The following is a 217,940-nucleotide window of genomic DNA, read 5'->3' as shown; positions in this document are numbered from 1 at the left end:
AATTAAAACAGTGAATGTGATTATTACTATCTTGCCATCACATGTAAAGTCTGTGTCCTACCTATCTCCAGAGACAGTTTTCAGATTTTAGGAGCCCCAGACGTTGCACATGAAGCCAGGAAGAAGATGCAAATCAAACCGAGACCACCACAACCACTTTCCCATGGTTTCCAAGGTGTAGATGATAAGTTTATGCTTTTTAATTACTGACGTTTCATCCCAAATTCTCTTCTAGGGAAAGGTGATGGGGAAATCTGCACTGAGGTTTAAAAATGAGGGTAGTCTCTCTTTTCTTACATACTTGGAGCCAATCTGTCTCCATCTCCATCTCTGACTTTGTAGTAGTCTGCCTCCAAGTTGCTCTCCCCACTCCTGTTTTCTTCCCCATTCACCCTCCTGTTCTTTCTCACTTTCTCAATCTCTCTCCTTCCATCTCTCTCTTTTCCTCCTCCTTCTCTCTCTCTACAACACACACACACACACACACCTTTTATTCTCTCTCTCTGGCTATGCCTTGCTAAGTATGCATAACATGGAAACTTTGCTTTGTTAACTGAACCTCTCTGTATATTGGAGAGGTGATTTCAGTGCACATCTGTACTCAGGTAAAGCAAAGCTAACTCTGAGAAGAAAAACACTGATTGCACACAGTGAGGAGGGGAAAGGCTCATATTAATGTGGCTCTGAGTGGTCTCAGTAGGATGATAATCATTTTCATGATGATTATTTATTTCAAGGTACCAGTATCAGAACATAGGTGGTTTGCTATCTTTTGTAGGGTAGGAAGCGGATTCATTCTTCTATCCAGTGGTTGTTTTGTGATTTATTCACTCAACAGCTGCTTATTGTACTCTACTGTGTCCTATACAACCACCTGTGGTGGGTGGAGTGGAAAATGGAAAGATAAGAGACAGCTTCTGCCTTGAAGGAAGTCTAGTGGGATTAAGAGGGCAAAGTGATACAATGCGATGAGATTCCAGTGGGAGGACAGTGTAGGGAATCAAGGCAAATCTGTAAGAGTATCACAGGCACAGAAGGCAAAAACCTTCACCAGAATTCATATGATATGGAAAGGAAATTTTACTTTATTCCTTTTAAAGACAAGAATGAAAAGAATCTTCTTTGGTTCACTCATGGTCACTTGCTGACCCTTCTAGATTCTACTGCAATATTCTTCTATTGATCAGTATTTTCTGTAGGACACTAGTCCTGTTGGATAATAGGTGCTTGGGGGGAGAGGATAAACAGTATATGTTCAAATAAATATGAAGAATACTGGGTTGATCAAATTAAAGCTGGCAGTTCACTGCAGGTTTATCAGAGCCTGTAACAGGCCAAAGTGTAGTCACAACTCTCTAAGATGAGGGATGCAATTCGCCATGTTTTCCAAACTCTGTCACCGCCAAACTTCTTTTTCCTGTGAATGTCTTATGAGATGTTATATCCTGTTGAACCTACTTTGGAAAATGTTGCAATAGCTAATGCTGACCCTGAGAACCGAGAGTGTTGGTATTTCACTTCTGGTTGAAATATGCCAGGCATTTCTCAATTCCTCAAGCTCTTGAGAAAGTAGTGTAGTTGCAATGGCTAATAGGAGTCCCTTCAAGTGATTGAATAAGGGAATTAATTATTTCCTCATTTAACTCTTTTATCTTCACAAAACCCATGAGATAGATCTTATTATTTTCTCTGCTTATGGATAAGGATACTGAGGCACAGGCAGGTTAAATAACTTGTCCAAGATTACACAACCAGTAAAGGTAGAAGTGAGATTCAACTTGGGCAGTTTTGTTCCACAGCCTGGGCATGCAACCTTTTCACTAGACTTGTAGCATGCTATCAGTATCCTATGTGAGTTTGGGCAATCACTTTGTTTCTCTGTACTTAATTTAATTCATAATAAAATGGGGACAATAATATCTACTCTAATTACCTTGCCAAATTATTGTGAGATCTCAACAACAACAACAAAAACCTGAAAAATTACAACAAAAGATTTAGCATGTTTATTCAAATATCCAAATGGAGACATATACCAGATGGCTTATTTTTTTTTTAATTACAAAACGTTTAAAGCCATATCATTCAATTGCCTTTGATCCATGATATTCATTATGCTTATGCTATTACTCTTGACATATATTTCAAAGGTGCTGTAAGAAACAAACAGGTCTTCTGCCCTTCGGAAATAATAGCAGGCTTCTTTGCATGAGCCTTCCTTACTGGGTCTGCCGACTTCCTTTACCAGGTGTTTTAGATTCCTTTGGCTGCTCAGGCCAATACCATGCAATGGGCTGGCTTAAACCATGGGAATTTAATGCTCACAGTTTTGAGGTTAGGAAAAACTCCAAATCAAGGAATCATCAAGTCAATGCTTTCTCCCCAAAGACCATGGCATTCTAGAGCTGGCTGCTGGTGATCCTTTGTCTTTGGCTTGTCAAATGCAAGGCACATGGCAGTGTCTCCTGATCTCTCCTTTCTCTTCTGGGTTCCACTGATGTTCAAGTTTTTGCTTCCTGTGGCTTTCTCTCTCTGTGTCTGGATTTTATTCTGCTTATAAAGGACTCTGGTAATAAGATTAAGACTCATTCTGATTTTGGTGGGTCACACCTTAACTGAAGTAACCTCATCAAAAGATCCTACTTACAATGGGCTCACACCCACAGGAGTGGATTAGGTTTAAGAACATGTTTTTCTGGGGTACATACAGTTCTAAACCACCACACCAGGCTCTTTTTGCTTTAGAGTTCCAGGGCTTTAGCAGTTTGTGTAAAAATCAAAACAAACTTTTGGTGCAAATTATTTATATTGTTAAATCACAAGCATTCCTATATGATATGTGGAGATTAATATAGGAAAAATATCTGAGCAACCTGACATATCTTTATAAATAAGCACATTATTTTAAATACTCAACTTAGTGACACAAAGTTCGTCCTTTAAGTCATGTGGAGTTTTAAGAGCCAAGATCCAGGAAGGATCTTCTTTCCTTCTTATGGGGAGAAGAGGAGGATCCCGTGTGTGTGTGTGTGTGTGTGTGTGTGTGTGTGTGTGCGCGCGCGCGCACGCGCGTGCATTTGAGCCAATACTTTTTTGATTTATTCTCCAAATATTTGCAGTGCTCCTACTTCATGGTAGCCCTGGATATTCAAAGGTGAATAATACCTGGTCATTGCTCTTAAGCAGCTCCTCAGCCAGGGAGACCAATACATAAACAGCTAAGACAAAACAATATGGCATACGCTTTAACAAGAGATCTGAACAAGTACCGTGGGGCAGAGGCCAAAGAGACTATCTGGGTGGACCAGGGAAGTCTTCAGTCTTGAAGGAGGAGTGGAAATTTGCCAGATATGAAATGTAAGGAGGACATATCAGGCAGAGGTACAGAGGAAATCGTGAAAGGGCATGCTAGGTTCAGAGAAGAAGCATGGGTTTGTGAGGCTGATGGTGAGGATCTGTGTACCAGGGAGTGACAGGATGTGAGGCTGGGAAGGGAGACGGGAAACAGACTGGGCAAGGCCTTGGGTGCCATTCTAAGAAGACTCTGGGCTCCCTGCTCTTTGTAATCAGAAGACACTCTTGGGTTATTATCAGAAAAAAGGCAAAAAAATGGAGCCACAGTATCAGAAGATTCATTTAATAAAATTGATAATCATTTATTGAGTGCCAAGTTTTTGATCCTGTGCTTGGGTCTGGTTCCATATCAGTGGAGAAAGGAGACAAGGCTGATGCCTTCAAAAAGCTCACAGACAGTGGGAGAGGCAGACAAATGGTCAGATAGGGGCTGTGATGAAGAAGCTCAGGCTGTCCTAGAGGCATGGTTGAGGGACACTTAACCCCGGAGGGTGAGGTGCTTCCCTAAGGAAGCATCTACTCTGAGGCCTGGAGCATGGGTGGAAGTTGTCCAGGTCAGATATGGGGGAGAACAGAGCTCTAAGCAGGTGAAATTGCAGAACTCTGGCATTAACATGGGATTTTTACTGTGTGCCAAGTACCACTGAGCTGGCTCCCAGTTCTTGTGCCATTATGTCATCCCCTCCTCTTGAGTGTGGGCTGGACCTCCTGACACTTCTGAAGAATAGAATATAAAAAAAGTGATGGGGTGTCACATCTGAGAATAGATTACTGTAAGACTCTGGGTTCCGTCTCTCTCTCTCTGTCTCTCACCTGCTTGCTCTGATAGAAGCCAGATGCCATGTTGTGAGCTGCCCATTGGAAAGGCCCACATGGCAAAGAACCGAGAGCAGTCTCCAGCCAACAGTCAGTTGAATGAGCTGAAAAGCAGATCCTTTCCCAGTTGAGCCTTCAGATGAGATAGTAGCCCCGGCACACAACCTTAATTGTAGGCTTGTGACAAACTTGGAGGCAGAGGCTCCCAGCTAAGCTCCGTCTGGATTCCCAAATCACAAAAATTGTGAGATAATAAAAGTTGGCTGTTTCAAGCTGCTAAGTTAAAGGGCAATTTGTTATACAGCAATAGATAATGAATACAATCTGCATGGGGTCGGCGGGTGGGGGGAGACACTACAAGTCCTTAAATTTATTCTCCATCCTGATAGTTCTCTATCCTCCCTGCAGTGGGGGAAGAATTGCTATAGGGAGAGAAAAGATCTTCGCTTCAATCCCCCTGCTCCTTTTATCTCTGTCTGCTGAATGCCACACCCTGAAGACAGGGCCTCAAGGTAGACCAGCCGGAAAGTGGTCTCACCTGTTCTACAGCAAACCCTGGAACTCAAGATGGGGTAAGGCTCAGCCCTCCTCAAGTGGGAAAGAAATAGCCTAAGAGGCAGGAGGGAGAGGAAGGTGGATCTCACACAACCAAGGATTCTCCCTTTGGTTTGTTTGTCAAGGCAAAATTAAGTGTTGGCCGATTTATAATAAAAATGCAAACACTTGAATTATTTAGTGGGGAAACAGTTACACCAAGGCCTAGTAGGTGGGAAACCAAGTACCGTTGTAGGGAATAAAAATGAAAATACATCAGAAAGAAGGGACTCCTACTCCTACTGAGCCTGGAGCCTTAAGTTACTGTCTGCCTACCTGGAGACCCTATCTTCCACTGGGGTTTCACACCAGAGTCTCCATCACCAGCCCACGGACCCTCTCGTCCCCCAGGTACTTTGTCTCAGAGAGTCATCTGGCTGTCTTCAGTTTCTTGTACACAACTAGCAGGTGAAATCCAGACTTCTGCTTATAAGGGATGGACAAATACTAACATAAAATTAACAAAACAGTGTTCCTGCCTGATAGAAGTTTTAAAGAGTCCTGAAGTCTGTAATAATTACCTTCAAATAGAAGGTCAGAATAAAAGAATTTTGCTGGCGATTCCTTTCCTGGATTCCTGAACTCCAATTGCAGTTAAGAAGGCTCTTGATGCTGTTTCAATGTTTACAAAGTTCAAGGGAAATCATACAGTCATTTCTGTTAAATCTGCATAGGCTAACCAAATGGTCATAGAAACATCTTCTCATAGGAAACCAAATTCCTTATTACTGAATAAATATATTTTGTTAGGGGCATGGACTCTTTCAAAAGAAGAGATCCATGAATGAAGATAAAGAATATATGATACTATTGATTCTGAAAAGTTCATGAACTGCTAATTTTGGTCAGCTCTTTCATTTGACAGATGAAGAAACGCTTTGTGTGATGTCCAGGGACAGCTGTTTTGTGGCATTGCTGCATCTAGAACTGGGGCCCCCTGGCTAGCTGTTCAGCAATTGTTCTACTGCCCCACAGTGCCTCTCTTTTCATGGAAAGGCCATTTGTAGAGGAAAGGTTAAGTTTCTAAAATGTCTGGACAAAGAAAAGGAGCATGAAATAATGGCAGACGCTATAGGGAGGAAGATAGTAACAAAGTGTAACAAAGTGCTTTTTAACAACAGTTGGAGCTGTTCAACCATAGAAGGTGCTATTTTGGGAGTGTCTGGAAAAACTGTGAAAAAATTAAGAGAAAAAAAGTTATTAGGTGTTTTATGGCATGCTAGGTAAGCCTTGTCTAATGCACCTTTCTGGGTTATCTGATTTTATAGTCGTCTGTGCCTTTCATGTTTTTTTAGTATTTTACCACTGTGATAGTTGTAGAAAACCGATAGCAATGCAAATGATTTTTGTTTATAGACATGCAAAAGAAGTTTGTCTGCTGGAGGTGACGTTGGTCAGTTATGCATTTATTAACATATTCATTTCAGCATTCCTGATTGCCCTCATTATATATGCACTTTTGGGGTCCTCCTCTGAACAAGTCTTTAATACCTCACAGGTTCTCTCATTAGTTAATGAGTTAAATAAAATTCTTGATGTGTGTTCATTTCATATTTGTATGAGAGTTGTGTTTACCCTTTCAAAAACAATTATGTTGTAACAAGGTGGACTTGATATTCCATCCCTAGATGTGTCAGGCAGAGGCTGAATAGCCCACCCTTGGTTTTTCTCTGGAAAGGATTCCTTACTCAGACTCCTATGGCCCTTGGAAGACTTCTAGTGTGAAGAGTTGTTCACATATGTTTCCCTTACGAGACTCTGTTCTACTGAAACGCAGGGTCCCAGCTACTTGCACTAAGAGAAGGTGGAAAACGAGTTCTGCGTTACTCACCCTTTCCTTTTATGACCACCAGGGGACGCGGATGCCTTCCGCTTACTAACGACAGGATACTCCAACTAGCAAACACTTAGGGCAGAAGGAAACGTGCAGGACGAATGAGGGAGGAGTAGGGCCATTTCACACAGTCCGACCTACCGCGCGGATAGTATCTTTGCGGAAGGCGATGAAGTCACTCCGGCGCACGCACTAAGATTGCAGAAAAGGGCAAAGTCCTGTTAGAATTACGTAAATACATACAGCCTTTTAACCTGAATGCATAGAGCAATTGTTTTCCAAACTTGGGAATTAAATCTTCTGCCGTCAGTCCCTTTTATTGAGCTAAGCTTTCTGCTGGATATGTCATTTGTTCCCAAGATGACAAACAGGGAAGGAGGAACCGGGAAAGAAGAGAAAAAGAGGGAGGGCATTGGGAAGAACCTTCCCACCTTTTCAGAAGGTACAATCCACCTGAAAAGACTTAGGCTTTCCAATAACAACCATCTTTATCATTACAACCCTTGTCTAAAGTTTGCTAATCATATTCACTTCTCTCACACAAGCTTCACAGAAACTACCAAGTGGAAACGAATTTATAGATATGGAATTTTATAGACACGGAAACGAATCCCCTAGAGAAACAGTGTCTTTCCAAAGTTATATAGCTTGCCAGTGGCAGATATCCTTCTTTTTTTTTAAATGCAATTTTATTGAGATATTTTCACATATCACACAATCATCCAAAGTGTACAATCAGTTGTTCACAGTATCATCATATAGTTGTGCATTCAACACACAATGAATTTTTGAACATTTTCATTACTCCAGAAAATAAAAATAAAAATAAAAGTAAAAAAGAACACCCCAAACATTCCACATCCCTCCTGCCGACCTATTATTCATTTACTTTTTGTCCCCATTTTTCTACTCATCTGTGCATGCCCTGGATAAAGGGAATGTGAGCCACAAGGTTTTCACAATCACACGGTCACACCATAGAAGTTACATAGTTATACGATCCTTTACAAGAATCAAGGATACTGGATTGCAGCTCAACAGTTTCAGGTATTTCCTTCTAGTTATTCTAATACATTAAAAACTAAAAAGGGATATCTATATAAGACATAAGAATAACCTCCAGAATGACCTCTCAACTCCATTTGAAATCTCTCAGCCACTGAAACTTCATGCTGTTTCACTTCTCTTCCCCCTTCTGGTCCGGAAGGCTTTCTCAACCGTACGATGCCGGATAGTGGTAGGTATTCTGACTTGAACATTGAATCGCTTAAATTTCTCAGAGGGGTCCCGATTGTCAACAGCATAAAATACAAATTCCTCGCTCCAGCTGGACTTGTCCCGCCTCATGTCCAGTTATTTCCTCTCGGAAGTTTCAGCTCCAGCCGCCACTCAGGACTGATCACATTCCGGCTTCTATGCCTTTGCAATCGCTATTCCCTTTACTTGGAATGCCTTTCCCACAGGCGGAATTGGTGGCTCTCTTTCGGATAGCCTGAAAACATTTTCCTCCCACCTACTGTAGCACAAGAGGGGGCAGAGTTAGTTGTTTGCAGGACGTCGTCCCCGCCTAGCGAAGTCTGCCCAGGTAGTCGCTTAATGAACGGCTAGCAAATAGGGACAGAGTCAGTCACTCTTCCTCGGCCCCGAGGCAGGATAAACCGGTGTCCGTCTCTACCAACTTCTCAGGTCCCCCCGAAGTGCCGAGTCAGGGGAGGTGGACCGGGGCGTCCAGGCGGCTGCTGGGCGCGGGCCCTTTAAGGACGAGCGCGGGGCGCGGCCCAGGTGAGGGGCGGGGCCGGGGGCAGATCCGCGCGCGCCCGGGAGCCGGATTTGGAGCGCGAGGCGCCGGCGGGGGCCGAGCGGAGCTTCCCGCGGCCTCGGACGCTCCTCCTAGCCAGCGGCCTCCGTCCGCCTCCGCCTGTGCCTCGAGCTCCTTCGCCCCGGCCCCGCCTGTCCCGGCCACCACTTCCGGCCGCTCACCTGGGACGCGCTCACCTGGGACGCGCTCACCTGCCTCTGGACTCTGGGCCACCAGGATGAAGGACCGGCTGGAGCAGCTGAAGGCCGTGAGTCCCGCCGCACCCGGGAATCCCGCGGGCTGGGGGCTGCTGGTGGTGGGGGGCGGTGGGGCCGCGCGCGAGAGAGGCTTCACTTTGCTCCCCAAATCCAGACTGCAGGGGGGCCGGTGCGAGTCCTGCGCTCCCCAAGCCCCAGCCGCCTCCCGCGCGGGTTCCGCACCCTCCCTTCGCCTTCTCCTCCTCTCCCCTGCGCTCCCCTCCCGTCCTGGGTCAGGTGCCGGTGATTCATCTCTAGGCGGTGATTTCCCTGAAAGCCTCAGGCCCCCTCACCCTCTAAGGTGGACAGTGTCAGTCCCGGGCTGGGGCCTGCGGGGCTCTCACTGAGGTCAGGGGTCACCTCACCACCTGCCCGCTGCTGCCTGCACAGGGCCCGGGCCGGCTCCTCCTGCTCTCCTCCTCGTTTCCCTCCCGGAGGGCGCGACCCCTTCTCCCCTTCCCCCCGGGAGTGGGGAGCGGCGCGGAACTCCTGGGTGACCTCGTGAGCTGTGAGCGGGCCACCTGCCGGGATGGGTCCAGCTCCTCACTCCCGGGCCATCTTTATTCATTTACCCTGTCTCCCTTGGGTAAAGGATTTGAAAGTAGAAAACCTCCAGCCCTGTTGCAGGAAAGCTGTGAAACCTTAGGCTGCTTACTTCCCTTTGTGCCTCCGTTTCCTTATCTAACAAATGGGGTGATCATACCTTGGAGATTTGTTATGAGGATCAAATGACATAATGAGACTCCATATAGAGAAGTGATAAAGCTTGGATTTGTGAGTTACACGGTCACTGACTCATTCAGTAAATAATTATTGAGTGCCTTGACACACACTATGCCCTAATGGAACTTAAACTGGAGCTCTTGCTACTCAAAGAGTAGTCCACCTTCTAGGGAGCTTCTTAGAAATGCAGAATCTCAGGCCCACCTTAGACCCTCAAAATCACAATCTGCATTATTCAGCAGTCTCCCCGGGTGATGCATGAGCACATTCAAGTTTGGGAAATCCTAGGCTGAATGTGGAGAGAACTGGGGTTTCATCCTGGCACCGTTGTTTACTAGCCCTCCCTTAGCCTGTGGATCTTAAGTGTTCTCATCTGCAAAATGGGTATTTGTGAGGACCACCTGCAGCTCTCTTTGTGTGGTGCATGGCACATAGGACTTAATAAATGGTAAATATTCCGCTAATAGCAAAATGATGGGCCTCATACAAGTGTTGGGGACTGTCGGATGCTGCTGCAATTGTTTGTCCTTCTCCTCCTTTGTCTTAGATAAGACCTTCATGACCCTTTCACCTGCTCTGGGTAGTAAGGCTGTAGAGCAGGTGAGGGAGCTGGGGAAATGAGAGAAGCAAAGGGACAGTTGCTTATTGTGGGAGTGAGCCTCCCTGCCTCATACATGTTCTTTGTCACCTGAGCCTCACAGCATCCCGGTTACGTAGACAGGGCAGAATTTATTGTCCCTGTTTATAGATGAGGAAACAGGAGCTTGGCCTGGGTTGGTATCGTGCCCCAGGCCACAGAGCTGGTCCGGACAGAACCAGGAGAGGAACCCAGACTCTCAACCCTCTCCATAGTGTTCTTTCCTCTGAAGCATGCTGGCTGGGGAGGTAGGAAGCAAAAGAAGAGCATGGTTTTGAAGATCTTCCCATATCTGCATGCTCCACCATCAAAAAACAGTGCAAAAATGAACAGCAGGCGGAGGCGGCTCCCTTCCTTTAGTGAGGAAATCCATTTCCAGAGGAAGTACTTTATGGTCCCTTTCAATAGCCCATTGTCCACACTTTACAAAGAGTCTTAACTGAGCTTTGAGTTCCAGGTATAAATTCCATTTGCTGGGGAACCCGAACAAGTCCCCTCTCCTCTCTGTATCTTAGTCTTAAACCTCTGTAAAAACAGAGCTAATGATCTGTGTCCTCGCTTTACCTCTTTGGGATGTTGTGAAAGTGAGACAGTAAGTGGGTGCTGTTATATGGGACAGTTGTTCTGAAATCATGGATGGCTTCTCTAGTGTTTTAGAGCAGGGAGAGGCTCTGGCAGTGGAGTGAAAGAAGACTGGGTTGCAGGTTTAAAGGGTTCTAATTGTGGCTCTGCCACTTAATAGCTGTGGTCTATTGTGTCACTTTACCTCCCTGCTTCTCAAGTCCTCCTTTGTAAAGCAAGGAATTTGATTGATCTCAGAAGCCCCTTCTAGCAATATTAATGTTTTCTATGAAGAATGTTGTTCTGGTTTGCTAATACTGCTGTTAAGCAAAATACCAAAAATGGATTGGCTTTTATAAAGGGGGTTTATTTGGTTACAAAGTTTTATCTGAAGGCCATAAAGTGTCCAAGGTAAGGCATCAATAATCGGGTACCTTCACTGAAGGATGGCCATTGGTGTCCGGAAAACCTCTGTTAGTCCAGAAGGCACGTGGCTGGCGTCTGCTTGCTCCCAGGTTGCATTTCAAAATGGCATTCACTAAAATGTCAGTGTCAGCTTCCAATGGCCATCTTTAAAATATATCTCTCAACTGCAGTTAGCAGTGAGCTCCTTCTGTCTGAGCTTTTATAGGACTCCAGTGAACTAATCAAGGCCCACACTGAATGGGTGGGGCCGTGCCTCCGTGGAAATTGTCTTACCAGAGTTATCACCTACAGTTGAGTGGGTCACATCTCCATGGAAACAACCTAATCCAAAGGTTCCAACCTAATCAACACTAATATGTCTGCCCTTACAAGATTGCATTAAAGAATATGGCTTTTTCTGGGGGACATAATATATACAAACTGGCACAAATGCTATTAGGGTCTATGTGGATTTTGGTGTCTACTCCCACTCCTCTTCCAACTCCTCCTCCCACCTGCCCCTCTGTCTGCTTTTCCCCAGTAGGAGAGGAATTGCCCTCACTGTGGTAAGATATGCCATCTTTTCTATCTGATTGCTGTTTCAACGAAAAGTGTTTGTTAACCTCCATGAAACAAATTGCACATTGAGTAGCCTGTGCAATCTCTATCTGTAGAGATCTTTCTAAAGCCTCAGTAAGGGGAGATGCTAACTGCTTTCAGATAATGGGAGAGCTGTCATGTGCTGTCATGAGATTAGCTCTGCTTTTGTAGATACAAGGGGAGGATATGGCGTTGATGGGTAGAAACTGGGACTCAGTGTCAAAAAGCACTTTTGAGTAGTTGGAGCTGCTCAAGGGTGGGCTGGGCTGGCTGGGGAGGTAGTGGATCCTGCAGCATGGGAGGGAGACAAGGAGCTTGTTGGGATGTTGAATGTTGAAGGAATTTGAGCATCCCTTTGGGGGAGGAGTGGACTAGGAGATTTAAGGCTTCCATCAACCCTTAGAATTTGTGGTTCTGTAAAGTGCTTCATTGTTGGTGATCCTGTCCTAAGCATGGTAAAAACATGAGTTTCTGGAGTTCAGAAGGACTTAGACCTCAGAGTTCCATCTGTAAAAAGAATTATCGTACCTTCCTCATAGGGCCATTGTGAGGGTGATGTGAGAAAATCCGTGGCAATCGCTCCCCACCAGAAGGAGGGTCAGTAAATGTGAGTTCCATGAACTTGGCCTGTTGGCAGTCGTGTCCATGCTGAGGCTGTCGTCACAAGACCTGACTTACCTTATCTTTTGCCCTGCTTCTCTTGGGAAGCTTCTCCAGCAGCCTGCTTCTTCAGTGACGTAGAACAGGCTTGCCAGGAATGTGTAATTCCCTACACCCAGCCCATCTCAGGAGGTGGTTCTTGTTAATTCTTCCTTATTGGCTAAACTTTGGATCCACTGAGTCTAGACAATTCCTGGTCCAGGGTCCTTTTGCCCGGCTCTCTTTTCATTCAGCAAACATTTACTGAATACCTACAGTGTCCTAAGCCCTGCGATAGGTGCTGGGGTGTAGTGGCAAACTACTCAGGAAGTCCATGGTCAGTCGTGGTCACAAGGGAGACACAAAGAAACAAATATAAGCTATGGTTCTGATGATGGAGACAACCATGGGAAAACCCTGTCTACTGGCTTTGGGGAGAGGAGGACAGAGCCTCCCAGAATTGGAGAGGGCACCTCACAGAAGTGATGCTTGAGCTCAGTCCTCCTTCAAGTCCTTGTTAAGATTCAAGTCTAATTTCTTGAGATGCATGCAGTCTCTCCTGAGGTGAAAGGCAAAGATCCTGGATTTTCTCAACCCCTCTCCCGTTGGTGAATGCATCACATATACACCATCACGAGCATACAGAACATGTAGGGGCATCACCCGGGATGCATGGATATGGCATCCAGCACCCTGCTAGGCACAGCACCAGGCAGAATTAGTATCCAAAGTCCTGATTTTAAAGATTACATGGTTGCATAGGGAAAATGAAACAGAACAGAAAGATGTATTTCTTGAGAAAAGACCCAAAACTCAAAGGTACATAATGATAACGGAGAAAGCAGTGTTGTATAAACCTCCTTGGAGATTTCTTTTTAACATTATTACTATATATTTTACTAAATTTTTATATTAGAGAAGTTTTAGGTTTACATAAAAATCATGAAAAAAAAAAATACAGCCTTCCCATGTACCCACTATTGTTGACACTTTTCAGTAGCGTGGTAACTTTGTTACAGTTGATGAAAGAATATTAAATGTGTACTGCTAACTATAGTCCAAAGTTCACATTCAGTATATTTTCCCCCCATATATGACCCTATTATTAAGACCTTGTATTAGTGTTGTACTTTTGTTATAATTCATGAAAGAACATTTTTATACATGTGCTATTAGCTATAGTCCATCACTTAAAATATGGTTTACAGTGTTATACAGCCCTATGCTTTACCTTTTAATTTTTATTCTAGTAATATACATATGACATAAAATTTACCTTTTTAACCATATTCATATATAATTCAAATCTGTCAATTACACTGACATTAATGTGCTACCATCACCACCATCCATTTCCAAAACCTTACAGTCAATCTGCATAGAAATTCTTTACAAATTAAACATTAACTCCCCATTGTCTACACCCAACCCAGCCCCTGGTAAACTATATTCTACATTCTAACTCTATGAGTTTGCTTATTCTAATTATTTCACATCAGTGAGGTCATACAATATTTGTCCTTTTGAGTCTTTCTCCGTTTCCATTATCTGTGAATATTTTAAACTCTCCCTCGTTTTTGAAAGGCAGTTTTGCTGAATAAAGAATTAATCTCTGTATCACACCAATTTTAGTGTACTTGCTGCTGAAGCGAGCACCTCCTTGGAGACTGGTTGGGGCATTCTGGTTCCTCCAAGGCCAGTGCCAATAGCGGTACACCCACAGAGTCAACTAACAGACGCCTCAAAGGCCAGGCTTCTTTTTGACTGTCTGTTCTAGCTTGTGTCTTGTTGCTTCCTAAAGACCTTGTCCTTGGCCCGCTCCCCCATCTGAAGTTCCAGGATGTCTGTGGGATCAGGGTTCCTCGGGATGATTTTACTATACCCCACCAGAAATGTGGACATGTACTTCCCCTTTAAGCATAATTAATCCTTTCCACAAATATTTATTGTGCCCCTACCATGTGCCAGGTACTTTAGATTATAACTAACTGTTAACATAGCAATTTGCCCCTTCACTGAGATTCCTTTTTTTTTGGTGATAAGATTTCTTACTGCCCAGTGATTCCTTCCTCATCTCCTCTCCAACTGGAAGGGTTTATTCCCTGAGAGAGCTGTTTTGCTCTGAGCAGACAGGAAGCAGAGCTGAGATGAGAGTGATGGGGATTGAGGAGGATTACAGATCCATCAGCTGGAGGCCAGAAGGGAAGATGCTTGGGTGAGAGAAAGGGATTAATTTTATTTTTATTCCTGTGAGTGTTTGTGTGTGGGGGTGGTGGTGGTGGGGCTATGGGACTGGCTGTTGGAGAGAATAGTATTCTTGTCAGCCTTTGTCCTCTCTTCCTTTTAGTGCCTCCCCCCCTTTTGTAAAAATTCCTACACATCTCCCAAAAGTCATTCTTTCCAGAAAATGCTCCCTAACACAACCTAGAATACTCTGTCTCCATTCCAGCAGCCCTCAGGAGCTATACCTTCCTTTGCAATGGAATGTGTTTCTTCCATTAGGTCAGTGGGTTTTCTTGTTTCTGTGGATTAGATTTGAAACTATCTTGCTTTTTTTTTTTTTTTTAAATGCATTGGACTCTGCCCCCGAAGTCTTGTTGTCTTGAACATAAATGGTTCTCTTACTTGTTACCACATCATTGGCAATAACAATGATCATTTGTTGAGCAACTATGTACTAAACGGCCTGTGTTGGATGCCTTACATACCTTCTCTCTAATCTTCTCAACCCTGCAAGGCAAGGTGGTGTTATACCACCTTTCGACAGGTGAGGGAATTGAAGCTCATATTTGACCAAGATCCCCAGTTGGGAAGTGGTGGGATCAAGAATTGTTTATGTCTGTTTGGCTTTCTTTGTGTCACCTTACACTGTATTTGATCATGTGTTCAGCTATATTGTTTGTCTCTTGATTAAGGGGCAGATAGGATATTTCTCTGGGGCCCTAGTGCCTTGCACTCTGCATGGTAGGTATCTATTAAACATTTGTCTGTTGGCTGATAACAACTGCTTGGCCCTTACTCATCATTATGACTTATGCTGTCTGCTCCATCCCCTGTGGGTTGTGAACGTTACCTGCCAGGAGTTTACTCAGGGAACCCCTACATTTGCTAAAAAGGCCAGAAGGTCACTGGTTGCATCCTCAAGGCCGAATGAGTTCCAAGGCTGCTAGCTATAGCTAAATCCTCAGCCTAAGACATCATAGAAAGTTGCTCTTGTTCAGAAAGGGGAAGATGTGATATCAAAATGAAAATCTAGCTACCCATTTTCCCCCTGGCAACATCCTGTTCATCCCTTAAGGCTTTGCTCCAGTATTGCCACCACAGGGCAGCTTCCAGATCCCAGGCTGATAGCATTGACCACGCTTTCCCTGGGGCTCCAGCAAACTGTTTATTTTTGTTGATACGTAAAAGCAATCACACAGTGTTGTGATTTCAGAAGCTGCCTGCCCTGCTGGGTCCTGCTGAGTCGCGAGCACATACCTTGTGTGCCCCATTCTCTAGTGTATCTTCACTTCCCAGCCCAAGCCTGAAACGTTGCAAGCCAAACTGTCCTATGGATGAATGGGGATATTCTGCAACTGTGTTTACCTGCAGATTCTGTAGTCTCATAGGGGCTTTATCTGCAGCAACTCCCTCCACCCACCGCACTCTACTTTAGGTCAGCCTGTTTTCTGGCATTGGGCCATTTCCATGGCAACGTTTCCCATTCTGTCTGGGGAGTGAGAGTGAAGTTCAGCCCCCACTTAAAGAGATTAGCGGAGCACTTACTGTCTGAGTGTGTTTAAGTGTCTGGGTCGGGGCAGCTTGATATGGTATCAGATCTTTTATTTTCAAATAAGCTTTTTAACATTTTGGAATAATTTTAGATTTACAGAAAAATTGTGAAGTTGGTACAGAGAGTTCAGGTATGCCCCTCAACCCAGTTTTCCCCATTGTTAACATCTTAAATTACGATGCTACATGTGCCAAAACTAAGAAACTGACTTTGAAACATTGCTATTCACTAAATTCCATCTGTTATTTGGATTTCACTAGTTTTTTTTTTTTTTTTTTTTTTTGTGTGTGTGTGTGTGTTTTTTCCGCAAATGTCATTTTTCTGTTCCAGGATCCAGTCCAAGACACCACATTGCACTGAGTTGTGTTGTCTCCTTAGCCTCCTCTGGTTGGTGACAGTTTCTTAGTCTTCTCCTGTTTTCCATGACCTTGTCAGTAGAGCAGCTGCTTTTCCCAGTGCTTTGGAAGTGACCAGTGCTGCCTGCTGTGGGTGGGGGTGGGGATTCTGTGACGAGGCATCACTGTGTGAGAACAGGGCCTCAGCAGCCAGCTGCCCAGGACATCCTAGCTCAGGTACCAACTTAATCTGTGATCTTGGGCAGGTACTTGACATTCTTATGCTTTAGTTTTCTCAGCTGTAAGATGGGGAGTGCTCCCCACCCCCCCCCCCCCCGTTGTAGGGAGTAAATGCTTCAGTAAATAAAGCATACAGAAGAATACAGTCTTAGAAGAATCCTCAGCACATGGTGAATGCTCAGTAAACACTATCCATTATAACTATTTGTTAAGTGATCTGGAGGGCTCTAGAAGGGGAGGGGGCTTCTGGGACAGCCTGAAAGGGGGGGTTGGGGAGAGGGCTGGGGTTAGAGTAGGAAGACCTTGCTAGTTCCTTCCTTCCATTTTTCTGTATCCTTGAGAACTACTTGTTGGGAGGGTGTTGAGGGACCATGAAGGCAGAGAGGAAGAGGATAAGAAGTTGGACAGAGAGTGAAGAGGGCAGGGGTAGAGCAGGAAAGACCTAAAGAGGACCTGAGCTCTCCAGGAGGAAGCAGGAGATATTCTTTGACTCTCCTTGACTGACTCCTGGAATGAGGGAGAAAGCTGCCAACAGGTGTGGTGATCTCACCCTGGAAGGCCTTCCTGCAGGAGTCTTTTCTATGAACCCACTCAACCTCCAGAATTAGCCCAAGGAGTCCTCTGAGAAAATTCTCTAATAACTTTCCATCTTCCCAGGCTCTACCTTGAATTCAGGTGAGCTGAGGCACCTGGTCTTCTCTGGCTGTGTAGTTCCTTGTACCAAGTGCTGTCATCACTCTCCACGTGGTGGTGTAATCATCTGTTTGCCTGTCTCTCTCCCACCTGATTCGGGGACGTCCTGGAGAGCAAAGGGGGCTAGATTTTGCCTCTGTATCTCCACCACCTGTAGAATTGGTTGGCAAATGATAGATGTTCAATATATGCTGTTGAATGAGTGAATGAACGAATGAATCCTGCTACTCTAGATGGGCTCTTATAGTTACAAGGAGAATGTTGTGGGTGTGGTCTTGGTTAGAGATCAGAGACTCCTTTCTAAGTAATGTAGTAAGCATTGTATTGGGGTGAGCAGAATTCCAGTGCTGGTGCTGTTCCTAATTAGCTGTTAATGAGCTAATTAACCTCCCTAACACAGATTCCTCATCAGTACAGATAACATCTACTGGGAGGGCCTTTTCTTTTTTCTTTCTTCTGGTGAACTTGCATCCTCCTTCCACTGCTCCTTCTGTAAACCTAGCTCCTGTCTGGATAAGTGAAAGCAAGTAGGAGCAGGTAGGAGTTAACATGGCATGTGGTGATGAAACATCAATGATTTTTGTATCCAATAAACAGAATGCAAATTCTTTTCAAACACACATAAAAGATTAAGAAATATTGGCCATGCATTAGAACATAAGGAAAATGCCTAATTCCACAAAATATGATTTGTGTAGACCACATTCACTGACAATGAAATAATAAAATTAGAAATTAACAATACGATAATAGGCCTCTCCAACTTTATCCTCTTTGGAAATTTAAATCTAAATAATGCTTGGGTTAAAAAGAAATCAAAATGGAAATGTCAAACTCTTTAAAAATGAATGAAGTAAAAAAAATCAAGATTCATGAGAATGTAGCTAAAGCAGAATTCCAAGGGAACTTTATTTCTTTAAGTACATATAGTAGAAAATGACTGATTTATTTATTGAAATATATGAACTAAATTATAATGACTGCCCGAAATTCACTTCCCCTCCGGAGAGCTTCTGGCTGTCAGATAATGTCACTTTCTTAGAATCGGCATTTGGGTTGTGGCTTTAGTAGAAACTCTTTAGGGAAAATAAGGTCCTGATTCTCTGCTGTAGAAGGCATGGCCTTGGGCATTTAATATGTGCCCAGCTCTGCTCTAAGCATTTACATGTATTACCTGGTTTAATCCTCACAACAATTCTATGAGCAGATTCATCTTGCCATGTTATGAATGAGGAAACTGAGGCACAGAGAGGTTAAGTAACTTATTCAAGATCATACTGCTGTACGTGGCAGAGCTGGATTTTCAATTCAGGCACTCAGAGGCATCTGTATGTCTCTACATACATGCATGTTCATAACATTATATGCACTGATATCTTATTCATTCATAATTAGGTTGAATCAAGTTTGCTTATCGAAATAAGTGAGGGTGTGTTACCGAGCCAGAGTGGGAGGGACGTCTTCAGGTGGAGCGTGGAGGGGAAGAGCCAGGGGCCCTGGGCTCCTGCAGACCTGGGTTTCAGACCTAACTCTGCTGGCTATTAGCTGAATCACTTTGGAAGAATTATTTAGCCTAACTAAGCGACAGTTGCCTTGTCTGTAAATGGGGAATATAAAATATGTCCCTTGTAGGGTGGATATGATAATTAAATGATACTATATTTGAAAACACAAAAGCACCTGTAACAAAGTATACACAGTTATCATCTAGCACTATTGTTACTGCAGCACATGTGGAGGGGCTCTCAGGGGTCTTAGGAGCCTTGGCTCACCTCCCCTTGTCATCTGACTGGCAGGCCCTGGGCTAATCTGATAATGAGTTTATTCCTCAGTGTCTTCATCTTTCAAAAAGGGCTAATTCTTCCCTCAAATTGTTCAGCTAAACAACTTGAAAGTAAAAGTGCTGGCTCACCTAGGGTGTCATTATCCGTCTATTTCCTCTTGAATCACCTGACGAGGGTGTTGGAGAAGATGCAATGCAACAAAAAGGGGAAGTGCTCCCTCTGGGAGGATTTCACTGGAAGAGAATACACAGTTGTTCCAGTTTGCTGATGCTGCTGGAATGCAAAACACCAGAGATGGATTGGCTTTTATAAAAGGGGGTTTATTTGGTTACACAGTTACAGTCTTAAAGCCATAAAGTGTCTAAGGTAAGACATTAGCAATTGGGTTCCTTCACTGGAGGATGGCCAATGGTGTCCAGGAAACCTCTGTTAGCTGGGAAGGCACGTGGGTGGCGTCTGCTCCAAAGTTCTGGTTTCAAAATGGCTTTCTCCCAGAACATTCCTCTCTAGGCTGCAGTTCCTCAAATATGTCACTCTCAGTTGCTCTTGGGGTGTTTGTCCTGTCTTAGCTACTCCGGAGCAAGAGTCTACTCTCAATGGCATCTTCAAACTGTCTCTCATCTGCAGCTACTCTCTGTTTCTGTGTGTTCTTCAAAGTGTCCCTCTTGGCTGTAGCAAGCTTGCTCCTTCTGTCTGAGCTTATATAGTGCTCTAGTAAACTAATCAAGGCCCACACTGAATGGGTTGGGCCACATCTCCATGGAAATTATCCAAAGTTATCACATACAGTTGGGTGGGGCATTTCCATGGAAACACTCAATCAGGGAATCACAATCCAATCAACGCTAATATGTCTGCCCACACAAGATTGCATCAAAGATAACGGCATTTTGGGGGACATAATACATCCAAACTGGCACAACATTGTCGAAGGGAGAACTGGGCATTAGAGAAGGGTCATCTGATTCTTCAAATGGAGAGCAGAGCACCGAGTGCCTGTTGAGAGCTGACATGCTTACTCAGAATTTCTGGCCCCTTTAAATCAAAGAAGAGGGACTGGAAAAACCAGATGTTGGGCAGCATGCACATGGGTGTGTGTATGTGAGTTTGGAATCCTTGTAAGCAGTGGTGTTTGCCTTTGGCAGTCCACAGACCCTCATACCAGAGGCATGCAGGTGGGGGACAAGAAAAAGCAGATGTCATTGTCTCTGAATCAGATTTATCAGGAGAAAAATCTGGGTTTATAAGGAAAAGTCCGAGCCCCTGGAGGGAAGAGCAGTTTAAATGTAAAGAGAAGATGTGAGAATTTGTGTTCACCTGCTTGTGCCAGAAGGGCTCTCACCGGTGCCAGCTCACAGTCCTATAATAATTAAGTACCAGGTGTCCCTTCCTAGCTCAGACTGTGAAGGGTCTTGCCCCTCTGTTGTTATTTCCTTACTGGAAATCCTTTCTCGGTAGCTCTGGGCCTTCTGTCCTGGCCTGGGACCCTCTTGTCCTCCTGGGGTCTGGCACTGAGGCAAGTATGGAGTCAGAGAGCTGGTGAAAGATACCCTGTTCATTTGGGATGACTTCCTTTTTCTTTTTTCATTTCTTCCCTCTGTCTTGTTGCTTGATTTGTAATTATCCTTAAGGAAATGCTGATGATTTAAACTTATGTTGCAGCCATGTTTTAATTTGGAAAGGAGAGAGGGGACTCTTTTTTTCCTTCTCTTCTTAGAAGGCATCCATTCATCTGCTTCAGTGGTTTTTCAGTTTCCTAATTCAGTGGTTTTCCAACTTTCATCTTTTTTTTTTTTTTTTTTTTGATAAAAGATCTCTTTCTTAAAATGAAATCTTAGATACAACACCAATGTATAAAGCAGAAAAAAGTAGAGCTAAATGGAACAAAACAGATTGCTACCTGCTTGGATCCCCTCTTCCCCTACTCCCCTGCATGGTTTCTGAGGCACATTTGAGTTATCTGGGGGTTCCACAAAGCCGTATTTAAAAGCTAAGCTTCTTACTTTGTGAGAAAACAAGGCTTAATGGTGATGTGTTGTTCCCTAGGCTGCCAGCTCCTCTCTCCCAGTCCAAAGTGCTTTCTGCAGGGCTGGCTGCTGCTCTCCTGGGCCCCTGGCTTTCTCTCAGTGACAGGCTGCCTTGCAGCAGGCCATGGTGGAATAGGCAAGGGCTTAGGACAGACAACCTAAACATGAGCCCTGGCTCTGCATATCAGTAGTCTAGAGACTGTGAATAACTTGAAACTCCTCTGAACTGCAGTTTTCTCAACAACATATTTTAGATGGAATCACTGACGTGGTGTTCTAAGCAGCCTGAGTGCTGAGGTCACCTGGACGGCACCCAGGAGGGAGTCTATGGGTGCCAGATATTTTCATTTTTAACTAAATGAGCTAACGAAGAGGGACTTGCAGTCAAATAGACTATGGATGCTAGAGATGGCAATTGAGAGAAAAGCGGTGAGGCTGCAAGGAGGAATTGCAGATGAAGTTGCTTGAGGTTGAGTTCTGGGCCCCTGAATGCATTCTACTCTCTGTCTAGAGAGGAGATCGTGGTCTTGGCTTTCCTCGCTGAATCTGAGGGCCTGTGTGTTCTGGGTTTTGCCTGAGTCACTGGAGACATCACCATCTCTTGGCAGGAGCTGGAGGCTAGAGATGAGGGAGCTGGGGAGGGGAGGAAGTGGGCAGCTGGGTTCCTGGGTCTCATATACGTTCTTTGTTGTGGCTGATATTGCAGTGACTGCAGTGTTTTTGTTACCACATTACTTGATTCTTTGATAAAGATGCTGAAGTTCTCTTCCTGGCTGTGCTCAATCATGTGGGCTGAGGTTAAAGGGCTTTTTGGGCTTTCTTTATACTTGGGGGTCCCTGGTATCTCTTAGTCTGTAGGAACACCCTCTGGGTCAGAAGCAAAGGGCCCTTGCCCTGGGATCTAGTAGATTCTACTCGGTGGAGAAGCCTGGTTGTAGCTCCAGTTTTACCTAACCCCAGATATCATGTCATTATGGCCTCTTCCTTGAACTTTCTGATCCAGGGTAACCTTTCTTGTTCTTTTTGTTGTTATTTTTTATTTTTACAAGCGGCAGGCTATAGTGGGAAAAATTCTGCATGGGACATTGGGAATCAGGAAACCTGGGTATATTCCTGACTCTGTTAGTCACTCATTATTTGGTCTTGGGCTTTGGCTTCCTATGATGATAGAAGCTGTAAGGTTGTGTTTACCTCTAAAGCTCCTGTATCTCCTACCCCCAACCCCCTTTCTTCTTTAAAGATACTTTGGTCCAGGTTAGAACTATAAAGAAACTGACTTGTCTAGATCTTATGCATGGTAACTTTATTGAGTTCTTAACTACATGATCTAAGGACCTTTAAAATATTATCTTATTTAATCCTCACAACAGCCCTGGTGGGTGCTAGTATAACTATTTTGCAGATGAGGAAGTTGAGTCCTGGAGGTATTAACTCATTTGTTTAAGGTTCAGAGATGTGCATGATTGAGCCTCAGAGAACTCTGGCCATCCTGAAGCTGTGGAACTGATCTTAACAACTTAGCCTTTGGTGTGAGAACATACTTTCCTGTGGAGGAGCAGGATTCACAGTCGACTATGCTCTTTCAGATCCACATCTTTATAGCTAGGGGGTGGGGAAACTGACAGTTATTAGGCACCGGTGTGGACCTGCTACTGTGCTAGAAGTTTTCCATAGGTGATCTCTTCCAGTCCTCCTGAAAGTCTAAGGTATTTGGTGTTATTGCCATTTTACAGGTGAAGAAGTTGACTCTCAGAAAGGTAAGGGACTTGATTGAAGTCTCACATCCGGTAGTTGGCATCAGTAAGCTTTGGATGTACGTTGTAGGTTGTCAAAGACTTCTCTTTCCCCAGTTCACACATTCCCTCATTGAAGATAGCCCAGGCTGCCTGCTAGACCTGCTTTAAGCCAAGAGGTGGCCATCCTGGACGTGGAGAATTCCTGTAAAAACTCTCCATCTACATCATGATGGAGAGCGAGGTGCCTGCCTCCCTTGGTCCAGGGTACAGTTGCTCCCAGCCTCCAGAAACTTACCTTAATCCATTTTGTGATAGTAGCCTCTTCCCACTTCCACAGCTCTTGAGCTTGTTTGAAGACTGAATTGACACAGTCATGTTTGTCTGTGCGTGCAGGAACTGTATGTGCGTGTACACACACACATACACACATGCACCAGGCCTTTCCCCTCAGTGTGGGTCTCGAGAAGACCTCAAGAGAGGCAACTCTCAACAAAAGCTTGTTAACTTGCCTTCCTGGAGGAAGATTGGGATCCTGTTTTCTAGTGGGAGTCACAGAGATCCTCCCAGGGGGACAGCTCCCTGGAGGCTGCCGAGAGTCCTGAGTGATGCCTGGGATGGGCTTGATGAAGTGAATCCAGGCTGCTGCTCTCTGAGGAAGCTGGTTCTTTATTCAGCTAAAATTGATTAAATTTCTCTTCCATGCCTAGTATATGGTAAGTGCTCAGTATACATATTAAATAACTTAATGACAGTACAGTGCTCAGTTTTAATTGAAAGTGACAAAAGCCGATTCTCGCTAAATGAATTTAAAAAATATTAGGAGACTGTTCAGCTCATTGAGAGAGTACTGGGAAAATCTGCAGAACTTGCTCTAAGCCAAGGGATGGCTGAGAAAGGAGACAAATAGGGCAGTTCTGGGAATCTCCTAGGCGGGTCTGTTGACTCCTTTCAAAATTCAAATTCCTTTAGGAGGCTGGGGTCATGATTGATAGTCTCTCCAGAATCATGAGGAAAGGGTGAGGGTAGTTCCCCAAAGGAAGGTGTTCTGGGCGGACACATACTCGAAGTATCCACTATTATAGATACGTAAAGCAATGCTGATCCTCTAGGACTTTGTGGTCAGTGGGGAAAGATAGCTATGTAAACAGACAATTAGTAGTGGTCTGTGATGGTTGCTATGAAATTTGCACGAAGTGCAGTGGGAGTTCAGGGAAGTTTTTAATTTTGCGTGGTGTGGGTGTGCATCAGGGAAGGTACATAGAGAAGGTTGTTCAAGCTGAGATAAAATTTTTCCAGCTGGACAAGCTATTCCAGGAAGAAGCCCTCTGTGATGGTTCAGCGATGGGAAAGAATGATGTGTCCAGGAAATGCAAGGAGTCCAAGTGTCTGGCCTGGAGAGTGTATCTTAGAGGGAGAAACATGGGTGGGGTCAGATCTTAAAGGGCCCCACGTGCTCTGTTAGGCACTGGGGCATTTAATCCTAGGAGATGAGTTGTTGAATGACTTTAAGTGGTAGAGGGACATGATCAGTTCTGAGGTTTAAGAAGATTACTGTGTTGGCTGTGCCCTTACATGCAGTTCCTTGATAGTGGCTTTTCAGCTTGGAATGCTGCTTGTTCCAGACAAGCCAGAGGGTGAGATGCTGGGGGTGGCAGTCAAATGAGACTCCCCAGATGGCTGGAGAGCCCCACATTTCCATGGAATTTCCAGTAACTCCATCTTCTGCTATGGATTAGGAGGATAGAAGGGAATAAAGAAAAGAGCCACTGGTGGCTTTCATTGTCCGCAGAGTTCTGAGTGTTTGAAGGTGACATGTCCTGACTTTAGAATGCCACCAGCAACTATAGGTTGTGAAGAAACAGATGTAGGCGGGTTTACCCTGCCACCCCCTCCTACCCCCAATAACCAGTTCTCCCTATGTGTTTGGAGATCGGCGGTGTGCAGTGTAGCAGTAGTCTGGGGAGGGCATTCAGGAAGAACGTAGGAATGGCCCAGGCCTTTGATGTTGGGTGGGAATAGACATGCTTCCTTTAGATAGCCATTTTGTGATTTTGCAGAGGAAGTTGAATGAGATTGAGAAAGCTGGGGTCCCCAGGGTTGCTTCCCTTTTCCCTGTAAACATGAGCTCTCTAACAGTCAGCAGCCACAGTACTGTTTCCTTTGCAATAGGTGGTTTCTGAAAACAGGAAAATCTTTGCTTCTACTGTGAGGCCTGGGGACTTGGAGGAATGGTGGCCAGGAGCTGTTCTAATTTAGAGCCCTGGAGGGGTGGGGTGGATCATGTATGTGAACAGCGGGAAGAAGGGGTTAGGAACATGGGGTCCAGATCCAAAAGATGGGTTAGAATCTGTTGATCCTTATATTCTGGCTGTGTGACTTAACCTCCTAAAGTTTCAGGTTCCTCAGTTGGAATGAATCATAGTAAAATCACTACCACTACCACTGGTACCACCCAACGCTAGCATTTATGGAGTCCTTACAGTATGCCAAGTACTGTACTAAAGTGTTTTATATTCATTATCTCATTTATTCCTTAAACAACCCTATGTAGTAGGTCGTGTTATTGTGGGCATTTTACAGATGAGGAAACCTAGACACAACGAGTTGAGTAACTTGCCCATCCTCGCCCCCTCCAAAAGAAAATCAATAAGTGGAGGAGTGAGGATTTCAATTTGGACAGTATGGCACCAGAGTTTGATGCATTATAGAGTTATTATGAGTTTTAAAGGAGATTATGTATGCAAAAGGCTTACTATACCTCTTAGTACTTAGTAAGCATTCGTGTTAGCTATTCATTGTGACTATTACAAATAATTCAGTTTTTATTTTCACCCTGTTCTTTTTGTCTCTTACAGAAGCAGCTGACTCAGGATGACGATGACAATGAGGTCGAGATTGCTATCGACAACACGGCTTTCATGGATGAGTTCTTTTCTGAGGTAGCCAACCTTCCTGTGTCTTTTCTGAATTGCATAAGGAAATTCAGTTTCCTTAGTAAAGCTCTTTCAAGGGTAGCAGAGGAAATTCAGTCTTTGGCTGCGGGTAGGATGGCTGGATCAAGAAGTGACCAAGATTCTCTTTTTGCTACTTACTTGAGAAGGTTTGGATTTTTTCTATCTTATTTAAAAAGCAAAGGGTAAATTGTATGAAATTAAAGAAATGCTTTTAACATCTTATGCTACATGACAACATTTAATGATATTTCATGCTTGAAGTACATAATTTAAATATGGAATTAACCACTGGTTCATAGCCACCAATGTAAACCTTTGTATTTTTAGGTCTGTGATTCAGATAGATCAGATGTGTTGTTACCAAAAATTTTTGTAATCCCTTTGACTTAATTCTAGTGGTATCTGAGAAACCAAGAAACCACTAGTTAATTTTTTGAAGTTTATCAGGGACAGAAATGGGTCCACCATATCTGTCTGTTCACATACTCTTTGATCTTGAGGTCCTTGTTGGGGTGTGCTGTTGTAGATCAGGAGTAGTGGAAAGCTTGTGGAGGGAATGGTGTATCACGGGCAGAAACACAGGCTTTAGAGCCACATAGACTCGAGTTGGAATCTCTGCTGTGCTTCTTACCACCTGTTGATTTTGTACAATCTCCTTAACATGCTGAACCTCAGTTTCCTTATCTGTAAATTGGGCTTGATAATATAATTTCCCCATAGAATTATATGGGGATTAAATGGGATAATATTTTTATAACATTCAGTGTGAAATCTGATATAAATGCTCTTAAAAAAAAAAACAACAAACAACTTCAGCTGTCACTGAAGTTTCTGCCCTGTACTATGGTTTCTTCACTGATGTTTGTTTATTTTTCTCTTGAAAGAAGGCAAGGGGCATTGTATTCATTTTGCAGGGAGAATGTTGTAGCTTCCTCTCTTCTAGACTGTGAGTGTGGACAAGTAATCCTCTAGCTCTTCTCCAGAGGGAGTGGAGTTGGGCTTGACAGTTTATTCCTGTTCCTCCATTAGAGTAATACACGGTTATAAGAGCCAACTTGTGTGTGCTGACCTGATTTGGGAAGGTGGCTGTAAACGCTCCACAGTTCCCACTCTCTTTGTGTAGCTCTGACCTTTTGGTCAAGGAGTCTTAGTGAGATCAAACAACACTTGGGTTTTGTGAGTCCACTGTTAGTCAAGTTGTGGGGAAAGTAAATGTCTTTCTCTTCAAAGGGTTTTGGGAGGTGGGAACTTAGGGGGATGTTTGAATTATTTGTAGCTTTTCCCTACAATCTTGCCTTGGATGACCAGATGCATTAAATAGCTTCTTCTCTAAGATAAGGGTCTCCACTAACTTATCTCCAACAACTGGACTCGTTTGCTTTTCTTAAACCAGTGTTCTAGTTTGCTAATGCTGCCAGAATGCAAAACACCAGAAATGGATTGGCTTTTATAAAGGGGGTTTATTTGGTTACACAGTTACAGTCGTAAGGCCATAAAGTGTCCAAGGTAACACATCAACAATTGGGTACCTTCACTGGAGGATGGCCAATGGTGTCCGGAAAACCTCTGTTAGCTGGGAAGGCACGTGGCTGGCATCTGCTCCAAAGTACTGGTTTCAAAATGGCTTTCTCCCAGGATGTTCCTCTCTAGGCTGCAGTTCCTCAAAAATGTCACTCTTAGTTGCACTTGGGGTGTTTGTCCTCTCTTAGCTTCTCTGGAACAAGAGTCTGCTTTCAACGGCCATCTTCAAACTGTCTCTCATCTGCAGCTCCTGTGCTTTCTTCAAAGTGTCCCTCTTGGCTGTAGCTCCTTGTCAAACGTTCACTCCCAGCTGTACTGAGTTCCCTCTGCCCATCAGCTCATCTATATGGTTCCACTGATCAAGGCCCACCCTGAATGGGTGGGGCCACACCTCCATGGAAATTATCTCATCAGAGTTATCACCTACAGTTGGGTGGGGCACATCTCCAAAGAAACACTCAAGGAAATCTAATCAGAACTGATATCGTCTGCCCACCAAGATTACATCAAAGATAAGGGCGTTTGGGGGGACACAATACATTCAAACTGGCACAACCAGTTAAGAGGGTCCCGGAGAGACAGTATTCCTTCTGAGGTGAGAAGATGGTGGGCTTTGGCCTCTAAGACATGGATTTGTATCCATTCTTAACTACTTAATAGCATTATGACCTTGGTCAGGTTATTCGTCTGTGTGAACTTTAATTTGCTCCTCTAGAAATTGAGAATGTTGGTACTTACATTCTAGGCTGCTATGGGGACCACATCAGAACATATCTGGAAGTGTTATCTAAGCCAAAAAATGCTGGATGGATGATAGCTATTTTTGAATGGGGCTTTTTGGGGACTTAGGAAGACCCTGGAAGGGTTGCTTCTTACCACTTTCTCTTTGTTAAATGGTTTGTGATCATTTAGAAGGAAAAAGAAAACCCAAACCCTATCATATTTAGGGTAGAAAAGGGGGAAACATGGCAAGGGGATGGTCTTTGAGATTGAATTCCAAATCTAGCAATTATGGCTGTGTGATCTTGGGCAAATTCCAGATCATGGGGATTTAGGGAAACCAGGGGCTTTCCCTCTTCATGTGGCTGGGGAGCACACCCAGTACGCCCTATAGGATACAACTAAGTAGATCTCTTGGGGAGGCACTTGTGATAAAACTTGGTCTTTGGACTGGTTCCAGCAGGCCACCCCAGGTTGTTTGCAGAGGACTGATAGTGCGAATTACAGTTTGGTCAGAGAGGCGCTTGCACCTGGCTGTTGCTGTGCAGGTGCAGAGTCACAGGACCAGGGTGTTTGCACAGTGCACTTTGCACTGGAAAACTCAAACACCTTCTTCAGCTTCTCAGTTGTTTGAGAAAAGAGTTGGCCCTTGGGTTTTCAGGCCATCTTGACTGATTAAGCCAGAAACTGAAAAATGATAAACCCCAGATTTTTGTATAATTTGCTGTTGTCCACATTTTTCTGGGTCTGTTTGCTCAGCTGGCAAAGGGAGCAGAGTTTCAGAGGAAATTGACATGTGTCTTAGGAGGCAGAAACATCAGAAGTTTATTGTTCTGTATCCATCCATCCATCCATCCATTCATCCATCCATCCAAAATACATGAGTGCTTACTGTCTTCTACATGTGTTAGGTGCAGGTGCTGGGGATACAGCATTCTCTTTGCACTCAGCTGTGTCCTTATCTGGTGAGGGTGATAGAAATTTTACAAAGTTGTCATATGATAATAGAAATGTGTACAAGGTGCTATGGGAACACAGAAGATTAAATTCTGCCTGCAGGGAGTGAGATGGGAAGGTAAGGGAAGGATTCAGTGGTTTCTAACTAGACTTGCAAGTTGGAATCACCTGGAGAACCTTTTGCACATCCACATGCCTTATTCAGAGGGACTGGAATGACTCAGGCTTTTGGAATTTTAGAAAGCTTTCCCGATGGTCTGTTGCCTGCTACACTTATGAACTTTTTACTGCAAAGCGATGGGGGAACTTTTCTGGGTTTTAAGCAAGGAATTGATGGACTCAGAGTGTGTTTTAGAAAAATCATCCTGACAGCAGTTTGCAGGGGTGGAGGGGGAGTGGAGGGGTGGGAAAGACCAGAAGAGGAGATGCCACAGCTGGTGGGAAAAAGGATGAGAGCACTGACCTGCATCTGTAACCCTGAGCTTAGCATGACATGTCATCTAGGGATGCTTTTGGTTAACTCTGGCTTAGCTACTAAACATAGGTATTTATTTCACATATGAAGAAGTCTGGAGTTAGGGGTATTTGCAGTGACTCAGAGGTATTGGGGTCAGCATCTGTGTGATCCTCTTTACTTTTCATTTAAGATTGAGAGACAGTCTGTTCCAAGTTTCTGTTTCTTTATAACAGTCACCCCAGTACATAGTGGTGTAAAACAACCACCATTTTATTATGCTGACAGGGCTTAGTTGGGGTGGGTTATTTCTGCTCCACTATTTCTGGAAGCTGGAATCTTATGGAGATTTCTTTACTCAAAAGTCTGGTGCCTGGGCTGTGGTGATTCAAAGGAAAGCTTGGCAGAGACTGTCAATGGGGACACCTGCCCTTGGCCTCCTTATGCAACTTGGGGTTCCCACAGCCTGGCAGACTCAGGGTTGTTGGAATTGTTACATGGAGGCTCAGGATTCTAGAAGCAAATGATGGGCCACAAAAGTCACATAGCACATCACTTCTACCTTACTCTTGTAGAAGTAGTCACAGAACCCCCAGATTTAAGAGAGTGGTACATAGACCACTCTAAATGGAAGGAGCATTGAAGAATTTGCAGCTCTGTTTTAAAACCATCATAGAGCCACAGCTCAAGCATCTCTTCACACTAGTCTCCCAAGCAGTAAGAAAGGAGGCAGTCAGAAAAAATTTAAAAAATCCTTGTATCAGGGAGGAAGACTACCCAGATGCTCCAAACTGACTCCCCCCCCGGCCCACTGGTCAGCCCTGGGTCACCTGGTCATGGCCGCCTGTTCCAGTTTGCTAATGCTGCTGTTATGAAAAATATCAGAAATGGATTGGCTTTTATAAAGGGGGTTTATTTGGTTACAAATTTACAGTTCTGCAGCCATAAAGGTGTGCAAACCAAGGTATAAACTTGAGTATACCTCCAGGAGAAAGGCTGTTGGTGTCTGGAAAACCTCTGTTGGCTGGGAAGGCATGCGGCTGGTGTCTGTTTGCTACCAGGTTGCGTTTCAAAATGACATTATCCAAAATATCTCTGGGCTTAGCTTCTTGGGGCAAACTCTGGGCTAGTATCTCCAAAGCGTTAGCAAAAGTCTGCTTTCAACGGCTATCTCCAAAATGTCTCTCTCAGCTGCAGCACCGAGCTCCTTCTGTCTGAGCTCTTGTAGGGTTCCAGTGATTTAATTAAGACCCGTGCTGAATGGGTGGGGCCACACCTCCATGGAAATAATCTAATCAAAGGTATTACCCACAGTTGGGTGGGTCACATCTCCATGGAAACAACCTAATCTGAAGATTCCAACCTAATTAACACTAATACATCTGCCACAACAAGATTACATCAAAGAACATGGCGGTTTGGGAAACATAATACATCCAAACCGGCATACCACCCTTTTCGGGAAGTGGAATATTTGGATGACAGAGACCTACTAGTCCAGCTGGCAGATCCTGCATTTCTGGGCCTTTTCAGTGGGGCAGGCAAGAATCCAGTTATTTGCCCGTTTGCTCTGAGGTCCATTTGCTACATTTCCCTGGTGCCTTGCCAACTGGCGTTTGGTGTGTTTGGACAAGGGGAGGCACTGGCAGAAGACTCAAGGAGGAAGGAAGAGGCCATGGTTTTCCTTCTCTCTTTCTCCTCATTATAACTCTGAGATCATTGTTTTTTTTTTCCCCATTCATAAAAGGAGAGTTGAAATACTAGTTCCAATCTTGGCGAAACTCTTTAGGGACTTGACTTCTGTTACTTGGTTGACTGAGGTAAAGTCTCCCTCCCTTCTCATCGGTGTTTATTTTTCAAAGTAAGGAAGAAAACAGACTGAATAGGACTTGACTGAGCAGCTCTGATATGAGGACTGTTTTGTATTGTGCTATTTTGGGGGGAGGTAAAGTTGTATGAATTGTGAAACCCATTCCTTTTGTCACTTTAAAGGGGTGACATATACATTTTCATTAAATAAATATGCAGGATTAGTACTTAACTAGAGGTACAAGATACATGTGAGTTTAGGAGAGGCAGAAACTATTTCCTAGGCGGAATGGATAATCTTCAACTCTTCCCCACGGCAATCTCTCTGTTCTCCAAAGTACTCTTCTCTGCTTTCCATTGTCTAATTAGATTCAACTGGTTGATGAGGTCCAGAGGGAAGAGACCATGCCTGAAAATAACTCCCTCATTTTTAGTTAGATAATGGTGATTAGTATAATATGGTAATTATAGCTGGTTACATGAGGCTGGCCTCCAGCGTGAAGAGTGGTTGCCTTGCTCCCTCCATCCTTGATTTCCTTGGGTGGCTACTGATGACATCACAAAGACTTTGGTTAATGTAAGGATTGCTGTGAAGATTAAACTAGATGTGCTTATAAAGGCACAGCATAGTACCTGGCATATAATAAATCAGCAGTAATTGTTGGCTATTTTTGTTTTAATCATCATTACCTAACATTTATTGACATGTGCTTTGTGTTAAGCTTTTGACATGTTTTATCTCATTTAATCCTCACAAAAACTCTGTGAAGTGGGAATTAAGATAATCTCCATTTCTCAGGTGAGAGAACTTGGGCTCAGAGAAGGTATGTGGCTTGTTCAAGGTCATAAATCTACTGAGTGGTAGAGCTGAAATTTGAACCCGATCTGTCTCTAAGCTTATTTTCTTAAATCCTGTACCATCTGGATTCTTGTATTACTGACAAATCATTTATTTAGATGGATGGATTGATAGATGGATAAATAGAATGATATAGCACATGTGACAAAGTTTTAAAAGTTGGTGGATCTGGGTATCTGGGTGGGGTATGTTGGAGTTCTCTGTGTGGGTTTTATATTATTTTTGAAACTGTATTGTAAGTTTGAAATCATTTCAAAATAAAAGATAAAAAATGTTTAAAAAGTAATGTACAATGAGAAGACATTGGAGATGTATTAGCTGTAAGTTTAGCGTGGTGATCTAAAAATAATCTTTTGGATTGGGTCACTTGGTCAGCAAAATTCCTTGAGCACTTGTATACAGAGCTCTCTATGGAGATCTATGGTTAGGGAACAAAGAAATAAGGTACATGAGCTCTGTGAAAGGCTGCTGAACAGATCTCAAAAAAAACAGTGAGCTGAACATGCACATTAACATGTTGCAGGCTGAATAAGATAGAGGAGACTGCCGTAGTGGTTCTGTACCTTTACCTGGTTCAGGGAACAGAGTTTGGCATCTAGCAGATGCCTGGGTTCACCTTGGTTTTGCCTCTTTCTGCAATATGGCCTTGAGTAAGTTCTTCCACCTCTTTGAGCCTCAGTGTCCTCATGTATAAGTAGGATAGAGCAATGGCAACTTCGCGGAGTACTGTGAACGACCCAGTACCATTCTGATATTTTAGTTCTTAATTATATTACTGTGCAGCATAATGTCAGTATACTTAAAATAACAAACCCCTAACAAACCACTGGGACAATTAGCCATTGAGCTTTTTGATTCAGCACGTGTAGATTTCCTCCTAGTTTCCCTCCACCCATGATTCTTTGATCATTTGGCAATTGTACAAGAGGAAACCATGTGTAACTTCCATCATGAAATACCTAGAAGTCACCTTTGGGGAAAACCAGCACTTCTGAGAAAAAAACAAAGATGCAATGTCCAAAGAAGAAAGCTCTATGATTGGCCAGTTGCCCATCCTGTAGTCTAATGATAAAAGAGGTTCAGTGATTATTTGGTGAACTAACTTGTTGAGAAATCAGTGTTCCTGAAAGTCCTCTGAATGGTGATGTTGCTGAGGACAGAGGAAAGAGAGCAGCTAGGATGGGTGGAGGATGGGTGGGGTGGGAGCAGTGTGGATGCATTCGCTAAGCCTGGGGAGCCCTGCAGGCAAGTTGAGGATGGAGCATCCATGACCAGTTCTCCAGTCCAGTAGGGCCAGATGGGCCATCTACTACCCATTCTCCAGATGCCAGAAGTAAGGCCCAGCGGTCTCATCCCAGCAACTTCCTGTCTCCTGTCTTTCTACCATTGACCGACCTTTGGGTCAGGATATTCTTCAGCTTATGAAATATTTCAGAAGAGATTTTTTAAGCCATCTGATCATTGAACATGCAAAATTTAAAGCCTTGTAGCTTGTTAAAATGTGTTAAACTCACTTAAAAATGGCTGGTATATTTTATTCTGGAAAGCCTTTTTTCAGTCTTCTAAAATAGTGTAATTCCTTTGGCAAGACAGTCCTATGGTAGAAGGTAACCATGGTGTGATGCAATATTTTCTGAGTTCAGTATGAGAGATAAAGGGGATGGGCAAGTTAAGGTGACAATTTCTGGGTTATCGAAGGGCCAGTCTCTGGGGTGGCTTTACTTCTGGAGATGACCAGCATTCACATGGTAACACAGACCCTTACTATAGTTGAATAGGCTTAGTATTCTGCTGAAAGTGACAACAGTAGGGAGAATTAAAAAATTTAGTCTTAGATCTAATGGAAAAAGCATCCCAGTCAGAGTCTGGAGAGAACTGTTTCTGATTGCTATTTCTATGACCAGCTATATGACCTGTGACCTTCTTAACTTTTATTTTCCTCATTTGAATAATAGTACTAATACAATCCTGTGGATTTCTGCAAGGAATAAATAAGATAGCCTATATGAAGGTTGTTTTGCAAACTGTTAAAATGCTTCACAAATGTCTGTGTATATATCTTTATGTGTAGTTAAACTCTTATGATATTTGTACATTAAAATTTTGTTCTATATCATTAAGCAACTGTCTACTCTCAAACTATGACACATCAAAGCCAATTTATTTTTAGAGGGGGGAATCCCCTGCTCCAGTGGCAAAAATACTGATTTGAAGGTTAGATGAATTCATGTTTTATTTCTGCTACATTCTGTGTAATTTGGAGACCTATGCTCCGATTTTTAAAAACAGGAGAATCATTTACTAAAAGTTAGGGATGCTGGAAGCTGGATATACATTGATCTGTATTTTCATTGCATCTCAGATGTTAAGAGCCCATGTATGGTATTTTATCACTTCTGTTTGTTAATTGTTCCAGTGTTGACGTTCTTCCAGTGTTGGAAGTGAGGTGGATAGACACTGCGGACGTTGAGGTCTCTTCTGCTTGTGCACTAGGACCTTGCCAAGGTGCCAGGAGTGGCCCATGCTCTTGAAGAGGGTGTTGAAGACTCTTGCTGTCCTTAATCCTCCTGCAGCAATGTCTTGTGGTGGTGTTCTATCTGGGAATGGAGTGCTGCTGGAAATATTTTGATACACATCTGGCTCCATCAGAAACCTTAAGAATGTGCAGAGATTTGTCTGTGGTTCTGAGCTTCTGGGTCCTGGTTTTTCTTAGGGAGTCAGCTAGTGAGAGCAGCACAGGCTGTCTCCTGAGATAGGGTTATGGCTTAGCCTCTCTTTTTCTCTTCTTTTTCTCTCTGTTTCTGTCTCTTTTTTCCTCTCATTCTTACCTCTTTGTTTTTTACTCCCTAGGTTTGTTCTCTCCCCTTTACTTCTTTCTTTCCTTCCTTTTTCCCCCTCTTTCCCCCATTGTCTTCTATTCTCACTCTGGGTGGGATCTGTCTGATAAGGTTATCTGACCCTTCCCTGTGATTATCATTCATGCATTTTCCTAGATCTTCTTGACTGGCCTGAATGCTCCCATCCAAGGTTGCAGATGTATTCCTTTCAGAGAGAAATGAGTATGGATTTTTGTGACTGTTCTGTTGAGATTGGTTTATATGGAAAGGGCACTCACCGGGCAGCACAAGAATTTTTAGTCATCATCTTTTTCTGCCAACCCCGAAAGTGGACAGTTGTCACCAGGGAGCTCTGCTAAGCATTTATATCAGTCGTGGACATATTCTTCCTCTTTGATGACAAAGATTATTCTCCTTCTGATTGTAGATTGAGGATACTCGGCTCAACATTGACAAGATCTCAGAGCATGTGGAGGAGGCTAAGAAACTGTACAGCATCATTCTCTCTGCACCAATTCCAGAGCCAAGTGAGTGTTTGCTCAGAACTGAGTCACCCAGCGATGACCCTGAGCCAGACTTGTTTCCCTCCCTTCTACGAACAGCAGGGGAGTGAACACATTCTATTACTCTCATGTGCTCACCGTATCATCTCCCTATTTCCTTTACCTCAATTAAGCTCACACTGCCCAGCCGTAAGTTAGCTTTTCTCCTCATGGTCCCACTCAAACCATTTAGCTAAACCTTCTACTTCTTAGCTAGACCCTCTCATGCCTGCTGGTGACTCTCACTGCTTTTCACATTTCCCGTGCTCTGTCCCACTGCTGAGCCTTTGCTTGTGCTCTTTCCCCTTCCTGAAATGCTTTTCCCATCCCCCTTCCCAAATCCTACCCATCCATCAAGACCCAGATCAATTCTCATTTTTTCCGTGGAACGTTCCAGTGGTTCAGGTCCACAGCAATCTATCCCATCCCTCAGCTTCCGCTTGTGACCACTTACAAGGAAAACGCTCCCCCTTAATTGTTCCACATTTTTAGAATAGGGCTTAGAACTATATTTTAGGTTCCTTAAGGCAGGGAGCAAAACTGATCCTATCATTCTACTCTTTAAAGTTTTCTGTAGCTTTCTATTATCTTAAGAGTAAAACTGAAGCATTTTAGCAGAGCACATGGGAATTTTCATGGTCACATTCCTGCTTTCCTCTCCACTCTTTTCTCCTCCCATCCTCCCCCATGATAGCTGTACTTTGGCCAGACTAAACTCTGGTTCTCCCCCAAATGCTTCTTCCCTCATGTCTTTTGCATATCATTCCTTCTCTCTGAGACCCACATTCTTAGTCTCCCTATCTACCTGGCTAAATCTTCATCATTCTTCAAAACTCAATCCTACTCACTGTTTTCAGAAGCCTTTCCAGATTCTTTCAGGCTGCTAACCACCTGTGCATTGCTTGACCAGAACTCATCCCTTACTCCACAACGCATCTTAGAACTGCTGATTTTTTTTTTCCTTTGTCCCCCACTGGACCCTAAATACTTTGAAGGCAGGATCTCTATCTTCTCTCTGGTTCCTTAGTTTCTAACTCAGTGCCAACCTATAGTAGGTGCCTAAGGATGATTTCTGAATGAATGGGTCTAACTAATACTCATTTTGCTCCATACATCCTCATGGCATTGAGCATATAGTAAGTATATTGTAAATATATGCTTGGTTCTAGGTTGGTGAGCCTTAGTTGAAATCTCTTTTCCCCAGAAGTCCCACTAAACCTTCTCCTACCTTTTGAGCTGAAACCTTCATGGTAAACAAGATTGTTTCTTCTAAAAGCAAAGTTCTCAAAACTTTGTGTGCTGGAGAATTACTTGGAAAGTCTTATTAAGAAGGCAGATACCTGGGCTCCAATCCTGGGTGTTTTTATCCTGTAGGTCTTGGCTGGGGTGCTTGGAGAATGCCTTTTAAAAATAAGCTCCCTCTGTGGTTCTAATAGCTGGTGTCTGGGAAGCCCACCTGGACAATCACTGTTGTGGAGTATGGGTGCTTGAGAAAGCTCCCCACCTCTGCTGATTGCCATAGCCCACATAGCAGTACCCACATAGCATTGAGTCTTTTCTTTTCTTTTTTTGCTGATTCTACACGCCTTTGTTTACCTAGAAACCAAGGATGACCTGGAGCAGCTCACAGCTGAGATCAAGAAAAGGGCCAACAGTGTCCGGAACAAGCTGAAGAGTAAGAAGGGTTTGAAGGGAACAACCCAGTCCCCACCCACAGCTATCTCACATCTCCAGGGTCAACTCTTTCTGACACTCTTGATGGAGGTGACACCACTTCTTTCATCTTTGCTTGTGATTGGATTACTGTTCCTTGAATGACCTACTGTAAGCCCAGAAATTTACCTTTCCTTGAATACTGACTGTAGTTGTAAGAGTCCAGGAATGAGAGGCCTCAAGAATTAAAGTGTCCTCTCAGCTATTGAGCAGTTATGTGATTTGGTTCCTTAACTTAGGCCCTTGACTTTTCTCTCACTGGTCCCTAGATTCCCCAGCATCTACACACATTTGAACAGTGATTTTATAGATACATAAATGCAAGATTTTTTTTCAGCCTAGAGATATTGCTTGGTGGGCCAGGCATACCCCCTCCCATCTATTTAGAGGTCAGTGAAGCCACTGTCATCGATTCATCCTCATGGGGGCCCAACAGGTTTCTTTAGTTCCATGGGGATAGCCTTCACTCTGGCCCATTGTATTTCATGCTATTGGTCAGAGAGTTGCTCATTTTTTCCCACAAAACAAATCACAATACCTGTTTTCATGGGGATGGAGGTGGGAGGTCTTTAGTAGCAGCATCCAGTAATAACAATGATAGTGTGCTGGCCACTGTGCTAAGCACTTCATGTGCATTCTCATTTAATCTTCTCTTTGGAATCATGAGGGAAGTACTGTGATTTACTCCGTTTTACAGATTAGAGGACTGGAACACAGGAGAGGTTAAGTTGCTTCCCCGTAGTCACAGAGCTTGTAAGCAGCATGACAAGGACTTGAGCCTAGGTTTCTTAGTGGTCCAGACCTCTGCTAAGAGGTGATAGTAAACCTCATTGAATGAAGCTTACCTGTGAATTGACTTTGCACAATTGCATCTTTCTGTTGCTACATCTACACGGGCTGGGTGTGTGAGAACAAAAGAGGAGATTTGCACTGAATAGTGTGTTCCTTAGAAGAGAGGAGCAGATGTGTGGCTAGAATAACCCTTCTGTCCTCTGAAGGCATGGAAAGGCATATTGAAGAAGATGACGTCCGGTCTTCGGCAGACCTTCGGATACGGAAATCCCAGGTGAGATTTTCCCTGGTCTAAAAATCATCTAGTCCAGTCTTTCAATTATTTTTGTCATTATTGTCTAGCTGTAGAGTTTTTTTTTTCTTTCTTTCTTTTTTTTTTTTTTGATACAATTTTTATTTGGAACCCAATTAAAAGAACTGGTAAAGGGGAGCTGCCCAGATTGGAGCCAGGGGTAAGGGCTGGAATTTAGCATGTGTGGTCCCCATCTCACACCATCCTCTAAGAAGACTTCAGAAGAACTAAGGTTCCTTGGAGCACAGCTTAAACCTTTAGTATGCCTCCCTTGTTTTACAGATAAGGACACTTCTGTCATCTCTCTCTAAAAGTTCTAAGTCATCAGGTCTCCAGTTTGGAGCTGGGTACTTTGGGGTCATCAAAGGTACGATCCTTGCCCTTAAAGACTGCCATGACATTGAAGTGCCATAAGGAAATGATACCCAAAGCCCAGTAGGAGAACAGTGTCAGAAGACATAGAATCAAATGCCCGGTGCTCTCAGTATTAAAAGATCTCCAGAAGAAACAGGGGTAGCCAGAGGAGGCTGGGCCTTGGATGGTGTAAGAGTGACAACACAGATGGCTCAGGCTAGAGTTTCCTCTTTCTAAGAGCCATGGGGGCAGGAGCTGTGTGTAGCGGGGTGGAGGGGTGGAGGGGTGGTCTTGGTGGTGGTGGTGGCAGCACTGCAGGTGGGTGGTAGTGGGGGTGGGAGTCAGGGGCCAGGGGCAGATAATAAAGAGAATAGCCTATCTGGCTATTTGTTGTTGAAGTTTTAGTAGGTCAAGTGCCAGTTCCACAGGTCTTTGAATACAGGTTAACTATTTAGATATCGTCAAGTAGATGGGCATTTACTTCAGTATATTAGGAAGATAATCTGGTAGCCATTTGAAATCTCAATCAGACTGGGGAAGAGGCAAGGTTAGATTTTTGCATTGATTTCAGTCGGAATTTACATAGTGATAATGGGATTAGAAAAAGTATAAATATTGGTGATTTTGCAAGGGAAAAATCAGTAGGGCTTGATGCTGAGAGGTGGATGAGGAATAAAAACTCTTAAGAAGATTTGAGTAATCTTATGGCTGTTGAAAGAATGTGTCTAGCTGTAAGCAAGAAGAGTTAGGGGGAGATCAGTTAGACTAAAAACTGAAGGATCTTAGGCAGGTATTGGATGTGGGAAGGGAGTCTGGCAGCTTTAGAAAGCAAGCCAAGGGTGAGGCCAGAAAAATGCAGAGTCCATGTGGACACAGGACTCTGAGATTCTCTCTCCTTTGGCCTCACAATTACCGTGTGAGGTCAGCAGGGCAGGTAAACAGATACTGAAAGTATGCTTTGGAAAGGTCAGTTGACTCTCCCAATGGAGGAAAGCTAGGAAATTTGAGTCTTATACCTGCTCTTTTGATTCCCAGTCCGGTGCTGCAGACTCGACTGTGCTGATGGGGCTGGGTTCTCCAGCAGTCACAGACACTCCCCTTCCTCTACTTCCCAGGGGCTTACTGCATTTTACATTGTTCCAACAGCACTCCGTCCTCTCCCGGAAGTTCGTGGAGGTGATGACTAAATACAATGAGGCTCAGGTGGACTTCCGTGAACGCAGCAAAGGGCGAATCCAGCGGCAGCTTGAAATCAGTATGCGTTTAAAGTTTGCTTTGTGTCCCTCTACCTTTTCTGGCGTCGTGGTTGTGCATCCCAAGCCGAGAGAGCCGGGGAGAACAGGCAGCAACCCACTTGTGGCTTCTGTGTCATATTTTGTGCCGAAGCCCACAATAGAACTTGTAACACTGGCACCTCCAGGCTGCTGTGCCTTAGGCGGAGAAGTGGTGCAATGTTTATCAGACCCAAGCAATTTTATTCCTATGGGATCCAGCTACAGGAGAAACACCTGCCAAACAGCTGCTCTCCTGTGGACTCATTAGCTCTTTTTGCTGACTGACTGACAGCAAAGAACATTTATGAAATAAAAGGTGTGGTGCTATGAGGAATAAAGAAATTAATAAAGCCATGTCCTTTGGGAATTTAGTTATGTGGAAGGGAGGGCACTGCAGGATAGAATGTGCTTCAAGTGGGTGAAACTGTATGAAGGATGTAATCAGGCCAAAGCAAGTGTGTTTAGGAGTGACAGGTTGGCTAGGACCTGGGGAAAAGTTGTGTTTGGGAGCAGCAATATAAGGTTAAGGATGGATTGAGGGGGCATTCATGCAGCCACTGGCATGTTGTCCTAAGGGCTTTGGACTCTGTGGCAGCATGATGGGGCTAGTAAACATTCTGAGCTGGGAGGGAATATAATGAAATTTGTGCTTTGGAAGATACGTGTTGATAATTTTAAGGATGGATTAGATATTGGGAGAACTCAGACGAGAGATGAATTAGGAGGCTGTAGGGGGGAGTATTGTAAAGACCATGGTCTTTACAGCAAAGTCACTATATTTCTAAAATTCAGGGAACTTTTGAAATGGTCTGTTGGTCTTATGTTTGACCTGCTACCTTTTTATCAATCAAGCTGGCAAAAAGACAACAGATGAGGAGCTGGAGGAGATGTTGGAGAGTGGGAACCCTGCCATCTTCACTTCTGGGGTGAGTGATTTGGGAGCTAGGACGGATGTAGACCCCTATCACAGAGAGGGGAGGCCACTCTGGAGCACCACGTGGTTTAGCAAGTGAGGGGTGAGCTACAGTTGGAGGAGGGGGAGCAGGTGTGAGGGCTGCGGCAGTGGGGAAGGCCTTCACTGAAGGGTTGGCTGATGGTCTGTCTGCACGTGGCCTGTTGTAGATCATCGACTCCCAGATTTCCAGGCAAGCCCTGAGCGAGATTGAGGGGAGGCACAAGGACATTGTGAGGCTGGAGAGCAGCATCAAGGAGCTCCACGACATGTTTATGGACATCGCCATGTTGGTGGAGAATCAGGTAACAGCCGTGGGTCCCCGGTGGGAAGGGAGGAGAGAAGAGCTCATACTCTCCTGAGAACAGTGGGGAATGGTATGACTACGAATCCTGGAAACCAAGCGAGGCGGGTGGGAGAACCATTGGGAATTGGCATAATGGAGTAATAGAATTCTAGTATCCCAGGGAGAAGTGTGTGCGCCTATCAAATGCTGACACTTTGGGCCATCTTGGCCTTGCCAGTCTTGCTTTTCCCCTTTGCTTTGCAGTTCTTTCTAGTTAATGTGGGGTCTGACGAGCTCTGTCAAGTACCTTCTTCCCTCTGGCCTCCGCACCTCTGTCCAATGAGGTCTTAAAACAGTCTCCTGATAGCAACTCTTTACTGTTGACACTGAAAACAGGTGCTCATTTACCCAGTTCACAGTGAAAACAGGTTTAACAGAGATTTTTGTTTTCCATCTTTATTTTATCCTCCCGTGTTTTTCTAAAAAAAAAATTGGCACTTTTTTTTGTTAAGGAACAAGAAGCAGTCAACAAAATGAATGAAGAAACAGCAAAGTAATATTTACAGAAAAACTTGGAACACTCACAGTGTTTAGTTTGACAGCTTGTTTGCCCTCAGGCACACTTGCTCAGGGATTTGTTCCATATCACTTGCATATGGTGTGAGTTTCACATAGTCAGATGGTTCTTAGTTCAAATGATGCGGTTAAAAGAGACCATGGTTTCATGGGGTGCCGCTGTCACTGTGGACTTCCAGCTGCTCTGCCACTTGGATAGGGTTGAAAACTGGTTCCTTAGTGGAAGAACTTCAAACCTCTTGGGACTGAGTACCGCTTCATTGATTTTTTAACATCAGTTCCCTATTCGGGACCCTGGTGCTGCTCCCCCACCCCCCTCTGGCCTTTGAGACCATTTCTCAAGTCTCTCCATCCCTACTCTTCTTTTCCCCCACACTGCCTTGCCGAGGAACTGGTTTGAGATTCAAGTGATGGTAAGTGCCTTTCTCTGTTTACAGATTGTCATAGTGTGAAGGGGTTGGGTTGAGGAAGGTCTAGGTAAGTGGGGCCAATTCCCATCCTTAGATGCCCAGGAATTAGCTGGAGGAGTGACCAAAATCCCCTGTCAGGAAGTAATAGCTAGGAAATGGTTGGGAATCCTATTAAGAGACCACTGTCTGGAGGGGAAGATATAACCAAACAAAATAGCTAGTGTAAACCCAACTTCTGTCACTTAAAAGGCCTGGGAGTGTCTCTTAGAGAAAGCAAATGTTCTGACTCTCAGATATTTATTGAGTACCTACTATGTGCCAGGCACTGTTCTACAGTAGTGAACAGAATCAATTCAGGCCTGAAGGAACTTGGTTCAGGTCTGAATGACCAGGAAGGGGCAAGCATCCTGGTGATGCTCTAAGAACTTGAGATATTCTTATTTTGGTTCCTCCCCACATGCTTAAATAAAAAAGGTTGGTGGGGGCGGGTGGGGGGGGCAGCCCTCAGAATATATATGAAATTACCAGGCATCTGGACAGTGTGATTCAGGTTCCCAGCACAGTGCCTGGCACAGAAAAGTAACTCAATGAATGTTTCTTGAATGAGTGACCACCAGCAAGAAGTGGGGAACCACAGGTGATCATAGGGAAAATGTGAGTGTGCCCCATGGGGGTACTTCTGGAAGGCAGTACTTCAAGGTTTCTGGGTGCTCCCCTTAGTACTGAAGATTATAATAAAGAGAATCCCTTCCCTGGATGAGCTAGGTCTGTCGTGGGGTGGGTTTGTTGGGTCTCACCAGTGTCTGTTCTTTGCAGGGTGAGATGTTAGATAACATAGAGTTGAATGTTATGCACACAGTGGACCACGTGGAGAAGGCACGGGATGAGACAAAAAAAGCTGTGAAATACCAGAGTCAGGCCCGGAAGGTGAGACTCTCCACTGTCTTCCAAGAACAAAGTGCATTTTGCTTGCTGTCTCTTGCTCTTTCTGCCGTTCCTCTCTGTGTCTCTGTTCTCTGCTGTGACCAACCCTTGCATCTGGGGGAAAGGGAGCCATGATTGACCGTATTGAGAACAACATGGACCAGTCAGTGGGCTTCGTGGAGCGGGCTGTAGCGGATACCAAAAAGGCTGTCAAGTATCAGAGTGAAGCCCGGAGGGTGAGCACTGAAGTCTCAGCTGGTCTGGCTTACGTCCTTCTCTCTCTGGTCATCCCCACCTGTGTGCCCTTGACACTGTGCCTTCCCTCCCTGTCCTGGCCTCATCCGAACCCCACATGAGACTAGCTGCCCTTCCTGTCCAGGTGTGCCTTGTATGGATCTGGCTTACATGCTTTCAACCCAAGAACCCACACCAGAAAGACAGTTCCACAGAACACAGCCTTGCCCAGATATTGCTGTTAATCTCCTCCTGCATACTACTCAGGAACATTTCAGATATTACACTTGACTCTTCTATTCTTTAGAAACTTTCTCTTGATTGTCTCCCAATAAGGCCTTTCTCCCCCTGCCCCTTTTACTCTGTCATGTACCCAGCACGGTGCTAATTGCTATATAAACATTATTTCTTTATAATGTTTTTTTTTGACAAAATCTTTTTTACAAAATCTTATGAAGTATCTGTTATTTCTACATTATAGGTGAATGATTGAGGGTCAGAGGTTAAGTAATTGGCTTCAGGCCACCTATAGGTATAGGAGCTGGGATTCAAATCCAGATCCCAGTCTTGCTCTTTCCACTACCCCCCTGTATTTGCCCATCTTTCTGGTGTCCTTGTTGCTTAAGGACGTCAAAGCTTCTCTACTCATTGACTGTGGGGATCCAGCTCTGGTGGCTTCTGCTTTTGGGACTATTCTTTGACTCTTCCTCCTGGGCTCTGGTATTTTTGCTTTCCAGTTCATTGTTTTTCTTCCAATTTTACCTGTTGCTTATGCGGGGATTTAGGGAGCTGGGAAGTTATTTTGCATGGTGCATCCAGGTTAGTTCACAACAGGACCATAATTGTGCTTTCTTATACCCAGTCAGTATCCTGAAGTAATGGTAGGTGTGTACTTTAGGGGAGAGATGGACAGAAATGTGAAATTAAAATGTCTTTGCATCCCTTTTGAAAGGGAAAAATGAGTCATTTTATATCCTGGCCAACTGCTGCTTGGAGATCCCAGGATAGTATCTCTTACTGTACCTGTCGACATATGCAAGACTGCAGGGTGAGCTGCCAGCTGGTAGATACAAAGTAATTTAAGAAATGTCAAATATCCTCATATAATATCTTAATGTGGAGATGTAGACATCTTATTTGGAGTGATTAGATGCTTTCCAGGTAGAGGTAAGAGGGGCTGGGTTTTTGGATGAGTTATTTTTTCTTTTTGGTCATTTGTTAATAATGATTTATTTTTGTTTCTCATATTCTTCTCTCCAGAAATTGATAATTATCATTGTGATAGTGGTTGTGTTGCTGGGCATTTTAGCGTTGATTATTGGACTTTCCGTTGGGCTGAACTAAGGGCAGCCTAAGAGGGTGCTGCACTAAAATGTAAGTATGTGAATGCTTCTTTGCTTCTCATGGACTCTGAATTGGCTCCCTTGTGAGAAAATTAGCAAATTCCACATCTCTCCCCTTACGAGCCTCCTTGGACACATTGAATTTTCTAAAACTTTCAGCGGCCTGTGGATTCTTTCATCTCCTTAGGATTCTTTTCTTGGGTTCTGGCTGCAGTGCTTGCTCCTGTCTTGTGTGTTTAGTCACTGCTCTTGGTCTTGTGATCTCTTTACCACTTCCCCCTGGCATATCTGAGCAGCCTGTTTTGACCCCCCTTACTCAGCAAGCATGGCGCTTTCTGAATTCTCTCTGGCTTTCATGGATGTTAGGCTTTGCTTTCTGTATGCTTTTCTGTGTAAATGAAGCTCTGAATTGGGATTTGGGACTGAGGGTTTTGCGGATAGCTGACTGGTTAGCACTTGAATGATAGTAGTAGCTAACATTTCTGAGTGTTTGCATTGGACTGATCACCTTATACACATTATTTCACTGAATCCTCCCAACACTTGTATAAGATAACTACTATTGTCTCCCTCTTACAGATGAAGAAAGTCAGACTTAAGTAACAGGGCCAAGTTCACATAGCTAATAGTGGACTTTGGAGGGTTCATTACTACATCTTAGCTTTTCTTTGTATAGCAGGGTAGTCATTTATTATTATCTACAAAATCTGGAGAATCTTAGAGGATATTTAGACCATCAGTTTCTTTAAAATTTGGTGAAAAGAATAGAGTTTACTGCTGAATCAGGGCTTCATGTGTATAGCAGTAGCATGACAACAATGATTTAGTTATTGGGACTGTTAACATCTTTATGGCTTTTAAAATACTTTTCTCTGAACAAAATATAGTATACATTGTTAAAAAACTCATATGAATACAGAAAAATATAAAAATAATTTTAATATTGTTAACCTAGTAATATGTTCACCACCCAGTTTTATATAATTCAGACTATATTATTCATAGTTTTGTATCCAGTTACAAAATTGTAAGCCTCATTCCATATCACTAAAATCTCTTCATAAATCTAACTTTTAACACCTTAGATGGTGGATATACTTTCAATTATTTAACATTTTCCCAGTTCTTTAGAGATTTAGTTATTATTGCTTTGCTATAAATGACAGTATGATTAGCCTTACGTAATATTTTTCTGCATATCTATTTTTTCTTTATTATAAATTTCTGTAAGTGGGATTACTGAGGTCATGGATATAAACATTTTTAAGACTTGATAATCTGCTATCCAGGGGCTGCTGCTTCGCTTTGTTTTTGCTTCTTTGCGCCTCTTCTCCTTTCTCCTCCCTCCATGTGACCAGGGTTTCTGAAAGTCAGATCATGATAGCACTAAGCAGTCAGCTATTTCTTGAGAGAGAAACAGCAAAGAGGTAGTCAACCTCTCGGAGACAAATAATTGCTTGTTTTTTGTTTGTTTGTACTGGGACCTGGCACTTGGTATTTAGTCCTTAAAGTTTTTTGCTTATAAATTTTGAGCTTCATTCTGACTCTTAACCATTTCATTGGGAAGATTGTTAAAATTATAATAATTAAAGGTTTAATATTTGATATCTTTCTGTATCTTTGGATGAAAGATGTCTATCAAATTCTTCAAGGAATTCTTGATTCAAGGAATTCTTGATTCAAGGAATTCAGAATGTAAACTATTTTTTTTAAGATGAGGAGACCAATGAATATATTGTTTTTAGATGACTAAGCCTGTCTCTAACCGTAGTTTGTTCCATATTTTCTAATAAAGACAAGACTGATGGTTACTTCAGTCTGGACTCCCTTTTCCTTCCTGTAGCCTGAGGGGGAGTGGTCTCTGAAAAGGAGCGAAGGAAGACAATCTACACTTATACTTCCTGGTTGTGTGGTAGCTGCTGTCTTAAATAGATATCATCATCCCCATTTTACAGATGGGGAAACTCTGAAGCTCAAGGAGGTTAAGAAACTTGCCCGAGGCTAAATAGCAAGTACAGTGGCACAACCATAATTTGACCCCTGAACTTCTCCTTTACTGAGCCCTTCTGCCTTCCAAGTGAAGGGAGGGAGTCATGGGGAAGAAGGTTCCGTACCAGAAAGCCTCTGAAGCTTGAAGAGAGGAGCTAATGTGGGGGTCTGCAGAGAGAACAGGTGTTTGCAACCAGTGATTGTGCCTCCCCATAGGCAAGTCCTTCCCTGGCTATGTGACAGCCTGTGTGAAGGTTTATAAAATTCTCAGAGATTTTTCTGTTCTTTTCCCTCTCCTAACAGGGCTTTTTGTGCCCTATACAGGGATATTTAATTCCAGGTCCTGCATTGGGTATGTATATCGGCTGTTACAGCTTGAGTGTTGACTTTTCCATTGCCTTTTTCCACTTATTTCTGATCTTTCCTCTCCACCTTCTGGGTCTGAGCTAATTTCACCTGTTCTTCACCATCATCCTGTGCACTGATTAGCTCCTTCTTCCCATACTTCTCTTAGAACCTGATTTTACTCCAGCCTGGCGTGGCCACCTTTGTCCTCAGATGGAACTGGAGTTTGAATGGCCTTCCTGAGCATGAGTGGAACCTACTCCTTTGTTTCCTTGTAACTGTCTTTGGACCTGACCTAGCAAGCCGTGTAGCCCTGGAGGAATCTAATCTGCCTGATGCAACCCTGAGTTCTCCTCAAAGCCTTCTCCTGCCCCACCAACTCTGAAGTATCTTCTTTCCTGGATTGTAGGAACTGACCCAGCTTCTCTTTCCTCCCTCGGGTGTGTCAAATTAGCCCTTGCACCTTGGAGAGCTTGTCCGAGACCCTCCCAAGGTGCTGTATTTTCTACCTCATGGAGTGTTCTCCTAGAAATTGCAATATATATATATTTTGAGGGGTATCTTTAGCAAATTGTGGGGATTTTTCTGAGTTTGGCAACAATAAGGCTTGAATTTGAGTCTTTGCCTGGCAAGATGCCAGTCCTTACAGTTTGTTGTCACTATGTCCTGAAAACATGAGGGACTGGCAAATATCATTTTGGCTTGAGAAGCTGACTTCTTTGAAATTGAATCTGGAATTAAGCTCTTGGTGTTCAGCTTGGAGGCCAATCTCAATCTTTGTCTATGTTGTGTTCTCTCAAGGAGGGACTAGGATGATGCAGTCATCTTAAGGTTGCCATTTGCAAAGGCTGAGGATGTGGGATATTTGTTTCCATGTCTGAGTCTTGAAAACTGGCTGTTCCTTTAGAGAGTGATGCCATCGCTCTGAGGCCAAAAATAACCAGAGACTTAAAAGTAGGCCAGGGACAAGGTACTTGAGACTTAGGCCGTGGAGATATTTCACACGAGTGGTGCAAGTATTCAGTCACTCATTTCATATGTTCCAGATATATTTTTATAATTGTGTGTGTGTGTGTGTGTGTGTACATATATGCATTGTCTCAGGAAGTAGGAAACTATAAGTGGAGAACATTATGACCTCAAAAAAATAACCTTGAGATAGGCTAAAAATTAGATAAAGGACATGTGCCCACCTGCTAATGAACCACAGTAGCTATTTGATTTTACCATGTCATCAAGAAATCTGATTTCTGGATGAGTACTGGAAATATCATAGATCTTTGGGATGAAGACTAAGTTGATCCCCATTTAGTTGTTCTGCTTAGCAGCTAGACGGTATGATGACACCTTGCTACCTGCTGTTTAGGCTAGGCTTGTCCTGAGAATATCCCACGGTATTTGGTGTCATTCAGGTGACTTATGGGATGTCCTATGTCCAGGGTAGAGTAGTTTGGGGGAGACCAAAGACTACTGAGTGGCTTTTCCTGCTATCAGGCTAATGAGCTTGACAGTTTCTCTGTCTCCCCCAAATCATACTGTGGAGGAAGCAAAAGGCTTGGAAATTTTCAAGTGTAGTGACTGTGTTGACCCAGTGGTAAGCCCCTTATATTCCCTGCTGGTCTCTGCCAGTCTCCCTCATTTGGGGTACCAGGTATATTTCAGCTTTGACTTTAATGCTTTCTAGGAGAGGGTGAACACCCTAATCCAGGCACTTCCCATTAGCTTCCTTTTCAAGGGCTACCCTTCCCAGTCATGCCCAGCATTCTGACAGAGCCAAGGAGATGCCTTTCTTGCCCAAGGCTATGATGTCAGACAGTGAATTGGCCCTAGCAACAAGGGGAGACAAGCTCTAATCACGGGCTTTTGATCTCCTCTGAGATGGAGGCCTGGGGCTTATGTTTTGGAACATGATGTGTGAAGGATTTTGTTGTTGTTTGTTATTTTTTTAAAAATGTAAACTTGATTATTTTATTTCTAATTTAAAAATAAATGACTTTATATTGATTGTGAAACAGTTCTGGCTCTGTCTCCCTGCAATACACTTAGTGATTGGGTGCCACCATGTGGTGGTTTTGTTCAGGTTTAGGGAGGGAATTAAAATCTTTCTAACCATGTGCTGGACCAAATGGGTCAAAAGTGGTCTAATCTTTAAAAGTGGCTTAATTCTGAAAGAATTCATTATAATGATATCTTGAGTTTCAGATTTGGGGAGCTCCCCCAAGTAATTTGGTTCACTCACTGAATGAGTATTTGGCTCAAGAAGGAAATGGGGGACTTCTGTTGTGATGGTATCTGGGAAGGCAGAACAACATACTACATCCCGAGGTTCCTGTTGATTTGATTTTTCACTCACTCACCTGAAAAGAATATTTTGATTACATTCTGGGTTCTAGAAGCCAAATCCATCTTCCTTTTCCTTCTGATGCTCCCTTTTTCTCCATATACTCTTCTTTGTCCAGATCCTGTTCTGTCTCCCTTCCTTTGGAACTTGATAACTGCATAGTGATGTTGCTTCTCATAATGCCTTTTCTTTTCTTGTCTGGATGAGCAGAAGAAGATCATGATCATGATCTGCTGTGTTATCCTTGCGATCATCTTAGCCTCTACCATTGGAGGCATATTTGCCTAAGAAAGGTGAGCCGTCTCTGGGGAGGGCCAAATCTGCTATTAGAAACTTGTGTATATCTTGGAATCATTCATTGTCACCAGGTGCCCTAAACTGGGTGGGATTAGGTGCTGGAAGAAATATAAGTTGGAAAAATTAAGGAAAGGGACATTTCATAGAGAGAAAAATGAGTTGGTAGTAAGTAGATGGGGAGAGACAAATGTGACAATCTGGTCCATGATCAGGTCTGCTAGCAGAATGCTTTGTACAGGTCAGGAATGTCAATTTCCTGCTGCAGAACTTGGGCCTTGGTATCTGGGAATGGCAAAAGGAGTAAGAATTAGTTCTTCCTCTTTGGAAGAGGGCCAACTGTAGACCCAAAGTAAATACATTTCCTCTTTTGCAAGGTCAGGACAAGTCCTGCAGAAGAGGGACTGGTGATGCTGACCTTGATCACCACACTATGTGATCTATGATTTTTTTTTTTTCCTCCATTCTATTCTTTCCCCAGCCCTGAGATGGATCCTCAACTGGCATTTCTAATCCTTCTTGCACCTCTGTGGTGCCATCACTTCTCCACTGCAGATTCCTCAACAGCTATTCCTCTTCAGTCTTTCATGACACAGGGCAATAATCAACTACCCATTAAAAATTATTGCCTATTAAAAGAACAGGCTTGTGAAAATACATAATTTGGTGGGGGTCAGGGAGCTCAGCTATATAAAGCTGACTAGACTGATGGATTCAAAGAAGAAACTGCAAGGCAGAGAAGAAAACAAATGATGAGTACCTGTTCAGGAAATGAAACTTAAGGCCTGCTATACCTTAAGCCAAGGTATAACTGTGAAGAGTCAGGTATTGTTATCACACCCAGTTCAATAGGATCTTATTTTAACTGCTATAAATTGATCAGTAAGATCAAGATACTTGTTGCTTCTGCTTTTAACTCTCTTTCTAGGACTCACACCTAATCAACCCTACATCTACTTCCTTCTTCCGGGTTCAATAGCAGTCTTAGAGTGAAGAGTATCTAAGCAGCAGCAGCCTGCCTGTTTTGTACACTGCTGTATCCCCAATACTTTAGCACAGTGCCTGCCACTTACTAGTCCTCAATAAACATGTGAGAATTTAATTACCTAAAATTATACTTAAACTCTGATTTCACCCATGGAAAAGTCCTTGGATTTGACTCAAATCCTTTAAGTCATCATTGGTGGAATGGTTTTTTTTAGGCTGTGTAAAGCTGCCTGGGAATGGATTGACCCATTTATGTAAAAATGCTACAACAGGTCTCCTAGCCCCCACAATTACCACAACATATATTTTAAAGTGCTTTTTCTATGGGTGGTGGTGGAGTTCTACTGTCTATTGATATCTTCTCACTCAGTGATGGCTGGATTCAGGATTGAGGTTCAGTAACTAAATCCAGAGACCAAAGGTTTATACTATGATTTAGCTTGCAAGTCATCAGTACACTTTATAACACAGATACACTATGAACCATAACAAAGACTAGATTAAGATATTAGGTGAGAAAGGGTTTGGCAAAATGAGGTATATCGCTTATGTTACTTATCTGATTCATGCTGCTAGCTCAAACTGACTTTGTTGGCCAATAATTTGTGTCAAGAAACTGTTCCAAATATTGCCCCCAAGTCAAGGTTTAGGTGTGTGCAACTTTAAAGCCATGTGAATATAAGCTTTAATAAAAATAACTTACTAGTGATTAGTTACATTACAACTCTTGAGGACCACACAACTGTTTAGATAAATTGTACCTCTGAGAGTAAATTAAATTCTTATTTTGCCAGAGATCTTATTTTTTAAGAAAGTGAAAATGGGTTAAGAAAAATTACATTTTAGTCAGTGTGCTTTCTACCCATTTTCTTTCAGAAGTAAATGGTTTAATATTTTTATCAACTTGTATTTCCTTTATTTTGAATAGGGGATAAAGACTACTGCTAGGCACTTCAGAAAAACAGATTAATCTTGTTAAAGGGAAACAAGGACCATGGGTATTTGAATCACACAGGGCCCTCATTCATCCACCAGTAGAGTGCTGTGCGATAATATGGACTGCACTAGATCCTTCAGGGACACAAAGACAGAACCAAACACTCACTATCTTCAAAGAACTTCAGACTTAAGAAAGGCCACACAATTTCAATTCTTCTTTTTATTAGTTCTTTTTGTTAAAAGGTAAAGAATGTTGTCCAACATCCCTCACTTCAAGATTGTGAGAAGATGGATAGCTGGGCATCAATAAATATGTTGAATCGGTTAACCTACTTACTGTCGTTTCTTCTTTGTTATTCCAAAAACATTACTGAGTTTGTGTTTGCAACTAATAAAATGTCAGAAACAAGCTCCTGAGATTGTACATACAAAAGGCAGTATAGACATTATGTCTGACTTTCATCAGAGGTGGAAGATGCAAACATTTACTTTCAGCCTGTAGACACTCATACCTGAAGAATCGGAGCTCCTAACAGTCAAGCCTGCCTGAACCACCTGAGGCACTAAGAGTGACCAATGAGAAGTTATTTCCTGAGTTATTGCTCAAACTTTAATATTCAGATAAAGTACTTTAAAAAAAAAACTACAGATAATTACATTTTTCCCCCCAAAACCACCTTCTCATATGCTGCTCTTTAGTTATGACAAGGACTACCCAAAGCTTTTAAAGGTAAGCTGATGGGGATTAAAATGCAGATTCTTCCCCTCACTCAACAGCTGTTTCTCACACTCACTACACTCGCCCAGGCAGAAAAAACTTGCCCCAGTATCGCCCCTTCTGGGTCAAATCATATGGGCTCAGTACCTTCCGTATCCCCAACATGTTGGCAGTGGCTATGCGTTCAAAGGTCCAGGGGTTTTGGTTGTTACGTTCTCTTTCCTCTTGATCTTTCCGCATTTTCTCTAGAGTCTCACGGCTCACGGCCTTTGCTGGGAAAGGCAACTTGTGGGCAACCTGGTTGAGGAAACCTTGTACCTCTTTGAATTCACAACGCCCACCCATTTCTACTATGAGGCATCCAGTCTTCACGGGTGTCACATAGTGATCAATGGCACCTTTGCCACCCCCCATGCGCTGCCCGATACCCTTGCGGGTGATGGGCTTGAAAGGGGCTGGTATCCGCCAAATAGCAAACATGTTCTTGGGGTCCATAGAGCGGTTGATTGTCAGGCGCATCATTTCAAAATGGCCCCAATGGAGGTAACCACCGCCGAGTGCCTAAAAGTGAATGAAAGAATTAGAAACACACAGGGACTTAGGTATCTTTTATGGGATTTTGTATTTCCTTTTGTAGTAACTGTAGCTTCGAAGACACATGTGAAAATAAAATACACTTATAATTAAGTACTTTGGAGGAAAAGTCTAGGACACAGTGATAAAGGAGAACAAGGGTGGACTCACTTCATTAGATGGCCAGGGAAGGCCTCTCTGTGGAGGTGACATTTAAAGCTGAAGCCAGAATGGTAAGGAGAACTAGTCAAGGGAAAAGAGAGAAAGGTGTTCTAGGCTGAAGAACAGTACAGGTGACAGTCCTGACACAGCCAAGGGTTCAGTGAGTTTGAATAAAAGCCATTGTGGCTGGAGTAGAATGAGCACTGAGGAGAGTGGGCATGGGGTTCTGAAAGGCTGGCAGAGGCTGGTCACGCAGGCTGCATGAAGATGTTTCAAAACATCACTGGCTATTCAAAGGAGAATAAATTCTAGTCCACACCCATTGTGTAGCTACTGGTATCAAGTCCTAATCCAGCAACCTCTGTGCACATCAATTTAAAGAACCGGTGACGACAGCTCTCCTAACAAATGAGGAAGAAACTAGAATTAACTCAAGAGTTTGAGATTTTGTTTAATCCCTGGCTTCCATCCAGAAGCTACTTTTTGCCAAACTCACTTACCAAGATTGCAAAATTGCCTTCTGTAAATTCAGTGGCTTTAGTGGAAGGTCCCCGAATGTCACTCAAGTTTCTAGGTTCTCTTTTCACTTTTGGCACAAGTGGTGCCCTTTCAACAAATCTAAGCTTGGGCTTTTCAGGAATGGAAACATCTAAAAGGAGCACAGAATAACTAAGAATAAGTAAAACCATGTCTCAAAGGATTTGTTTTTTTTCTAGAAAAATAACAGGTGAAAGAATACACTGTCAGAATAACACTTTTTTTTTTTTTTTTAAGTGTTTACTGTGCGCTGGACATTGACTTAAATATTTTACCTGCATTTATCTCATCTAATCCTTAAAACAACTTTATAGCATTAGTATATATATTTTCAGGGCTTCCTTTTTTTAAAATTTTGAATTTTTATTAAAATTTAACACATGAATAAAAGGGCCAAATCAAAACCATGTAGCTTAGTGACTTATCACAGAGTAAACACATGAACACATCCACAGAACTGGCATCCAGGTCAAGAAACAGAACATTAGGTAGATAGTATTCTTAGCTCCATTTTATAAGAGAGGAACCAAAGCTTTAGAGACTTTTAATTATTTGGTCAAGGCCACCCAGCAGAGCCATGATTTAAACCCAGACATTATGATTTTTTTTTTCTTTCTTGCCTTTTTTTTTTTTTTTTTTTTTTTAAATACTATACTTCTCTAATGTGAATGAAGGTGGTGGAAAGAATACTATATCATACATGAAAATATCTAACTTCTCCAGCTCTGCCACTTTCTTGCTGGGAAAACATACAACCTAGGAATCCTTTTATCAGTACTCTTTCCTTTATATGTGCAGGGGCTTTTCATGCTAGGACCTACATGGATCCTGGAATATACAACAGTGTGCCAGGTGGGGATGAGTGGGAACAACTGCAAGCCAGGCATGCTACATCTTCTTCAAGTATCATCTCTACTTGACAGCTTAAGAAAAAAAAAATGTTAACCTGTCATTGTAAACATTTCTGTAGTAAAACAAACATTGCTCTTTCATTGAGTCAAAATGAAATGTTTATAATGAAAAACACTATTCAGGGTTACAGAAACTCTTCCCCAACTGCCCACTGGCCCACCCCCTGCCATTCTCTATGCAGCTACTGAAGAACTCAGTAATGCTTTCTTTCACCTATAAGTCAATATATACTTCCACAGTATATAGTAGTTTTACAGTTATGTGTAGAAGATAAGACCCTCAGAGATCCAGATCCCTTTCATTATTTTGAGTAGATTAAAGAATGTAAATCACATTTAAGATAAATTGTGGCATACCTTAAATGTTTATATTTAGCAAATTAATGTTTTTCACATAATATTTTTAAATGACTCTATATATGTAAAACCTCATTTGGGGAGAACATAAAAAGTTCAAATTTGAGACCAATTGGCTCTGGGTGGGGTTGACCATCAGTCATATGCTTGTGGTAAGACCTAGTGTTGATATCCCACCAAACCACTGCATTCTATGAGCAAGGATTTTTGTCTTTTTTTTTTTTTTCATTTATCTCTAGTGCATAAAACACGGCTTGGCATATAGTGTGCCCTCAATAAATATTTATGGAATAAATGGGGATAGGAAACACTAACACACTCCTATGCTTCATTTACTCTGTGCTGGGTTCCATCAGAGAGGTCTTACAAACGTGAAAATGATAATCTCTCACCTTCAAAAGATGGCACGGGGAGCAGCGTCTTTAAGCCAGCACTGGCCGGCGGGGCTGTCCAGGAACCTATCAAGTTAAAGAACAAAGGCGACGAGGTCAGGCGGGACCTAGTGCAACCCTTGCCAGATGTATTTACACCTGACGCAGGTCCCACTAAATGGGCTCACAGACCAGGACCCCAAAGAAGCCAGCCCGGGTCTCCGGGCGCTGCCCCCATTCGCGGCTGTCGCTCCTGTGCACGAATCCGTGTGATGGAGGCAACGGCGAGGACAGTACCATAGCCAGGGCTTCCCCAACAGAGCACTTTGGGTTTGGGAGGTATAGGATTGGGGGGTGACAAGGAAAAGGGAGGGTTTCCCTAGAGACCAAAGGAGACTGCTGACCTGACAGGGACACCCGCAAGAGTGGCGCACTGGCGCGAGGCAACTGCCGCCACATGGTCACGCACGTCCGGGCAACCCAGGATCTCCACGCAGAAACTTCTCGGGATCAGCCCTCAGTCAGGCCGGAAGTGACGTTCACGCCTGCCCACCCCGCAGAGGGTCTCGGCGGAAGCGGAGAAACGAGAGCTTCGGAGCTTGGGTTCCGGGCTGATGTTTGCGGCTCAATGACGTGCTTGGCTCGGGCACGCCCAGTCGGCCTCCAGGGTTCTCCAGGCCCTCCCGGGTTTTTTTTCTAGAAGAGGTGGCACGGTGGGAAGTTTCTCTCCTGGGTACCACGCTGAGAAAGCCTGGGGTTGATTTACTTAGCAGGTAGTTCCTTATCATTAACTGCCTTATCCCTGCTCTAGGGGCCTCTCTGAGACATTTTAGGAAAAGATCACTATAGGCTCAAAGGTCTCCATTTGAGCGGTAACCGTAATGCCTGTTTTGTTTTTTGTTTGTTTTGTTTTTGCAAGAGTTGTCTTAGGTACAATGGAGAACACTAAGATGAACAAAACAGTGATCCCATTTTTTAAGACTTTATATTTATGTCGGGTCCTTATGTTGAAAATACAAATAGCAAAGTTTGAAATAACAACAAAGAAGGATAAAGGGCTGTGAAAATTGAAGGTACCTGAGGACTTTTCTGTCTACCCCCCCCCACTGGAAAAGATTTTTTCTCTCGTTCAATTTCTCACAGCTCTTTATTTACACTTCTCTTTTGATATTTCCATAGTAGTTATTTACAGAAAACTCAGGTTTGGAGATTAACTGATCTGCTACGCAGCTAGTATGCAACGCAGGGATAGTGTTGGGATTGAATCATGTACCCCGTAAAAGGCATGTTCAGCTTCCAACCTCTGGTCATGTGAATGTGAACCATTGAAGTCCTTATAAACTAAGAAAATTGGACCCTGAAGTAGAAGCTGCAGGGAGGAGCTAGAAACTGGAAGTCAGCAGAATTTAGAAGGGAAAGGAAAGGATGTTGCATGAGCATTGCCGTGGGATGGAAAAGTCAAGGGCCGGGGATGGCTGGCAGCCAGCACTAAATGTTACAGAGCACTACCTTGCTAACGCCTGGATTTTGGACTTCTCCTATCCTTAAAACTGTGAGCAAATAGATTGCTGTTGTTCAAGCCAACTCATATGGTATTTGTCTTAGCAGTTAGGGAACTAAGATATGAACTTTGATATTCTTTTAATCCAAGGGGCTTTATTAACATCTCCCAAAAGTTGGTCTTCAGACCACCACCTGTGTTAGATTCTCTCAAGGCCCTTGTAGAAACTGTAGATATCTGAGCCCTACCCTTTACCTCCTGAGTAAGGATCTCTGGAGGTGTGGGGTTCAGGAAACTAATTGTTAACTGTCACTACAGGTGATTCTAATGCCTAATAAAGTTTGTGAATTCGTGCCCTGATCACCTTTAAAAAGTAGAATATACAAACAAGGCATCATTTCTGCATTATCAAAGTCAGAGGTCAAGCCTGGAATTTATAACTTTTTCCATCCATATCAAAATTATCTAGCACCTCAGTTATTAATCTTTCTTATTTTGAAACCAAGAGATAAAACCTGTGGCTAAGTTCCAGGTCTGGTTGTTGACATAAATGGCTTTTATATAAGGCCTTGCCTATTTCACAAGGGAATAATTTAAGTTGCAATTGTGTCATTTAAAGGCTGAACTCCTTGAAAGAAAGTGAGGAAGAATGGGATATTCTGTCACATTGTTCTTTTAGAATTCAGGGGCTAAGTGTAAATGGAAATAAGGTAACATAGATGTATATCATGTATTGAAAACCAACTATGAATTGGGCATGTGTGTGTGTATGATCTCAATTTAATAAACAGATTGAGTTATTGCTTATCAAGTTTTAATCATAATGCCCTAATGTAATAAATCACCGTGGAACACCCTCATCCAGGAAGCTGACAGAGCCTTTTCAAAGGGCTTGTTAATAACCTGCTTCATCAGTTTTAGCATCTATATGTTTTAGAGCACTTCTAAAAGCGCATCTGGTACTATTGGTTTTGCCACACACACACACACACAAAAACCCAACATACTTTAATAGAGTGTATATTATAATGATTTACTATTTACAAAGGGCTTCACATACACATGAATTATTTTATTAGAATCTACTTTATAGATGATAGTGATGGAAATGAGATGCAGAAATGTTAAGATCGTTACATGGAACTTGGATTCCCATTCAAGTCTTCATTCATTCAGTGAACATGAGAGAATGTTACTGCTGTGAGAAAAATTAATGTGTCCACACATATTCTGGACCCTTCAAGCTAAATTGGATTCAATCCCAACTTTGGGGAGTTACTGAAGTTTTACAGGAGAGCAATTTCTAACTGTTCTCATTCAGAATATCAAGAGGTGTAAAGAATGGATCGACTCCTTAATTGTTTGACCAAAAAGAGGGAACAATACCAACTAGTGTTCTTGTTTTTGTCTTGGCATTCATGAGTTATATCCATGATGTTCCTGTGAATGGTTTCACCATAATGATTTCCTGTTATTGGACAGTCATGTTATTTACAAATCTGTTATTAGAGACCATACTGCAGTGTATATATCCTTATAATGTTTGAGCATTGACCAGTGGATGAACGAACACTTCTTGTACTGTTTTGTTATTTCTTTTAGGAAAATTCCAAAAGGAGAAATTACTGGGTCAAAGGGAATGCTCATTTTAAGTCTTTTGGTTTCATAAACTTTGCAAAGTTAGCCTGCACCAGCAGTGTATTATAATGGCCTGTTTATCCACACTCTTGCTGCTGAAGGAGATTGCAGTTCTTTTTAGAGTTTTGCCAATGTGAAAGGTGAGAAACAAGATCTCAAGGTTACATTTATAATAGGATGTTAAAATGGCATTGTTTCTGACTCATTTTTGCCAGTGGCTCTGAGGTATGTAGTAATGCCCACATTCCGAAGTGAGGTGCTGGGCCCAGGCAGGATTTAGAAAGGCAGTGGTAGGAAATGGGTTTGTTATCCCTAGTTGCCTCCTCTCATCCAGGCTGAAAAAGTGTTGGGAAAGCCAAGAAAGGAAGTGGAGACTAGAGATTGCAATGAAGATTTCTTTAAACAGAGCTGCTGGCATGCTCTGAGTTTCACTGGTGAGGGGTGGGTTGCACCATCAAGCTTAGTAAGAGACATTTGAAGATCTCTCAAAGCTCTTGATATGAGTCCTCTGAAGTTTGAGCGGCCACACACATTGGCACAGAATAGAAGGCTGCAGTTGGGAAGTGGCTACATTTCCATTGATCATGGGTCAAAGGTGTGTGTGTCTTATTGACCAGATGTGGGCTCCAGTGCAGTGTGCTGGTTTAGGGTTTTCTTACATCCTGTCCTTGAGGATCCTGTTGAGGAGTAAAGGAGAAAGAAGCTGGAAGAAGTGTAACGATGGATGTCCAGGGCTTGGGGGGAAGAAGTATATGCAACCAGCCAACCAATCTTCAGAGATCAATTTGCCTTCATCAAGGAAAGGAAACAGCTAGAGTGGGGTGTGGGGGGGGTGCTCTGAAGAATCCGTAAAGCACCCATGAGAGAAAGAATATGCTTTACATTATACCTCCAACCATGGAAACCGCTGTTTGGTGCCAGTCAGTCATCTCAGAGTGGTCAGAAATGGAGGTGAGAGATCAGGGTCAGGAAAAATCTTAATTGATTGGTAAAAGTGCAAAGTGAAAACATAGAGACACCCTCCATCATTTTGTTTTCACTACCATCTCTCTACCTGAAGCAGGACTGAGCTGGGGGAGGAAACAGCTTTACCTTTGACTATTACATAGTATTGGACATTTTAGTTACTGAAATTAGAATGTTTTCTGTGACTAGAAGTGACTATACAACTTTTTCTTAAAAAATCAGGAAGTAATGAGAAAACTCAAGGAAACCAGCCTCTCAGAATTATTTGGTTAAGCAGTCGTATGGATAGATTAAAGTTGATTTCTGATAGCATTCTGAGTCCTACTTAATATAACTTACATAATTGTTATAGGTTAATATAAAGAGTAGTTATGTTGAGTCTTTTCTGTCTTTAATGACGTGTCTTTGTCTATTTGTTTTTTCCATGTGTGTGATTTGCTTGCTTGTATACTTGTATATTTTTACATCATACTGTTCATTTTTTTCTTTTTGATTTAAAATTGCTAGTTATATGCAATTAATGTTAAATTATTATTATATTACTATTAAATCAAATTGTTAACATATTATTATAAAATTAATAATATACTATTAACTCCTTTTTATTGTATATGTTTATTTTTAAAGTTTGTAATATGGCTTTTAATTTTTTTGAGATATGACCATTTATAATCTTTATGTAGTAAAATTTGCCAGTAATTTCATTAGGATTCTCCAACTCTAATATTATGTCTGTAATAACCAGAGGTGTAGAACTAACATAATACTTCTTCCAAATTGAAAATCCTGATTTAATGTGCAACTTTATAATGCACTAAATTCTCATGTGATTTTTTTTCATCCCCTTCTGACTTTTTATTCCATTGCCATGTTCTCTCTGATCTGTTAACAGTACTACCCTTTATTTTTTTGCCTTCCATGAGCCAAGGTTTTAAAAAAAGTTTTAGTGAGATATATTCACATACCAAACAGTCCATCCAAAGTGTACAATTAGTGGCTTTTAGTATAATCAGAGAGTTGTGCATTCATCACCACAATTTTAGAACATTTTCATTACTCCAAAAACAAAAATCCCATACCCCTTAGCAGTTACTTCTCAATCCCTCTATCGTTCTCCAGCCCTACATAACCCTTAATCCAATTGTGTCTCTATAGATTTATTTATATTTACATTTTATAAATAAATGGAGTCATACAATATGTGGTACTTTGTGTCTGATTTCTTTCACTTAGCTTAATGTTTTTTTAATTATTGTTATTTATATATTTTTAATTAGAGGAGTTGTAGGTTTACAAAAAAGTCATGTAAAAAACACAACATTCCCGTATACCCACCTATTGTTGACACTTTGCATTAGTGTGGTACCTTTGTTACAAATGATTAAAGCATATTAAAATATTACTGTTAATTATAGTTCATAGTTTAAATTAGATGTTTTTTCCCATATACCACCCTATTATTAACACCTTGTAATAGTGTCTTACATTTGTTATAATTCATTGAAGAACATTCTTATATTTGTACTATTAACGACACTCCATATTCCACAACAGGGTTCACTGTGTTATACAGTCCCATGTTTTATCTTCTAACTTTCCTTCTATTGACATAAAAATGACCTAAAACTTCCCCATTTATCCACATTCAGAAGCATTATTCAGTGCTGTTAAGTACACTCACAATAATGTGCTACCGTCACCACTATCCATTTCCAAAGATTCACAATCAACCTCAATAGAAATTCTTTACGAATCAAGCATCAGCTCCCCCTTCTCTACCTCCCATTCTCTCCCCAGTGACCTGTATTCTAGATTCTAACTCCATGAATTTGCTTGTTATAATTAGTTCATATCAGTGAGATCATACACTATTTGTCCTTTTGTTTCAGGCTTATTTCATTCAACATAATGTCCTGAAGGTTCATGCATCTTGTTGCATGCATCAGGACTTCATTCCTTCTTACAGCTTATAATAGTCCATCATAGGTATATACCACATTTTGTTTACCCATTCATCAGTTAATGGACACTTGGATTGCTTCCATCTTTTGGCAGACATTTGTGTCTGTGTGCAAATGTCTGTTTGAGTCTCTGCTTTCAGTTCTTCTAGGTATATACCTAGTAGCAGGATTGCTGACCATTCTATGATTAGCTTCCTGAAGAACCACCAAACTGTCTTCCACAGTGGCTGCACCATTTTACTTTCCCACCAGCAGTGAATGGGTGTCCCTGTTTCTCCACATCCTTTCCAACACTTGTAGTTTTCTGTTTCTTTTTAAATATTGGCAATTCTATTAGGTGTGAAATGATATCTCATTGTGATTTTGATTTGCATTTCCCTAAAATAGCTAGTGATGTTGAACATCTTTTCATGTGCTTTTTAGCCATTTGTATTTCCAGTTTGGAAAAATGTCTATTCAAGTCTTTTGCCCATTTTTAGTTGGGTTGTTTGTCCTTTTTAATGTTGAGTTGTAGGATTTCTTTATGTATTCTAGATATTAAGCACTTATTGGATATTCAACACTTATTGGATATGTAGTTTCCAAATATTTTCTTCCATTGAGTAAGTTGCCTGAATTGAAAATTTTCTTGACAAAGTCTTTTGAAGCACAAATTTTTTTTTTAAATTTTGAGGAGGTACCATTTATTTATCTTTCATTCATTGCTTGTGCTTTGGATATAAAGTCTAGGAAACCATTGCCTACCACAAGATCTTGACGATGCTTCCCTATATTCTCTTCTAGGAGTTTTGTAATCCTGGTTCTTATGTTTAGGTGTTTGATCCATTTTGAGTTAATTTTTGTATAAGGTGGGAGATAAGGACCCTCTTTCATTCTTTTGGAAATGGATATCCAGTTTCCCCAGCACCATTTGTTGAAGAGACTATTCTGTACGAGTTGAGTGGACTTGGTAGCTTTGTCAAATATCAATTGGCCATAGAGGTGAGGATTTATTTCTGAACTCTCAATTTGATTCCATTGGTCAGTATATCTATCTTTATGCCAGTACCATGCTTTTTTGACCACTGTAGCTTTGTAGTATGCTTTAAAGTCAGGAAGTGTGAGTACTTCAACTTCGTTCTTCTGTTTCAAGATGTTTTTGGCTATTTGGGGCCTCTTATCCTTCCAAATAAATTTAATGATTGGCTTTTCCATTTCTGCAAAGTAGGTTGTTGGAATTTTGATTGGGATTGCATTGAATCTGTATATCAATTTAGGTAAAATTGACATCTTAATGAAATTTAGCCTTCCAAACCATGAACATGGAATGTCCCTCCATTTATTTAGGTCTTCTTTGATTTATTTTAGCAAATGTTTTGTAGTTTTCTGTGTACATGTCTTTTACATCCTTGGTTAAATTTATTCTTAGATATTTGATTTTCTTAGTTGCTATTGTAAATGGATTTTTTCCCCTTGATTTTCTCTTCAGATTTCTCATTACTATTGTGTAGAAACCTTACTGATTTTTGTGTGTTTATCTTGTATCCTGCCACTTTGCTGAATTTGTTTATTCGCTCTGGTAGCTTTACTATAGATTCTTCAGGACTTTCTATGTATAGGATCATTTCATCTGCAAATAAGGAAAGTTTTATTGCTTCCTTTCCAATTTGAATGCTTTTTATTTCTGTTTTGTGGCCCAATTGCTCTAGCTAGAACTTCTAGTACAATGTTGAATAACAGTGGTGACAGTGGATATCTTTGTCTTGTCCCAGATATTAGAGGGAAAACTTTCAGTCTTCACCATTGAATACCATGTAAGCTGTGAATTTTTCATGTATGCCATTTATCATGTTGTGGATGTGTCCTTCTATCCTTATCTTTTCATCAAGAAAGGATGCTGGATTTCATCACATGCCTTTTCTGCCTCAATCCAGATGATCATGTGTTTTTTTCCCTTTGATTTATTAATGTTGTATATTACATTAATTGATTTTCTTGTGTTGAACCACTCTTGCATATTTGGGATAAAATCACCTGATCATGGTGTATAATTTTTTAATGTACAGTTGGATTCAATTTGCATGTATTTTTTGAGCATTTTTGCATCTATATTCATTAAAGAAATTGGTTTGTAATTTTCTATTATTGTAGTATTTTTACCTCGCTTTGGTATTAGGGTGATGTTGGCTTCATAGAATGAGTTAGGTAGTGTTTCCTCCTCTTCAATTTTTTGGAAGAGTTTGAGTAGGATTGGTATTAATTCTTCTTGGAATGATTGGTAGAATTCACTTGTGAAACCATCTGGTCCTGGGCTTTTCTTTTCTGGTAGGTTTTTGATGCCTGATTTGATCTCTTTACTTGTAATTGGTCTGTTGAGGTCTTCTATTTCTTCTTGAGTCACTATAGGTTGTTTGTGTGTTTCTAGGAATTTGCCCATTTCATCTAAGTTGTCTAATTTGTTGGCATACAGTCATTCATAATATTCTTTTATGATCCTTTTTATTTCCATGGGATTAGTAGTAATGTCCCCCCTCCCATTTCTGATTTTATTTATTTGCATCTTCTCTCTTTTTTTTTCTTTGTCAGTCTAGCTAAGGGTTTGTCAATTTGATTAGTCTTCTCAAAGAACCAACTTTTGGTTTTTTTAATTCTCAATTTCATTTATTTCTGCTCTAATCTTTTCTATTTCTTTCCTTCTGCTTGCTTTGGAATTAATTTTCTGTTCTTTCTCTAGTTCATCCGGGTGTGCAGTTAGGTCTTTGATTTTAGCTCCTTCTTCTTTTTCAATATAAGCATTTACAGCTATAAATTTCTCTTTTAGCTGAATCCCATAAGTTTTGATATGTTGTATTCTCATTTTCATTCATCTCGAGACATTTACTGATTTCTCTTGCAATTTTTTCTCTGACCCACTGATTAAGAGTGGGTTGTTTAACTTCCATGTAGTTGTGAACTTGACAGTTTTCCATCTGTTATTGATTTCCAGCTTCATTCCATTATGGTTAGAGAAAGTGCTTTGTATAATTTGAATCTTTTAAAATTTATTGAGACTTGTTTTGTGACCCAAAATGTGGTCTATCCTGGAGAACAATCCATGTGCTGTCAAGAAGAATGTATATCCTGCTGTTTTGCAGGGTAATGTTCATTATATATTAGTTCTATTTCATTTATCATATTATTCAAGTTCTGTTTTCTTACTGATCCTTTCTCTAGATGTCCTGTTTATTGATGAGAGTGGTGTATTGAAGTCTCCCAACTATTACTGTAGAGGTGTCTGTTTCTCTTTTCAGTTTTGCCAGTGTTTGCTTCATGTATTTTGGGGCACTTGTGTTAGGTGCATAAGTATTTATGATTGTTATTTCTTCTTGGTGGATTGCCCTTTTTATTGATATATAGTGTCTTCCTTTGTCTCTTGTACTGGTTTGGATGTATTATGTCCCCCAGAAAAAGCCATATTCTTTGATGCAATCTTGTGGGGTAGATATATTAGTGGGGATTAAGTTGGAATGTTTGGATTAGGTTGTTTGCATGGAAATGCGCCCCACCCAACTATAAGTGAGAACTCTGATGAGATAATTTCCATGGAGGTGTGGCCCCACCCATTTAGGGTGGGCCTTGATCAGTGGAGCCATATAAATGAGCTGACAGGCAGAGGGAACTCAGTGCAGCTGAGAGTGACATTTTGAAGAGAAGCTACAGCCAAGAGGGACACTTTGAAGAAAGCACAGGAGCTACAGATGGGAGAGAGTTTGAAGATGGCCGTTGAAAGCTGGCTCTTGCTCTGGAGAAGCTGAGAGAGGACAAATATTGCAAGTGCAACTAAGAGTGACATTTTTGAGAAACTGCAGCCTAGAGAGGAACATCCTGGGAGAAAGCCATTTTGAAACCAGAACTTTCGAGCAGATGCCAGCCATGTGCCTTCCTAGCTAACAGAGGTTTTCTGGACACCATTGGCCATCCTCCAGTGAAGTACCCAATTGCTGATGTGTTACCTGGACACTTTATGGCCTTAACACTGTGACTGTGTAACCAAATAAACCCTCTTATATAAAAGCCAATCCACCTCTGGCGTTTTGCATTCCGGCAGCATTAGCAAACTAGAACATCTCTTATAACAGTTTTTCATTTAATGTCTCTTCTGTCCAATATTAGTATAGCCACCCCTGCTCTTTTTTGGTTTCTGTTTGTGTGGAATTTCTTTTCCCATCATTTCACTTTCAACTTATTTGTGTCTTTGGGTCTAAGGTGAGTCTCTTGTAGACAGCATATAGTTGGAGCATACTTTTTAAAATCCATTCTGCCAATCCATGTCTTTTGGTTGGGGTGTTAGTATGTTAGCATCAATGTTATTACTGTAAAGGCAGTACTTACTTCAACCATTTTATCCTTTGGTTTTATATGTCTTATTTTTTTTCTCTTTTTACCCTTTTGGTTATCCTTACTGTTTTTTTTTTTTTTTTTTTTTAATCATCATTTTATTGAGATATATTCACATACCACGCAGTCATACAAAACAAATTGTATTTTCGATTGTTTACAGTACCATTACATAGTTGTACTTTCATCACCTAAATCAATCCCTGACACCTTCATTAGCACACACACAAAAATAACAAGAATAATAATTAGAGTGAAAAAGAGCAATTGAAGTAAAAAAGAACACTGGGTACCTTTGTCTGTTTGTTTCCTTCCCCTACTTTTCTACACATCCATCCATAAACTAGACAAAGTGGAGTTTGGTCCTTTTGGCTTTCCCAATCCCATTGTCACCCCTCATAAGCTACATTTTTATACAACTGTCTTTGAGATTCATGGGTTCTGGGTTGTAGTTTGATAGTTTCAGGTATCCACCACCAGCCACCCCAATTCTTTAGAACCTAAAAAGGGTTGTCTAAAGTGTGCGTAAGAGTGCCCACCAGAGTGATCTCTCGGCTCGTTTTGGAATCTCTCTGCCACTGAAGCTTATTTCATTTCCTTTCACATCCCCCTTTTGGTCAAGAAGATGTTCTCCGTCCCACGATGCCGGGTCTACATTCCTCCCCGGGAGTCATATTCTACGTTGCCAGGGAGATTCACTCCCCTGGGTGTCTGATCCCATGTAGGGGGGAGGGCAGTGATGTCACCTTTCAAGTTGGCTTAGCCAGAGAGAGAGGGCCACATCTGAGCAACAAAGAGGCATTCAGGAGGAGACTCTTAGGCACAAATATAGGGAGGCCTAGCCTCTCCTTTGCAGCAACCGTCTTCCCAAGGGTAAAACTTATGGTAGAGGGCTCAACCCATCAAACCACCAGTCCCCTATGTCTGTGGTCATGTTAGCAACCATGGAGGTGGGGTAGGCGAATACCCCTGCATTCTCCACAGGCTCCTCAAGGGGGCACTACATCTTTTTTTTTTTTCCTTGTTTTTCTTTTTTTTTTTTTTTTTTTAACTTTCCCTTCTTTTTTTAAATCAACTGTATGAAAAAAAAAGTTAAAAAGAAAACAAACATACAATAAAAGAACATTTCAAAGAGACCATAACAAGGGAGTAAGAAAAAGACAACTAACCTAAGATAACTGCTTAACTTCCAACATGTTCCTACTTTACCCCAAGAAAGTTACATAATATAGCAACATTTCTGTGAACTTGTTCCTACTATATCCATCAGAAATTAACAGACCATAGTCATTTCTGGGCATCTCCAGCACGTTAAATAGCTTATCTGTTCTTCTTGGATTATTGTTCCCCCTTCCTTAATTGCTCTCTACTGCTAGTTCCCCTACATTCTACATTATAAACCATTTGTTTTACATTTTTCAAAGTTCACATTAGTGGTAGCATATAATATTTCTCTTTTTGTGCCTGGCTTATTTCGCTCAGCATTATGTCTTCAAGGTTCATCCATGTTGTCATATGTTTCACGAGATCGTTCCTTCTTACTGCCGCGTAGTATTCCATCGTGTGTATATACCACATTTTATTTATCCACTCGTCTGTTGAAGGACAGTTGGGTTGTTTCCATCTCTTGGCAATTGTGAATAATGCTGCTATGAACATTGGCGTGCAGATACCTGTTCGTGTCACTGCTTTCCGATCTTCCGGGTATATACCGAGAAGTGCAATCGCTGGATCGAATGGTAGCTCTATATCTAGTTTTCTAAGGAACTGCCAGACTGACTTCCAGAGTGGCTGAACCATTATACAGTCCCACCAACAATGAATAAGAGTTCCAATTTCTCCACATCCCCTCCAGCATTTGTAGTTTCCTGTTTGTTTAATGGCAGCCATTCTAATCGGTGTTAGATGGTATCTCATTGTGGTCTTAATTTGCATCTCTCTAATAGCTAGTGAAGCTCAACATTTTTTCATGTGTTTCTTGGCCATTTGTATTTCCTCTTCAGAGAACTGTCTTTTCATATCTTTTGCCCATTTTATAATTGGGCTGTCTGTACTATTGTCATTGAGTTGTAGGATTTCTTTGTATATGCAAGATATCAGTCTTTTGTCAGATACATGGTTTCCAAAAATTTTTTCCCATTGAGTTGGCTGCCTCTTTACCTTTTTGAGAAATTCCTTTGAGGTGCAGAAACTTCTAAGCTTGAGGAGTTCCCATGTATCTATTTTCTTTTGTTGCTTGTGCTTTTGGTGTAAAGTCTAGGAAGTGGCTGCCTAATACAAGGTCTTGAAGATGTTTTCCTACATTATCTTCTAGGAGTTTTATGGTACTTTCTTTTATATTGAGATCTTTGGTCCATTTTGAGTTAATTTTTGTGTAGGGGGTGAGGTAGGGGTCCTCTTTCATTCTTTTGGATATGGATATCCAATTCTCCCAGCCCCATTTGTTGAAAAGACCACTATGGCTCAGTTCAGTGACTTTGGGGGCCTTATCAAAGATCAGTCGGCCATAGATCTGAGGGTCTATCTCTGAATTCTCAATTCGATTCCATTGATCTATATGTCTATCTTTGTGCCAGTACTATGCTGTTTTGGCAACTGTGGCTTTATAATAAGCTTCAAAGTCAGGGAGTGTAAGTCCTCCCACTTCGTTTTTCTTTTTTAGGGTGTCTTTAGCAATTCGAGGCATCTTCCCTTTCCAAATAAATTTGATAACTAGCTTTTCCAAGTCTGCAAAGTAGGTTGTTGGAATTTTGATTGGGATTGCATTGAATCTGTAGATGAGTTTGGGTAGAATTGACATCTTAATGACATTTAGCCTTCCTATCCATGAACATGGAATATTTTTCCATCTTTTAAGGTCCCCTTCTATTTATTTTAGTAGAGTTATGTAGTTTTCTTTGTATAGGTCTTTTACATCTTTGGTTAAGTTGACTCCTAGGTACTTGATTTTTTTAGTTGCTATTGAAAATGGTATCTTTTTCTTGAGTGTCTCTTCAGTTTGTTCATTTCTAGCATATAGAAACATTACTGACTTATGTGCATTAATCTTGTATCCCGCTACTTTGCTAAATTTGTTTATTAGCTCTAGTAGCTGTATCGTCGATTTCTCAGGGTTTTCTAGATATAAGATCATATCATCTGCAAACAATGACAGTTTTACTTCTTCTTTTCCAATTTGGATGCCTTTTATTTCTTTGTCTTGCCGGATTGCCCTGGCTAGCACTTCCAGCACAGTGTTGAATAACAGTGGTGACAGCGGGCATCCTTGTCTTGTTCCTGATCTTAGAGGGAAGGCTTTCAGTCTCTCACCATTGAGTACTATGCTGGCTGTGGGTTTTTCATATATGCTCTTTATCATGTTGAGGAAGTTTCCTTCAATTCCTACCTTTTGAAGTGTTTTTATCAAAAACGGATGTTGGATTTTGTCAAATGCTTTTTCAGCATCTATTGAGATGATCAATTGATTTTTCCCTTTCGAGTTTTTAATGTGTTGTAATACATTGATTGTTTTTCTTATGTTGAACCATCCTTGCATGCCTGGAATGAACCCCACTTGGTCATGGTGTATGATTTTTTTAATGTGTCTTTGGATTCGATTTGCAAGTATTTTGTTGAGGATTTTTGCATCTATATTCATTAGGGAGATTGGCCGGTAGTTTTCCTTTTTTGTAGCATCTTTGCCTGGTTTTGGTATTAGATTGATGTTAGCTTCATAAAATGAGTTAGGTAGTGTTCCATTTTTTTCAATGTTTTGAAAGAGTTTGAGTAAGATTGGTGTCAGTTCTTTCTGGAAAGTTTGGTAGAATTCCCCTGTGAAGCCATCTGGCCCTGGGCATTTATTTGTGGGAAGATTTTTGATGACTGATTGGATCTCTTTGCTTGTGATGGGTTGGTTGAGGTCTTCTATTTCTTCTCTGGTCAGTCTAGGTTGTTCATATGTTTCCAGGAAATTGTCCATTTCTTCTACATTATCCAGTTTGTTGCCATACAGTTGTTCATAATATCCTCTTATAATTTTTTTAATTTCTTCAGGATCTGCAGTTATGTCACCTTTTTCATTCATTATTTTGTTTATATGGGTCTTCTCTCTTTTTGATTTTGTCAGTCTAGCTAGGGGCTTGTCAATCTTGTTGATCTTCTCAAAGAACCAACTTTTGGTGATATTTATCCTCTCTATTGTTTTTTTGTCCTCTATGTCATTTATTTCTGCTTTAATCCTTGTTATTTCTTTTCTTTTACTTGGTTTAGGATTGGTTTGCTGTTCATTTTCTAGCTTCTTCAGTTGATCCATTAGTTCTTTGATTTTGGCTCTTTCTTCCTTTTTAATATATGCGTTTAGTGCTATAAATTTCCCCCTTAGCACTGCTTTTGCTGCATCCCATAGGTTTTGGTATGTTGTGTTCTCATTTTCATTCGTCTCTATATATTTAGCAATTTCTCTTGCTATTTCTTCTTTAACCCACTGATTGTTTAGGAGTGTGTTGTTTAACCTCCAGGTATTTGTGAATTTTCTAAGTCTCTGATGGTTATTGACTTCTAATTGTATTCCATTGTGGTCAGAGAATGTGCTTTGAATAATTTCAATCTTTTTAAATTTATTGAGGCTTGTTTTATGTCCCAGCATATGATCTATTCTGGAGAAAGTTCCGTGAGCACTAGAAAAGTATGTGTATCCTGGTGATTTGGGATGTAATGTCCTGTAGATGTCTGTTAAATCTAATTCATTTATCAGATTGTTTAGGTTTTCAATTTCCTTATTGGTCTTCTGTCTGGTTGATCTATCTATAGGGGAGAGTGATGTGTTGAAGTCTCCCACAATTATTGTGGAAACATCAATTGCTTCCTTTAGTTTTGCCAGTGTTTCTCTCATGTATTTTGTGGCACCTTGATTGGGTGCATAGACATTTACGATTGTTATTTCTTCTTGCTGAATTGCCCCTTTTATTAGTATGTAGTGGCCTTCTTTGTCTCTCAAAACATCCCTGCATTTGAAGTCTATTTTATCTGAGATTAATATTGCTACACCTGCTTTCTTTTGGCTGTAGCTTGCATGAAATATTTTTTTCCATCCTTTCACTTTCAGTTTCTTTGTGTCCCTGTGTCTAAGATGAGTCTCTTGTATGCAACATATTGATGGTTCATTTTTTTTGATCCATTCTGCGAATCTATATCTTTTAATTGGGGAGTTTAATCCATTTACATTCAACGTTAAAACCGTGAAGGCATTTCTTGAATCCGCCATCTTATCCTTTGGTTTATGGTTGCCATATTTTTCCCTCTCTCTATTAATATCCTTTATTGTACCCATACCGAATCTCTTTAGTACTGAACCTTTCTCCAAGTCTCTCTGTCCTGTCTTTGTTTCTCTGTCTGTAGGGCTCCCTTTAGTATCTCCAGTAGGGCAGGTCTCTTGTTAGCAAATTCTCTCAGCATTTGTTTGTCCGTGAAAAATTTAAGCTCTCCCTCAAATTTGAAGGAGAGCTTTGCTGGATAAAGTATTCTTGGCTGGAAATTTTTCTCACTCAGAATTTTAAATATATCGTGCCACTGCCTTCTTGCCTCCATGGTGGCTGCTGAGTAGTCACTACTTAGTCTTATGCTGTTTCCTTTGTTTGTGGTGAATTGCTTTTCTCTTGCTGCTTTCAGAACTTGCTCCTTCTCTTCTGTGTTTGACAGTGTGATCAGTATATGTCTCGGAGTGTGTTTATTTGGATTTATTCTATTTGGAGTTCACTGAGCATTTATGATTTGTGTATTTATGTTGTTTAGAAGATTTGGGAAGTTTTCCCCAACAATTTCTTTGAATACTCTTCCTAGACCTTTACCCTTTTCTTCCCCTTCTGGGACACCAATGAGTCTTATATTTGGACGTTTCATATTATCTATCATATCCCTGAGGTCCATTTCGATTTTTTCAATTTTTTTCCCCATTCTTTCTTTTATGCTTTCATTTTCCATTCTGTCGTCTTCCAGGTCACTGATTCGTTGTTCAACTTCCTCTAGTCTTGTACTATGAGTGTCCAGAATGTTTTTAATTTGGTCAACAGTTTCTTTAATTTCCATAAGATCATCCATTTTTTTATTTAGTCTTGCAATGTCTTCTTTATGCTCTTCTAGAGTCTTCTTGATTTCCTTCATATCCCGTACTATGGTCTCATTGTTCATCTTTAGTTCTTTGAGTAGCTGCTCTAGGTGCTGTGTCTCTTCTGGTCTTTTGATTTGGGTGCTTGGGCTTGGGTTATCCATATCGTCTGGTTTTTTCATATGCTTTATAATTTTCTGTTGTTTTTGGCCTCGTGGCATTTGCTAAACTTGATAGGGTTCTTTTAGGGTTTGTAGACCTATTGAAGTCCTTATCTCTAATTTATCAGATCTACAGCTTCGTGGAGTACACTTTCTCTAACTAACCAGCAGGTGGCGTCCACGAGCCACCTGTTCTCCACAAGCCAGTTCTCCCCTGCTTAGCCTTTTTGGTGAGTGGGGGAGTGAGTCTTGTGGGGCCCAATTGGTGTACCAAGCTTGCGTGTGTAGTTGGTGTTGCCTGCCCTGTATGTGGGGCGTGTTTCTGGGCAGTCGGGGAGGGGGGGTGGCCCTAACAATCAAATCTCCCTGATGATCCTGGAGTTTTAACGCTGCTGCAATAGTCTAATCCTTCAGTTCAGTCCTGCCACAGTTTGTCTCTGCCACTGACCCACAAGTCTTTGGTATTGGCGTATGGCTCCTGAGACTTGCAAGTGGGCCCCTCTTCCAGGCTGTGCACCCCGGGTCCTCTGTTGAGGGATGACTGTGCTATGTCACAGGTGAGTGCCGTCCCCCCAGGGCAGTTCTGGGCTGCTGGGCTGTGTAGGGAGGCTCCCAGTCTGCTCTAATGATGGCTGAATGGGGCTTTGTTAATTCACACTGCTCCACCTTCCCAGCTCTGGGACAATCAGCTGAGGTTGCAGGGAAGGCTAATGTCCACGCCCAGTATTGTGGTGTGTGCCTGTTATTTGAAGCACTTCCATCACACTGGGTTGTCTGGGGCAGCTCTGGGCTATGGGGCTGGCGATGGGCAGGAGTGTTTCCTGTCCACCAGGATGGTGGCTGTGAGTGGACACCCCCCTTTTCTTGGGAAGTTGTGGTGTTTAGTGAATTTTCCCAGCCACTGGATTATTGCCTTTTGTGTCAGAGCTCTCTTAGTTCTGCTCTTGACTTGACGTGCCCAAATTGCAATTCTTTGAATCTTTCTGTATTGGGCTTCTTAGAGTAATTGTTTTAGAAAAAGTAAAAAGGATTAAAAAAAAAAAAAAAAAAAAAGGGCCCTCCTCAGAGATCTAATGGGTTATTGAAATGCTAATAGACACAGCAACCAGGGCCATTAAGGAAAGGTCCACAGGGCAGAATGATCAGCTTTTCTTTGGGATTTGCATATGCGCCTCAAGGCCTGAGCTCCGCCCTTCCCCTTTCTGTGTTCACCAGAACTCCAAAAATCCTCTGCTTTTATTTTGGAGTTTTTCGTGTTATTTTTATTTTTTTTTTTCTATGCCTGTCTCCTCTCTGCTGGGCTGGCAGCTCTCAGATTCTCCGGTGTCTGGTCTCAGTCTATCTATGGTTGGAATCTGGATCAGTAGAATGAGTTTCCGATAAGAGCAGCCACTGAAGTTCTCCCTTCTCCTTCCCGGAGTTGACAGCCCCTCCTCCCACGGGACCGAGCCTGGCAGGGAGGGGCGCGGGTCCCCTGGCCGCAAAAACTTACAGATTTCGCTGATCTCAGCAGTTCGACATTTTCATGAGTGTTGTATGAAGTATGCCCAAAGACAGATTGCTCTGTGGTGTCCAGTCCACGCAGTTCCTGGCTTTTTACCCACTTTCCTGGAGGAGTAACTAAAACCTACAGCTCACCAGTCTGCCATCTTGCCCCGCCTCCCGGTTATCCTTACTGTATTTCTACACTCAATTCTAAACTTCTCTCTCCTCTGTATTCCTTTTATCCTTCAGAATTCACATTAGTATTTCTTGTAGGGCAGGTCTCTTGTCGATGAACTGTCTGTTTCTGTTTCTGTGAGTATTTTAAACTCTCCCTCAATTTTGAAGGACAATTTTGCTGAATAAAGAATTCTTGGCTGGCAGTTTTTCTCTTTCAGTACCTTAAATACATCATACTACTACCTTCCAATCGCCATGGTTTCTGATGAGAAATTGGCACTTAGTCTTATTGTGTTTCCCTTGTATGTGACAAATCACTTTTCTCTTGCTGCTTTCAGGATTCTCTCTTTATCTTTGGCATTTGACATTCTGATTAGTATGTGTCTTGTGGTAGGACTATTAGGATTTGTCCTGTTTGAAATACATTGTGCTTCCTGGACATTGTACATTTATGTCTTTTCAAAAGAGTTGGGAAAATTTTGGCTGTTATTTCCTCAAATATTCTTTCTGCCCCTTTTCCCTTCTCATCTTTCTGGGATACCCATGACATGCAGGTTTGTTCACGTTGTACTGTCGTTCAAATCTCTGAAATGCTGCTCAATTTTTTCCATTATTTTTTCTAACTTTTCTTCTGTCTATAAGATTTCGATTGTCCTGTCTTCTAGTTCACAGATTATTTATTCTGCTTGTTCAAATCTGTTGTATGCCTCAAGTGTATTTTAATCTCTTCCATTGTGCCTTTCATTTCCATAATTTCTTTGTTTCTTTTTATACTTTCAAATTCTTCTTTATGGTCACCCTGTGTCTTCTTAATAACCTTTATCTCTTTAGCCATATTTTCCTTCATATTCTTGAATTGATTTTGGAGGTTTGTTTGAATGCCTTTGGTTAGTTGTTCCAAATTCTGTGTCTTCTCTGATAGATATGTTTCCTTTGAATGGACCATATCTTCCTGTTTCTTAGTATGGCTTGGAATTTTTTATGATTAACTTATAGAGTTTACTCTGAAGTTCAGTTTCTCTTGCGTAGGGTTTTTTTTTTTTTTATCTTCATTTTATTGAGATATATTCACATACCATGCAGTCATACAAAACAAATCGTACTTTCGATTGTTTATAGTACCATTACATAGTTGTACATTCATCACCTAAATCAATCCCTGACACCTTCATTAGCACACACACAAAAATAACAAGAATAATAATTAGAGTGAAAAAGAGCAATTGAAGTAAAAAAGAACACTGGGTACCTTTGTCTGTTTGTTTCCTTCCCCTATTTTTCTACTCATCCATCCATAAACTAGACAAAGTGGAGTGTGGTCCTTATGGCTTTCCCAATCCCATTGTCACCCCTCATAAGCTACATTTTTATACAACTGTCTTCGAGATTCATGGGTTCTGGGTTGTAGTTTGATAGTTTCAGGTATCCACCACCAGCTACCCCAATTCTTTGGAACCTAAAAAGGGTTGTCTAAAGTGTGCATAAGAGTGCCCACCACAGTGACCTCTCGGCTCCTTTTGGAATCTCTCTGCCACTGAAGCTTAATTCATTTCCTTTCACATCCCCCTTTTCGTCAAGAAGATGTTCTCTGTCCCACGATGCCGGGTCTACATTCGTCCTTGGGAGTCATATTCCACGTTGCCAGGGAGATTCACTCCCCTGGGTGTCTGATCCCATGTAGGGGGTAGGGCAGTGATTTCACCTTTCAAGTTGGCTTAGCCAGAGAGAGAGGGCCACATCTGAGCAACAAAGAGGCTTTCGGAAGGAGGCTCTTAGGCACAACCATAGGGAGGCCTAGCCTCTCCTTTGCAGCAACCGTCTTCCCAAGGGGAAAACTTATGGTAGAGGGCTCAACCCATCAAACCACCAGTCCCCTATGTCTGTGGTCATGTTAGCAACCATGGAGGTGGGGTAGGCGAATACCCCTGCATTCTCCACAGGCTCCTCAAGGGGGCACTACATCTTTTTTTTTTTTCTTTTTTTTTTTTTTTAACTTTCCCTTCTTTTTTAAATCAACTGTATGAAAAAAAAGTTAAAAAGAAAACAAACATACAATAAAAGAACATTTCAAAGAGACCATAACAAGGGAGTAAGAAAAAGACAACTAACCTAAGATAACTGCTTAACTTCCAACATGTTCCTACTTTACCCCAAGAAAGTTACATAATATAGCAACATTTCTGTGAACTTGTTCCTACTATATCCATCAGAAATTAACAGACCATAGTCATTCCTGGGCATCCCCAGAACGTTAAATAGCTTATCTGTTCTTCTTGGATTATTGTTCCCCCGTCCTTAATTGCTCTCTATTGCTAGTTCCCCTACATTCTACATTATAAACCATTTGTTTTACATTTTTCAAAGTTCACATTAGTGGTAGCATATAATATTTCTCTTTTTGTGCCTGGCTTATTTCGCTCAGCATTATGTCTTCAAGGTTCATCCATGTTGTCATATGTTTCACGAGATCGTTCCTTCTTACTGCCGTGTAGTATTCCATCGTGTGTATATACCACATTTTATTTATCCACTCATCTGTTGAAGGACATTTGGGTTGTTTCCATCTCTTGGCAATTGTGAATAATGCTGCTATGAACATCGGCGTGCAGATATCTGTTTGTGTCACAGCTTTCCGACCTTCCGGGTATATACCGAGAAGTGCAATCGCTGGATCAAATGGTAACTCTATATCTAGTTTTCTAAGGAACTGCCAGACTGACTTCCAGAGCGGCTGAACCATTATATAGTCCCACCAACAATGAATAAGAGTTCCGATTTCTCCACATCCCCTCCAGCATTTGTAGTTTCCTGTTTGTTTAATGGCCGCCATTCTTACCGGTGTTAGATGGTATCTCATTGTGGTCTTAATTTGCATCTCTCTAATAGCTAGTGAAGCTGAACATTTTTTCATGTGTTTCTTGGCCATTTGTATTTCCTCTTCACAGAACTGTCTTTTCATATCTTTTGCCCATTTTATAATTGGGCTGTCTGTACTATTGTCATTAAGTTGTAAGATTTCTTTATATATGCAAGATATCAGTCTTTTGTCAGATACATGGTTTCCAAAAATTTTTTCCCATTGAGTTGGCTGCCTCTTTACCTTTTTGAGAAATTCCTTTGAGGTGCAGAAACTTCTAAGCTTGAGGAGTTCCCATTTATCTATTTTCTCTTTTGTTGCTTGTGCTTTGGGTGTAAAGTCTAGGAAGTGGCCGCCTAATACAAGGTCTTGAAGATGTTTTCCTACATTATCTTCTAGGAGTTTTATGGTACTTTCTTTTATATTGAGATCTTTGGTCCATTTTGAGTTAATTTTTGTGTAGGGGGTGAGGTAGGGGTCCTCTTTCATTCTTTTGGATATGGATATCCAACTCTCCCAGCCCCATTTGTTGAAAAGACAATTATGACTCAGTTCACTGACTTTGGAAGCCTTATCAAAGATCAGTCGGCCATAGATCTGAGGGTCTATCTCTGAATTCTCAATTCGATTCCACTGATCTATATGTCTATCCTTGTGCCAGTACCATGCTGTTTTGGCAACTGTGGCTTTATAATAAGCTTCAAAGTCAGGGAGTGTAAGTCCTCCCACTTCGTTTTTCTTTTTTAGAGTGTCTAGCAATTCGAGGCATCTTCCCTTTCCAAATAAATTTGATGACTAGCTTTTCCAAGTCTGCAAAGTAGGTTGTTGGAATTTTGATTGGGATTGTATTGAATATGTAGATTAGTTTGGGTAGAATTGACATCTTAATGACATTTAGCCTTCCTATCCATGAACATGGAATATTTTTCCATCTTTTAAGGTCCCCTTCTATTTCTTTTAGAAGAGTTATGTAGTTTTCTTTGTATAGGTCTTTTACATCTTTGGTTAAGTTTATTCCTAGGTACTTGATTTTTTTAGTTGCTATTGAAAATGGTATCTTTTTCTTAAGTGTCTCTTCAGTTTGTTCATTTCTAGCATATAGAAACATTACTGACTTATGTGCATTAACCTTGTATCCCGCTACTTTGCTAAATTTGTTTATTAGCTCTAGTAGCTGTATCGTCGATTTCTCAGGGTTTTCTAGATATAAGATCATATCATCTGCAAACAATGACAGTTTTACTTCTTCTTTTCCAATTTGGATGCCTTTTATTTCTTTGTCTTGCCGGATTGCCCTGGCTAGCACTTCCAGCACAATGTTGAATAACAGTGGTGACAGCGGGCATCCTTGTCTTGTTCCTGATCTTAGAGGGAAGGCTTTCAGTCTCTCACCATTGAGTACTATGCTGGCTGTGGGTTTTTCATATATGCTCTTTATCATGTTGAGGAAGTTTCCTTCAATTCCTACCTTTTGAAGTGTTTTTATCAAAAACGGATGTTGGATTTTGTCAAATGCTTTTTCAGCATCTATTGAGATGATCAATTGATTTTTCCCTTTTGACTTGTTAATGTGTTGTAATACATTGATTGATTTTCTTATGTTGAACCATCCTTGCATGCCTGGAATGAACCCCACTTGGTCATGGTGTATGATTTTTTTAATGTGTCTTTGGATTCGATTTGCAAATATTTTGTTGAGGATTTTTGCATCGATATTCATTAGGGAGATTGGCCGGTAGTTTTCCTTTTTTGTAGCATCTTTGCCTGGTCTTGGTATTAGATTGATGTTAGCTTCATAAAATGAGTTAGGTCGTGTTCCATTTTCTTCAATGTTTTGAAAGAGTTTGAGTAAGATTGGTGTCAGTTCTTTCTGGAAAGTTTGGTAGAATTCCCCTGTGAAGCCATCTGGCCCTGGGCATTTATTTGTGGGAAGATTTTTGATGACTGATTGGATCTCTTTGCTTGTGATGGGTTGGTTGAGGTCTTGTATTTCTTCTCTGGTCAGTCTAGGTTGTTCATATGTTTCCAGGAAATTGTCCATTTCTTCTACACTATCCAGTTTGTTGCCATACAGTTGTTCATAATATCCTCTTATAATTTTTTTAATTTCTTCAGGATCTGCAGTTATGTCACCTTTTTCATTCATTATTTTGTTTATATGGGTCTTCTCTCTTTTTGATTTGGTCAGTCTAGCTAGGGGCTTGTCAATCTTGTTGATCTTCTCAAAGAACCAACTTTTGGTGATATTTATCCTCTCTATTGTTTTTTTGTTCTCTATGTCATTTATTTCTGCTTTAATCCTTGTTATTTCTTTTCTTCTACTTGGTTTAGGATTGGTTTGCTGTTCATTTTCTAGCTTCTTCAGTTGATCCATTAGTTCTTTGATTTTGGCTCTTTCTTCCTTTTTAATATATGCGTTTAGTGCTATAAATTTCCCCCTCAGACTGCTTTTGCTGCATCCCATAGGTTTTGGTATGTTGTGTTCTCATTTTCATTCATCTCTATATATTTAGCAATTTCTCTTGCTATTTCTTCTTTAACCCACTGATTGTTTAGGAGTGTGTTGTTTAACCTCCAGGTATTTGAGAATTTTCTAAGTCTCTGATGGTTATTGACTTCTAATTGTATTCCATTGTGGTCAGAGAATGTGCTTTGAATAATTTCAATCTTTTTAAATTTATTGAGGCTTGTTTTATGTCCCAGCATGTGATCTATTCTGGAGAAAGTTCCGTGAGCACTAGAAAAGTATGTGTATCCTGGTGATTTGGGATGTAATGTCCTGTATATGTCTGTTAAATCTAATTCATTTATCAGTTTGTTTAGGTTTTCAGTTTCCTTATTGGTCTTCTGTCTGGTTGATCTATCTATAGGAGAGAGTGATGTGTTGAAGTCTCCCACAATTATTGTGGAAACATCAATTGCTTCCTTTAGTTTTGCCAGTATTTCTCTCATGTATTTTGTGGCTCCTTGATTGGGTGCATAGACATTTACGATTGTTATTTCTTCTTGTTGAATTGCCCCTTTTATTAGTATGTAGTGGCCTTCTTTGTCTCTCAAAACATCCCTGCATTTGAAGTCTATTTTATCTGAGATTAATATTGCTACACCTGCTTTCTTTTGGCTGTAGCTTGCATGAAATATTTTTTTCCATCCTTTCACTTTCAGTTTTTTTGTGTCCCTGTGTCTAAGATGAGTCTCTTGTATGCAACATATTGATGGTTCATTTTTTTTGATCCATTCTGCGAATCTATATCTTTTAATTGGGGAGTTTAATCCATTTACATTCAACATTATAACCGTGAAGGCATTTCTTGAATCAGCCATCTTATCCTTTGGTTTATGTTTGTCATATTTTTCCCCTCTCTCTATTAATATCCTTTATTGTACCCATACCGAATCTCTTTAGTACTGAACCTTTCTCCAAGTCTCTCTGTCCTGTCTTTGTTTCTCTGTCTGTAGGGCTCCCTTTAGTATCTCCAGTAGGGCAGGTCTGTTGTTAGCAAATTCTCTCAGCATTTGTTTGTCTGTGAAAAATTTAAGCTCTCCCTCAAATTTGAAGGAGAGCTTTGCTGGATAAAGTATTCTTGGCTGGAAATTTTTCTCACTCAGAATTTTAAATATATCGTGCCACTGCCTTCTTGCCTCCATGGTGGCTGCTGAGTAGTCACTACTTAGTCTGATGCTGTTTCCTTTGTATGTGGTGAATTGCTTTTCTCTTGCTTCTTTCAGAACTTGCTCCTTCTCTTCTGTGTTTATCAGTGTGATCAGTATATGTCTTGGAGTGTGTTTATTTGGATTTATTCTATTTGGAGTTCACTGAGCATTTATGATTTGTGTATTTATGTTGTTTAGAAGATTTGGGAAGTTTTCCCCAACAATTTCTTTGAATACTCTTCCTAGACCTTTACCCTTTTCTTCCCCTTCTGGGACACCAATGAGTCTTATATTTGGACGTTTCATATTATCTATCATATCCCTTATGTCCATTTCGATTTTTTCAATTTTTTTCCCCATTCTTTCTTTTATGCTTTCATTTTCCATTCTGTCATCTTCCAGGTCACTGATTTGTTGTTCAACTTCCTCTAGTCTTGTACTATGAGTGTCCAGAATGTTTTTAATTTGGTCAACAGTTTCTTTAATTTCCATAAGATCATCCATTTTTTTATTTAGTCTTGCAATGTCTTCTTTATGCTCTTCCAAGGTCTTCTTGATTTCCTTTGTATCCTGTACTATGATCTCATTGTTCATCTTTAGTTCTTTGAGTAGCTGCTCTAGGTGCTGTGTCTCTTCTGACCTTTTGATTTGGGTGCTTGGGCTTGGGTAATCCATATCGTCCGTTTTTTTCATATGGTTTATAATTTTCTGTTGTTTTTGGCCTCGTGGCATTTGCTGAACTTGATAGGGTTCTTTTAGGATTTGTAGACCAATTGAAGTCCTTATCTCTAATTTATCAGATCTACAGCTTCGTGGAGTACACTTTCTCTAACTAACCAGCAGGTGGCGTCCACGAGCCACCTGTTCTCCACAAGCCAGTTCTCCCCTGCTTAGCCTTTTTGGTGAGTGGGGGAGTGAGTCTTGTGGGGTCCAATTGTTGTACCAAGCTTGCGTGTGTAGTTGATGTTGCCTGCCCTGTATATGGGGCGTGTTTCTGGGCAGTCAGGGAGGGGGGGTGGCCCTAACAATCAAATCTCCCTGATGATCCTAGAGTTTTAAAGCTGCTGCAATAGTCTAATCCTTCAGTGCAGTCCTGCCACAGTTTGTCTCTGCCACTGACCCACAAGTCTTTGGTATTGGCGTATGGCTCCTGAGACTTGCAAGTGGGCCCCTCTTCCAGGCTGTGCACCCCGGGTCCTCTTTTGAGGGATGACTGTGCTATGTCACAGGTGAGTGCCGTCCCCCCAGGGCAGTTCTGGGCTGCTGGGCTGTGTAGGGAGGCTCTCAGTCTGCTGAAATGATGGTTGAATGGGGCTTTGTTAATTCACACTGCTCCACCTTCCCAGCTCTGGGACAATCAGCTGAGGTTGCAGGGAAGGCTAATGTCCATGCCCAGTTTTGTGGTGTGTGCCTGTTATTTGAAGCACTTCCGTCACACTGGGTTGTCTGGGGCAGCTCTGGGCTATGGGGCTGGCGATGGGCAGGAGTGTTTCCTGTCCACCAGGATGATGACTGTGAGCGGACACTCCCCTTTTCTTGGGAAGTTGTGGTGTTTAGTGAATTTTCTCAGCCACTGAATTATTGCCTTTTGTCTCAGAGCTCTCTTAGTTCTGCTCTTGACTTGACCTGCCCAAATTGCAAGTCTTTGAAGCTTTCTGCATTGGGCTTCTTAGAGTAATTGTTTTAGAAAAAGAAAAAAGTATTAAAAAAAAAAAAGGGCCCTCCTCACAGAACTAATGGGTTATTGAAATGGTAAGAGACAAAGCAACCAGGGCCATTAAGGAAAGGTCCACAGGGCAGAGAGATCAGCTTTTCTTCGGAATTTGCATATGCGCCTCAGGGCCTGAGCTCTGCCCTTCCCCTTTCTGTGTTCACCAGAACTCCAAAAATCCTCCGCTTTTATTTTGGAGTTTTTCGTGTTGTTTTTTTTCTATGCCTGTCTCCTCTCTGCTGGGCTGGCTGCTCTCAGATTCTCTGGTGTCTGGTCTCAGTCTATCTATGGTTGGAGTTTGGATCAGTGGAATGAGTTTCCGATAAGGGCTGCCACTGCAGTTCTCCCTTCTCCTTCCCGGAGCTGACAGCCCCTCCTCCCACGGGACTGAGCCTGGCAGGGAGGGGCGCGGGTCCCCTGGCCGCAAAAACTTACAGATTTCGCTGCTCTCAGCAGTTCCACGTTTTCATGAGTGTTGTATGAAGTATGCCGAAAGTCAGATTGCTCTGTGGTGTCCAGTCCACGCAGTTCCTGGCTTTCTACCTACTTTCCTGGAGGAGTAACTAAAACATACAGCTCACCAGTCCGCCATCTTGCCCCGCCTCCTCTTGCGTAGGGTTTATTGTGTTCAGGCTCTTCTTTGACACTTGGTTCAACTTATTCTAGACCTTTCAAATTGCCTGTATTTAACTGATCAGATTTTTTCAGCCCTTCTTCATCTGATTTTTGCCTTGGATATATGGTACAATTTTTAAGACTGCACTATTGTGCAATTGTTGCAGTTTGTTTCACCTTCAGGAGAAAGTTTCCTTTCCTCAGTTCCTTCTCTGGGAATCTGGGTCTGTTCTGTTTGTTTTTGTTTTGTCTCTAATTTTTTACCCTGTTTTCATTGTCTCTAGCTGCTTTTGCCTGAAGGGCAAATTCATAGAGAAGCGTCACCCCAGAAAGGACTTTCCAAAGTCAGTAATTCCCAGCCCAAACCGGGCCAGGGACCCACGACAGGGTTGCAGACCAGCTCCAAAATTCCCTGGAGAGAGGGTCAGGAAAGACTCCAAGAGCCTTTTTGATGGGTCCCTGAATCTGCACTTTCCTGGCCTGCCCAGCAGATGTCAATCTTCAGCAATCTGTTCCCTGCAGCCCTAGGGAGGAACTGTGTCTTTACACCTCCACCATCTCCGCCCCTTTAGGGGTGGGGTTTTAACGAAGGACATGGCCATCTCTGACTGGGGCAGATTGAAACAGCAGCTCAGAGTCAGGACCCAGCAATCTGAATTTGTTGATCAAAAGCCACGATCAGTGCTCAGCTATGCCTCCATCCTATTCTTGCGGAAAAGGATTTCCATATCCTTCTCCGTCTGCAGCAGCCAGCCAGGGACTGGACCTCGAGGTGGCCTGCCTCAAGAGTGGGGGATAGGTGCTGGCAGCTGCCACAGAGCAAGCTACTCACAGTTCTCTACTGCAGTTCCTCAGCGTCTTCCTTTCACTCTTTCTTGGATGTGTACAGTTCTCCCCTGGCTTCCAGAGCCCAAGAACAGTTGTGTCATACAGTTTCTGCCTGTTTACTAGCTGTTTTGGAGGAGGAGTGAGCCCTGGAGCTCCCTACTCTACCATCTTCCCTGGAAGTTGCTCTACACTCTCTTACTTATTTTCACTTTATTATACATTTTTATATGTTTTTGATAGCGTCCTTCATTTTCTGCTCTTTACTTCTCAAAAACTCTATGTTTTGTATGTTTGTTCTTCAAGATAGAATTTAGAACCTTTTTGTTAAGTTCCATATTCCTTTTCTATTTTTATATTGTTGGCTAGAATTCTTCTTCCTCTTTTTAAAAAGTTTTAATCTCTAATCTCAGAGTGATTTGCATTTCTGAGTTAGACTCCAGACCATTGCTATTTCAAAGAATCGTAGGATCTCAGTTGTTAGGAACTATAGGTGTCATCTATTTACTTCCACTTCCTTACCAGCGTGCTATCATCAATTATATATTTGCTGTAGGTCACTAATGTATCTACGTAAAGGCACGTATAATTGCGTACAGTTTTCAAATGGGGGAAGTTTTCGGTAGCAATCCTCTTTCCTTTCTCCCCTGTATCTTCATAAAAATAGCTATGTATAATCAACTACTCTAAAAGAAAGTTTGGGCTTTACCAGCCATGGCCAGTAGAGGCCACAAAAGCACTTATTAGAGTGACTGAAACCTAAGCCAATTGCAGCTTGGGCATTATGCATTATGCAATAATGAGCGTGTACATATAATTATGACTGGCCATGACCACTAAGTTTTTATTTCATTGTTCTCTATTACAGCCAATACATTAGTGTAGGTAGCTTATGAAAAGCACTATTCATACCTTATAGAATTCTTAAGACTTTGAGGAGGTGAAAGATATTTGAGAGATGATTGTAGGCCAAACCTCCCATTTTATAGATGAGGAAACTAATAATGGAGTTAGAGACTTGCCCAGGTCACTCAGCTTTTTACTTGGAGATACAAAAATGACTACTCAAAGTCTTTTTATTCTGAGTTCAGAATTCTTCTCACACTGTATCTGCCAACTATTTTTCCAACTAGAGCTTACCTACTCTGGGATTAATTAATTAATTACTCAACATATGCTTTATGCCAGGCACTGAGCTAGGTGGTGGGGATATGTTGGAAAGCAAAACATGGAACTTAAGAAAGAAATGCTGAGAAGAACCTGAGAGGTAGTGGTGCATTTCTCCAATAGGTTCTCTCCATGTATGTGAGCCAGTCTTGGCTTTTGTTTAGTATTTTTAGTAAATGGTGTGCTAATATATATATATACATATATATAAATATATATGTATATGTACATATGTATATATATTTAATAAAAACAGATATATTAATAAGTCCCCTAATTGACTATCTCTTCTTAGATAATTTACTCATGTAAAATGACCAAAAGAGAGGAATCAGGAACAAGAGATACAGGAGGAGCAAAGCTGAGAAAATCCTTTGACTATATAACAGGAGTAGAAATCCTTTATGGGTGAGATAATGACAGATGGAAACCAAATAGAAAATATACTTGGAAACATAAAAAAATTCAAGATAACTCTTGGGAAATAGACATGTTTAATAAACAAATTTATATGACATCCTGAGTCAAGGTATTTCCAGTTGATTTTATTTTGTGATATTTTCTCTTTTATGATATTTGTGATATTTTCTATGATAGCCACATTTATTTTTATACTGTGTGCAAATATGAATATATTTTATTAAGGCACTTTCTCAAAGCAGAATTGCAATGTCACAGCAAATCGTTCATCAAGTTCATGCTGCTGAGCTTTTAGCCTCTAGAATTCTGAGAGAACAATTTTCTGTGTTTAAAGCCACCCAGTTTGTGGTACTTTGTTATAGAAGACCTAGGAAATGAACACAACCAGGAATGTCTTTTCATGTCAGCAAGTATTTACCTTCAACATAAATTTTAGTGACTTATAAGTATCCCATCATATGGATGTGCCAGAGTTAATCTCTTCATTGGTAGACATTGGTGGACATATAGATTGTTGGACATATAGATTGTTTCCATTTTTCCAAATTATAAAATTTATGATATGTCATGAGAAAAACTTCTTCACTATTCCTGAAATTTCCTTCTGTGGCGGATTGACTTATGTACCCCCCAAAACAAGCATGTTCTTAATCTTAACCCACATTCCTGTGGGTGTGAACCCATTGTTTGTAAATAGGATCTCTTAAAGATATTATTTTAGTTAAGATGTGGCCAACCGAATCAGCATAGGTATTAATCCTGTTACTGGAGGACTTATAAGGAGAGAAAGCCACAGAGAAGAGCCAGAAGCTGGAATTCAGTGAGATTCCAAAGGAGAAAGGAGAAGACATCACCATATGACAGGAAAGCCAGGGAACTCAAGGACTGCTGGTCAGCTAGAACACTATCAAGCCCAGAAGGAAGCAAGCCTTCTAGCCAATTTCTTGATTTGATTTCTGGCCTCTGAAATTGTGAGCCAATAAATCCCCATTGCTTAAGTCAACCTGCTGTGTGGTATTTGTCATAGCAGCATGGAAATGAAGGCAGCTTTCATTACAGTAACAGTCCTGGCCTTTCTCAGGGATGGAGTGACTTACCTGATAGGTATGTTTGAGCTAAGGACCTGGGCCTGTGTGGCACAAGCTTCTTTTTCCTGAGAGCTGGACTATTACCTGAGAGCTGGTTCTTGCTCTGAAATGCCCAGAGGGAAGGGTCTGTGACTAGGCAGCTAAGTCTGTCTAATTCTGGGTTCAGTATTAGGAAGTATATTCTGGCTTCATACCTATGCTCTGTTCTCTAATGGTCCCAGCTGATATTTTGATATTTTGTCTATCAGTGTGTCTTCTTATGATTCTCCCCTCTATACAGATTCCATAATTTGGAGTTTTTCGGTCAAAGGGAATGTTCTGGTTTGCTAATGCTGCTGTTATGCAAAATACCAGAAATGGATTGGCTTTTATGAAGGGGGTTTATCTGGTTACAAAGTTATAGTCTTAAGGCCATAAAGTGTCTAAGGTAAGACCTCAACAATAGGGTACCTTCACTGGAGGATGGCCATTGGTGTCCAGAAAACCTCTGTTAGCTTGGAAAGCATGTGGCTGGCATCTGCTTGCTCCCAGGTTGTGTTTCAAAATGGTGTTCTCCAAAATGTTGCTCTTGGGGTGTTTTGTCCTCTCTTACCTGCAGCTCCTCTTCAAGATGTCACTCTCAGTAGCTCTGCATCTGGGCCTGTGTGGCTCTTTAAAGTACTCCAGTGATCCAATAAAGACCCACCCTGAATGGGTGAGGCAACACCTTCATGGAAATAATCCAATGAAAGTTCTCATCCACAGTTGATTGAGTCACATCTCCATGGAAACACTGAACAAATAGGTTTCAAACAAATCAACACTAATAAGCCTGCCTCCACAAGATTGCATCAGAGATAATGGCATTTTGGGGGACATAGTACATCCAAACTGGCACAGGAAAGTATATTTTAGGTCTTTCGGTACAAATTTTAATATTCCTCTCTAGATAGATAGTACCACTGTTAATGCCTACCAGCAGAGATTAGAGTTATAACTATCTTTGAAAACCTAAAATTTTCTTCCAAATATCTGTCTCATGCCCTGAATGTGTGTATGTGTGTGTTTTTTTTTTTTTTAACTTGCAGAAGAAATATTGGAAATGGAGGGGAAGAATTATGAGATAACATCATTTACCTATCCTGAACCATTCAGGAGTTTCATATGAAATAATTTTGATTATTTTATTTTTGTATATATGTATGTATGTATGTATGTTTACAGTGATTTGAAAAGGATTACTTGGTATAAGAAACAATAACAGGAGATTTTTAATATGTCATTTCAGTTTAAGGAATAAGGAAATGTGTTGGCTAATTAATTAAGAAGATCAGAATAATCTGCAAAAGTATTCAAAAATAGTCTCACCCCCTTCCCCTCTCCCTAGAATTAAATGATGACTAGCAATAATTACCTTGAGAAGCTGGATTTTTTTTTCCATGGGTCACAGATGTTAAGACCCCAGGGAATTTTGCATCTTTTATTTACGTACTAATTTCTACCTTTTTACCAGTAATATGGTAGCACTGTGGCTATCAACAATTTTTTGCACAGATTGGAAACGAAGTGAGAAAAATTCCACCTCTCCTCTGGAGAGGTTGGGTGGAGCTTGCACACACTTCCTCTTCAGTACTGTGTGAAGTTGGCTGTGATGTGCTCTTGGTTGGAGGGTATATAGTCACCAACCCCTGGAAACAAGCAGAGAATAGCATGAGGTGACCATGGGGCATGTAATCATCCCTAACCCCTAAAGGGTCAGCCCATTAAATTTGTTAGAGGAGCAAAATCATCCTAGGCAGCTTGACTAGTATGGAGGAAGCATGGAATTGAGATTTAGGGAGTCCCTGTTTCGAGTCTCTAGGTCACCATTTCATTGAGCATATCTTTGGGCAAGCTACTAAGCTGTATGAACCTCCTTTCCCTCATTTATACTATTGTGTTATTAATATTTACTCTGAGGAGCCAATTTCAGGATTAGAAATAATGACTGTTGGTTGCCTAATACAGTACCTGACACATAATAAATGTGCAATGGATGTGGTTATTTTTAGGCCAAAATTAGAGCATTCAAGGGAGGAGCTTATGTTCATTTTTGAAGATTTTATAAGAACTAAGGAAGGACAGTAATTTTTGTAAATTTTTTTCTTTCAGAGCGGGAAAGGTGATGATGGTATCCGTAATGAGCCTTCAAATGGCCAAGCATCAGAAAGAATGACAATTCCAGCCCAAATCTTTCTGGATCTGAGAGGTCTTCCTTTAGTCCTGGCCTTTTTCTTCACCATCCCTTCCTCCAGAGAAGAAAAGTAATTGGCAGACATGAGAATAAGCCTGATTTAAGTTTCCAGGGCAATTTTTGAGATGCAGGTGATATGAGAGCTAATTATAATAATGGTTACAATTTTTAACATACTCCATGCAGAAGGCACTGTATTTATTCAATTTAAACACATTAGCTTGAATTCTCACAATAGTCCCAAGAAATGGTTATTGCTGTTCCATTTTATAGCTGTGGAAACTGGCTCAGAGACACTTCATTACTTGCCTAATGAAGCTAGTAAGTAAGGTGTTAGGGGTGTCTAACCAAGGCCAGTGTGACTCCAAAATCTAAATTCTTTATTAGATGCTTTGCTGCAAGTCTACAATTTCTGATGGGCCAGATTTTGATAAATACACAAGACTCCCAGGAAAATACTTCCCATTGTAATTCTTGGATAACAAAATATCTTTACTAAGGCCACAGCATTGGCTCAAATCTCTTGACACGGTGACAGTTGACACCAGTTTTACTAGGTAACATCATCTTAAGATAAAACCACACACACATGCTCTTTAAGTCAAAGAACATTTATGTCTTCCTGCAAAAATTTTAAAGAATGTTAAGGTTTCATTGAAGCCTGAATTTTATTCTTCCCACTTTCCCTACACAGACATGCACACACACACATTCCTCTCCTTGGAGATTAAAAAAAGGACACTACAGAGAAAAAGGTGAAGAATAAATTTTGAGCCAAGCTATGGTAGAATGCACACCTATTCTAGGGTTTGGATACCTGAGTTGGATTATTGGGTCTATCTTATACTAGATGTGTGTTTTGTACAAGTCCCTTTACTGTCTTTGAGACTTAGTTTCCTTCTCTTTACAAAGAGAATCCCTAGTACCTGCAGAGCTGTATGAAAAATATAATATCACTACACAAATTTTAGCTGTTATTAATCCCTCGTATTTGTTTCTCACTGGCTATGAATTCACTGTGGTTTTGTTTTGCATATATGTGTCTGATTTTTTTTAAACCTGAAAGTGGCCACCTTTCTTAGAGCATTTACTACTTTTTCATCTTAAATCTTTTTTTTACCTGTTTCACATCTCTTTTTCCTTTCTTTAGCCTTGTATTGCTTTAAGTAGGTCAAGCCACTTCATCTGTTCACTGAATATTTCCCCACAGGCTCAGAGTCAAGGCAGGAGTCTTGACTCTTTTTAGGTGTTTCTATCTACCTACCTACCTACCTATCTATCTATCTATCATTTGTCATCTATATCTCATCTCTCTCTCAAATAACTGTATATACAGATATAATCACTGTATACACAGTCACTATATGTACATATGCAATCTTGAAATTATTCATTGATTGAATGAATGAATGAATGAAGTGAAGCAATGAAAAAATTAACCTTCAAGCTATGGAAGAAATGCCCAGATTTTTTTTCCTCTCACCTTCAGTCAAAGGTTTTTTACCACTAAGGAACTCCCAGTACGTATGGTGATTAGCATTTTCAGCAATATTGTTAATAGAAGTTACCATAAGGCCCCAGGATGTCATTGTGGTTTCAAATCTGTAAGAACAAGACCATAAATCATTAATATCTCATGTAAGGTCAGGCAATAATGGGTTAAAGTTGAAGGGACAGAGACATTCTAAATGCTTTAGAGATCAGATAAAACCGAGCTCAAAAGAGCAAATGAAAATAACTAATGAATATGAAATTACTTCACTTGGAATTAAATGCAATTAAAATGAATGTTTTTTTAAAAAAACCCATCAATAATCATTTTTTTTTAAAAGATGTTAGTGTCTAACAATGGGAAAATGTTTAGGTGAATAATGGGGTGGATACCCAAGATTGAGTATTTTACAGTTATGAAAATTGTTTTCCACATAATTTCTAGTGACATGGAAAAATGCTTATAATGTTAAATGAAAAGGTGGGATAAAAGTTTTATATGAAATGTCTATCTATCTCATGTAGATCATGGATCAAAACTTTGTAATATGCATAGAAAATCAGCAAAATTATAAAAATATTAATTGTGGCCATATTGGTGATGGATTGTGTATGCTTTATTTTCTTTTCTATGCTTTTTCTCCTTAAAATTACTTTTATGTACATTTGTTTCACTGACAGTTAGAAAAAGAGAATTCAGGCAAAATTAAAGCTAAGTTCAAAGAAGTGAGGTGCATTCAAAAGGTTGCTTTGAAAATTAAATATTCTTGAAATGAGACTTTTATCCTGATCTGTATATAAAAGTCACAGAAGTTACAAAGCTTGACGGTGAGCAGAAGGAGCAGTGTATTCAATATAACTTTGTGGAATAGATCCCCAGGTACCATTCAATTGCCAATTCCTTGACATTTGTTAATTTTTATCAAATTTGGTCTCTGCAGAATTTGATTCTGTGGATCATATCATCTTTCCTTTGAAATTATCTCCTTTTTTTTTCCTTCCATAACCTGGCATTTTCCTTTTACTTTTTCATAGCTTGGACTGCTCTATATTTCTCCACTGATTTCTCATTTTGCAAACTACAGACATTCCCCAAGTTTAATTTTCTCCTCTGTGATTTATTTCTGTATTACGCCCTTTCCCAATAGGGCATTGGAAAGAACATGAACTTCAGAGTCAGTCAAATATGGGTTCAGATCTCAACTCCATTAGTTACATGTTATGTGATCTTAGAACTATTTAACCTCCTTGAGACTTAGTGATGCTCTCTGTAAAATAGAAATAATTAGACCCATCTCATGATTTTGTTGAGTGTGTTATGTTTGCTGCCTACTATAGTTCCATAACTTCAGTCATTAGCTCCATCAGGTGACTACCAAAGCTCTTTCACCTGCCCTGACCTCTTCTTCCTCTACCTCCTCCCCTATATTTCCAAAAGCCTTCTAATTTTTTTTCTATTTCCATCACCCACAATTAAACATGTCTAAGAGGAATTAAGCCTCTTTCTATGAAACATGTTTTTTCTTCCTGACACTCTTATCAGTGGTTTTGAAGCTTCTTTCTCTTGACCCTCATGTCCAGTCACTCACTGAATCCTTGGAGTTTTCCTTGGTACGAGTCCATTTATCCTAGGTGAGTCTTTAGCACCTCACAACTTCATAATTTTAGTCATGCCCTAGCCTTTTTCCTTGTCTCTAATTCTTATAACCTAATGAACATTTTACAACCTTGCTTTCATGCTGTCTTTTTATTACTCAAAAACTTGCAGTGCTTCCCTACAATATGAAGCCCAAACTCCTTAGCCTGCCATTAAAGGCATTTTACAATAGCATCCAACCTACCCTTCCTGGCATCAGTCCTGTGTTCTCTCATGTAGTCAAGCTGGTCTACTCAGGGATCTCCAAATTCCTTGCTCATTCCTAACCCAAATGCTTTGTTTTAGCCATTTCCTTTTCCTAGAATCCACCCTAACTCCATATCTTCCTAAATGGTACTTGTTTTTTGAATGCAGCCCCAAACCACAGAGCCTTCCTTGACTATTTTAATCTACAGCAAACTATCCCTTCTCTAAATCCCTATTTTTAAAACTCCATCATATATTGACTTGTGTGATTTAACTTTTCATAGAGTCTTGCCTCTTTGCTAGATTGTGGATCCTTATAGGATTATTAAATAAAAATCTGTTAAATTGTGAGAAGGAAGGAGAATAAGAAAATGAAGGAGGAAGAGAGAAAATGGGTATTTAAGTTAGACCTGGGGAGAACGGTGGATGCCACTTATACTCACTTGAACGTGGAACTTTTGCGCTGTGCTTCTTCTAGGACAACAAGCAGCACGGATCCTTTTTTTACACTAACATCGATGGTCACATTGAAGAGCAGCTCTACCCCTCTCAGCTGGTTATTTATTGTGTATATGACAGTGATGTTGGATGCTGAGGCGGGGACAGGACTAGGCTCATTGCGGAGAGTTGGTTGCACTTCATGATCTGTGAAGAGCAAACAGGCCAAATTTGCCGAAGATTATTAGGCCTGGTTTATAGGAGCAAAATCTGTTATTGGCAACTCAGTCCAGAAATTGTTTCAGGAAGTTGCAATGACTTTTTGGCCTTTCTGGATGGCTCTGAGGAACTGTTGTTATCTATGAGGCTCTTATTTCCATCCAGGGGGCACTGACAAACTGACATCTGTTTTATAAAGGACATTTATCTTGTTAAAAGAATTTGCATTCTGAAGGGAAGCTTGAGAGCCCCCAAGTCATGTATTTGACATGGTACTTTCTCTTCAGTTGTTGTGGTTCTTTTGTCACCCTGAATAATCTGGCAACAAAGGTAGTAAGTTTTATACCACATAACAACATACTTGGACAACTAGTGTAAACTCTTAGGAAGGACCGCATGGCCACTTTGTTAAAGTTGGGAAATCATTGGTAAGCAGCTTAAGGTGCTAGGTGAATGTAGCAGTGTTTCGTATGGTTGAGACCAGGTTGCTTGACTTTGGTCTGTACAGACTTGCACTGAAATAGATAAGGAGCTAAGTAACGTCTGCTTGTCTTAGGAAGTGCTTACAACATAAAATGAGCAACACTTTCTATTGGTATTTGATTAGAAAGAAGAGTTGGAGAAATCCATCCTGAACACTAGTTGTCTCTGGGGTGATAAAGTTTTTAAGCAGAACTCCTACTTTCTCAGTGCATATTTCTGCAATGTTTGAATTTTATTCAATTCAATGCAATTTTCAGTGGGATGAAATAAAGATATTTCAAATAAAAAAAAAATTCCAGTTTCCACCTTGTCCTTTTCATATACTGTGAGCACTGGGGCTTGATTTTTAGATCTTTATGGTTGAAATATCAACTCTGCTCTTGTTTTAAATCTCTCAGATAAAATAAATGATCAGCTATTACTTCCTTTGCCTTTGCACTTAGTGGCTTCCATTTCTATTTAAAACTTATTTCATTCTTCCAAATATTACAGTTTTTGTCTACATATCTGTCTCCTGATTTTGTAAAGAGCAGAAATCATAAGATAATGCATAATGTTTGGTACAATTGTAAAATGAATAAATGAAGTTTTATGTTATTTGATTGCTCAGACCATGGAGCTCCTAAATTCTTGCTTCCAGCATTTCATAAAATACTTTGGCCATGGTAGAGTACTCAGTAAGTGTGGGCTGAATGAAGTAGACATGGAGGAATGCTGAGGGCAAAATATTACGGCTGTATGCTAGCACACAACTTTAGGGAATTGAAGTCTGATGTAGCTCTGATCTCATGGGGGTAATGGACAAAACAAGCCTATATACCACTTAAAATTGATCCACACAATTCCTTGCATACATTGCCATTTTATGACATAAGGAAAGGCAGATGTTAAAAGAGTTCTTACCAGAGGTACAAGTCACGTGGGCTACATCTAGGTATGTCTTGCCTTTCAGTGAAGGGAGGAGTTGGGCAATGGCCATGGGGTTGTGGAATTTCCCCTGCTTTATCTCATCAAGCATTGTATCCATGGTCTTCTGGCAGTCCCACTCCTTATTAGGTTGCTTAGGTGTCACAGAGAGAGCCTAGGATAAGAAGAAAGTGAAAGAAAGAGTAGTCATAGTGAGAATTGGCTTTTAAGACTTCATAAAGGACAGACCTGATCACTAATCTTTGTGATAACCCAGAGTCCAAAACCAAAGCTTCACGAGATTTGGAGCTATGTTTGTCTTGTTCATTGCTGTGTCTGTCCCCAGCTCCTAGCACACTGTTTGTCACATGGTAGACACACAACAAGTATCTGTGGAATAATCAGATTCAGAGGAACATTCTTAGGGCTGCATGTGTTAGCAATTCTTGGGTTTAGATTGAGAGTGACAACTGGGCAAAGCAAGGGCAAAGCAAGCTCCAGAGGGAGCTCTAGTCTAGTAGGGCCTGGCCATATGAATGTAGTAGACCTCACTTTTGCGTTGTCCTGAAAGCCCTTTGGTGAACTTGTCCCACGCTTTTTGAATGTGTCAAGACTGTCAGAAGTTCTACAACCCTGCCACAGGGATAGACCCTTGGTCTGGGCCACTCATAGTGCACCATCTTCTTGGTGACAGCGATTGATGGTTACACGTGCTAATCGGAGTCCTTCCCTGATACATGGATGTTCGGGGACAGAAGCATTTTATTTTCTTGCTATGGTTATTCAACTGGGATCCTGTAAGTAAGCATTGAGTTGTGAGTGACTCTTTTTTAGCTACTTTGAAGAAACCATGCAGCAAGAGAGAATGAGGGAAACAGGGCTAAGAGAGGACGAAAGATAGCATGATTTGAATCCTTTGTTTCAGTTGTACCTGAAACCACCTAATACAGTCTTTAACTTCCCAGTTTAAGTTTACTAGTACATCCCCATTTTTGCTTAAGCGAAAATGATTTGGGTTTCTGTTACTTGCAAAACAAGGAGTCTTGATTAACATACTAAACAAATCACTTAACCTTGCTAAGTTTTATATCTCACCAGTAAAACGGAAATCATACTCAGTGTCCACTTTTGTGTTGGTTATTCAAGGTACAGATGAGATAATATATAAAACATTTTGTAATGTGTAGTGGGTAAGCCACCTATCTCCCTATAGGTTTGAGCTGTCTGTGGCCACCAGAGCATGTTAAGGGGCCAGGATTGCTGGTAATTAACTCACCGGTTGCTTGAGATGGGAAATAGGAAAAGAGGGAGGGGAGTCAAAAATGCTTCTTAGCTAGAGGCAAGTATGAGCCACCTGACCATCATGACAAGCACAGCCATCATTGTTAACCTTGGCAACTGTGACAGAGGCCACTTCTCAAGGCAGTTTGGTTTAGGAGCATCTTATGGGTTCTCCTCAGCAATATCTTATCCTCTTGCCCTAAAACATTAGCAAAGCCAATGCTCTAAAGAGGGTAACACCTTAAGCTGTAAGAAGTCATTAATAACTTTGCATGAAGAAATTTATCAGATCCCTTCTTCCAAGTTAAGTTCCTATCAGAGGAAACTGGAAAGCTCTGGAATGTTGATGAAAGAATGAGGAGAACTTATGGAATAGAGGAAAAGCCTCATGAGTGCTTTGAGGAAGGACATGGGTGACCAGGCTACTTGAAGGACGACTGACATCCTGGAAGAGAGTGATTGAAGTCTGCATAATGATCCCACTGTTCTGCTGGAAGAGACCATGAACGATTACTGAGTCCTACATTGTGTCTGTGAGTTCTTTAAATATTGCATTTTATTTGACGTATTTGCAACCTTGTTATTATGGGGAAGGTCAAATTCAGGGAAATTCAATATTTTTCCAAGATGGTGGCAGATTTGGGATTCAAATTCAAGTCGTTACTGCTCCAGAACCCTTTGCTTTTCTCTAATACTACATTTTAGATTCCAGTGAAGTTATGTTACACACCTGGTGATTTCAGACTTCAGGCTGTCTGGGTAAATGCCAGGTAAAGACAGTGAGGCGGCTAGGGAGAGATTACATATCCTAAATGACCAGAAATCCATATGGTCCATGGTATCTGGATGTGGATGAGATCCTGCCTTTCCAAAGGAAAAGCTTTTAATTCTCAAGTACACCTTATCAGAGCATACCCTGCAGGTGATAAAGTCTCAAACAGAATTTACTAACCAAATTACCAAAAGTAAACACTTCTCTGTCTGGAGCTAAATTGAAGCAGGGTTATTTTAAGTGAGCCATGAACAAAACCCATCTTATATCCCTTCCAGGCTGCCTTTGATCCTCAACAAAACTTTCTGGACCTGAGCCATGGGAATGCTCTGTACATGATTCAGCAATGGAAATAAACAGGGCTTTGTTCAAAGGCAGAATCTCATTGACCATGACATAGAAGCCGACTGACTTTGTTCTCATTAGTCTCTCCTATACAGAGCACATTGGTGTGGGGACTGTGTGTTTACTCTTATGTTTAACGTGAACTAAGTTCTAGGCTGTTTATGTTCTTCCTCATTTTTAATGTGTGGAACATCAGTCTTTGTTTTTCTCTTCATGAAATTATTTCTTTCTAATACTAGTCCAGAAGCATATTAGGTTTAGGGCTGACACCCTAACTCCAAAAATTCTGCCTTTCCTGGGCTTTCTGAGCTGGGAAAGTCATGGTACAGTTTTTCTGTGAATTCCATAGAGCATTTTGAAACTTTGGAGCAGAAACTTCTTAGTTTGGTTAAGGGATTTGGTCACAGATGGCTCTTTAATTTCTGATTCAGTTGGATATCTCTCCCCACTATGGGAGGATACTATCTTAATCAACAGGGGTTTGTATCTGGAGCTATATTAAGCAGGATCTTATAGAATTCCAAGCCTGGGAATCTATATTGGGGAAGCATAGGATTGAGAATGGATGTGGCTACTTGACAGAGCTGGCTTTGTCATTTACAAGAGCTATTTGTGAAGCTGAAATTAGATTGGGATTGTGAAAGAACCTAGCAAATATCAGGTATCCACCCAAGTTTAGATTATTTTCGTTAATTATTTTGAAAACAAGCCTGCCTTTTGTTGATGAAGATAAAGGGCTGAAAAAAGAATACTTGGTTGGCATGATGGAATCAGAAAATTCAGTATTTTTTGAGGACTCACTTTAATATCATTATTTATACATCAAACTTTCAATAGTCTATAACTATTATTAACCAACTGATAATTATTAATAATGAACTAGTACCTTTATTGGATATATTTGCTTCTTTTTTTTCCCCAAAGAATGGAAATGAGTTCATATGGATTTGTTTTCACACTTCACCTATGAGGTAGTGATGAATGAACATGTATCTGCATATTACCAGTAAAGAAACTAAGGCACAAGCACTACAGGGACCTCAAATCACACTGCTGGTCTTTCCCAGAGATCTTAGCAGATGATTTGTCCCATGACCAAGGCTCATTGGCAGGAACCAATGGAGGGCATCAAAGGTTGTTTACCTGCATGGCGAGGCCAGTACTATAGATGTTTCCGATGATGCCATTGTCTTTGATCCTTGTGCTGATATTCTCCACAATATTCTTTAGTACCTGACCAAAGAGGGTTCTGTAACTTTCCTCTGAACCTGCAGTGATCTTGTTGTACATACAGGTCAATGCCAAGGTCTCCACTGCTCCTGTGTCTGTGGATCACAAAGGGTGTAAGACAACTACCATCACAACCATCACCAGCATAATATGAACAGTTAACTTTATTATGTGCTTATAGTGTTCCATGTGAGATCATTTAGTCCTCAGGACAACCTGTGAAATGGGATGTATAATTATCTCCATTTAGGTGATGAGAAAACTGAGGGTCAGAGAGGTTAGTTAAGTAATTGTCTAAGGTTACAGAGTTAGTAAGTAGCATCAGGACTTGAACCCAGATCTGTATGACTCTACAGCTCATGCTTGTAATTAATGTAGACTGGAAGTCATATTCTATCCTGTTTTTCTTGTGCCCAGTTGTAAGGGATTGAATCATGTCACCCACAAATGGCATGTTCATGCCCCAACTGGTGGTCCTGTGGGTGTGAGCCTACTTATAAATAGGACCTTTGAAGATGTTATTAGTTCAGGTGTGGCTAGGCAGAATGAGGGAGGGGCTTAATCCAGTAAGGCTGAAGTCTTTATAAACAAAGGAAACTGGACACAGAAAAGGAAGCCATGGGGAGCAACCAGAAGTGGGAAGTCAACAGAACCAGGAGAGAAAGGAGAAGACACTACCATGTGCATTTAATGTGATGGAAAAGCCGAAGAACTCTAAAGTTTGCCTGCCAGTCAGAAGATACCTACTCCAAGAAGAAGCAAGCCTGTTATCCTCTGAAACTATGAACCAATAAATTCCTGTTGTTAAGCCAACCCATTATATGGTATTTGTTTTAGCAGATAGGAAACTAAAACACCAAAGTTTATCTTTCAAAATGCCACAATTCTCGGAGGCCCAGCCATCACCACTTCTCAATGAAGCGTTCTCTGGTCATCCCAGCATAACAGGTGTGGTCTTTCTTCTTCATTCCTTTAACTTTTGTTGTTTGTATCTGTTCCACATTCTTGTTTCTCTCTGCAGTGTTTTGCTATTATCATGTTCTATGAGCTGTTGGATGACAGAAACTTTGCATGCCTTATAACATCCAGCACAGGGCTTTTCTCATTGTTTGCACACAATAAATGTGTGGACTGAATGAGCAAGCTCTGGCTTGATAATACCAGAAGAAATGAAAGAACTGATAAATGATGTCCCTTTTTTTTTTCATAGATTTTCCCCTCCCTGCATAACCTATTTAAGGACGACATTATTGTTGAAACAAAGAAGTCCAAAATTCCTGAACTGGCACGGCAAACACAAACTTGGCAACATCTCAGGTTCCAGATGGGAAATAGAGGCTAGTTTGTTCTTGACCCACAAGGAAGGTCCTAGAGTAAATAGCTACCTGCTTGTTTGTTTGATAGAGTCTGAAATAAGAAAGGTCACTGATGAGTCATCTATAAAGGGAATAGAAACTTGAGATAATTCTATCACTTAGAGAACAGTAGGGGAGAAAAGGTGACCATGAATGTAGGGTGTGATGGTGGCTCTCACCAAGAGCATTTTACAGGAAGAGATCATCTGGGGCAGGCAGAAGGACATGGTGTTGTAGAGGAAAGCAGCTGCGTATTTGCAGAGCAAAGGAATAAGATGGTCCCAATGTTTTCTTGAAGGGGAAGGGAACTTAACGGGTTTAAGGTTCAGAGATTAGCTGTTTACCAAAAAGAGAATATTTGGGTGTTGTAAGGAGAAGCATTGGGAAGAATAGAGAACAGAAGCATCAGTAGTGATAACAAAAGAGGGAGTATAGGGTAGGGCTAAGGCTAGACATTGATTTCCTATTTAATTTGCCTGGGAATAATTCCTGATGTGATTGACATGTTTCTTGTTCCCAGTTGAAGTTCTGTAGCTGCAGATACTTCAGTTGTCCCGGTTTCTACTTTTATTTTCTTTCCTTCCTTCATTTATTCTTTAATCCCCATGTTCAACACGTATTTGTTAAGTATTTCCCAAATATAGGTATTTTTATGGTCCTTGGCTCCTCTTCTTCTGTAAGTCCTGCAGCCCCTGTCCCCAGCTGTTCTGCACACTGCCCTTGGATGTCCCCGGATCAAGGCAGTGTTTGAAAGTAGCAACCTACTCACCTGTATTGAAGGGAGAGGAATCGGCCAACAGGGCCTTGGCAAAGCGGACCGCTATTGGTAAGGTGGTCTCAGGATTCTTCTGGCAGAGTGCTAAGATTGCCAGACTGGGCCCATAGAAGGATGTAGCTTCAGCTGTGGGGAGAGAGAGAGCCTTCATTAGATTAACACTCATTAGGAGGACATTTGTGAAGGAGGAAAAGCCAAACAATGCAAAAAGAAAGATATGGTATTGGCAAAGGATAACTTCAGTATTTCTGAGAATAAGTATGCAAGATGGATTGTCACCTGACATTTGAGTAGAAAGAAAGGGGTGTTGTTTTTCAGGCAGGTGCTGGGCATGGTGAGACTGTGTCCTAGGGTAGTAGTCTTTCCTAGTTTATAACTTTGGCTTGGAAGGGAATCTCTCACTTACGGGATTAGTAGAGACGGAATCCAAGGGTACATTGGATCTCTTCCATAACATTCCACTCTCCCAATCCCCATTCTTATCCTTTCTGGGTCTAAAATTCTCAAGAAGGCCCATTTGCCTCACTCTCCCCTCCTTTCCAATGAGGTCTTACTTGAAGGTGCCCAGTTCTCCATTTGTCTTTGTAGAAGGGATACTCGTTTCCCAGGGTCCTGGCAGGAAGAGGTGAGGGCCATAATGGTGAGGGCGAGCTGACCAGTGGTTAGATCTACAGAAAGAGAACAAAACAGTGAAAAAAGGCATTCCCAGGGGAAAGAGCACCTCTGTTTCTTATCCAGGTCATTTTGATCTTTTATCAGCTGATTAGATAATTTTTTGATCTGTCTTTCCTAAGGAAAATGTATGGAAAAATAACTTATGAAATATTTAATCAAATGGCATCCACGTGACATGAAGACTCCATCAAGAATCCCTGATATCTGATTAGAAAATCAGCAAGAACACCCATACAAATTTACATATGGAAGATTTATAGTTGCAAAATAATTGTAACTTTATCATCTCACTTGAGCCTCAGGACAACTCCTGCGAGATTAAGTAGGACAGATTTATTATTGTTACCATTGTTATTGCTATTAGAATCATCTCGATTTTGCAAGTGAGTAAAGTGAGGTTGAGAGGGACCAAATGACTTGTTCAGGGTCATAAAGTTCACAAGTGGCAGAAGCCTGCTCTTTTCACATGTGGTCTACAGCTCTTTGTGCTTTACTGCCCTCCTCTATGAATGCTCTGACCTTCAAATATATTTCTTTCCAGGTATTTTCCCGGTATGTAGGGAGAGGTATCTGTGTGATTAAGGTACAGTCAGAGGCAGCATTGGGGTCCAGGTTGGAATCTGAGGGGTTGAGTGGTGTGCAGAAGTTCAGGGAACATGTTGGGTGGGGGAAACTCGGACATCTCACCATTGGTGTCACTGTCCATGAGCTTATCAGTGAGGAACTTCTGGGCTTCCAAGCCATAGGCTCCGGCCAGGTTCATGGCGATCAGGACACTGGGGTTGGGGAAGGCTGACGAGGTCACGGAGTTCTCCATGAGCTCTTGTATGCTGTTAACCAAGGGCTCTTCTGCTGAGGGAACCACTGAGAAGGGAAAAGCAATTTACCAAACTCCTAGTTCTTATTCTCTCTCTTCAAAAACGTTTCCTGCATCTTTTATGCCTTTTAGGAGAGGACGGGATTAGAGTTGGTATCCTAAGGGATGCCCCTTTAAGGGTGATTATTGAAGAGAAATGGACCAAACATTGAGTTTGTTTTGAGGCCAATTAGTCTCTACAGCTTCTCGAAAAACCCGTGTCTTAAGAAAGGTGTTTTTTTTTTTTTTTTCATTTAGTAACTGCAAGGAATATAGCTTACCAACATTTCACATTATCTCCATTGCATTCCTAGAAATCTTTAATTTCCTTGAGTCCATTTTTTTTCACTTTCATGAAGAATATTAAAGTTATGGGATATGACCGGTTCTCAGCGAGTGCCAAAATCTCCCACAAGTAGCAGCATCTGATCACAAAAGCCACAAAGTATCTTTGTGCCATCAACCATCACCTCTGCAACAGTATTTCAATTTCTTACAACAAAGTGCATAGACTTGCCTCTCAAAGAGCTTGTGCTCTTAAGTCAGGAAAGATGAACTGCACATGCTCACACCCTGTCTTACTCCTTTTGGAATTTCTATAGTTATGACTGTTTTCAACCACTTTCTCATCAGCAAACCTCAGTGAGGTCTCTACCTCTTGCCTGGACAACTGATCTCCTGACTTTTTTGGAAAAAAAAAAAAAACATCATACTCACAGCATGAACTTTGGACCTGCATACTGGTCCTAGCCATAGCCCAAAGAAAGTTCAGGAGATAGAGAGTAAACCAGGCCATCTCACTCTCCTGTCCTGTCCACGTCTCCACTGTCCAAAGATCCCAGTGTTTTCAAGTATAGAATTTCCCATCCTTCTCTTATATGTGCTTCTCTTTGTAAAACACTCTGCCCTACGTCCCATCACTGCTAACCACCTGTGCTGATAAAACTAATTTCTATTTGCTTATCTAAGTTTACCTACTATAGACCCTCCAAGGTGTCTGAAGGTGACCTCTAGGCAGCACAGTCACATGAGAAGCTTGTGGCTGAGTTATGCAGTGAAGGCAGTGACAAAGAAGTGCCCTTTGCCAAAATCCTGGGCCAGTACATCTGAAGGTTTGGCTAATGTGGGAACATAAACAAGGTTTCTTCCTAGACCTTTTTACATTCAGACAATCTCCTGGCTGCTTATCAGCAACCTCTCTACTGAGGTTTGGGCAATTCCTAAGGCATCACCTCATTTTTATGGTCTGAGCCACTTGCTTTACAACATGCCCTTTTAGGCTGCCTTTACGTGGGGATCTGCCAGTTGAAGTCTGGCTTTACACAATTAATTAAGTTGATGCGACTGGAAGTCTAGCCTTGGCTTTTTGAAGTTGTTTGACTTTAGGCAACAAATGAACCTGTTTCCTGGAAATTGTTTTGTTTGATTTCTCTTCCCTTTTTTGGGGATGAAAGCAGTCTTAAACACCCAAGGCACTGCAATATTTTCTTTTAAAGTAAGTAATTAGATAATGTAGAATCAATAATATTGATTACACTCCCCCCCCCAGAAGTGTAGCTATATAATAAAGTAAAATATACCTTCTGATAACAGTGAACTGGAAATAATATCTTGAAATTATGAAGTAGAGAGCTGATATTTTTCTGACCACTTTATTTTCAGTTGCTGCTTTTAGGAGAAAAATCTCCCATGGCTCCCATCTTAAAAATACAATTCAGAGTTCTTTTAATGACCTACAAGATCCTATAAGATCTGGCTTCTGATTGCCTTTTTCTGACCTTACCTCCAAACGCTTTCTTCCTTGCTCATTCTGTTCCAGCCACGCAGAACTTTGAGCTGTTTCTTGAACACGTCCTCCACCTTTGCACTTTGATCCTCATGGATGGCTCCCTCACCTCCTTCATGTCTCTGCTCAAAGGTAAGCTTTTAGAGAGGTCTTCCCAGACCATCCTATATAAAACAGCCCCACTTCCATGTACACCCACTCTGCTCCTTACCTGTTATCACTTATCACCCTCTGTCACACTATGTATGCACTTGCTTATTGTCTTTCTCCATCCCCACTAGAGTGTCTGTTCTAAGGAGGCAGGGGCTTGGTCAATCTTGTTCACTTGCAACATTGCCCAACAGACAGTAGGAGTTAAATATTTTTCAAATTAGTGAATTAATGAACAAATATCAGACATGGATGTTATAAAGCACTTTTTGTTCTTTCTTGGGGAATGTTGGGTGGTTTTGAGAGGTGAGGGCACAGGGTACATGATGGGGTGTGGTAGACAACTTCTAGCATGCCTCCATGTTCCTGCCACCTAGTGTTCATGCCCTGTGTAGAATCCCCTTCCCTTGAGTGTGCGCTGGACTCGCTTCCAATGAATATGGCAAAAGTGAATGGCTGTCACTTCCGAGATGAGGTCATAAAAGACCATGACTTCAGTCTTGCTTGTACTTCTCTGACCCTTCTTGCTTGCTTGCCTTCGTGAAGCCAGCTGCCCTGTTGTGAGCTGCCCTACGAAGAAGCCTAGGTGCCTGGCAAAGAACTGAGAGCAGCCTCCAGCCATCAGCCAGCGAGGGAGGGCTCCTGTCAACAAGCATGTCACTGAGCTCGGAAGCAGAGCTTCCCCAGTCAAGCCTTCAGATGACTGCAGCTTCGCTGGACATCTTGATTGTAGCCTTCTGAGAAACCCTGAGCCAGAGGATCTAGCTAAGCCATGCCTGGATTGCTCACCCACAGAAACTGAGATAATGAATGTTGATGTTTTAAGCCACTAAGCCTCAGGGGAACTTGTTCTGTAGCAGTAGATAACTAATACATGGGGTATGATGGGAGATGAGACCAGAAAGACAGCTCGGATCTACATGGTGTCGGAACTTGTGTGCCACGAAGAAGGCACAGCCATGATCTCCCTTTGTTGTAATTCTGTATGTCTTGCCTGTTGGGCATTGGTTAGGGGCCTAAGGACAATTCCTACCTCTGCTATTAGGTCCTGAAGTGACCTTAGAGGAAGAAATATTTTGTCCATCTATCTCAGTGACCACCAAGATGGAAGGTGTTATGTTACCCCTCTCTTGGAAAAAAAATGATAATTTTATCAAAAAAAAATCCAGTGAAATTGTATGCTACCAAGACAGAGACATGCCATAGGGTTTCATGCTTCCTTTGTTTCCTATTCAATGCAATGTTAAACTTTGTCCAACTGTCACCATACTGCTCTTGTTTTCTGCCTAAGGCAGACTTCAAATTAGATATTTGGAAGAGATGAGAGAGGGGCTGCTTGCTCTTTGCAGCCAGTCTCTGTGGCACAGCTAGGTATCTCTGCTGAGAGGGGAGGTGTTCTAGCCCTTGTTCAGAAGAGACGTTGTCAAACAAGGATATTATCAAATGACCTTATATGAGGCACTAATCAAAATTGTGTAGGAAAATAAAGGTAAGTAGCATGACTTCTAAACAAAGGAGGATTTTAGTAAATACCTATTTTTCTCCTTCAATGGTGATAGCCAGTCTCTGAAAAGAGGCAGGTGGTCTCAGGGAATCTTGCAGAAAGATTCTTCCTGTTCGAAAGGAAAGGGAAGATCATTACAAGGTAGTGGCTGGAAGTTAGACTTTTCATTTATTCCCCTAGCCTTACATGTTTATTTAAATTTAAAGTTAAAATTCAATTTCCTCAGTCATACTAGCCATATCTCAAGTACTCAATAGCCACTTGTACCCGTTGGCTACTATATGGCCCAGCCTAGATATTGACCATTTCCTTCATTGCAGAATGCTCTATTTGATAGCACTGGAAAGATTCACGATTTCTAAACTTGGCTGTGCATCAGAATCTGCAGAGGAGTTTTTAATGAATCAGATTTCTGAGTCTTGCATCAGAGCTGCTGAGTCTTTTTAGGAAGCTAAGGCCCAGGAATGTGAATAATTACAAAGTCCCTTAGGAGATTCAGACTCCAAGCCTTGCTTTAATATCCTCCTCTACAACATCTCAGCCGAGTGGTGGGCCATTCCACATCCAGCACCTGATTGAGTATCTCCAGCATGAAATCTTTAAAGTCTTTCTGGGGTTCCATTCTGTTTCCCAGTTCTCATATTCAGGAAAGCCAGCAACAGAAGTAGGTGGAATAATTCCCCTGCCCCAAAGATGTCCACATTTTAATCCCCAGAACTTGGCAAGGGGGAATTAGTGTTGCAGATGGAATTCAGGTTGCTAATCAGCTCACCTTAAAATGGGGAAATTATCCTGGATTATTTGGCTGGCCCCACCATAATCACAAGGGTCCTTATAAGGATAGATGGAATCAGAGGAGAGATGTGATCACAGAAGCAGAGGTGGGAATGATTTGATTGCTAGCTTTGGAGACAAAGGTGTCATGAGTCAAGGAATGCGGGCGGCCTCTAGAAGCTGGTAGAGGCATGGGGATTAATTCTCCCCTAGAGCCTCTAGAAGGAACGTGACTCTGCTGACCCCTTGATTTTAGCTCAGTGGGACCCATTTTGCTCTTCTGACTTCCAGAACCACAAGATAATAAATTTGTGTTGTTTTAAGCCATTAAATTTGCAGTTATATTTTTACAGCAGCAAGAGGAGGGGGCTTTAGGAAACCAGAGTGATGCTGACTTGGGTTCCAGAATCTGCTCATGACAGTCCTGAGCTCATCCACAACTTGGAGTGTCATCTCTTTAAACATGCACTTCCTTGTAAGTCACCACTTAGAGTTATGGTTGCTTCAAGGTTGATTACTACACAATTGTTTCAATAATTGTTTTAGTTAGGAAATAACTCTCAGAGCAGGAACAGCACAGGAATATATTTCTTGACTAATGCATTTCGACAGTCCTTGGTTAACCTCTATAGTTGTTGTTTCTTGTGCCTAAATTTCTGGCATCAAAGCACCTTGACTTTCTTTGGACATCTGCAAGTTTTATTTATTGTTATTATTTTTGGCTGGGGTAGCACATTGTTGTTTCTTCCCTTAAACTTATTATGAGTTTTGTAATAGTCCCAAGTCTTAGGAGCTTCTCATAATGCAAGTGAGGCCAGACTTGGTTTCATTGGCCAATGCTAGTGGAATGCTATTCCATTAATCTTCATGTCTACCTTGATATTAAGGGATTTCTATCAGACAAATATGTTATGTTCTAGTTAGAGACCACTGCTTGCAAAACCTTGGCTTCTCTGTTAAACATGGAATTTAGTAGTACCAGAGGGAGATATTAGAAAACATAGTGGCACAAAGTGAGACTTAATGCCTGATCCATTAAGAAGAATTAAATGAGAATTAAAAAGGGAATACATTTTCAATGTTGTGATGCAATGTTATTTAATTCTGCATTGGTTCATCAATTAATCTCTCCTACCACACTCTGGAAAAATAGGGCTAATACAAATTGAGTTCTTCACTGGTGTTGACTGAATTTTATTGAAAGTGAACTAGATTCATTGAGAGAGAGTCAGGGATCTCAAAGAGAACTATCCCAACATTGTTAGATTGAGATTCAGTTTCACTGGTCGCTTGCAGGGTCAGTATTTTCTGTCATTTTGACATATTTGTGTTCATGTTTGTTTGCTCGAGCCTCCTTATTTTCCCTTACTGACAAGGCTATGGTACCAGTTTTTCCAGGACAGTCTCAATTTTCTATCTGTTCTTTGAATATCATTCTTAACAGCATTCTCTTTTACTATTAACAATGTCCTGGTTTGGATGATAAATGATATGGTCATATTTATTACAGACAGTAATGTCAATTCAAACATTTGTCATATTTGGTGCTTTAAACCATATCAATTTCTAGAGTCTACAAACAGATCTGACAACTGCTGCCCTGTGCTAACACTACCAACGAGAACTGGAAGGGGTCCCAGGCCTCCCTTACATCTCTTACTTAACTTTCAAATCTTCCTAAAAGACTCTCTTACTTACTTTTCAAGGTAAGACATAGACACAAGAGCACAGAATCCAATGCTGTCTAGTCCAAGGGCCTCTGTTATACCCAGTTAATCAAGGCCAGGGCAGAGCTGAACCTGCTGGTCAAGGATTAGTACCAGAGAGTGGGGTGTGTGTGGGAAGAGGTTCAATCCTTGACTGTGAAGCAGGGTCCCTGTGGATGGGGAGGAAGGTAAGATTATCATGAAGAAAACATGAGTAATGATGGAGACATTACTAGGGTAATTCAACTAATTCTGCTTGAAGACATCTTTCTTTGAGGAGTTACTTTCAATGGATTACTTAATGTTGTATATAAACCACTTTTTGCCCTTTGGCCTCTCAAAGGCAGGTAGCTGCATGAAGCTCAGGTACTAAATATAAAGTACAATGTAGATCATGCTGCTTAGACATGAAATTTGTTGAAATGAGCAATTGTTGAACATTGGAAGTAATTTTTTAGATGTTTATATTGATAATATGTATAGCAGGGCCATTTAAATGGGAGAAGAAAAAGAAGGAAAAGAGATGTTGGAGAAAAACAAGTAGGTCTCTTCAGAGGCAGATAGAGGAGGGCATGGTATTATTTCCCGAGCTTTATGGACTGACTTTTTTATGCATAGAAGCCTCACATTCCCATCTTTCTCCAGAGCGTTATTTTTCTCTCTCTACCCACGGCCTGTATGAGGTCGATATGACCACTCGATTGATTCCTTCCTTGTACCTGGGCCTCAGAGCACTGAATCTCCCTACAAACTTTTGTTTGATCTCATTGGTTGCTGTGGAAATACTAGATTTAGAATCTTACCTACATTTTCCCAAGTTGTCCAAAATCACCCAGCTAGTTAGTAGAGGAACCTTGAGTAGAACAAAGTTTATTAGACCTGTGGTCTAATCTTTTTTCACTTCTACCTCTTCAGTTGGCCTTCCTTATTACAATAATCCTTTTTTAAATGAACTGATTAGAACATGCTTTCTTTGTACAGTTATTGATGTTTTAATTGAACATGCAGAGAGAGAAGAAGAGGTTATTTGCTCTCCTATTGAGATAAATGAAAAGGGAAGCTTGAGGCTAGTTTCTACGTGGAATTCCACTGCAAAAGGATTAGATCTGGCTGAAAAGTCTGGGGTTATTAGTATTTGCTCCAACGAACCTCCAAATTTTCTCCATCATGGACAACATAACTACCAGCTCCTGAAAAGGAAGAAGAAAGAGAACTGGATCAAATAATCTGACCACAGAATCACTAAGCAATGAACAAAAGGTACTCACAACCCTGGCACATTCCCCACAAAAGCTCATTTTTACCTCACGGAGCTCATTGACATCATTCCCTCCCTTACCTTGGCTCAGTGGATTGCCTCCACTCAGAAGTTCCCAGTAGGTTCTGTCGTTATTGTTGGCCCTTAGACCCTGAACAGAGGTGATGTATGGACCCCATGAGCTCTCCTCCATTGTGAATCTGTGGGGCACAGTGGAGTGGTTACAAGAACTTCAAATTTTAAAAGGAAACAACACAGGTTTTTCTCAAGCTTTAACATACCTAAGAATCACTTGAAGAGCTTATGAAAAAAATGCATATTTCCTGGCCCTATCCCCAGATATTTTGATTTTGTAGGTCTGGGCAAGGGCTAGGAATCTGCACTTTTTATAAACACCCTATGTGATTCTGATGCTAAATTAGAGAAATAATGCCGTGGTTTTTGCCTCCTCTTCTGCCATAGTAGACACTTTGTGGTCAATAAATTCTAACCTTCTACCCCCAGATGGTACTTGTTGAAGATACTCAAGCAGTAGCACCATAAATTAGTGGGTTTTCTCTTAGGAAAGAGGGATAGGAAAGAATAATTTAGTATTTCATGCTGTGCTTATTCAAAAATGATGTGGTCAATTTCTGTTTCATATTCTTCAATAGTATTTCTCTCTGTACCTTCCTGGAAGCCCTTGAAGGCAGCTTTTATACACACACACAACTACACACACATACACACAACTACACACACACACACATATATATACATTTAAAATTATGTATTATGATTATTATGATTTTCTCCATAGCATCTTGCACTGTGTTGTTAGACATACAATAAATAATTGTCATTTGGATTTAAGAAGCCAAATAAACCACATTTTTCAGAGGCAAAATCAATACTTTAATTTTTAATATTTGCTCTCTCTAGGCAAGGGGATCTTAACCTGGGGGCTGGCGGTGGTCTGTGACTCTCCTGAAAGGACATGGATGGGCTTCAGCGTGGTTGTGAAGTCCCTTATTAAATGCCAAATTTTGTATGTAAACTTATTTTTCTGGGATGAGCTCCATCATACCCATCAGATTTTCAAAGGAGTCAGTGACTTGAAAATAGATAAGAACCACTGTTCTAGACATGAAATCTCTGACTTAAGAGGTTCTATCCATTGAAGGATTTTTTGCTGAAAGAGAGATACTTGGGTTTCATCCATCCATCAGATAAACATTAATTTAATACCTAGTATGTGGTAGAAGTGAAAATTCGTTTATTAGATGTAGATGAATATAAAAGGTACAATTAACAAGTGCTGTAATATACTTTGTATTCAGGTAAAACTTGCAGGTGTATTCTTTTGAGTCTCTAGAAATTCACACCAAACATGTCAATCTTAAGTTATATACAGACATACCCAAATATAGTCTCATTTTGTTTCTGAGCTTCCTCCATTACATCTAGGAAGACAGACCCATTCAGTACAGTGACATCAGTGGAATATGTTTCATTGATTTGCACAGAATAATGGACTGTGATCACTGAGGGCAATTTAGTAGGTGGCGCAGGTCCAGGTTCGTGAATGGAGATATTGAAGTTATCTGGCAGAGAGAGGAATGCAGAGAGTAATATTTAGAAAAATAAAAATGATGTTGGAACTTGCACACACATACATCCCCTTCTCTTGAACCCTTTCCTTCTTGTAGATAAGGGCTTTCTGCAAGGAGCAAGTGTCATCAATTGAAGGTCATATCTCTTATATAACTAAAGCAGGAATTAAACCAGAAACTCACTGGCTTATCAAATGCTGGTGTTTAGCTCAACTCACAGCTGTTTAAGTAACTTCATTGCCCCAACTCCCATTTCCCTAAGAGACTCTTGCTTTTTAGGTTTTTGTACAGCATACAGTAATACTTGCCTTTTAAATCATTATCTTTTTTTTTTAAACATTTGAGTGCCTGGTACTGTAGTAATTATTATATAAGGATTCATGGATTATCTCATTCAATTCTTACAAAACCCTGTGGTACCTAATATTATCATTCCTATTTTGTACTTTAGAACACTGAAGCTTAGAGGGCAAAAATGTCATCCAAGGTCCCTAAACCTGTAAGCAGCTGAATCAGGAACAAACAGAGATAGAAGGGGAGGTCTCTGTCTGTCTGCCTTGTTGCAAAACCAGTTTGAATAAATTCCCCATCCTACAGTTTTCTGAGACTACTGCCATATACCTTCATACAATGTATTGAGGCCTGAGTTCTCTCTGGGAACTGTTAGGATTTGGTGGTTTATCTGGTCATGTTGGTCTCTGAGGACATTTAGATCTCACATGCTTTGGGTGTGACACTAAAAGGCAAAACAGTTTGTTCTGTAGTGCTTATACCATAGACACAAGGGGCATCTTTGTTCACATCCAAATAGGTCTTTCCCATCAGGGCAGGTAAGATCTGGGCTGCAGCTGTTGGCATACTGAATGCTCCCCGAGGAATTTCCTTGAGCACTGTGTCCTGAGTCTGTGGGCAGTTCCATTCATTTTCATTGTAATAGTTTGATGAGACAAAGAGGGCCTATTGAAAGAGGGAGGGAGGGAGAGAGAGAGAGAGGTACTTCAATTAATTGGGAAGACTACATCTAACTATTTCAGTAAGTATTTATTGGGTATTGACTACACAGGAGGTCGGGAGGCTCCTTAGGAGCTACAAAGACAACTAAAATACCTTTCCTTCCCTCAAGAAGCTTATAGTTTGGATGGGGAAGCAGGGAATGGTTCAATAACAAAATATAACAGTTCCAATGAGAACAGATTTTCTCTGCCATGTTCACTCCTGTATCCCCAACACTGCAACAGAACCTGCCATATAGGAAGCACTCAGTAAATATTTGTTGATGGATGAACTATTGCAAAACAGCCAAAAGATGAATGCAGTAAGAGAAGAATCTAGAGGAATGGCTTTTCAAAGGAGGAAGAGCTCATAAGCATTTAACTGAGACTGAGGAAAGGCTGCGTGGAGAAGGTGGGCCTTGAGCTAGGCCTCGCAGGTGGGATGGAAGGCCAGTGGGTGAAATGAGGAGGGGGCAGTGTACCCAGAGCAGTGTGAGCAATGTGCTGAGATAGGAATGGCCAGGGCGTGGCCTGGCAGTGATGAGAGAATCTACCTGTTAGCAAGATCCCCATGGGATCCTCCTGGTCTAGGAGGACTGATTGTATAGGGAACACTCAGGGCAATTATGGAAAAGAAGGCTGGAGAAGAAGTTTGGGTCAGATTGGTAGACCCTTGGATGTCAGGGTGGTCAGGGTGAGGTGCCTGACATCATTTGGTTGACAGTACAGGGGGGTGGGAGAGGAGTGTCTAATAGGTTTTGAACAGATACTATCCAGGCAACAGAATGTAAGTTAGATTGGAGGGGCAGCATTGTGAAGTAGGAAAAATTAGTACAGTATTAGCAAGGCAATGTTGGCAATAACCAAAATGGTCTGAACTATACGTGTAGCCAACACACATTTGTAGGATATATAAAAAAGAGCAAAACTAAACATGTTACCTCTCCCCTTAAAAACTGTCTTGTTAGCAAGTAGCTCTTGATCCTGCTATGAATTAGAATCAGTTGTAGAGCTTTCAAACAAGACCGAGGCCAAAGCTCCACTCCCAAGTTTCCATATTAACTGGCCGGTGTGGGGGCCAGTCATTAGTATTTTCTAAGCTATCCTTCAGGTGATTCACATGTGTAGCCGAGAATGGGAAACCACTGTTTCTAGTAAGTTCAAACGTCTTAGCCGGACAAATAACAACACAAGAGCTAACAACAATACAAACAACCTTTTGATAATATCCCTGCTCATATCCCTTGCTTCATCTCATGATGCTTATTGAAGACCCTACACTAGCTGCACTGAACATCTTGATGTTCCAAAAATATGTAACATTATGTCATGCCTTTGGGTCTTTGTCCTTGCTGCCCTCTCTCCCTTGAAGGGCCTCTCCCCCTGAGTTGGCCTGGCAAGCACCTGTTCTTGCTAAATACTAGGTAAAAATACATGTTTTTTTTTTTCTATAGACTTTTCTTGGTCTTTTCTTGATTCTACCCCTCAGAGTTGACTAACTGACTGAATGATTGCAGGAATAAAGTCCCGCTCCTCAGGAAATAAATGCAGGACAGTGTTGGTGTTAAAAGTGTGAGTTTGAAAGCAAATTTTCTACGTCTCATCTGTCTGCAACACTTGCTGACTGTGTAATGTAAGGCAAGTTAATGCTCGGGCCACATTCGCCTAGGAAATGGAAGTAATAATTCCTCCCTCATTGGGTTGTTGTGTGGATTAATGAGTTAACAGAGGAAAACACTTGAACTAGTACTTGACATATATCAAACACTCAAAAAACATTGGCTGTTATTACCCCTGCCATTTATTAATTGTATAACAATCTAATTTGGGAGGGAAGATGAAAGCATAAGACAATGGTATCTGGTAGAGTGTGAAACTGTATGTGATAGAACAATAAGAGAGCCCAGGATAGCCTCTAGAATTGAAATTAAGGAGAAAAACAGTCGGGAAAAAGCTTCATCAAAGCATTGAGTATGGAGGGGCAAAGATTGAAGGTGAGAAGAGTACATTTCAAGTCAGTGGAGAGGAATCACATGAGCAAAAACTCAGATGAAGCAAGCAAAGCAATCAAAGTTGGTATAGGAAACACAGAATGGATAAGATTGTAAGAGGCCGATAAAGGATAAAGATTTGCTTTCTTCTATGACTCCCTTTTCTGCCTCTTTTACTCTCTGACTTACCTGCATTGCTTCTCCTGTACTGTATATGTTTCCAATGAGACCATTTTCTTTTTTCTCAAACAGAATCTTTTTTACCAGTGTCTCTATATAATTATCAATAGGCTTTGAATTCTCTTTATCTGCTTTGATCTGCCCATTTATTATACTCCTCCTCACACAGGTCAGAGCCAGGACAGCCATTCCGCCAGTATCTGTCAAGAAAGAAAATATTAGCAATATCTTTGGAAGGTTCCCAAAGGGTTCCATTAGACTGATTAGAAAATAGCATTTGACAGAGTTTTTCTCCAAACTCCTTAAAGGGAAGGATGAGGCAAGAGGTCGGCAGAAAGTAGGATAAGAGCTCTTCTGGCTTGTTACCTGGTTTTACATGTTTCCCTTTAGTGTGGCATCTTCCTTCTCTGATAGGAAAAGGAATATGAGAAACCCCATATTCTCTTTACTATCCAGGAATACTGAATGCTGATTTGCTTTGAGCTTTTTGGAGAACAATGAACTGTGTATCTGGATCCACAGGGCTGAACATCAATACTGACTGTCGAGAGAAGACTTCTCTTGGATACGTAAGCTGACTCAGTGGGAAGTCCCCCTCCATTGTGAATATTTTATTGATCAACATTTTGGACCTTGTCATTGGAGAGGGTGTGCTGTTCAAGTTAACTCAGATAATCAGAATGGCTCCAATAAATTAGAGAAAGAGGCAGCGTTTAGGGAAATGAATTCTATAGCATAGCTTTCACTAACACTTATGCTTCCTAAAATGTTTTCATATAAAGATTATCATAATTTATTCTCATTTTATGGGTGGGAAGATTAAAGCCAAGAGTTACCATGCATTGATTATGTAACTCAAAGAAGAGCTGGGAGTAGGAAATAGGTCTTCCTTATATACCACACATCTAGAAAGAGGCTTAGATCCCACTTCTCACTCATTCTTCTTATAAAGAAAATTCTCTTTCTAGAGGACTAGGGTAAAGAGGATAGAAAAAACAATCTAAATACTTACCAGTACTTGCCCTCAAAGGGCAAGAACTACTGGTGACTATGTGCTCTGTACCAAGGGAATTGGGTCCAATAACTCACCTACTGAGAACTGGCCACCAAAATAATAGTTTTTATTTTCAGGAGTGAAATATTCAACAATTTCTGTTATTGAATAGTTCCCATTGAACAGACACAAGGCCAAAACATCGAGACTGAGTTGGTAGTAGTTAGTCAGTGGATTGCCATTGTGTGCTTCTGGAAGAGAGAAGAGGAGCAATACCTTACTCATGGAAGTGGTACTGGATTAATACATTTTAAATCCATTTCTATTTCCTTTATTCCCCTCTCTTTTATGGAGAAATGAGTATACACAGATGGAGGGTTGGGGAGGATGGGAAATCACCTATAGAATCAGCAAACCTAAGAAATTTAAAGGCACTTTAAATTTTAGACCATCCAATTAAACTCAATTCCCTTCATTTTATAACAGAAAAGACCCAGCACCAGAGAGATTAAAATAATATCCCAAAATTCAGGTGCTTATAGAGCTAGGGCCAAAACACAAGTCTCCAACCTCCAAGCCAATTATACTTTCAGTGGTGATGTGTCAGTTATTAGAAGCATGGATTGGAAGCCATCTCAAAGGAAGAAGGGGTCTGAAGAACTTAGTGAATAACAGGATAAATATTAGGTGATGGATCAAATAAAAACAGCCACCATGGTCAACCTATTTTTCCCAGTGATAAAGTACTTTGGTCCTTTTTAGTTCTTACAGCTAACAACAGATGCTTTGGTACTTAGGACACGATGCTTTGTATTATTTATCTATTTCCGGTGTATTCATTGTTTTTCTAAAACAGTCACCTGGAGTGCTAGAGGACTGTGCCCTGCTTTGTGTTTGTGTTTGTTCACCATCATATAGAGATTAGTGTTTGGCACAGGGCCAATGCTCAATTGAACAAATTTGAAAAATGAAATTCTAGACTCATGTTGAAAAAGGTAAGAAGAAAAAGTGACCTGGAAAGATATTGGGATAATTAGAATGAAGAGAAGAAGGAAAGAGTGTAAAGAAATTCTATACAGTCCTTCATCAGTGAAGGAGAAGCAAAGATTTTCTGGGGTCGCTGAAGATTTGATTCTCACCCATATTTTCAATTTCTGCTTGGAATTTCTTTTCCAGAAGGTCAGCCAGGTGAGAATCAAAGCTTTCATCAGGGTTACGACATGCTCCCAAAGCCAGTATCGTCAAGGCAAGCTGTCCTGAGCTTAAATTTGGTCCTGAAAGGAAAAGTATCCAAGTTCAACAAGGTGCACACTTGTGATTTTTCTGGCCTCCCATCTTCATATACTCATGTCCTTGTGATTTGTATTTCCTGTCACTTGTTTTCTTTGTCCTTTCTTTGGTTCCAAACTGATGTTTTATTGTTCTATTCTTTATCCCCAAAGCAGTCTTTTTTTGGTCAGTGCTGTAAAATTGCAGCTTTTTCATGAAGTCATGGGATCCTTTTGTAATTTTCTCCTTTTGTGTGTGCCAAGATAATAACAATTGATTCGCATATTCTGCCTTATAGAATCTCAAAACTCTCAGATATCTCATAAAACTTACATATTGTGAAGTAGGTAGGGGTGCCATCATTTCTCCCTCATACTGATAAGAAAACCGAGGTTCACTGTTGGCATGAACTGCTCAAGGCAGAGCATGGACTCAAACCCAGTCCACAGCTCTCTTTCTCCGTGTTTGCCCCTCTACTGTCAGTTTTCTTACTCAGTGGTTCACATTCATGTCTGCTTGTAAACTCAGCCAGTTTATAAAACAACACGAATGGATAAGAGCCTACAACTTTTGCCTTTTCCTTGTAGTCTCTTGAATTGTCTTCAGGACTCAAAGAAGCAAGATCTAGCTCTGGGGTGAATGGCAGAGGATTGATGCTTTGTGGCACCTCAAGTTTCATACAGCTAGGATAGATGTAGCAGGGGTACTTTGGACACACAATTTTTACTGGAGATGTTCTTTTCCTAAATTTCCCAGGAAACACAGGCACTCACCTTTCCTTTCCAAGTTGTCCTTGACTCGTTGGATCATCTGTTGCTCTAGGCTTTGGTTCCGCATCCCAACAAGTCTCAGGGACAATAGAACATTGGCAGCTTGGGTTCCGTAGGTGTAATTTGAATAGATCATTGTGCTCAACAGAGGGTTTAGATAGAAGTACTTTTCTTTACTTACCTCTGTAGTGGGGAAATGAGAGACAAACAACCAGAAAACATTAATACTAGGAGCGGGGATGGTATTAACTGATGGATATGGCACAGACATAGACCAATCTAGTGGCCACTGGCTGTATTGCAGGAACAATACAAAGGAGAGTTTAGTCCTAGCTATGCCAGGCATGACTCCTTTACCAATCAGGATGGAAGTGTTTCAATATTTTAAAAACTGGTTTACCTCTTTGCCACTGTATCCTGGCAGGATACTCATCCTGCCTGGGAGTTCTAGTACCCCTAATTTTACAGATGAGGCCTAGAGAGGGTATCCCTAAAGAAACCTCGGTAACCAGAGGCTTAGCTGAGACTGGAATCTGTGTCTTCTGATTCCCAGTCTATAGCCCTTTCTAACTTCCTGGATTCAGTTCTTTCCTCTCCATCTTCTAACTCATTTGGGTTAATACTGAGGGGATGCAGGCAAGGCTGTTATTATCCCCAAACCACATTATCTGCTGTCCAACAACCAGGTATCAAGATCATTATTCAGCAGTATACAACCTTGAGATAAACCCCCAGTTTTAGTTGACAACGTTTCCAAATCCTAGGGGCAAGGACAGAGGGAATCAGTATGTGAGGAACTAAAAAGGAAATCCAGAGCCCCCAGAGAATTGGAGCTGAATAAGAACAGTTAGTCACCATTAAAAACATGACAGTGTTTAAAGATACTTTTTCATAATCCTGAGACATAGTGAAAAATCTTATCCCTTTCCAGATTATGTCATGGGTTAGTGCGATAGTAAAGACATGAGCCCTGGATTCAATCAGACCTTATCTGAGTTCTGTGTGCCTCGGTTTAGGACTGTGGGTAAGTTATGTAACTTCCCTGACCCTCAGTTTCCTTATATTAAAATTGTGGATATTACCACCAACCTCACAGGTATTGGACAAGAAACTACTTAAACTGTAAAATGCTGTACATATTACTACCTCCAGTTCAAGCTGCAGTTTCTGTCACAGCACTTAGAGAATCCAGGGAATGTTTTTTCTTCACTTTAAAAGAAAGATTCAGGAAGATCTGAATGGAGTGATTGTAGAAAGGGCATGGCTTGTTGTAGGCACAATGGACTATTGTTGAGTCAGCTCTCTGAGATTTTGTGGATGTGTAAAACTCAGCAGATTTTCTGGCATTGGAATAGACTTTTTAGTTCCAGGTCAGTAACTCAAGTCCGTTTGATTTTGAGGACAAATTTGCTAATTTTGTACAATGAAGTGAACTTCAAAACCTCCTTAGGGATCCCCTATTCTCAGGATACCATGGGGGAAGTAAGAGGGAAGGAAAAAAATTAGAGTCGGCAGATTCTGTGCTTTAGCTTATATGAATACAAGCATATCTTCTGCTTGTATTGAGCTCTTTTTGCTGTTGGCTATAGAGTACCAGGAAGATATAGCCACAGATGGTGCCACCTAGTCGTTTTTAGGCTTATTTACTGCTTAATTCCAGGGTAAAGACTCACAGAAGAGAAATCATTGGCCTGAGAGTTACATCAGACTTTAGGGAGTAATCTGCTACAGCCCCTTTCCCCTCATATCCTTAATTAATGGAGGAAGCTAAAGAAATTCAGAAACACTGGGTCATACATCTACTAAGGGGTCAAACTACACCTGAACCTAGTTTTCCTTTCAATTAGTTTATATTCTTTAATAGAATATTAACACAATCTCTGGAGCCAACACTTAGACGGGAGATGAGGGGTTTTTATGTCTCATGGGGAATAGTTGAAGAAAGGGAGATGTGTAGTTTGGAACAAATAAACTCAATAATGACAAGAGAGCAGTATTCATTATTTGAAAGAAATTATCATTATTTGTTTCTTTTGTAGTCACAAGAGTTAGCTCCAAACAGTGTGTCTAACTTCAGAAAAATAGATTGCAACTCAAAATCATGAGATAACTTTTAACAATCTTGGGAAGTTTCTGTGATCATGAATTTTCCTTCATTGGAAATGAACAAGAATAGACAGTTACTTGCCAGGGATGCTGTGGTAGAGAGGATCTGAGTCTAGGAAGAATGGTCAGGCAATTTAACCTGGAATTTATGCTCCCTCTTAAAAACAACATACACTGTAGGACTTTCCTCTTCATCTTCTGTCACCCTTTACATCACTCATAAAGTCCACCCATGTATAGAACTAGAAGAGGGTCTTTTCTCAGGTAACTCTACACAGAGACCCCTGTCAGAAGCCTTCAGGAGACTATGATATGAGAGTAATTTTATCTCAAAGTGTACTCACCACAGATCTCGCATCGCTGACTTGGAATGAGAAAAAACAATAGCAGCCCCACTAGGGGCAGCTGGTGTGATTGTCTCATCTCTCCAACAGTGTGCTGGAACGGTGAGGAACTGACTGGCTATTTATTTGGTGATGGGCAGAGGGTAATGAGAACTCCTCCTTCAGGTGGCCTCAACCTCTTTCACTCAAGCTAATATTGAGCAATGTCAGGAGGTGTGGTCGTGTGTTTGTACAAAGAATGTGATAAACCAGGAAGAAGACTTGAAAAGTGTGGTAAGGGAAAAATGAGGAAATAATTTTTCTTTGTTTCCTGTCCCAAACCTTCAGGGTTCTCATTCTTTACTATGTGCCTTCATCTCAATGAGCATAAATTAGGTGAATGACTGTGTGCCGGTTTGAATGTATTATGTCCCCCAGAAAAAGCCATATTCTTTGATGCAATCTTGTGGGGCAGACAGAATAGTGGGGATTAAGTTGGAATGTTTGGATTAGGTTGTTTGCATGGAGATGTGCCCCACCCAGCTGTGGGAGGTGACTCTGGTGGGATACTCCCATGGAGGTGTGGCCCCACCCATTCAGGGTGGGCCTTGATCAGTGGAGCCATATAAAACATGCTGACTCAAAGAGACTGAACGGAGTGCAGCTGTGAGTGATGTTATTTGAAGAGGAGCAAGCTTGCTAGAGAGGAATGTCCTGGGAGAAGCCATTTTGAAACCAGAACTTTGGAGCAGATGCCAGCCATGTGCCTTCCCAGCTAACAGAGGTTTTCCGGACACTATTTGCCATCCTCCAGTGAAGGTACCCGATTATTGATGTGTTACCTTGGACACTTTATGGCCTTAAGACTGTAACTGTATAGCCAAATAAACCCCCTTTTTATAAAAGCCAATCCATCTCTGGTGTTTTGCATTCCGCAGCATTAGCAAACTAGAACAGACTGTTTTCAATATTTCCACCTTTTCCATTCCACTTTGGTTGTTTGATTTTAATGTCTCCTGAGAGATTTGATTTGATGGAGGAAGAGAACCTAAAATAATATAAAAATGGTAGTAGAAGTTGTGAGTCTAAAATTGGAGTATATAGGATTGAGGAGCCTGGCACATGGAAGGATCCACTGGACTCTTTGGCATGGTGGTTTCTGACCTGTGGTTTTCTCCTAAGATAGAAGCCCTTTGAGTCTTCTAGTCCAGAAGCAAAATTGGAGAAATATGTCTCGAAAGTGGATTTCAACCCTGCCAAGACAGTAGCTACATTATATGTCTTAGAAGTGGTACCTATCATAGTTCTTCCAAGAACTACTAGCGAATATTATCAACCTTGCTGAGGACTTGGTCATAACCTAATGACACACCATTTGCATTGTACCTCCTTGCATAGCACATAGCCCAATCTGCAGAAAGCACTCAGGAAATGAATATTCAACAACTATTTACAGAGCATCCTCTCTGTATAAGATCACACAATAGAAGCCTGGAAATATCAAGATAAATAAAATAGATTCTAAATTTAAGTTTCTTAACAGCAATGCCATTGACATTTTGGGCCAGATAATTCCTTGTTGTATGGAGCTATCTTGTTAATTGTAGAACATTTAGTAGCATCTCTGGCCTCTACCCATTAGATACCAGTAGCACTGCCAAATAGGGAAAATAAGAAATGTCTTCAGACACTGTCATATATCCCATGAAAGGCAAAATTGTCCCTAGCTGAGAATCACCTTTCTGGTATTTAAGGAGTTCTCAGTTTTGTATGGAGTAGTCTTGTACATATCTAACTTTCTCAATATTTTTGTCTCCACCAAGACTTTCAAACCAATGGTACTACCCCTTTTTCACTGATCTCTACTCCACTCATTTACTTACTTCTATCCTTATCTAGCTGATTTTCCAGGATCCATCATTATAATTACTTCCTTGCATATACCCCCAACTCCTTGGATCCTCTCTTGCTTTATCATAATTTCTTGTGTTATGATAATTCTGGTTAATGCCAACTCTCTGTCTATTCTATGTCCAAACCTACACAACTTAATGAGTCTAAGGAAACACAACCAGTTGTGCTGATTGAGCTTACCTTAAATTCATACTCACTAACCTCAAGTGGGCCCGTAATTCTGTCTGGCAATCAAACTATAATTCCCTACACTGTTAATTTTCCTATTCTCATTAATAATGTATAATCTGATATCATATCTTCTCCTCTCTCCCGAAACATAAAACTCCTCCTCTATCATCCTTACTCTCAACTGATGTCCTTTCTTTCTGTTTCTCTGAGAAAATTGAACAAGAAGAGAGATCTTTTGCAAGCTCTCACCACCACCATGTGGACATCTGAGAACACCCTTCACCTCTGCATTCAGTTTCCAGTGCTTTCTCAAGGACCTTGCGTCAGCAATTTTCCTTTCTCTCTTTGGCATCATTGATTATTTCCTTTTTATTGGAGTATTCCTATTACCATATGTGGTGTATTGAATTAGGCCCCAGAAAAACATGCTTTTAATCTTAGTCCCATCCCATGGGCATGGACCCATTGTAAATAGGATTTTTTGAAGATATTATTTTTAGTTAATGTGTGGCCAAATGAATCTGAATGGGCCTTAATCTGGATTATTGGAGCCCTTATAAGTGAAAGAAAGTCAGACATAGAAAAAGAAGGCTATAGAGAGAAGCTGGAAGTCAGTGGAACCCAGAAGAGAAAGGAGAGGACATTGCCATATGACAAGAAAGCCAAGGAACCCAAGGATTGCTGTTTAGCTGTAATGTTACCCTGGCAGGAAGCAAACCTTCCAGCCTCTCAAACAATGAGACAATAAATTTAAGCCAATTCATTGTGTGGTATTTTTCATAGCAGCCAGGAAACTACAATAGCATAAAAACATGCTGTTATTATTTCTTGAAAAAAAATTTAAAACATCCTTTGACTTCTGTTATACCATTGTTTTTAGAATATTTCCCCTTTCTCTGTTAGGGTTCATTGAGTTTCCTAAATCAGTGGGTTGATGTTTTTTAATCAGTTTTGGTAAATCCTCAGCCATTATCTCTTCAATTATTTCTTCTGCCCCATTCTCTCTTTCCTCTGGGACTCCAATTATATGTATGTTAGATGATTTGTGGCTCATCTATTTCTTATGTTCTGTTCTGTTCTTTTTATTTTTTTAGAGTTATAATAGTTTCCTAATATCAAATATTGTATTTTTCAGTTTTAGAATGGCCTAGAGATCAGCAACTGCAGATCATCAGTGGCCTAGGGCTGAGGGGGTAGATGAAGGAGATGGAACCATGGAGGGTGGGGCCATCTGGCAGAATCTGACCCACTGGAGATGGTGCAAGAGAAGAGAGTTAAGAGGGAGAAATACCCTAGATAATGCTCTTCTCTCATCTTCCAATCTCCTGCCAGTGACTCAGCAATGACCACTCTGCTTCATTAGCAGCAAGAAAACTGGATTCAGATTCACAAACACATGAAGCATAATGGGCTTCACCCAGAATCAAGAAAGGATAAAGGACTGGAAACAACTCAGAATCCAGAGCATGTCATGATTCCCAGGCACAGATTCTGATGCTCTAGTCAATCCGCACTTGGGATAGGCATGGCTATGAGAGATAAGGTTGTTAATATATGAAAAGCCTTAGCTCAGGGAAACCATCAGTGCTAGGGTCACTTCACCTTTTATATCAACTTAGTCACACAGTTCCTGCAAGTGTATGTGACTAGCCCCCATTCTCTGGGGCAGCAGCAACTCATCAATACATGGTCCTTATTTGGATTCCCATTTATCTTGGATATGGTAGAGGTAAATTCCTAGCAATTCCTTGATTTAATCTTACAAGGAGAATTAGTCAAGAGTAAAATCCTCAGGTATCCTTTTTTTATATTCAATTTTATTGAGATATATTCATATACCATACAATCATCCAAAGTGTACAATCAGTTGTTCATAGCACTGTCATATAGTTGTGCATTCATCACCCTGATCTATTTTTTGAACATTTTCCTTGTACCAGAAAAAGTGAAAATAGGAATAAAAAAAAAGTAAAAATGAACACCCAAATCATCCCCCCCATCATATTTTTCATTTAGTTTTTGTCCCCATTTTTCTACTCATCCCTCCATACAATGGATAAAGGGAGTGTGATCCACAAGGCTTTCACAGTCAGATTGTCATCCCTTGTAAGCTACATTGCTATACACTTGTCTTCAAGAGTCAAGGCTACTGGGTTGTAGTTGATGGTTTCAGGTATTTACTTCTAGCTAGTCCAATGCATTAAAACCTAAAAAGGTTATCTATGTAGTGCATAAGAATCTCCACCAGAGTGACTGCTCATCAACATTTGGAATCTCTCAGCCACTGAAACTTTATTTTGTTTCATTTCACATCCCCCTTCTGGTCAAGAAGGTGTTCTCAATCCCATGATGTCAGGTCCAGATTCATATCCAGGAGTCATAGCCCACATTGCCAGGGAGATTTACACCCGTGAGTGTGTGTCAGATTTCAGGTATCCTTTTAAACAGAGGAATGGTCAAGGAACCAGCTGTAAATCTTTCACTTCCAACCTCCTACTAGCTACTCCTAATTAGAAGCCAGTTGACAGTCAGTCAAGAAAAAATTTGCAGCAATTAGCTCTTGTTGAGAGCTGAACATGGGAGGGGCTCATAAATAGTCAAATAACTGGCTGACTCGCTTAAGCCTTTCCAGTTTTCTGCCTCTACCACTGTATCAAACTCCTCATCTAAGGTTACTAACAGCTTCTTTGTTTCCAAATATAACAGACAGCTTTCATCTTTCATCTTACCTGATCTATTTTTTTTTAAAGATGTGTCACATACCATACATTTCACCTATAAAGTGACAATTCCATGGTTTTTAGTATGTTCACAGAATTGTGCAGCCGTCACCACAAGCAATTTTAGAACATTTTCATCACCCCCAAAAGAAGTTCTGTACGCATTAGCAGTCATTCCCCCACTCAGCCTTAGGAAAGCACTGATCTATTTTCTGTCTCTCTGTATTTGCCTATTCTGGAACTTCCATATAAATGGAGTCATACAATGTGTAGTCTTTTATGTTTATCTTTTTTCACTCAGCATGTTTTCAAGGTTCATCCACGTTGGCACATGCATTAGTACTTCATTCCTTTTTATGGCTGAATAATATTCCATTGTATGGTATGCCAGTTTAGCTATATTATGACCCCCAAAATGCCATGTTCTTTGATGTAATCTTGTAGGGGCAGATGTATTTAGTCTTGATTATATTGGTTAGGTTGATTGGTTAACTGGAGCCCTATAAAAGCTCAGACAGAAGGAGCTCACTGCAGCTGCAGCTGCAGCTGAAAGACACATTTTGAACATGGCCATTGAAAGCTGACACTGACATTTTGAAAATGCCATTTTGAAACACAACCTGGTGGCAAGCAGATGCCAGGCATGTGCCTTCTTAGCTAACAGAGGTCTTCCAGATGCCAATGGCCTTTCTCCAGTGTTGGTGCCTTAATTTCAACATTTTCATGGCCTTAGGACTATAACTTTGTAACCAAATAAACCCCCTTTATAAAAGTCAATCAATTTCTGGTATTTTTCATAATGGCAGCATTAGCAAACTGGAACATATGGCTATACCACATTTTGTTTATTCATTCATCAGGGATGGTCATTTAGGTTCTTTTGACTTTTTGGCTATTATGAAAAATGCTGCTATGAACATTTGTTTACAAGTTTTTGAGTGAACATATGTTTTCATTTCTCTTGGATATATACCTAGGAATGGAATTGCTGGATCATATGGTAACTTTATGCATATCCATTTGAGGAACTGACAGATTGTTTTCCAAAATGTGCCATTTTAATTCCCTCCTGTAATTTATGAGGGTTCTGATTTCTTCACATCCTCACCAAAACTTGTTCTTCACTGACTCTTTGATTATAGCCATCCTAGTTGGTTGTGAAGTGCTGTCTCAATGCAGTTTTGATTTGCATTTCCCTAATGACTAATGATGTTAAGCATCTTTCCAGATGCTTATTGGACATTTGTATATCTTCTTTGGGAGAAATGTCTGTTGAGATCCCTTGTCCATTTAAAAATTGTTATTTTTATCTTTTTAGTTTTGAGTTGTAAGTGTTCCTTATATGTTTTAGCAAACCCCTTATCAGATATACAATTTGAAAAATATTTTCTCCCATTCTGTGGGTTGTCTTTTCTATTTGGCCTCTCATAAGTACTAAATATAGTTGAGTCACCCCCTAATTTTAGACTTCCTTGACTTTTTTTTTAATTAAATTCAGTTTTATTGAAATATACCATACAATCATCTATGGTATACAATCAGCTGTTGACAGCACCATCATACAGTTATGCATTCATCATCACAATTTATTTCCAAAAATTTTCATTGCATCAGAAAGAATCAAAATAAGAATAAAAAATAAAAGTAAAAAGAACACCCAAATCATCCCCCCCATCCTATTTTTCATTTAGTTTTTGTCCCCATTTTTCTACTCATCCATCCATATACTAGATAAAGGGAGTGTGATCCACAAGGTTCTCACAATCACACTGTCACCCCTTGTAATCTACATTGTTATATAGTCGTCTTCAGGAGTCCAGCCTGCTGGGTTGGAGTTTGACACCTTCAGGTATTCATTTCTAGCTACTCCAAAACATTAAAACCCAAGAGGTGTTATACATATAGTGCATAAGAATGTCCACCAGGGTGACCTCTCAATTCCATTTGAAATCTCTCAACCACTGAAACTTTATTTTGTTTCATTTTGGTCAAGAAGATATTCTCAATCCCACAATGCTGGGTTCAGATTCACCCCTGGGAGTCATATCCTGCATTGCCAGGGAGATTTACACCCCTGGGACTCGGGTCCCATGTAGGGGGGAGGGCAGTGAGTTCACCTGCTGAGGTGGCTTAGTTAGGGAGAGAGAGGGCCACATCTGAGCAACAAAGAGGTACTCAGGGGGAGACTCTTAGGCATAATTATATGCAAGTTTAGCCTCTCCTTTGCAGTAACAGCTTCATAAGGGCAAGTCCCATGATAGAGGGCTCAGCAGATCAAACACCAGTCCTAATGTTTGTGATGACATCTGCATCAGTCCAGGTGAGGAAGTCCAGCACTTCCACACTTTCCCCCAGCTCCTCAGGGGGGCCCTGTAAATATATTCTTATTCTCTGCCCAAATTACTTTGGAATGTGTCACTGTTTACTTCTAACCTATATTAACCTACCATATCTCACTTCCTATTCAAAGTTCCATGTAATTGTGGTGTTTGAACAAACCAACTGTAGAGTTATACTGTTTAGAAAATATAGATCCTGTGCCAAATAGACATCTCCTCCCTTGGTCTCACATGGAAGTTGAAGTTTTAAAACACAGTCAGTTTTGACCTTTACCCTTCAGCCCAGTTTGCCCTAGTCTTAACCAGATCTGCTTCATTCATATCACTAATTGAAAGACTTCCTTGACTTTTGTGACAATACCATCACACACCCCCCTTCACCCCCTGATTTTCCTCCTAATTTTTGGGGCTGCTTCTTCTTTGTATCCATTACCAATCTTTTTAAAACTTTAAATGCACATATTCAAGGTTTTTAAACTAAACTTTTGTTTTTCTTGCCACATACTCTCTAGCTGTTGTCATCCACATCTTCAAATATACTGATATTTTCCAAATTTATATTTCTTAGATTCTTTTCTGAGCCCCAAATTATATCCAAAATGACTTTTATACATTTCTGCTTGGATGTCTCATAGGAATCTCACAATCAGCTTGTACAAAATTGGATTCTTTCCTTCCATAGCAAACTTGCTTCTGATCAGTGCTGCCTACTCTCCTTCTTAGTGGCAGTATGACCTTAGGTAAGTTCCTAACCTATCTGCATCTGTTTCCTCATCAGAAAAATACTGTATAAATAATAATAGTTTTTATCTCTTAATTTTTTGTGTGTGAGGATTAAACAAGATAATATGTGGAAGGTGCTTAGAATACTAGCTGTTTCATAATAAGCAGTACATAATTATTAACTATTATTATCTTACCAATAACTGTTAACTCAGATATACCTGCCTGAAGTCTGGTTATGGCTGATACTTCTATTCCCCTTATTCTCTAATATAATCAGTCACCAGTGACACAGATTCAACCTTCTGGACTCAGTCTGCTTTCCTCTGACTTCACTGCCACTACTGTTCTGGTCTAAATTTCCCTAATTTCCTGCACCACTGGACAAACTTTCAAGTTTGTGTACTAGCATCCACTTTATCCAACCTCCCCAAGCATTCTTCACCCAACTCCTAGAACAATGTTTTCCAAACTTAATATAGAGAACCCATTTAAGGAAAAAAGAATTCTCAAGGAACACAGTTTGAAATACACTGCCTTAAGACTTTTGCTTGATGAAAATGTAAGTTTTGAATTTACTTTGTGATATTTTATGGCTGTAACTGATAGTCAACATTTAAAAAACAAATTCTCATAGAAACTTAACACCCTTAAGAATGCATCTGTGACACCCCGGACTCCAAGTATCTAGTTTTACACCTTCAGTGATCTTTAAAATCATAATTCTGATTATTTACTTTCTGATTAAAACCTTGAAGTCTTCTATTGCTCTTAGGATAAAACTCCAGATTTTAGGTGCAATCTTTAAGACCCTGCAACCTCTGGTCCCTGCCTATCTCTCCAGCATTATCTCACCGTCTCGTATAACCTTCTCCGTGCACATTGTGTTGCCACCTCAGTTTTTTTCAGTTACTCTAATACGTCAAGTTCCTTTCTGCCGCAAGGCTCTTGCATGTGTGGTTTTCCTTACTTGATGCTCTCAGATGGTGCTACTACTCATCCCCTCAACTGGCTCCTTCATCCTTCAACTTCTTCAGAGATGCTTTCTCTGCACTTCCAGACATGGCTTTCCCCCATTATCCACTCTTGGCACTCTATACTTTCCTTTATAGCACTTACGGGAATTGCAGTTAATTTGCAACTGCATTATTGCAACTGAATTGTTTCTTAACTGCATTTGTGTTTAATACCTGTCTCGCCCAGAAGACTGGGTTCCTGGAGGGCAAAAGTCTTTCTTGTTAATTATTATATCCACCACGCCATGCAAGATTCCTACTAAAAGGTTCTCAAGTATTTGCTGAAAGAAACCACCTCTGACACTATGCCAAATGATAAATAACTCATGTGGTAGATAATCTCATTGGAACAAATACTAGAAATTTAAACTGTAATAAACCAGAAAAGAAATGTAAACTGTTGAGGTGGCTTCCATCAGGAACAAGAGGGAATTCTTTAGATGGATTATAAGCATTTGGGATTTGGAGTCTAGATGCCCAATTATTAAGTATGTTAATAGCTGTCTTTTCAGCATTTCTTTATCTAATCAAGCAGATCTTTTAGATAAACTAGACTCCTTTTGTTTCACCTCTTTTCCTGTTGATAAACAAGATTTATGTAATTTTGGTTATTTGCTTGACTTACAGAGGTTGAACATTGAGGAGTAACCCAGGTACCAAGATGTCTAGTAAACCCAGATATTTCTGGGATGATAGACCAAGCAAGATAAGGCTCTAAGAGTTCACAGGAAGATCAGGAGATACCTGTCAGAATAAGCTACTCTGAGTTTAGAGCAAATGGCAGCTGGTCCCTAAAATATACCATATATCTAGGTAAGTTATAATTCAGTCCAAGAGGCTACTCAGTAAGTTATGTTCTGTCTTCCTAACTTGACAAACCATCCTTCATAATGACCTGAAAAGAAATTTGAATTTAGAATTCTGAGTCTTCAATGTTCTATGCTGGAACATTGCAATATGGTAGGAGTTATTCTCTATCTTTACTCCCCTACCTCCACCATGGCCATAGTCAAATTTCCCTTCTCTTCCCAAACCCACTCTGACTTGCATTGTAAGTCCATTTCCACTGTCCCTTCTCCTACCCACCAGGGCCTATGGATTAATCCCCTCCATCTTCCCAACCTCATTCTGACCTGCATTGTTATGGGCCTCAGGTGTGTGTGTGTATGGACATTCAGATGACTTGTCTGAGTTCCATCCATATTTTCAGCTGGCAGCTGCCCACTGGGCCCAAGGGTACTGACATGTGGGATGATAGACCCTGGTAAGAGGCTCATGCAGGCCTTGGATGTAAGCTTAGAGCTATTTGGGCAGAGAATTCTGGGGGCTTGAGTCCTGGGTGGACATGTCTTCTTGGTCCTACACATCTCTTGCCCCATGGGAAGGGCACAGTGGAGAAGGCCAGAGTGGAGCCCTCTAAAGCATGGGTCACTGAGAAGGGGCCCTTCCTTCCCAGATCTGAGGATAATACAAAATGGTTTAGTAGCAAACTGATTTATCCCATTTCTTTTTTCCTATCATGATAGATGGGTGTCTAGAAAAGTTAAAACTTCTACATTGGGGGAAGTTTTACTTATTTTATTTTATTTATTTATTTTTCTCTTCTGGAAAGGCTTTGTTCAGACTGTTGATCCTGGACCTAGGTCCAATGTCATGCTAGTTGGACTAGTCTCAGATTTCTTTTAGGTTGTTCCACATCCTCAAAAGGTCATGCCTACTAGCACAAATGCTTTACAAAGTTTATAGTATAGAGATGTTGGAAATATCAGGAGAAAATATGAAGGAAAGTAGGATTTGGATTCCTTATTTATTCCTCATTGATTCATAAAATAAAACGTTTATTGAGCAACCTCTATGAACATCTAATTTCTTATTTTAAATCATTACCTTACATTTAAAATCAAAGGACACTGAGGATTGATTACTTTGGTGGTTTATAAAAAACCTGAAGGCTGTAATATAAAAGAGATTTAAGAGAAATGGAAATATCTGAAGAAAAATTGGAGGCCTTCTCCACTCCCTCTCCGATCAGCAATACCACAGACCTCTCTGCTAAGGCTTATGAAAGTGTGAGTGTCCCCGAATCACCTGGGGCAGTTGTTAAAAACACAGGCTCCTGAGCCCTGCCCTTGTCCCTCTTAGTTAGACTCTGGGAATTTGCATTTTTGACAAGAGCCTGTGGTGACTCATATTTTCATATGTACAGTAAGCTTCCAGCTATTACAGAAGCTGTTGGACTGGAGTAGACTTAGGGCATCTGTAGTTTTACAGAGTGTGCCAGATAATTCTGATAATTAATTTAAGGTTTGGGCTATTGGACTATATGTCCTTTAGAGCAACATTTTCCAAGTCAGTGGTTCTCAAAGTGTGGTCCTTGGGCCAGCAGCGTCAGTAGCAACTGGGAGCTTATTAAAAATGCAAATTCTCAGACTCCATTCCAGACCTACTAAATAGAATCTCAGGACATGCAGCCCAACAATCTTGTTTTAACAAGCCCTCGAGATGATTCTGATGTTACTAAAGTTTGAAAATCACTGGCTTGTAATATCCATCTAAATGTCATTCCCCAACAATTCAATAAACACACATTGACATTCCCTGAGCTTTCTCTTCTAACAGGGACTTGGGAGGGCCTGAAGTTCTTGAAGCTTTGCCAAATGCCACTTTATCTGCATACTGGTTTTAGTACTGGAGTAATCAGGAGAATGTCAACGTTCAGAAAGTAGAAAAAACTGTTTCTCTGAATATATAAAATGGTGGTGATTTCTATAAAGATGTTTTAGTTTCTTCTCTACACTTTCCATCTTTTCCAAATATTAAACAATTCATCAGCAAAACCACAATATACATTCCTGGAAATTGTGGAACTGGCAAACTGATTTGCAAATGCAATCAGCTGGCTATGGCAATGAATATAAAATCACCTCAAGCAGGCCAGACTCTTCCAACTTCCTGTGTATTTCAGGCATCCTTGGTTGGGAGTTGACATGAAGGATTTTGTGGGGCTGCAATCTTCTCCTTCTGTGGGGGATTTTGGCCCTTTCTGAGCAAGAGTCAGGTATGAGAGAGGACCCTCATGTTTTGTTGTTTGAAGGTGTAGATTCTTAGTGGTTGCTGGGCCGTTGCTGTTTGCTATTTTGAATAGAAGTGAGTGTTAGGTCAGAGTCGTTCAGGAATCCATACAATGCAGCGAGTCAAAGTTTAAGTATAAAGTTTAAGATTTATTAGAGGAAGAAAGCAGGTGGGAGCCAGCAGAAAAGAAGAAAAAAGATGGTTGCTCCGGCTCTCTGAGAGCAGCATTTTTTAACGAGAAAAGGAACCTACGTTGGGAAGGGTGTCTGCTATGGTGTTCTGTCCCTCGATTGGGTAAGTGCCTATCTAGTTTTGGGCTGATTGGTTGCTAGAATTCTGAGTCAATATTCTTTTTAGGAAAGCAGCTGCGTTATCTAACTAGGGAGAGCAGGCCTTTTTGTTTGTTCGTCTTATGGACCTATCTGACCTTGCCTTACTCACTTTTGAGGCGCCACTGTGGCTGGAACAGCCTTGAACAGCTTTGAACAGCCTTCATTCTTTAGATTATGGGGCACCTGTTTTCTGTGAGATTAGCTGCAGGGCCCCTGGGTTAGAAACTCCTTCTACATGTTAGTTTCTTCTTCTGGGATCTAACGGTGAATTGCCAATCTATTTGGCTGACTTTTCAGTAGTGTTTCTTTCTTTTGTCCTCCACCTCCCCCTCAAAGCAGGTGCTTTATCTGATTTATCCTTATGCTTGGGAAAGCTGTATTTTCTTATTCTTCTTTCTAGATGTAAGCATTTCCCATCATTTATCTCTCTACCCATTCACTCCACCTGGAGGAAAACATTTCTTTGCTTAAGGGTTCAGCTTGCTCTTCCATTTTCCATCCTGATCTCCTACTCACAATCCAGCCACCTGTGTCCAGACATCCCCTGCACCTTCCTAACTGATTGTGTGTTGGTTCCAAATCAAGTTGTGGAAACAACGCTCATCATTCTTTCTCTTCTCACCTCTTATTTTTCCTAAGCCATAAAGTTGTGATATTTTCATGTCTCTTGTTTTATTTGAAATCCACTTTGTCCATGTATCCTACATATGACTTATTTTACAGTAACCTTTCTTATCTAAGCTATATATTTTTCATTATTAAAAAGTCACTGGTCAAATATATTTAAATCATCAAATATGAACTTCTCTGGGTCAGTGGAAGTTTCTTTATTATTTGAGTTCCTTTTTCTCAGTTTTTATTTAATCATAGACTGAACTCATATTTGACTTATAATTTCATTGTCTTTAATAATCATGAAATAATAAAAGTGAATTTTAGAGGGCAAAAAAAGAGTCACTGGATAGAATTACTAGATAGAAAGTAAATTTAACATTTTGTTATTTCTAGTATTTCCTTAGTATGAAAATATAGTTGTAGATATCTTTATAGGACATATAGGATATGTATTCACATACTTGTCAAAAAACTGTCTTAGGATATGTTCCTAGTAGTAGAATTAATGGAGAAAATACCATTGTAGCAGTACAGCTATGGATACTGGTTTGGGTTGATTATCAGACTTACCAGACACAAATAGGCTTTAATATAAGACTATATTTACTTGGTTTTATAGAAGGATACAGGGCAGAAGATATAGTGGGTGCAGGTTTTCACCTCATTGGGAGGTCCAGCAGTGACCTGAGTATAGAGTTTTCTTTGTCCTTCACCCACATGGGGGTATGTAAGCTGCCACAGATTAGTGCCTGAAGCTACAGAGAAAGGACAGTGTCACTATCCCACCATCGTTTACACGGTCCAAGTCATGTAGACCCAAGGCCCGCGTACCAACTCATGGCTCCCTCAAACCCAGGGACAGTCCTACCCAGCAAGCAATGCAGATATGACCTTCCACATTAGCTTAACGCTGTAGTTTATAAGGGAAACGGTATTTGTCAGAGACGGATTTCCCTAGGTAGGTGACCTGACATTCATCCTTCACTCACAACTATTACAGCTTCATCTAAACAATCACATTGCATCTCTCAAGGTGTTCCAGGGGGTATCTTTTTTTCACAAAAGACTGCTCAGACTTTCTCCGACTGTCCTCTGTGACAAATTTGCCATGTGAGTCTTTCTTTTTTTTTTGGTTCTTTCAACAGTGTTAATAGGATGTACTTCCTCTATGTTCTGGGCTGTAGTTGGATTGACCCTACTTGGTAAAAATCACTTTTTGCATTCTGCTGAAGTGTCTCTGGGAATTGGTTGTCCTGTAATCAACACAACTAAGAAAGGATATGAGTTTAAGGACCCTGTCACCAAGTGTGGGATTCAGAAAGAGGTAAGAGCTGTGACCATTTCACATAATTAACTAAATCCCAGATCTTACTTTGCAGTGGTACTTTGTTTAGTGTTAGTATAGTCAAGGCCAGAAATGAAGAGCATGTTCATTTTTATGATATTTGGTGTGGTGGTTTGAGGCTGTATGCACCAGAAAAACATGTTCTTAAATCTAATCCATTCCTGTGGTTGTGCACCCATTTTAAGTAGGACCTTTGGACGAGGTTACTTCAGTTAAGGTGTGGCCCACCTCAGTCAGGATGGATCATAATCCTATCACTGGAGTCCTTTAGAAGAGAATGAAATTCAGACAGAGGAAGAAAAAGCCACAGGAAGCAAGATACTGAATCTGGAAGAGAAGGAAGAGACCAGGAGATGCTACCATGTGCCTTGCCATGTGACAAGCTAAGGACCAAGGTTGCTGGCAGCCAGCCCCAGAGTGCCACAGTCTTCGGGGAGAAAGCATCATCTTGATGACACCTTGATTCAGACTTTCTTTTATCCTCAAAACCATAAGCTAGTAAATTCCCATTGTTTAAGTTGACCCATTTCATGGTATTTACTTAAGCAGCCTAGGAAACTAAAACACCTGGACTTGCAATTTTTAGGGCAGAAAGACCAATGGGACCAGGAACTTGGCCTTGAAAAGCTCATAACTTATTAAGGGAGAATTCTTTTGACATATTTTATTATGATTTTTAAGCAGTTTTAAATATTCATTAGTAATAACATCACCTATAATCTCAAAACACTATAAGAGGGCATCATTATCAGTTTTCATATTAAGGAACTGAGGCTCTAAATGTCCATGAACTGATGAGTGGATAAACAAACTGGTTTATACATGCAATGGAATACTATGCAGCTATAAGATGAAATGATGTCATGATGCATGCAACAACATGACTGAACCTTGAGGACATTATGTTTAGAGAAATATGCCAGAAACAAAAGGACAAATACTCTCTGGTCTCACTAATATGAACTAACTATAATGAGCAAACTCTGAGAGTTCAACTCAAGGGCATAGGTTATCATGAGATAGAAAGAGGGTAGAGATTGGGCACTTGATGCATAAGGAGTACAGGATGTTAAATAAGGTTGATGGTAAAGCTTCAGAAATGGATAGCACAATAGTGTGTGATGGTAGCGCAATATTGCAATTATAATGAACAAAGCTGAGTGTGAGTATGGTTGAAGGAGGAAGGCTAGGGTTGTGTTTATCACCAGAAGGAAAGCTAGGGGATAAAAACTGGGACTGTATAATTTCATAAAACCTAAATTAGGGTGGATGATGATGGTGGTTAATTGTACAAAAATAAGAAAGTTTTTACGTGAACTAGAGCAAAAGTATGTCACTATTACAAGGTGTTAAAAATGGGATGATATATGGGAAAATGCAATTAATGCAAACTAAGGTCTATAGTTAACAGTAACATTGTAATAGTCTCTCATTAATTGTAACAAAGGCAGTATACCATAGCTAAATGTCAATAATAAGGGGATATAAGGGAGGGCTACAGGATTTTTTTTTCCTTTCTTTTCAGAAGAAATGTAAATGTTCTCATATAGATTGTGGTGGTGAATGCGTAACTATATGATTATACCAGAAGCCATTGATTGTACACTTAGGACGGATTGCATGGTGTGTGAATACAACTGTTTAAAAAAATAAACAGGAAACTACAAGGGCTGGAAAAAAAAGAAACTGAGGCTCAAATGGCTAACATGTTACCACAGGTCATGTAGTTGCTAACAGAGGAACGACTGAAACTTAGATATTAGCAAATTGGGATTTACAATCTTTCCTTGAAGGACAAGGCATTGAGAAAAGGATGAACAGTAATGTATATCCGAGATAGAAAATACAAGGGGAATTCAAAGGAAGGAAAGATCCAAGAAGGTTTGATTAGAGAGGTGGATTTGCTAGTAAATTGTTCATGATTTTTTATCTTTCCCCATGAATGAGATTGACCTATAATTGTCCTAGCCTTTCTCATACAATTCTTGTCAAGATTTAGAATAATTTGGGTAAGATTGAAACTTTTTGATCCTTGAATGCTCAATAGGACTTTGTAGTAAATCTTCCTGTATCTTTTCTTTTTCTTTGTCATTAAATAACTAGAGTGAAGATGAGTCCAAGTGACTTCACTAAGGTTAACAGAAGGAGCGAGCAGGAGGGCTGAGAAGTGAGCCCAGGTTTTCTGACAACTTCTAGACTATTTGACGTTAACCTTTTGTGGAGGATGAAAAAGTGGATTTTGCATTTAACATGGAGTGGTTTTATAACATGAATTCAAAAGAAGTACCTTTACAGGAAAATTAGGTGGAGAATAATTCAAATAGCTGTTTAGAGATTTGTGTGTGCTCCATACAAACAATTCTAATTTCCTTCAATATGCTACTTCACATCCACAACATTTACTATTTTGACTCTTCTAGAAGTTTACCTATTTCTAATTTCTTTTTTACTTTTGTCTTTAGGTTCCTTTCCCATATTTCAAAGTAAGACTTATTATGGACATTCAGAAAAATTACAAAAGTGAAAGGATCAATAACCTGACTTTAAAAGTTAATATGATTGAGTAAGAGATACTAAGAGAAATGCAGAGAGATCAACCACAATATTGTTACAGAGACAACCAGCTGTCAAGTATAACAACCAATCAGAACACGGGATTCCTTTAAAGGCTATTTTTCCGGGGTGTGGCAAACATTTCTAAAATTTTCAGTCTTACAAGACTCCTTTGAAATTATACTTCTAAGGACAGATTAATATGCATAGAACAATTTTGTTAACGATTTCAAAATTTCTCAAGTGTCTGTAGTCCACAAAAACAATATTCTTATGAATATTTTGGTTTAGTAACTTCCCAAATTGGATTCTTTCCACAAGTTTTATGAGATAGAAGGATCTGTCCCTTGAAAGCTTCATTTCTTTCTTTGACTTTTATTTATTATGAAGATATGCCATTTAAAGAAAAGGATCTAGAATTTCATTAGTTAGCATTAAAAATGAAAAACAGGACTGTAGCACTCAATTTAACAAGCAGACATGAATACGGAAGACTATTTTTTTTTTAAAGTATACAGTTCAGTTGTTTTTAGTATATTTACAAAGTTGTACAACCAGCATCACTGTCTAATTCTGGGACATTTCATCATTCCCAAAAGAAACCTCATATCCATTAGCAGTAACTCAGTATTTCCCTCGTCCTTCTAGCCCCTGACCACCACTAATCTAATTTCTGCCTGTATAGATTTGCCTGTTCTGGACATTTCATATAAATGGATTCATAGAACATGTGACCTTTTGTGTCTGACTTCTTTCACTTAGTATAATGTTTTCAAGGTTCATCCATACTGCAGCATATATCAATACTTCATTCATTTTTATGGCCGAATGATATTCCACCATATGGATATACCACATTTTGTTTATTCATTCATCAGTTGAGGGACATTTGAGTGGTTTTCACTTTTTGGTTATTATGAATAATGCTGCTATAAACATTTGTGCTCAAGTTTTTGGGTGGTCATATGTTTTCACGTCTCTTGGGTAAATGCCTAGGAGTGGAATTACTAGTTCATATGGTAACTTTATGTTTGTTTGAAGAACTGTCAGTTTTCTAAAGTAGCTGAACCATTGTACGTTCCCATCAGCCATGTATGGGGGCTCCAGTTTTGCCATATCCTTGCAAACGCTTTTTATTGCCTGTGTTAGTTTGAAGCTCTTATGTACCCCAGAAGAGGTCGTGTTCTTTTAGTCCTTTCCTGTGGGTACAGACTTGTAGGTGGGCCCTTTTGGTTAGGTTATTTCAGTTGAGATGTGACCCACCCCATTCAAAGTGGGTCTTAATCCTTTTACTGGAGTCCTTTATGAGAAGATAAAACACATGCAGAAGCAGAGCAATGAAACAAAAAGAAACTCATAGAGTAAAGCCCTGGAGAAGCTAAGAGAGAACCCACAGAAGCTCAGAGAGGAAGCCACTGAAGCTAGAAGTTGAAAGCAATGAAACCTGGGAGAGAAGGAAGAGCAAATACTAGCCATGTGCCTTCCCATGCGACACAGGTGTCCCAAATGTTGGCAGCCTTTCTTTAGAGAAGGTATCATCATGTTGAGGCCATAATTTGGACATTTTCATGGCCTCAGTACTGTAAATTTGCAAGCTAATAAATCCCCATTGTAAAGCCAACACATTTCTGGTATATTGCATTCTGGCAGCTTTAGCAAACTGAAACATTACCCATCTTTTAAATTATAGCCATCTTATGGGTGTGAAGTATCCCATTGTGGTTTTGATTTGCATTTCCCTAATGACTATTGATGTTGAGCATATTTTCATGGATTTATTGGCCATTTTTGTATCTTCCCTTGGAGAAATGTCTATCAGATATCTCTCCTATTTTTAATTGTTATTTGTCTTTTTATCATTGTGTTTCATGAGTGCTTTATTTTGGGTACAAGTCCCTTGTCAGATATATGATTAGAAAATTATTCCCTGGTTTGCCAGTTTAGATATATTATGTCCCCCAGAAAAAGCCATATTCTTTGATGCAGTCTTGTGAGGGCAGACATATTAGTGTTAATTAAGTTGGAGCCTTTGGATTAGGTTGTTTCCTTGGAGATGCGACCAGCCCAATTGTAGGTGATAACACTGATTAGATAATTTCCATGGAGGTGTGGCCCCACCCATTCAGCATGGGTCTTGATTAGTTTACTAGAGCCCTATATAAGTGCTCACACAAAAGGAGCTCAGAGCTTCAGCCAAGAGAGAGCAACTGAGAGTGACATTTTGAAGAGGAGCTGCAGTCATGAGGGACACTTGGAAGAATGCACAGGAGGTGAGAGAGGAGCTGAAACACAACCTAGGAGCAAGCAGATACCATCCATGTGCCTTCCCAGCTAACAGAGGTTTTCTGGACGCCATTGACCATCCTTTAGTGAAGGTACCTACAGTTGACGCCTTACCTTGGACATTTTGTGGCCTTAAGACTGTAACTGTGTAACAGAATAAACCCCCTTTTATAAAAGCCAACCCTTTTCTGGTATATTGCATTCTGGCAGCTTTGGCAAACTGAAACGTTACCCATCTTTTAAATTATAGCCATCTTATAGATGTGAAGTGTTGTCCCATTGTGGTTTTGATTTGCATTTCCCTATGACTAAAGATGTTGAGCATATTTTCATGGATTTATTGGCTATTTTTATATCTTCCTTGAAGAAATGTCTATCAGATATCTCTCTTATTTTTAATTGTTATTTGTCTTTTTATCATTGTGTTGTATGAGTGCTTTATTTTGGGTACAAGTCCCTTGTCAGATACATGATTAGAAAATTATTCCCTGGGTTGTTTTTTTTTCACTTTTTTGATAGTAGTCTTTAAACAGAAGGTTTAAATTTTGATGAAGTCCAATTTGTCTGCTTTTTTCTTTTGCCACTTGTGCTTTTGGTGTCATATCTAAGAAATGATTTTGCCTAATCCAAGGTCAAGAAAATTTGTGCCTTTTATTTCTTCTAATAGTTTTATAATTTTAGCTCTTATGTATAGGTCTTTCATCCATTTTGAGTTAATTTGAGTTAATTTGTATATATTGTGTGTGGTTGGGGTCCAACTTCATTCTTGTGCATTGGATATCCAGTTGTCACAGCATCATTTGTTGAAAAGACTATTCTTTCTCCATTGAATTGTCTTGGCACCCTCCTAGAAAATCAGTTGACCCTAAATGTATGCATTTATTTCTGGATTCCATTTCATGCCTATCTTTATTCCATTACTATACTGTCTTAATTACTCTAGCTTTGTTCTAAGTTTCGAAATTGGCAAGTTTGGGTTCTCCAATTTTGTCCTTTTTCAAGATTGTTTTGGCTATTCTGGGTTACTTGCATTTCCATATGAATTTTAGGATTAACTTGACAATTTATGTAAAATATGCAGCTGGGATGTTTATAGGTTTTACACTGAATTTGTAAATTAATTTTGGAAGTATTGCCATCTAGACAATATTAACTATTTTGATCTATGAACTCAGGATGTCTTTCCATTTATTTAGATCTTATTAAACTTTTTTTCATTGATATTTTGTACTTTTCAGTGTACAAGTCTTGTATTTAAATTAATTGCTAGGTATTTTATTCTTTTTAATGCTACTGAAATGGAATTGTTTTCTTGATTTCATTTCTGGATTGTTCATTGCTAGCTGTGATGGTTAATTTCATGTGTCAACTTGGTCAGGTTATGATGTCCAGTTGTTTGGTCAAACAAGCACTGGCCTGATTGTTACTGTGAGGGTATTTCATGGATTTAAATCATTACTCAGTTGATTGCGTCTATGACTAATTACAACTACAATTAACAAATTAGATTGCCTTTAGCAATGAGAAAAGTCCATTCAGTCATTTGAAGGCCTTAAAGAGAGAACTGATGATTTCAGCAGTCAGAAGAGAAGAATTTCTATCTCTACTTTATCCAGCCAGCTTCTGAGGAATTCATTGTCACTTCCATCAGAGTTCCCAACTTGTGGCTTTTCATGGGAAATTTAATGTCATCATTGAGTTCCATGTCACCATAGAGTTCCCAACTTGCAGCCTGCCCTTTGGAATTTGGTCTTGGCAATCCCCGTGGTCACATGAGAGCTAATCCCATAGTAAATCTGTTAATATTTACATATGTGTATATATATCATAATGTGTCATTTATGTTTCTCTGGAGAACTCTAATACACTAGGGTATAGAAGTACAATATATTTTTGTCTGATGATATTTTATCCTGCAGCCTTGGTGAACTCATTTATTAGTTCTAATAGTTTCTTTCTGGATTCCTTACAATTTTCTAGATACAAGGTAATTGTGTGAATTACCTTAAATAGAGATAGTTTTGAATCTTTAATAGAGACTGTTTTGCATCTTCTTTTTCAACTTGGATGCCTTTTATTTCATTTCCTTGCCTTACTTCCAGTATAATGTTGAGTAGAATTGGCAAGAGTTGTTCCTGGCCATGAAAAGACAAATTTCAGTCTTTCACCATTATGTATGGTATTAGCCATGGGTTTTTTGTAGATGCCCTTTGTCAGAGTGAGGAAGATCCCATCTATTCTTAGTTTGTTGGGTGTTTTTATCAAGAAGAATTTTGACTTTATCAATTGCTTTGTTCTAGTATATTGAGTTGAGCATGTGCTTTTTGCTTTTTATTCTGTTAATATGGTGTATTATATTGATTGGTTTTTGTAGATTAAGCCAACCTAACCTATTCTGGGATAAATGCCACTTAGACATAGTTTATAATCTCTTTTATATGTGGTTGGATTTGGTTTGATAGTATTTTTTTGAGGATTTTTGTGTCTGTATTCATAAGGCATATTGGTCTCTAGTTTTCTTTTTTTGTGATGTCTTTGGTTTTGGTATCGGGGGGTAATACTGGCTTCATAGAATGATCCAAGTAGTGTTCCTTCCTCTTCTAATTTTTTGAAAGAGTTTGTGAGAGATTAGTGCTAATTACACTTAAGGTGTCTTAATGCACCTGGAAGTTTGTGTCTTTCTAGCAATTTGAATATTTCATATACGTTATCTAATTTGTTTTCATTTAATTATTAATAGTATTCACTTATCTTTCTTATTTCTTTTAGGTCGATAGTAATGTCCTCTATTTCATTCCTAAATTTAGTAATTTGAGTGCTCTTTGTTTTATTATTGGTTAGTCTAGATAAAGTTGTGTTAATTTTGTTGATCTTTTCAAAGAACCAACCTTTGGTTTATCGGTTTTTCTCTATTCCCATTTCTTTATTGCATCCTTCTTTTTGTTTGCTCTTGGGTTAGTTTGCTCTTTGTCTAAACTATTGAAGTGGATGGTTAGGTTGTTGTTTTGAGATCTTTATTTTTCAATATAGGCTTTCAGAACTATAAAGTTTATTATAGACACTGCTATATCTGCATACCATAATTTTTGGAATGTTGTATATTGGTTTTTGTTTATATCAAATATTTTCTGATTTCCCTTGTGATTTATTTTGGCCCATTTGTTATTTAGGATTGTGTTATTTAATTTCCACGTATTTGTGAATTTGCCTTATCTCCTTTGTAAATAAGTCTAATTTCATTCCATTATGGCAGAGAATATACTTTGTATGATTTTTAAAGTCATTTTAATTAATTAAGACTTGTTTTATGGCCTAACATGTTCTGTTCTGGAGAATGTTCCATATGTACTTGAGAAGAATGTGTATTCTACTTTTGATGGATAGAGTGTTCTATAGGTGTCTGTTAGATGTAATTGTGTTAAAGTGTTGTTCAGGTCATCTGTTTACTTGTTGATCTTCCATTTAGTTGTTCTATCCATTATTGAAAGTGGGGTATTGAAGTCTCTGACTGTAATGGTTAAATTGGGCCATTACTCCCTTCAATTCTGTCAGTTTTTGCTTTCTGTATTTTGGGTCTCAGCTATTAGGTACATATATGTTTATAATTGTTGTATCTTCCTGATTGATCCTTTTATCATTATGAAATGTCCCACTTTATTTCTGGAAACAGTTTTTGTTTTAAAGTCTATTTTGTCTGATGTTAGTATAACCACTACAACTATTATGGTTGTTGTTTTAATGGTATATATTTTCCTGTCCTTTTACTTTCAACTTATTTTTCTTTGAATGTCAAATCTGTCTCTTATAGACAATGTGTATTTGCATCATGTTGTTTTTTTTTAATCTGTTATGCACTGTGCAGGTTTGGATATGTTGCATCCCCCAGAAAGCCGTGTTCTTTAATGCAATCTGTGGCTACAGATTTATTAGTCTTTTGATTGGGGTGGAAACTTTTGATTGAGTGTTTTCATGGGGGTGTGGCCCACCCGTTCAAGGTGGGTCTTGATTAGTTCACTGGAGTACTTAAGAGAGAAGGTAAGATCTGAGGCAGACCCAGATGCTTGCTGACACTTGGAGATGCTTAGAGATGCTTGGAGATGTGGACAGAAGGATGTCTGGAGATGCTAAGCTAAGGGATGAAGCCCTGAGTTTGCCCTAGAGAAGCTAAGAGAGACCCAGAGACATTTTGGAGAATGCCATTTTGGAACACAATCTGGGAGCAAAGGAACAGCAGATGCCATCATGTGTGAATTTGTCTTATCGCCTTCATAAATAGGTCTAATTTCATTCCATTATGGTGGGGAATATACTTTGTATGATTTTTAAAGTCATTTTAATTCATTGAGACTTGTTTTATGGCCTAACATGTTCTATCCTGGAGAATGTTCCATATGCACTTGAGAAGAATGTGTAGTCTACTTTTGATGGATAGAGTGTTCTACAGGTGTTCTGGACACCATTGGCCTTTCTTCAGTGAAGGTGTCCTCTTGTTGATGCCTTAGTTCAGACACTTTTATGACCATAGAACTGTAAATAGGTAACCTAATAAATCCCCTTTATAAAAGCCAATCCATTTCTGGTATTTTGCATAATGGCAGCATTAGCAAACCAGAACACAAACTCTGACTTTCGATTGGAGTTTTTAACCCATTTATCTCTGAGGTAATTACTGGTAGGTAGGATTTACTTCTGACATTTCATTATTTATTTTCTATATGTCTGTCTTTTTTGTTCCTGTTTTCCTCCATTGCTGCCTTCTTTTGTGCAAAGTATGTATCTTTTTTGTAACCTTATACCCCTTCATTTATTACATATTTTGAAATATTAAATTTAGTGGTTTTCATGGAGATTAAAATTTATGACAATCTAATTCAAATCAACAGTAATTTAATTACAATATTATACAAAAACTTTGCTCCTATATAGCTACATTCCTTTCCTCCTACTTAGTGTTGTTATTCTCATACAAATTTCTTCTTTATACATTATAAGCCTTTCAACACAGTTTCACAATTATTGCTTTATGGACTTGTCTTTTGAATCAGGTAGTAGAAAAAAGTGTTCCAAACAACAAAAATACACACTTATATTGTCAGTTATGTTTACCTATGTAGTTACCTTCACCAGTTCTTTTCTTTTTCTTCATGTAGGTTTGAGTTACTGCCTTGTGTCTTTTCATTTTAGCGTGAAGGACTCCCTTTAGTATTTCTTGTGCCAGTCTGCTAGCAACAAATGATCTGTTTTTGTCTGGAAATGTCTTAATTGTGCTTTCATTTTTGAAGGATAGTTTTTTGTTTTGTTTTCTTTTTGCCAGCAATAGAATTATTGGGTAATAGTCTTTTTAGTACTTTGAATCCATAGTTTGCAATGAGAAATCTGCTGTTAATCTTTTGAGGATTCCTTGTGTGTGAAGAGCCACTTTTTCCCTGCTGTTTTCAAGATTCTTTGTCTTTCAACTGTTTGATTATGGTGTATCTAGGTGTAGATCCCTTTCATTTCAATCCTACTTGGAATTTGTTGAGCTTTTTAGATGTATATATTAATGTTTTTCATCAAGTTTTGGGAGTTTGGGGTCATTATTTCTTGAAATATTTTTTTGCCTTTTCTCTCTTCTTCTAGGACAGCCATTATGCATAGGTCTGTGAAGTTCTGTTCACATTTCTTCATTCTTTTACTTTCTGTTCCTCAGACTGGATAATCTTAATTGACCAATTGTCAAGTTCTCTGATTATTTCTTCTGCCACCTAAAATCTGTTATGGAGCCCCTCTAGTGGATTTTCCATTTCAGTTATTGTACTTTTTAACTCCAGCCTTTCTCTTCTTTTCCTTTCCCTTTTTTTTTTTTTAATTTCTGTCTATTGATATTGTCTATTTGGTGAGACATCACTCCATTCTCATGCTTTCCTTTAGTTCTTTAGACACAGTTTCCCTTCATTCCTTGAACATATTAATAATAGTTGGTTTAAAGTCTTTGTCTAACAAGTCCAACATATTGGCTTCTGCAGGACAGTTTTCTATTGATTTTTATTTTTCCTTCTGTATGGGACACACTTCCCTATTTCTTTGCATACTTTGTAATTTTTTTTAAAACTGGAAATTTTAAATAATGTAATTCTGAAAATCAGATTCCTCTCTTCTCCAGGGTTTGGTGTAGTTGATGTTTGTTGTTGCTGCTTTTGTTTAGTGACTTTCTTGAATTAATTCTGTAAATCATAATTTTTGTTGTATGTAGTCACGGAAATATCTGGTCACTTAGCTTAATGGTCAGCTAATGATTGGGCAGAAATTTCCTCCAAGGTTTTAAACCATTTAGGTTCTTAACCTTTGCTAAGGGGCTCTGTGAGCTTGTTGGAGAGTGTCTTCTACACTTCAGTGGGCAGTTTACAACTCTGTCTTAGCTTCATTTCCTTTTTGGGCAAAGACAAAAGATCAGCTAGCAGTGAGAGATTAAGGCCTTATCAGGTCTTTTTGTGGCATGCCTACAGCCCTCCATATGCATGCAGCCTTCTAGATTCACAGAAATATTCTCAAGCTTTTTAAATCTCCCTATTCACACCTTACTCTCCACCTTTCTTTTTTAGATTTTTTGTCTGCCACTTTGTTTCAGCTGTTAATCACTACCTTAGGCAGCTACAATGCTAAACAATTGCTGCTGATTTTCTTTTGACAACAGCCTCAGGAAAAGGCTATTTGCAGTGACTATGTTCTGAATTAAGTCAAATAAAGACCAGCATTCTAGGGAACTTTCACACAGGTCAAATAATGACAACTCTCTGGGTCTGAGGCTTTGGGAGAGCTCCAAACTGTTCTCCTTTCCATGGCTGCTGAGATTCTGGTTTTCATAGCAACTCTCCTTGTGAAGTTGTTGGTTTTTTTGGAAGAGAGGGGATAAAGGAAGTTAAAATGCCACAAAGCTCACTGCTGTTTCTGAGATTCAGTTATTTTTATTGAATAAATGCTCCTTGGATTGTTACAGGCCTTAGGTTAATTTCCAGTGTTTAAAAAAGCTGAAATTGCAGTAAAAAATGTACTACACCAATACTATAGGTCAATAATATGGGGAGGGGATAAGGGGTATGGGAAGATTTTGGTTTTCTTTTTTCTTTTTATTCCTTTTCTGGAGTAATGAAAATATTCTAAATTGATCATGGGGTTGTGTTCTAGTTTGCTAATGCTGCCGGAATGCACAACACCAGAAATGGATTGGCTTTTATAAAGGGGGTTTATTTGGTTACACAGTTACAGCCTTAAGGCCATAAAGTGTCCAAGGTAACACATCAGCAATCGGGTACCTTCACTGGAGGATGGCCGATGGTGTCCGGGAAACCTCTGTTAGCTGGGAGGGAATGTGGCTGGCGTCTGTTCCAAGTTCTGATTTCAAAATGGCTTTCTTCCAGAGGATGTTCCTCTCTAGGCTGCAGCTCCTCTTCAAAATGTCACTCTCAGTTGCTCTTGAGGCATTTGTCCTCTCTTAACTTCTCTGGAGCAAGAGTCTGCTTTCAACAGCTGTCTTCAAACTTTCTCTCATCTGCAGCTCCTGTGCGTTCTTCAAAGTGTCCCTCTTGGCTGTAGCAAGCTTGCTCCTTCTGTCTGAGCTTATATAGTGCTCTAGTAATTTAATTCAGACCCACCTTGAATGGGTGGGCAACACCTCCATTATCCAACCAAATGTCTTGTCCATAGCTGATTGAATCACATCTCCATGGAAACACCTAAAGGATTCCAAAATCTGGTCAACACTAATATGTCTGCCCACACAAGATTGTATCTAAGATAGTGGCATTTTGGGGGACATAATACATCAAATTCGCACAGTTTGTATGCACAACTATGTGATGATACTATGAGCCAGTGATTGTAAACTTCGGATGGTTTGTATGGTGTGTGAATATATCTCAATAAAACTGCATTAAAAAAATAAAAAAATTTTCTATTTTTGCCAGTTTTCTTATTGTTTTATGGAGGCTGGATTTTGGGAGGTCCATACTCTGCCATTTTGAAATGACTTTTGAATATATTTTTAATTAATAATAGAATTACGTGTTAATTATTTTTAACACTTTATGTAAATCTTATATACTCTTGACTAAAATAACATATATTCATTAGAAACACAATGGAAAAGTAACCATATTATTGAATGTTATATTTTCATTAAATCACCATGGAAACATTTTATTTACATGACAATATTTATTGTATAGATTTAACAGGTTGAAAAATGGTAATGTAACCAAGTTATGAATTAATATATGATTATGTGTATTCTTTTTTCACTTTCTCCTGTATTGTAAAATGATCAAAGGGCAATGCCTGAAGCTGCTGAACTGTGGCCCAGCTGCCTTGATCTTTTTTTTTTTTAATTTTAATTTTTATTTTTAAATACATTTTTTAATTGTGAAATTCAAGACATATACAGAACAGTGATAACTTTCAAAGTACAGACTGAACAAGTAGCCACAGAGCAAACCCCGAAGAATGCTATGGGTTGTAGTTCCACAATATCAGCCATCTTACCGTGGTATGTAACACATATTCAGGAAGGTGACAACTCCCAAACCATGACTTATCAAGCAGTCATATAGGAAATTTCAAAAAATGTTATGGGTTACAGTTCCACTTACTCGGCCACTTCCCCACAGTGAAACACAAGATATACACAGAAAAGGTAACAACACTCAAAGTACGATTCAATGAGCAGCTACAGAACAAACCCCAAAGAATGCCATGGGTCACAGTTTCACCACTCCAGCCACTTCCCTCTAGCTATTCCAACACCTCATCATCCAAAATGTATATATATGTGTATATATATATATATATATATATATATATATATATATATATATATAAATATTCAGAATTCTTTTTCAAAGACTCAAGGATCTAACCCAGTCGTTTTCAACTCTGACTACATTAGAATCACCTGAAGAGATTTGGACACTTCTGTTGCTTAAATTCCCACCCTAATTAGACCTGAATATCTAGGGGCAGAGCCCATTGATCTAAAGCTTTGTTTTCCAAATCCACTGAAGCTCAAGAGTCAAGGGAACATTTTAAAAATACAGATTCTCTGGAGATTGAGATTAGCAGGTCTGGGTGGGGCCCAGAAATCAGTTCTTTTAATAAAGGGCCTCTGGAAAATCTCATAATGAGGCATTTTGGAAATTATATCTAAATCATTAATTCAGGGTCACTCTAGCTTCCACAAAGCCACTATTCCTTGTCATAAATGACCTCAGACTCTTTCCTAGTTACCTTATGTATCTTGGTTTTATATCCCCAATGGGATTGTAAATTCATAAAGGTGTAGGATTTCTGAACTCAGAGGTGCCTTAGAGACTAGGTAACCTGTTGGAATGAGTCCACACATCTATTCGATTTTGGGGCTGGGTCTAGAAGCAGTTCAAACTTCTATCCAACTATCATTTAAAATTTTGTCTTCCCACAGTGCCAAGGTGTTCTAGTTTGCTAATGCTGCCAGAATGCAAAACACCAGAGATGGATTGGCTTTTATAAAAGGGGGTTTATTTGGTTACACGGTTACAGTCTTAAGGCCATAAAGTGTCCAAGGTAACACATCAGCAATCGGGTAACTTCACTGGAGGATGGCCAATGGTGTCCGGAAAACCTTGGTTAGCTGGGAAGGCACGTGGCTGGCATCTGCTCCAAAGTTCTGGTTTCAAAATGGCTTTCTCCCAGGACGTTCCTCTCTAGGCTGCAGTTCCTCAAAAACATCACTCTTAGTTGCACTTGGGATATTTGTCTTCTCTCAGCTTCTCCAGAGCAAGAGTTTGCTTTCAACAGCCATCTTCAAAATGTCTCTTATCTGCAGCTCCTGTGCTTTCTTCCAAGTGTCCCTCTTGGCTGTAGCTCCTCTTCAAAACATCACTCACAGCTGCACTGAGTTCCCTCTGTCTATCAGCTCATTTATATGGCTCCAGTGACTCAACTTAGACCCACCCCGAGTGGGCGGAGCAAAACCTCCATGGAAATTAGCCAATCAGAGTCATCACCCACAGCTGGGTGGGGCACATTCCAAAGAAACACTCAAAGAATTTCAATCTAATTAACACTGATAGGTCTGCCCACACAAGATTACATCAAAGATAATGGCGTTTGGGGGACATAATACATTCAAACTAGCACACAAGGTAAGTGAACTTTACATTTAAGAAAGACCAAGTGTTACTATGCAGGTTCTGGTGAAAGATTGGGTGCTTATATGTATATATCCCCTGCTGCTCTGACAAACCCCTGTCAGTCAATGATTTGCACAGGATTCAGGAAGCGTGAGGGATTGGAAAAGTCAGCTGGATGACAACATTATTGAAAAACCTGGCGTTTCTGGCATAAATTGTGCCTCCCATAGCACTAGGTGCCAGATAAATTGACTTGACTTTTTCTCCAGGTTCAGGTCCACATCAGCTGTGAGACCCAGGAGCAGAAGATGACTCGGCAGAGGTGAGTGTCAGTTTCCTTATCTGCAAAATGGATGTAATTATGCCCTCCTCATTGGGCCATTATTAATGAGAGTTTGCATTAATTGAATGTTGGCTATGTGCCAGGTGCTATGCTAAATGGATCACATGGGTTATTTCATAGAGCTACGTGGAAACTAAAGCTTGGAAATGTTAAATGACTTGTCCAGGGTGACCTAACTAGCAAGTTTCAAGGCTCAGATTCAAAGTCAGGCTGTCTGATTCTCAGCTCATGATCTTAATCGCTGTGCTTTTTGTGATGATGAAAAGAGATAAGGTAACAGTGTCTAGTGCATTAGAGAAGCTCAGTTCTTGATCTTTGATAATGATTGTATAACTATGTAGCCTTTATCTTGTGATTATAAAAACCTTCTGACTAGTCTCCAGTTGTACCCCCTTATCCTGTTTCACAAGTTTAGAGTTTTATGATTACGAAGGCATCCCCTAATGTTTATTAGTGAAAGAACTTGTCAGCCCCGAACTAACTCACCCCAATTTCTAAACTTTCTTGCTAGATGAAGCTGGATCTAACCAAAATTGGCCTGCCTGACATGCACAGTAGCTTAAACTTTAAGCTATAAGTGACCCATACCTCATTATAATACTAAAAATCAAACCCATCTTCACATCAAGGCTGCCACTTTCTTACATACATTCTGTGACTAATTATGTAATCAATCTGCTCATGCTCAATAATTCGATCATCTCTAACTTTGCATTCTGGAGACATTGTACTCATTATTCTAAAACCTGCCTTTCTTTTGATACTATAAAACTATCAGAGTTACTGGAATTCGGGGAAACAGTTTTTTAGGCCAATAGGCCATCTGATCTCCTGCTTTGCCCTTAGCAATAACTATTTCTCTCTTTGAAACCCTGGTGTCTCAGAATTGGTCATTTGAGCACATCGGGCAGAGAATCCACCAGTTTTGATCAGTATCAGTAATGATATATGACATATTTGTAAAATGTATAATAGAAAAATATATACCAAATGTGTTTACAAAAGTTATCCCTGTGTTAGGATTATGGAGATTTTTATTCCATCATCACATAGTGTTTTCAAATGTGTTCACAATGAGCATGCATTCAAAAACTCAAACTCCCAGTTACGGTTTTTAACTTGAAGTGCCTTGCCTGTGACCCAGGTCTGTGGTAGCATTTTAAGGCCAAGTTCCAGAAGAAATTTATTAAACCCTTGTTTTTAGTCTGGCAATTCAGTCATGCTTGATCCAACAGTTATGATTGATGTTATATGTATTTTTTTTTTCATTTTCACTCTGAACTTCAGCTTTCAGTAGGCAGCAGCATTTCCAAACAGTGAGTATCCCAACAGATTTTACAGTAACACCAAGGAACAAAACGGTGTAGAAGAGTTTTGGAATTTCCCCAAGAGCTTTAATTCATTGCAGGAGGCATCAGAGCTGTGCTACTTCTAAAGGCTTCTTTGTATCCCTGAACAACCAGAAGTTTGCAGTGAGTCTGTTCCTAGATGCATGCAAAAATATTAGCAGACAGATTTTTTTAAAGAGTCTTCTTGGCTTTGAGCATTTCTTCATGTATCTAGTCCAAAAGTGCCTTTAGGCTCAGCTACTGACTGATTTAAAACCTGAAAATGTAGTTTTAAACAATGTGATTGTGCCAGTTTGGATATATTATGTTTCCCAAGAAAAAGCCATGAGCTTTTAATCCAATCTCTTGGGATGTTGGGATTAGGTTGTTTCCATGGAGATGTGACCCACCCAACTATGAGTGACACCTTTGGTTAGGGTGTGACCTCTGATTGAATGTTTCCATGGAAGTGTGGCCCTGCCCGTCCAGCCTGGGTCTTGTTTAGTTTACCTGAACACTATAAGAGCTCAGACAGAAGGAGCTCAGATTGCTGCAGCCAAGATAGACATTTTAAAGATGGCCATTGAAAGCAGACTTTTGCTAGTACAGAGTTTGCCTGGGAGAAACAAAGAGAGTACCCCCAGATAAATGTCCTGGGAGAAAGCCAATTTGAAACGCAACCTAGGAGCAAGCAGATGCCAGCCACATGCCTTCCCAGCTAACAGAGGTTTTCTGGATGCCATTGGCTTTCCTTTGGTGAAAGTATACTTGTGTTGATGCCTTAATCTGGACATTTTCATGGCCTTCAGACTGTAACTTGTAACCAAACAAACCCCTTTATAAAAGCCAACCCATTTCCGGTATTTTGCATAATGGCAGCATTAGCAAACTGGAACAGTGATTGTGGTAGGATTCAGCTAATTTTAACTTTCTTTATATCTGGTGATATTTTTCAGGATTCCCACAAATAACACTTATTGCCTTCATAATCTGAAAAGAAAATCAATAGGGGGTATTACAAATATGATGGTACGATGGATGAGTGCATGTCACAAAAGGTTAATTTCCTTTTCTGTTTCAAGTATATGGGTCCATGAAATGAAATAACAATATTCCTATAGTCTTGGGGTTCAATCTTCTCTCCTTACCCCAGAGGACACCTCAGTGTTACTGCTCAAGCAAATAACTAGCAAGGAGTCAAACAGCAGAACTCTAACTTATGGAATCACACTTGAGAGTCTTTGAGTAGGTGAGAGGAGGGTGGGGTCAGCTCCTAAAGAGATGTGATTTGCCATCTCCATTAGGCATGCCAACATATCTTGCAACCATGAGTCAGCATGAGCTATTGGGACTTTGGGCACTAAATTTAATTTTGTGACTTGCAACTGATAAAGGATCTATAAATCTTGGAGTGTGTCCATGGGAAGGCTGAGAAACAGGCACTGTGAATGAAAGATAAATGGCAGAATACATTTACCTTAAATATGGAAAGCCTGACTGGATAATCAGACAAATTCCCATCTCCATGCATAGCTACTATAGCCCTCCCAGACATGGAGGTAAGACCTGAATTTATTACAGTCTTCAGTTGCATGAAGGGCAAATTCAGGGAAGTTAAGTGTTACTTTCACACTGAGACTACATTGAGATCGAGCACACATTATCAAACAGAAGTGATTTACATCAGACATTTAGAAGAATATGCTGAACAGCAAGGTTGGGTTTATTGGTAGTAACTTTTCTTGGACTACTAGCTATAATGAAGCTAAGGGTTCAATATAGTATAGCTGATGGATGGGAGAGGGCAGAGACAGGAGTTGAGAGTGTGTCAAATTGAGCTACTTCATAATTTCAAAATAAGGGGAACTTAAGTCAAATAAACTCAGAGGACAAAAAGAAAAAAATGACAGCATCTATATCAACCAGATTCAGGAAAAGATATTGAGCTTCAATCAAATCTAATATATGAAAATTAGGGAGATAAATCTCAGATAATTTGGGCATGGCTACTTGCTTTATGAAGGAAGTATTCACTTTAGAAGTCTTTAAATAGCAGAGTCCCACAATTGTTGTATTTACAAGTATTTAATTTAGAAAACTGGTTTTCTCATACAACTTTTCAAGGGTACCCCTTTATGTGAAGCCAGGCATTCCTATCACCATGCATTAATTACCAGTTTATTGGAATAGAATTCTGGACTCAAAAATAAGGCCAACAAGCAGCTGGTAGGATCTAAATAGAGACCAGTATAGCCTTTTGATATCTCTTCCAATTCTTTAGTTCTTTCATTTTCAATCAGAAAAGTTCAAAGACCATTCTAAAGTTAATATTCACAACAGCAGATATTAGGTCAAAGCATTTGAAACTGCTATTTATGTAGGTCAAAAAGTCAAATCAGTAATTTTATAGGATTCAACCAAATACAATATATATTCCAGTAGTTCATCTATACCTCTCTTCATCTTCACTAAAGCTAAAGGCTTTACTATATTTGTTAGGTCAAAATATTGGTGAACATATAAATGCTTTGTGCACATAAGTATTGAGAAAATATAGGGTTGGGATTAAAGATGCATCTTGGAAAAATCATTGATAGGCATCTAGCTCAACCTTCTATTGTATTAGACACTGGTGACTTTAAGATGTTCCAGACCATGGAAAACAAGGAAAGAAGCTCAAATACCTGATCTCTCAAACCATGGGAAATGGGCCAGAGGAAGAAGGGGAAATATAACAAAATTTGTACTATGTTCCAAGTTTAGTGGAGGAAGATCATAACAAAACTGTGAGGAGAAAAACAAAGTGTGTGGCTCCTCCTTTCTAAAATATGTGTTGCTTATTGTGTCCTGCTTTCAAGATTATAAGCACAAGACGATACCGGGTACACATTGTCATATCTGCATAGTCATCTAAAATGAGACAAGCTTAGCTTAATTAAAAAGAATTTATTAACAATGTAAAATGTTAACTATTTTTATGATCTGAGCTGATTCCAGCATGCAGTATAAGATTACACTATGCAGATGTACAGACACCATGCTTCAGATTTCAATTAGAACAATATGTGATAATATTCAATTTTGAATTTGAGGGTACTTGTAAATGTTACTATACCATATCCTAACTGGATTACTTTATTCTCCAAGAAGCAGAAAAAAAGACACCATTGGATCAAAAGGAAATGAGTTGCTCATATGCATTGTATGAAGGTATTATTGCTTATTTACAAAATTTAAATATTTTTCATATATGGTTCTGGTTGCATTATAAATCAGGATACTTTTATGTCGAAGCTCTTAGATTCTGACACAATTAAAGACTATATGTGAATGAATGCATAGAAAACAATAGGTGAGGTAGTATGTTTTGTTATAATATTACTAATGATATTGATTGGATTTTTAAATGTGGTTTTGCAATTTTAAATAGATTTCTATGTTTAAAGACTTCATATATGATAAACTAACATGAGATTAGCAAGGTCTATAGAGATATTATTATACATGAAATAACTCTCCTCTATATAACACATTTTTAAAAATCTTTAAATAATTTAAAAATCATAATTCTTGCATCTGTCATGTGTGGTTTAGAGCAGACAAACATGCACAATGTCAGTTTAAAAAGTCCTTTTAAAACCAGCCTGCTTTTAAAATCTGTTCTTTTTTTTCTGATAGCAGCTGCTTTCAAATGTGAAATCATTTAAAAGGGCATGCGGGTGGTGGTGGCTAAAAGTAATAGGAAAGCATAGAAAATGTAGTAAAAAATGAATAACTCGGTGGTTCAGCTGTCTAGAGGACCTCTGGTTTGTGATTTTTTTCAGGTCTTCCCAGGTGTGGGTTTCCAGGAGGAACCACCTAGCTTGACTGAGAAAACACAGCCCAAGGAATCTTCTGCGTCTTCTAACCAAGATTTTCAAGAGAATGTAGAACACCTGAAGTTTAATGTGAATTTTATTTTTGCTTTTTAAGGCTAGCTACTAACTAAAACATTTAAAAAACTCAATAATATCCCAGGCTAAGCAAAGTAAACCTGAGCAAGTCACCAGCATGTGACGTCTGACAGTGGAATTAATATAGCAAAATGCCTGACACGTGGTCTTTGCTCAATATGTGTTACTTCTCTTCTGCACTGAATTTTAAAACGGTTGTTTGCTGACTGCTTCGCAGCTGCTTTGATTACTAACCCTTGAACCTACTACTCCCCCTTCAGGCACTTAGCTCCACTTTGGGAGAATTCATTGCCCTGAAGGTTCCATTTCTCTGAGGAGCTCCATGATTTTATGACCTTTCTTAAAAGAACATATAACACACAGTGTCATGTAGAGGGCGATTAAGGTAGCAAGCATGAAGTCCACCTTCAGCTATGCCGGAGATGTGCAACATGGCCGCCAGGGCTGATACAACAATAGCTTAAGTTACCCTCAGCCTTCTTTACGGAAGTAGTTCGCACCAAAAGTGCTAGTTCGCGCCAAAAATGCTAACCCTACATCTGCCATCCGCCCTAGCAACAGCAGCCACCAATCCTAGACCGCCACTACCCCTTGCTAGCCACTTCCCCTTCTCCTAGAGTATATATGCTCTGCCTCTTCAATAAAGTTTTGCAGCTTGATCAGAATCTTTGTCTTGCTGTCATTCCTCGTGTCTCTTGTCCCATACCATTCCTCCCTCACAGGACTCGGAGCTTCCGTTGAACGTCCCGCGGGCCGGGACAGTGTCACATCCTTTGCATCCTCTCTTTTTCTCATCCTTTATTCCTTTAAGAGATTGACCATCTGTGGAAATGGAATATGGTTGGCTTACCCTTCCCAACCCATCCTCAACACAGACATATAAGTGGCTCTAGACACTCCAGATAGGCTTCATCTTAGGAAAATTTCAGGAGATTGGGAATCCCCTATGCTATTCTGGCTTGAAGTTTACTCATGTTGGGCATTGTGTCATTTGTAGTAAGTAAGAAAAAATGTAAAGGGGACAGGGTCTGGTGTTAGCTGAGGATCTCATCTCTCCAAAAACTGAGTGAAAGAGAATAACTATACTTCAGATATGGGAAGACAGCAGCTTATGACATTTAGTTAATTCAATGTCTGCCTTAGATTTAAAGAATGAGGCAAAATAATTTTTTTATGGTGATAGGCTTATATTTGGAACTCTCAGAGGAATTGGCTTTAAAGAAATTTAAAATTGTAAGAGGAATTAATAAGTTGACTTGATAGAAAGTAATAAAAACCAACAATTAATATAAAGCATTTAGTATCTCTCTATAGTAAACATAATATACACTATATAGTATACTATGTGCATATATGATCATAGACATAATAAATATACATCATGTTTATAACCGGTTACAAAGGTAACAGAAGTAAAGTTTTGGTCAAAATAGCAAACAAATATACCTTTAGAAAACAAATATAAGAAATGTGCAGCACCTCCAAAGAGGAAACTTTGGAAATCTGTGGTATATAACATAAGACTTGAAAATAGAGAATGCAGTGCTATTGGTTAGGAAACTGTGCCAGTTTGAATTTATTATGTCCCCCAAATGCCATTATCTTTGATGTAATCTTGTGTGGGCAGACCTATCAGTGTTAATTAGATTGTAATTCTTTGAGTGTTTCCATGGAGATGCACCCCACCCAAATGTGGGTGATGACTCTGATTGGATAATTTCCATGGAGGTGTTGGCCCGCCCATTCAGGGTGGGTCTGAATTAAATTTCTGGAGCACTATATAAGATCAGACAGAAGGAGCAAGCTGCTACAGCCAAGAGGAACACTTGGAAGAAAGCACAGGAGCTGCAGATGAGAGACATTTTGAAGACAGCCTTTGAAAGCAGACTCTTGCTCCAGAGAAGCTGAGAGAGGACAAATATCCTAAGAGCAACTAAGAGAGACATTTTTGAGGAACTGCAGCCTAGAGAGGAATGTCCTGCAAGAAAGCTACTATGAAACCAGAATTTTTGGAGCAGATGCCAGCCACGTGCCTTCCCAGCTAACAGGTTTTCCGGAAGCCATCGGCCATCCTCTGGTGAAGGTACCCGATTGTTGATGTGTTACCTTGGACACTTTATGGCCTTAAGACTATAACTGTGTAACCAAATAAACCCCCTTTATAAAAGCCAATCCATTTCTGGTGTTTTGCATTCTGGCAGCATTAGCAAACTAGAACAGAAACTATGTAAATGTATTATTTTCCATAATCTGAAAATTCCTTGCAATTCCTATCAAAATATCAATTAAGATTTTTTGAGGAACCTAACCAAATGATTATAACCTTGATCCATAAGAATAAACATGGTAGAAGGTCCAGGAAATTTGTTGGAAAAAAGAGGTAGGGAGACTTTTTCTTTAAGCTTTTAAATTATACTTTACACTTTGATGCTGATGCAGCAAAAGATATTCAGATTATAAGTAGCAAAAGAGAGACTTCAGAAACAGATTTAATGATGTAATTAAATGGTATATAATTATTGGTCAATTAAAATCAGTGGGACAAAGAGGGTTTATTTAATAAATGATATTAATATAACTGGATTGCCAGTTGAAGAGAAAAAAATATCCTACTTCATTTATTCTTAAAGAAGTGTTTATATGGGTCAAAGATGAAAATGCAAGAATTAATACATAAAAACAGAGGAAATCATTGGTAAACACTTGTAGAATCTTGGGTTCAGGAATTGTTATATGAGAACAAGAGACTGTAAAGGAAAAGACTAATAAATTAGACTACATAAATGTCACTACTGTACTGTGAAAAATATTATAAATCGAGTTAAAATACTAACAGTATTCAAATAATTTGCACCACATTTGACTATGGTTAATTAACCCTATATTGGACTAGGTAATAATATAGACAACTATCAAATTGAATAAAGAACTTGAACAGGCAAGTCTAGAAGAAGTAAAATGGCCAAGAATGTTCAACTTCATCAATAATAACGTAAATGCAAGATTAGAAGTTCAAAGATAGTACTTTGGGACTTTTGTATTGTGATATCAAAAGTTTTATGAAACATGCTGTTGGCCATGGTCCAATAACATACTCACTGTCATTCTTGAATGTGTGTTAAATAATACTATCTTTGACAATACCCACTTTAAAAGGATGTGTATATCCTTTTCCCCAGAAACTCCACATCTTGGACCTTGAGGTATAATAATATAATAATTTATTAAACTCGGAACAAAGCTTCATGCATCTATTTAGCTATTGAGAAGAAAATAACAGCAAGAACAAAATTAGACTCAAAGACCAGAAATATAGATTCATTTCAATACAATAAAATAATAACTGCACACATGAATACCAAAGATAACGTGCAAAATACAATTAGTCAATGAACTCTAGAATTCTATGTCTTGGGGAAGGATATGAAGTGAGTGAGATAAATTGATAGTGGGTTTTTTTTTTCCCTGCCAGATAAAAACCTTCAAATCCTGTTTCAGCTGCTCCTTTCAATGCCCCAAGGGGAGGCAGAAGCTTGCTAACCAACCTTTCTAGAGAATGACTTCAAATGCCTAATCAAGGAAACCCATCAGTTAAGGCAAAGCTTTGTGGCATCCCTAAACTGATCTCACAAAGGCCCCTATATGTCAGTTGACCTGTTTATGACATCCTCTTGGGAACTTAAAGACCTCAAAGAAGACCTAGGTCCATGGATACTCTATACAGCTGTTTTAATTGTATGAGACACTGTGATGGGTTGGAGGCTTTATGGACCCCAGAAAAGCATGTTCTTAAATTTAATCCATTCCTGTGGTTGTGGACCTATTGTAGGTGGGATCTTTTGATTAGATTATTTCAATTAAGACCCCATTCAAGGTGGGTCTTAATCCCCTTACTGGAGTCCTTTGTAAGAGAATAAAAACATGTTAAGAGGCGAAGAGATGAAATTAAGAGAATCTCAAAGAAAAAAAAGCCCCAGATATGCTGAGAGAGGAAGCCACTGAAGCCAGAAGCTGGAATCAAGCTGGGAGAGAAGGACCAGAAGACATAGCCATGTGCCTTGCTATCTGACAGAGGATCCCCAGCTTGCCGGAGCTGAGGATGCCAGGAGCCTGTCTTCAGAGTCCAGGTATCGTCCTGTTGATGCCTTAATTTGGACATTTTCACAGCCTAAGAACTGTAAACTTGTAAGGTAATAAATCCCCATTGTTAAAAACCAACCCATTTCTGGTATAGTGCATTCTGGGGGCTTTACCAAACCAAAATATAATTTTGAGGAGGCCAAGTGATGATGTTGTTTTTTATTGGAACACTGAAATGGTGAGTAATTGCTTACACCTGAGTGTGGCCACTGGCATAAAATCATGTGAGGCTGCCCAAACCTTCAAGTCCTTCTGTTTCCTGAGCCATACTTGTGAGCTTTAGCAAGAAGAAAACTTTTATGTGGTTAAGAGGGCTGCTTGTCCTTGTTTCCTTGTTATGTGCTTGTTCCAGGTTCCAGGCTATTGTTAGGTAGGCAATGGATCTTGGGGTGATGGTGGTTGGATTGAATGCTTGCTGAATAATGGGGCTCTAGTTTGGTGGTTTTGACAGTATTATTTGCTGCTAGTATCTAAGGTCAATGGTCTGGCCAATGAATTCTCTTTTAATTTTTTTTTTTTTTTAGGAAACAGTGTATTTTCGGGTTTACTACTCTCTATGCCTCAAGCCTCATCCTCCTTTTTTTTAACATTGAATTTTTTTAAATTCAGTTTTATTGAGATATATTCACATATCATACAATCATTTGTGGTGTACAATCAACTGTTCACAGTACCATCATATAGTTGTGTATTCATCACCCCAATCTATTTTTTGAACATTTTCCTTATACCAGAAGAAGTAAGAACAAGAAAAATAATAAAAATAAAAAAGAACACCCAAATCATCCCCCTCCTCCCACCCTATTTTTCGTTTAGTTTTTGTCCTCATTTTTCTAATCATCCATTCATACGCTAGATAAAGGGAGTGTGATCCACAGAGCTTTCACAATCACACTGTCACCCCTTGTAATCTACCATGTTATACAATTGTCTTCAAGAGTCAAGGCTACTGGGTTGCAGTTTGATGGCTTCAGGTATTTACTTCTAGGTATTCCAATACGTTAAAACCTAAAAAGGGTTATCTATATAGTGTGTAAGAGAGCCCACCAGAGTGACCTCTCGACTCCATTTGGAATCTCTCAGCCACTGAAATTTTATTTTGTTTCATTTCATGTTCCTCTTTTGGTCAAGAAGATGTTCTCAATCCCATGATGTTGGGTCCAGATTCATCCTCGGGAGTCATATCCTGTGTTGCCAGGGAGATTTATGTCTCTGGGAGTCAGATCCCATGTAGTGGGTTAGGGCAGTGAGTTCACCTGCCAAGTTGGGTTAGCTAGAGAGAGAGGGTCACATCTGAGCAATAAAGAGGTACTCAGGGGGAGACTCAGGCACAATTATAAGCAGGTCTAGCCTCTCCTTTGCAGTAGCGAGCTTCACAAGGGCAAGCCCCAAGATAGAGGGTTCAGGATACCAAACCACCAGTCCTCAATGTTGTATAATCCTCCTTTTTAACATCTCAATTCTAAATTATTTTGCATTACTTTCTTAGGTGATCTCTTAGTCTCGATTCTCCTCCAGAATGCTTAGATAAAACTTCTCCTTTAAATCCTCCTTGCTTTGACACTAGAGGTCTAACTGCTTCTCTACTGTTGACAAAATTTTTTGTGAAATTAGTGAAGTGGGACTGATCCCTCCAGGTACCAGGGAAAATGCTGGCCGCAGAAAGGACTCAGGGCATCATTATCAGTGGCTCATCACCCCTTCCTTTGAACCTGTAGACTTATTTTCTTGGCAGGCTGCCTTGGCCTATTGGAGGATTCATTAATTTATTTCTTTATTCATTCTCCCACTCTTTCAGCAAATACTTAAGTACTTTCTAGATATCAGGCACTGTGCTTAATGCTGGGGATTCAAAAACATGTGGTTCCTTTCCTAGTGGACATTGTAGTTCAGTAGGGGAGAGAGATGTTTGAATTCCACATATATAAACTGCTAAGGGTTAGAGTACAGGGAGCTGTAGGAACTTTGTTCCACTCTGGAGGGTTTGATCCACTCTGAAGAGCTTGAGCCATTCTATGTGGCTTGATCTATTGGAGGTGGGGAGAGACATGCTATGGGGGGAAGTGATATGAGTTAAGTCTTCAGGATGAGTAGGAATTGAATTACATGGGGTGAGTGGGAGGCAAGTTCCAGGCATAGGGAACAGAAGGTGCAAAAGCCCCAAGTGGGGGATGATATTTGACAGTGTGGGCTCATGGGGGAAAGGGGAGCTATCAGGAGATGAGACTTGCTCAGAAGGCAGTGTAGGGGTGTGTGTGTGGTGGGGGGCTGCTGAAGATAGGGGTAGCAGCAGAACAAGAGCAAATCACCTTCCTTTAGCTCATTTTGCAAATAATACATCTTGTAAATAACCTTTTAAAAGACAATATGTTGACAGCAGTGGGTTGGTGAAAAAGCATGTGATAAAGCAGTGTGAAAATGAATGCCTTTCCAATGCATGATTGAAATGTCTGTGCTTAGAATATGGGGCACACTGAGGAGGGAGTCAAAGGACAGTACATTATATGCTCAGGGCATGTCCACCCACTGATGGCACTCCTCTCCCACTCCCTAACATGCCCCACCTTCAAATACTGGGGCTAGATCATGCAGGGGAATTTTGTAGGGGTGTCACATATCTTGGTCATTATCCTAAGAACTTTGGGGGAACCATTAAAGGGTTTTAATCAAGAGGCCAGAATTGTGGCTGTGAGCACTAACTACCTGGTGTAGCTGAGCTTATTGTAATCTTCATGTTTGAAAGCCACAATCATCCTTTCCAACTTGTGGTTTGACTTCTCTCCCATGAGTCCTTAAATAGATAGAATAGGTGGCAGAGGGAAAAGTAAAGATCTTTCCCTGGAGAGTTAAGGAATTAAGGAGGGAGCCACAGCCTGGAAAACTGATGCTCTGATCATTCTATGAGCTGTTGGAATTGAGTGCTTCTATGTCTGCTCCTGCTTCTCGTCATCCCTCTCCCCAGGTTTATTCTCAACCCAGTAACCAGCTGCCTCTGGAATGAGTGAAAGTAGCATGTGTGTTGGGGGGTGGGGGGGTAGAGTGGGGGTTGGAAAGATGGGGAGGAAATAGGCTCTGGGAGATGCAGGGGCTTAGACCTCAGGAAGATCCTGTACTGGCCATGGATGAGGGTACAGGACCTACTTTGGCAAGCAGCTAGACAGAGCCCCCTAGAAGAGCCAGAATGTACATGTCTTCTTAGAAAGAAAGACCTGGGACTCTCCCAGGGGTGGTAGTAACATCTACCTGCCCATTTCCTGCAGGTGATCCCAAGTTTTGTTGAGGAGTGTGGAATTGGTGGAAACAGAGGGGCTGAGGAAGTAGGGCTGGATATCTCTATTTCTCTCCAATGCTACCCAGCCACCTCTTCAGCTCTGGGTGGTGTAGCATCACCTCGGGGTGAGTAGAAAGAACATTCTATCAGCCAGATCTTTCTGAAAATCTGTGTGAGTTCCTGTTCCTCTTTAATCAGGAGATGAAGTAGCATTGGACTGAAATGCTGTGGAAGGAAATTAAGGCTAGATTTATGACTTGCTGCTTACTACAGTGGGGAGTTGAGTCTTGGCCTTACTTTGATGGGCTCCTTTCAAAACTCATGGCACATGGGAAAGCCCTCACTCGCCACTCTCTTGGAGGTAATTATGGTGAGGATGATGCTGAACTTACCTATTTGAGTAAAGAAGACCCAGATGAGAGGGAGAAGGTAGGATACAGTCAGGTGGGGGTGGAATTGCACTGAGGCGGAGTTTCTGCTGACATATTTTGGAATGACCCTAGTGGGTCGTGACATCCTGTCCCTTCATTGTATAGGTGAGGAGAGGGGAGACACGACAAGCTCAATGTCTCAGAACTGGTCTATGGCAGGGCCCTGTTCTCCAGAAGAGCCCCTTCAGGGCCCAGATTCCAGGGCCAGGTCTTCTTTGTCATCTACTCCTTGCCTGCCTTGCTCAGAAATCACATTCCAGTGCACTGTTGGTTGTGATGCTTAGGGTTTTGCAAGGCTGTAGTTCTCATCAGTCTCCTTCTTGGAATATACTTGGTAAACTGCCAAGTAGAGGAGACCATCAGGGCACATTGTGTGCTCTATCCCTACCCATGTGGACATACAGGTTCCCCTGGAGTGCATGGTCTGAACATCTGGGATCATCTGAACATCTCAGGTAAGAATTTACTGAACAGCCACCTAAAGCCTGGCTCACTACTCAGATTTGGTGATCCCATTGCTAGCATTCCTCAATGCGTGGTCAGTGGAGTGGTGTCTGAGTGATGGCAAAGCACACTCACAGACGAGTAGGGAGAAATAAACTCAGGTTATAGAGCCACGATGAATAGTAGGATGGACCTTAAGAGGATTTGCCTAATCAGCATTTCCATTTAGACATCCAGTTGGCATCTTAAGATGTCCAGAACTGAATTAATTATCTTTCCCCAACCCCAATCTACTCCTCCACTGTCTTCCCCACCTCATCTTACACTGATATCCAATCCATCAGTAAATTCTGTGGGCTCTTCCCCTACTAAACTGATCCATGCTGCTGTTTTTCTCAGCTGGATTATTGCAGTTGTCTCTTATAGGGCATTTTTGCTTTTTGCCCTTGGTTTCCAAGAATCTGTTTTCAGCATAGCAGTCAGAGTCATTGTGTACTACCCAGTCAGATCATGGCTCAAGACCCTCCCATGTTCCCATCTGACTCTCAGGAAAAGCCACCATCTTTATAATGGCTCAATGGTCAAGCCATCTGTCTCTACCATGAGTCCACTCATATTCAAATTCCAGGTTTGTTCTCCTTCCACAGAAAGTAGGTGATCAGGTGCACTACCAAACCAGGTACCCATTGGGAGGATTTCCTCTCTCTGTGGTTTTTCAAGGTCACCCATGAATGAGGCTGCAGGGCAGCTGTGGTCCATTTTGGCTTGCATCCAAATCCCAAGCCAACTCATTCATGAACCAATCTCAGCTTTTTTCTTCCTCCATCAGCTGATTATAAATGACCCTCATAGAGCCAAAGGTGTGAACTGAGAGAGGGGTGCGTGTGCAATGGTTAGCACAGATGCCTGAGCCTGTTGCTCATTCAGCTAACTTGTACTCTGTGACCTTGCTTATGTCCAATCCTGGACATACCGCTTCTGTCTTACAAGAGATTGACGCTGGCCATACCTGACCTTATGATTTGGGAATCTGAGAGAATTTAGCTCATGATGGGCCAGTCTGGCCAATGGTGTACCATGGTCAGTTTTTCTATTTTTATGAGGGCACAGAAGGAAATGTTTTTTAAAAGGTGTGTAAGTCTCTGCTCTGATAGAATAACTTTATTCCAGTACTTCAGGGGTACTGGGTTAAGATTGGAATTTGCCATAAATTCCATTCATCATATAGCCCTGGGTTAAGATGATAAATACATCTGGAACTTGTCATAAATTCCATGTGGTGCCTTTACCTCTGCAGGTATCACTGTAACCGAGAAGTTAGGATTTAAGGGATGATTATGATTACTGAATCATTATATAGATATTCCTTTTTGACTTTCTGGTATATTAGAGTAGACAGAGGGAAATACCTGAGATCTCAGAACTGTAATTCAGCTGCCTCGATCTCTGATAATGATTGTATAGCCTTTATCTTGTGCCCTTGTGATTGTAACCTTGTGACTAACCTTCACTTGTACCCATTTATCCAGTTTTTCGACTTTAGAGCCTTATGATCACTAAAGACAGCTCCTAGTCTTTATTAATGAAGGGTCTTGGGTCAACCTAGAACTAAGCCCACCCCAAGTCCAAAGTTATCTTGATAACTGAAGCAGGATCTAACCAAAATGGGCCCACCTAATATGCACAGGTGACCTATACCTTATTATAATAATAAAAATCATGCCTATCATATTATGGCTGCCGTTTTCTTACATATGTTCTGTGACTAAGCATGTAATCAATCTGGCATGCTCAATAAATAGATCACTTCTAATTACATCATCTGAAGCCATTGTGCTCATTATCCTAAAACCTGCCCATCTTTTCATAAAACTATCAGAATTACTGCACTTTAAGGAGACAGATTTTTGAGCCAGTAGGCTACCCGATCTCCTGCTTTGCACCTAGCAATAAACTCTTTCTCTCTTTGAAACTCCGGTGTCTCCGGAATTGATCATTTGAGTGCATCGGGCAAAGAATCCACCACCTTGGTCTTGTAACATCACCAATACCATCAGTTTTGTTTGGTCCAACCATGAGAGCCACTTGCATCACATCCTGAACCTCTTGTATAGCCTATTCCTCATCTGGGCCCTACTCAAAGTTGGTATGTTTCTGTGTTACCCAGTATATGGGCTGAATAATGTTTCTAGGTGTGGAATCTGCTGCCTTTAAAGTGAGAAGATGCTTCTACCTTCATGGTGGGAGATCCAAAATGCTATCATTTGTCTTTTGTAGGGGATATCCTAGCATGCCCCAGACCACTGGACACAAATATTTTCAGTGAAGTTTTAGACCTCTGAGACTTTACAGAGTTTATCTCCACTCTTTGGAACTCAGATTCTATCTTACCAATGCCTCCAAAACACCTGCCACTTGTGCATCTGATCCAATTAGCACAAGATTTTCAATCTAGTGTGCCACTGTGATGTTCTATGGGATATCCAGATAGTCTAGATCTCTTTGGACTATGTTATGAGATGAGGTAGGATAGTTACTATAGTCTGGGTTAAGACTATAAATATATATTTTTGCTGGCTCCAAGTGAATGTGAAGAATATTTCTGATACATTTTTTGGAAAACAAAAACAAAACAAACCAAACAAACCAAAGACTCATTTGCCAGAGCTAGGTCAGTTACATAGTCACATACGATGGTCTCTAGCAAAGATACCATCTCTGGCACAACAGCTGCAACAACTAGTAGAGGTAATATTTCCAATTTTCATATGTAGAAGATCACTTTTATGAATGACTGTAGGTTTCAGGTGCTAATTTGTTAATATCAGGGCTCAGGTCACAGAAAGGTTTAGTTCCTGCCTCAGCACTGGGAACTGAGTACAAAAGAAACAATAGCAAAGGGATAACCAGAGTATGACTCTATTAGAATCTGGACAAGTAACTAAAATATACCCAGTGTAGGACTTTCTGATGAAAGTTCTTTTGAAGCATATGAATTTCTATTTCATACCCATCTCCCAACCTTAAAGTCACCAACATCAGGCAGATCTGCATGAAGAGGTAGAGGCCGAGGAGAAAGAGAGATTAGAAAGAGAGAGCACTCTTAGACTCCAAAAGGAAGAGGGTGGCTCCGGTTTCCTTCACACAGGAAATGGGAGTTAAGGGGAGAGGTTGAGTACAGTTGCTTACTACTTCAACTTTTAGTAAATTTATCACAAGGGATTCCACCTTGTGGATGTTATAGTTCTGTCAGTTCTGAGTTAGAAACTTTGGCCTGGCTAAAGTGACCTTGCTCTTTCCTGTATTGTGTATCACCTTTTGGCAACCTTGAAATGGAGGACACTTAAATTTTATTTTGGACATTTTCAAACTATTCTTTCATTTATTAAAACCCCATTTATTAGTCACAGGGCTTCAAAATTATATCAATATTTTGCAAACCTTGTTTCATTCTTTCCCCTTTTCAATTTTATCTTTTATTCCCACTTTATATCTGTCACAATATTCCTTTTCCTCTTGAGCTAAACTACTCAAGAATTACAGCAATACTCTCCCTGATTTTTTTCTTCCCATAATTTCTTGAACTCACACTAATTAGACTGTTACACCCAACCTGCACCAAAACTGCTTTTTGTTAAAGTCACCAAATTACTCTCCACACTGGTAAGTCCTGTGGTTGCTTTTCAGTCTTCACCTTATTTGACCTATCAACAGCATTTAATTATTTTTCACTCCAAACATTTTAAAACATTAACTTCACCTCCAGGCTATCGCATCTCCTGATTTCCTCCAGTATAACTTCACTGGTTTCTTTTTAGCCCCTTTTCTGGCTCATCTTCATCTTCCTCAACACCTAATATTGGAAGGCTGAGAGCTCAGTCTTTGAATTCTTCATCCAACTTTTATTAAATTATAGACGTAAGATAAAACAAACTCTATTCACAAACATCACTCCTCAGAAAGTTAAAAATAAAGAGTGCATTCTAAAAAGGGATTATGAAAAGGTAATTGGTGATTTCACTTTTTTTTTTTTTTAAGTGGAAGATAGCATATGGCAGTTTCCTGAAAACTTCTAGGTGGCACATCCAATGCACAATCTTTAGTCAGCTACAGAAATAGTTGCCCAATTCCCATTTATGCAGGTTGATAGCCAGGTTTCCGCTCTCATGAGAAAGAAAGCACATCATTTGATGAGCAAAGGAATGATCCAATGGTACATATTCAGATTCCTGAAATGAGAAAAAGATGAAGCAGATCCTGATCTGTCAATTGCTTAGCTATTTTCTCAGAGTGCCCATTGTTTTCTAAGAAAAGCATTGTGTGTGTGTGGGTGTGTGTGTGGGGGTGGGTGGGTGTGGGTCTGTGTATTTAAGTAGATATTCAGAGAGAATGTTCTAGACTTTAAACTAAGGCAACAATGATTCAAGTATTATATATATATATAATATATATATATGGTTATGAATGATTATGGATATTGGACAACTTCAAGCTATGAAGAATGTCCCAGATGTTTAAAGATGACCTTGATTTTATAAAAGGTCTGATTACGTTACAAACTAATATTTAAAAGAACTCAGTTCCTTCCGTGCAGTGAGAGTAGTGTTCAAAGATTATGAACCATGTAGATTTTCATAATTTCTCTTTAGAGTTTTGGAAAACAGACAACTACCGCTACCATCCAAAGACTTGTGTTAAAGCACATATTGTTGTACAGGCATTTAGTTCTTCCAGTAAGAGATTGGATCCTAACTTTAGGATTCTTCTGAGTTACTCTTTTCTGTGACATTCAAAACCAAGGTCCTTACCTCAGCCACCTTGAAAAACAAATCTCTTCACCTTCTCTTTTGCCTAGGCTTGCAAATTTTTTCTTCCCTTTGGACTCTAAATTGAAGGCAGTTTTTAGAAAATTCTCTTTTCTTTGGACTTCTTCTGTAAGAGTGACCTGGCTAAAATGGGAGAAGAGTAGCATCAGAAAATCTCTTGCCTTTAAGATCTATTCAGGTTTCCATGTATGTTGTAAACTTTGGGCCAAGTCAATTTACCGTTTGTGGCATGCACAGATGGACCATTCAGCCCCCCTATCAGGAAAGGACAGATTGTCCAGCTGTGAGGATTATGCTTCGCTGGCAGCCTCCAACTGGTAACTCCTTCATTTCTGCCTCAGCTTTTGAGCAGAGATCATACTATTCTCTCGGTGGCTCCACTCAATGCCTGAGCAAGACTGTGGAGCAAGGGTCTTGCCACTGCTGCCCAACATGGGCTATATTCGCTCTGGAGATCCTTGTTGGACTAACACAGATATCATGGTGTCCAATGCTCAGCCTAATGCCACCCCTTCCCCCATGCCCAATCCTGCTTTCTCCACCCCCCCTTTTTTTTCCAGAATTGTCACCCCCAATAAAAGTCTGTCCTCTTAACTCCATCTTGTGACTACTTCCAGGAGGACCTGACTGACCAGCTGTGATACTTTGTGTATCTGGTAGATGAGAAGCTCTGCTCACAGAGGTGAGGCATAAAACTTTGGAACCACATCCAGCTCCCTGCCCACCAGCCATGGACCACGTCCACCACATCTACTCTGTGCTCGTTTGAATCTATTATGTACCCCAGAAAACAATATGTTCTTTTAAACCAATCTTGTGGGGGCAGACCTATTGTGGTGGGGCCTCTTGATTAGGTTATTTCCATGGAGATGTGACCCCATCCATTTGGGTTGGGTCTTGGTCACCTTGTTGGAGCCCTCTATGAGAGGATAAAAGGCAGGGACATTTTGGAGAGAGCTCAGAGAAGCCAAGCTATGTAATCCAGAATTTGCCCCCAGGAAAAGCTAAGAGAGAAGCCCAGGGACACTTTGGAGAAAGCCAGGGAAACCAGAAACTAAACCCAGGAGAGGACCAGCAGACTCCAGCCATGTGCCTACGCATGTGACAGAGGAACCCCAGATGCCATCGGCCTTTCTTCAGAGAAGGTATCATCCTGCTGATGTCTTAACTGGGACATTTTAATGATCTTAGAACTGTAAATTTGTGAACTAATAAATTCCCATTACAAAAGCCAACCCATTTTTGGTATATTGCATTCTGGCAGCTCTAGCAAACTGGAACATACTCTGTTATTCAGTTTCCATATCTGTAAAGAGATACAGTAGGATTCTTTGCATGGGTTTGTGGTGAGGATTAAGTGCATCAATAGTAGTAAAGTGCTGAAAACAGAACCCAACATATAGCAAGAACCCATAAGTTTACATGCCATTACCATTACTATCACCCAAGAAAGAACAACCTGCAGTGCTTCTCTTATATTGTGGGGATAAAAAGTTTTTGTTTTAAGATTTTAACCTGGTATACTATGGAAATGTTGCCCAAAGAAAACCTTCCCATATATAAGACTATTATTATTAAAATAATAAATATTATTAACCTAAAGTTTGGCGATTTTAGACCTTTTTGAAAGCATTAGTTACTAGAGCAGTGCTTTTCAAATGTTAGTGTGCACATGAATCACCTGGTTAACAGGCAGATTCTGATTCTGTAGGTCTGGGGTGGGACCTGAGATTCAGCATTTCTAACCAGCTCCCAGATGATGCTAATGTTCCAGGTCCTTAGACCAAACATTGAGTAGACAAGGGCTAGAATCTATGGAAGCCAATAAGAATCTTAACCCTTGGTTTCTGCAGACTAGATAATTGCTCAGTGTGCTCTTTCATCATTCACCCTTGGCAATAGGATGAGAATACCTTCTGATCTCACATCCTGGCTGATCTGAATATGCCAATCAATTTTTTTCCTTATGTCCTTCAGCAATCAGGAACATGGATACATATAAAACTAGAACCTGACTTGGCTGTTTAAATTTATCAGATTTTATGTGACCCTAATGTTAAGTAGCATTAAATGTGCAAACCTCCTTGCCAATATTCTCATAATTTAGGGTGAGTAATGATGATAAATATAGAAAAATAAAGAGCTGGGAATCAAGAGATTTGGGTTCTCATCAAAGCTTTTTCCTTCCCCGGATATGCCACCTAATGTTTCAGGTTCAGATTTTTTATCTGGAAGTAAAAGTGAAATAAATAAAGGCTGTACTTACATGTGGGAAAGACAGCTCACAGGTATCTCAATTCGGTTGTTTAAGGTGGTTGAGATGTATACAATTTTAGTTTTATGTTGAACAGTATTCCCTGGGAGAATCTGAGGAGACAAAGAGGACTTTTGAGCATTTTTTTTATTTCAAGTATTACAAGGAAGCTTAAAGGCATTTGATTAGGAATCAGGGATCTGTTAAGCAACCTAAAATGGGCACATCTATTCTAAGGTAAAACAGACAGGACTTCTGCTTCCAGGGGCCAGTTCTGTGAGGGGATAGATGGATTAAATTCTGCATAATGCATGAAAGTTATCTGAATTTGAAAGTATTGTTATGTTTCATGTTCAATACAATATATTGTCTTTAAAAAATATTGCTGTATTTTCTGTATGATTTTTCTGTAAACCTTTAACTACTCTAATAAAAATAAATTAATAAAATGAATACTGCTACTGGATTAAAAAAATTGCTGTAGATGGAATTTTGAATGGTGGCAATGAGCTTTGAAATGAATCTGGTTGGGGTCCTCGTGCAGCCCTTGCTGTGTAATCCTAGAAAAATTGCCTAGCCTGCCTGAGTCTTGGTTTCTTCAACTCTGAAAGTGGTAAGCCAATATCTTAGCATTGTAGAAATGGATATTAACATTTACAAAGTAATAATGCATTCAATATGCAGACTAGTTATTAGAAGGAAGGGATTTAGAGAAGACAGTTTATTTAGGAAGGTAGTGAATGATTTCCTAAGAACATTTATCATAAAGATGGTTCTTATGAAGTTCTTGGTACCTGATTTCCTGAGATGATTGGATAAATCTAATCTAAGCACTTTTAACTATGAACAATAAAGTTCTAAGCCTGGGGTGGACGAACTATGTCTGTTAGGTCAAATCTGGCCCACCGCCTTTTTATTTATTGGAAAATTTTATTGGTTGTTTACATATTGCTTGTAGCTTCTTTTGAGCTAAAAATAAAATCAGAGTTGGGTCATTGAAACAAACTATATGTCTCAAAAAGTCTAAAATACTTTACTATCTGGTCCTTTACAAAAAAGTGTTGCGAATTCTTAATTTAAATGATATTTCTCTTCTATTTAGAGATATTTAGAGCTTTTGGAAGTCCTCGGAAGTGAGTCCTGACAAATATAGAACTCTTCTGATTTTATCACCCAGAGACTGCCACAGTAATTAGTTGGAATTAATATCTAAATCTGAAAAACTTATATTTCTTTTAATATTGTATTCAGGACAGTGAAAAAGTATTGTTTTATTTTAGCAAAATCTGACTTATGCTCAGTTTTTATTTGCAAAACAGAACCTTGTTTTGTGGTTCTCAATTGTATGGGCTTTTGTGGGAACAATATCAAAGTCATTGCTGAGGTACTACTAGGTCCCACCACAATACAGGATGAAGTGTGGAATGAGATGGGGCTGGCAAAAAGAAAAATGTGTTTGCTCTGCAAAAACTCAAGGTGTTTGGCAGTACACACACTGATTCTCTACTTCTGTCTGATCGAGAATCTGACTAAATGCCATGATAGCAATTAAATGAACAGTTGAATAACTTGGTTAACTCTTACTATATGCATGCAAAACAAGACTTTCTTTTCTGCAAACTCTAAGCTGAGACACACTCCCTCACTAGCTGACTTTTGAATCCCACAGAGCTACACTTCACAATGTGGTAGCCATTAGCCACACACGTCTACTTAAATTTAAGTTTAATTAAAATTAAGTAAAATTAAAATCCAGTTTCTTAGTCACACTAGCCACATTATAAGTTCTCAACAGCTACATGTGGCAAGTGGCTACCGTATTCGAGAGTTCAGAAACAGAAAATCTCCATCACTGCAGAAAGTTCTGTAGGGCAGGGCAGCTCTGAAGATGTGCACATTAGAAGTTGCAGCTATTGACCAACAAGTAAGAAACTTCAGCATCTCAAATTTCTATGCTCTGTACGTTAAGTGGTAGGGAAATCAATTTAGCTTTATTACAAGGAGAAACTTAACGCATCTAGTTTGTGGGACTGATGAAAAACATGAAATGGGCAGGTAATTAGTATTGCTCTTTCTTACTGTTGTTTCGATGCCACATTGAGGAACATGGTAGAAAAACTCATATGACTCATTTAGAACCTTGGTGACAGGGCACTTCTCTCCCAGAAACACTTCATCAGGGTGTGCGTACAGTTTGTCATATATAATTGCTTTAATCCTGACCTGGATCCAAGAGGGGCCACATTGTACATCCACTATTGAGAGACAAAGAAGAGAAAGTGTCAGTATAGCTCAGTTTCAGCACACCATTAACATAATGAAGACAGGTCTTATCTCTACTAAATATTAGAGCAGACAAATATATAAAAGGTGGTTCTTACATGAGTATCTTCTCTCCCAAAGATAGCCGTGAGCACTTCCATTCCCAAGAAGTGCCCAGGTTAGCCAACAGATGGATCAGAGTCAACAAGTTTCTTAGGTACTATTTGTCCAAGATGATCAGAGCCATATTACAGCATTCATACTAATAACCAAAGAGTATAAATTCTGACAATTCTGGTCAAACTGAAGCCCTCCAAGAAAATCATACATCTTCATCTTTGCATGGAAAACAGCATGGACTCTAAAAGAAAGTAGTAAGTGATGTGGCACTATAGAGAGCTTCTCAGCCTTCTGAGATAAGCCGCAGGGCTTTTTGTCCACTGGGCATGGTCAACCACCAAGACAGTCATAGTATGGCTGCCTTTAAAGTAACATTTAAAAAGCACTTGCACATTTGTCCTCAGCCTCCAGCCACCTTAGCCCTTCAGAAAGTCATCACTTGACTATGATGTGCCAGGCTCTGCTCCAGTCATTAGGATTGCATCAGTGAACAAACCAAACCACAGTCTCTATCTTATGGAGCTGACACTTCAGTAGGGGAGCCCAAAAACAGACAGCAATGTAGTATCAGATCAGGAAGCAATAAGTGCAGTGAAGGACAATAAAGCAAGGTGGGGGATAGAGTAAGGGAAGATTCCTTGGTGATCATGGAAGGCCGCATTAAGGACACTTGAACTGACCACTGGATAATGTGATTGACTTATTCCTATAAAGGTCTGGGAGAAGTCAAACCTTTTCCCAGGGGAAAAGCAAGGTAGGAACTAGCTTGGGGTGGTCCAGGAAGTGGAAGGCTGCCATTGTGCCCAGACATGAAGGAAGCAGAGGAGGTGGTATGAGATGAGATCTCAAAGGCCAAGGCCACCCACAGGGCTTTGGGGACTATGGTAGAGGTTGAACTTTATGCTTAATTTCTCGGAAGCCATTTAGAATTTTAAGAAGGTGGTTACTCTGGCTGCTGTGTGAAGAATGTAGGAGAATGGATGCATGCTTGGAGGCAGGAGGCAAGTCACTGCAGTAGTCTAAGAAGGAGATAAGGGTGGCCTGGGCTAGGAGGACAGCAATGGAGATGTTGAGAATTGTGAGACTATCAGATATTTTAGAGATAAAGTGGCATGATTTGTGGGTAGATTGGATACGTGGGGAGAGGAGATGAGAACAAGACAGGAATCAAGAATTGCACCTTGGGTTTTGGCCAAGGCTAATATGGAGGGCAAGCCTAGGAGAACAGGATTGGGAAAGGAAAAACAAAGTTCAAGATACCATTTTGGGCATGTTTAATTTGAGACCTAATTATAAATCTAAGTAAAAATGGTGATTAGACAGGATATAAATCTGTAGCTTAGAAGACGTGTCAGAGAAGGAGACAAATGTGGGAGTAATCAGCATGTGAATGGTATTAAAGTTAACACCTGGTGACTGGTAGGAACTAAAGGAGCCTCAGAAACCCCAAGTAGCTTTGTCTATTCACACACACACACACACACACACTCTCACACACACACTCACACTCACAAACACCAATGGCAGCACAATGTTCCAAGTCCTGTTAAAACCAAGAAGTCTTCAGTTCTCACTGGAGCCATGAAGACAAAATCACTGGCACTTCCTTAGCAATTATTTCTTGTGGAATCAGCTGGAATATTTTTTAAAAGGCAGCTTCTCCCTTCCTATACCTGGTGTTTGATTCAGTAAGTCTGGGTGGGACCCAACATTTATACTTTAAAGAAAGCATCCTGGGGACTTTTTTTAATATATGTTGCCTTTTAACACAACACAGGAAATACTGAAGGCTGAGATTTACATCTCAGAGATATTTATTAGCCATTTCAATTATTTGGAAGATCATTTGGTCTTTACCTAGAAAGGAGCACAATACTTTCTGGCCAAGATGGTTGAGTCAGCTTACTCTGTAATTATCCCTTCTGTACCACACACATTGCTATAGTACATAAAAAAAAATAAATAAGAGAAAACTGAAAACAAGGTACAAATTCCATGGAACAGAAATAGAACAGAAATGGGAATGGAGATTATCGCTGGGCTAAGAGTTTGTTGGATTTGTATTGGGAGCACATTAGGGTCCTACGCATGGCGTGTTATTAGAAGTGCTCCACCTGGTTTGGGGAACCAGAATCGAGCTCGGTGCATGAAGTCAGGAGCTGGAGCTCACCTCCACCTAGAGCTAGGGTTTTAGACCACTGTGGACCTAGAGAGGAAGGTAACCAATGCTTCGAGCAGGAATAGAGCCAGTGACTAGCTCTACTGCAGAATAATTAGGAAACTGACCATGGTCTAAGTTACAATGAAAGTCTTACATTTCAAAATTTCTCAGCCCATAGTTAAATCTGATTAGAATTTAACTTAAAAATCATTTTTATTGTTGAACTTTTAATAATATACTCCTAAATACCTCATAGACCTAGCATGGTGAAAATTAAAAATATATACAATTAATTGAACATTTCAAAATTGTTTGACCACACCCAAAAAGTATGAAGAGGGAAATTTATCATATTAAATGAATTCATTATATTCAAGAAACTTGCAAACAGGTATTCAACTAAAGAAGCCTGAAAAGGGTGGTTTAGGGCATGCCCCAAGATCACCCCACCTGTTCAGAAATTAGCTAGAAAGACTCACAGCACTCAGAGGCAGCTGTGTGGATGGCTATAGGTTATTACAGCCAAGATCAGCAAGGGAAAAAGAAGTGGAGTCTGGAGAAATCCATGTGCAGGCTTCCAATACTCTCTCCCTCCCTGCTTACGAGGATCATACCAGCATGCTTCTTTGAGCAGCAGGGAGATGCAGTAATGTTCATGCAATGTTTCTGCCCAGGAAAGTCCTTTTGAGACTCAAGGTCCAGGGTTTTTATTGGGGTGCTAGTCACACAGATACCCTCTGCCCACCCAAAGAATCCCTGAGGAAAGCAGGTGTCTACTGTAAGTCACAGTGTGTGTAGACACCATCTGAGCAGGCTGGCAGTGTAGGCACAACCTGATCACCAGTGGAATGTTGGTAAGGAGGATCCGCAGAGGCCATAAAGACGCTATGTTAAGTCTTTTCTGCCCAAAGTTACACACAATGAAATGACAAAGATAGCAAAATATAATGACAGAAAACAAAAGATAAAAGAGATCCATTTTACCCAAGTTGGTTCTTTGAAAACAGAAACGATAAGCAAAATAACAGCCACTACATCAAACAGAAAAACAAAAAACACACTACCCACCAAAGAAAAAGCAGAAAAGACACCGATGTATCCTATCAGGAATAAAAAAGGGCCTGTAACAGATCTGATAGAAATTAAAAAAAAAAAAAAAATATGCTATTATAAGCTTTAAACTTATACTTCTTATGCTAATACTTTTGAATGTTCCAGAAAAAAGTACTAAAATTAAGACAGAAAAAATAACTCTATTAAGAAAATTAATTGCTAATTAAAAGTCCTCCCAACTCTTCCTAAAAGAAAGGTTTTCTTAGTTTTATTTTGTAAACTCTTCACATCTTATAAAAGAGAATGGGAAAGCTAGCTTCTTATCTTGTTTAGCAAGATGAAGGAAAGTATAATGCCATGTATATATTAAGACAGGAGGGAGAAAAAACCTTAGATGCAGGTATTTTAAAAATCCTAATAAAATATTAGCAAAACCAGTCAGAAAATCAGAGACTGCCAAATTGGATTCCTCTTAGAATTGCAAAGAGATTAAACATTAGAAACCTTCTATTGTAACACTCTCACATTAGCAAGTTAAAAGAAAAGTCATAATCACCTTGATAAAGAAGACAAGACAAAACTGATTTATTAGCAAATATCCTAAGGAAGAAAAAAATCAATCATGCAATTTACTAGCAAAATAAGAATAAAAGACATATATTTAACCATAAAATTCACATATCAAAAACTGATCACAAACATACTTATTGATGAAGATTTTATGACCATTCAATTTAAAGTCAGTAAACAAGACAAAAAATGTCCACTCTCACAGCTTCTATTAACAGTTTGGTGGAGGGTCTATGCAATGATGTAAGAAAAGAAGAAGAGGTATAAGGATTGAAAAGAGAGAGACAAAAATCATCATTTGCAGATAGTATCAGTCCTATAAAACTTTATAAACTCTTTATGAGAATTAGTTTGGCAAGTTTGCTGATTACAAACATAAACATAGGACAATATTTAATAACAAAGTTATGTACCAGTAATAACCAATTAGAAAATGTAACAAAATTAAGAGCCTAGTCCTGAAAGCAAGGAATAAAACAGACAATATTAGGATTAAACCTAAAAAGCTGTGATTGACCTCTCTGGAGAAAGACAAAATATCATTAAAGGACATAAAAAAAGACCTTCAAAAAAGGAGAGGAAAATATCCTGTTCATAAATTGGAAGCATCAATATTGCAAAGATGTCAAATTTTGCCAAATAAATCTATTAATTGAAATACCAACCAAACTCCAGGGCCCAAAATGAATATGGAAAGGCAAAAGACCAAGCTAATTGAGGCAATTTTGAAGAATAAGGTGAGAGCGCCTATCTTATCAGGTGTAAATGATAAAATTTAATTAAAACACGTGGCATCGACACAGAGCTTGAGCACACGGTAGGACAGGAGAGCAGCATAGAAATGGACCCGCGGTGACCTGATCTGGGTCCTCCACGGTGGCGATGGCGTCCAAGTCAATGGGAAGAAGTGGACTTCCCAATACATGGTGCTAGAATTCCTACATCACATAAACCATACACAAAACAATTCCTTATGGATTTAAAGGTGGAATATGTTAAGCAAACTTAAAGGCTTTTAGAAGATGACATAAGAGAATATAATATCTTTGTCATCAGGGTGGGAAAAGAATTTTTAAGCCCCCAAAGCACTCACTGAAATAGAAGACTGACATGAAAATGAAAAGTTTCCTCCCCCAAAGTCACCCTTAACCCTCTTAAAAAATAACATTAATACTAGATAAGCTTACAAGCATTAGTATCCAGAATATATAAAAAATGTCATGCAAATAAAAGGCAAATTCTGATGGAAAAATGGATAAAGCCTATAAACAGGCAATTTACAAAAGGAGTATCTGATGAAAAGTAAATACAATTAATCCAGAAATAGTTAATTAGAAGCTAGAAGCTCCATTTTCACCTAGCAGCCTGGCAAAAATCTGAATTTCCTGAAACCAAGTGTTAGTGAGGATTTGGAGGAAATGAAACTCGAGAGGGAGAATAAACAAATACAACAATTTTAGAAAGTTATTTCTAAACATCCAGAAAATAGAAGACATATATTCTCGGTGTATACCTTGGGAATACTCACGTGTGTGCAGGAAGAGTCACAGCTGTAATAACATTATGAAAACTAAAAACAGGTAACAACTTAAATGCCCATCAACAAGAGAATGGACACTTTGTGATCTAGTCATGCAGTAAAACATCACACAATAATTAAATTCTCAAAAACAATAGTGAAGATGTGCAAAACAATAGTATATAATATTTATGGATCCATGAGACTATGGATCTGAAAATAGATAGTAAAACTAAGAAACTTGCAGAGGAAGGAGAAACACAAAATTTACGTCACATAATCCTTCTGGGATGGAGGAGAGAGAAGAGAATGGAATATTTCTGCTCTTGATAAGCTCTTTTGTTATACCTTTTTGACCCACAGAACTATTCCACATCATGGAAACAAGCAGGACCTGCCATCCAAATGGGAGAAGACCCTCCATTTGGTCAGACCCCAGCCACTCAGGAAACAGGAATTTGTGGGGGTGGAGGTGGGGTGGGCTGATGCTTGTGTTTTAATAGCCGAAGCCACACTCAGATGTTGGTAATTCATCACAATTTGGAAAATTAGAGAATGCCCTAATAGCTCAACTTCCTAAAACTTGGTATTTTGTGGTCAAATATTGCAGACCCATTGGAAATATAAGCAAAATATGCTTTTTGAGGGTTTTCTAGAACTGGCTGTATTAAATTATCAGGATTCTATTAAATTATGGGTGAAAAGAGGTGAGGTGAAGAGGGTACTACGGCAAGAGAATTTTATTGTCTTGTGCACCTGAGAAGGCAAATCCTTCTCAGAATTTAGAGTTTGGAAGACTGATTTTTTACCTGCTTTCACCTGATTCCCCCAACCAATCTCTGGAGCAGCAGTTCTCAAAACGAGATCCTGGACCAGCCTCATCAGCTTCACTTGGGAAGATGATAGAGATGCAAATTATCCGGTTCCATGCTACAGGGACTAGATCAGAAATCTGGGGGTGAGTTCCTGCCATCCGAGTTTTCACAAGCATTCCAGGTGACTCAGATGCTCACTAGCCTGCAGAACCGGAAGCAGAGAAAAGAAGAGGGTATTTAGTATGTTAGATTATTTTTTACTCATCCTGGAAGTGCCTGCTTACTATAAGTATTCTAAATGTTTCAAAAACACTCTTGAACCTATCAGCATGCTGAATTGACCTGTATCTTAGTTTGACTGACCCAGACATGGCATGAGAATCAATACTGACCAAGTAGAAGCCCTGTTCTCAGCCAGTGGTACTTATGAGTTAGCATAAGGAACCCATTAATAGAACTTCACATCAGAATTTCTAAAATCAATCCTAGACTGAGATTGCAGACAGACCCCTCTCTGGAAGAGGATCTCAGGCTCAATTTTTGGAGCCAGGGAAATAAAAGTTAAATGAATTGTGTGTATTTTGGTTTTTAATTCACTTTTCCATCAAAGAGATTTTGAGCATCTCCAGGGTGCCAGGCAGTGGTCTGGCTGCTGGGATACAGGGGTCCATAAACCTGCAAGGTTAGTGCCCTCATGGAATTTACATTCTACTGTGGAATAAAAACAATAAATGAGTAACTACACAGTTATGAACATATAATGATGAGAGCTATTAAAAATGCATGTTATGGGGCTGAAAACTAATAAGTGGCTATTTTTAGAGAAGACTATTGTAAGCTTTACTTTATTTATTTATTTATTTTTTTTCCTCTGGTTTGTTTAATGACAGTCCTATACACAGTCAGCCAAGGAGCAAATTGGAAATTTTTCTAACAGTCTCTTATACCCCCACAAACTAGGGTGTCTCAGAAGTTTTTCCTATAAAAGGATGAATGATTTGGAAGTTAGCTGGCAAAATGAAACGTGATATAAATGTATTTGGAATCGCCTTGAAGCATGTTTCAAGGTGTCTAGGTCTTTTATGCATATTTCATTTCATTTGAGTCAACTGAAGCATCCAGAATGGGTGATATCAAATAAGCAATTTTAGTGTTCGTGTTTTTCTTCTGGAGAAAATACTTGATTTGAGTATGAGGGAGGCGGCAGAAGCTAAAGCAAATGTCTGGTTGAAAGATGAACAGGCCAAGAATTTCATCTGTTGGCTTGACAAGATTGCTTTGGGTGTAGGTGATAGAGAGTGTTGGTAGAACATTACAGATTCTCTGCAATTTAAACTGGCTTCATGTGGTTGTACCACAAATGCCGTGCAGGGTTCTGCCCATCTTACATGTAAATATGGCGTTTTAAATCTTCGCAACCAGGCTTCAGTCAACCTAGAACATATGCTTTTTAAATCAGGCAAGACCCCAGCTCACCAAATAGATTTGCTATAGGAAAAACAATAGAGAAAGTTGAAGTTTGGCCTATTCTTGCTTATAGCCCAGAACTAAGGCCATCAGAATATGGTTTTCCCTGATCTATTGCCGTGTTAGTTTCCTAGGGCTGCCTTTCAAAACCAATGGCTACAAATTTGGTGGCTTAGAGCAACAGAAATGTACCCTCTCACAGTTCTGGAGTCTAGAAGTTTGAACTCAAGTTGTCAGCAGGGCCCTGCTCTCTCTGAAGGCTCTAGAACAGAATCCTTCCTTGCCTTTTCCATCTTTTGGTGGTTCCAGGTGTTCCTTGGCTTTGGCAGCATCTCTCCAATCTGTGCCACTGTCTTCACAGGCCTTCTCGGTATCTGTCTTCTCCCTTTGTCTCTTTTTTTTTTTTTAATCTTCATTTTATTGAGATATATTCACATACCACGCAGTCATACAAAACAAATCGTACTTTCAATTGTTTACAGTACCATTACATAGTGGTACATTCATCACCCAAATCAATCCCTGACACCTTCATTAGCACACACACAAAAATAACAAGAATAATAATTAGAGTGAAAAAGAGCAATTGAAGTAAAAAAGAACACTGGGTACCTTTGTCTGTTTGTTTCCTTCCCCTATTTTTCTACTCATCCATCCATAAACTAGACAAAGTGGAGTGTGGTCCTTATGGCTTTCCCAATCCCATTGTCACCCCTCATAAGCTACATTTTTTTTTTTTTTTTTCTGGTTTTAAGGCTTTAATCCTGTGTTGCTTCACTTCTGATTCAGCAAATTGAGTCTTACATAAATAGTTATTGGCTGACTAAATAAACACATGAGTAAATAAAATATCAAGTCTATTTTATGAATTCAGTCCAATCCCAAGGCTCCAGCATAAATCAATTCTGAGACTGAGAAAGAAAAGTATAGTAATTTAACTTGATTTGCTACTTTATATTTTTCTTCTTAAGAACTCAAAATCCTGAAGATATCCTTGTGAGGTAAAGAAGACCGCTGTATTTTTTCCCCCAAGACCTCAAAGTTCTTTCATGTATGTGTTTCAATCAAATCCTTGGAGTATCCTATATATGATGGGAAAGGGCTGTTCCTCATTCCACAGATAAAGCATTTGAGGTACAGAAAAACTGTGTTTAGAACATGAATATTTTACAAAGGGAGTGGTAGAAGCACCTTTTTTTTTTTTTTTTTTTTTTTTTTAATCATCATTTTATTGAGATATATTCACATACCACGCAGTCATACAAAACAAATTGTACTTTCGATTGTTTACAGTACCATTACATAGTTGTACATTCATCACCTAAATCAATCCCTGACACCTTCATTAGCACACACACAAAAATAACAAGAATAATAATTAGAGTGAAAAAGAGCAATTGAAGTAAAAAAGAACACTGGGTACCTTTGTCTGTTTGTTTGCTTCCCCTACTTTTCTACACATCGATCCATAAACTAGACAAAGTGGAGTTTGGTCCTTATGGCATTCCCAATCCCACTGTCACCCCTCATAAGCTACATTTTTATACAACTGTCTTCGAGATTCATGGGTTCTGGGTTGTAGTTTGATAGTTTCAGGTATCCACCACCAGCTACCCCAATTCTTTAGAACCTAAAAAGGGTTGTCTAAAGTGTGCGTAAGAGTGCCCACCAGAGTGACCTCTCGGCTCCTTTTGGAATCTCTCTGCCACTGAAGCTTATTTCATTTCCTTTCACATCCCCCTTTTGGTCAAGAAGATGTTCTCTGTCCCACGATGCCAGGTCTACATTCCTCCCCGGGAGTCATATTCCACGTTACCAGGGAGATTCACTCCCCTGGGTGTCTGATCCCACGTAGGGGGGAGGGCAGTGATTTCACCTTTCAAGTTGGCTTAGCTAGAGAGAGAGGGCCACATCTGAGCAACAAAGAGGCATTCGGGAGGAGGCTCTTAGGCACAACCATAGGGAGGCCTAGCCTCTCCTTTGCAGCAACCGTCTTCCCAAGGGTAAAACCTGTGGTAGAGGGCTCAACCCATCAAACCACCAGTCCCCTATGTCTGTGGTCATGTTAGCAACCATGGAGGTGGGGTAGGCGAATACCCCTGCATTCTCCACAGGCTCCTCAAGAGGGCACTACATCTTTTTTTTTCCTTGTTTTTCTTTTCTTTTTTCTTTTTTTTTGACTTTCCCTTCTTTTTTAAATCAACTGTATGAAAAAAAAGTTAAAAAGAAAACAAACATACAATAAAAGAACATTTCAAAGAGAGCATAACAAGGGAGTAAGAAAAAGACAACTAACCTAAGATAACTGCTTAACTTCCAACATGTTCCTACTTTACCCCAAGAAAGTTACCTAATATAGCATCATTTCTGTGAACTTGTTCCTACTATATCCATCAGAAATTAACAGACCATAGTCATTCCTGGGCATCCCCAGAACGTTAAATAGTTTATCTGTTCTTCTTGGATTATTGTTCCCCCTTCCTTAATTGCTCTCTATTGCTAGTTCCCCTACATTCTACATTATAAACCATTTGTTTTACATTTTTCAAAGTTCACATTAGTGGTAGCATATAATATTTCTCTTTTTGTGCCTGGCTTATTTCACTCAGCATTATGTCTTCAAGGTTCATCCATGTTGTCATATGTTTCACGAGATCGTTCCTTCTTACTGCCGTGTAGTATTCCATCGTGTGTATATACCACATTTTATTTATCCACTCATCTGTTGAAGGACATTTGGGTTGTTTCCATCTCTTGGCAATTGTGAATAATGCTGCTATAAACATTGGCGTGGAGATATCTGTTTGTGTCACTGCTTTCCGATCTTCCGGGTATATACCGAGAAGTGCAATCGCTGGATCGAATGGTAACTCTATATCTAGTTTTCTAAGGAACTGCCAGACTGACTTCCAGAGTGGCTGAACCATTATACAGTCCCACCAACAATGAATAAGAGTTCCAATTTCTCCACATTCCCTCCAGCATTTGTAGTTTCCTGTTTGTTTAATGGCAGCCATTCTAACCGGTGTTAGATGGTATCTCATTGTGGTCTTAATTTGCATCTCTCTAATAGCTAGTGAAGCTGAACATTTTTTCATGTGTTTCTTGGCCATTTGTATTTCCTCTTCAGAGAACTGTCTTTTCATATCTTTTGCCCATTTTATAATTGGGCCGACTGTACTACTGTCATTGAGTTGTAGGATTTCTTTATATATGCAAGATATCAGTCTTTTGTCAGATACATGGTTTCCAAAAATTTTTTCCCATTGAGTAGGCTGCCTCTTTACCTTTTTGAGAAATTCCTTTGAGGTGCAGAAACTTCTAAGCTTGAGGAGTTCCCATTTATCTATTTTCTCTTTTGTTGCTTGTGCTTTGGGTGTAAAGTCTAGGAAGTGGCCGCCTAATGCAAGGTCTTGAAGATGTTTTCCTACATTATCTTCTAGGAGTTTTATGGTACTTTCTTTTATATTGAGATCTTTGGTCCATTTTGAGTTAATTTTTGTGTAGGGGGTGAGGTAGGGGTCCTCTTTCATTCTTTTGGATATGGATATCCAACTCTCCCAGCCCCATTTGTTGAAAAGACCATTATGACTCAGTTCAGTGACTTTGGGGGCCTTATCAAAGATCAGTCGGCCATAGATCTGAGGGTCTATCTCCGAATTCTCAATTCGATTCCATTGATCTATATGTCTATCTTTGTGCCAGTACCATGCTGTTTTGGCAACTGTGGCTTTATAATAAGCTTCCAAGTCAGGGAGTGTAAGTCCTCCCACTTCGTTTTTCTTTTTTAGAGTGTCTTTAGCAATTCGAGGCATCTTCCCTTTCCAAATAAATTTGATAACTAGCTTTTCCAAGTCTGCAAAGTAGGTTGTTGGAATTTTGATTGGGATTGCATTGAATCTGTAGATGAGTTTGGGTAGAATTGACATCTTAATGACATTTAGCCTTCCTATCCATGAACATGGAATATTTTTCCATCTTTTAAGGTCCCCTTCTATTTCTTTTAGTAGAGTTATGTAGTTTTCTTTGTATAGGTCTTTTACATCGTTGGTTAAGTTTATTCCCAGGTACTTGATTTTTTTAGTTGCTATTGAAAATGGTATCTTTTTCTTGAGTGTCTCTTCAGTTTGTGCATTTCTAGCATATAGAAACATTACTGACTTATGTGCATTAACCTTGTATCCCGCTACTTTGCTAAATTTGTTTATTAGCTCTAGTAGCTGTATCGTCGATTTCTCAGGGTTTTCTAGATATAAGATCATATCATCTGCAAACAATGACAGTTTTACTTCTTCTTTTCCAATTTGGATGCCTTTTATTTCCTTGTCTTGCCGGATTGCCCTGGCTAGCACTTCCAGCACAATGTTGAATAACAGTGGTGACAGCGGGCATCCTTGTCTTATTCCTGATCTTACAGGGAAGGCTTTCAGTCTCTCACCATTGAGTACTATGCTGGCTGTGGGTTTTTCATATATGCTCTTTATCATGTTGAGGAAGTTTCCTTCAATTCCTACCTTTTGAAGTGTTTTTATCAAAAACGGATGTTGGATTTTGTCAAATGCTTTTTCAGCATCTATTGAGATGATCAATTGATTTTTCCCTTTTGACTTGTTAATGTGTTGTAATACATTGATTGATTTTCTTATGTTGAACCATCCTTGCATGCCTGGGATAAACCCCACTTGGTCATGGTGTATGATTTTTTTAATGTGTCTTTGGATTCGATTTGCAAGTATTTTGTTGAGGATTTTTGCATCTATATTCATTAGGGAGATTGGCTGGTACTTTTCCTTTTTTGTAGCATCTTTGCCTGGTTTTGGTATTAGATTGATGTTAGCTTCATAAAATGAGTTAGGTAGTGTTCCATTTTCTTCAATGTTTTGAAAGAGTTTGAGTAAGATTGGTGTCAGTTCTTTCTGGAAAGTTTGGTAGAATTCCCCTGTGAAGCCATCTGGCCCTGGGCATTTATTTGTGGGAAGATTTTTGATGACTGATTGGATCTCTTTGCTTGTGATGGGTTGGTTGAGGTCTTCTATTTCTTCTCTGGTCAGTCTAGGTTGTTCATATGTTTCCAGGAAATTTTCCATTTCCTCTACATTATCCAGTTTGTTGCCATACAGTTGTTCATAATATCCTCTTATAATGTTTTTAATTTCTTCAGGATCTGCAGTACATCACCTTTTTCATTCATTATTTTGTTTATATGGGTCTTCTCTCTTTTTGATTTTGTCAGTCTAGCTAGGGGCTTGTCAGTCTTGTTGATCTTCTCAAAGAACCAACTTTTGGTGATATTTATCCTCTCTATTGTTTTTTGCTCTCTATGTCATTTATTTCTGCTTTAATCCTTGTTATTTCTTTTCTTGTACTTGGTTTAGGATTGGTTTGCTGTTCATTTTCTAGCTTCTTCAGTTGATCCATTAGTTCTTTGATTTTGGCTCTTTCTTCCTTTTTAATATATGCGTTTAGTGCTATAAATTTCCCCCTTAGCACTGCTTTTGCTGCATCCCATAGGTTTTGGTATGTTGTGTTCTCATTTTCATTTGTCTCTATATATTTAGCAATTTCTCTTGCTATTTCTTCTTTAACCCACTGATTGTTTAGGAGTGTGTTGTTTAACCTTCAGGTATTTGTGAATTTTCTAAGTCTCTGATGGTTATTGACTTCTAATTGTATTCCATTGTGGTCAGAGAATGTGCTTTGAATAATTTCAATCTTTTTAAATTTATTGAGGCTTGTTTTACGTCCCAGCATATGATCTATTCTGGAGAAAGTTCCATGAGCACTAGAAAAGTATGTGTATCCTGGTGATTTGGGATGTAATGTCCTGTATATGTCTGTTAAATCTAATTCATTTATCAGATTGTTTAGGTTTTCAATTTCCTTATTGGTCTTCTGTCTGGTTGATCTATCTATAGGAGAGAGTGATGTGTTGAAGTCTCCCACAGTTATTGTGGAAACATCAATTGCTTCCTTTAGTTTTGCCAGTGTTTCTCTCATGTATTTTGTGGTACCTTGATTGGGTGCATAGACATTTACGATTGTTATTTCTTCTTGCTGAATTGCCCCTTTTATTAGTATATAGTGGCCTTCTTTGTCTCTCAAAACATCCCTGCATTTGAAGTCTATTTTATCTGAGATTAATATTGCTACACCTGCTTTCTTTTGGCTGTAGCTTGCATGAAATATTTTTTTCCATCCTTTCACTTTCAGTTTCTTTGTGTCCCTGTGTCTAAGATGAGTCTCTTGTATGCAACATATTGATGGTTCATTTTTTTTGATCCATTCTGCGAATCTATATCTTTTAATTGGGGAGTTTAATCCATTTACATTCAACGTTATAACCGTGAAGGCATTTCTTGAATCAGCCATCTTATCCTTTGGTTTATGTTTGTCATATTTTTCCCCTCTGTCTATTAATATCCTTTATTGTACCCATACCGAATCTCTTTAGTACTGAACCTTTCTCCAAGTCTCTCTGTCCTTTCTTTATTTCTCTGTCTGTAGGGCTCCCTTTAGTATCTCCAGTAGGGCAGGTCTCTTGTTAGCAAATTCTCTCAGCATTTGTTTGTCTGTGAAAAATTTAAGCTCTCCCTCAAATTTGAAGGAGAGCTTTGCTGGATAAAGTATTCTTGGCTGGAAATTTTTCTCACTCAGAATTTTAATATATCGTGCCACTGCCTTCTTGCCTCCATGGTGGCTGCTGAGTAGTCACTACTTAGTCTTATGCTGTTTCCTTTGTATGTGGTGAATTGCTTTTCTCTTGCTGCTTTCAGAACTTGCTCCTTCTCTTCTGTGTTTGACAGTGTGATCAGTATATGTCTCGGAGTGGGTTTATTTGGATTTATTCTATTTGGGGTTCGCTGAGCATTTATGATTTGTGTATTTATGTTGTTTAGAAGATTTGGAAAGTTTTCCCCAACAATTTCTTTGAATAGTCTTCCTAGACCTTTACCCTTTTCTTCCCCTTCTGGGACACCAATGAGTCTTATATTTGGACGTTTCATATTATCTATCATATCTCTGAGGTCCATTTCAATTTTTTCAATTTTTTCCCCATTCTTTCTTTTATGCTTTCATTTTCCATTCTGTCATCTTCGAGGTCACTGATTCTTTGTTCAACTTCCTCTAGTCTTGTACTATGAGTGTCCAGAATCTTTTTAATTTGGTCAACAGTTTCTTTAATTTCCATAAGATCATCCATTTTTTTATTTAGTCTTGCAATGTCTTCTTTATGCTATTCTAGGGTCTTCTTGATTTCCTTTGTCTCCTGTACTATGGTCTCATTGTTCATCTTTAGATCTTTGAGTAGCTGCTCTAGGTGCTGTGTCTCTTCTGGTCTTTTGATTTGGGTGCTTGGGCTTGGGTTATCCATATCGTCTGGTTTTTTCATATGCTTTATAATTTTCTGTTGTTTTTGGCCTCGTGGCATTTGCTGAACTTGATAGGGTTCTTTTAGGATTTGTAGACCAATTGAAGTCCTTATCTCTATTTTATCAGATCTACAGCTTCGTGGAGTACACTTTCTCTAACTAACCAGCAGGTGGCGTCCGCAAGCCACCTGTTCTCCACAAGCCAGTTCTCCCCTGCTTAGCCTTTTTGGTGAGTGGGGGAGTGAGTCTTGTGGGGTCCAATTGGTGTACCAAGCTTGCGTGTGTAGTTGGTGTTGCCTGCCCTGTATATGGGGCGTGTTTCTGGGCAGTCAGGGGGGGGGGTGGCTCTAACAATCAAATCTCCCTGGTGATCCTAGAGTTTTAAAGCTGCTGCAATAGTCTAATCCTTCAGTTCAGTCCTGCCACAGTTTGTCTCTGCCACTGATCCACAAGTCCTTGGTATTGGCGTATGGCTCCTGAGACTTGCAAGTGGGCCCCTCTTCCAGGCCGTGCACCCCGGGTCCTCTGTTGAGGGATGACTGTGCTATGTCACAGGTGAGTGCCGTCCCCCCAGGGCAGTTCTGGGCTGCTGGGCTGTGTAGGGAGGCTCCCAGTCTGCTGAAATGATGGCTGAATGGGGCTTTGTTAATTCACACTGCTCTACCTTCCCAACTCTGGGACAATCAGCTGAGGTTGCAGGGAAGGCTAATGTCCACGCCCAGTTTTGTGGTGTGTGCCTGTTATTTGAAGCACTTCCGTCACACTGGGTTGTCTGGGGCAGTTCTGGGCTATGGGACTGTCGATGGGCAGGAGTGTTTCCTGTCCACCAGGATGATGGCTGTCAGCGGACTCCCCCCTTTTCTTGGAAAGTTGTGGTGTTTAGTGAATTTTCTTAGCCACTGGATTATTGCGTTTTGTCTCAGAGCTCTCCTAGTTCTGTTCTTGACTTGACCTGCCCAAATTGCAAGTCTTTGAAGCTTTCTGTTTTGGGCTTCTTAGAGTAATTGTTTTAGAAAAAGAAAAAAGGATTAAAAAAAAAAAAGGCCCTCCTCAGAGATCTAATGGGTTATTGAAATGCTAAGAGACAATGCAACCAGGGCCATTAAGGAAAGGTCCACAGGGCAGAGAGATCAGCTTTTCTTCGGGATTTGCATATGCGCCTCAGGGCCTGAGCTCGGGCCTGAGCTCTGCCCTTCCCCTTTCTATGTTCACCAGAACTCCAAAAATCCTCTGCTTTTATTTTGGAGTTTTTCGTGTTGTTTTTTTTCTATGCCTGTCTCCTCTCTGCTGGGTTGGCTGCTCTCAGATTCTCTGGTGTCTGGTCTCCGTCTATCTATGGTTGGAGTTTGGATCAGTAGAATGAGTTTCCGATAAGGGCTGCCACTGCAGTTCTCCCTTCTCCTTCCCGGAGCTGACAGCCCCTCCTCCCATGGGACTGAGCCTGGCAGGGAGGGGCGCGGGTCCCCTGGCCACAAAAACTTACAGATTTCACTGATCTCAGCAGTTCCACGTTTTCATGAGTGTTGTATGAAGTATGCCCAAAGTCAGATTGCTCTGTGGTGTCCAGTCCACGCAGTTCCTGGCTTTCTACCTACTTTCCTGGAGGAGTAACTAAAACATACAGCTCACCAGTCTGCCCTTTAAGCTTTACTTTAGAAAGGGGAGGTTTGGCCATGATAGAATGCTCTGATTTCAGAATGGTCAAAGAAGTATAGTTTCTTGATACTGACTCTTTTTTTATATATATAATGTAAAAAATATCATTATTTAATGTAAAAAACACATTTTAAAAAATGTTTCAGAGGATTACAAAATATTTCAAGACACATTATAAAAAACCCATGGGTAAAATTTGGATGTGATTGTTTTTTCAGATTGATGTGCTTATCAATAAGGAGGTTAAGACCTACTTTATCAAATTATATCATGAATAATTCAAAATAAAGCCAATCCTCATCTTCATTTGTCTTACAAAATATTTAGCATTTTCTCTCTCCTTCTTTGATAGAGATTGGCCAAAGGTTTACTAATCTCATTTGTTCTTGCAGGGCATCCGAGAAGACTGTTTCTCCCTCTTCCTTGCAGTTTTCTTGAGTTCATGTGACTTGGCAAAGGACGTGGGGAATGTGTCTACCACTTTTTGACTGGACCATAAAAAGTGCTGTGTGATTATCTCCTGTCTCGTCTATGAGCCCCTGGAAGTGAAGAACTCCAAGGCAACTGATCCACAGGGTGGAAAGAGCCTGTGTTCCCTTATCATTTCTTTCAGGAGAGCCCCTCCAAAGAGAGCTGCCTGAACCACACTGGACTGGAAGACTTTTATTGCCTTAAGTGACTGAGATTTGATTGTCATAGCAGCTAGTGTTAATTACTTTGTCTGATATATTGAGTAATAAGAAATTAGCTTATGTAAACTCATGAAAAATTTTTCACGTGAACTTAAAAATGAGCAAGGGTTACAAAATTATTTCAGGGAGTACTTAAGCAAAACAAATTGAAGATCTAGGCCAATTAGTCTTCATAACCAGTCTTCGTAAGACCAGAGAAGGCAGGTGCAGGGGTTGCAGATGGGGAAATGAACTAGTTTTTCTAACAAGTACTTTACGTATTATCTGATTCAATCTTCCAAACAGGCTGGGAGGTTAAGTAGCACTCCACCCATATTACACATGAGGAAATGGGGTAAGGGATGTTAAATGATAGACCAGAGAATACTGGTATCCCTGTCAGTGTACTCTCCTTGCTATTGGACTGGAAAACTTGCTTTTAGGAGAAACTGAAGGAAAGCACTTCATTAAATACTATGCTATTGATGAAAAAGGAAACCTTTAATATAGTTCTGTTGATGATGGCCTGGTAAATAAGGCTTTGACTTGAATCATAACCAGGATCCATCTCCTACTTCCTGTGCCTAAGAATAGGCATATCCATACAAAGAAACCTCTAAGAAGAATCCCCAGTAAGTCCACAAAGTGAAATAGACTCAGAGTTAGTTTTCCCTGAGGGGCCAAACCCTGCTTAAGTCTCCTTAGCTCCTGGAAGCAGAAAGCATAAGAAAGACACCAACTCTTAATGTGCAGTGGCTACACTCACTAATAAATGGGATCCAGTGAGTGTCTTAGAAGTATGAGCAGCTGAATAGTAAAATCCTTCTCCCTTGGGACTGGCATCTGGGATGGAGAAAGGGGCAGAAACGTCCTTGTCCCTATAGTAAAATAACTGGTAAGTGACAGCTAGAAGCCTTGAGTTCCCAGTCTTTATCCTCTCTATGTACCATCAGGAAGAATTAGAGGACCCTTAATTTTTTCTCGGAGGGATAATTGGTTTGAAACCAATATCTGCTCTGCTCTGGGATATTTGACTCCATTATTAGGTCCACCATTCAAATCCCCACTTCCCCACCCCTTTTTTGGTTCATAGTATTTAGATGGTGGGAAGCAAAGGCATTTGGAGGAACTTGGGAGGATAGATATGACTGAGCTATTTATATCACAGTTGACAGTCATTTCTGGAAGAAGTTACTAATATTGCCTGAGCAGAGGCATACACCCCCACCTTCGGGACTTATTTTGTTCAGACAACTATGAAAAGATTTCAGCTTAATTTTGGATTGGTTGGCAGTGTTGGAGTAGTAATTAAAATAACCTCATTTTGAAGTAGCTATTAGCACTTGCTCTGTTGGTTTAGGGCAAAACTCTTCTCCATATTGGAAATCAGAAGCCTCATCATTACATTACATCGTACATTAAAATGAGAACATTTTCCAGTTGTCTGAATCAGGTACTTTTCACTTGTAACACTAACTTCATTTATTTTTAGGAGTTCTTCAATTTATTCTAGCCAGCACCCCCTCTCCACTCCCCCAATTAGCTGGTTACTAGGCTGGTGACAAGCTAGTTGGGATTAACCTTGAAGACTAGCTCTGAACTAATGAGGACAATGCATATGACAATTTTACTGAGTTACTATAGCCCACCCAGTGCATTAATCGAGACAATGCATGAAGAGAAAGCACATTTAATTATAACTCCTTATGAAGTTTAAAACAGAGGCATACACTTCTTAATTAGAGAGCATAAAATAAAGACCACTCCATTAAAATCAAGTTGTGTAAAACATGTTAAAAATGTAAGCTAACAAATGGGATTAGGCATTATGCCTGCTTGGAGCATAGCACATCTAATGTGTAATCTTCCTACAGTCACAGCTCCAGGCATTTACATCTGCTTCCAAGTTCCCAGTGGAGGAGGATGTGCCAGGGAGTTGCAAAGAAGTGCAATTGCATAGGAGAATAATTGCTCTGCAAAGAGCAAAAAGAATCAAAAACTGCTGCTGCTTGGTTCTGTCCTTTTTGCCTTCGAGAGAGTAATGTTCCTAAGTCAGACTGGGATGGGGTGGAGAGGGACATGAAGAGGTAATGCTCAAGATCATGTCCTAAAAGAGTAAAAAGAGAAGTTGTATGTGTCTAGGGATATAAATATTTTTGCCTATTTTAACTATGAAATACATCAGAGATAAATAACATACGTATAACTTAATATAACATCTATAACATTTTACATTAAAAAATACTTACATTTCTGTAGTACACAGCTCTTTCCCTTCAGAGGCAGCTACATCCAAAGTGTGCATTACATGCATATATGTATATATTCAGAATTTTCCTTCACGGCTGTCTCAGAAGGAAAATCTCACACATCAGGAAATGTACTCCTTGGCAGGCAGGCATTTAATTCTATCAGGACAGGATCTGAGTTTGAGATATTTCTGAGTTCATATTCCCATGAATTGCTTACCCCATCAAAGCTCTATGATTTCTGTATTAATTTTAACATTTATATTTAATATTCTATTGATGTTGATTTTGGTCAAAATATTTCACCTTAGTGCCTTATCCTCCAAAGTCCCTGAGACGGCATGACTGATTCATATGGCTTCCCTGACAAATAGCACAGACAGACAAGAGGCTGCCACAAAGATCAAAGCCTCTAGGAAGCAAGGAATACGGCAACCAATCTTTCCTGAATTGGAAGCACAGGCTTTTATACAATTTCCTTGAAAAGTCGTGTTTGTTGTTATAGAATATCCATGAACAGCATTATCTTAAGTAACCTCACCTTAAGTATCCTGTTGATTGTTTCTCCAATGCATAAATTTGTTATTCCTGATCTTTGGAGGGTGTCACCCATGCATCTGTATCATTTATTTTGATTATTTTTATAGAAGCAGGATGGCTACAGAGAGAGAAAAGAAGAGAAAGAAAGAAGAATGGGATTAAGATATATTCAGGTCCTTGATGTTTGTTTTCCCTGTTTTTGTACCAGAATCTTTTTCCATTCATTGTGTGGTGTGTGTGTGTTGGGCGAGGGGGGAGGGTTGCATTATAAGAGGTTGCCATCCTGTCTCACTTTGGAAAATGAGTTACTAGTTTAATAACTGAACCAGTAAGCTTATGTAAAAGAAGGCCCTCTCAGATATACCACCAGACTTGCCATTAGCTGATCAGAAGTCATTGATCTAAAAGTTTGATGAGATCAGATAGGACAGAGTCTAAATGAGCCAATAAGAGTTCTAGCCCATGGATCTTGAAGACAGTTGAAACAGTATTGTGCAAGCTTCTTTTCTCTGCCTTGCCTGTGGGTTCACAATGACTCAATTGTCTACTTAATCTCCTTGATCTTTTAATCAACATTTCTAATATTTCTATTTGGTCTTTGCTAAGAGACAATAAAATTTATAATATAGACATCAAATTATAGCTAGAAAAACTGATTTCTCAGCCTTGGAGATATTGGGGTTCTGGTGTAGTTAGACCCGGAAGCCCTAAGCCCAGCATTACACCACATTAAAGAAAATTAACTGAAGTAGAGTAATAATGGCACCAGCCACTGTGGATTGCATGCATTTTATTTGCTGGGCACTGCTCTGATCTCTTTATGTTCATTATGTTGTTTAATCTTCACCACAAGTCTATAAAATAGGTACTGTTATCTCTACTTTAAAGAAGTGGAAACTTAAGGCACAGAGTTATTAACTTCATCAAAGTTACCCTTATCATAAGTATCAGAGCTGAGAGATCAAAACACAGAACAGTACAGCATCAGGGGAGTGAGACTCTCATGAGCAGTTGGTCAACCCTATCATAGGAACTTAAACCTCAGCTTCAGCTCTTTTCACCTGCTTGGCCACTTAAAGACCACTCAAGGACATGAAACTTGTCTGGCCTGTTAAACTCACCTGGGGACAGCACAAGCCCCAGGTATTGCAGTTTCAAGGTCTGAGAACTTTGATATAAAGATGATTAGAGATGTAAAAAGAAGATGTTCCCCTGGGAGAACCTAAGGAGACAAAGAGAATGTTTAAGGTGATTGAAAGATTTTGATAGGAATTAGTGGATTGGTATATATCTCTAAAAAATGGGCCCACACACTATAAGGTGTCTGCTTGCGGGCAATGAGAGACCATTTTCTAAGTGGCTAGGAGAATTAATCTGGTACAGGACATGGTTCTTGTCAGTTAAGTTTCAATTGCCTTAGAGCTTTTATTCATTATTATAAAGAAAGGGTTCATAACCTCTCTCATTTTTTAATCAAAAGAAAAGCTAACATTTATTCAGGACCCACTCTCTGCCAGCACTATATTGAGGTCTTCACTTACATTATCACATTTAACCATCACAAAAATTGTATAAACTGTTTAATGTTATAATCTCCATTTATACATGAAAAAAGCTGAGGCTTAAAAGAACTGCTGCAGGGTCACACAACCAAGATTTAAACACAGGTTTGTCTGTTTCTAAGGCCTGTATTTTTTTAAAATTCAGTTTTATTGAGATATATTCACATACCATACAGTCATCCATGGTGTACAATCAACTGTTCATAGCACCATCATATAGCTGTGCATTCATCACTCCAATCTATTTTTGAACATTTTCCCTACACCAGAAAGAATAAAAACAAGAACAAAAAATAAAAGCAAAAAAGAACACCCAAATCATCCCCTCCCATCCCACCCTATTTTTCATTTAGTTTTTTGTCCCCATTTTTCTCCTCATCCATTCATACACTGGATAAAGGGAGTGCGATTCACAAGGTTTTCACAATCACACTGTCACCCCTTACAAACTGCAAAGTTATACAATCGTCTTCAGGGGTCAAGGGTTGGAATTTGATAGTTTCAGGCATTTACTTCTAGCTATTCCAATACCCTAAAACCTAAAAAAGGCTATCTGTATAGTGCATAAGAATGCCCTCCAGAGTGACCTCTCAATTCCATTTGAAATCTCTCAGCCACTGAAACTTTATTTTGTTTCATTTCACATTCCCCTTTTGGTCATGAAGATCATAACCTCTTCTTCTGAGAAAATGTCTTTATATGCAGTGAGGCCCTGAGGTACTGAGAATGACTTTGGAAGATTATATGAATAGGAGATACATCTAATTATAAAGAATACTTTAATAAGCTTGCATATTCTTCAGAAATATATTCCTTTTAGGAAATGTTGCTAATCTCTTCATCTGGAGATTGCCACAGTTAATATTTGTGTATATTCTCTTGATTTTCAGTACTCATTTAACATAATTGAAACTCCCTATTACTGTCGCTAATGTTCATAAACACCCTAATATTTTATAAAGGAGTATGAACACAACATTAAAATCTATTTCAAAAAGGCTCAAAGTCTTTTTTTCTTAGTTTTGAAATGGAGAGAAGTTTAAAGGAAACCACCCTTCCCTCAGTTTCCTTACAGGTGATTGGGTGGCATAGGGTTGGTGAAAACATCAAAGTTACCTGCAAGGCTTTCAAAGTATCTGTATCTCTCCTCAGATTGATGCCCTCATTTTGCCCATCCTGACCCCCATATCAGAAAGGGGCACCGGAATCTCCCATGGGAGCTGAGATGTCAGGAGGTAGGTCAGCAGAAAGCACGTCATTTAAAAATGTCAGGTGTGTCACATCTCTCAAACAGTTCCTCCATTTGCCTGCAGTCAGGAAGGATTGACTGCTTCCTAAGATGATAAAGACTTAGTGGGATATGGAGCCTCTTGTCTACCTTTTTAAACAGATACAAAATATAAATTATGTATAATACATATAATAATTTTTTAAAAAGTTAGACAAGCAGCTCCATATCCCATTTAGCCATTTTCCATTTTCAGTGTTGTGCTACCATCACCACCATCCATTACCAAAACTTTTTCATCACCCCAAATAGAAACTGTTCTCATTAAGCAATAATTCTCCATTCCCTTTTCCCAGCCCCTACTTTCTGTCTCGATGAATTTGCTTATTCTAGGTATTTCAGATAAGTGGAATCATGCAATATTTGTTCTTTTGTCTGGCTTATTTCACTCAGCATCATGTTCTAGGGATGGGAAAACTTATTCTGTTAAGGGCCCGATAGTAAATACTTTTGACTTTGTGTGCCATGAGGTCTCTTCCCTTACAGTGTGAAAGCAGCCGTGGACAATGCATCAATGGATGAGCATGTCTGTATTCCAATAAAGCTTTATTTACAGCCATGGAAATGTGAATTTCATATAATTTTCAAAGATCATGAAATATTCTTCTTTCATTATTTTTCAACCATTGAAATCTGAAAAAACTGTTCTTAGCTTGTGGCCTTACAAAAATAGGTGATAGGCAGAGTCTGATGACCCCTTATGTAGAGAAAAAAAGATACACAGTTCTCCCTGAAAAGTTGGGCAAGTTTTATGTCTTATTTAGTTTCCTGTTCCCTAGAGAGTTGGGTGTCTGACTGACAAGTGGAAACTGGTCATTCTCACTTTCTTTCATTGACCATTTGGATGTGATGTTTGACAAAATCAGTATAGCTTTATTACTAGGAAAGAAAACAAACCCTCAAACCCATGGCATGCAGTTTATGAGCCTGAAGGTCTTGAGAAGATTTAATTAATTAGGAAAATACCTAATTACCTTTATCCTGATGTTACAGTCACTGGGATGATATTGAAACTCATAAAATCCTTGCTGTACCAAGGTTATAGGATAATTGTCTCCCAGAAACACTTCATCAGGGCCATAGGTAGATTATTATCAAATGCAGTTGACTTAACCCTGGCCACGACCAAGAAGGGCTGCATTGTACATACACTGTTGAGCTAGAAAAGAGGAAGAGTCAGACAACACTGCAATACTGTGGAAGCCCAGGGGTTCACAGGTTTACCATAAAAGGTGCCCTTTCCTTGCTAGAGGAAAACACATTTAGAGGTGGTCTTCACATTGTTGCCTTCTCCTCTAGAACACTTAGGTGCACTCCCAATCCCAGGAGATCCTAAACATGGGTAAGAATCAACTCAGATAGATCTTAGATGTCCCATTTAAGTGGAAGATGATTTCCATTTTGGCATTTATATTAGTAATTACGGACAACAGTCTGCCTACCCAGATTCCCAATTTAAATTCCCTGGAAGCAAAGCCAATGTTTAGTGACAAAACTAGGATAGAGATCTAGTGATGATAGGTTAGCCCAGTGCTGTTTCCATTCATTTTTAAAAAATTATTATTACTATTTGTGATCTAGTAATTATGTTCTTTAAGGTTTTTTTTTTTTTTTTTTCCCTCTTTGTACTAGAATGTAAGTGCCATAAGAATGGAGATTTGGTCTGTTTTGTTCATTGCTGTATCTCTTAGAACCAAGAACAATGTGTGACCCACAATCAGTATGCAATAAATATTTGTAGAGGGAAAAAATGAACCATACCACCTTTTGCTTGGAAAGAGCGAAGCATTTGCAGACCTTTCCTGATCACAGAGATACGTTTAAGGAGAAAAAAAGTAGAAGTGCACTTGGATTTATGATGAAGAGAGGGGCCTAAGGTTAGCTTCTCTTGCTGCTGACAAGGATTGGAAAGGCCTGGTGATTTTAAAAGATATTAAACCCCGTCACCAAAGATGAGTGAGCCTATAATCTTTTTAATTGAGGTATTAAAAATGGCTAGACATCAAGAAGCATAATGGCGAAATACAGGATGTGGCAGTTAAATCCCAGAGGCATCTAAGACTTCCTGGGGACCAGCTGGAGGCTAAATTGGTAAATCTAAGAAGGAAGTATGGGCTTTTGTAAGAAGGCAGGCATATAATTACTGGAAGGTAACCTTGGTAGGATTGATTAACTGGGTAAACTGTTTACAGTTTTAAAACCTTTAGTAGCTAGCAATTTCCAATCACTGAAGAATCTTAGAACTAATAATTAGGATGACTTCACGTAAAGCCATTGTCTTGTGCATTCTCCCTTTCCAGCTCATGTATGGGGAGATAAACAAGGTATTCTTCTTGTTGAACAGATAGGAAAAGGGTGTCTCAGAAGCATTAAGTCACTTGTTATTCTAGGCAGTGGGATCAGGAAGTGAAAAGACCTTTCTTGGTGACTTTTAAAAACAGAAAGGTCAGCCTGGTTGGAGCATAATGATTCAGAGATAGTGTGATATGGCATAGGTAAGATCTGATTTATGATTTTAAAAGCTCATTCTGGTGGCTAGGAGGGGAGTGAATTGTTGGGGGGTGGGGTGGGTGAGGTTAAAAGTGGAATCAGGAGACCAGGTACAAGGGTATTCAAATAGACCAGGACACCTAGCTGTTGGTGGCTTGGACTTGAGATGTTGCAGAAGAGGCTGAAAGAGCCATGGGATTCTAGAAATTATATATATACATATTTTTTTTCATCATTTTTCCTTCCCCAGCCACATCCACATACATTCAAGTTAATATGTTGAACAGGTAGCTAGAGGAACTCCAAGGAGACAAGATCTCGGAGTATTTAGCACATAGAAGATTTTTACAATGAACTCATATGTGGTAGGCAAAATTGAAGGATCATGCCAAATCTGAAAGGTAATTTTGTCCACTAATATGTACATAAGACAGTATCACATTGAGTCCAAATTTTGGCTTAAATAAGAATGTCTCTGGGTTTTACTTAAATTCTATTGTGGCATCATCTTCAATACTTGTTAAAATTTTTGAATAATTTGGCCAACTTCTCAGAATTCCAATTCATTCTGCATTGAGTTGGGCCCAGACATCTACATTGTCTATATGTACTCCAGGTGTTCTCTATACAAAAATCAGTCAAACACCACTGAGTAATATGGGACTCACATTTCTTAGAATTGAGTTAATCTCTCCAGCTGTGAGAGATCACCTACCCCCATGCCTGGAAATAGGCATTAACATGGTCTTTTTGGAGGACCTTATGTGTGAATTTCAAATAACTGGGTTCTAGAGGTAGACCAGACTCTACCTTGAAAATATATTGGGATATAATAACTGTTCTGGCTTCATCGTTGGAATTTCTGATACCCAAAAAAATCCAATCATTTAGCATCTTGCTTTACCAAGCTGTGAGAAAATAAAGGTCCCTCTAAAAGCTGAGAATCTGAATAGAGACAAGCACTTGAAATATATACTGTAAACTTGTTTCTCCAAGTTTTATTCCCAAGCGTTCTCCACACCTGAAGACAAGACCACCCTTTCATTTCAGATATTCAGAAACCTCCTTCATCCAATCAACCAGCCCTATTCTACTTAGAGTATGATGAGTCATCCGTAACGAGGGAAAGGGCACAGTGGAGTGAAGGAAGATATTAGGAGATGAAGCCACATGGGGAAACAAGACATTCCAATCTCAACCACCTAAAGCAGACAGTTCAGTGTGGACCCTTAGCTATTAGCAACAGAGCATCAGATTGCAGCATTCAGGTTTAAAAAGCCAAAAAAGAAACCTCATGATTGATCATTAGTTACCCACCATTTCTCCTATTACTCTGTACATACCTGGCTGCTCTCCAGAACAAGTCCATAGCAGAGCAAAAAGAAGATGCAGTCCTCCAAATGCTGAAAAAGGCTTCATCTTATCAGAGGCCAAAGCAATGCCCCACTCGGGAGCAGGGAGCTGTGAGAGGACCAACTGCCTTTGACACCTGAAGCCACAGTCAGGTGTCCACAGAAATCCATCACTTTGGGCAGCTTGGAGATAGCCTTTGCTCATTATAAGCAAAACTTCCTAAAATTTTAACATTTTATTATTACAGGTACCGAAGATCAGTGGGGCGAGTAGAGTGAAATGTATCATTTGTGTGAGTCCATGGACGCTGTCTTCCCTGGCGCTCAGGACATTCTTGAATCCATCACTCTCAAGTGCATGTACATTGAATTTCAGAGAGCTGGTCATTGGGAGATAACCTAAAAGTCACTGCGAGACTCAACTTCACTGCTGTGGATGCTGATCATCCTCATGGGATTTATTCTTGCAGATATTCATTTTCTTCTCTTAACATCTCTGTTACCGAGTACACATATTCTTAGGTGGAGTGGAAGGCGGTGGGACTGAAGTGAGCAGCTTCAGGGAGTATTACATCTCCTGTTCGTCCCCAAAACAGTTCTGAGGACAGTTGAACTGAGGACAGCTGAAGCCTGGTCATCAATTTCACCTGCTCCCACGTTTTGTCACTAGACCTACTCATAAAGCTGATTCTTAGTTAATGCTTACTAGAAAGAACTTAGTGAAAAATTGGAATTTATTTATTGTGTCACCTGGCAATCTTAATTAATAAATTTTAAAAAGTCCAAAGCCCACTCAGAGAAAAAAAAGGATAAACATTTGATTCATGTTGTAGCATATTTCTTTTCAAGAGTGAATAATTCACTAAAAGGGAGGGACTGTAGAACAGTAATTTTCAAACTTTTGCATGCATCAGAATCCCTTTAAGGGCTGCTTAAAACACATTACTAAGCCTGGTCACCAGAGTTTCTGATTCAGTAAGACTGGGATAGAGCCTATGGATCTGTATTACTAAGTACCCAGGTAAAACTGATACCATGGGTCATGTGACCATACTTTGAGAACCATGATTAAGGGTTTGGTTGAAATTAGGGAATAGAGGTTTCCCTCTATATAGGTGAATTATAAATTTTATTATCTGTATAAGATGGTTAAAATTCTTAGTTTATCCATCTGTTCTGAAAATAGATGGATGCAGATATTCTATCTGTATGTTGAAGATGTATACACACATTTTTAAATAGCCCAACTAACTGCCCTAGCTGGTTTCAGCCTCAAGGGCAGGGACTTGGTCTATCCACCTTTGCATTTGTGGTGTGTAAAAATGGGATAGAAGCTGCACATGAGCAGTGGGGCTATGAAGAGATGTTCTGTCTTCTTTGGGTGTGACCAGTGACCCTATAGTGCTTGGGGGACACCTGAAGGGCAAACACCAGCTTGTTAGCTCATGGGAAGGAAGTAAAATTTTAGGGAAGACTAATTGAAGCTGTGGGTTCCTCTTGCATATTCCTGTCTGTTGTGGTTTCCAGCTGCCCTGTTTAAAATCTACAAAAGTTGAACCTAGGACCACAGGAGATGGGATCAGTGACATTCCAAAACATAGCTGTAGATTTCACCCTGGAAGAGTGGCAGCTGCTTGACTGTGCTCAGAGGCAACTGTGTTGTCATGTGATGCTGGAGAACCCATGAAACTAATCCAGTGGGATGTCCATTTACTAAAACAAAAGTGATCTTCAGGGTAGACAAGGACAAGAGCCATGGATGGTGAAGGGAGAGAACCCATGTTGGAACTATCTAGGAAACACTGACTTAGGAGAAAGTCCAAAATTATATTCTGAATATAAACCTTATTTCTTCAAGAAAAAAAAAAAAACAACATGAATGTGAATCAAATGGAAAGAGTTTGGAACCCAATTTAGACTCATTCAGTTATAATAAAAGTTATGCTAAAGAAAACACATGAATGCAATGACTGCAGGAAAGCCTTCAAAAAGAAATGTTATCTAATTAGACATAAAAAACAACATACAAGGGAAAAAAAACTTTGAGTGCAATGGATGTGAGAAAGCCTATAGCAGAAAGGCATACCTTGTAAGTCATCAGAAAATTTATAATGGAGAGACATTCTTTGTGTGCAATGACTGTGGGAAAACCTATAGCAGGAAGGCACACCTTATAACTCATCAAAAAATTCATAATGGAGAGACACCCTTTGTGTTCAGTGATTGTGGGAAAGCTTTTATGCATAAAGCCCAACTTGTGGTCCATCGGAGACTTCACACTGGAGAGAAACGCTATGAATGTAGTGAGTGTGGGAGGACATTCACTTGGCACTTCTCCTTTACTCAACATGTGATGTGCCATTCTCTTGAGAAGTTACCTGTATGCAAGGAATGTGGGAAAACCTTCAAATACAGTTCATCCCTTTATAAACACTCTAGATGTCATACAGGAGAGAAACCATATAGTTGTAGAAAATGTGGCAAAGCCTTTGAAAACTCATCAGTGTTTGTTATGCATAAGAGAATTCATACAGGAGAGAAACCCTATGGATGTACTGAATGTGACAAAGGCTTCATTGAGAAGTCTCATCTCCTTAAACATTGCTGAATTAATACAGCAGAGCATCAACATGATGTGGGAAATTTTTTTCACTGGAAGCCAAACCTCATTTTCCATTGAAGAAGTCATAAAAAAGGAAGCCTTATGAATGTGGGAAAACTTAAAATTAGCCTTTTAAAATAATTGATAAAACACTGTTGATTGAATGAATGTGGAAGAGCATGTTGTAAAATTCATATTCTGTGAAATTATTGATCTTATTAAAAAGATTACAGAAAAATTTGATTTATAAATGGTAGACAGTTTTACTGTTGAGTATAAAGCTTAGGAAGTTGTGAAAAATTAAATGATCAGGGCATCAGAGTGTTAATTACATCTATGCATTGCCCCTGATTTATGATTTTTACACAAATGCCAAAATTGCTTCAGAAATTTATGTATCATAGGTTTGAAATATATTGTGCACGTTATACAAAAATTTTACTGATCAAAATTCTCTGTGGTAAACACTTGCCTCTTCAAATCCTAAAAAATTCACTATTTCTAAACTTTTAACACCCAGTATTCTAGTGTGTATATTTAGCTACATTAAAGCTTTCTATCATGGACTTCATTCTTTTCCTCATCAGCATAAACTTAAGCCCAGAATGTGATTATGATTTGGCAAGAAGAAAGCCAAAATTGTTACACTCAGCTCAAACTGAGCATGATCTTGGATCTCCAGAAAATTATTTTTCTTTATTTGAAGTCTGTGCCTTTGTGTAGTTGTCAAAAACATGCCTGAAATAGCCACACATAATGTAGACAGAATATCCTTTTACTTTTCACATCCACTTGCCTTCTAGAATATGTTATACCCTGAGATATTTTTACTTTTGCTTTTTTCTATTTAACAGGAACACTCAGAAATGTCACTTTTGGTGGGGAAAAAGAAGAGGGAGTTTTTGCTTAATAGATGTAGAGTTTCTGTTTGAGGTGATGAAAAGTTGGGATAGTGGATGTTGGTGATGTTAGAACAATATTGTGAATGTAATTAATACCAGTGTACACTGGAAGTGGTTACAATGGGAAATTTTGAGTTGTGTAACATTACTTCGGTAAAAAAATTTTTTTAAAAAGGGGGGATAGAAGTAAAGAAACAGAAATTAAGAAAGGAAACCCATGAATTCATACCTTATTTCTATTTTAGAGTTTCTGCACTTTGCAGGTATATTTTTATGGTCTATGAGATGATTATAGGTTGTATCCAGATGAAAATTTAAAGTTTTATTGTTTTATTTTAATGTATATAGGAAACATTAATATCACCATAAACTCTTTCTTGTCTGTACCTTATTGCCTAGGACAAGGCTGAAAATGGAAGTGCAGCATAATGTACCTTCTTAGACTTCATGAAAACAGATCCTATGCACAAACACATACCATGTTCAACCATTTATAATTATACTTATTCCCATTTCCTCACCAATCTGGAAAATTGACAAATTGAGCAATGAAAGCAATTGGAAATTTGCTTCTTAAATTTACCCAGTCAAATCTCTTGGAGGATGACCTTTTTGTATTAGCCTTTTTGTGTTGATGGAGGTGTGGAAGATGCAGTTAGTTGCTCACATTTACATCTTATCACTTCTCATACAAAATTTGATTCTACTACTTAAAATAATTCTTGGACTTGCTTCTTCCTCTTGAGTCTATCATATAGTTAAGGCCTTCATCATCTCTTGCTTGGACTGTTGCAATGGGCTATAGTCCAGCTGGTTTGTCTACCTTGAGCCTCTCCTCTCTATTATAAGAGGAGAGGTGCCAACTGATGCCATTTCCCTGGTTGGTAACTAAGTTCCTCCTTAACCCCTGGCTCTTCTCTCCTTTTACTATTTTGCCTGGGAAATTCAAGGCTGACTTGAAGCACAGAGTTTTATCATAAGCTCTAGGGAAGCTCTAAGGAAGAGACAGGAAATTACTTAAAGAAATTTCCTCTCTCTCAGAAAGGAAATGCAACCCCTTTCCGGAGCTGGAATTGAAAACAAGAGACTGCTCCCAGGCTCTGCTCTCTCGGGGTCAAATCCAAAGGTTGGTGAAACACTTAATACAGACCTGAAAGTTCCAAAGAAGGTGGATTATTTACTGCTTCTTAGGGCACAATCTAGGAATTCTGTAATATCCCCAGAGAGTCTTCATGTTCACAATGACAGAAGACTAATACAGGGCCCAGGCTGTAGATTAGTAACATATAAAAGTCTTCCTTGCAGGCATCAGAGAAGTGGCGAGAGCTCTGTGCAGAGATCTAGAAATCTCAGGGGCCTGCAGAGCTGAGAGGACCAATGGGCTACAGATGCTAGGGCTTGGGGTGAAGATGTCATGGAAGTGACTACAGGATCCTGAGGGGATGCCAGCATGATGCCCTGAAGTGCACCTCAGCACATTCCTAAATGAGATCCCTCAATGATGGGCCCAGCAAAAATAGGAAAGAGCAGTGGACTGGATGACTCCTGCTTTCCCCCCTGGGACCTTCACTCAGCCCTGGGGAGAAAGGGGGGATGAGAGAAGGGAAACACACTGTAAGAGTATTTTTACAAAAGAAATGGAGTTAACCTAAGAATTTAAATTTAAACTGAAAATGACAGATAGCTGAGTTGGCAACATTTTTCCCCCTTCTGCTATGGAGCAGGAACATGGGCTTGAGATACTAATCAAGGTAAGAAAAATAAGCCTTTTACATTTCTGCATATCTACATCACAGTTTGCACATTTCAACCAAACCAAATATGGATATTGCAAAATCGACAATTGATAGGCAAGTGTTAGAAGTTTGGAAAACTGTGCATTATTTTATCCATTTTCCCTACATTTACATTCCTTTTATAGCAGATTCCAGTACAAACTCCTGATTTTCATTAGAATAGGCTTCTATTTCTAATCCTGGGGTAGAAGCCCCTTTGAGATTATGCTGCAGGATACCATGGGCTGCTCAAAGGCACAAAATAAGCATAGGATATATACCTGGAACTTGAATAATTTTGGAAGATCTGGAAAAGAGTAAAGAGAAGTAATTCAACTGGAAAAACCTTAAACCAGAATTTGTTAAAGAAAACACATTTGTTACTGAGGCAAATGAAAAATATGCATGTATTTTTAAAGGCATGGAAACTTTCAAAACATAATCCAAACTAGTGGCTGAGACTTCCAGCCACTGATTCAGACATGCTATCTTTGTCAATGGGATATTTCAGCTGTAATTTTACATAGCATGACACAGACATTTATTAAAATATCATTGATTTATTAATCGAACTGAGTTTCAGTTGTAGCAGCTAAGCCTAATGGGAAAGTTTCATTATCAGAAGAGCTAGCAGCATGAGAAGTTCATGTTGGTCAGGTCAGGTTTCACACTCTTTAAACAGATAAATATTTCTTTGGGGCAGAGGAATGGGGCCAAATATGCCTAGTTTCACTAAGGAGTGGAAAATTCTCCATCAGCCTTCTCTGGTTGGCCAGAGGGAAGATGGAATAGAGAATAAGTGAACAGCAGATCTTACTTGATGAGAAGGAAAAAGACCTAGGTAGAGAGATCAGCTATAATTAGTTCAAATAACCCAAGTAGATGTCCAGTTTGTACTGTTCCATTACAGGCAGACCCATCAAATGGCACCATTTGTCACGGTGATGATGCTCACAGCCTACGACTCCACCCCATTGCTTTTTCTCCATGGCAGAGTATATGGGTATCATAAGAGCACAAGCGGAGGCAGAACCACATAATTATCTTATTTTATGACTACATAGAATAAGTCATGATATAGTTCTTTCAAAAGTATCTTGAGAAGGGACCTCTTTAAGAGTTGTTTTAATTCCAGGAAATGGATGAGTGTAAGGAGAATAGACAGCTTTATTCCAGATCTGAAGATGGGTGTTCTAGGATTGAGTTATTATTTTTTTTTCTATTTTTAGATGATGAGAAGGAGAATGGGAGAATGCTACATAGCTTGGCAAAGTCAAAGCAGATATTAATAGATAAGGGAAGCTCCTTGCTCCTATTTGGGATCACATACAATGTTCCCAGTCCACTAGTATCTGAAACATTAAAACTTTGAAAACAAATTCCTTGTCTTAGCTTTATCTGTATAGATCTGTATATGTGTTTTTATCTGTATATAGTGTCTTTGTTCTTTGTAACAGTTTTTTTTACTTAAATTCTATTTTATCTGACTTTATTTAAAGTTTATTTTATACCTGCTTTCTTTTGGTTACTATTTGCATGGAATGTTTTTTCCCCTCCTTTCTCTTTCACCCTACTTGTATCTTTGAATTTAAGGTGAGACCCTTATAAACAGCAGTAGTTGGGTCATGCTTTTTTTTTTTTTTTTTTTAATCCATTTTGCCAGTCTCTGCCTTTTGACTGAAGAGTGTAATCCATTTTCATTTAAAGTAACTGTAGATAATGCAAGACTTTCTTCTGTCATTTTACTACTTGGTCTTTGTAAGTCTCATACCTCTTTTGCCCCTCAAATCTTCTGTTAATGCCTACTTTAATTTTTATTTGATTTCTCATGGAGTACCATTTTGAATCCCTTCTCATTTCCTTCTGTACATATTTTTTCATGTATTTTCTTTGTTATTACCATAGGGTTTAAATTTAACATTCTCAGTCTACAACAATCACATTTAATTTGCTATCAACTTACTTCAATTGCATACACAAATACTATTCCCATACCCTCCTATCACCCATCTTTTTGTTTTACTTATTACAATTTACATCTTTATACATTTATATGGCCAAAATCATAGATTTATCTTTACCTTTTTATGCATTTCCATGTTTAAAAACTATAATAAGTAAAAAGTTGAGTTACATACAAAAAGTACAATGCAATATTAAATTGTACGGTGTGCAATGAAAATTTAAGACAGAAACAGGACATGATGGCCTATCCAAAGGAAGGAGATAAAAATTCAGAAACCATCAATGAAAAAGACAAGACTTTGACATATCAGACAAAGACTTAAAACATAATCTTCAAAATGCTCAGAGAGGTAAAGGAAAATGTGGAGAAAGAACTAAAGATTTTGAGGAAAATTTTTAATGAACAATATGAGAATCTGGATAAAGACACAGGAAACTTAAAAAGGAATGAAACATAAATGCTGGAGTCATAGACCAATAAGCAAATAAGAATCAATGAAGTAAAAAATAATGCAATTGAAATAATTCACACTGAGGGGCAGAAGAAAAAAAGAATGAAAAAGTAAACAGAGTCTAAGAGACCTGTGGAACACAATCAAGCATACCACTATGCATATTATGGGAGTCCCAGAAGGAGAACAAAGAGAGAAAGGGGAAAAGAAATGTTCAAAGAATAATGGCAGAAAACTTCCCAAATATAATGAAGGACATGAATATACACATTCAAGAGGCCCAAAGAATTCCAAAGAGGATAAACTTGAACAGAACCACACTCAGATACAAATTGTCAAATGCCAAGGACAGGAGAAAGTTCTGAAACCCACAAGAGAAAAGCAACATGTTATGTACAAGGGAGTCCCAATAAGATCAACTGCCAATTTCTCATTGGAAACCATGGAGGCAAGAAGGCAGTGGGTCAAATAATTTAAACTGCTGAAAGAAATCATTTGCCAACCAAGAATTTTATATCCAGGGAGACTAAATTTCAAAAATGAGGGAAGAGTAAGACATTCCTAGCAAACAGAATGTGCGGGAGTTCATCACTACTGAGCCCCTAGAATGTAGGACCTATAAAGGTAGAGATTTTTTCCTTGCTGTGTTTTCATCACTGCTAGGCACATAGTAGGAAAATTCATATTTGTGTCATGACTAGGAATGGGAAAAGTTAAATTGAAATGGACTGTGTGCTAGAACATGAAGTTTGCATTAGGGGAGGGGGCAGGGGGCAGGGAGAATCTTGTCCAAAGATCTAGTCCTTAAGGATAGAGAGTTGAGAGTTTTTCCTTGTAGGATAATTAGATTTATTAAGTTATTACAGAACATATTAACAGGAAATTGTCAGCTAAAAGAAAGTTGCCTTTAGTCATTTTACTTACAAAGGAGAGAGTTCCCAGATTTCAAGATTCAGGATTGGGGCAAGTAAACGATTTAGGAATGCCCCTGAATGTCACTTAATTTCAGCAACTAAGACATTCACCAAAAGCATTTGAGAGCACTTCAAGCCTGTTGCCACAGAGTTCCTGCTACTACTGAGGAATCATTTTTCCCCCCACTTTTGGTGGTTTACATTTGCAACGTTCTCACACATTGATTCTTTGAATGTTCCAAATTATCCTTGTAAAATGACAGTGGGGTAGATGTCAGGCAAGATTTGATAATGGACTTTGGTAATGTCACTAGCATCAACAAAACAAAACAAAAAAGGAAACCAAATAAACTCAGTTGATACAGGCCCTCCTCAAGCTCCAACTCCACTTCTTATGCCCTGGTTCTTGACTAGGTTTCCCATTGCTCCTTTTTTTCCTTTAAACTTTTTTTATAGTAACATACATACAACTCAACATTGCCCATTTTAACCATTTCCAGATGCACAATTCAGTGGTATTAATTGCACCACCAACATCCATCACCCCAACTTTTTCATCACCTATAGCAGAAGCTCTGCTTCCATTAAGCAACATCTCCCTCCCATTGTACTTAACCCAACCAGTCTTTTCACAGCTAGGCTTCTCCCTGAGAAGCATATCAGGCCCCAACATGTTGGAGACTGAGCCTGCGGGCAGGGCAGACAGGGGATGGAGGGCAGGACCCAGCCTGTCATTGGGAATCTCAGTTCTAAAGATGTCCCCTTTGATGTCCTTTTCCTCCTGCCCAATGAACTTTCAGTTACTTATCCAATGGGCTGACACTTGTTTTCACAGAGATTCTTGCACAGTTTTTCATCAGAAAGAATGTACTTGGGGTTGGGATGGTGAGATCAATGCCTACCTCTCTAATTCCACCCCACCCCTTTTTCCAGAGCCTCAATTAAAATTTCAACCTCATCTCTAATCACTATTTCTAAACTTTCTGATCTCCAGTTATGTGGCTGCCTTTCAATGTTATCCCAACACAGATTACTGCTTTTGGCATCAGGACTTTTCTACATGTTTGTTTCTCTGTCTGGCACAGCAACTCTCTTTCCCATCCCTTTCACCAAAGAACAAGGTCATGCCTGAGGTTTAAGACTCTTTAATTCTCCTGCCCCTCCCCCAAACTATACCATTTCTTATTATATGCATCCATAGCCCAGTACTTTTCTTTCATAGCAATGAGCAAAGTTTATATATCTGCATGTTTATATTGATACTATTGGTCTCTTTTCTGAGGCCTGGTTCTTAACTCTAGAACTTGCATGTTCTGCATAAGAAAGGTATTGGAGACGAGTTAATAAAACTACAGCAGAAAAAAAATCATGACTGTCCTACCAAATGGCTTAGATGAGCAGTCAATGGACATATGGGCTCTGGGGTAGGTCTATATGGAAGGTCAAATACCAGTTGGAATCTGCTTCACCCTGATGACTGTCGGGAAGCTCGGAAATTTTTAAAGGGGGGTTGGTCAGAAAAGAATTTTAAGAAAAGTTAGATAACAGTGTTCTGGAGGGAAGGAGAGGCAATTACAAACAAGAGACTAGTTGAGAACGTGTAGTAAAGTAATTCAGGGTGAAGTGGGGAAATAATGGGATGTACCACCAGTAGGAAGAGAACATCATGGCAGAAGCCAGTGAAGCAAGGACTAGATGACTTAATGGGAAGAAATAGGGACACAAGAAGAGAGACCAATTAAATATGAGAACTCTGCAACTGTATTTCTAGGAAGGAAGGTAATGACATGAGTTCTTCAGTCGTTTGACAATATTAACTGGATCCAAGGAGAAGATAATATATAGGGCTAATTGGAATCATCCAATCTTAGCCTCCAGGAAAGCCATTATCAAGCAACCAGACTGGAAGCCCCATGACTTATGGTCATTAAGAAACTACCCGTTCAAACCATCATCAGCCGAAGTTCACTCCTATCTGGCTCTTTCCCAAAACATGTCCAAACCAAGGAAAGAAGTAGAAACAGCAGTCCTCCTCACACCACAAAGGACTTCATTTCACTAGATCTCCATCTAAGGGCAGCTCAGGCAACAGGAAGTTGAGAGGAGCTGGGAAATTATGTGGGATAAGGATAGGGATAGGGAACACCCCGGCTGAGCTGCTGAGCTGCTAATAATTCACTGATACCGTTATTTTTTCAGATCTGATCTACCTGGGAAATCCTAACACCTATTAAAGAGATTTCAAAGGTCCAGTTTATCATATGTTGCTTTTATTGGCCAGTGCAAAGACCCTCTCTGTATTGATTTAATTGATCAATCCCTCCTCCACCATAGGCAACTGTTCTAATGTAGTTAATGTATATATTTTTGGGTCCAATGTGAAATGTGTACTGTTGTTTTGTGTGTATGATTCTTAATCAACCTAAATAGCATTGTTTCAAATATATTTTTGTTTTTAAATTTTTTTCACTAAAGTTTATTTAAAAAAAAATCTTTTATTGCTATATGGAGATCTAATCTGTTTCTAACTGTTTCACTGTACTCCAAAGTATGAATCCATCACATTTTACCTATGCACTCTCCCACAATGGACATTTAAGTAGCTTCCAGCTCTCTGCCAACACAAATAACATTACACTGAACATCCTCATGCATATCCCTTATGGAACTGTGTCTTTGGGGTATAAATGCCAGAGCAGAAATCTGCCTGGTTAACAGTCTAAGTATATAGTTAATTAGAACATGTGCACTGGATTGTTCTCCAAATTTTCTGTCCCAGTATGCATTCCACCAGCTATAGTCCCCCATCTTATATTTGCGTTTTCCCACCAGTTTGATCTATCAGTTTTCTTTCACCTTTATAGTCATGGTTTTTATATCAAGCCTAAAAGGCCTTTCCTACATCAATATTAAAAATCATCCAATTTTTAGAATACATTAAAAAAACTTTCATTTTTGTCATTTAAGGGCTTAATGAATCTGAAATTTATCACGGAGTAAGGGGTGATAATTTACATTCATCATGCAAACATTATTTGTGGAATAATAATACATATTTACCTTCTTACTGAAACTGCAAATTTAATTATATACTACATCCTCATTTGATGTGGTTCTATTTCTGAAATCTTCATTTTTTCTATTAAACTTATTTTTTCCAGCGCAAATATTGTAGTGTTTTAATACATTTTGAATACATTTTAATACCAATAAAGACAGTCCCCCTTAATTACTTTTTTTGGTTTCATAATTTTCCTGTTTCAGCTTGTTGGTTTTTGTTTTGTTTTGTTTTGTTTTGTTTTGCTATATAGTTATACAATCATTATCAAAGATCAGGGCTACTGGATTACAGTTCAACAACTTCAGGTATTTCTTTCTGGCTACTCTAAAATACTAGACACTAAAAAGAAATATCTATAGAATGAGTCAGTAGTTATAGTCATTTCTTAAATCCTAATTTCTCAGTTCCCTCTCATTTGCTCATTCTCTCAATCTTCAGGGATATCTGGGCAATGACCATTTTAACTTTTTCATGCTGGAAAGAGTGTTGACCTTATGGTGTATAGGAATGAAACTGGTTGATATTCTCAGAGAGACTTTTCCAGCTTGTTTACTCCTTTATATGATATTCAGAATTTTTGAACTTCTTTCTATTTCTCCTGAACCTCATATATTTTAATCGAGCTTGCATTGGATTTTCTGATTTGTGAAGAACTGTTATCTAGAGAATATTGAACAATCTATTTTTCATTAGTTATTTAAATCTTTATGTCCCATAATAGGAATGAAAAGAAGTTTTTTCCTTATAGGTTCTGGATTTTTTTGTTAACCTATTTCAAGGTATTTTGTGTTGTTGTTCCTTTTATGAATCAGATTTTTCTTCTGATAAAATCATATTAGAGAAAGCCCTGGGGCCCATCAGAGCCAGAAAAAAAACATGCCATCTTAAATTTCCTCTTGGTTGAAATTTGAAATCCCTACCAACTCACTGTCCATGATAAGTCCTGATATTGACCTGCATGATATTAGACAACAGTATAGTGTTATTGATTATAATTTTAGTTATTCTTTTTTTTTTTCTTTCTAAAAAGCTACATGCCCCCAGAACAACCATATTTCCTTGTCAGTTACATTATTTTACCCTGTACTTCTCTGAAAGTGCTTGCAGTCAGCTACAGGTCAGAGCTGCTTCTTCAGCCAAAAGAAAAAAAGGAGGGAACTTTAAACAAGAAGCCAGGTGAGTATATAAATTATGTTTTACCTCTCAATCAACATAACCCTGGTAAAACTGTAAGAGTGGGACAGAGTAAAATACTACAACTGACAGTGCCACTTTGGACATCTTTAAGTGGACTTTATACAGCTATCCTCTTCTATAGGATATGAATATGTTCTTGTTCTCCTTTGTCTGTTTTCTGGATGGATAAAGTCTTTTCCTTGTCACAAAGCTACAACCCTCTCAGTACCTAAAAATCTCTTAGACATCATTTTTCCCATCTGGAGAATTCCTGCTATTTCTCTCAAGCAATCGAGGCTCTCAATTTATTGGAACTGTAATCAAGAAACTTTGCAGTCTTATCCATGTAACAAAAGCTTCACTGTCCCCACTACCCTCAAGGGTTGGACAGGTAGAAAGAACAAATGGTATTTTAAAATTTAAATTAACTACATTATTTGAATCCCTCTCTCTCTAGCCCATCAGGAAAGCACTGGCTAACCCCCTGTGAAATCATAATGGGAAGATACATGAGGCTCATTATTTCTCCCACTTTGCTGGACTCCACCTATTACAATGTAAAATTACTAATTGTTGTGAGGGACTAATCACATATACCAGTTCCAGCATTCACAGACCCAGGCTGCCTTACTTGGCATTCCCCTACAGCAGAATCTATATGACCTTTTACCTGGAGGCTTAATATGCTGGAAGAGGCATCAATGAAAGGCTGCTTTAAAACCTAGATGGAAAGGACCTTATTAAGACTTACTGACCATCACTACAGGAGTAAAATCACAGAGAATTGACCCCAGATCTGCCTATTACAATTAAAACATGCTCCAAGCCCTTGAGAGCTTACTCCCATTTTTGGATCTCAAGCAAAAAGTGACATGATTCCACAAACAGAGAGCAACTGACATAGACAGCTTCTACCCAAGATATCGAACAAGTAGATGATGCCCAAGATCATGGATCAAGATATACCTGAATTTCTTTATCTTATTCTCTGTCTCTTCCTCTTCACCATCTGTCTAAATATTCTCTTATTCATCCTATACCCCCTTATAATGCCCACTCTCCATCCCCAATAATACCTTACCTTCACCAATGAAGTTGTATCAGTTATGTCAATGAAGTTAGAGCAGGATATTTGTTTTTCTTGTTCCTTTGTTTTATTTTATCTGGAAATATTTTATTTTATTATTTTTATAAATAAAGTTAATTTAAAAAACATGATTTTCTTTTATCTCCTCTTTACTCTATTTCTTCCCTATGTACTCCTACCTTGAACACAATTCCTTTGTCCTTCTAGTACCCCGAGGTTTTATTACACTCAAGGCATAAATTTCTGGTGTGCTGAAACATTAGGCAAAGGAAATTGTTGGTTAAATGGGAGTAAGATATCAGATAACAATGAATACGATGACGGTTATGATTCTCCTTTTGGAGTTTATACTCCACTTCAATAATCCATTTCCTTAAAAGCAATAGTTATCCTTATTAAGCTCTTCAAGGGCATTATTTTGTATGTGGATAAAGTACTACTCATAAATTGGGTTAGTCCCTGTTATACAGCTTCTGATGTTCTGTGGGAAACTAAGTCTTCCATGTTGCCTGAGGCATATCTGGGGTGGTGGCTTGGAATGCTGACTGAGCCTCAGGCCTGCATAGATGCCATGCGGGCCCGCCCTGTAAAGATGTGTGTCTTGTGACTGTGATGAGGGTGTTTGATACACCTGATGTAAATTATCCCTTCTGATATACACCTGATGTAAATTATCTCTTTAGCATAGACACCTGAGCTTCAGAAATAAATAGCTGGAGCAAGAGTGCATTGTCGGAAAAGTTAGCCAGCGGGGACTGAGCGGCGGGGTGTCGGCGGCAGCTGCAGGCGAGTGGGGCCGGAGCGACAGGCCGGAGACGTGCCGAGAGCGAGATGTCCCTGCCCATCAGCCAGAACTCCGAGACCTGCAGCCAGTGCTACTGCTACGTCTGCGACAAGCTCGCAGCAGACGAGGATGGGGATCCAGATTCTGACTCAGCAGAGGTGCAGTTTGGAGAGTGGGACATCTGGGTTCCTGTGAAACCGGCGTTGTCTGTCCCGAGATGTCAAGCCCCACCCCACCCCCAACTCCTGCCAGAGCGGCCCACCCCACACAGACACTCAAGGCGCAGGCCTGGGACCCAGGTCGGGGTGAAAGTTCACACTACCCATGGAAATTTCCCCTGTCCCCGGCAGCCAGACATGGGGCCCCAGGTCTTTTCTGGGAAAGAGACCTGCAGGTGATAGCTGAGGGCCTATCCCCCTTTCAGCTCTGGGAGTCACACAGTCGCCAGAGCCTTCTGTCAGTTTTCTCATGAAATGTGAGCAGACAGCCAAGGAGTCCAGGCTTTTGGGGAGAGCCACACAAGAGACACAAAACCAACAGGAGGGCTCAGTGATGTCAGGAAGTGGAGGAGAGCAACCTGCAGAGGACGGGAAGAGATGACACCTGAGAACAAGAGCCTGCTGCTGTCAGCCAGCAGCCAGCAGAGAACATGTCCTCACAAGCTGCAAAGCCCCTTCTGAACATCCCCCTCCCTGGCCGGCAGAGTCGCCATGGGGCAGGCAATGGGGACACTGTCCAGGGCATGGCAGGGTGGGCTACAGCCTGCCAGGGTCAGACTATGCAACTGCAGAACCAGTGACTGTTAATCAGAGCACGGGGAGAATGGGGGGGCACTCTGTGGAGATGGACGTCCTCACTCCCCACCAGAGAATAAAAATATATATGCAGGCCCCCCCCGAGGAGCTGGGGGAAACACGGAGGTGTTGGGCTTCCTCACCTGGATTGTTGCTGATGTTCTCACAAACACTGAGGTCTGGCAGTTTGATGTGCTGAACCCTCTATCCCGGGGCTTGTCCTTATGAAGCTCATCACTGCAAAGGAGAGGCTAAACCTGCTTATAATTTTGCCTCAGTCTCCCCCCGAGTGCCTCTGTGTTGCTCAGATGTGGCCTGTCTCTCTAGCTAGGACAACTCATCAGGTGAACTCCCTGCCCTCCCCTCTGTGTGGGACCTGAATCCCAGGGTGTGAATCCCCCTGGCAACACAGGATATGACTCCTGGGGATGAATCTGGACCCGGCATCATGGGATTGAGAACATCTTGACCAAAAGGGGGATGCAAAATGAAACAAAATAAAGCTTCAGTGGCTGAGAGATTTCAGACGGAGTCGAGAGGTCACTCTGGTGGACATTCTTACGCACTACACAGATGACCCTTTTTAGGTCTTAATGTGTTGGAATAGCTAGAAGTAAATACCTGAAACTATCAAACTCTTAACCCGCTAGCCTTGACTCGTGAAGATGATTGTGTAACAATGCAGACTATAACAGGTGATTGTGAAAACCTTGTGGATTGCACTCCCTTTATCCAGTGTATGGATGGATGAGTAGAAAAATCGGGGCAAAAACTAAATGAAAAAATAGGGTGTGGGAGGGACAATTTGGATGTTCTTTTTTACTTTGATTTTTTATTCTTATTCTGATTCTTTCTGGTGTAAGGAAAATATTCAAAAATAGATTGGGGAACCTCAGTGGTTGCTGATGTGCTCACAGACATTGGGGACTGGTGGTTTGATGGGCTGAGCCCTCAATCATGGGACTTGCCTTGGGAAGACTGTTGCTGCAAAGGAGGGGCTAGGCCTGCTTATAATTGTGCCTAAGTGTCTCCTCCTGAGTGCCTCTTTGTTGCTCAGATGTGGTCCTCTCTCTCTAACTAAGCCTACTCTGCAGGTAAAATCACTGCCCTCCCCACTATGTGGGATCTGACGCCCAGGGATGTAAATACCCTGGCAATATGGAACATGACTCCCAGGGAGGAATCTAGACCTGGCACTGTGGGATGGAGAACATCTTCTTGACCAAAAGGGGGATGTGAAATGAAATGAAAAAAGTTTCAGTGGCAGAGAGATTCCAAAAGGAGCCCTCTGGTGGGCACTTTTACATACTATATAGATAACCCTTTTTGGGTTCTGATGAATTGGAATAGCTAGCAGTAAATACCTGAAACTATCAAACTGCAACCCAGAACCCTTGAATCTTGAAGACGACTGTATAAAGATTTAGCTTATGAGGGGTGACAATGTGATTGGGAAAGCCATGTGGCTCACACTCCCCTTTGTCCAGTGTATGGAGGGATGAGGAGAAAAATGGGGGCAAAAAAAAAAAAAAAAAAACACCTAGTATTCTTTTTTACTTTAATTGTTCTTTTTCACTTGAATTTTTATTCATATTACTTTTGTGTGTGTGGTAATGAAAATGTTCAAAAATTAACTTTGGTGATGGATGCACAATTATACGGTGGTGCTGTGAACAGTTGAATGTACGCTTTGTATGACTGCATGGTATATAAATATCTCAATAAAAATGAATTTTTTTTTTTTTTTTTTTGATAAGAGTGCATTGTTGTCCACTTAGCACGAGATGCAGTGGGCCCCCTGCTCCCTTAACTCTTAGCTTTGTGTCCGCGTCTCATTCCTGCGCCACCCTGTCAGCAATAATGTTCCCCAAATAGATATTTATAATAAGCTTTCAAAAGGGAAAATTAGAAACATGAGGGCTCTTATGACCTCTTCCCACACCATAAAAACTCCTGAAGAGATTATTGCCAGACTAGAGACTAGTCTAAATGGATCAGGGAAAAACCCATAACCTAGGCTAAACTCATGGGGTGTTCTGTTCTTGGATTGTTCCCCTTGTCATTGAGGAGGTATCTCCTGGGTTGGAAGATACACTATAAGATTACAGAAGGTGTTAGAAAAGGTAGCTTTGGAGTTAGAGAAATCTCTTTCTCCCCTAGGGCAATCCATCACCTCGGTAGCTGATGAAGTATTGGAACTTTACAAAATAAGTCCACAAAATTGATTAGCATTAGGCTATATTCTGGTTTCCCAAGGAGGTGTGTGCATAAGTGGGGAACCCAGTGCTGTGTATTTGTAAATGACAGTTAAGAGGAGGTTTACCAAAAGGTAATGGCAGCAGAAACCCATGCTAGAGAAGCCACCAAATCAGCTTACGTACCTCCTGAATCTGATTGATCTGAGCCTCTTTGGTTGGCTTTTATGGTCATGCAGACCTTGGCTCAGAGATGTCCTATTGAGGGCTCTTGTTATCCTTTTATCCTCTTAATCTTATTCATAATATCCCTCAGTTGTCAGATCTCTCTACTCTTAAGTGCTACCATGCAGCCACTAGCTCAACAAATGATACAACTGAGGATAGAAAACCCGTGCAAATGGTATGAGGAAAGTTTTGAACTTCAGATAAATCATGAAATCAGTGATAAAACCAAGGGACTTCTAGTGGTAAATGACAGACTAACAGCATCTTTGGTTAAGCCTTCATAACAGAGAATGACAAATGGGGGAATTGATAAAATTGTGTAGAGAAATCCCTGGGAGCCCCTAAGAGTCAAAAAAAAAAAAAAAAAAAAAAAAAAAAAACCAAACATGCCCTCTTAGGTTTATCTTTGTGGAAATTTGAAATCCTAGCCAAGGCAGTTGACCCAGATAGCCAGTCAGGCCCCTGGTTTGACTCAATACAAAATAAAGCCCACCTGCCCTAAACTCACCCCTAAAAGATGGACAAAACTTGGTCCAATCAGTAGGAGTCAAGCTAATTTCTTTTCTATTTATAAAAATCCTTTGCCATCCCTGGAGCCCCAAAACTACTTCTGTTCTGGCTTTTTTGCTGTAGCAAAACTTCGATGTCCTGAGAAAAATTCCATAGTCTGTATACTTGACTCTAATTTGTCTTTCACATTTCCTTTATATACTCCAGCTTTTTTGTGTATGTGTATGTGTATTTTATAGGTAAGATGCATATTAATTTTTGAATGCTAATTAAGTATCTTACTACTGTAAGGGCAAATACATCTATAAAAGAATAATAAAGTGCTAAATTCTCCCTGTTAAACATCTATTTTTGTATTTACTTTAGAAAATCTGTAATTATAAGTTCTCTTTTTCTTGTCCTTTTAAAGTGTAAACTTAAGGTGTAAAATGAGTCTCTTGCAAATTTCACCAGGCAAGACCTCCTCAATGAAGGAATTCATTTCTTTGTAATGTAATAAAGGAATATATCACACTTATCTGTTATGTTCCTGGGGAATTGTAAACCTTCCTCCTAAATAGCTTGAGAATGTGTATTTAATGGGTTGTAGCTGCTTAACCACATAAAAAGGGTGAGCTCTCTTTTTGTTTTTGCAGTCTTTGTGAGATTGACTTACAGTCTGGTTTAATGCTTATTCAATAATAAAATAGTTTTTCTTTCCCTTCTACTTTTGTGGAAAGGTTTTCTGGTTTGGGAGAAATTTCATTTTTAATTATATTTCCCCAAGACTACCTTATTGATAATTTTTAAATTGTTGTGAGTAGTTTTGCTATAATTCTCTTGGACTTTTTCTTTTTTTATAATCTCATTGGCATGAGATTACCCTTATTTTACGCTTGCTTACCCAAATGCCTCCTGCCATCACCTTTCATATTAGAACCCTATAAATATTTCTTGATTAAATGGATAAATGAGGAAAATGTGGAGAGCAATGAATCCATTTTTTACCCATTTATTAAAATGTCTTTATATTCTTAAAGGAGATTTATTAAATGGTATTTAGGCAGAATCACCAAATTCTTGCAAATTTTCCAAAGAAAATAATTCACAGAGAATAATGTCTACCATAGAAGTAATTTTTATTATGACATTTTATTATGATATCCAATGCTAAGAAATGCCTAATTAAAAAATAATGTTTCTGAAATAGGATACATTTTACCTGCTGAGTGTATTTTAATGCTTTGTTTTCAACTTCCCCGTTGCCTTTCCTGCTTATGTGAAAGACATACCGAAGTTGAGTTCAGAGACTACAGCACTTTCTTCAGGACACCCAAGTTTTGCTGCAGCAAGGGATGACAGAATGGAAGTAGCTTGGAGTTCTAGGGGTGAAAAAGGACTTTTGTAGACATAGAAAAGAAATTAGCTTGACTTCTGATTGGACCAGGGTTTGTCCGTCTTACAGGGGTGAGTTTAGGGCAGGTGGTTTTTATTTGGTATTGGGTCAAAGATAATGAACTAGGGGCTTGATTGGCTATCTGGGTCAGCTGCCTTGGAGGGAATTTCAAGTTTCAAAAGGTAAAGAGGAAAGTTAAGAGAGCTTTTGTTTTTTTCTTTGTTTTTGGCTCTGAGGGGTCCCCAGGGCTTTCTCTATATGATTTTATCAGTTCCCCCTTGTAAGTGAGGTCATGACCAAAGATGTTACTCTCTCATTCACCACTAAAAGTCTCTTGTATTTCATTGTCAATGTCATAGATATGTTGAAGTTTGAGGTTGTTGTCATCCCATGCATGCTGGTTTTGTATTATCAGTTGTATCATTTGTTAAGTTAGTGGCTGCATACTAGCATCTAAGAGTAGAGAGAGCTGGTGACTACTGAGGGATTTCATGAACATAATTAAGAGGATAAGTGCCTCCATTAGGACATCTCTGAACCGAGGTCCCATGATCCTAGAACCCAACCAAAAAGACACGCAGATGAATCACATTTGGGAGGTGTGTAAGCTTATTTGGCTGCTTCTCTAGCATGGGCTTCTGGTGCCATTACCTCTTGGTAAACATCCTTTTGACTGTCACTTACA

At 39.9% G+C, this 217,940-nt stretch overlaps 4 protein-coding genes, 1 long non-coding RNA gene and 1 pseudogene across 12 annotated transcripts; 3 read left to right on the top strand and 3 right to left on the bottom strand.

Moving 5' to 3' along the window:
* The first annotated feature begins 8,384 nt into the window (after positions 1 to 8,384).
* STX3 (syntaxin 3) lies at positions 8,385 to 51,838 on the top strand. 3 transcript variants are annotated; one of them, XR_005217341.1, is made up of 11 exons: positions 8,385 to 8,664; positions 25,664 to 25,747; positions 35,347 to 35,446; positions 37,062 to 37,136; positions 38,173 to 38,240; positions 39,759 to 39,867; positions 40,739 to 40,812; positions 41,009 to 41,143; positions 42,927 to 44,642; positions 47,115 to 49,579; positions 50,062 to 51,838. XR_005217341.1 is itself a non-coding variant. In XM_037838463.1 (11 exons), exons 1-10 carry the CDS (start codon positions 8,635 to 8,637, stop codon positions 44,610 to 44,612), a joined length of 870 nt encoding a protein of 289 aa, XP_037694391.1. In that variant the 5' UTR covers positions 8,406 to 8,634; the 3' UTR covers positions 44,613 to 44,642; positions 47,115 to 51,838. The 3 variants fall into 3 exon arrangements, 1 of the variants encoding a protein (XP_037694391.1); XM_037838463.1 differs by having other exon boundaries at positions 8,406 to 8,664; positions 42,927 to 43,037; positions 44,529 to 44,642; positions 47,115 to 51,838; XR_005217340.1 differs by having other exon boundaries at positions 47,115 to 51,838.
* On the bottom strand, positions 51,707 to 55,678 carry MRPL16 (mitochondrial ribosomal protein L16). The gene is made up of 4 exons (XM_037838464.1): positions 55,540 to 55,678; positions 55,157 to 55,222; positions 53,460 to 53,608; positions 51,707 to 52,785 (listed from the first exon to the last, which is right to left on the bottom strand). Exons 1-4 carry the CDS (start codon positions 55,592 to 55,594, stop codon positions 52,300 to 52,302), a joined length of 756 nt encoding a protein of 251 aa, XP_037694392.1. The 5' UTR covers positions 55,595 to 55,678; the 3' UTR covers positions 51,707 to 52,299.
* Positions 55,679 to 55,786: 108 nt separating this feature from the next.
* LOC119538413 lies at positions 55,787 to 153,403 on the top strand. 3 transcript variants are annotated; one of them, XR_005217552.1, is made up of 5 exons: positions 55,787 to 55,908; positions 102,500 to 102,598; positions 147,570 to 147,622; positions 152,119 to 152,181; positions 152,796 to 153,403. It is a non-coding gene; the product is annotated as an uncharacterized LOC119538413 (long non-coding RNA). The 3 variants fall into 3 exon arrangements; XR_005217553.1 differs by lacking the exons at positions 55,787 to 55,908; positions 102,500 to 102,598 and adding exons at positions 129,938 to 130,016; positions 132,123 to 132,301 and having other exon boundaries at positions 152,122 to 152,181; XR_005217551.1 differs by lacking the exons at positions 55,787 to 55,908; positions 102,500 to 102,598 and adding exons at positions 129,938 to 130,016; positions 132,123 to 132,301.
* CBLIF (cobalamin binding intrinsic factor) lies at positions 87,192 to 102,478 on the bottom strand. Of its 3 annotated transcripts, XM_037841337.1 has the most exons (10): positions 102,261 to 102,478; positions 100,962 to 101,105; positions 100,512 to 100,688; positions 99,704 to 99,817; positions 99,144 to 99,275; positions 96,933 to 97,114; positions 93,389 to 93,566; positions 91,789 to 91,990; positions 89,495 to 89,613; positions 87,192 to 87,466 (listed from the first exon to the last, which is right to left on the bottom strand). In XM_037841337.1, exons 3-10 carry the CDS (start codon positions 100,639 to 100,641, stop codon positions 87,405 to 87,407), a joined length of 1,119 nt encoding a protein of 372 aa, XP_037697265.1. In that variant the 5' UTR covers positions 100,642 to 100,688; positions 100,962 to 101,105; positions 102,261 to 102,478; the 3' UTR covers positions 87,192 to 87,404. The 3 variants fall into 3 exon arrangements, with proteins under 3 accessions (XP_037697265.1, XP_037697266.1, XP_037697267.1); XM_037841338.1 differs by lacking the exon at positions 102,261 to 102,478 and having other exon boundaries at positions 100,962 to 101,785; XM_037841339.1 differs by lacking the exons at positions 100,962 to 101,105; positions 102,261 to 102,478 and adding an exon at positions 101,398 to 101,476.
* TCN1 (transcobalamin 1) lies at positions 102,503 to 118,236 on the bottom strand. 2 transcript variants are annotated; one of them, XM_037841335.1, is made up of 10 exons: positions 118,097 to 118,236; positions 115,650 to 115,829; positions 114,747 to 114,881; positions 113,703 to 113,858; positions 112,623 to 112,813; positions 110,224 to 110,407; positions 109,258 to 109,441; positions 107,940 to 108,058; positions 107,750 to 107,790; positions 102,503 to 104,229 (listed from the first exon to the last, which is right to left on the bottom strand). In XM_037841335.1, the coding sequence occupies exons 1-10, from the start codon at positions 118,173 to 118,175 to the stop codon at positions 104,203 to 104,205; spliced, it is 1,296 nt and encodes a 431-aa protein (XP_037697263.1). In that variant the 5' UTR covers positions 118,176 to 118,236; the 3' UTR covers positions 102,503 to 104,202. The 2 variants fall into 2 exon arrangements, with proteins under 2 accessions (XP_037697263.1, XP_037697264.1); XM_037841336.1 differs by lacking the exon at positions 102,503 to 104,229 and having other exon boundaries at positions 107,109 to 107,790.
* A 44,333-nt stretch (positions 153,404 to 197,736) lies between the features above and the next one.
* Positions 197,737 to 200,043, top strand: LOC119536599 (annotated as a pseudogene).
* The last annotated feature ends 17,897 nt before the right edge of the window (positions 200,044 to 217,940 follow it).

Source organism: Choloepus didactylus, chromosome 6 (assembly GCF_015220235.1).
Source record: "Choloepus didactylus isolate mChoDid1 chromosome 6, mChoDid1.pri, whole genome shotgun sequence".
Lineage (NCBI taxonomy): Eukaryota > Metazoa > Chordata > Mammalia > Pilosa > Megalonychidae > Choloepus > Choloepus didactylus.
Note: the sequence above shows the minus strand (reverse complement) of the source record. Positions and strands in the feature narration are given on the sequence as shown.

Bases quoted from the DNA above. Each gene is read 5' to 3' on its own strand.
- STX3 (XM_037838463.1), top strand. From the start codon at position 8,635: ATGAAGGACCGGCTGGAGCAGCTGAAGGCC. The intron at 35,447-37,061 runs GTGAGTGTTTGC...TTGTTTACCTAG, and splicing joins TGCACCAATTCCAGAGCCAA to AAACCAAGGATGACCTGGAG. The intron at 38,241-39,758 runs GTGAGATTTTCC...TTGTTCCAACAG, and splicing joins TTCGGATACGGAAATCCCAG to CACTCCGTCCTCTCCCGGAA.
- MRPL16 (XM_037838464.1), bottom strand. From the start codon at position 55,594: ATGTGGCGGCAGTTGCCTCGCGCCAGTGCGCCACTCTTGCGGGTGTCC. The intron at 55,223-55,539 runs GTCAGCAGTCTC...TTAACTTGATAG, and splicing joins CTTGCGGGTGTCCCTGTCAG to GTTCCTGGACAGCCCCGCCG. The intron at 52,786-53,459 runs GTAAGTGAGTTT...ATTCACTTTTAG, and splicing joins AAGGCAATTTTGCAATCTTG to GCACTCGGCGGTGGTTACCT.
- CBLIF (XM_037841339.1), bottom strand. From the start codon at position 101,476: ATGGCCTGGTTTACTCTCTATCTCCTGAACTTTCTTTGGGCTATGGCT. The intron at 99,818-100,511 runs GTGAGATGTCCG...CTCTTTCTGTAG, and splicing joins CATGGACAGTGACACCAATG to ATCTAACCACTGGTCAGCTC. The intron at 87,467-89,494 runs GTGAGAGGAAAA...GCTTGTTTCCAG, and splicing joins TAAAAAACCTTTGACTGAAG to GGGTTGGTGACTATATACCC.
- TCN1 (XM_037841335.1), bottom strand. From the start codon at position 118,175: ATGAGACAATCACACCAGCTGCCCCTAGTGGGGCTGCTATTGTTTTTT. The intron at 110,408-112,622 runs GTAAGTCAGAGA...CTCTTTCAATAG, and splicing joins GTACAGGAGAAGCAATGCAG to GCCCTCTTTGTCTCATCAAA. The intron at 107,791-107,939 runs GTAAGGGAGGGA...CTTCCTTTTCAG, and splicing joins AGGCAATCCACTGAGCCAAG to GAGCTGGTAGTTATGTTGTC.